This window comes from Periophthalmus magnuspinnatus, chromosome 5, assembly GCF_009829125.3.
Source record: "Periophthalmus magnuspinnatus isolate fPerMag1 chromosome 5, fPerMag1.2.pri, whole genome shotgun sequence".
In the NCBI taxonomy this organism is placed as follows: Eukaryota; Metazoa; Chordata; class Actinopteri; order Gobiiformes; family Gobiidae; genus Periophthalmus; species Periophthalmus magnuspinnatus.
The window spans coordinates 29,046,328-29,320,964 of NC_047130.1; the positions used below are offsets into that span (position 1 = coordinate 29,046,328).

Below are 274,637 nucleotides of genomic sequence, written 5' to 3' on the forward strand. Positions count from 1 at the left end.
GCTTTATTTCTAGTGTATTTGGGGAGAATAATGTCTCACAGAAATATAAAATTCTCAAATAAATAGAATAAAATCTAATTAGAACTGCACAAACAAATATTGCTGTCTCCTAGGAAAAAAGAACGAAAAAAAAATAAAACAGGAGACTGATTTCAGCAGAATCAATGAACAAAGCACTAATCTCTGTTAATCTGAGGTGAGAGAAGATAGATTTTGTTACATGCATCACTCAAATAAACAAATCTGACTGCACGACCATGTTTGGAGTTTGGCTTGTGGCCTGATGGAGGGAGTGGTGACCAGACAGATGTCTTTTGTATAAAAAAATACAGTGAGATATTATTCTGAACTTGCCATGCACGGAGCCCGGCACAGGACATTTGCAAAATATAATATTAATGTGTAGTCACGAGAGAATATCACATTCACACATGATATTATCTTGAGGGAATGACTTAATTATCATAAGGGAAACAGATATTATTTTTATTTTTTAAGTTAAATATCTCGTGTGCTCGTGAAAATATATGTATAGAAATTATGTTCCCTCAAGATTTTCTCAAGATAATATCTCGTTCCCTCAAGATAATATCTCATTCTCTCAAGATAATTATGTCGTTACTTCAAGATAGAGAATTTTTTTTTTTTTTTTGGTAAATATTATTCCCCTTTCGATCATCTGCGGGACTCCGTAGCCAGGAAATACAGGTGTAGGTGATCTAAATTTGAAATGAACACTGTATTTCTAAAAATATTTCAAACTGCAAAGACTAAATGTAGTTTGTTTCATTCACAGGAGAAATGTGAGTGGATTTTTTTGTGTGTTAAGCTAAATAACTGGACTGAGCACCAGGCATAAATGTATTTTAACTGTGACAGATGCAATGAGACACAAGAAAGCAGCAGCTTCATTATAGGAATATTGATGAGGGCATTTCCTTAAACTGTGCCCTGTATCATGTTATGTGCAGCTGCAACTAAAGGGCATAAGGATTGAATGGCTCCTCTGCTAATGAACAGAATAAATTTCAGTGAGGAACTGAACTTCTCTTCACCCTGGAGAGAAATAGAGCTTCTACTAGCACCGGGCTCACAACGGTGTCACAAATTAAACCCTTCTTTTCTGTTAGGGGCATTTATCCAGAAATAATTTAGTTCTATCTATGACCCTAAGAGTTTTACTTTAGAGTATTTTTTTCTTTTCACATTCAGACCCTCAAGGATAAGATTAAACCAAATGAAAATAGATAAAAAGATGAGCACCTCCAGCTAAAGCTGCTAACAAGGAGACTTGATTATTCATTCCACATGTTGTAAGGGATTAAATGTGGAAACCTTTATGTGCCGGATGACATACAGATATTTTGGGGCAATTCTATTAACACTGGTACGGCGTGTGGAGGTATTTATCACACTTAAAAAGATTGTGATTTTCTGTATTTTTTTCTCATTTTGTCTCTCATAGTTGAAGTGAACCTATGATGAAAATGACAGGCCTCTCTCATCTTTTTAAGTGGGAGAACCTGCACAATTGGTGGCTGAATAAATACTTTTTTGGCCCTCTGTACACACACTTACATCATGTGTGCTCTTATGGAGACAAAAATCAGGCCCCAGTGATGTAAATCCATTATTAAAACAGAAGAAAGTTAAGATATGGGTAAAAAGGTTAAGGATTGAGTTTAGGTTAAGTTTAGAGTAGCTGGAGTGATGGGACTTTTGGCTCTTTTGGTCTTTTGGATCCGTTCACTTCAAAGAGCCATTCAAAAGAAATTTTTGTATTTATTTATTTATGACAGAAGCCAGTGTGAGAACTCATTTTATCTACAAACTAATCGCAGAGAAATGACCATGGCTTAGATTTCTTTAAAATGGTTCAAACTGATACATATATAAATAAAAAATGTCCTCCTCTCCCTCCGCGGGTGGTCTCATCCCCTCTTTTCCATGCTCCTGGGAGCGTGAGGGTTCTACAGTATCTTTGCTGTTCTAGTACTGCACTTTTCTGGACCGAGATGTCTGCCCCAAGTGCTCTGATGACCACGGGCTCCACTGATGCCCTCACCCTCCAGACCTTCTCCAGCTCTTCTCTCCAGACCTTCTCCAGCTCTTCTCTCCAGACCTTCTCCAGCTCTTCTCTCCAGACCTTCTCCAGCTCTTCTCTCCAGACCTTCTCCAGCTCTTCTCTCCAGACCTTCTCCAGCTCTTCTCTGAGCTCCTGGTATTTCTCTAGTTTCTCATGTTTCTTTTTCTTCATGTTCCCATCACTTTGTAAGACAATGTCCACAACAACAACTTTGATCTGTTTATCCACCAACACAATGTCTGGTATAGACAGATGGATAGATAGATAGATGGATAGATAGATAGATAGATAGATAGATAGATAGATAGATAGATAGATAGATAGATAGATAGATAGATAGATAGATAGATAGATAGATAGATAGATAGATAGATAGATAGATAGATAGATAGATAGATAGATAGATAGATAGATAGATAGATAGATAGATAGATAGATAGATAGATAGATAGATAGATAGATAGATAGATAGATAGATAGATAGATAGATAGATAGATAGATAGATAGATAGATAGATAGATAGATAGATAGATAGATAGATAGATAGATAGATAGATAGATAGATAGATAGATAGATAGATAGATAGATAGATGTATTGAAAACCATGGAATGTGGGCAGAGGTTGCAAAAATAATGGTGTCCACAAAAATAAACAGCGTTGTATCCCATGAGCTGTGGGATCTTCACACTAATATGAAGGAGATGAGGTCAGATGCAGGTCGCTGTGGAAGTCAAGAGCATCAGCATGCTACCCTCTGACATACAGCAGCGCTATGCATTTACTCTTGAAGTTGCCCTCAATCTATGTATCTCCAACTTCCAGAAGAGCCTCAATTATTCAAAAGCTGAACTCATGAGGAACTGGGAGCCGATCACAGAGATCTGAGCCCATTCTATGTTCCCTGGACAGCTCCTGTGGTGTCAACATATGTCTGTATTTACACCTCATTTGTGTTCTTTCCCTTTGCCCAACATCTCTTCTGGTTATGTTGGAATGAAGCTCAATCATTGGGGGGGGGGAATTTACAATCGAATGGTTTGTGTACTGCAATGAATGTAACTTTGATCAGAGGCTTTTGAAAAGTAGCAGATATTAAAACAGTCACAATATTGACAAAGCTTAAAGTGCTGTACAAATATATCTTTTCATTATCATTTATTTTTCATGAGGTAGTTTGTTTCTAGTGTGATATAGAATACATTATGATAAATGACCACGTACAATAAACCCCCAGAAGAAAAAAAACATCTGCAGATATCTCCTCCTATTGGCCATCCATTTGTTTTATACATTTTAATTGGCCGAGTGTGCCAGTCCCTTCAGCACTTTTCAACTCCCTCTAATTCATTGATCAAAATAATTCAACATAACGTGGCTCATCCAAAGACAGACGGCTCCACGGAAAATGCAGTGCAGGATTAATGATTTTCTGCCACTATTATTCTTTATCTAGCTCTGGCAGGCCTTTCGCGGGTCCCCTGGTGGTAAACAGCAGATCAATTCTCACCTCAGTGTTAGTGCACACAGGGTTTTAATCACACGACTATGGACTGTGTCATGGTTCAGCAATGGCCACGATTCCTGAGAGAACATTTAAGTCACTGATTTATGAGGAGATAGCGGCAAGAGAGAACAAGAAGAAAGACTTACATAGAAAAATATAAGAGAAAGGTCATTTTAAACAGGACATAATAAAAAATAACTGCGTGCAATGTTTTCTGTGTGTGCAACAATAAAATGAAAGGACCAAAATGACGACAGATATGAGTTTATTCAAGTTCATTATAGAGGCATGCATTATGTATTGATGCTTGATTTCTGCCACAGTTGCCCACTTTTAGTTTGTTTGGTTTGACTAAAATATAAGTAAAATGTATTAAAAGACCAAATAAGAAAGTAAACATTTTAAATGATTTATTGCTATGTAAAACCAGGCTATGATAAAACTATAAAATGGCTAATGTTTATTCATAAATACAATATAATAAATTCAAAGTTTATAAAACCTTACAGCCCCTGGGCAGAGGAAACACAGACAGCTCTGAAACAGAAATAAATGAAAGAAACAAACAAGGATGACCTGAGAAAAAACTAAACGGAAAGTGCTGCCCCACAGTCACAATAATATAATTTAAAAACCCAAAGTGCAAACTGAAGGATATGAGCGAAATCCCTCCCAAGGACGACCCAGGACATGAAAAATGTAAAGCTACAACCCCAGAGACACCAACGACTAAAAACAACAAGTATATTTATGGTGCAATAGAGCTAAAAGAGTCAAATAAAGTCATTTTGAAAACAAATCACAACTTAAACCCACGAATAACTCAAAACAACTCTTGTGTTAAAAGTGATGAAACAAAGTTAAAACCTCTGTAAAACAAACACCTGTCCTTTCTTAAAATTACAATAAAACACAAGGGAAATTCAGGACAATTCAGTGAGTTAATATTATTTTATTTAGTACCAAACCAAGACTGGCTTTTAAAATGTTCATGTAAACGTTTATTTCTGACGCTGTATTTCATGCATTTAGGAAACAACATTAGGCAGACCTTTTAACATTCACTGTCACATCTCATGAGATATTTGGCCATAACAAATCATCAAAAATAGAAGCTGGTGATATATTTAGACAGAAATGTCCATCTGCTACTTTCGTCAACCAAATGGTTGTTTTGGCTTGTTATTTGTGAGTATGTCCTCAGCTGCCTCGGCAATCATGTGCAATCATTTTTTAGGTTTTTCTTCTTTTTTTTTTTTCTTTTTTTTCAAATTGTATAAATAATTCACAAAACAGACAACAATAGGTCCTGTTTTGGTTATGGACTTTTCCACACTAATAACTCTTAAATAACAGTTGATGTTAACTGCTCCAGATGTAGTAGACGCCTTGACTAGGGTATCACATGAATTACTAGTAGCTATAAAAGATGATGTAGTATGTGGTAAAATCGGGCGTTTGTGCAGTCAGTACTCCAGTCCATAATCTTACAGTATGTAGTAATACTTGTTAATGTGTTTCATATAGATTTTTGAGTACCACTATACAGAAAAGGGAATACATAGACAGTATCGCAAGAATAGAAAACTCTTGACTCTCTTTGCTCCGGCTCACACTCTACAAACACATATTTTGACATGTGCTCCAGGTCCCAGCTCAGTCTATATCAAAGGAGTCAGTGCACAGGGACTCACTTTCGTTGCTGGCAGCCTGGAAAAAGAGAAAACTTTATGATGTTTGCTTCCCTGTTGTTCTGACTTTGGTTTTGGTGGGGAGGAAGAGGGCAAAACTTGATTCTTCATATATTTTTCAACATTACCTCAGTTTGATTTTAATTGAACATTACAATTACATCATTTCAGTTAAAAACAGTAGTGCAGCAGAAGTAAAAGGTTAGGATTTAAGTTTGTTTGTTTGTTAAGCTGTCCTTTTGTTTTTAATTATCTAACATCTAAAGGATTTTGTTAATTTAATTTACAGAATGGTCAAGAACTTAAACTATTTATGCCATGTGTGATTTACTCTGGAAAAAACACAGCACCACAGGTAAAAAGAAATGGACTGAACAAAAAGACTGATGACAAAGAAAGAAATCATTACTAAACATTGCCCTCTAGTGGTCAGATGTTAGACTTACCTTTGCCTCATAAAAGTTACATAAATGGCTGCAGTTAAGCACTTTAAAAGATGTTCTGCTTAAAAGCAAAAGGAAAATATAAAATCTGTTAACTGGACAAAACATTGACAGATTTTACATTTTTCTTTTGCTGTGAGTCATATCTGAACCACGAGGGATTATACAGATATAACCGGAGAATGGAAAAAAATACAGCCTATTTTTTTTTTTAAGTATGTAACTGATTGACAACATTGGCCACAATTCTGTAAACAAATAAATACATTTGTTTATTCAATAACTTCTTTTTACAAAATGCGTCAAAAGTACAAGCAGCACGGAGGAGTCAGAAACATGACAGTATGGAAATAAGTGGAAATATGTGGACACCAGTCAGTTCTGTATAAAAGTGCATGGCTTTACTACTGTAACAGCTCATTGTATTGTGCATAGTATTGCTAACAAACAGATATAAAGTAAAGGTTTTACTTTTGCATCAACTGGCTCCTTTTGTCTAACTGCTCAGTGCCGCTCTATGTGCACGTTCATACATATGTGACAGAATACAGCAGCTGCAGCACAGGAAGAGCATAGATTTAACTAGGAAGTCTCTACTCTGAGTCCTTACAGCAGAATTTTCAGCGGTTTTCCAGATCTGAGACACATTCCCTCCGTTCTATCATGACACTTCAGAGGACCACGGCTGAATAAAATGTGTCTCTAGTTTGTTTTGGGCTTTATTACTCATTTACTTGTTCACGCCACAAGTCTCCACCTCCACAAAAGCACATATTTTTGTGTGTGCATTCTATTGAAAACGTCTAATTTACACAGCCTGTGCAAAAAACAAAAACTATAGCCTTCAACAAAACTTTAAAGTGGCATTCTTCCAGGGAGTCTCAATGCATTTCACACATGCTCCTTGTTGTAGAGTCTATGTGCGGCTCCCGGATCAAGAAGAAGAGCCAGAGTCGTCCATGTCTGTGGAGTCATACTCATCGGCCGACTCTGTGAGTGCGGGATAGGGCCGGGGCTGATCCAAGTTCACATATGTAATGTTCAGACTGATGTAGTGCTCCCCCTCCAGGCTGGAAAGGATAGTTGACACAGCTGACACCAGAGTGGCAAAACTGGGTCTGCACTCTGACTCTGGATCCCAACATTGCAACATTATGCTATATCTGTAGATTTATGAAAAATACAAAAAGAAAGTATTAGACATGCAGACATATAAGACTATAAAGGATAAATAATTCACTGAATGTTTGTTGTAGCGACCGACACAGGACAATGGCTGGATTCATTTTAAAAGACAATATCTCATGAAACTGATATTAAATTATAAACTTTTTTAATTCCCTCTGACTTATGATGCTTTGTTATGAGTCAAGTTCAAATTCTCCTGTGGCTTTGAGAGGCTCTTTTTCATTAAACCTTAACAGAGTGAGAACAGAGATGAACCTGAACGCCAGTGAATAGTTGATTCATAACACACATACAAAAACATACTAATATATTATTACTAGATGTACACATTAACTCCCAAGATGCACTGCTTAACCATGGTGCAATAACAGGTAACGATTGACTCAAACTTTTAAAACTTCAAACAAAGTGAGCTTTTTCTTTGTTGAATATACAGTAGGAGAGTGCGCTATTAGATGCAGTGTTGTGTGTATTTGTATTTTAAATATATAAACTGCAAAAGCAAAGTACTTACAAAGGGTCAGGACAGTACTGGGGTTGGGGAAGCCTCCTGCCTTTCATCAAGTAATGTGTCACATCATAAGGGTCAACTTCTGGATATGGACTTGCTCCTCTAGTCAGCATCTCCCACATCAGAACACCAAAAGACCACTGCAGCAACAAGCAAAACAAATAGTTTTCAATACAGTAAGAACCAACAGCCATTCTTATTTTAGGAGTAGGTTTTCTTACCACATCTGATTTGGAGGTGAATTTCTGTGTTTGTAGACTCTCAATAGCCATCCACTTAACTGGCAGCTTCGCCTTCCTGTGATCCTGAACACTGTAATACTCTTTGTCAAACACGTCTCTAGCCATACCGAAGTCGGCCACCTTCACAGTGTATGACTCATCTAACCTGAGGAAAAGAGCAGTAAGTGCCATTCGGAATAATATTTCATCATAGATCATATGTCATAAGAGACATGCGTTACACTGCACATATGTGTGACTGACATGCAGTTACGAGCGGCGAGATCTCTGTGCACAAACTTTTTCTGAGCCAAATATTCCATTCCTTTGGCAACCTGGAGGCCAAAGCCGATCAGATCCTTCACAGTCGGATTCTAAAAATACAACAGTCACAAAAACACACACATTAAATTAAAACAGCGTTAGATATAGTGAGGGATAGAGAACAGACGTGAATCATGTCATACCCTCTTCTCACAGCGGATGAAGTGACGCAGGTCTCCGTGTTTCATATATGGAAGTACGACTAGAGGGAGTCCTTCTTGTGGCAGGAGGATGCCCAGCAGAGAGAGCACGTTTGTGTGGTGGAGAGCTTTCATTATAATACCCTCTTTCAAAAACTGCTCCACTTCCTCTACATCTGTTATCCCTATCAAGGGACAGTAAAATACTATTAGGAAATGAAAAACAGGATGTACAATGGGAAAATAAACTTGTGACTGTATTTTGGTCCTGCCTGGCTCCAATGTGGCAAAGACTTTGTTAATGACATAAACATAAAACACATTTTATACAGTTAGAGTAAACTTTATCTCTTTGGCGACGCTAGAGAATTAAGTGTTACTCACTATTCAACGATTTTACAGCACAGTGAATTTCTCTATTATTGTGGTCTGTAAAGTATCCATGATATACAGTCCCAAAATGTCCTGCAGAAAAACATAAACAAAAGCATAAAATGATTCCGTGTGACCAGTGTAAGTTTTATGTTACAATGTCAGACACATTTTCCAACCACACCTTTGCCAATGATCCTGTGGTAATGCACGATCAGTAACTCAGCAGGTATCAGCACGTCCTTCACCTCCTCCAGTAATTCCGGGCGAAAGCTGGTGATGGATATTTTTTCTGTGGGCATGAGTGGGGTGAGAGTGGGGTCTATGCTGCCAACTCCATAAGCCAGGCCCGGGAATACTACCGGCCCAACAGGCCCAACCAAAGGTGTAGGAGGACCCCTGGACACCACTGGCAAACCAGACACAGAGCAGTTTATTTAAAAGTGAGGTATGCCATCTGCTTTTCTGATTACATGTTATAATATGTGAAAGAATGAAAAGTGCTTGGCCTGTACGTCACCTCGTCTGTAGTCTCCAACAGGTGTGAGCTCCACAGCGTTTGAGCCAGAGCGGTTTGCGCTGTGCGACAAGCGGCTCTCCACCATCTGAGCTAAAATGTTTCACAACATCATTTAATCATTACCACTGCTATAGAGGTACATCCGACATAACACTAAGAGTGTTCTAGTTGAATGCTTACATCACAATTTAAAACACAGCTGGTTATACGTTAGAAAGACATGTTAAAACAAGGTCCACTACCTTTTTTCTTCTTCCTCAGATGTTTCATGACAGCAAAGGCAAGTACCGCCCCAGCGACTAGAGCAGCCAGGATTCCCAGTACAATCCCAACCATGTAGTGATTACTGACCCTGACCACAGTGCCGACATTATGTACTTGTCCATTAATGGATATCTGCAGGATGTCACAACATACATTTAACATGGAATAAGATTAATGAGAATATGTGTCTGTCATTGTACATTTGAGTTGTATTTGTCTAAGATATAACAAGGTTTTTATTGTACATATGCAAAACATTGTAAAAGGATGAGAGGCAAATGGCATCTGTCTCTGCAGCACTAAATCATTTCTACATAGCCTAGTATCACTCACACTCAGTTTTTGTAACTTACAGACTCACCTTAACAGGCAGGCCTTCACTGGGAATGGTCATATTTTTAGGGATTCTGCAGGTGATCTCATTATCTAAGACTTTAGCGTCACAGTCAACTCCTGCTACCGTCATAATGATGGTCATACAAGAGCTCACCAGGTTCAGCTTCTGATGCTGAAGAGACACAAAATGAGATTATTACTTCTATTATAATAGAAAGTATAAATATATAATGTGTTATATGAAACATTAACACAAATACCCTCAGAGCATTCCCTTACATGTAGTGAGACCTCGTCGAACCCTGGGTACAGGCTCAGCACGTGTCCATCTGTTTCAAAGGGTATAGGCTCTCCGTATGGATGGTAGGAGAACTCCCTGTTCCAAAGTCCCAGGGCCCCGTCCATGTCAAACGACAGCTCTCCCTCCTCAGTCTCATCTCGGGGAAAAATAGGAGTGATGCACTCCAACCTGTTTGGTGAGGATTTACCAGTGCACTCCTGGAACACATTAAGAAACATGTAATTCAAATGAGATCATAAGCATTATGTGTAAAAGTATGTATTAATATATTTACTCTGGTAACAGGCTTCAGGTGGCTCTCATTAGGTTTGAAGCGCACAATAGTGCGGTAAACAGAATCAAGGTTTTCTCCTTCAATAATAATTTTCGAACCCCTGTGGAGAAATATAGCATTGAATTACACAGAACAATATAATTAAATCATAATCATTTACATTATTCCTGACACCAGCTCACCTGTCAAAGCTGCACTCAGGCAGTACAGATGTAATCTTAGGGTTTTCTTTGTAGTAAAACACTTTGTTGGTGAGAACAGGAGACTTATCAATGAAAACACTCAATGGGACATCTCTGACTTCTGACATGGACTGAGAAAGGCAGATGATGGAGGACATGTTGCCTCCTGGTTTTGTTATCCTGTATACACACAAGATATAAATCATGCCATCCCTGTAAGCGAGGTTATTGAGTTTTTACAGCCACTGTGTGAATGTGCATATGAATTATCAAACCCATAATTACACACATGCCAAAAGAGCAATAACAGAGCAGTAGCATAGTTCAGATCATAAGAATCTGGCTGCTTTAATTGTAATACCTGAATCAGAAAGCCAAATATGATAATATTACTAAATTCATACCTTTTTATGGGACAGTGCACATCATTGAGAGTGACTTTTCTTGTCCTTCCAGCATCAAGGTGAGGTCCAGTGATGGTGACCAGTGTGCCCCCCACCAGAGGCCCATAGTTTGGTTGAATCTCTGTGATGTTTGGCATCTGCAGACCCAGCAGGAACAGCTTTAGCATGCATTTTATATAAACTTTACTGTATTGAAAGAAAATAGTACCACAAAGGTGAATCCTGGCATTTCTGCTCTCCCATCTATGGAATAGCGACCTTCTACTTTCCCTTCATGCACTTCAATAGTAACATTGACAGGCTTGGACAGCTCTGTGGTTCCAGAGCGGATCTTACACACCAAGCTATACAGAAGTAGAAAAAAGCCTTTGTGTTATTGGGACATACAGTAACCTATTAATGGAAAACATTATATAAACAGGGAGACTTTGTCCACACAAAGAGTATGTATTTCACACAACATAGACTCACTGTGTGTTGTTGCTTTTAACTGGAAGCACAGAACAGGCGTTCTGTCCCAGTCGAACATGGTGTGTTCTTGAGCTTATTGCAGGTCTCAGAGGTGACTGGAACTCCCAACCACAAACTGTTACCTCTGTCTGTCCATCAGGGGGAGCAGTTCGTGGAAAGAACTGCATGAGCGTGTAAGAATACAGTTACAGCAACAATAGAATATGAAGTTTAAAGTAAACATATTCTCACCCCAGAAATCCCAGGAGGACAGGACTCATTCCTCCAGCGGCTGAGGCACTCACTTTCCCATGAGCACACACCAGAGCACCAGCCACAGCCCATGAACTTCGGAGCGGTCAGACACATGGCACAGGTCAGGAAGTGCTGACACCCTGGACCTCTCTGAGGCACCTGGAACATCTGGCACACAAGACACATATTCACAAATGAATGCTCATATGAGGATGCACATTATCATATATTTATGTACTTATTGAGTATATAGATATAGAGATGTGTACAGCAGAACACAGTGCCTTTAATATTGTGGTGAGAACAATTTGCAGCAGTTAGTGATTTTACTTTATATTTTACTGGAAAAACACACAATACAGGACTGTAAAAGGTGAACTTTGTCTAACCTTTCTTTTACAAGCCTCTCATCTCTAAGGGAAAATGACCCTGAGTCCCTGTAACTTCTACAGTTGACATTCTGTGACTTATACCTTGTCTCCAACCACGAACAGCAGATACTCTGAGGAGTACACAGCAGCAATGGATGACACTCTCTGGCTCTCCACCAAAGAATAGTTTGCAAAAATAATCGGGCTGGATCTAGTCAGCACAAGCTGTCAACAAAAAAGCACATGATAACAACGTTATCAACCAAATGTTTATTTTTGTCAGGTTTTCCAAAAATTTTCAGACTGGGAAGCCCAATGTAAAATGAAAATTACATCTGTAATAATTTGAAGTAGCCAAACATTTAAAATTAAGTTTAATTGTATTAATCTGAGTAGTTTATTGTTGTTTGATCTGATTCTAATTAAAGAATAGATTACAGTCTCATTATTTGTAAATTATATCTTGAAATCATCTCATGACCTCAAGCTTTGGTCCTTGGATTTCTCCGTGCTGTACCTGCAGCAGTCGACCAGTGGATGTGCCAATGTGGGCCACTGTCTTGTTCTCAATGGTTGTGACCAGTAGTGACGTGAGCAGGACGTCTGTCATCTGCCTGTTGAAGAGATCCACTCTGTAGTAAGGCTTGGACACCATGGTGGGGTAGTCTCTGCACGTGGCATTGTTCTCCATACTCTGGAGTCACACAGAGGAAAAGAACCATTTAAACTGTAGAAATCCACCTAAAAAACTTTGCAGAACAATACAATTATCCAGGTTCATCCTATTCAGTATATTTTAATCTGGCTGAACAACATGGTCATTCAATATAGACCTTGCCTTTAGATAAAAACACCAGGTTGTCCGGACAGAGACGGTTGCTACGGTAACGAAGGACCAGAGACACATGACAAATAAGATAAGTGACGTTTAATGTGAACATAACCTGATTAAAGTGACAGGGCCTCAACCACACACCTAGCTGTATTTGTGTATGTGACATGTTTTTATGATCATTTATATGAATTAGACAAACTACTTCTCACAGTTATATGTACACACACACTGGATATTTTGAAACATCAACAGCAGGCAACACAAAAAGTCTGGGAGGAATGTGAGTGTGTGAGGCCAAGGAAAATGTTTGGAAAAGTCAAAACAGATCAGAAAAGTATTGTTCAACTTTAAATCTCTTCTGCTAATTAAATCTACATGATCGTGTGTGTTATTTATTGTATGTAAACTGTGGAAATGTAGTGATTATATTTTGAACTGCACTTTATGATGACTAGTACTGACTATTCTAATGCTAAAAAAGGGACCGGATGTAAAACCACAATCTCTGCACTCATGAGACATCACCACACACAAGATGGGAATGGAATTTTTGAATGTTGTAAAGTGGCATTCTCAGAAATAAATAGACCTACATAATTAATCATCCCTGAAATGGTACAAAAAGACCAGCTGGAAATGTAAAACCACTATGATTGAAAAAGACCAAACAAAACATTTCACAGTCTCATTCGTGCTAAATCCAAATCTCTTTTCAATGCAGCTTCAGCGCAGTGATGTCATGTATTTTTTACCCTTTTGAATGAAGAAATCTGAATAATTTCACGAAAAGAGTCTAAAATGTCTTGACCACTGTGTTTATGTGTGTATACTACCTAATATATGTATTTATATATATTTTCCCTTATATTTTAACTAAAGCTTATGCATTTTAATTTTGGGGCATGGAATGGATATGCAGTATATTTCATAAATGAGGGATATTTTATATATTTTTACAAGTTAGAAACACGTTGTGCAGTCACAGTCCCCACTTATCAGGTGCATGTCTTCACTCGCACCGATGCATTAATTAATTTACATAACTATTTATTTACACAGTATTTTATTTGACTCATATCTTTATCCTCACATCATCTTCGCTGGTTTATTAGTCTTTGTGGTAACTACGGTACGAAATATTGGATCCTAATTAAGTATCTTCTATGAGTTTCTATGGTTGTCACAGAGAAATTTATTACTTTCTCTTTCCTTTGAGGTCACTGCTCGAGGCGCTAATATGAAGGCGCCTCCTGTTAGTGCATGCCTGGTGCACGGCAAGGGGAGGGATGCTTAGCTGAGAGTTTTATTTGTGTTTTATGCCCTGCGCACCACACAATGTAGTTAAATTTCCCTTACATGAACTTCTACTGCTGCTGATGAATGTTCATACTGTGCACTTCATGTTTTACCATTTATATTCCACAAAATTGATTCTTATGAGCGTTCAGCCATGTTATAATGTTGTTACCTGATCAAAAACAGACCTGGAGTTGTGTTTTGTTTCATTCACACATGTTTGAGTAACACTTTATTATTAGTTTGTCCGAATCTCCAAAGCTCAAAATGCTCTGTTCCACCTTGTGATGTCATGAAGTGGTAGTTTTCAAGTTAACAGCTCATTTTACCTTTAGTTTAGTAGAGATTCCCAGGCTGTAATTAACCAAATGATTGTAGTGAAGGTGTATAGAGTTTAAAAACACAGTGGAGCACTTCATGTATTGCCACATGATGACATCACAAGGTGGAAAGTTTTTTTCAGTTTGAGAGAAGAACCCAGCCTAAATATGCAGAGTTTGCGTGTTAAAAACGTATGAATGAAACAAAAGAAAACTCTAGGTCTGTTTGTGATTAAGAAACAACAATATAGCATCAGAAAATAACGTAATATGGGCCCTTTAGTGGGTAAGAATCAATACAGGTAAGACTCTCTAAATGCTTTAAAGGTGAACACATTATGAACCTAACTGGGCCTAATTGTCACCACCTATTTCCCTCAGTAAAAGTTGCTAAGTGAGTGCAGGGGCAGGCTCACCTCATGTGGACAGCTCTCACAGGGCTGGAAATGGCAGAGGCCCCTGGACAGCTGCTCTGGGCCTGACTCACAGCAGTCGTCCACTCCGTCACTGATGGCTTTGTTGACATTATCCATGGGGAAGGCGCACAGAGCTGAGTCGTGCTCTGTCACTCCGTTGTCATCAGTAACAGCAAACACTCCATACAGTATGTCATCCTCTTCCTCTGCTCCCAGCTCCTCGGCCAACTCCCTGCCAGCCCGACCAAAATGTGCCGCCTGCACCACATTGTACACTACGTCTTTGTACGGCTCACTGGCCACGTTCCTACGGCGGCGCTTGGGCTCAAAGCGACACTCCAAAATGATCTCTCTGTACCTCTTCATCTCCCATTCATTTCGTGGCAGTCTGCCCAAGCGGGTCTGAAAAGGAGAGGAGTCCTGATTAGGGCTCTCTCTTTGCACTGACAAGAAATAGACAAATTCCTGAGTGAAGAAGCTGTAGACATACTGGATGTGGTAAGTCCTGCGCAGACCTGGCAGCACCGTCAGGCCTCGCACATCACTGTAGAAGCCATCTTCTGTGGCTAAAGGGCGGAGAACCGAGATGGACTTCCTCCCATAACGCTGGGTCACACTGTCATTGACTGAGGCCGCAACAAAGAAGTAGACTGTCTGCCCCTCCTCCACCATGGTCACTTTAGTGCCCAGAGGACTGGCCACACAGTCAGGGCAGTAGGCGGCAGAGTTGGACTCTTTCCCATAGAGGCACTTTGAAAGAGAAGGGGCTTCTCCATTTGAGTTTAGTTGGTGGAAATAGCACACTCCATACTGAGAGCTTCCACAGGAATATAAATACATGAACAGAGTGTCCAGCAGCAAGACCTGATTGTTTGTGTCCTCCAAAAAGTTAGGATCCTTGTCTATGTGACACAAAGTGCAAATCTGACACTCGGGACTACCCACTGGCCCCGTGCGAAGCTGCCACACCTTCTCCAGGCTCCGGTTCACAGCCTCAATCACATTTTGAGAAGCCACATACACCTCCTGGTACAGAGAATTGTTAACAATGTTCTGGATGGGGCCCCGAGCCTGGAAGAAGGGCATAGTGTACACTACTGAGAAGTTGTGAGGATTGGGGGCCAGAGACGGACAGTTGGCCAAGGCAGAGGCCAACAGAGTCTGGAGCCAGACACATGTCCCCCAGTGTGTGGCCCACTGCAGCATCTCCTCAGGGTGCACAGGGAGCACAGTGTGGACCAGGACAATGTGCTACCTCCACCACAGATGTCTGGAGACGCACATCCTCAGGACCAGAATGCACCTGAATGAGACATGATATTTAGATTGAGGACACATACTGTGTTACACAAACATGCAGTGGTGTTACTTTACCAAGACATTAATACGTTTCAGTAATGTCTTCACAGTAACAATCAGGTATTCATAGCCTGTCTACAAATGCTAATTACTAATGCTAATTAATGTCTTAGAAACAGTTTACTCAAGAAACTTAGGATTATCAGATGCAGTAAATATTATCAATTTCTCACACATCCGGGCCGTCCTTAATGAGAAGATTTTTTAATTAAGTATGTGCTAAAAATTTTCTTTGCTCAACGGCAAAAATTGTTTACTTTTTTAACTTTATTTTATTCCATTTCACCTCTGTTTTTATCTCAGAATAAATGCTTGAATACCATTTGGTTGGATTTGGAAGCACAGAACCCTCAATATGTTTTTTGAAGTCACTTTTACTATAAATAAGGTTTTTTATGGTTATTGTTGTTGTAATTTTTCCACACAAGATGTTTTTTTTTTCAAAAACACAAATAGCATTTGAGTCATTAAAACTGAGCCATCACTTTCCACTATTTGAAAAAGACAATAGTTTCCTCAGACTCACTGTGGACTCAAGGGAGAAGCCAAGCTTGTTTTTCTGGATACAACTTTATTGCCTCCTCCTGCGGAGGCTATTAGCTGTTATCTTCCAGGACGTCATATTATCCCAGTAATATTTCCAGCAGGTTATTCCATCCATCCAAGCACCCAGATGTGACTGTGTCTGAAATGCCCTGGTGCCATAGTTGTGTGATCATTAACCAAACACTTTGGGGCAGACTGTATTCAAGAACAAGTGCCTGTCTATTTTAAAATTCCTGTCACAGCCTCTACGTGCCTTTTCCAAGGAAAGATGTGCATGGACCGATGGTCATGGGACACCCTGTGATAGGTGACAAGGTTTAACTGTGGTCAGAGACTTTGATCCCTGTTCACACTATGATAGTGAAAAGTATTTAATTTTACTGCAATAAATATAATACACATACTAAATTTGTCAAGTTTAATCATTCATAAAACGCGACTAATGGTTTGTTACATTTTAACACTCATGGTGCCATGTGAACCAAGGTTAAGGTTAGTGTTTGAAAGTGGAGTGAACATGAGTTTACATAGTAATGGCACCGATTGACCTGCTACATGTCGCAGAGGACTATATCTCTGTTTCCATTCAAAGTGCAACTATGTTCCCTCATTTAATTGTAATGGCAGGCTACTGCTTTTATTGGGTCATTTGGCCCTTAACAACAAGAAACTAATGCAAAGCTGTTCATTGCTGCTTCATCAGTGAAGATTTCCAGTGGGATTTTGGCCACAGATGTGATCAATACTCCTATAGAGCACACTGAAGGATGCATTGATCCTGCATCTCATTCAGTGCATTGCATTTTGTGTAAAAAACATTCAAAATAGGCATACAATAGACAAGCAGCATGCTTTAATAGATGTGTGCTTTACCCTTTGCGTTATTCTTTTATTTTTCCAAGTGTCCAATTGTATTGACTATTCAGAGCATTGGGTATTGCTTTTATTCACAGCTGCCTACATGACACAGACAGAACAACAGAGGTTGACGAAGGTGTAGCAGCAAAATGTCCCTAACGTGTTTTGACTGATACTTTTGGATCTTACAGCTCAGGTTATAGTAAGAAGGACTACTATTTACAAACAGCTACATTTGTCTGCATGTTTCATGTCCACATTCAGACTTTAATGTCAATTTCTTATCTCGATAGCACAATAGCACAAATACATCTAACCTAAAACGCACTGTTTCAGTATTTAAAGCTTACCTTAAACGTAGGTCAGTGCCTCCTTCAGGTGAAACTTCAGGCTCCTGTAAAGTAGCGCAGTGCACGCGTTAAATTCAAGTCAAACACTTGACAGCTGGAGATAAGTTAATTCAGTCTGTGTCTGTGTTCCCTCGCTGCAGGAACATGTTAGTTTCGTGTTTTTCTTGAGTGTGTCCTGAAGGCTTGATCCTTGTTGCTCAGAGCCGCTCCTCCCCTCACCGCCGCGTGCAGCCGCTGTGCGTAACAGGCGCGTAACAGACGCGTAACAGACGCACGGGGCCCATCCACGCGCGCGCACTCACCCGGGTGGAAGTGGATCACAGTGGACGCGGAAAAAGACATTAACAGACAAAACTTGAAGATACCACAGATGTGGTGTAGGCTCAAATGTAGCTGCAAATGTAAAACTATTGACAGCTTAGTTTTTGTTTGAAATGGGCTGTTTCTCTTAAACAATACATTTCATTTAGTTGTGATGTGTTGGGAGTATAGGTCTATGCTGCTGGTTAAACGCTGAGCAGGTCCAGGTTTGGTTAGTCCCAGTTTAGATGTGATGTGGTATGATTCACCCTTATTACTGTAAAACACCTGATGTGGTTTCAAACCATTGTTGACACCAAAATTAACCAAAGTTCTTGGTTATGCAACAAATAAGCCATTGTTGATCATAAAATAATGGACTCATAAACACAAAATGTTGATTTGAAATGTAAGTTTAATAATTAATACAATAAACACTTTGTTATAAATACACTTCATGCCGGTTATTCCAAGCACATCATGTAGCCTACACACAGTGTGGATGTAGTGAGGGCTGAACATGTTCTGTTTGTTAATACCTTTTCCTTATTGTTTAGTCAACACAGCAGCTGCTCTGCTGGTCTGTCTTGATTTAGTCTTGTGTTTAATGTATCAGTATTTGCTGGCAAGTCTATTAAAAAACAATGTCATGTTACAGAAATTAGATCATCACAGTGTTTAAAAACCTGAACTATTCCAGCGCCAAGATAAAATAACATGAACAAGGCACTGATTTAATACAAAGAATCATTAGAGTCCTGGAGGCTTCATATGAAATATGAAAATATACAGCTGCAGAATGGCCTGAGTTTTGGCTACACAATTAACATGCTCAAACTGTGAGAGTAAAGTTTATACGCCCAAAATGGCTGCACCAACACATTGTTAGCAGCAACCACTTTTTTGAAATTCCAGATTTTTAACACAATTATGAGCTATTGGAAATAACACAATAAGAAAGTCATTTGACAGACATTTAAGGAAATCATTAAACAATCCTGGAGTGAGTCTGTAAACTAAAGGTGCTGCATGTAGAATGCCTAATGATTATATGTTGTTCATAGCTAATTTTCAGCTGAGAGGAATACAGTGAAGCTACATTCTGATTTCAAGTTTCCATCTAGAAGTTAATGAGATAAAGTTCCAATGTATTTTTTTTTCCAGAGAAATCCAAGTTTAAATATAAATAATAGTACTGTTCTAATCAATAGTAGTTTAAAAAGAAAATTAAATAAAGGTTTTGTAAAATATAGCTCTTTTAAAATCTCTTTTACTTGATTTTAGAACCCACAGTTATTAGCACCAGGCCATGGACATTCAGGGTCATTTAATAGGTTTATAGTGCGAGAGTTTAGTATGTGAGAGGACTCAAAATGAACAAGCGGTCTTCCTCTTTCCTGATCCACTTGAGCAGTTTGTTGACAGCAGAGACAGCTATTGCCTTAGTTGCCAGTGGAGTGAAGCAGAGATAAAGTTCAAAGCCACTTGTCACCTGAAAAACACAGTACTGATTACATTAGGTTTAGAGTTCTGCTGATGCATTTCCTTCATTGGTATGTCAACTACAACGCCAAAATCATAACGGTTAACAAGAACTAAATAAACTATTGAATAATATACATTTTTGAGTCTTTCTGCCTATTCCAGCAATTCTCTCCAATGAATGTCATGTCTGTAAACTGCAAACTAAGTACCAAACACAAAATTTAAAAATGTGAGTCCAGTTATGTAGTGCAAAGGTCTGACTGGTGAAAATAGCTGACTGATTGAGTCTCCAAGTCTACTAATATATTTGGTACACAATGGGTGCAATGATAAGCGTTTCTCCAAACCTTACCCATGCTAAGAGATTTTCTGTTTCAGTGCAGAGGTAGAAGGAGCGCAGGGGTCTTGTTGGATGGTGCAAATGACTGTGAAGGTCCTGGTACAAGCTCATGATTCGTTCTTGCTGTTCTTCAGGTTGATATAGAACAGGAAACTCTGGACTAAAAAAAAGCAACATTATTTTCATTAGTTTTCATTGTAGTGCTACATAATCCAGACCTACTACCAACATCATGCATCATTTCAACAAAGTGGGAAGGTATCGCAGCACTGTACCTGGTATAGAGTCCTGAACTCTTAGACTTGTACAAGAAATGTCGAAGTTCTGGGATTCCCACCTGCTCCACAGAGTAGGTGGGACATTTGAGTGCCTCCTTCATAGCCTGATATGCGGTACGTTTGGTCAGCCTTTCTAGAAAGCGTTTCTTGCAGTCCGACATGTTAAAAAAATCCTCTCTGTCTGTTGAGACCAAGATCAGACAGAGCTCCGACCCTGGTTCTAGGTAGGAAATGTGTGCGTGGAAAAATCCTGCAGTGTTGAACTTTGGCAAACAAATGGGGGTCCAGCCTTCACCCTCGCGGAATGAAGACGAGGATCCGACAAGGTTGAAGACCAAGTGTAAGTCTATGTGGTGTAAAAACTGGTCCTTTTTCCTCACCAAAGTGACTAAACGGTCTCCAGCCAGCAGGATAGAGAAGACAAGGCTTTTGGATTTGGCAGCCTGCAAGGTGGAGGAAACGACATCCCTGGAAGAGCTCGGCAGAGGAAGGCAGGTGACGGCACTGAGCAGAAGGCCAGGGTCTCGATCTAAGCGGAGGAGGAGATTGTCCGTGAGATACTCTGAGCCGGCTAGCAGACGCCGCAGGTCATAGTTCTGCTTGTGCTGGAAGATGTGGTTCAGTTGGGTCAGGGTGAGCAGGCTGACGATTTGATAGTAGATGTACTGAAGTTCACGTAGAAGCTCCTTGTCTGACTGACAGCTACGAGATACTCCCACCAGAACCAGAGGACTCCTTGTCAGGAAGACTACCTTACACCCATCTGAAACATAAACATGATTAATAATGGATTATATACAGGGGCTACAGTGCAGTATTGTGTTTTACTTCTGTATATTTACAACATGTGGGTATATTTTTACTTAATGTATCTAAACCATAATACAGCAAATAATTCCTCTTATATATTTTTTTATCTTTACTTTTAGGTATTAACTTTGCTTCTAAAATGTGTTTATCATTATACAATATCCAAGAACAGATAACAGATGCATTTAATACATGTCGTTTCTGTTACAGGTTTATTGGGGGCATCATTAATAATGTGTAAATTGTATATTCACAAAGTATTTTATTTCAGCTTTCAGATCAATATAATACATTACAAGGTTAGCTGTAACCCAAAGCACTAAAAATGACTTAATTGAATTGAAAGACAATTTAAAAAATACTATTTAATTCTGACCTGTATGAATGGAGCGGATTATGTTCTTATCAGCCTCAACAAAAGAAACCAGCGCCATCATGACCCCCATAGTGCTGGACAGCGCCTCCTCTGTCCCATAGCGAGTATAGATGGGCTTCCCTGCTTCACTCAGCACAAACACGTGTTTCCTGTGGCTCCTCCAAGCCTCGCTGCACACGTCCTCCTCCTTGGTCTTATTGTCAGACTGTATGTCATTGTTCAGCTCCTTTGTGCTCTCCTCCTGAACAACAAGGGGCTGTAACTGCTCACAGCTTTCCTCTGGTTCGTCCTTGTCAGTGTCTCTTTGCTCCTCCTGTTCGACCTCTGATGTTAAATCCTCAAAGGACTGTGAGTGGACAAACATAGCACTCTTCTGACCTGCACCTGCATTAATGAAGGAGACACATAAATGATAAAACAGGTGCACTGTTCATGGAAATGATACACTTTGAAAATGCCTCATGTTCTGATGTTGATGATTTGTTGAATTCTGTAACTTCGAGTGTTTTGAATGTTCTGGACACCATTGCCCCGATGAAGGTTAAAATGGTTAAAGATCAGCAGAAAGCGCCTTGGAGGAATGATGACAGGGCAGGGCACAGAAAAGGGAGTGCCGGAGGCCGAGCGGGAATGGCGCAAGTCAAAGCTCCAGGTTCATTATGAAATTTACAGAGAAAACATGCACATGTACAACCACAGTTTATGTAGAACAAGGCAAAGGTATTTTTCTGACATTATTGGAAGTTGTAGTAACAACTCTCTTCCAATCAGGTTTTAGACCCCACCACAGCACTGAGACTGCTCTTATCAAGGTGACAAATGACATCTGCCTGAACACTGATGCAGGCAAAGTCTCAGTCTTGATCCTGTTAGATCTGAGAGCTGCCTTTGATACTGTGGATCATGGGATCCTCTTACAGAGACTAGGGGACTGGGTGGGCATCGCTGGTACGACACTAACCTGGTTCAAGTCCTATTTAGAAAACAGGGAGTACTTTGTTGAAATTGGAAAATGTATATCAGATAAAATGTCCCTGACCTGTGGGGTGCTCCAGGGGTCAATCCTGGGACCCCTGCTGTTCAATCATCATCAGTCATCATCTTTGGCCCACAGAAACATAGAGAAAGTGTCAGCAGTCACCTCCAGTCTCTCTCTCTAAAACCTTCAAATCAGGCTAGAAATCTAGGGGTAACAATGGACTCAGACTTGAACTTTAACAGTCACATCAAATCAATAACATCTGCAGCTTTTTACCACCTAAAAATCAAAGGTATACTGTCAAAGCCAGACTTAGAGAGACTTATCCATGCATTTGTCTCCAGTAGGTTAGACTACTGTAATGTCCTGCTCACTGGACTCTCCAAACGAGCCTTAACACAGCTGCAGTACATCCAGAACGCTGCTGCTCGGGTCCTGACTAGAACCAGGAAGTATGAGCACATAAGTCCTGTGCTCAGGTCTCTGCACTGGCTTCCTGTAGCTCAAAGAATAGACTTTAAAGCAGCTCTGCTTGTGTATAAGTCTCTCCATGGCCTAGGTCCAAAGTATATCTCAGACATGTTAGTGCCATATGAACCATCTCGCAATTTGAGGACTTCAGAGACCGGCCTCCTGCTGGTCCCCAGAGTCAGGACTAAACATGGGGAATCAGCGTTTAAGTTTTATGCAGCTAAAACTTGGAACAGTCTTTCTGAAGATGTGAGACAGGCCTTTACTTTGAAAATGTTTCAATCCAGGCTCAAAACGGTTCTGTTCAGCTGTGCATACGACTGAAAGGTTTTTATTCTGCACTCTTCTCTTTTAATGTTAATTTTATGATGATTATTTGTGATTATTTACGTTTTTATTTGTGTGATTTTAATATCTTTCTTATTCTGTAAAGCACTTTGAATTACCTTGTGTACGAATGGTGCTATACAAATAGTCCTGCCTTGCCTTGCCTAATGAGGGCCTTTAATCAGTAAATGTTGACTAGTGTGATGCATGACCAAAGACAAAAAAAAATCAATTATACTCCTTTGTTAAATGCTTTTGGGATGCCATATGCAATATTGAGGATTTGGAAATTAATTACTCACAAATTATGCAAAAGCAAAAGAAAGATTATGTTTTGCAATAAGTGATTAAATAAATGGTAATTACAAATATACACACTCAATAATATTTCTCAAGACCAAATATTTGTCAATATCTTGTTTTACTTCATCTTTTTCAAATGTGCCAATGACTGTTGCAACATAAGTCTGCGATGATGTTGCAAAAATATGTTCAATTAAGTAAGAAACAAACCACTACAAGAAAACAGACCAGTCATGTCTGCTATTTAGTTTGTTATCATACATTACAACTATTTTCATTCATACACTGAGATTTCATTACTTGATATTGGTAGTCAACTCAATACGGTATTTGTTTTTCAAATGGAAACCACCCCAGATATGTGTGATATACTTTAGAAACGTGATTAAAAGTCTCACCAGGTTCAGTCCCCTCCACCAGGCCTGGTGTGGGACTGTCTGCTCTCTCTAGGCGGAGATGCTCCATAGGAGCTAGGGTCCCATTCTCCCATGACACTGTGGCTGTCCGTCCTCCCTCCATCTGTCCTACTGCAGGCACACACCTGCAGAACAATGAAGAGCCAAAGGTCAAGAAGAAACAAAGGCCAGGTGGAACTTATATAACCCAATATAACTGGACAGGGCAAGTTTCTTTGCTACTATAAACTGGCAATGATTATTCTTCATGTATTATAATAACTCTGTGTATTATGCATAAATACATCCGTCAGAAGTTATGTAACTTCGTCCTTGAGTTTTATCCTGATTTTCTGACTTGATAAATCCAGTGAAGAAGTGACGAATAAACAAGAGCCACTTTAGAAGGACAGAAAAAACAACTGTTTCCAACATTCAGTCAGACATTCAGACATAGTTAATGGTGACATGTGTAGTATTATACAAATATTACCTTGGATGTCCACAAATATCTGCATTTGAGCTTTGAGCACATGAAAGTTTGTGACAGTTGCACAGCTGCTAACAGCGGCTCCAACGCGGAAGAGACTGAAGGGAAGTGTTTACCGGAGAGAGCTTTGGGGGAATGGTAAATAAAAGTATAAACCCTCCAAATGAATGAAATACAGCACATACTTGAAAGAACGCCATAAAGTATGAATTCTTGAAACGAATTATGCCTTAGGTATTTATTTTATTTAATTATTTATTCACTTTTGATACAGACTATTCAAAGATAAAAACGTGTCTTTACCATTGATTATTCGTTATTAGACAACATAGATATAAATATGCTCGTTGTCGAAAATTACACATAGCAAATTGTAACTTTATATTGTAGATGTATATTTAACAAATAAACAAAACACTCAGGACCCTTATAATTTTAAATGTTTATGATCACACAAAACAAGGACAGATCAGGACACGACAGTTCTGTAATAAACGAGCGTGCGATGAATGCACCGCTGAGGGGCGGGGCTTGTGTTTGAACTTTCCCCGGGCTCGAGACATGAACACAGCACAATGCGCTCTGTTTTGAAGTATTTTTAACGTTTTTAACCGGGCTAAGTGTGTTTGATTTAAATAACACATTCCCAGAGATGGTTGTTTTTATAAGGGGAAGGTTCACAGCGTTTTCTTGTTTGGGTATGTTGAGTCAATGCTGCACTTGAAGAGCTGTGACGTTGTTGTCGTTGTAAAAAGCTAACATGCCAAATATGCTAGCACTGCTACGGTTTACAACATAGACTGTAAACTATATAGATATAGACTTTTTCTCTTGTGTGGATTTAGGATTTAGGATATTCACCAAAATAACGTGTATGTTATGTGTAGTTGTAATTATAACTAGTTTAGAGCATATCATGAATGTGCATTTGTCTCTTTGGTCTAGTGTTGTGACATCAAGATGCCTATTCGAGCATATTGTACGATTTGTTCGGATTTTTTCGACCATTCTAAAGATGTTGCTGCTATTCACTGCGGACACACATTTCACTATGACTGGTAAATACTGTTATAATCGTATATTCACTATAGTATCACCATTATTGTACTTCAGTGAGTATCAAACTACATCCTATCCTCTCTGTCCTCAGTTTACTTCAGTGGTTCCAGACTGCCCCCACCAAGACCTGTCCTCAGTGCAGGAAGCAGGTGAGGAGAGAGTCATTCTTACAGTGTGTTTCCCATCTAAATTTGCAATTGTGGTTTATTTATACATTTTCAAATTCTTTATATATGTGTAGGTCAGCACCAGACATATCATTAATAAACTCTTCTTTGACATTGGGGGAGAAGAGGATGGAAAGGTGGACCCAGATTGTCTACAGGTAAACAATGTAGACAACCGAAAATTAAGGTCTAGGCTTTTTACGCAAAGTTATAAATATGTTTTTTTATACATTAATTCAGAATTAATTGTCTTTTCAGAATGAGCTGGATCGAGTCAAAGCTTTGCTCAGCTCTAAAGGTATGAACATGCATTTAACTATTACAGCAATCAAGGAAATGTGCAGGAGAATGTAGTTATTGATACTTTGCAGCTGATGTCAACATTCTCTGGGGGTGTAGACTTAAATCTGAGCTTTACTTTAACACAATCTGACCAGAAAGAACAGACTTAGTTGGAAATGCAACAGGTGGGATGATTTTTACTGTTAAACAAGTGTTTCTTAAATAACATAGTTGCAAGCTAACTTTAACCAATATTTTTCCAGTTAGTCGCACTCACCTTTTTGTTCAAAACATGTGGCCATTTTGTATTTTTTCTTGAATATCTTAAACCATTGTTGGCAGTGTTTGCTAATGTGTGCATTGTGTCACCATGGTAACTGCTGAGCCATTCCTCCATACACATACATGTAGAACACCCCCAGTGCGATGTCACTTTAAAGTATCAATTAACTGACAAATAATGCACATAGTATATTTACCAGAGAAACTATATTTGGTGTTTTTGATGAAGTGTAGTTGTTTTAGTCAAGTTTAGATTTTTGCCATCAATGTAAAATGTGGTTTAAACTGTTTTATTGTCAATATAGACATGTAAAGTTGCTATAGAGAGATGGCATTAATTTTAGATATTTGGATTTGAATAATAATGTGTGACTGATTTGCAGAGAGAACCTGGCAGGAGAAACAGAAGATAATAGATGGTCTGAGGGATACAGTGGACAAACAGAAGAAAGACATGGACAGTTTACGGAAAGACGCCATGGAGAAGGACATGCTGTGTGCAGCCCTTAGGGTAAGTTAGGCCAGTGATCATGTGATCAGAAAGCACATGGCTCATGGCTTGACCATGCTGCAATGTTCTAATTTTTATATTTTTTATGTTATAGAAACAAATGACTTACCTGGAAACACAACAGAATGACATCCAATCTGCTAAAGAAGAAGCCAAAAGACTTCGTATAAAGTTGAAAACCTTTGAAAGGTGTGAATAACATGTTAACATAGTGGATCTAATATTTTCTTGAATTTATTTTGAATATACTTCACTAACACTGCTTTGGGTCCAGCCTGGACATCTTGTTACAGGGCCAGAGGTCTGAGGTGGAGTCTATGATCAGTGATATGGGAATGAGCCAGGCCGCTGTGGAGCAACTCTCCATCTACTGCATTTCTCTCAAAAAGTAAGTAAAGTAAGGTAATAGCATGACCCTGTGTGGCCACTCCGCAATATATCGACAGTAGCTTTTTATTTTTGACTTCTACCACACAGAGAGTATGACAACCTGAAAGGGAGTCTCAAAAGTTCAAATGAAATGTGTGAAAAGCTCAAGAGAGAAGTGCTTTCAACCAACAACAAGGTATCTTTATATGTTTTAAATTGCTTGCATTCAGTGTTTCATTCTGATCATAAACCAACTCGTTTTATTACAGCTACAAAAATCCACAGTGGAGGTGAACCAGACAAAAGAAGATATAAAAGCTTTACATAAAGATCTGAGTGCCGCTGATAAAGAAATCTCTGTAAGACCAAATTGTATTTTTATGTGTGTTCTGTATTATTGGTGGAGATTCACTTAATGTAAATATTTGTCTTCAAACAGAGCCTGAAGAAGAAGATAGTGGTGTTGCAGAACACTCTGAGCACGCCAACTCGTACAAATGAAGCCCTGAGCCGTCTTGTGTTTGAAAGGTGAAGTTCAAAACTGCCTCTGTCTATTTGGACCTGCAGTGTGGTGCTCACATGATGTGTGTCTGTCACAGCCCAGCTCCTCTTGAACTGAAGCACCCTCAGCTCCACCGGCCCTCAGACAGTCAGGACATCGACCTCAACATGACCTATGACATCACCACGCCAGAGGATGTGTCCAAAAAGCCATCCCAGGTCCTATCCAAGAAGATGCGCTTAGACCCTCTATCGTAAGTTCAAGTAGTATTTTTATTATTTAATTGTGCTGGGGCTGCATAGTAATCATGTCCGGATTCACCAGGCATGAAAATTTAAATCAAAAGAAAAATATTTGTTTCAGTGCCTTTTTTTTTTTTTTTTTTTTTTTTCAAAACTTTAGTATTTTTTCAGTGACACTAATACTTGATTATTCAGATTCCGAAGGTACCTGCCCTACATACTTATCAAACCATTACTTGCAGAGGAACAGGGCTCGCACTAGCTAAAGACGGGGCATTTCCCACTCAAATCAAACTCTTGCCTGTCCAATAAAACCTGCTGCCTAATACGAATTCTAGGCCGGTCACAATAATTACTATATCGACTTGAGCTGTAGAGGACTGAATAAATAACTTCTATGAATCATTATAGAATATTTTTTTTATTCCGCTATTTATTTATTGCAGCTCATGCTTTTTAATGATATTGTAAATTTAGAATTATTTTTTGGTATAATCCATTAGTTTCAGTAGTATTGTTTCTATATTTAGTAGTATTTTTATCTATATTTTCTTCAGCAATACATCGCACTTCAACATTTTTTATTGTTTATGCCTAACGATAATACATAAAACTCTTTATTTTCCCACCTGAAATTTCAGTCTGTCTACCCAAATTCAGCTGGCTAGAACATTTTTGGTCTTTGCCTTCAAAACTACTGAAAAGAATATGATTTCTGATACGCTTCAGAGATTCTTCATCAAAAGTGATTTGTAAAATGTGTATCTCTAAAACAAAAAGTCTTTATATGTGGGATATTCTGTTCTACAGAGCAGCTGTGGCCAAGCACAATGAGAAAAGCACATCTCTAAACAAGGCAAGTATATATTTTATTATTATTATTATTGTTTGTGTCCAAAAACATTAGGCTCATTAAAAATTGTGTTTGTGTCTCAGGTGCGAGTTGAAGATGATTCCATGGATCCATTTTTGAAGAATTCCCTTCTTTTCCGAAAGAAAACGTTTGGAAGCATGTTGGACCCTCAGAAGTATCATAACGGAGCAGTAAGTAGCACACACACTGCTGCTGTAATGGCATTTGAACTTTTGTTACGTTGTATTTTGAAGGAATTTTTTTCTGATCTTAGGTAAGAAGTGGCTATGATGGACTAGGTGGAAGGACAAAATTCATCCAACCTGTATCCTTTTGGTTTTCAATGCCTTGTTTGTTTTTGATACTTTTTATAATCAAATATAATCTTCAGTTCTTTAACCAGTCTATTCCAGTCTCCACTTGCTGAGATTCGTCCTCTGATAAAGGCTAAGCGGAAAAAGGTGTCCAGGCCTGTACCCAAGATTTCACCTTGTCTCACTTTGGATAATTTTCTTGAGTAAAAATCCAGCATTCTTCACATTTTGAAACAGACTGAATTATATCCATGACACAGGCTTTTTCTACCTGCTGTAATAGATTGTGTTTTTGCTATTTTAGGAGTTTTACTTGTGTGTCATACATGTCGTCCTTTTTCAACGTAATTTCAGTTTAGTCAGTGGAAAACAAAATTATTTCATTCTTCTGAAAAATTATTTATTTCAATATTCTACCAGCAAACATGCAGAAAACACTTCTCTCGTTTATGGCTAAGTGCGAACCATCTGTAGTATAATAAACAGTATTTTATTTTTTTGTTTGTGTGTCGTACATGTTACTTTGACTGCTGCTCGCTTTACCATCTTGTCACTGTTGTATGTTTTCCAGCAGAGGGCAGTAGATAGAGGCAGTAGACCTCTGTTTTTACCAAAGAAAGCAGATAGACTCTCCACTGCCTGTTGTATTCAGTGTTTGCTCAGATCTTTTAATGGCACGTGACAGTTTTCTACTGAGGATCCATGCATACATGTACACAGTTGGCTTGTAGCCTTAAAATGGCCTTGAACTAGATTGGCATTCTGACAAACAATATAGGGAAATTCCACCCATATTTGTATAGCTCATTTGATGCACAATGCAAATATGTTTACTTACAATACTTAAATGTGTTTAGAGTGAATGAAAATGACCCTTGTACCATTATAACTTCATACTGCTGAACTAATCCAATATTTTATCACTGATTTACTGATTGTGCGCTTAAAGCCAGTGTGTGGTTACACTTTGATGGTGATTGTTACTTTCCCAGGGGCCTCAAACAGGAACAGTAACAGGATACAGTGCATTTAAAGCTACCTTGAGTCACAACACCCTGAAAAGACATTTCAAGAAACATTTGTGGACAGAAAACTACACAGTTCATGCAGTGCTAGTGAAGCCAGCAAACAATAGGATTTCATTGACCCACTGGGATTCCTTGTACTCCTTGTGAACATGTTTTCTGTAGGGCAAAGGTCATTCAATTAATTTAATTAACCAGGCCCTTTTTACTTAAAAGCATGTCCCAGGGAGAATCAAATGTGTATCTTTTGTTTCTTTTTTTCCCAAGTTTATACACAAGTGTTAAAAAAGTTAAGAAAACTATCTCAATGCAATAAGACCTCCGCAGCCTTAAAAATGTCTTTAGTCAGTTATTTGTTGGTGAAAAGTTTAGTTCTCAATAAGAAATCAGCCACATGCCCACATTCATTTGTCACCATCCTCATGCTGTGGTGAAATGTGTTTTCCTTCCATGGTCATTGCAACTTTTTAAACATTTTTAAAGCTGTCTTGACAGGTTGAGGTGTGCAGTTCTGTTGAAGGACGAGACAATATGGGATGCATCTTGCTTTTGCTTCATTGCGATCGATCTGGTTCCATCTTAGACTCTCCGTTCTGTTTGTCATTGGACTTTTGTGAGAGGCGTGTGGACACAGTGGCCGCTTGAACCACTGCTTTAAAGCTGCGTTTCCGCTTCTGGACATTCTGCTCCGGGTGGAAGATGATGACATACACTTTGGGGATGTAGAGCATTCCCAGGGACACGGTGGCGCTCAAACTCATGGACACGGTTAATGTAGTGGTCTGGATAAACATCTGTGGGCGAAAAAAGTAAAATCTCAATATGCACCTGTCCTGCACTTTAAAACATGTTCATAAAAGCATCCAAGCTGTCACAGACTGCAGCTAGTACAATTTTCATTTCAAAGCACAGGAGACAGTGTTTTTCTCCCGATAAATGTTTTATGGCTTCTATGTGTAGTCAGAAATGAAGGCGTCTCTATTTATGGACAGTGATGTGTATTCTATATCTCTTTGAGCTGTATCAATGATAATAATTAATACCACTGCCCCTCAAATAAGTTATGGAGTCATTATTTAAGATGACTGAACCGGCCATGAAAAAAATCAACCTATACTGGTCATGAATAAGATATATTTCTGTTATAAATAAGTCATCAATTGTGCAAGTGGGCTGTATATCCAGCAGAGCCCCACTGGGCAGTGTGACAGCTTCACTGTCTGCTATTTTCACATCCAAAGCTTTGCCTTAGCTTTTTACCTCCTTTTACTGCAACTGTACTACCAATAAATATTTTTTATCTGGTAATAAAATGCATATGGTCACTTCTGAATTTGACCAGTGCTGCTGTTGTCACTCCTCTTGAGAGTAAATTCTGAAAAATAAAATTATGTCTAAAAAAATGTTCTTCAAATGCTTTTAAACTGTGAGTTCGCCGACTAAAGAAATGTTCCTAAAGCCCAGAGAAGAGCAAGGCTAACTTAACAAATACAAATGCAATGTGGGACCAAACGCAGAAGGAACCTGGGGATCTGCAGAGCTACACGTAAGCTCGCACATGACAGGAAGACGTCTGAGGATCTGCACAATCGGTTTTACGGATGTCTGTATTGTCTGTGCTTAATTGAATAGGAAGGCTGGACTTAGCTCAGAGAAAGGCCAAGCTCCTACACCCCCTCCTTTCCTTAATTCACTTCATTTGTGAGAGGTAAAGAAACTCTGAAAGCACCTCGGGCTCTAATTGTTAAGGCATCACTGAGTCTTAATACAGTTCTCTATTAGTCAAAGTGTGTCTGTTTTCAAATATTGCCTCGTCTTATACTCAGCGACAGTAACAATAACCCACAAGTTAAAATGAAGCTCTGCCTTCATCTCTGCAGCGCTTTTAGGATGAGCACTGAGCACATCTGATATGACATGCTAGAAATTTCACTTTGAATATCCACGGATTAAATGAGTGAATTATGACCACTGCTTACATAATTCAGCCTATTATTTTTACTCAGCACTGACCTGAATCTCGATGTTCTGACTGATGGAGGAAATGACAATGTCGTATCAATTAGGAATAGTTGTAAAAATTGTATTATTAGTATTCATAGACAATGTTAAGAGTCTGAACGTGATCACATAAAATAATAACTTACAAAAACACATTTATTAACTTAATTTTTAAAGATTACGACTGGCAAGTGGACATGGGGTAAGTACTTGTCAGTCCAGCTCAGTCTAGACTTGAACCCACAATTCCACTGACTCTTTTCACAGACAATTTTAGATTTTCCATTTGTCACATTTGCTTGTTAGTGGAGAGTAGCCACCTGAGGCTCCGGAAAAGGTTGTCTTGCCACTAACCTCCCTGCTCCTCTGTGTCAGGTCTGCCCCTGTTGAGCCTTAGTTTGCTTAGTTCACTAATTGGCACAGAGCCATATATGCGTATGTGTCCAGAGGTGTACTTTTCCTTTAGAGCAGGGGTGTCAAACTAATTTTCTCCACGGGCCACATCAACAAAACGTTTGCTCTCAAAGGGCCAGATTTAACTGTAAGATAAATGTAACTGCGTTTTAATCTTGTTAATTAACCGTTTCTATATTTATTGCTTATTCAAGTTATAAATATTGCAAATGGATTTGCATAGATATGAAAAAATGGCTGTGTATCTAATGATCAACTGACATTTTAAGACAGTCAGACCATTTAATTTACTTTGTCGTGGGCCACATAAAATGACATGGTGGGCTGCATTTGGCCCACGGGCCTTGAGTTTGACACATGTGCTTTAGAGGGTCACCAAAACTTCTTATGCCGCAGTGTTCTGGCAGATTTTACAGTTAATGCCTCGTCTTGTCAATGGTCCAATTATTTAGTTTGCACATTTTTCCATACTTTTAAACTGCTGTTAAAGCTCTTTTTGATGATATCGATGCACCTGCACATGTTTCTCTCGCTCTTACCTTTTCTGTGGACTGAGCTGTGCCAAAGAAGATGGGCACAAAGGCGAGCCAGATAATGCAGGTGGTGTACATGGTGAAGCCGATGGGTTTGGCCTCATTGAAGGTCTCCGGTACCCCCCTGCTCTTAATGGCGTAGACTGTACACGTGATCATCAGCACCAGACTGTAGCTCAGACACAGCATCAGAGACAGGTCTGACATGTCGCACTTGAGGATTCCACGGGCAAACTCGGGGTTAGGGGGCTTCTGTTCTTCATAGTCGATGATGGTGTGAGGGGGGATCACACCGAACCAAATGAACACCCCAAGTAACTGAAAATAAAGAGAAAAATGTCATTTACAATTGCAGAGCGGCTAAAGAGCGACAGTTTTCTTTGAGTGTGCATACCTGGGCTGAGATGAGGATGAATGTGATAATAAGCTGAGAGGTGGGGCTGATGAACTTTGGGGGTGTGACAGACTTTTTTCCCTGTTCAAAGATGCGGTAGATGCGGTTTGTCTTGGTGAGCATGGCAGAATTACTGATACACATGCCCAGCCCCAGGAAAAGTCTGCGAAAGGCGCACACAGCTATACTGGGCTCAGCGATCATCAAGAAAGTGATAAAATAAATGAGAAAAATCCCCGTCAGCAACACATAACTGAGCTCTCTGCCTGAAGCCCTGACAATCGGGGTGTCATTGAACCGGACGAAAGTGACGATGACCCCTGTGGTCGCCAGGATGCCCAAGATCGCCAGGAAGACAGGGATAATGGCCCAGGGCGAGCTCCACTCCAGTTTGATGATGGGTGTGGGTCGGCAGCCTGTGCGGTTCTTCAGGGGTCTCATGTCGAAGGGGCACATGTCGCAGGAGAACTCATCCAGAAGATACTGGTAACCATCACAGAGCTCGCAGTGCCAGCAGCAGGGAACGCCCTTCACCATCTTCTTCCTCTCTCCAGGCTCACAGGGGAAACTGCACACGGAGTCAGGGATGCTGCGGTCACCTCCAGACCACTGCATGTCCTCTGGCTGTGGAAAACAGTATTTATATCAGTTAAAAACAGAAAATTCAGCATTCTAAAAGTATGGAGACACATAGGTTTAAAGGAGACACATAAAAACAACAGATGAGATGATGATGAATGTGACAAATTATTTAAAACCTACAACTTTTTACAACACCAATCACCTTAATACGTCATGTTTGTACTGTTGTTATGATGTTGTTGCATATATCTACCTCTAAGCATTTTATTTTACTTTTAAACATATCTTTTTTAACTTTATGCATGCCCTTATTTGTACTTATTCAGTGTTTTTATGTTGCACCATCCTAGTTTGTGGGCTGTGTTCACTGACAATTGCAAAAAAAAGTCTTCTGATTCGGATCCTAGTGTTTATCCGAAATTCACAAAAATATGATAGGAAACATCTCAGACAATCAAACAAATAAATATGTTAGGACTTGGAATGAGAATCAAAGTTGTAGAAGCTGCTTACGTACATCCAAATTTCTGCTTAAGAAGTGTTAGTACTGTAGTTTATGTCTTTTTGTTGAATGGTTAATTGCTGATGATCTTTACAGTTGCTTGTGTTTGCTTGGAAAACCACATATTTTCAGTAAAAGGCATGTGTTTACATTGAGTCTGAGATGGTTCGTCCACTGGCCAATATTCTTGTAGCCTGGAATGCTGACATTAGACATCTGGTATTGGAAGATGTCGTATCGGCCCGGGGCGTCTCCATTCTCATTGAACATCACTCCGGTCCCTGCACTGCCTGTTGGGAGGAGAGAGATATAGACAGTCCAGACACCCACATGCTTTTGAGTACAGCTTGTGTTGGCCCTGTGCAGCGATGTGAAAGCTGAATACAGGATGCTCTTTAGTGAAGCCTCTGCTCAGTGCACTTTGCTCTGTTGCCCTAACGTAATTGAATGTTCGTCTCAGGTCCCTGCAGGCGCTCAATCAGAGACTCTTACATGTAAGCCAAGGTCATCCAGCACGACCAGAGCACTAAATAGGATGCTTTCATACAACATTTTCTTTCTTTTTTTCAGACTGTGACTTTTCTATGAAGAATGAGGATGAATAGCTGCAGCCTTGTGTATAGGGCAGCAGAAGCAGGCAGCCCAAGGGAGGGGATGTGTGCTGGAGAACGCCGCTGAGGCTAGGTACATTTCAAGGCTACTTCAAGCTTCTATTTATGCCGAATGTTTGTGAAAGATTATCTCTTTCAACTGTGTGCAGAACAAAGTCTGTTGGCTCCAGTTTTTCAAAACAATATTTTACCACAGAATAAAAATAATTGTGTTTGATTTTCAGTAGACACCAATTAAGTTTTTGTTCTATCCCAGTAACGTTATCAATATTTGAGTTTGAGGTTAAAAGATACACAATTCATACAATCATTGGTGTATATACATTTTCAGTATTTATTTTCTGTGATCTTCTGAGCCCAAAATTGAATGAGAGTGCAGCTCACCATTGAAGTTGACAGAGCGGATATATTGCAGCAGCATCCTTCCTTCTACTGGGTCCATCTTCTCACAGACTCCCATTGAACCAGGGCAGAGGTCCATGTGCATGCTGTGCAAGGCGTGCGCCATGGCATATACTGCATCAATCACAAACTGCACTTTACCCTCCTGCTCATACTGGGAGTCCCGGCTGATTCTCTCCTCGCCTGAGCCAATACACAGTGTCACAAAGTTACTCCACTGTAGGACCATATATCATCATTTTATGAACTCTTTCCCACAGAAACCTTACCTGTACATTTTCTTCTGCCCTGCTCATATTTAATGCCAGGTCGAGTAAGTTTGCACTTAAAGTCATCTTCCCAGAATTCAGCAAACCAGATATTTCTTCTATTATTTTCAAGGGATCTTGACATGAAGTACTGGTCAAAGGCTACAGCAACAAGAGCATGTCAGTGCAGGAAAGTCACAAAACTAAAGTTAGTCTGATTTCAATCTTTAAATGTAATTGAATTTATTTATTTTTTTACTTTTTCATTGGTCAATTATCTTGTTACTATCAAAATCAAAAGTCATCTAATGTTATCTGAAAAATGGTAACAAAGAAAACAACCAAAACGCCTATCAGACATCATTAATTTCCTTTGTTTGTTGCATTGATATTAGACTCATCCATCAAAGTCACACACTTCCAGCTGCAATAAATATCGTCATGGACTCATTTCACTTAAATGTCACTTGGTGATTTAATAAAGTTGCCCTACCATCTATAGAGGCCCTTTTAGGCAGGATGGTTACGGCGCCCTCTGCCACCTCCTCCTGGTCCTGAATTGGTGCAATCTTGGCTCCCCAGCTGTCAGAGCCAACAAACAGGAAATGGCCTGTCAGGTTGGCCTTTTTAGCTGCCTGCAAGACCCGTCTGAAAAAGCACACAGGGACATGAGACTGCCACAGTATAAAATTAGACCTGGGTGTCAGAGGATCACGGAGCTCCACTCACTTGATGTCATCCTCATTAGCAAAGATGATGACCCCGCGGGCATTCGAAGTCTCCATCAGTCTCTTGATGATCTTTTCAAACTCTCCGGGTCTAGGTTCCCGTGGGATTTTAATAGATTGTGCAATACATAGACCCCCTGCAACAAAAATGATAGAAATATGTGTAATCAAACAACAATTACATGGATTATTAGTGTAGTTATTTACCATAGCTAATTATTACTTGCAGTAATTTGTGATATTGAGTCTAACTTTGACTTTGCTGAAGGGAGATGTATCTATTCAACAAGAGTGTATTTTATGATACTTCAAGTTTGTAAAGGAACTTGGAAAGGGGTAAAGTATTTTCAAAAATCAATGAGTTATCCATGTATTGTGTGTAAAGGACCAACAAAATCAGCTACAGTACTGTCAATGGATGCCTAAAATTGTATTACATCTTCTGGTATAATTCATTCATTGCCCTTTTCCATTCAAATGTGCCACATTGAGTCTACTTCCCCTCTTACACCTTTCATATTAAATACATTTGTCTGTGTAAGAGGTGAGCACAGTTCGATCTTATCATCCAGACATTCCACCTGCTTCTCTGGATATCTGCAGGAAGGCGTCCACTCCACTCTCTCCGTAGTTCCCCTCTGAGGCCAGCGTGGACACATAGTTCCATCCCATTGCTTTAACGATGTCCACCATGGCCTGAGCCTGGTACGAGTCCGGAGGCACCACTCGGGAGAAGAACTCATATCTGCTGTTGTCGCTCAGCTCGGGGGCAGTGGAGGCGTAGCTGATCTGGGGAATCTGACACATGGGTCAGCGGAGGAAAAAAAGGACACGGTCAAGATGAAAGCAAGAACATCCCTCATTGTTAAGGATATAACTAAAGGTAAAAGGGCGACTGAGGCGGCCAACCATGTCTGATGATGCACCACTTAGGCATTATCAAGAGCTCACAGCCAGTTTGTGATATAATACAGGTTTATACAGCAGCTATTCAGTAAAACATGTGTGAAATGAAGGAGCAATACAAGCCACATAGTTCACACTTCATAAAAAGAGTGATCTCTCTCATGCGGTTACATAAATCACATCATATTCACTGTGTATGTGAAGCCAAACCATGTGCAACTACAGAATGATGATGTAAAAAAGATAATATTGCAATTCTGAAGTATAAATGCAATGTGAATGATGAGATTTAAAATATTTTGCATTGATCGGGAAGGGTAGTACAAGGTTTATGGCCTAATTACTCACCTGGACAAAAATATCTGTTTTATAAATAAGGATTACGCAGGTTTTATGGGAAAGATACAAGAAATTAACTAATTATAAACATTTCTCCACTGCTGCCTGTTGTGCCACTTGTGCCAAGGTATGACACAGCTTTCCATAGTGATATTATTAACATTCATACACTTTTTTTTTACACTTAACTGGGCAAAAACGTTCAAATCAACGTCCAAATATTCCTTTTAGTTACGCTGCTCTCCACACGCCTAAACACAGTCATGCTCCATAATCTTTAATAGTTTCATCAAGTGTAAATGTTTCAGAACTGATAAGAAAACCCACTGATTGTTCATTTTCAGTCTTTCAGTCTTGTCTCTCATTGTGAGTCACTTTGCAGTTAATTCTAGTCTGTGGCGAGGTATTACTAATGTGACATTATAATACACGGCAGGGCCCACAGCTGTAAAAGCATTTGTCTGGGAAAAATGGCTGAAGAAGATTAATTTACGGGTGCGCTACATCTTTTATGATACAGTTTGTGTGGACAACGTCAACTCTGACCCTGCTAATGCCCAGCCCGGAGGGTGGCTTAGCATGGGGCCCTCCGGAGGAACCAGCAGACACAAGGGCTGGTGAAGGGAGAAGGAGAGAGGAGAGAGAACCATTTCACAGATTATCTGGAAGGATTATGGGGGTTTTAGTCAAATTGCGTTAAGCACAGAGCGAGAGACAGAGATCAAGAGACTAGGAAAAGGTTAGCAATTCTCAGTTGTAAGCCATACAATTTATTTAATTCTGATAGCCACATGCAGTCAAATTTTCCCACAACACAATGAAGACTAAATTGATTGTTTAGAGTCTCGGTGTTACAGATTATACGCTCAAGAGAACAGCTTTCCCAAATCTGAACTTTCTTCAACTTTGAAACAAGCAAAAATCACATGTCTCTCTGGTTTCTGGTGCACAGTTTCAAACCAGTTAGAGCATTGTTGGTACACAAATGTTTAATTAACTAGACAAGCCATAATCCTATCCAAATAAATCCCTGTACAACATAAACTAATCACTTTCCAAATTGTCTGCCATATTAGTCAGCACCTTTTTGAAATCAGGTGTCATGAGGAAAGGTCAAGGACGTTTACAATAGAGTCTAGAATCATATATTAGCTCCAAACTCCTGACAAACGTATTCAAAAGGAACGTTTCTGTGATGCAAAACTAAAAAAATGTGCGGAATTACAGTGTCATATAATTTCATGTTTGATTATAACTGTGCGGAAGATTTACAAAACCATTAAAGAACAAATCCAATGTCTATTTCCTACAAACTACACATGCAAACTGTCTGATGAACGAGATACGGGGTCTTTTTTTTTTTTTTTTTTACTTGAAAAAACTGACCACATGAGTTAAAAAAAATCTAATAGCTGTCTAAATAAAAGTATGTCGCTAATTAAGATGGTGAGGTTTGATAAGCCTCCTCCATGGCCTTTTCGAACTCTGGAGCTGGAGGATGTGTCTTGGGGTGAGGGAAGTCTGGGAGTCCCTGCTTAGACTGCGACCTGGCCCCAGATAAGCGGAAGAAAATGGACAGATGGATGATATAATAAGCTGAATCGCATTATATAAAAAGTGAAAAATGCATAAAAAATATAAAAAATCTTGCCTGACAACCTGTTCTTCTTCCATCACTGTTTACTAGGAAATATAAGTCTATGTAAACCCTCAGTCGTCCAGGTCTGATCCATTATAAAAGCCAAAAGTTCAATCTGTTAACTGGACAAAAAGTTGTAGGAGTGAAGATGTCTCGCTGCTCATCCAAGAATCCAAGAAGTGTTTGGATGAGCAGCGAAACATCTTCACTCCTACAACGTTTTGTCCAGTTGACAGATTTAACTTTTGACTTTTCCTACTATATAAGATGATAGGTTTGGTTAATACAGGTGTACTTGAATATCCTACGCTTTGGATATGGTCCAGACAACCCTAAGGCTAGATATCAAATAAAAAAAAAAGTTGAGATACAAATAGTACAGCAATAGCCAAAGAAAAAAGCTCCTATAGGAGGTGGAGTAAAAAGTAAAAAGGAGTCCAGGAGCATCCACAGAACAGCACATATGGACATAAATCTACTCAGGAGTCAACCACAAGTTACCAATGTCATTGCTGTGGCCTGCCGCTCTATTTTCAGACCTGGTCCTGAGCTGCTGAGAGGGGCTTAGCGGAGGTTGGCATCCATAATGCTGTAGTTAACATCTGCCCTGTATGCAGCTCGCTTCACCTTTGTCACTTTGTTTCAAGAGTTTGCTAACAAGCCACATCCTGTAATAACATCTTCCTAATGTCTTGCTTTATAAATTAGCCATTTGACTCGAGTTTTAGCACTGTTGTGTGTCAGTAGGGCAATAAGAGCGTAATATGACATAATAGAGGGGTTTATAGAGACTCAGTGTCCCATCATCTATAAGCACTGTCATCAATTACCGCAGGTCAATCAGCTTGAACAAAATAGTACACAGAACAGATCATGTGGATTATGGACAGACCCATTTTCAGGCAGCTATGGATAAACGGTTTGTTGTACAACCTTTCAAATTAGATGAGGATGACAATAGTTTAGGAACATGAACCAGTGGAATATGAATCACTCTGGATTGGTCTTAATAGTAGAGTCAAAGCAAAGTGTCTTCCGAGATGTGGAATTATTTATGAATTAAGTGATACAAAAGATGGAGGGAGTGTAAGTTAAATAAAATATGGGCCAGACAGATCACTTTGAGCAAATAAATTCAATGGCCTAATATTTAATCGGGCGTAATACATGTATCTGTTTAAAAAGTTTTGTTGTTTTTTCTCCAAACTATGCTCCTTTTATGTTTCATTTTAATTGGGAGTGAATAGCAAGGTGCATTTTGTCATCATAACTACTAAACTTTGACCTCCTTTTTTAAATCTGTACATAGGTAATGTATTTTTAGGACAAAAATACACGCAACATCATCTCACCGCAAACAATCTGAGCACGTTGGCCACCATGATGGACACTGAGCTGCTGGACGCCCCGATCACACCCACCACCCGCTCCGGTTTGGGGATGATGGGTGGCTCTCCGTTAGAACAGCGCACGTCCGAGTTGTCCTTCTGGATGAGGGCCTGCACGAAGGTGAGGGACTGCTCCAGAGCGTAGGTGTCTCTGGAGCAGGTGTCCAGAATACGAGCCCCTAGTGTGATGTTTGGCAGCAGGTCTGGGTCGCTGTTGATCTGGTCTAAAGCGTACAGCATTGCCTCCAGACGATGGATGCCCTTCTCCTTTTTCACCTCTCCACAGGGCACCCCCGCCGGCCCTCGGGAGTGAATGGGGAAGAGGCCCCCCAGAGTGATGTCACCTTCGATCTTGATGGACTGCGGTTGGGCTCCTTGTTGGGACTTGGAGCATTCGCTGAACCCGAACAACAGTACCCATAGGAGCTGGAGACATGGCGGGATTGCGGGTTGTGGGTTAAAGTGACAACAGCAATGGGACATCATAGTGAGGATGGGCGGATCTGCTCACTGCGCCAGGCCACTCCCTCTACCTGCGCCACCTGAGAGTGAAAAACACAGAGAAAATCAGATTACTTCGGCTTTATCTCGCTAAAAGTCACAAAATACAACACACCATCATCAAAAATCAATCTATATTTAACCTTGTAACTGCTTTAGAGCTTTGTAAAATGCTACTTATTGTTCCATGAATAACTAATGCACATAAAAATGAAATCAAACAAATAAAATCTCACAGTTCAAAGACACATGGCAATTATAAAATGAAGTGAAAAATGTCAATATGTTCGAGGGCGTTGGGTTTATTGTTTAGGGTTAGTTAAAATGCTCAATAATCGTAGTCATCTTCACAACATTATTAAGATGTTATGACCTCCGCGTCTTGATTTCACTGTCCCGATTCGCACTTACATATCTAATCTCTAATTTAATAAACTGACAAATTGTTTTATCATGAATATATTTGACTGTGGTAACCTATAATCTGAGTTTTACATAACAGTGTTTCTTTTCTGTGCATGTAATGTCCCCAAAAACAATAACAATTCATAGTCCAAAAGGCACTTTATATAATTAATGACTGAAAGAGGTTTAAAAGTTGGTCACTACAGCTAAGCGTACTTTCACTTGAAACAGATGTGTGTGGCTATATTTGAGCTGGATGGAGGAGATTTTAAGAAACATCCAGTCTGACATGAGTGACTGTTGCAAGCTTTTATCATGGGCTCGCAGAGTGCACAGTGATGGAAAGCACTATAAATTTTGCAAAACAGCAAACATCGACTGAATCTTCACTTCATTTCATCTTTCAAAAGCTACAGTAGCTTCATTATATCAAATCTTTCAAAACAGGACACAAGATGCATTTCGTTAACAAATTATATGACATCCTGCGCAATATAAAAGCAGAATAATTTGTATTTTGAAGTGAAAATGTGCAGGTATTTATTTTTTCAGCAGAATTCTATCAATAATTAAATAATGATGTATTTTTTTCCCCCCATCAAAGTACATTAACCTGTTTAATACTTAATGTTTTAAAGGTTTATCTATGTAATACCTGAGCACTTTTCTTTCAGAGTTACAGGAGGAGATCTATATTTGAATTAAAAACATAATAATTTAATCTTACCTGGCCATTTTTCATCCAACACTCTTGATCTGATCCATCGCCGATTTACACCACATGAGATCTTCATCCATCCATGCTCCAAAAAGCGACTTTATCCAGAGGGGCAAACCCAAACTAAAGTAAATCCTGTATCATCTCAGTCAAAATAACACTAGCAAAAACAATAAAAAGGACTTACACTTTGGGTGAAGGCAACAGCATCAGTATCAATGCAGAATCCAGGGGAAAATCTACAGAGAAAAAAAGACATAACAGTGGTGAGATTCTACAAATCACTGCCAAATCCCTTAAAAGCTCTCTCTCTCCACGCTGTTCTTGTTCCTCAGTGGATCTCTGTCCATGCACTACTCTACTCCGCTCCCCCCTGCACACATACACACACATGTTCACTCACTTACCCCCTCTCTCTCTCTTCCAACTCTCTCCTCGGACGGTTCTCTCGGTGCACTAATGGCCACAGATTGGGATTATCATACAGGCTTGTGTGAAGAAAGCACTAGGTGGAATAGACCCTCCCCCTCCTCTCCTCTCCTCTTCTCATATGATGGAACTCTGTCACTTTGAGAGATTACACGAGCGGCCATTTGATTTAGAAACGAAACAGCCAAAACCACACACTCCCTCACACACACCTGTCCGCGTCCGCACAGTGCCGGGGAATATGTGAGCGGAAAATAGGTTTCTGTGTGGCTAGATGTGAGTTGGATTAGATTTATTATTGATTGGAGTTAAAACTGTAGGGAATGGAGACCCTGGATCAGTTTGCAGCTCATCATCTCATCTGTCAGTCACTGTACTTGGACTAGTACAACTGAATCAGATAAGCAGAACACTCTTCATACGCCACAAAGTCAATAATGAATTCAGACTCTTATCTGTAATGAGATGTGGGGCTGAGGACCGTCCCAACACCGTGAACACGTACTGTACTCTGGACAAGTGGAGTATGACATTTAAAAAGACACATCCATGTACTTTATCTTCATCTACTACTACAGAAACTACTAATACTAAATAATACTATGTTAATCTAATGAATATTACACACTGAAAATGTGAAATTATTTACAACACAGTATTAAAAAGACACATTTATATACTTTATCTTTATCTACTACTACAGAAACTACTAATACTAAATACTACTGTTAATCTAATGAATATTATCTAATGAAAATGTGAAATATGAAGTTATTTACAGCATACAAGTATTGAAAAGACACATCTATATACTTTATCTTTATCTACAACTACAGAAACTACTAATATTAACTACTGTTAATATCTAACTAACTGTTAATATAATGAATATTACCTATTGAAAATGTGAAATTATGTACAACACAAAAATATTGAAAAGACACACGTTTATACTTTATCTTTATCTACAACTACAGAAACTAATAATACTAACTACTACTGTTAATCTAATGAATGTTATCTATTGAAAATGTGAAATATGAAGTTATTTACAACACAAAAATATTGAAACAACACATCTATATACTTTATCTTTATCTACGACTACAGATACTAATACTAAATACTACTTATTAACCTAATGAATATTACCTACTGAGAATGTGAAATATGACCTTATTTATAACACAAAAATATTGATACCCAGATATTAATTTATTCTAAAAGTAGTATTTAAGTAGATACTTATTTGAAGTAGTAATAATCCTGAAAAAAGGACATAATTTGACTTTTCCTTAATAGTTTTATAATGGTCTGGATCTGTATCAAAACTAATATATGATTATATTTTATCGAAACTTTCCCATCGTTTATGTTGAAAATGACTTTATTGTTCTATTCTAAATAAGTAGTACTTTTATTATCATTGCAGTATCAAAACAGGTATTGAGAGTCAACATTACAACACAATAACATTTAAAATAACATCCATATTTTATTCAGACAGAGTAAAGGTTCACAGCATTAGCATAAAAGGGCAATAATATACATTTTACAGGCCTACCCTAAGAACACAGACTTCTCTAGACCATCCTCCTCTTGCGTGTACTCTAAATGTGATTTAAAGAATTTACTCTTATACTGCTGGCTGTTCCGAACATAATCCAGGTAATCAGGAGTTCCAGGGCAGATGACGTTGTCGGCCAGTAAAACAGTACCAGGCCTCAGAAGTCCACATTTCTGAAATAGCATAAATAAATTGAGAGTTAATCACAGATTCAGCATTACAAGAAGCTAAAAGGACAATAACAAACTTGCCTCGAGCAGTTTAGTGTCTGGGAGGTAGCGATCTTTCCAATGGTCCAGGAAAATCAAATCAAAAGTTTCAATCCCAAACTCCTCCTTCAATCTGGGGATCCATTCACCTGATGCTCCTTCTACCAACTGGATCTGAAATGAAACTTATCATCAAGTCATAGTATTTAGGACATATTTAAACAAATTAGGCTACCAAATGTTATGTATGTTAGCCAGCTGTATTTATAAAGGATAAAAGTAAATGTCCAAATGTCCAAAAATAACTCTGCAGATGACACACAGATCTGTGTCTCACTGCAGCAGGTAAATATGGACCAGTGGATTCACTCACTGCATCAACAGATCAGTGTGTGGAGGCAAAACAACTTTCTTCTGCTAAACTCAGACAAGACTCAAGTCATCATCTTTGGTCCAAAGAAACATAGAGAAAGTGTCAGCCGTCACCTTCAGTCTCTCTCTAAAACCTTCAATCAGTTGAGAAATCTAGACGTAATAATGGACTCAGACTTGAACTTTAACAGCCAATTCATTTCAATTCATTTATTTTTGTAACGCCCAAAATCACAACAACAGTTGTCTCGAAGGGCGTTCATGTTTTGGTTGATGGGGGAAACCGGAGTACCCGGAGGAAACCCATCCAGACACGGGGAGAAACATGAAAAACTCCACACAGAAAGGCCTGGTGACCCGGGGATCGAACCAACCTTCTTGCTGTGAGACATGAGTGATGCCACTCAGTCACCGTGCCGCCAAGACACAAAAAACAAAACAACAGGAAAAATCAGACACAACAGGAAAAATCAGACACAACAGGAAAAATCAGACACAACAGGAAAAAAATCACACATCAAATCAATAACATCTGCAGGTTTTTACCATCTAAAAATATGTCAAAAATCAAAGGTATACTGTCAAAACCAGACTTAGAGAGACTTATCCTGCATTTGTGTCCAGTAGGTTAGACGACTGTAACGTCCTGCTCACTGGCCTCTCCAAATGAGGCTTAACACAGAACAGTACATCCAGAACACTGCTGCTCGGGTCAGGACTAGAACCAGGAAGTACTTCACACATGTGTCCTGTGGCTCAGGTCTCTGGCTCCTGTGGCTCAGAGACATTAAAGCAGCTCTGTGTGAACAAGTCTCTCCATGGACCAGCACCAAAGAACATCTCCCACATGAGCCACATGAACCATCTCACATGAGGAGAACTGAACCAGGACTGAACCAGGACGAAACCAGGACAAAACCAGGACGAAACCAGGACGAAACCAGGACGAAACCAGGACGAAACCAGAATGAAACCAGGACGAAACCAGGACGAAACCAGGACTAAACCAGGACTGAACCAGGACTGAACCAAAACTGAACCAGGACTAAACATGGGGAATCAGTGTTTGAGTTTTGTGAGACAGGCCTCTACTTTGACAATGTTTAAATCCAGGCTCAAACGGTTCTGTTTCACTGTACATACAACTGAAAGGGTTTTTTCTGCACTTTTCGCCTTTAATGTTAATTTTATGATGATTATTTATGTTTTGATTTGTTGTATTGTGATTCCCTTATTCTGTAAAGCACTTTGAATTACTTTGTGTATGAATTGTGCCATACAAATAAACGTGCCTTGCCTTTTCAAGGATTATGTGCAAAGACTTAGGCAAAGTTACCTGTACCTGTAAAGTAATGAATAAAAACATATTGTATTAAAACTGTACTGTAACTGGTATTTTACCTTATCTTGAAGCCCAGCCCAAGCTATGACCTCTCGAGCAATCGCAGCATAATCTGAGTTAAACTCCAGTGTAATGAGTTTGGCATTAGGAGAAAGGAGGCTGGCGATGCGCACTGTGGAGTAGGCACAGTAGGTCCCCAGCTCCAACACAGCAGTGGGCTTCACCTCAGACACCACAGAGTCCACAATACACCCTGTAACAAGCAAGAGAGACTCCACGCAAGACAGACACACAGTAACAACTGAAAAAAGGTCTTCTATACGAATACATACCAACCTTTCTCATCCCCCACGTTCATGGCCCACTCTTTATGTCTGCAGTAATCATCAATGGCCTTTACCACACTGCAAGGGTCCCCTCTAGTGGCGTTCTTCTGCACTGCACGCAATATTCTCTAAAAGTAAAGGAGAAGTGAACCAAATATATTATGAGTGTGAGTATGAGTATGAGCCAAAATATCAATGCATCAATATATCATGATCCTGAATGTGTTGATTTGTTGATGAGTATTGTTATTGGAAGATGCTGTATGGGTTAGGGTTAGGATCATAACTTGTGGCAGATCTATGATATTGCTTATTTAGAATGTAATATAATGTAATACAGATGTTGTTTGGATTATTGAACTGAGTGTATTTCATAAATGTAATGGCCTTACAGTGGGGTAATAAAAACAGTCATATATTGTAAAATATTCTGTTTATTGTTGAATGTACTATGACATCTATCACCATATTGTGATTATTATTATTATCATCATTATCATCATTATCATATTATCATTATCATTATTATTATCATTATTATCATTATCATTATTATCATTATCATTATCATTATCATTATCATTATCATTAGTAGCAGTAGTAGTAGTAGTAGTAGCAGTAGTAGTAGTAGTAGTAGTAGTAGTTATAGACCTAGAATCAATAACCTAATAGTAACAGTAAGGTGTGATATTTGAATTTAGTGAACAAGTACTAGTCGTAGTAGTAGTAGTCTCTGTAATTGCTATGTAGCAGTGGGACTAGAACAAATGAGGAGAATCTGAGAGATGCTTGAGAGACGTTTGATAATCCTGGTGCACTTCCTGGATATTTATTTACACTATCCACTTAACATTTGTTAAGTGGTTTTAGTTTCTGTTTACACTGCACAAAGACTGATCCATTGACTAAAACTAAAAACAAACACAACACAATACAGCAGCAGGGATAAAGATTTTTTACACTGCATTCACACATCACATCAAACATGGGACTAAACACACTAGACCAGGACTAAGCAGCTCTAGAAAAGGACCAAACGAAGTCAAGACTAGGATTAAACTGGGCTCACACTTGGATCAAACCATGACAGGTGCACACACTTAAATAAATGTACCATGTGTAAATGTGTTTAATACTCAATGTATATTTCCGCCTAAACTAAAAATGTAGTTGGCCTTTTCTGTTCCATATAATGAATATAATAAACATGTTTGATGTGATGTATTACTGCACATGCATCTTTAAATCTATCTACGTGTAGGTGAGAGCCCACCTGTGGCCGAGTGGAGCCTGTTATCCGGTCCATTAGCATCTCCAACAAAACATCGTGCCACATCAGCACCAGAGCTTGGCGAAATGTAGCCGGGACCACCCATCTGTACAAGATGTACAGAACAGCAGCTCCTCCAGCACAGAAATAAATACAGGTGATCAACATCCTGCAAACAGCAAATGACACTGTGAAGAATATGGATCACTGCAGAAATAATAATGCACAAGAAAAAAGGTATTAATAAACTCCAAAAGGCCTGTGGTGTTTTCAGCAGCACATCTACATCACATGAATGAAAGCTCTCTACCTGCTCCATTGTATCAGCCTGATGAGATGGGTGTTTACTATGCAGTGTACAATACTGCCTCAGCTCTCTGATTCATTAGGAGCTACTGCTGTCAGAGCCACACTGCACATCTCATCATCAGATCACTACTCTGATTAGTAGAGGAAAAAACACTGACTGTTAGACATTATAGGTATGATAAAAAGCCTCTGTGCAGCACATGGTGGAACCTGCTGTAACTCAAACTAATGTAACTGCAAAAGACCACTGGTGTTTGAGGTAATTCCATTTGATTTAGAGATGGAGTTGCATGGCAACTAGCTGAGGGGTTAAGAGCTGTGGCACAAAAGGCACATCTCCAGGACTTTAACCTTTACTTTAGTAAATACAGTAACAGCATGTGATCAGAGAACAGTGCTGACAAAGCTAACTTAGCACATGCTGTAAATGCCAATAAAGGCATAAAACTGTAGTATAGACTACATAAAGAAGCATTTCTTGACAAAACTAAAACCTGATTTCAAACAAACAGAACACAATAATACTTGTGTAAAATACACAAACATTGACATTATCTAGTTTTCTATTCACTTAGTTATTTTTTTCATATAGGACTTACTTATGTTTTGCTGCTTTAAGTGTCCTCTTCTCACCTCCTCCTTCTCTTCAAGCTCTCTGCTGTTTTCATACAGCTGCATTTATAAACAACTAGCTCCACCCCCTCTCCAGGCTCCAACATCCTCCGTGAATCACTGACAGAGCATGCAAGGAATGCTCAAGTCTAGAGGTGGAGGACCCAGTACAACCCACACTCACTGATCCAGCAACACACACAGAGGAGACTGTACGCAAAGACGATTTATTCATTTCAGTGAATATATGCAGGTGTTTTCAAAGTAAAACTATAGGAACGGAATAAATAAATTAGCTTAATGCTGGGGGTGATTTACTGAGGCATCTCTTGTGTTTCTAGAAGACTGAGCCTGTCTGCATAAATCAGAGTCATAGATCATTCCTGCTTCCTTACTGTCCTACATGTTCCCCCTTTGGACTGTCGTGTGTGTGAGAAACTGTGCATACAAATGTTTCTTCGGCAGAGTAAATAAAATGTGTGGAAGTTTTTAGGAGGTGATCCATGGGTGCGTGAGACATTGAGCAGCAGTGGCTCTCTTCTCAGGCAGAATCTCCAGCATGGTCTGCAGGAACGAGCTGAACTGCACCGCCTCCTCTCTGGGCCACTCATATTTATCCAGCAGAATTTCCAATAAACTCCATGGCTTGAGCTTCGAAATACGCCGCAAGTTGCCTAAAATAAAAGATATCTGAGAATGATTTACTACTGTCTGATTCTGTTTTAATTATTCACTAATAATGTTACCTTTACGGTTGAAGTACAATTTTGAGTTCTTTCCGGAGAGAGCAAACTGGGTGGGAAGTGGTCCTAGCAGTTCTATTATGTGAGCAATGTGATCTATAAGAGAAAAGATTAAAACATGTTAAAATTTCACCAGTGTTTTAAAGATTTTATCATTTTATTCACCTTCTTCTCTGGAAAATGTAGCTCCTGCTTGAGGGTCGAACAGATAGTCCCCCGTGGCCAGCTCAAAAGCCTATGTGTGCACAGAGTAATCACTAAATGAAGTCTTGTGAGTTTAGGCTGGACAATAGTGACCCTGAGCTTACCACACAGGCCGTGCTCCATATGTCTGCAGGTGTGCTGTAATTAACACCGATAAGAACCTCCACTGAGCGGTACTGACATGTCTGGATACCATCAGTGAAATGCTTGTGCTGTGGACGACATAAAATATTCTTCTTCTCTAACAACAACTGTGCTAAATGTATTAATCAATTCACAACTGTGTACAGCAGTGTTGCAATACCTCTGCACAAAATCACTATTTGTTTTCATTCTGGACAACTTTCTTTAATTAATGTTGTGAATACATTTGCACTTTAAGAGTAATGTGAAATATAAACCTCTAAACTAAATTTCAGGGGTCGAAACTACATGGTTAGCATCTGGCAGCCAAGTAAGAATATCACTCACCACCCAGCAGGCGTTGCCAAGATCGGCTATTTTAGTTTTGATTTTATCAGCATTCTGTGGATTCAATAAGTCCAGGTCACTATCTGGGCCTTCAGTATCTAGAGGACATTGACCACATAGAAATCGAATTTTAACACTCGACTCACAGAGAAAGATAATACAAACGTAATAACACAGATTAAATCAACATACTCTTCACAGGTGGCTGTTTATAAGCTGGCTGATGCAGTAACATTGATCTTGAAACAGTAAACTGTCTGCTCAGGTCTGGCAAAGAGCAAATAGACTCTCTGTAGCTGTAAGGAGTGGAGTCATGGCCGTCCTCCAGGAGCATGGTCTGTCTCCTTAAAGACAGGCCCAGGTCGGAGAGCTTTGAGCGGCCGCTGCAGCTGTGACTGTGGGTGGGCACGTCAGAGAAGGGAATGTGAGGTTTGTCTTTGTGCTTTTGTCCCCGCCGACTCCTGTCCCTCCTTGTCAGTCGCTCAAGTGGACTTTTAGAGACTTTGTTGGACTGTAGGGTGCAACCAGAAAACATTCAGTTGAAATATACAATCACAAGTGTTTCCTCACAGCAACATCATGCCTGCTTTTGGAGTGCAGCGTAACATGCAGAGTGCAAAGAGCATGACATGTGTTTATAACTGTGTAAAGAGGTCGCAGACATTGCCTGATAATTTGATCAAAAACAAAAACAGCCCCTGTTCTTCTTTTGGCCTGGGATATTTGCAGGTAACAGCAACAAAAGGGGAATAGTGAATTAGAAATGAGCAAGCAAGTGAAAGCATCCTTCTCTAATGGTAACTTAGGCCATTCAAATACAATTTTATAGTTTCTTGAAACAGGCCACAACCAAAATGTCAACACAAATAAGATAATGCTGCTTAAAATTTTGCTTAAGTTTAAAACACGGCCATGTACAGGATAAACTGTGGGTGCCATTAAAGAGCAGAAAGTGCTAATGAAAGCAGCGTAGCAGTCATCATCTTACCCACTCCCCCAGAGAATGGAAAACCCCAGTCAGCTTCCCCCATAAGTTGGACAAACTCTTTGAAAGTCATAACAGAATTTTATATTAACACTTGATAGAAAGCTACTCCAAGTAAAAATCTAAATAAAATATATAAATCACAAATACTGCTTGCCAACCTGTTTATCTCTGGGGTTTTTGTTCACTGGTAGAAATTAAAATCATCATCATGGAAAAATAAAAAATAAACATAGTTGGTACTTTGTTTTTCTCTAACACAACCACAAATCTCCCCAACAACCAAAAAACCCATAAACAAGTGTTACTGCCTAAAAGAGACAGTTTAAAAACACACATATATCAGTAGAAGGTCTAACCTGCGGCGCTGGGTGACGCCGGCTGCACTGGAAGCTGCCATAGTTTAGTACTGGCTGCAAGCTTTTGTATGTGTGCTTCATCCACACTCAGAAGAATGTTTTCTGGCTTGATGTCTGTGTGAATAATCTTGCATTTGCTATGCAGGTAATCCAAACCTTGTAATACCTTTAACAAAGAGGAAATGTTATTTAGAGCCATTTGAGCCTCTCAGTCCAGCTGAAGTACCTGTCTGACGATGCTCTTGACGCAGGGCAGTGGAAGACCTGTGTAGTTGGACTTGATGATCCATCTCAATACTTGGTGGCCCAGCACCTCAAGAACCATGCACACATCTGAGAAGCTGTTAAAGTAGTGTTTTATAAAATAATCAAATATATTTTACAGTTTATCTTTCTCTGTAAAAGATACGTTCCCCATTTGCACCAGTAATTCTGAAGCTATCGAGCAGATGAACTATCCTTTCCCTTCTGGGATCTTTGGGGTCACTATCCATCACCTGGAAAGAAAACAAAGTGTTTTGAGGTGTTACATAGTAGCCAAATGTATACACTCAGCCATGGCAAGCTCCAATATTAAGGAAAGATGGCTGCCAATTTGTGACAGAAAATAATGTAAAGTATCTTAGACACAACAACACTATGAACTGCCTATAGCAGCTTTCTCCAACCAAAAAAACACAACAACTCTTTCATCTGAGCTACTGTCTCCACACAGATGACAAATTGTACTTTCAAAAATTCTTTTTGTGGACTCAAAAATTCAGCTGCGAAGAAAAACAGAACAGAACTCCCATCCCTGATGAGCAAAGACCATAATGCAATGCTCTTAAAAAGTATTAAATTAAATTTGTACTTACACATTTAAGAAGTTTAATCTCATCTAGTGCTGTCTCTGTGAAAGTCTGTGCACTCTTTACCACTTTCAAAGCAACAAACTGCCTTTTTCTGAAAACAAAACAATATTTATAATATTGTTGTAAATTATCAATCAGTATTGAATCAAATGATATTCCTACAGTTCAGTTTTATCTTACACCATATCCCAACAGAGCCACACTGTTGAGAAATGACCCCATCCTAACTTCTTCACCACTTGGTAGCGGTCAACAAAAATCTCTCCAGTTTCTACAGGATAATAACCACCTGCAACCAAAATAGGAAAAAAAAAACATATTGTATTTAACAGACTGATCTAATCCTCACTGACTGTGATAATACTCCAGGTGTGTTCTACCAATGCCGTATTCCTCTGGATTCTCCTGCTCCTCGGTGGGGCCTGGGAGCTCTGGTGCTTGACACTGGGTCTGTGTGAGGTGATGAGCTGCTTTACTGTGTGGGCTGAGTTTATCACTCTCTGTAGTCCGTGGAGCCGGGGGAGAACTGGCCTGGTTGGGCGTATTTGAGAGGTTGCTTGTTATGAGAGCGGATATAGCAGCCGCATATGATGACGACATATCCACCTGTTGCCTGTGGAATTCAACAGACTGAAGATGAATCCAGACAAACATATAAAACCTGTATGATCACAAAACAGCCTGTTTATCCCAGACCATAAGATGTGACTTAATAATAATTGGCTGTTAACTGTTGCTTGAAATGACATTTCAAAATGAGCCAAAGACAGTGGGTGGTTATTTTTAGCTGGATGAATGGCATGTTAACATAAATAGCTCCTGACTCTGGCCTGCTGAAACTTAACTCTTTCTGCTTCTACTTACTGTGTTGTCAACATGGCCAGGCTGGGGCAAGAGGCTCATTTGGTCATTTAGAAATTTGCATCATACATATTTCTGAGAGAAGGGGATGGTGTTGTTGTTTTCACTCATCACATGACATTACTGCTCTGAACTAAACATTGTAGTATCTTGCTCTATATCATTGCGCAACCCAGGAGAACAACTTTAATCTTACCATTATTAACTCACCCCAATAACTCCTCACTTTACCTTTTGTTTCTTCAGTTAATTATTGACGGTGCGTTATGCTGCTACTTCAGTTTATCACATTGGTTTTATGTACATTTTTTCAGGAGTAATAACAGCCATTAAAGCTCAAACCAATGTCTCAAAAAACACTCTGTAATAATAAAGTATTTATATTTAAAAATCACATGTAAAGTTCAACATCATATATTGAGTATGACTTTCTGATTTTGATTATTTAGTTTTGACTTTTTTTTGTGAAGTCCAGAATTTGAAAGACTATGACCTACTGTTTACAAAGAAATGAAGAAAACTCAGAAAAATATGTGGTACTCACCTGTGTCGTAGGGACTGGGGCAGAAGGGGAAACACGTACAATCACAGAAGACGAGCGTATTTGTCCCGTGCCACACTGGACTCAGCGCGCACGGACGCACACGCACATACTGTCCACAGGGCTCTCAGCTCTGTCCAGAAATAACACCAGCCTGCATGGCCTGCTACTAACCACTCAACCTTTATCTATCCTCTATGTCTAATGTGTTGCTAAATATTATTGCTACAAAAACAGCCTAATTTGCCGCATAACCAGACAGCCCCAGATTGAACATGACAGTTTATTTTTCACACTCTCATACAGTGTCGGACAGGCCAACCAGAGCCTATCCACAGACCTGGTATTAAGAGACTTAAAAGATAATAACAGTTTCATCACTTCATTATAAAAACTAAATCAGATCAAATATTGACATCACAATGCTGAATAAAATGATTTACACACATTACCAGTTTAGTAACCAGATAGTTACAAAACACTGTTAATAAATATAATATAGTTTGAGCTTCAGAGCTAAATTATAGGCTAATTTCTTTTAACTTACAGAGTACATTGTTTGAAAAATACATTTAGGGCCCCCATTGCACAGCAGTTTGGTCTACAATGTCAGCTGGAAGAAGCTCTATAATGCAGAATACAGAAGATGTTATTACATACGAAACAGTTTCAATATACAGACTATATGATGGATAAGAAATACACAGCAGAGAACATAAACACAATCAGAATGCATTGGTTTGCATATTTTGCCACATTTTTGGTGTACCTTTCCCAGTGTGAGAGACAAATCAGCCAATATTTATCCAGCAAAAGATCAAGATAACATATTAATTTGACATGTTGTTAATATTCATAGCATATAATGTAATTTCTTGATATTTGCAAATCATTGCTTCCTGTTTCATGTTGTAAACTGAGGATAAACTATATTTATCAGACTATATCAGATTATTTTGAAATAAAAGTAGAATACGTCAAAAGTATCCAGTAAAATACAACAGATTAAAATTATAACATGTTCACATCACAACAGAAGGGAGGCTTTCCTTTTATCAACATACACAACTAAATGATTCATTAATTTCTATGTAAAGAAAATATCTTTCCTGAAAGACAAATGCACAAGAACGTTTAAAAAAAATGACTTGAGTGCGAGACCCGCTCACACCATCATTCAATACTGCAGCAGCCCTGCCTCGTTACACAATTCACGTATTAATTACATAGTGCTCACTTGAGTGTCAAAGGTCAAGAAAGGGGGAATTGTGACTAAATACTTGCAATATGTTATAAATAATGTTAGTAGAGAAGTTAAAATATTATTCTAAAACTCATCCTACTCGTACTATACTCCACACTATATACAGACCTTCAGGACACAATCTCGCTTCTTTCAACGTTTCACCACAAAGGTTTTTCTCAGTAGCTTAAACAGATTCTCACTCTTAGGTTCAACAAACTAGGATCACGTGACCTAGACCTAAAGACCTAAAGTATTTACTACCTTTGAGGACTATGGTTTACTGGATATTGTTCTCTAGTTTTGATTTAAATGGTCACATTTGGGGGACATTCAAATTTTACTGACTGGCTAAACATTCAAGACTTGTCCAGTGACACATACACGAGCGTATAATGATATGAGCTCCATCATCCGGTTGGTCATGGACGGAGGAATGTTCACTGTGTCACTGCGTAAATACTTGAAAGCGCACAAATACTGAGTAACTCCAATTAATTGTGAATTATTATACCATGTAACATTCAAAAGTTGTACGCCAAGCCATTGAGAAAAACTTTCACCCTGTCCAAACCTGTCACCCTTATATTTATAGGGATTTAAGGCTCAAGATGTTCATAAAGTGCTTCATATGACACCATGCCCTTTACAAAAAGCAACTGAACAAAGTCAAGTGTCACTGCCAGATTCTCAAAAGCCCTCAAATTTACTTTAAAGTGTCTTTCAAACTTAAAAAAACAAAACATATCATCATTCATATATGGTCAGGAGCAGGTTGAAAATGACCATAAATACGACATCTTTCCAAATCCTCTTTTAGTGACATCTTGAACATTTTGTGTTTATGATTAAAGTCAGTTTGCCGCTGTTTAATCCTAGCGTTTAATATTAATAGAAAGCACTTTAAAGTTGTCTCTTTTTCTTGATACAATGCTTAGGCACTCCCATTCGCTACAGCTGCGCTTTACAGTTTATGGCCTGCTTAGGTTATTTGACAACTAAAATATAAACTGAATGAATGAGGAATTAACGGCTAATGATGCTGTTTTTGCTCTTACATAAAACACATTCACCAGTGTTAATATATTTCAAATTATGAAGTCATATACCATAGTACATCACAAAATGAATGAGCAATAAATTACCTCTTTTATATAACTGTTCTTTATAGGTCAGACAGTACAAAATAGTAATTTAGACTTGTATATATTCTGTAAAAAAGTATATCTGGAGATTCCCATGGTTACTAGTAAGAAGATAGTAATGTTTGTGTACAGCATACTGTCATAAATAAACTTGAGCGTGCATGACAGCACTAGCGTTACACACACACCCCTCTGACATCTGCAGAGAACTCGCCAAGGCCTTTTCACACAGTGGAGCTACAGTTTATCATCGACTACAGTCCTTTTCTGCTGAGGTTGCCATGTTTTGTTTTTCTTTTGAGGTCACACTGAATCAACATTTGGGCATGTTTTGTCTGAGGTGTTATTGTGTACAGTCCTGTCAGACCAGGGTGCCTGGGTCGGCACTGGGTTCCTTAGGAGAGGCTTCCTGTGCATTCTCCTGATACAGAGAGAACTCCATCGATCTGCAGAAAAGAAAGGCAAAACAGATCAATAATGTTGCATAAATGAGAGACAGAAGAACGTAAAACCACATCTCAACAAGCTATTAATTTGTAATGATGAAATGAATGAAGTAAAACTAGGCTTGATGGTGGCATCTAACTGCACTGTACATCCCATGGTTTCTCTAACGAAACTGGGTCGACCTGGCGATGCATATCATCACAGAAAAGTAAACCAAACAGTGGCCCAATGATATGGCGTTCAACACTGACCACCTGCTTCAGTTCCAGAAGTAAACTTTCCATACGTTTTTCCCATAGACTTTTTAAAAAATTCTACTTAACTAAATTCTACTCTAAAGTTCAAAGCCATCAGGGAGGCTAGCCAGCTAAATGGTAACTAATATCCTTAATGCGGTCGTTTTAAGCCCGAAAAGCAAATTTAAAATGCAAGATTCAGCAAAGTGCTTTCATAACTTAGCGGTTTATAACATTTCAGAAACAGATTTGAAATGAAATTATAGGTCTTGTGGTCATTACTTCCCACATCGCTGAATAGCCCTGAGCAAGCTTTCAAACTTTTAACATGATTTTTGGAGAAAAATGAATGAGAAATTTTCTGGAGCTGGGGGTGGGCGGTCACTGCTGAGCTCCATCGAGGCTTTTAATGAAATTTGTAGAACTTTAGAAATGAATAGCTCACACTGAGTAGATGTGCTTTTGAGAGTGCAACTGACCTTCCGTGAAGTGGATGCCCATGGAAGCTGGCAGACTGAGGCATGTGAGGCCTGTGGCTGTTGGTAGGGTCACCCTGGACCGACTGTGGCTGGTGTACCAGAGGGTGGGGGTGTGAGAGGCGAGAGACCCCTGCTTCATGACCTTTAGAGGTAGAAGGATACCCCAGAGCATTCCTAAGGTACCAGTCCCTCAGCCCCTCCAGTGCTAGGGCCTTATGGAGGCTTCGTGTGGAGTCTTCTGGTGTGGGAAGAGAGAATTGTGGGGGTCTGCGAGTGAATGGGGGACCCAATAGCTCAGCTTGGTAAGGATGCAAATTGGGAATGGACGATGTGGTGGCTGAAGAAGGAAGGGGTGACTCGTACGCCGAAAGTAGAAGAGCATCATGTTGCTGCAAAGGAATAAATGGACCACAAGATTTGGTTCTAGTGACTTTGACCCTGCGTAGTTCAGCTTGAGATCCTCGTAGGACCATGGGGCTGAAAGGAGGTACAGCACTGGGGAGGTGCACCTGTGAGTGGGAGAAGCCATTGGCATGAGACTGTGGTGCTACTGTGGATGTGTGTGGAGATGACGTGTCCTGCCAGATCCTGCCTGTAGACTGATACAGCTGCTGCATCTTCTGCTGTTTGCCCCAGATATAATCCATCAGCTGCTCGCTGTACCCTCCGGTCCCTCGACCACCCATGGACAGACGCAGTTTTGCTTGTTCCACAGAGTTATCCACTGGTCTTTCTGGACTTTCTAACTTAATACGTCGCAGCTTTCCATCAGTGAGTGTCTCAGAGCTCTTGTAGGGCCCTCCTCTAGGGGGCATCCCATTACGAGGAGGAGGATCATCAGGCAGACTGGACCTGTCCAGCAGGGCCTCTGAGCTGTTACTGCGCCTGGCACGGGAGCTGTAAGGGCAGCCTCTGCGCTCTGATGAGGAGCCTTCTTGAGACAGGGGTATCATGTATGGGACATCCAGGCTGCCAGACCACTGCTTAGTGCCATTACTTCCTGATCCATCCGACCTGTCATTTAAGAAAACACAAAAACGAAAATTAATAATTGACTGACAGTGTTTCACTGTATAAACTGTGATTTTACAACATTATAGGGTTACACAAGTCATTTTGTTAACATGACATTAATCACCCCAACTGTGTCTGGCTCTGATGTGTATTTAAGAAATTATCTAATTTGAATCCATAGTTATCTCTGTGGGAGTCGGTAGAAGCTGTGCTGTAACACACAGACAAAGATCACAGATTACCTGACGTGAACACTGATAGGAGCCGTACGAGCCAACAGAGGAGTCGCTGGAACACTTCTACCCTCAGCATTTGATGCACTTTGTGGTAAAGAGTGAGACGGGCTGTGGAACATAAACAGAAAAATATTATGAAGCACCGCACAAACAAACACAACATGACAATGTTATAAATGAGTTTTAGTCAATACTAAGGATGCAACAATACTGGTATCTGGTATCCAATCCAGGAAAATGCTGTATTGGTTATTGTGTCAGACTGACAGATCAGGTATCGGCAGATACTTACTCAAAGCCAATACTGTTTCCATACTTATAGACTGTGAGGTTTGTGGATGTAAGCAAAGTGTCTACAGTTAAAACTGAGTGACTGTGGAGAATGATGTTCACCTGATGAAAATAATGTTTATGCTACTAAACCTTAAAGAACAAAAACAACAAATAGTTAATTTATTTTTCATTTTATTGTCTGTATTTTAATGATAATACAGAACTATACAAACAAAACAAATAACTACAAAGGTCAATTTAAAACATTAAAAACAGGTGCAAGTGTAATTATAAATATTTATCACCAGATTATTAAAGCTCATTTGTGGCACCAGTGTATTCAGTTTTGCATGATTGAAATCACCAAAAGCTTTTTTTCCCCATTTCAGTTCTAGTGCGGCCAGTTTTCAGACAAAGAGAATCATGAGATTGTGTTTTAAAAGTTCCCATATCAAAGTTCAACAAGCAACAAACACATTCAGGCAGTCTATCAAGTAATACCTTATAAATAAATGTTACACAGTGTCTCTTCCTGACAGACAGCGATGGCCAACCTCGTTTCTCATAGAGGGAAAACTGATGGGTTTCATCATCTGTTATGAAACGAGTGAAAGTGGATCTACATGTTTTAAAATAGAGACTGAAGTCTGCATGTACATTATATCTCCACAATCTAGTACAGAAAGGTGCTTGAAGAAATTCTGTTCTGTAGCCCAATGGGATACAAAATTTGTTTTTATAATAAAATGATCATTTTGATTTTGATGGTTTTTGTCAGTCCAAAACACAAGATATTTAATGGGTGGTGACTCTTCCAGTCAATGTAACGTTTAAAACGTGTATAAAGATTTGTAGCTCGCACATTTTTTTCTTTAAAAAAAAAAAAATCATATTCTTAGTTTTATTTGCATTCAATGATACAGATTTTTGAAGGAGTTTTGGATTTCATTAAAATCTTTCTGCAGTTTTAAAATCACCTGTTCAGCAGAGGGAGCACTTGCACACAAAACAGCATCATCTGCAGAAAAATGCTTGAGGCTTTCTCTTAAATTGCAACCAGTTGAATTAATAAATATAGTAAAAAGTAGCGGCCCAAAAATTGAGCCTTGGGGCACTCCTTTGCTTAAAGTTAAAACATTTAAACCCATCGGCTACTACAGCCTGGGTTCTGTTTGAAAGATAATTTTAAAACAAATTACATGTAGCATCCAATACACTTCAAGAGGATTTTATGATCTACTGAATCAAAAGCTTTAGTTAAATGAAATAAACAGTGTTACACAATCTTGTTGGATATCAAGGGCTGTGGAAATGTTATTAAAACTTTTGTGGTTGCAGTGACACTTTGCCCTTTTCTGAAACCCGACTGATAAGACTTCAGAATGGAGCATTTATTTAAATAAACTGTAGCTTGATTTGCAACTAACTTTTCTAAAACTTTTGCAAGACAAGGTCATTTAGATATTGGTTGAATGTTATTTACAGTTTTAGTTGCCATGAGCCATTTAAATAAATCTGGTATAACAAATTTGTAATGGAGGTTGAATTAAATATGGGCAGCGAGTAATAAAAATTTTGGCTCAAGGTCATCAGCTCATGTGGACTTGTTTCAGTCTATGGAGAGGAGAGCATTTAAGAGCTCCATGAAAGTGAAAAGTCTTAGAAGAGAAAATGTGACTGCTCTCTGCCAGAGGTTCAGAATCAACATAATCAAGATCAGAAGGATCAGCATTATTATCCAAAGCATCACATGCAGAGATAAAATGCCTATTAAAAGCGTCACATATTTCTTCTTTCTAATTTACAATACCTGAATCTAATAAAATATCAGATGGTTATGTATGAATACTAGGTTCTGAACTAGCTGCAAAGGGATGGGACTCACCCTGAGTGGCTTAAACAAAGGGCATACGATCCTGGTCGAAAAGGATTCCTCAGGTGTCATCACGGCTAACATAACTGGGCACATGCATCAATACATGAGAGCAGCACAGAAGGGCATCAGCAAAAATACAAGGGGAGTCAACAACAGCTTCTGGTAGAGCGAACAGTCGCCTAAGTCTGCAGAACCCATCAGACCAACCTGTGCACTGCCTGGATTGATTACAAGAAAAGCCTACGACTCACTGTCACACATGGATCAGTGAATGCCTGGAGCTGGTCAACATCAACAGGACTGTAAGAGCCTTCACTGCAAAGTCGACGAGGTTGTGGAAAACCACTCATGAGGCCAATGGCACGCCACTTGCACACTGCTGTTATACATAAGTCTGAACCCCCTCAGCCAAATTATCAACAACACTAGCTATGGATACTGATCAGGAATGAAGCCACCATCAGTCACCTCCTCTACATGGATGACATCAAGCTGTACGTCAAGAGTGAGCGAGCCATCGACTCACTGCTCCACACCACCACGATCTACAGCACAGAAAGAAAAGTGCAGTACAGCAAAGATACTGCACCACCACATGTACATCACCACCACAGAGAAGCGCCACACCTTATTAACATAGCTTTCAATAGCTTTCCATGGGTTATACTTGATTACATTGTATTAAATGATATAATCTCACACTCCACTAGGGACCAAATTCAGGTTTTCATTAGGCCCACACAAAAGAAGACATTACCTGACAGAGCTTGTGGCTGAGTTGCGTCGTGTCCTCATCTCATAGTAAATCTCGACTGGTGAGAGCTTCCTGCTGATTCTGTGGTCAGGACTGCCCACAGTGAGTCCAGGCTGCGACAAAGAGCGCTGGTCTGCCACCACGCTGGGAGAGGACTCTTCAGGAAAGCAAGAAAAATCAAGTTTAAACATGCCAGATTCATGTCCCATTTTCAGCTTCAGATATCAAGTCTCATTAGTGGCTATTGAATACAAGTTAGTTCCTCCCTGCAAAATAAAAACTTTAGATAGTCAATACAATGAAGTGGAATTTAAAGTGCATATGTCAAGTTAGACATAAACATACCAGATTTTGGTAAGAATCTTGTCTAGTTTTTCTGTAATTTTACAATTTCAACTGAAAGTCAGCAGATTTGTTTAATATATTTTATGTTAGATTAATATTGTGATTTTAAATGTCCAAAATATAAAATAATGATCCACAGATGTAATAGATTTTAACGATATAACAGACAAACGCATAATATGTCCTTTTTAAACTGTTGTGTTCCTTCTGTGTAAACTGTAAACCATCCAGAGTTTGTGGATGGAATTTTGTGAATTGATGATATACAGTAGAAAGAGGCTTTTTTTTAAGTTGCCACTACTTACTTCCAACTTCAAAAATTACAACTTGACTGAAATAAACCTGTGATAAATATTCAGACCAGGGACTATCCCATTAAACCAACAACAAAAACTGTCATATGCACTTTAAGATGCATAAAAACATCATTAGCAGAGATATTATTATTATTTCTGATAATTACCATTTTCATGGGATGTGGTGTCTGATGTAGAACTCGTACTCTCTGACATGACTGCATCTTCTGCAAGAAAAAAACATATGGGTTAGATGTGCCCTAGTGTGTGCCAAATGGGACTGTCATTCAAGTCTATACAGGAAGTTCATCAGGTATTGCCCCATAGAGGTCCATTTTCCTCCAAATTTGCATATTGTATCTGGACCAATCACAGCACAGGGGTTGGACAATATTATTTGAAAACAAGATTTTAGGTCACTTTGGATGAATCATTTTTGGATGACTCATTTTCTTCTATTGAGTTAGTAAAGCTACTGTTTGAAATAGTGACTAAACTTGTGTTATGACGTACATGAAAGCAGTGTTTACCTGTGTGACAGCCTCGGTGTACTGTCCTCTTGTTTTGGACATTTCGGTCCAATTCTGAATTTCGGTACAATGCCCCAGTAAAGATGGTTTTCATCTGCTTCCTCTGGGCAGTCTCATCCTGTTGCCATGAAACAGTGGTTGTTGTTAGACTTCAGCAGACACAGCACCACACCAAAGCAGTAAACTCAATTGATATTCAAAGAGTTGACTCACCTCTATCTTGGCGTTGGGTGCCAAGTGAGCTCTGCGCTGCACCAGTGGGGGTTTTTCTCCCGATTCCAAGGGGAAAACCCGAGGCAGCTTCCCTGTCAACTCCTGCAGAGGACAGCAATTAACCTCTACTTTCTAAAATGCGTCTTGCAAACCACTTTATCTGCCCTACACCATTTACTAATCTGTGGTAGAGCTCTGCAGCTACAATCACAGATGTTCACTGTTCACTGTCTTAAAAATCTTGCTGTCTATCTGTAGCTATTGTTGGAAGAAATCTTGATTTGTGAGATGTACAAATGCAGTTATAGGAGCACTTTATCATTTTCCTAGATTGAATGCTCTTTGGTCTTTCTTTGCCCATACTTCCTGCCATGCAAATCCAAACCCTGTTAATCTGCACTCTGCATCATCCCTCGGTCATACTCATCACAAACCCAGTTCTATCTGTTCCCTGGGGTCATTATGTCAAAACTTCTAGATCATTTTAAACTGAAAAACATTAAGGTCTGTATTCATACCTTCATGGGTAAATTTGGTTTGCATTGCTTAAGAGGCATTAAAACGTAACACACACCATCATACACCAATTCAAACACATCCGTTCTTTCCATCTTTCTATCTCTTCTGCCGCTCACACTTTCTTCACATCAAACTATAAATTTAGTGAGGATAATGTGCTAATTAAGTTTCATGTAGCTGTGACTTCAGAGGTGCTGAAAACGTCTGACGCAATCAGGCAAAGCATCTATAAATACATGTATAGTAGAAAAGCCTGAGAATGAATATGGGTTGGTGTAAAAAGATGCAGATGTACTCACTGCCTCCTGCAGACACACTTGCTTGAGTTCTCCCACTCTGTTGTTCAGGAGGGCCTCCAGAGCCTTTTTCTTTTGCTGCAGAGCTGTGAGTCTCTCTGCCTGAATCTTGCCGTCCTGGCAGCCTTGAACATCTGCAGACAAACACAACAGCACTGTGGGCTGGGAATTGTGGGCCAGCAATGGGAGATACAAAAACAAGAGCATGAATAGATCTAAAATTATGATCAAACCCTCCAGTTTTTTGTTTTACTTTTCAATGCCTGTTCTGGTAAGGATTTCTGACAGCTGGGGTGATAGCTTGTTAGGAAAGTGACTCCACAGCTGTGTTTAAGTACTTTTCTCTTTCTTAGACACAAATAATTGAACTATTTTGGGCTTGTCTAGACGTGTGAAGATGTTACGTGAAACACACCCTCACCTGGTGACCCCAGACCCATGGATGTTATTAGTTGTCCTTTCACCTCCATGTGACGAAATCCTGGGACAGCTCTGTCTCTCCCCGCCACGTCCTTACCTCCTCCGAAAAACAAACATATACACTCACTACAGTTCATGGTAAGTGTGGAACATGCATGTTTTTAGTTTATTCTGGCACTAACCTTGCAGTATCAGCCATGTTGTTGGAGGGAGTGCATTTGCGGCCAGTCAGCAGCAAAAAGTCATTGGAGTTACACTCAGACGAAGTAAGGAAGCATCAGGAATCTCCTCACCTCAGCTTTTGTTTTAGGGTGGAATCTAAAAATGAGACATAACAACATTATGATTATTAATAATACAAATACAAATACATAAATAGATACAAGTACTAGAGCAATTATAATCTAAACCAAATTGAAATTATAACGTGTGATATTTCTGATTATTAATGAAGTTTGTAAAATTCGAAAGAAACTACCTGCGTCAATCTGTGTTACTACAGAAATGACAAAATATCCCTTTAAAGCCAGTTAAAAAGTGCATAACTTTACTTGATGCATAATAGATTGACACTCTAAAGAGGGATGTCTTGTAGATCTTTTAAAATACCACAATTTTCTTGGCAAAATCATATTTTTGACTTTATGGCGTCTCATGCACACTTTATATTATCATCTTCTGAAATGGTTAAATCCACCTGTCATTCACTCAGAGCCTTATTGGTTGGCTGATATTTGCACTTTTTAGCGTATCGGCTATCGACCTTAAATTTCAAATAGAGGCCGATATTTTGAGTTGGCTGACCTGCTACTTAAAGCAATAGATATAATGTTTTATTTGAACACTTTGGTGCAAAGAGACTACGGCACAAAATGTGACTGAACTGATCTGATTTGTGATTTTTTTAAAGGCAGTGAGAAAGTTTATAGTAAATTTAAATTAATTTGCAGAAAATAATCAAAATCAGCCCTACATATCAGCCCAAAAATATTAGCAGATCTTAACAGCCATCGATTTCTCTGGAGTCAAACACTTTGCATCAGCCATGAAAAAACCCATATCGGTCAATCTCTAGAGTAAGGTGGGAAAATTGTGTTGTGTTTGCGCCAAAAGTATTAAACAGTATTAAACAGAAAATCAGTGAATCCCAATACGAGAATATCCACAAAACAACAGATCATCACAAGGATCAGATCACGATTCAATTCCCCAGACCGAGCTCCAAATTCAGCTAAAAGTAACAGTAGTCACTATGGCAGAAATTTGGATGTTATGTTTTCCAAGTTCTACATCAGAACATACTTCTACTTCTACTACTGTGTTCACAGGCACAACACAGGAATACCATGTGATGTTTGTGTTTATCTTTTAAATGTCTGCTGTCTGAGTTCACATATCTACTGTCTGACCAGTTTTACTGTACTCAGACGCTTAGGTGTTACCTCTCGGAGCCAGAGGAAGGACAAATGGCCAGACAATGACCTGCATACAGATTGTGCTCCAGGAGAGGTTGGGACACACAATAAACAGGAGCTGTTAAAGGGACAGTATGCAGCGTCCTTCAGTTCTTCTCAGAGTACACACAGGTCTCACATGACAGCGCAGATCCTACAGAATTCACTGCACTAGCACAGATTAATCATAATGAGGTTTTAGAGCAACTACATTTCACTGGCACTGGCAAACCAAAGTCTCATATGAGGCTCAATTTACTTTCTGATTGGATCATCTTGACAACAACAATTATAAGACACAACTTGGCCATCATGTCCAATGTAATTATCAGCATTACAACTGGTATCAGTAAAGTCAATATACATATTCCCTAACCATATTTAGACTATACATCTAATAATTGATGTTTTGAGACCCTAAAGAATAAAGGTGAAAATGATTGTTTAAAGTAAAACGTTACAGCAAAAATGTAAAGTAATTATTAGTGTAAACATTCTTACCTCACTACATTCTCAACCCGAGTTAGTGTTAGTCCATGTAACTGAAAAGCGTGTGTGTATGTGTGTGGTATTCAACAGTAACAAACTGAGCAATGTTATTTTTCTCAGATGATAAATCCAAAAAATCTTCTCTAATGCCCAACAGAGACACCTCAAAATAGAAAGCCTTTGGCAAAAGGCCCTGCTCTGAATGGTGAACACAAATGGCTGGCATCACAGTCGGTTCGTGCCAGTTAACAAATGACACAACAAATCTGTTCACAAGAAGAGGGAGAAGTTTCAGGATTTAAAAACACGGCAATGCCAAAAAGAGAAAAGTAGCATCAGTTAGCCCCAGCACTCACATTTAGCATCAAATCATACAATCATGCACCAGCAAAATGGATGAAAAAGCGTTTAATATGTGCATGTCTTTGGATGGTGGGAGGATGCTCCTGGAAAGCGCCCAAAGAAACATACTGACGACATGCAGGTTAAGAACCACTGCAGACTGTAACACTGTTGTGAAAGCCACAGAATGCTGACTCTCATATTCTTCTTGGAATGTTGTTATCATATCATCTTGTCTTAAAGCTGGGATGCCTGATTTTAAAACCGTTATCAGAGGAAGACTTTAAATCCTATCTAACAACACTCTAGCCGTCAAAAACCTCTTGACACATCTCTATTTTTCACATATGGGCACATTCACAGCTTTACTTTGCAACTGATATAAGCTTTAACAATTGGATGTGGACATCATGCAGCAGCCGTCTGATTTTGTCACAGTAAAACTTTGGACTGTACGTCATGTGGAAAGGTGGGCATAATGTACTTATTTACAAGAGATAAGTTGACTAATGCAGCTTTAAATGTTCACATGACTCTGATTATATTAATGTGAGAAGATCCACTCGTGTGGTTAATTCAGTGGCCATCGCTCTGTTTTTCCGTGGTGCAAGAACTCTAAGCATAACTGTGACATCAACAGATACTTAAATAGTTTTCCCTTCATCATGAGGCCTGTGTAATGCAATGTTTATAGATCAAGACTTTCTTAAAAGTTAAAGGTAAAGCAACATCTCCATGCAGGTGATGGACCCTCAATGAGAAAGGTTACGTAGTGTACCTTTAATAATAAATGAATGTTTCTAATGCTTATCCAAAGATTGAACTTTGCATTTGTGCTAGTTTTGTTTTGCGGAGCATGTCAGCTTCACATGTAAGATGCAATCACTGGAAATACGACGGTTTATCACAAGATCAAGTCGGCGTTTGGTGAGAAATACTTTTTGCCGTCTTGTTTTAACTTGACTCTGCGTTCAGCCATCTCATTTGGTCGCGTTAGCTACACCTGGAGCGGCACGGTTCACTTTAGTAGCCTTGTTTCCACTGGTTGGTTTTGGAGCAGTCCGAAGTGGACCCTGGACGGCCTGGTTCCTAGCGAGGTCTGGGGCCGGCTCCAGGAATGATGACTGAACAAGAGAGAAGCAGTCATGTGAAAACAAGAAAGCAAAAAGTACATATAAACATAAAGTAATAAATTCCCACCAAATGCTGACTTAATCCTGTGATAAACCGTTGTATTTCCAGTTATGACAACTTAAATTTTGAGCCGACATGCTCCGCAAAACAAAGCTAGCACACAGCTAACAACTGTTTCCTGTTTACAACCAATTATAAGAGCATTACATGAGCTAAAACCAATTAAATGAAATGAAATAAATGAAAAAAAAAAAGCTGACAATAAACCGGAAGAAGTTTTGTGTTTACACTAGATTTAACCTCATCCCATCTCTCACTGAGATTGGCCATTGAATTACAAGTATAACTCAGATACTTAAGATTTGATTTTCTTTATTATTTTTTATGTTTATGAGTTATGTTTGGGTGACGTCAGTGTCTCACGAAGCAGAACCCTGCCCCTGGACGTGCCCCTGGACGTGCCCCTGTGCCCAGAGCATGGAGGGACCCGCACCAAACAGAACTGCTTCAATGCGGCCCCAAACGAACCGTGCCCGTGGAAAAGAGGCTAGAGGATCTGTACCAATCTGCTCCAAAGCAAAGCAGTGGAAACGAGGCTGTACAGTTATGTGGTTGGTTGCCCTCAGCTGCAAACAAAGCTGTGCCTATAAACTCTAAAAAAGAAAGTGGACATTTGGCATTCATGTTTGTGGACGGTCGCTGGGCAGCTGGGGCCAAAAGGCTGTGGTGCCTCTTAAGAATGTTATTGTCTATATGGTAAGACCCTTCTGTCTTTTTCACAGAGCAATAGTTTTCCTTCCTGCTGTAAAATTAATAGCGGAGATACAGATACAGCAGGAGATTACCATGATAATACACCAGGCATTTTATTTATTTTTTTATAAATAATTCATTTCTTATGCACCTCTAAATAAAAATGGACATTGACTCTCCTAATTTGTCATTGTGCCTCTGATGCCAATAAAGCCGAGACAATTGATGTGACAAGACATAACGTGCCAAGTGTCAATGCAGCTTTGAATTAGTGTTTGTCATTTCTTTGTTGTTTCTATATCTCCTGATTATGAATCTTATTTTCTCCCATTGTAGCGACGATAACTCAAAGACACTTGCATCTAACAAAAATAATAATAAGATAGGCCTTAGTTATGAGACAAATAAATAATTCAAAGGTATATGGATGGATGAACAAATTAGTTAGTTAGTTCAATACAATAAAATACAAGACAATAAAGGTTTTATACACATTTTGTAAGTAAATGTTTTAATTAAATGATCAAGTTACTTTGTGTCACTGACCTGGACACATGCTGTGTGTAATTATCATGTCATTATCACTCTGGAGTCCTGGTGTTGCTTAAATATTAGCCCAGCCCTCTGCCATTAGCGCCTATATCTCTTACAGTAAATAAGCTGTGCACTTCATATTCCCCCTGAAGCCTGTGAGTTTGCTCCTCTTATGCCACATGTGTCCACGCCGGCTCCTCAAACATGCATATTTGATCACAGCATTTGTTGCATGGCTATATTCCTAACAGCAACAGTTTCGCTTCAGCATTCTGTTCCCTGATAAACACGATGCCTTCCAGCTTTTAAAAAGATTCACGCTCTCAGCTGTCAGCTTTTATAGGGCCCGAGAGTCCAGGGAATGGGTAGAGCCGTCAGCATTTACAGAACAGATGTATTCATGACTGGAGCGACACTTGGTCCTATTTAAGCCCTTTCTGCTTTGAACTGCGTTAGAGATTGACCGATATGAGGTTTTTCATGGCCGCTGCCGATACCGATTGTTTAGAATACAGAGCGACTGATGACCAATAAGCTCCATTGATAGTTTTGGGCTGATATGTAGAGATGATTTAGTTTATTTTCCCCAAATTATGTAATTTACACTGACTACAAACTCCCCTCAAGCTCTTTTTTACCACAAACCTTTAATAGAGCTGTGTTATCACGTTTTATGCAGCTATCTGTTCGTATTAAAGTGTTAATATAAAGCTTTGTGTGTAATTTTTAGGTGGCAGATCGATTGAAACAAAATATCGGCCTATGCTGGAGATTTATGGCTGAAAAAGTCCAAATATCGTTTTTTTTTCTGAACATACAGTATCTCTGTGCTGTACATTCATAAAAGATCATACGATCATTTGCATCATCCTGTAACAGTAACTACATCTGAAGCAGCTGTCACCTAAAGCAGCAGCTGAAGCTGAACGTCACGCTCCATGAGGACAGGTGTAACTTTTGTCCACAATTGTTGACACAGCTGCCACTGTCTGGGGTTAGAACGGCTTTAAAGTGTTTTCCAGAAGTTTATAAGGCCAGTATTTCAAAACAATTATTCTGTTGTCTTTTTGTCCTTTCAGTATTCTGTGTTTTGGAGCTAGTAAATCTTTTTATAGATATGCAAAGGTCTAGGTCATATAATAAATCATATAATAAAAAAATGTACATTGTCTTGGCAGTGACAGACCAAGTGGTGTGGTCACATGGTTACAGATAATACTGAATGAAATAGAACTGATATTTCATTATTGTCAGTCTATTTTGTGTATTTAGTGAAGTAATATTTTGAGCGTGCTTATACCTCAAAGGGAGAATATGGAGCCTATAGGCAGCTGAGGCAGGGTCTTTGTGTAAAAAGAAGATAAGACCATTTAGTGCTCAGGATTTACTCAGGGACTATCTCCACCTGAATAACCCCTACCAAAGATCTGTGAAGGGCTTAGAGAAGGTCAGCTGATCCCTTCTCCTCTCATGCACTAATATCATCTCTCCTCGTGCCCCCATATCCATGAAGTGCTGATTTATAACACGCTTATCAACAGCTAACGGCTCTCACTGACCACTAAGGCCACCAAACTGTCCCTTCGGCCTTGACGCTCACCTTTGCTTATTTCACACACAAAAAACAAGTGTATAAAACAAAGCAGCCATTGCGATCCACCTGGTCTGTGCAGAAGCGAGGAGGGGCCAGTAATAAAGATCGGAATGTGGCAGGAACCTGGAAGGGGATTATTTCTATAGGTTTTCCTTTGCTCTGTAACACCTGCAGGGATATCACAATGTGTTTTCATGTTTCACTGTGGCACTAATCTTCTTTGGACTAGTTTCAAAATAGCTTATTATGTGAAAAGACCTTGGCATATTGAGAGTTGTTCAAAAATCCTGTTCTTTTTAACAGACAATGTGGGAAAATGTATCTCCAAACACTTCAAGCTCGTGTCACGATACTAACATTTTGATACTTAGGAATAGACTCGATACTCAGTACTGATTGAGATATCACAATGAGAAAAAACGCTTTATCTTCAGACAATAGAATACTACGCTAAACATTAAACCACAGTACTTTCTTCTATCTGTGTAATTCCTCAGTCGTCCAGGTGGTCCATGGGCGTAGTACTAGTCTATGTGTCTTAAACTCGTTCTGATACAGCTCAAGATTATTGTAAAGCTATTCAGGAAAGGTTCATTTCTGTCCTGTGAAAGTTACATTTTAGTACTGATACCTGCTCAAATGGGTATCTAGTTTTGATACTAGTTTAGTCGTATTAGTCGTAAGTATCAAAAACCTTACTAATGTAGAGTTTATAGCTTAAGTTAGTCTATTTTGCTTTCAAACTTGAATGTTGTCTACTATAAACAAATGATTCTGAGGAATAGTATGGATTCACGTGCAATGTGGGGCGAGGAATGGGAGTTTTACTGTATCTCAGACGGAGATGGAGATGAAGATAGATAGAAAACAAATGGGTCAGTGGGCTAGGCTGTCTTGCAATTAGAGATGATCTGTGAATAGGACATAGCAGCAAACAGTAACTCTCCTGTTCCGAATCTAAGTGGCATGTTCTAGTTGCTGGAAAATAGCTGAGTCAATAACTTTCCCAATTCCGTGGTGCGACTTCAAACGCCTGTGGTAAAACCAAAGCAGAAAAAAATGCAAACAATCAGCAATGTTTCAGATCAAAGACGAAAAGCTCTTGAGAAAACAGTGAGGTATTTCCCACATGCATCAAAGGTGGGCAGCATCAACAGCCCCAAGTCTCCCTGACCCACTGCACGGAGGGGACTTTGCACATCCATTACACTGATGGGGATTTAGACTCACTCAGAAGGGCCCATGTCAGAATAAAACAAACATAAAGACCATTTTCTCTCAATAATGGAACAAGAACAGCCATTTCCAACAAAAAAAAAATCAAAGACAGCTTCAGTATCCATGCCTTTACACTGCACATTGACACATTGCAATGGTATATTTGGTTATATTTACATATTTACAGGGGCTGCCATTATCTGCGGGTGTGTATCATGCCAGTGTGGTTCATTTTACGCACTGGAGTTCCCTGCAGCATGTGTGTCTTATATATCTGCATAGCCTTTGCAAACAGCCCCACATAAAACTGGTTTCATTTGAGAAAAGGAAAGGGACTCCATCACAGGTGTGTCAGTGACTAGACACGATGAGAACATTAGTATGCGGGTGCACGTTTAGACGCACATGCCACTGGTCCACATGGGTTATTACTGATGCCAGAGGTTAGAACACAAATGTGGCACATAATACCCCCTCGACATGGCTCGTTTATGTGAAGAAAGAAAGGATTACGCTTACCAAACGGCATGACCAAGGGTTTCCAAGGTCTTCATGGTCCTCTGTGACAAAGGCTCAGGCTGTGGGGAAAAACAATCCCGCAGAAAACGACGCTGCGTTACACCGGTAAACCACGACAATGTGTAAAAAAAACAAAACAAAAAAACAAAAAAAAACAAAGAGACACCGGTTTACAGACGTAGCCTTTGGATTTCAATTATGACTGAGCACGACAGCAGCAGGAGCAGGAGAAGGAGCAGGAGCAGCAGTCTGTGGAGCGCGGAGGAGCTCTGCGCATCTCAGCGGCTTGAACAAGTCTCCCTCCTGCACCGGATGAGACTCCCGTTTACTCGAGCAGCTGCCTTCACACTGTCACAACAACGCCCCTCCCAGATGTGAACCCTACACAAACGCGCTAAGCTCAAGCAACTGGTTCAATTTGCAGTCACAGGTCTCCCAGCAGCTCCAAAAACGTGCAGTTATCTCAGGAGACACACGTACACACAGGCACTGATGGGATCCTACCAGAGCTGCAGAAAAATATGGTAATGTTCATTATTTTATTATCTAATCAGAAAAAACATCCTCAAAATACCATAAGAAAGGCTTGAGCCATGATGTAATTACTGTCATTTTAAATATAATACAGTATGTGGAATGTTACCCATTACCCATTATGCTGAGTCTCTTTAAATATGTAAACATAACAGTGTTTTAAAAGAATAAAGGTTTTCTTCTGCACTTTTCTCCTTTAATGTTAATTTTATGATGATTATTTAGATTTTGATTTGTTATATTGTGATTTTAACGTCTGTCTTATTCTGTAAAACAGTTTGAATTTCCTCGTGTACAAATTGTGCTGTACAACTAAACTTGTCTTTCCTACTTGCAAATTGTAGAGTAAACATTAATTAGTCAATCTCAGTCACCTTTGAGTTAAAAAAAAGTCCAAAACATTTTATGAAAACAATGCTTTGAGAAATACAATATTTGTCAAACAATATAATTTTTCATTTCAAATACTATAAAACATGTTATTTTGATCCCATGAGTCTGGGTCTACACATTTACTTGAGGACAAGATCATAAATAAATCCCCGGATGCGCGTATATAGTGGAGAACAATGGAAGCATAATTTAAAGTATTTACCCAGTTACGTCTCGTGCTTGTTTCATTTCAGCTTCAGTCATATTTACAATGAAATACAACAGCCACCAAAAAAAAACAATGCAATTTAAAACACACTGACTGAGCTTGACAGCATTTCAGGCTGTAATACTTCGTTATTATCGTGGAAATATTAGAGAGAAGTATTATTTTTACTTCTGGCGTAAGAGGACATAAAACCATAATCTCCTGCTATGGCTCTATTAATTAATGAAACATCCTCTTCAAAAAAGAAGCGCATTGCCGTAAAAAGGATATTATTTGATTGTTATAAACATCTTAATAAAGGGGGAAAATTGTGTTGCCAAAGTGCGACATTTTTTAACAAATGTTATTTTGACAGAAAGTAGTAAAACTAAGGAATTAGACGAATTCAGGAAAAGAATCATGTTGAACTTAGAAATGATGACTGAATCCTCAAGTAAAAGCGTTGATAAACCCACAGTAGGTTGTGTCCAAAATAAAAAGCAGCCTTCCAACATCACAGGTCACCAATATAATGAGATCTGACAAAATATATATGCTTGAATTTTATTGTCACAGCTCTGGGAATGCTGTCAAATTCTAGTATCACAAAATTCTTTAAAAAAGAAAATGGTACAAAGTCATCAATCATCAAAGTCTCAGTCATCTTGACTTTCATTCACAAAGCTCTCGGCAGTTCCTACAAATTGTCTCATTCTTTTTAATCAAGAACTCACACGTAGGCGCTCGCTCAAGTATTACTGGGGTTCTGCTGAGTACCTCTTCGATTGGTGGTACTCCATGGCATACGATGTATTTGTCCATGTCCAACAGCAAATTCACCACATGTGTGACAGAGTTCAGACGTGAGGGGTGGGCATCATACAGCGGGTGTGTGGGCAGCAGCGGGTGTCTCTGCACTGAGATCTTATAGTTAAAGTCTGTGTCAATTTGCACTATGGTGTCTGCCATGACGGACTGCTTTGAACACTGCACAAGCTGCATCTGAGGCCCCTCCGCCATGATGGCATACCACAAGATCGGCAGAGCAGACGAACGCAAAGAGTTCAACAGTTTCATTAGGTCCTGCTCCTGATTCAGATCACTCTGTTCTGTTTCATCTGTCAAACTGTATATTTGTGTAATCTAAAGAAAACAGACAAAAAAACAAATAAAATATGCAAATCTTCATACAGTTTATACAAACTAACTAATAACTTACAGTAGGATAGTCGTCCTCATTAACTTCTACATGCTTTTGAAAATTACTAGTGAATTGCGATCTGCTTTCCATCTGGTTTGAAACAAGGTTGTCATTTTGAAAATGTACTTCATTGTTTGTATTTGCAATGGTGTTTGTGGTAATACTTAATGATTAGTAAACTTACCAGACTTACACTATCATAAATATGGGGAAACACTCCGTTCTGCTCTTCATACACTGAGTTATTTAACTTTTACATGAAGAAAAAACAAAGTGATTAATTTGTCAATAAATGTTTATTGTGTGTATCCATTTTATGGCTGTTTACCTGAATAGGTGATGGGTGTTTTCGGAAGTTTTGTTTATATGAGATCTTGCTGCCACTGGCGTTTTCACTGCTCCAGATCTAAAAATGTAAAAAAAAAAAAAAAAAAACCTGTTACAAAGTCAATTTTAATATACATGGAGTTGCTGCATATTTTTAATGTTTTTTTTATTTTTACATTTTGTATTTTCAAGGTTCTCTTTTATACGACCTCAGTATGTGACTGCTAATGGCATCTGAAGTTCAGATGTGACTGTACTACCTTTTTAAGAAACCATGTTACTACTATTATCTTTAACCTAACAGGCGTAATGGAAACTTACTGCCTGTTGATTTCTGTCATCATCTTCATCTTCACTTGGTGGCGCTCTTTTCCTTTTTCGACTATATGTATATTGGGGTTTTGCTCTGCCAACGATTGATATACCATCAGCCTCAGGCCCCAGCTGAGAGGGTAAGAGATGTCTCTACCCAGAAAAAGAATATTATATTGGAGATTTTATACTTTTCCTGTTTAAAAAAAAAAAAAAAAAATCATACCATTGCCTGCCTTTGACACTGTCGTAGTCGACACTTTTGTCTTTTTTTGTTGCTCCCACCAAACTTGGGCTTGTCTATACAGAAATCACATGTGCCACAGTCTGTGCTGTAGAGACATGCTGGGCATTCTCCACAGGAACGTCGCTTCCGCCGCTTGCGCTGAAAATAAGCACTAATTAATCTACATATTTTTATTAATTAACTATAGTAAAAGAAAAATATAAAATCTGTCAACAGGACAAAAAGTTGTAGGAGTGAAAACGTTTGGCTGCTCATCCGATTCGCTTCTTCAGTTCTGGTCAGATTTCTGGTGGACACTGACTTATATCTGAAAGGAGAGAAGCTAACTACACTGAAACGAAAAACACCTTTTGTTTACAGTTTCTGTTAGTGTAGCGCAATAGACCTAGCCTACAAAGTGTGAACTATGCCTGAGTAATACTTAATATAATCATTCATTCCCTAATGGATGCTTTCACACCTATTAGCATGCTCCGCTTTCAGACAGATATAAGACAGTGTCCACCAGTAATCTGACCAGAACTGAAGAAGCAGCTACAACTTTTTGTCAGATTGTATATTTTTCTTTTACTAGGGATAATACCTGAATGACTGAGGGATGACTGAGGGATTACACAGACCCTAATTTACTAAATGTGTTTTTGATCTCACATTATCACAATTTTATTTCAAAGTTTACTGTCCACTTAATCCCTATAGGCAACACTAGTCACATGGCAACTTGTGAAAGGTAGGACATCCAGCAACCAAAGGACTTCTTAAAAAAAACTGCTCCCCATTAATTCATTGTTAAATGGCTCACAAAATCTGCTTACCATTTGTTTTCTACTGTACATCATGTTGTGTGGCTATACATCATTACTCACCATTTTCTCTCCTGTTTCCTTCGCACTTTCCCTGGCATTTCTTTTTTGCCTGCTCTGCGCTTTCACTACAAAAACTACCTGAATTACATGACAAAAATGAAAAACAAAAAATGCCTGCCATACACATGCAGTATGAAGAATGATCAGCTTTCCTTTTGAAAAACACATTTTGCTGATTTTACACGACAACTCACCTTTCTTCTACATTGACCCTGACACTGCTTTCTCTGTACTGCACGCTGATAGGACGTTCAGAAATTAGCAAATAAATGCACATATAAGAGAAGATGCTTTACTATTGCTAAGCACACTTTACTTACTATTATTACTACATGTCATAAAGCAGACTTAAAAAACAGATATGTATATGACAGTAAATACGACGGTAACACTCACATCGTCATCGTCATCTGTCGACTCGTCATCGTCTTCATCCAAATCCAGATTGGTTAAGTTCTCTGTATCACTACTTTTAACATTTAGATGCTATCAAAAATACAAAGAAAATTAGAGTTTGAGAGTTTAATTACACAAATAAAATTCAAATAAAATAAATACCTGGTAATAGGGAATGTCCTGCTGTAAGACAAGATGCAAAATAATTTAAATAGTGTTGGTTAATAGAATAAAAGCTTGATTCAGAAACTCACAGTGCTATCTGGCGGCTCAGTTTTTGGCTTTGGCATTACAAAGCCTCCCGGACCCTGGTAAAATACACACAAGCTTAAAACTATGTTAGAACCACTTCAAATCAGAATGTATACATTTGTCCCAATTTACCTTACGAATAGGACATAAACATTTACGTTTACGACATGTTCGTTTACGAGATTCAGGTGAGCGCTCTTTACAGTTACTACACTGACCACAGTCCACTTTGTTGTGGCATCCTGCACATTGTCCACATGGAATCCACTGTTAATAAAAAAATATACAAATTAAAACTATGGGTGGTTTACTGGCAATATGGAAGGGTTTAGGCAGACACCAGTCTGATATTTGAAATTTTAAGTTTAACCTTCCGGTATCGTCCTTCAAAAAGTTGTTTACCAACAGCAGGTAAATACAGACCAGTGGATTCACTCTGCCACTGCATCCAACAGGTCAGTGTGTGGATGCAAAACAACTCTCTCCAGCTAAACTCAGACAAGACTCAAGTCACTGTCTTTGCTGACACTTTCTGTTTCTGTGGGTCAGTCACCTCCAGTCTCTCACTCTAAAACCTTCAAATCAGGCTAGAGATCTAGAGGTAATAATGGACTCAGACTTGAACTTTAACAGCCACATCAAATCAATAACATATGCAGCTTTTTACCATCTAAAAACATTGCAAAAATCAAAGGTAAACTGCCAAATGCATGGACAAGTCTCTCCAAGTCTGGCTTTGTCTCCAGTAGGTTAGACGACTGTAACGTCCTGCTCACTGGCCTCTCCAAACGAGCCTTAAGACAGAACAGTACATCCAGAACACTGCTGCTCGGGTCAGGACTAGAACCAGGAAGTACTTCACACATGTGTCCTGTGGCTCAGGTCTCTGGCTCCTGTGGCTCAGTGAATAGACTTTAAAGCAGCTCCATGTGAACAAGTCTCTCCATGGACCAGCATCATGTTAGAACCACCTGAACCATCTCACACTCTGAGGACTTCAGGGACAGGCCTCCTGCTGGTCCCAGAGTCAGGACTAAACCAAGACTAAACCAGGACTAAACATGGGGAATCAGCATTTCAGTTTTCTGCAGCTAAAACCTGGAAAAGTCTTCCTATAACTGTGAGACAGGCCTCTACTTTGACAATGTTTAAATCCAGTCTCAAAACAGTTCTGTTTAGCTGCATGTGACTGAAAGGTTTTATTCTGCACTTTTCTCTTTTGATGTTCATTTTATGACAATTATTTATGTTTTGATTTGTTGTATTGTGAGTTTAATGTCTTTCTTATTCTGTAAAGCACGTTGAATTACTTGCCTTGCTTTGCCCATCCCCCAAAATGGAATTAGTAACGTCATACAATAAAAAAAATTTGAGTGAAAGTCTGAAACTTCTATTCTCAAAACAAACCCAAGAAATCAGAAAATGCATAAAGTATGTTGTGGTGGCTAATGGAATAAAAATGTGTTTTTCATGGGAGCCTATGCACATTTTTCACGCTTTTGGAAAAGGATGTTAGACTGTTACCATAATCAGCCCATTGTAAACAAAGAAAGCCGCCAGACTGAGTACAAAAGAAACTCGTAAAGGAACAACGTTTGAATTTAAACCATATGAGAATTATGAAAAACAATAACTTTTTTTGTCTCGAAGTGTTAAAAGCACCTTCTTTAATGCTCCTGGATACCGGAAGGTTAAATCTGAATATTTTTTCAGTACTGCTCCAGTGACTGTGTGCCCATGTGATTCTCGGTCCTCAGTGCATCATATTTGTCTTTTTGAATTGACTAGTGAGTAAATTACGGCTGTATATTATGTATCAAAATCATGCAACAAATTCTCAGCATTATTTTTACAAATGCAAAACATTTATAATTTAATATGAATTTGCGATCCTTACTGTGACTTTCAAAAGGTTAATATTGGTATTGGCAAATATTGGTTATCGGCCACAACAGCAAGACAAATATTACCAAAAAAAAAATACAAAATGAAATAATAATAATAATATTTTAAAAAGCAGGAGATATTGGATCATCCCTAAATAAAACAGGTAAAATAAATATAAAATTATAAATGAAACAATAAAACAATTTACCTTTCGAAAACGAATCAGCGGATGCTCTTTTGTCTTTAGTGCTATTGAAATAGGAAAACCTTAGTTAGAAGGTTGCACATGTATGAAATGATAAGGTGTATATATAAAACATCGTGGAGTCGAGTGGTTTCTACATTTATAAAATATAATATATAATAATAATATAATAATATGCCAATTACATTGCGTGGGTACATTTTACCGTGTCAAGTCTTGCAAATGCATGAATCAAGAAAGGAGGAATCAACCCTTAGTTGGATAGAACAATCCTTTTCATTGTAGCATAGCAACTGATTCTTTGTGATGTAATCTGCAGTATTTCCATTAATCTAATTATTTATTTATTTTTTATTTATCTTTATTTATACAGGGGGGCCCAATGAGAGCACTTGGGCTTTCTTTTTCATGGGCACCCTGTTTAAAATACAATACAAACTGAAAAAAAAAATAAAAAATGAAATTAAGAGTGTAGTTCAAAACAGATACAATTTATTAAGAGCTCAACTGAGATTCAATAAGTGATGTCTTGAATATGACTTCTGTTGAACTGGTGCACTATGTTTGATGAAACTTGTCAAATTAAGAAAAAAAAAAAAAAAAGATTTTGAAGCGATAAATAAATTCAGTCATTATTCTGTGGTACATACAGTGTAGCTGCCAGTGTGAAATTGCTCAAGTGCCACGCAGTTACCTTATGCTTTTTGTGACATCACTGTCCAGTTTCATATAGGAATAAGACTTAACACCTTCATAGGACATGCACAGTCTTTTACTTCAAGTAAAATTTAATCTTGCAGTTAATGTCCTATATAGACTTCATAAACCCATTTTAATTGCAAGACCCAATAAATATCAATATTTATTGATAAATGTTGCACAGACGTACCCCAGCATGAAGGACAAAGAGGCCTTTTCCTCTGTTTATCATACCATGTTCCAGTAAATGTAAGACCACATCTGGAACAGACTCTTTAAACAAAATAAAGTAAGTAACAGTAACAGTCCCAGAACAAAAAAAAAAAAAAAAAAAAAAAATTGTCAACTCACAGAATGCTATCGTCAGGTCCAAATTCTCCATTGATGGACGGAAAAGACAGGGGTTTGGATGATGTGGGGCCTGGAAGCTTAATTTTTCCATCAGGAGGTTTCATTGTCTCATCTTTTGGACAAGAGGTTGTGAATTCTTGCTTGATTTGAGGTTTTGTTGCGTTGTTTGTGGCAAATGTTGCTTGATAGAAAGTTACTGGTATGGAACTCACAGTGGGAGTAAGTCTATGGAGAGAGTCAGGTGTGTCTGCTCCCTCTCCTCTCTCAACAAAACTGGAATCTGATGAGGAATGTTCACGAGGCTTTCTCTAAAGAACACAGGAGAAAATGAACGATGCATGATGCATGCTTAGTAAACATTTACATCAACATTTATAGAAACAAATACATAAAGTGAAAGAAATCTTCTCACCTTCCGTCTTTGTAATGTTAAACGTTGCTGACCATTTTTACGGAAAACTCCCGTTTTGAATTCAAAACTGCTTAAGTCGCGATTCATCATAATAGACAGTTCTATACGACTACGGGCTCTTTCGCCTTGTGGGCTGTAAAATAAATTGGTTTAAAACATTAAACAGCTATTGATGAAGACAATGTTAAAACTGATACAAAAATCGTAACCCTGTTCATACTGTTAAATTTTATTATTTAATAATGTCTATAACTGTGTATTTTTATTAGTATAAAAATACTAAGTGAAGTGGCCATTGGGGGTATTCCATCAATGTGTCTCAACAAGTCCAGGCTTGTCCAAAAATCCTGAAAACTACCTCCATCTCCAGATTAAGCCTCAACAAAGCCTCTTCAGATTAAGCCTCAACAAAGAAATAATAGCCAGCCCTAACTCAGGCCTCAGTTTTAAGATGCCTCTTTGTGCGCCCTCCCAGTAACTCTAAGAAGATCAGATCAATGGAGCAACGACATCACTCACAATAGCCTTACAACATGCCTCAGTCGTGATGTTTTTTATGATCTTACTAAAAAAGAGAGACACTGAACTTTACTTTTGTTTCTGATCCGAGGAGAGAGAGGAAAGACATGACTCCCCCTCCTCTCCTGCTCGCTCACCCCTCCTCTCCTGATTGTTCCACTACCAGAGAGAGGAGGCTGACTGAGTAGTGCATAGTTTAATTAATGCACAGAATGAAGTTACCTGTTACTTTTCCTGATGCACGACGATTTTAACTTCTTTTCTGTGTATGGAACACTACGCACTATGCATAAAAGTATGCCCGAACTGCAACAGAACTCTAACGAGAATTGGCCCATCAAATCAATGCAGATATGTATGTATTCTGACAAGGAGCAATAGAGGAGGGAAAGAGGAGAGACGTGTGATGAAAGAGCACACAGTGAGAACTCACCGAAAACCAGCTCATCCTCAGTGTCACAGAAAATAACATCTAGATTTTATCCAATCTTAAAGAGTAATTCAATCTTTTATTATTTATTTTATAATGTACTGATTAGTGCAGCTTCCACAGATACGTGTGTCCAGAGTGTGGGAGCACGAAGTTTAAAATTGTCAGGTTCATGTGACTCAAAATTCCTGTTTAACCCTTACAAGGTGTTCATTTCACTGTCACTGTGTGGTCATTTCATTGTTACAGCTTTAGTGCTCTGGGCCCCAAAGGGACCCGTAATTTCAATCCATTTTGCAAAATCCTGTATTTTCTGGATGATAAGTCGCACTTTTTTCATAGTTTGATTGGGGATGCGACTAATATGTGAAGTTATTAAAATATATAATTTCACATCTTTGTTATTGTCAAACACAACCACGCGAGGGCACTCTAGGCTTGTGCACCAGTATGGCAGCCAGTTGTTCAGTTGTTCAGAAACGAAACGGAGGATGTAATAGATAGATAGGATTTAATAGATTTAGTGATTTGGGGTGAGATCCAGAGTATATTTGTTTTTATGATTTAGTTATCTGATCAACTGTTAATATCTTATGTTAACATACCAGACACATATTCATTTCACTGTCTATGCTTCATGTAGCTGAATAAATATAAATGTGTTACGTTAGGCTGCTGTATTGCTATTGAGCCTGTTATTCACTATTTTATTGTTATTATCATAACTTCCCTTTAAAGATAAATTGTCTGTTCTTGGTCTCAGATTTTGTAAAATAAATTACACTTTTCTCAGACAGTCATTAACACTTTCTCACATTTCTCTCTTGTTTAATTAATTAATAGTGACTCACGCGCATTTCACAGTTCCTCTGACCATGCCTCTTCGTCCTGGCGCCACTCTGCTGTAGTGTCGATTGAACATTTATGTAAATGTTTTTAGTATCTGGGTGCTTGTTACTACGGCAACTCAGTGCTCTGGTTAGCCACTTTTGTGAAACAAATTGCGGATTTGATTGCCCAAATAAGCCAGGGTTTGGCTTTAGCTCGCTTTATGGAATACCCCCTATGTTGCTAGATAAAAACTAACCTCTCACATCAATTACATGTAATAAAAGTGTATTACCTCATGTAGTAAACATCACTTTGTCCAGATCTTGTACCACTCTGACGAATACTTTCTTTGCGCTTCCATCCTTCTCCCAACGATGGACATTCTATCCATCCCTCATCATAGTTTCGTTTACGTCGCGCTCTAAAAAACAATCAAAAGTAACCAAAAATTCATAAAAGACATTGCTAAAATAATACTGCAGTGTAGACAAAAAGCAGCATCAACATAGCCTACCGTTTGTATATTCTCCTTCCCTTCTCACTGCCTGCCACACTGCCACTTCTTTCACTTTCCCCTGCTAGGCTTTCCTCTTCTGGATCTTGAAGACCGAAGGCATGCTGCTCGGTTGGAAACTCAAAGCTATTGGCATCCTCGTCGTCATCGTCGTCCTCTAATGGTTCAAACCAGTCCATGGGCTCTTTAGTTTCCTCAGACTTCACTTCCACAGCTTCTGTTTTGGTGTCTGTAGAAGAAACCTGTGTGTCCGTTTCTGGCCATGGTTCACCCTGTTTATTAGCATGCTCATCTCTTTCGTGGGCTGGGCTCTTTGGCTGTTCTTCTTCCATCAGTGCACAATGCTGAGATGTTAGTGCTATAGATTTCCAATATAAAAGAGTCAATATAACTGATCAGACATCCCATTTACTAAGTGCATGTCCCCAATGTCAGTTCTGCATCTTCTCCATTGCCTTTCACGGTAACACAGTCAACCAACCCTGATTATCAGCTGGGGTAACCTGGTAAATAAAACAATACAGAATAAAATCACAACAACTCATGTATTATAGTAACCAGACTCTTAAAATGATGGCTAGGTGAGATGCTAGCTTCAAAGAATTTAAAATATCATGGTTTTAATGGGAATAAACACGAAACCACACAGAAATCCAAACAAAAGAACACCAGACTGAGTGCATCGCCATGATTATGCCTTATATAAACGTAAATTGTTGCAAAAATACCTACTCAAGACTTGCTTTGCCCGTTATAACCCATTAGCCACGACTAGCCAGCTCGCCCATTCGTGCATGAGCAGCCAAGGGATTAGCTAGCGTAACTGGACCTAAAACGGGTTCTGTATCGTTACATATTTCACAAATCACATCGTTCACTTGTCTAGATAAAACCACACACATAAAGTAAAGTTACATACCTGCGATGTGTCTGAAATCTTACATTCCTGATGGGATTTCACAGGGTAGGCTAATGCGGCTAACGAGCTAGCACGTAATTAGAGACGTTAACAGCGGAAGCGAAAGAGAACAGTCACACCAATCAGGCTCCTCCGTGTCATTCATGTGTGCACCACCCGGACCTCACTGACGCCAACTGTAAACACACCGCCCTCAGCAGACTCCACACTCACAACAGGACCAATGAAACACAACAGACCTGTTCTCAAGCGTGCAAGACTTTGACTACAGGAAATTGAGGATTATCTATATCCAAACGACATCAGTATTCGAGTCTGGCTACAAAATACTAAAAGATCTGCTCTGGTCATGGAGGTATCAAAACAAAAAGCCAGGGCAGGGTAAATAATTGCACAGCATGAACTTATTTATTGTCATTAGACCCGAAATACTTCAACAATGCTCGAAAACACATAGGTTTATAATCTGATGTTTATTTTATATTCCAAAATAGCAATCAAACACTGAATTAATGAAAATATATATAATCATAATATTAATATCTAATTAAATCTTACAAGTTGATTGCAATAGAAAGACATTTAAAAATTATTTATTAGATATCTTGTATCAGTGCTAACAAGTCATCCTATCTATCCTTGTTGCTACGAAGATCAGTAGTCAAAGGGTCATGCTGAATTGTTTGGTGCAGCATCAAGGCAAGCAGTCCAGCTCTGTTGGTCATAGCTGTTCTTACATTACGTTCCTGTTCAAACAGTTCATCCAGTTTGTACCACTGTGGAGAGTAGCAAGCACTTGTAAGTTAAGAATATTTAGTAAAATATATTAAAGCAAGCCACAGAAACAATGTAACTTACCACTCTGACACGCTCCAAGTCTACCTCAGCTCTTCTGAGCTTTTCCCAGTTATAATGCTTATTGCATTTTCTTTTTGAGACTCTGCAGTATTCTCCAGTTAGCTCAAATACATTTTTTACAAGAGGACATCCACATACCTCGTCTACCGGTACCTAGACATTAAAATAAAATAACAATTATAATTACAATTATAATAATAAATAATAACAGTAATAATAATAATATCTAAAATGTCTCTAAATATCCTCTTTTACTAACCTTGGGATCCCTTGAATGTTCTGGGCACAAGACCTGAAGCCGTTTGCAGTAAGTCTTGCTTTGGGGATTGTATACATCACAAAACAGTCTGGTAGCACTGCAATAGATATTAGGGAAGATTAACTAAATGGAGGGATGTATACAGACTTTATATTCAGATTCATACCCTTCAATTCTTGTGGGATACATTGAACCAAAAGATGTCTGACTCTCATACTGTAAGAAAATTAATAAAATGTATGTGACAAATATGTTATATATCATTCCTTAAAATTGTCATTATTTATAATAATTAAGGAAAGCAATACTTTATTACTTACCTTAGCATAGCATCGCTCCATGTGTCTCAATGCCACCTTTGGATTTACTGGATGGCTACATGAGACACAGAATATCTGTAGATCTGTATCCTCACTATCCCCTTCATTTACCTTAAAAGTATTACAATTGTAATGTAAAGTGCAATAAAAAATATTATTTAAATACTATTTAAAACACAGTATACTTCTTCATCTTGCTGTACAGCCTGCTGTTTAGCTTTGGCAATAATTCCTTCCAGTTCGTGAAATCGTCGTTCCATTTCTGTGAGGCGCAGACGAGCATTTTGCTGCTCTCTCCGGATCCGCTCCAGTTGCTTTTTACCATGTTCCTCTGCAATACAAGGACTTTGCTGCCACTGCTGGATTCTCTGAGGCAGGATCTCATAAATCCGACTATATAGAAAGAAATATTTCTCAACATTTGTATGTAAAGCAAACAGATAAATAGAAAATTGCTAAATTCCAGTGCTAAAAAAAAAACAAATACTAAATTCCAGTAACTGCTACTTATATCAAAATATATAAACCAACCTATACAACTAAATTATGTAAATGTTTGCAAATATACTGTGCTTTTCTAAATCCATATGTACTCAGAGCATTTATTGTATGACCAGTAGCTTCAATAAAAACAGTCCCACTACTTCCCACTAGGAGGCACAACAGCACATAGCAGTACACAACGGTACATGTATCAGTAGCTCCAAAGAAAGGGAAAAAAGCTTACTTTGCAGCCAACTTCATGCCACAGTCCTCAGAGCAATATTTGGAGTTGGGTCTTGCTGCCTCTACACAGTTGGGGCCAAGACATTGTCGCAGACCACCATTATCTCCTCTTTCTCCCCTTTCACTGTGCCTATTCCGGTCCTTATGCTTTTGTTTCTGCTTGTGACGCCGTGACTCTTTCTAAAAACAGTCAAGAACACTGCTTGTTGCAAAAATATAACTATATCTGTATTAATGACATAATAAAATGTCCTACCTTCTTGTCGATTTTCTTTTCTCTTCTCTTAACATGCTTGACTTTGACAGCTTTTTTACGCATCACTGGACTAAAAGGTGGTTCATCATCGTCATCACTGGCCCATGCCTGAGGAGAGCAAAATCTTGAGAAAATTCATCACCCCCTCCCTCATTAATAATTTTAAAAACTTGTGTTACCATGTCATATTTTCCTGCTGCTTTATACTGTTGGTACAGATCAGCCTCACTGTCATAATCGTCAGAATAATGACGTCGTCTGTGATGGGAATTCTCTCTTCTTTCCCTCAATGACATTTCCTCCTCTTTCACACGCAGCATTTTCTAATACAAGAGTATAGCGCAATTTTATGCCCACAGTTCAACTCAGAATATGGATGCAGCCATGTGTTTATCTCTCACCCTGGCTCGCACTTCACATTGTCGAAACCTGCATTTCTGTCTGATTTTGTTTGGGCCCCCAAACTTTTTCATATCCTTGCAGAAGTCACATTGAGCACAGTCTTCTGTCCTTCGGCATGGCTCACATTCACCACACATACGCACAGATCGCTTTACCTGGATAATTTAAAAGCAAATATTAGTTTATGTACTGGTATTTCTTCCACACACACACACACACACACACACCCCCATGCACACACACCCCCACACACACCCCCGCACACACACACACACACACCCCCACCCACACACCCCCCCACACACACACACACACACACACACACACACACACACTGCAAAATACAAACCTTTGATCCTCGTCGCCTTTCCAGTCTGTAGTCTGGAGTGCTCGGTGTGCTGTACTGTTTGTCCGATCTGTTGTCATAGTCTGCATCCTTATCACGGTTTTTCTTGGACCTGAACTTTATTTCTAATAAGGGATTTTCCTCTAGTGGCAGAAAACACAAATGCATGCAATTTCATTGTATAGAATGTATTAACATTATATAAAACTCTTTTTTTGCTGTTTTTACCTCTGCACTTCATACAATACCACTGACGTATTGCTTTGGCCTGTTTCTCGGTAATGTTTATGCAGTGTCCATGGAACCATTCGTTGCAGTAATCACATCCACTGTTAAAGGAGAGTACATATAAGCTAAAAAAAAAACACACCTAAACAATAGAATATAACATGGGGAAACAGATATCAAACTTGCATCATAAAACAATTAATGTCAGGTTTCCTGCAAATGCAGTACAGTGGTGCATTCTCCCCTTCCATATAATTTGTTTGAGGTCCAGGTCCATGCTCAATATCAGACATTTCACTGTCCTGAAAAACAACAACAAACAAACTCATACCTTGTTCATACATTTAAGTTGATATCAACAGAGATCGAGATTGTGTCGTTCCATCTATTTCCGTTTTCAGTTAGACTCATGTTAAAGCAATGGAGAGAACAGGATGTTAAATACTAAACTTAGCATTCAAAAATATTCTGACACCTAAATCTCTGCGATAACCTAAATGTATTCACCACTAGTGACCCAGCATCTTATCGGGTTGTTCCACAGTTTTGTTTACATTTCTAAACAGCTGTCGCAATGGCGTTTCTATGAACGTTCGGTACCAATTATGTATAATGAAAACATTTTTTATGAATAAACAAATTAGGTTAAATTGAGCAACTGGCAAAAGACTTTTACATTTTATATTAGGCTAACCCTGGAAAGTGGCTAACGCATATTAGCCGTTAGCTAAACACATCATATACCGAGCTTAAACTGTAAACCGACAGAGGAGCGCGTGGCCTCAAACACAAACTTTAAAACTTTATAAAATTCTTACCATTGTGCGAGGAAAATACAGTGAGCCAACAAGAGCTAAATGTTTGGGTTTTTTTGACTTGCAAGAAAGCGAGGGATTGACGACAAAAGTAACACGCTCATAACAAGACGAGCTCAGCGGTGATTGGTCAGATCTTCTTCTTCCATGGCAGAAAATGTGAGCCTACAGTGCTCGATGGCGCCACCTATGTTTTGTTTATAGTCTCAAGAGTAACTACATGAAAACAGTTACAACACATTGAAGACACTTTTTTACACATCTTATGCACTTTTCATTTGTATTATTAAAGCCGCAGTATGTAACTATTTTTGCCAAGAAAAAGCAAATAATAAAACTAAACTAAACAAAATAAAACAAAACAAAACAAAATAAAATAAAATAAAATAAAATAAAATAAAATAAAATAAAATAAAATAAAATAAAATAAAATAAAATAAAATAAAATAAAATAAAATAAAATAAAATAAAATAAAATAAAATAAAATAAAATAAAATAAAATAAAATAAAATAAAATAAAATAAAATAAAAGCACGTTTTTTCATATTGTGTTTATTGCACTGAAAAACATTTTTAAAAAATCATGAGTCCTTACTGTCAGTGGGCTTATATCTCCACAAACCTAACTCTTCTTTGGCCTGGAAAAGGGCCTCCTCCTCTTGTTTCCATGGAAATGTTGTTCCTTTGGCAATAATATTCCACACTATGGTATAAAACATATCTATCTCCAAAGAGAATACGTAATTTAATTTTCTATTTTTATAATTGTGAAGTTGACATTCCACTCCCAGAAATTTACATACTATCTATCATTTTAAATAAACCTATAAGCCACGTTACTTTTTATGCTTTTTTTGCTTTCTTTTTCTTACATTGCGCAGAGGGGCATACACCCCCACACACACACACACACACACCCACACACCCACCCCACACACACACACACACAGGTCCAGCTGGGAGAAAGGCAGGTCTGATGCAGTTGCAGCTCCATTACTACAAAGTGTTGGGTCACTGAAGGACGATAGATCTTGTCTATGATTAAACCATCCTGAACTGTCTGCTTTGAAATCCACTGGCTTCACTATGAGAAGTGAGTACATTTAAATTATCTTATATTCATAATACATTTTATATCCCCAAATTCCTCTTTTGGTAAGCTTGCCATGGTGTGTACTAAATTGTTTTTCACACCCAAAAACAAAACTCTGGCAATGAATTTTAAGAAAAAAAAATCTAAATCTAACCATAGGAAAAAGAAGGAAAAAAAAAGGATATTTTACCTTTTGTTTTATCTGTGCTTGAACAGATCATGTTGTTCACAGTGTGCGACCTATAGGCTAGATGTGAATTATAAATGAATCAAATCAATCAGAGCTCTCCATAAAGTATGTGTACAGCCTTTTTGCATGGTATCAATTTTTCTGAATCGGAGATTAATAATTGATTAATTTCTTTTCCATTATCAAGATGCCCACTCATATCTAACAGCTACAAAGCCACATCCACAAGAACTGAGTACTGTAACTACAGGCAATAAATTAATTAACTGAATGCATGAAATCAAATTAATTACAAATGATTATATTTTACTTAGGGATTTTATTTAGGGATAAATGAAAGATGCTGCCCATAAAAGAAATTGCTGAACTGCATTCTGTTGACATAAAACACGAAGAGATGATGCTACCTGACAACACAACAGAACAAACAGGTATGTGGTTCTGGCTAATAACTGTAACCTTATGCTCCAGCTTTGCTTATCCAAGCTTCATCTGAATGTCAAGGATACATTTTTGACGTTACTCTATTTAGTTAATTTACTTCTACATTTTTAATATGATAGAAAAGAAAGAAATAGATGTTTTTGTTGATTGCAGATGTTCTTGTTAAATGTGACTTGTATAAGCCGGAAGGTGAAGTAACAATGGCCATGTCGTACAGCAGTTTGTGCCCAGTTAAGAAAGAGCAGCCAAAGTCTCTTTATTCACTCTTGCCTCCTGCATGTTGCACAACTCAACATGCCCACGAAACAAGTCAAGTGAGGAGTCAAGACAGTCTTAAAACAACAACAGTGCATTCAGTACCCCCAGATGAAGCAGGTATACAATTAAAAGCATGCGTTTATATTGTTTTTACCTTGCTGTTAAGTTTCCATTGACTTTCTTTCTAAGGTACCTGTGCTGCAGTGCTCCTCGCCTGCCTCTTCTGTCAGCCACTGGATTGTTTACTCGCTACAATTAGAGGGTGTAGCGAGTGCATGTGCTGGTTTTGCTCATCGTTATGCGGCTGGGAACCCACTGTCCTGCAGCCCCTAATGAACATGAGCCACTTTTGTGAGATGTGTGTCTGTTTTGGGGCTCGATGCTGCCTCTGTGAATGTCCCCTCTGTGACATCTGTCTGCAAGCAACCGAGTGTCTGGACCTCGCCATGGAAATCTCTCAGATGCTATACCACTGAAGCGCCCAAAAAGGAAAGCTAAAATAAAAATACGCATAAGTATAATACCGTAATCACTTGTTTATTTATGCATTTGTTAAAATCCTTTAAGTCAATTTCAGGGACAAAACACAAAAAGCTTCTGATAGGATTGTTAAGTTAACAGTCAATTTATACCTAATATATCTACATCTTAGAGTGGGAATATATATCAATGATGCTGGACAAGTAAAAAGAAGTTATGGATCAGAAAAAGAGCTGATTTTTAAAGAGAGAAGCATATGTTTGCTGAAGGTTTACCAGTGAGAAGACACATATACACACCGAAATCCAATCATAATTACTCTGCAAGAACAAACCAAACTACAGTACAGTAAAATTCAGGTTTTAAACACATTAATCAACTCAAAATTATGTGAAGCATTTCAACGGTAAAAATGTGGCTTGAGCTAAATTTTTGATTAAAAAGTAATTTGATTGCAGGTCACACATTGCACGTTATTTGCAAAATGAGGCTTGTTGTTGCCTCCAAATGATCATTTGGACATTAATGGAGATGCACAGTTATAGTCTATATAAAAAAAGCCACATCGTAGATATAGCATGCCAAATAAGGATCAACGAGGAACTCAATGCATTGATCAGACAGGAAATAAAATGTGTTAAAATATATCAGCTACAGTACTCGTGTGAATTGTTCACTGTATTTTAAATGTTTGCATTCACTCACTCAAAATGAAAATAAAAATGCTGATTGGTAAATAGTAGCTACTCCTGAAGATATCCCGCTTTGGCCAACTAGCTGCAGCAAGTGATTTTCCACTGTTAAATTTTAACAAAACATGCCACCTGGGTATTAGATGCAAGTTATAAAAACAGAAACAAAGCATTTATATATATATATATATAAAATGCATAGACTGCCATAAAAGAAGGTGCAATTGAATTGCATATAATATAATGAAACATTCTGAAGTAAAAAATTCAAATGAGAGTTTTTAATGTGCTAATTCACTTCCCTTGTGCACCTGGTGCTGTTTAGAACAAACCCTTATTGCAGTCAGTAAAATAATGGCTCAAGAATATTATGCCATTATGTTATTTTAAATAAGAAATGTCATAAAACAATCTATATTTATATCCCTCATATATCATAATCTATGTTTTAGTAAATGCTATATCCATGCCAGTATTTAACAATACTTAATAAAATTTCATTACAAAATACATATTTTTGACATTTGTTCCAAAAGGGAACAAAAAAAAACAAAAAAAAACACACATTTCAGTGGCAAAATAATTATTTCATAGAATAGCTTACGTTATTTTACTCTAATAGAAGCACTTTTCAAACTACAGTCCCATAAAGTTTCTTGCCCTGACAACAGTACTGTATCACAAGTCCTCATCCATATCAAAGCTGCTTCGACGGCTGCTCGTTTTGGAAGGCCCGGGGGACAGAGGAGAGAACAAAGGCTCTGCTCCCCCTTCAGGAGACAAGGTGCAACCATCGTCCATTAAAATATCGCTTAATCCTACATCAGGATAGAGTGCAGAGGCAGAGGTGTCATCCAGCTCTGCAAAGCTCAAGCTGCCCAGGTCCAAGGGGCTGCTGATAGTGACGCCAGCGGGAGAGTCTGAAGAGGGCGGGGACAAGAAGGACGGGGGCAGTGACTGTCCAATAGCAACGCGTTCTAGGAGGTTCTGAGCATTGACTACCCCAGCAGCCAAAGGCGCGGACTGGCTGCTCTGAGGGACTGGCTGTTGGAGGGAGGGGTCAGTGGTGAGACCGGGTGACATGGAGGTGCCAGGGGGAAGACCGTGGAGCCGTGCCTGCATTTCCAGTTCCTGAAATTAAAATTAGTTACATAATAAAATGGTTATGTGTCATTGTTTAGAAAAACAATAAATCAAATTAAGTATTCTTTTTATGGTTGGGTGATGCTGATATTTAAAAGTATCCTATGAAACTTTTCTGGGGGCTGTCCACCTGTTGCTCTCTATCGAGTATTGCTGAATGTTCCACAGTTTGGCCTTTTCTAGCTTGCATTTATTCATTCACATATGTTTTATAGTAAAAAAAAAGTCACTTGAAAATAATGCATTCTAACTAAGTGTAGTAACACAGATCCGCAATGTGGTATAAATAAGTTCATGCCATATTGTGGGGCATTCTAGGCAAAGCAATAATATGTCCATATAGACAATGTAGACAAGCAGGAGGCTTGTCTACATTGTCGAAATGTTACATAGTGTCCCTTTAAAACAAAATCTAATACTTACTTAATACTTACTTAATACTTACTGAAAAAAGTGATTATTCTGATGGCAATACTATGGAAAAAGAAATTAGCTCAAAATCCAAAAACAGAATTTTATCCCCTTGACTTAAAAATCTTTTTGTTATAGACAATATACTTTATAATTGTGAAAAAAAGCATGACCTTTGAAGGACACCTTGGAACCATTTCATCATCAAATAGGTGTTTTCATCACCAGATGCCATCAGAAAAGATTATAGGCCAGAAAACTATTTTTAATACAAATCCAATAAGTAATCAAACCTGGATGCGTAAAAGTAGAGTGTGGTTTGCTTGCTCCAATTTTTTCTGACGCATCTCGATGTCTTTAGCTCTCTGTTGCTCCTTCTGCAGCTTCCTTATGTAATCCACAGATGCCTTGAGGATAGTGCCCTTATTCCATCGCATCTCTCTGTGATACAGCATTTATACAAATATATATATATATATATATTTAAAAAAAGGATCTCATTCACCATCTTAATTCACCATTAAGATTGTCAAAACTTACGGGTCATTTGACTTTGGTATTAGAGTTCCCAGCTCCTTTATCCGGTCATTAATGTTGAATCGTCGTCTTCTTTCAACTGCAGGAATGTCAGAAATTGTATTTAGTAAATTAAACTTGTAAATGATTTAGTAAATTAAACTTGTAGATTTGTTATACAGCAAAATCTAACACTGAACTGACTTACTGAGGTTATGGTTGTCTTTTTTCTGCCTTTCTTTTATTAGTGCTTTGGCATCTGCCTCTGAAAGAATATTATTGTTACAAACAACACTGTGTAGTTCTTTAAAAGCATTTCCTCAAAATATGATAGTACCGACAAAATAACACACCTGTAAGCGTGATAATGAAACAATTCAATGTAAAATCTGAGTGCCTCTATCACTTTTTTTTCTTCAAAACACACCTGTTATTTCCCTTTTAATTTTTGGAAGATCAGCAGGACATGAGTTGCTGACAGTGAGTGTAGGTGCAGTCATTCCAGGGCTATGGTAAACGTCCAATAAGTTTCCAGGGAGCTGTGAAAAACATAAAACAGTATTTCAGTAATAAAGCAATCACCAAATATATAAGGGATCTGTTCTCCCTTCTTATCAGAAAGTGATAGTAACCAGTTCCTCCAGTTTCTTTTCAGCAGCACAAAGAGCTTAACCATTTCCCTTGAACATCCCCACTGAATTTTAACAAAGAAAAAGTACAACAAATAAAACACAAAATGTTAATTACCTCTCTGTGCATTTTTTTCTTTTCCTCCAATAACATGACCATAATTCTCATGTTTAGCTCTAAGGCTTAATTTTAGCCTGTTGTTCCGAGTCAATATTAACTTGTTATTCTGTCAGCTCTACAAAGACTTAGACAGTTCTCTTGCTTCTCCCTGATCTTGAGATATGGGCCTCCCACACCCCGCCCTGGCAGCACTTCTGCAACGAATAGTAGTGCAGTGCCAAATGTGCATGTTTACCTCTATGACACCACTGAATTTCACACTCAAAAGACAGTCCATTCAGAGAAAGTGTAACTGGTTGGCTTATTTGCAAACCAAAGCATTACAAGAGAGTAAAGACAAATGTTAAGAAGAAACAGTTGTGTCTGCTTGCTGTTCTTACCGTGTTAGGAAGTTGAAGACCTGAGTCAATCAATGTAATGATATCATCATTGAAACTGGATTCAAGACTGATTATATCATCGATCACATCGTCAATCTAAAACAAAGACAATACAAGAACTTGTGACAAAAATCAAGAGGCAGACAGCAATGTGAGGCCATTACCTATGGATTATTCAATATAGGTATGAAGATGCTTCCAAAAGAGTGCGCTACTCCTGTGTGTTATCAAGTAGTTTTGTCATCTTGCCAACGATAAATTGGATAGGTTGGATAAATTGGATATACGAGTATTGATATTACTTAGAATTGCACAGTAAATGAGATCAGGAAGAAAAGTTGAAAGAGTGGTGCAGTATTTAACAAGCTATTGTGACATTAGGCCAACAAGACTATGACAAGAGGCATGCACATTCACAGCAAGGTAAATTGGACCTAAGCAAATAGAAATTAATTAGGCAAGATGTGAGCAAAATCCTCCAAATTACTCAAGAATACAGGGGTGACTTGGCAGGATTGTGTAAACTTCTGTAGCAGCAAATTAAACTAGAAGCAAACTAGGTAAACTGTCATTGTCAATTCAGGACTTTTGCTTACTTCCTCTTTGTTGGAGCCAATGTTGAGCAGAGCCATAGGACTGTTGGGGGCACTACTGGCAGTGGGAGCAGCTTCAGGAGCAGAGCTGGACTGAGGTGCTGGTGAGACACGCAAGGTCTGAGAAACTGCCTTATTGCCCAGCGTGGTGGAAAGGTACTGCTTCACCTGCTGCCTCTGTGCTTGCTGGATGTGATATTTTGTGGGGTTTTCCAAGTGTGTTTGCACCTGTTCAAAAATAACTCACATTTCAATATTCATTTATTTTACTAATAAAAAACAAACAAACAACATTTTAAAACATTTTTAACTCTTACTTTTAGCACTTCCACAGGCACCTGAGCTGGTGGTGGACGATCACAAGTTGGGGGGAGGGTGACGGAGATGGCTGGAGTGGAGTCACAGGGCCGCAGCTGGGACACAGAGGCCTGTTGCTGGGCCTCTCGCCTCTCCTGCTCCTGGGCCTGCTCTCGCATCAGCTGCTGCCGTAGCAACACCCGCGACGACATGTCTCATTCGACTTGGCAGATATTTAAATGAAACTAAAGAACACAAAACGGGGTGTACCGGGTGTAAAAAGTTAAGTAATGTCTAAATATCCCGTTTCAAAAAACATCAGCGCCGAATACTTTTTTCTAAACAATCCACTTATCCATTAACTTAAAGGTGTCAAAACAGACCTCCGCAGTTAAAATTAGCTCTGGCATGAATGATACAGTGTGTTTACAGGAGGTAGGGAGAGTATGCTCCATGTGGTAAAGGTGGTTTCACAATTGGAAGGATATTCAGAGGTGAGAAGTACTTAGTTACACTTACTTGAGTAACTTTTTTTCTTTTAATGAAATTGTACTTCAAGTAGTTTTTGGGAACCATGCATAATTTTTGTTCCTAGCATAAAATTTTGTTTGACTTAACAGTAATAATAATCAAAACAGTATTCTTGCTTGAGTAAAAGATTTATTACTCTGTGAATCTTAGCGACAAAAGCTTTATGTTGACAAAATTACATTCTTGTGCTCCTTTAAAAATACCAGATTTTAGTGCTTTATTTATCGTTTAGTCCACTTAAATTAACATCCATTTATATATCAGTTTAGTTAGTACATACTGACAGTAATTTCTAGGACCAGTACTTTGTAGTGAGTAACGTTACTTAAGGAATAGTACAATGTTTCGAATAATGTTCATAACATTAGTCAAATAATCAGTTCTGTTTATCTGTGCATGACTGAAAGGTTTTTATTATGCACTTTTCTCCTTTAATGTTAATTTTATGATGATTATTTGTGATTATTTATGTTTTGATTTGTTGTATTGTGATTTTAATGTCTTTTTTTATTCTGTAATACACTAAATTACCTTGTGTACGAATTGTGCTGTACAAATAAACTTGCGTTAATCGAAATCTTAACTCGAGGAGGACAGCCCTGTGTGCGCGTACTCTTCGATTCAGGTATCAAATGTCCACTTTGCTTAGTTTGAGGAAGAATATCATGCACATTCATACGCTGGCCAACAACAAATGTATAACGTTGTTAATGTTAAAGTTAATGTTATTGCCAGCTGGATTAACTAACAAACCTGTGTGCTCTTTTAATGAGTTACAGCACGGGGATACCACATGCCAGAGCTATTTCCAATATAAGCACATCTCGTAGTCTATTGTAACGCTGGGTATTACATTCGTATGTTAAAACCAGGAGTGTAAAATGTATTTATTTGCAGTTTAAATAATAGCGATGAGTCTGATCAGTGGTCATCTGCACTGAACACAGTTGACAGCTCTCACAGGGGCCCATTGCAGCGGGCAACCTTATTTAAACACACATATATCCGTGTGATATTCAGAAGATAAGCTACTTTAAATGACAAGACATTATGTTAACTTCAGTTACAATTTGCTAATGTTAACACACATAAGAGGAAGTAGCCGTTATCCAACTCAGCAGCTAGCATACCATCGATGCTAACGCTAATGCTAAACTGTTATATAATTTCACAAGATACAAATCGATACGTACGACAGCTGAATAATGTCACGCCCACAAATGTCAGTCTTTACGATTCTTTGCCATTTTCCTTCACGTGGCGACAACAGCGAGCTTCAACAATGGCTAGCTTCGAGCAGTGTTGTTTACTCCGGGCAGACTGACAGCTGAGGTCACTCGACGCAGTACGTCACCCGGAAGTGATCTACTGCTCGAGCCAAATTACTACAGTGAGGGGTTTTTCTGCCATCAGAGGGAGTTTCCACAGAGGGACCGTGAGTGTTTGAACATTGACAGATCAAACTAATACACTAGAACTTTATGTTATACCAAAAGTCCTACAGGTGGTATTCTGTTATATGTATCCCACTGCACCTTAGGACTCAAAGCAAAGACCCCTTTGATTGAAATAAAAAACAAAACAAATAAATGTCTAGTTTAATTTAATAAAAAATATCAAAGATTGAAGTTCATGGCCGAAGTTAGAGTGTCTGAAAGCTTCACAGCGATTTTATCTAAACAAAAATAAGAAAAAAACATTGAGAAATTTAGTTAGAACATCAGCTTATAGAACACAATTTAAAAACTGAAAAAATAAATACAAACCAGCTCTTTTCTGTTGCTTTTTCCTCTTCTTGTTTGCAGCCACAAGAGCCTGTCCTTGTTGCAGAGGATCCATACTCAAAATATCTTTCAAATCAGGGGCTCTGAATGCACATGCAGGTAAAACACTTTTGGATTTTTGAGATTTAAACTCCACAGTCATAGGCCCAAACTGTTAAAAGACAAAAAATAATAATATTTCAGTCACCATTAATTGAGAAATAAGATAAGATATGCCTTTATTTGTCCCACAGTGGGGAAATTCCAGTATTGCACCGCACAGTTAAAGAACAGAAGGAAAATGTTACATGCAATAAAACAAAATAATAGATAAATAGCTTATAGTAATTAAAAAAATAGACTAATAAATATTAATGACCAGACCTACCTCTGGATCTCTGTCATCCTCCATAGATTCTGTTTCATCCTTGAACTCAGCCTCTTCCATAGTTTTGTTTCCTTCAATTTCTCGATCAAGAGTCGATTCACACAGGTCACCCTGGGTCATTCCAGAAGATTCAATGCAGAATCCCATTTGGGCATCTTCAGTAACTGACTCTGAAGGAAACAATTTGAAAAAAAATGGGTGTAGGCCTACAAGCAAATATGTACCTAAACAACTGTTAGAGCCCCATGTCAGTAGTTGCCACTATGAGGCCATCAACTGAGGCTAATATGATAGGTCAGCTGAAAATACAGGCAGAAGTTGCAAAGACCAGCTGAACGAAACCAGAGAGAGATCCTTTATGTATTGAATATACTCACATCTAGCTACCCAGGCTAATTTTATAGAGATATAGCTGACATTTGAAAACTAATTATTCTATGCTTTAGCTGCCCATTGAACTCAAACATGCATAGGGACTTCGCACTTTCATACCGGCAAGAATCTCTTGATTTCCCTTTTCCAACTCATCCCAGTCGAAGGCTTTCCCCATTTCTGACACAATCTCTGCACTGACATGAGTAGGGAGAGTGTGTGTCTCTGGAGGGTGGGTGAAGTAGCTTATCCTTCCACTTAAACAAAATAGTGACTTATTAGCACAAAATATTGACTTATTAGCACAAAATATTTCCTAATGATTTGCATTATAAACCCCACTGACCCTGTCCAGTCCATTAATACACCCTTTGCAGCTTTGTCAGTATCAGGTAGGCCTCCTTTTCTTAGTTTGCCTTGACGACGAGCAAGTAGTGCCAAAAACTCCAAAGCTGTGTGAAAGTCTGATACTCCATAATGTTGCATGATCTGTAAACACAGTTGACAAATTACAGCCTTTTACAAACAAGTCCCCATTTTCTTTTAGCAATAGAAAACAAACCATTTCTAAAGACAACTTTAAGAATATTGGGAAACAACTCATAATTCACAATGTATTTAATGTAGGAAACTTCCAGTTACCTACAATTGTTGGGCTTTTGGGAAGAACTGGCTTAGAAGATTGAACTTACTTGAGCTTTGTTACAGCGTCTAAGGATAGCTTCAACTGGTGGAAGAGGATCAACCAGCTGTTCAATTTTCACACAGTTACGAAGAATTATTGCAGCATCTGATGTGGATACTGCCATGACAATGCCAGGGCAATCCAACAGTTTAATATGTTTATCCAAATGTACTTCTTGAAGGCACCTGTTAAAGACAGCCCAGTGTTGAGTGGCCATTATCCAACAGTGCAGTTACAAAACACAAGATACTCTGATGTGTACAAGAAAACAACACAAGGGGCTTGATATACTCCCAAAATGTTTAGTTGCTTTGATTGCATAATACATTATACTACTTACTTGGTGACACCAGGAGTAGCTCCAACATTACATGCTCGAGCCCGTTTTAAACTGTTAATTAAACTACTTTTGCCCACATTAGGAAAACCTAAAACAAAATGGAGATATTATGGCTCAATGTCAAAAGTATGCTTAAAAAAGTATGGATATGCTACTTACCAACAACACCAACAGTGATGGCAGTCTTTATGTCCAAGTTGCGGCAGTAATTGCCAAGTAGTTTCATTAAGCAGTCGGCACCGACACAAGCACTGCTGCTGAGAAGCTCTTGAGTGGCTTGTGTTACCGGCACATTACTGCGTTTCTGATAAAAATACATTTTTATGTTAGAGGTATTATGACATTTTGTTTCATGCTGCCAACATTAGCAGATGTAGTTCTAAAAAGGCGGCACACTACACACTATTAGACAATATGAGCATGTAGTAAATACAATTAGGAAGTGAGTGTGTAAAATGCGTACCAAATTCTTATTCTGCTGCTGTGTGGATGCTTTGAATGCCACAGTAGGGAATTCATTACGGAGATACTTAATCCATTTTTCAACTATTTCCTTTGAGACCAAATCTAGAGTCACATAATATTATGTACATAAGAGAGGACATTGGCATTTCCAAGACCTAACTAGTATGACATCATAATAAAAAAAACATACAAACCAATTTTATTTAGAACCAATACTATCTTCTTGTTGGTTCCACTTTGAATAACTGCTTGTTCCACTTGGGGACATCTGCAGCCAAGTGGGTCACGCACATCCAACACCTCCAAGATAACATCAGAAGCCTCAACAACCTTTGGAACCAAAAACAAGATTTGAATCGCAAAAAAGAAAACAATCAGGCTTAAATACACTAAACTGGGAAATATATTAAAAATACCTTTTTGAACTCTCTGTAATATGCTTTCCGGGAATTTTCATTTTCAAAATTAACATTCTTTTCTAAACTCTGCATTTCTGTTTCCTGTGTGCAACCAAATACATTAAATTAAATCTGAAAAAAAAAAGATTTCTGTGAGAAAATCTTCTCAAATTTACCAACCTTAAGTTCAAAGTCCCTCTGGCGTTGCAAAATATCACTCTGGAAGGTTTGCAAATTCCTTCTCTTCATCAGTTCTCGTTCTCTAGACATTTTCTGTTTTTCTTGGAGGTCCTGAAGCTAATAAAGAATCAACAAGTCAGACTTAAAAAAAAAAAAGAAAAATGTATTAAATTTCAACTAACAGTCAATTACCCTTTGCCTCCTAATTTCATCAGGATTTCTGTGGTCTTTAAGAGATGCCCGCTCTGTAACTTTAGTTTGGCCTGAAGAACCAATCTTCTGTCCATCTTTGCCAGGCTTTGATAGGGAGAAACCAAAAAAATTACTTTTTTTTTTTAAGAAATCCATGTGGAATTAACTTGACATTCACAACTGATACTAAATAGTTTGTGACAATTTTTATGTGTTTTACAGCACAAATCAGCTCAACTTATTTATTTATATATTTATTTGACAGGGACAATGCAATCTGACATACCGTAGTTACAAAATGAACATTGCAGCTGATGTGATGCATATAGAGTTTATAGCAAGAGCTAAACTGTTGTGGTTCCAGTTAAGTCAATTCTTTATGGTCAGATTGTGTTAAAATAAAGCTCAAATTAAAGTCTAACAGACAGAGCAATGTCTGGAATGTTGATTATGTCAGCCGCAAAGTATCACTAAGGCATAATTCCTTAAAGGTTCCTTTGAGTAGGCAAATTTATTGTCAAATGTGAAACCATTAAAACAGAATATTGTTTGAAATGTTAATGGTTAAATTCAAATATGATCAGTAGACATTATTTTGGTCTCATGTCAAGTCTGAAGCCGATTGCACTAAAGTTGTTGTTATGTTCCACAGTAGAGCATTAAACTCAATGGAGATATGGTGAGCCAAGCCAAAACATGATCTGCGGAGAGGTGCGGCTTCTCATAGTACAAATGCATGCTTTGCAAAGTAACATTAGCAATCAAATCAAAAGTTACATAATGCTCTTTAAAATCCAGCCATAGCAGTCACAGCACTGCCCCAGTGTCTGGGAATACCTTAGATTTCCAGAGAAAACCCAGCCGCTTAGCCCGTTTCTGTTCTGAAACGGTCAAAAAACACACACATTAGATTAGATAAACAATGTCATGTCCACCGTTTAGATTCTTGTAGTTGATACGTACTTGCTTTAGACATTACTTCAGAGCGCTGTGGTGCTTCTTACTTCACGTGCATCTAAGTGCGCATGCGCACAATCCGATGACGTCTTTTTCTGCTGTTGGTAGAACACTTTAGAGACATAGCGCCACCTTTTGAAACGGGGTGGGAATAATCACAGCAATTTCACAAAGTAATTGACTATGTTTTGTTTAAAATAAATACTGTAGGCCATAATATTGTATTTTAGACATTCTCAGTGGAGACACCAGGACAGGTCTGGCAATAATAGTCCAACATTTCTGAAGATCCAAAATCTAACAACAAAGGAAATGGTTTATATTTAAAAAATTCTAAACATAAATTAAATAATCAAATAGGGAGAAAGATAAATTTTTCAATATATATTTGTTCAAATGAGTAGGCTTATAGTCTATATCGATTAATACCTAGCATCTCTTTCAGCCACAGCTGCCTAGAGTAGACAGACCAAGGTGAGGTCTGCCCTATTGGCCCAAAGGTTGATGAAGTCACTATGTACAAATGATAACATGCTAAAGTGCCATGACAGTCCCACAACATCAAACCAAGTGGGTTCAATGTTGTGGGACTAAAGTGAATAATACCACAGTTGAAAAAGGGGTACATAAGTTTCACTTCTATATATCCTTGATGCTACTTTACTCCTTATTTTAACTTGGCATTTATATGTATTATATGTATAAATGTATTTGAAAAAAAAAAAAAAACATCAATCAACAACCAGACCTGACCAATATGTCCCTTAGTTGGGACACAATGATATGAGCCTATAATATTTGAGTAGGAAAGAAGCACCAGGTAACAATGCAAATAATCTTTATTATGATGTTTTTTTTTTGTTTGTTTTTTGTTTTGCCAGAAAGCTATATTTACTACAAAAACAATGAATGTCAGTAAACAATAAATATATGCTGTACAAATCACAATTGGTGACCATTGTTCCCCAAAATGGTTATCATGGAAATTTACGCAGGAGCCACAGAAGAAACTTCTGTTTTTGATGTGGACACCTCAGAACCATCATCAACTTCTTTGCCAAACAGCTGCATGATGCATGTGCGGAACTGAAAAATAGACAGAAGTAGATCATAATGTTTTTGTCAAAGAAGTAGTAGATCAAATGTGGTACTGTGAAGTCTTCTACCTGTCTGTTCATGAAGACATAGATAATAGGGTTGTAGATAGTGGCGCTCTTAGCAAAGTACGCAGGCATTGCTGCAGCCAGAGGGTGGAAGGAATATCCAGGGTTAGCCGCAGCAAAGCAGGCAAAGAAAGTGTACGGCCCCCAGCAGAAACAGTACGCAAAGATCATGACCACCACCATTCTGGACACTTCCTTCTCAGCCTTCTGAGTGGATTCAGACTCCTTTTGCTGCATAGCAACCTGTAGATGTCAAAGCAAAGGATAGTCTAAGGCACGGCTCAATTAAATGCATTCTAACAGGGCCTTATTAATTAAATTACAATAATAGTATATAAATCTATTTAGCAAAGAAGTGAAGGATACTTAACTTGAAAATAGAATAGACTTAATTTACTTACAGAGTGAATAGCCCACCAAACGGCAAGGTAGCACAAGATGATGATAGCAAGTGGGAGGATACAGCATGTAAGCATCAGAACAATCATGTAGGACTGCACACCAGGGTCTTCGCTTCCACTGAACACATCAGGTCCACAGGAGGTCTTCAGTCCATGAGGCCAGTACCTGATCAGAAACTCTAGTTAGTCTGAAATCCACATCAGTCTGTTCACGCTGAAGACATAATACTACCTGCTCCATCCAAAAATAGGGGGAGCGCACCAGATAGCAGACCAAACCCAGGAGAAAATGATTCCAGCAGAGGCCCACTTAGCATCAAATTTAACATTTCCAAATGGTTTGCACACGACAATCCACCTCTCCCAGGAGATGATTGTTAGAGACCACAAAGCAGCAATACCTGCAGGTACATGAAAAAGAAAATGATATTTGACCAAAAATAGAGCTCATATCATTCTCTCATTGTGTTTGACTAGTTACCACAGGTAGAGACAGTGTAGCCCTCGAAGATGCACATGGGATGTCCAAGGATGAAGTAGCCAAAGAATTGGTTGCACACACTAATGGTGCTGGCAAAAACTGTCTCTCCAAGATCAGCAATAGCCAGATTGACCAGGATCCAGTTGAGAGGGTGGCGCAATTTCTTGAATTTGGCTGTGGCCACCAATACAAGACCATTTGTGAACACCGACGCAACAACCACAAATAACATCCACACCGTGGAAACGTTGTAAACCCATCGGGGGGCAATATGGTAGTTGGGACCCTCGAAGGGATCTGAAATACAACGTAGTCAAATTAAGTGGACTTCAGCCACTCAAAAATGTTTGCATGCATTTTCCATTTATTTCACAGTTTAGCTCTATGTGACAATAAGCAAAAACATGCAACCCTGGAACATACCTCTTGTGTTGTTGCTGTTTGTGTAGGTAAATGCGGAGCCCCTTGTCGTGTCTTCATGATACCGCCTGGCAGCGAACACCTGTTTGCCCCACTCCTCTGCCATGCTGCTGTCTGTTGGTGGAGGCCCTGTTGAAGCTGGACTTTTGTGTCAAACCTCCTGGAGCTCTGGTAACACTCTCCAGACTTGAGCTTTTATACGCACGCCTCTTGAGACCTTTCTATTGGATTAACTCACATTGGTCAATTACCAGTGTTCATGGATCAGTAATTAAAAGTTAACTAATGAGGTTAAGATGTGCGTAAGATGTGAGATTAATCTCATTAGAAATAGGATTTGTGTATGTCTAAGAATTAAGACGATACAGGAAATGAAAAATGTTTGGCCTTTTTTATCATTTGATGAATTAGTGGATACATTTGCAAATATGTCAGCTCAATTTACTCTACATCGTAGAAGACTCTTTAACAGTTACTGTGCATTGTGTGAGAAATGTTATTGTTTCACATGCAATCATGTAGAAGTAAAAAAGCAAGGCCTAAAAGCAGTTGTTAAATAAGGTTTACCATCAGTGTTGCTGACGTGTCAGCCCTAATCTAGATTGTTGAGTGCAAGAAGAGCAGGCGACCCTGCACAAGGACAAGACTGATGTCTGGATTAACAAATAAATCCAAAGAACTTTCTTCACTTTTAGCCTGGCTTTTTGATGTATGGACAGTGCCAGATATAATTGGCTCCTGCATGCGAATTTGCCTGACCTATCTTAACCTCAGAATACAACTATTGCTCCATCATAACCAGTGCATATATATCCTTAAATGCATTGGTTATCCTCCTCAATTCAAATTCCACACATTTCATATACATTTGAACATAAAAGGTTTTGGCCAGAACATGGCCACTTGGTCAGTTTTGATCTACACCGTCAGTGATTAGGGAATATGTTGTTGTAACATAATTACTTCTAGTTAAATTCCATGAAAACAAAAACAAGTGTTGCACCTAATTGGACTAGGCACTTTAAATCAATGGATCCGGATGGATTGTCTTTGCAGCTCTGGGAGACTAAAGCACCTTGAGATCGCCATCTGCCCTAGTTGGAACACATAGCGCTTGTTTGATCCACTTTCTTCAGTTTTATGGCAGAAGAGAGTGAAAAGAGAAATCAAATCTGACCTCAGCAAGGACCTCTTAAAGGAGTGCAAAGACACATTTCATGATGTGATAAAAATAATCTTGCTATAACTGCTGGCCACAGAATATTAAAAAAAATCATGTCATACACAGCTATACTTGCAGTTTTAGTGAGGAAACCAAAGAGCCGAGCAGCAGAGCCAGGCCAGCCAACTGGACCCTTGGCACAGATGAGGGGTTCAACAGCCAAAAAGGGACGAGACAGGACTTCCTTGTCAATTTGGCCTAGCTTTAAGGGTGCAGAATATAAAGCCATTTATTGTACAGAGGCTGTAGGATTTTATAGAGATTTAATCAATTGAAGGCATTTAGTTTTATTTCCCCAAAACTGTTTAAAAAGTGAATCAACAATAAGACCACTGGGTGGTCAAGGTTTTTTCAGCATTTAGTCAGCAGGAGTGTGTCAGCCTCTGCAAAAACATGAGTTTTTATAACCGTTGCTGATTGAACCGAGTGGTCATTGTTTATCCATATATACATAAATGAGCCATTCTAGCTGTATAATGGTCCATGCTCATGCTTGGATGCATACTTTGTGCATTGGGTTTAGTTGGGTTTGTGGTTTGTAGTTTGTAGAATTCAATACTGTAACAGAGCAGCCTGGCACTGGTGGTCCTCGAGCTCATCCAGGACTTTCCTTTTATGATTTATTTAGTCCTAGCTGTGGCAGAGGAACATTTCTGATCATCACATTAGGGTTCTCAGAATTCAGATTTATTATTATTTATTAGTCTATTTATTAGTGTAAAATGAGTAAAACAAATGGCTAATACTAATGCTAATTGCATGCATCAGACCAATGTTACCTACCTCAGGATTATTCCAAAGTAACACAGGTGTCAAAACACAACAGGACAAGGTGTGTCAGGAGGACAGAAAAGGCATAGTCTACAAAGTTCTTTTGCATGCACTCATCTTAATACCGGTTTCTGACTTTTTGCTCACTAGAATAGTTAAAATGCCTGATGTTAGTATGTGCTAGACTGTGCTCTGATAAAAGTCACCATCCGTCTCAACAGTGAATCCTCCGTCTGTTTGAGCCGGTAATCACTGTAGGATTATGCGGACCAAGTCTTAACGAATTTAGAATAATGAGAGGTGACATGCATGTATCCGTAAGACCCTTAAGTGCTTTAGGACACTAGTTCAGGTAAGGGGACTGCTAAAGTTACACAAAGCTGCAAAGGAGCTCCCTGTTAATGCCCTAATTCCATGTGCTTTATTCCACATGTGATTTCTGCCTCACATAACTGGTCTGCATATTTGATGGCTTCTTCGTGGGAATGCACATCAAGAGGACCTGGATCGAAAAAAAAAAGTTCTTCAAGCTGCTGTGATTGAATTGTTATTTTTCGCCATGCTCAGGTGTGATGCCCTGATTTCTCGAGGGTATGTCTGGAATTCCGCTAGTTCTGAGCTACTTGTGTTGAATAAAAGTTCACTACTAGCAGAACTCGGATTTGCTCCCGACTGCCTGCTGAGGAGGTCCACTTACACCGATGTGAGCTGAACTCTGCTTTTACACCAGTGTGGTATGAGTTCATCTCTCATTAGTGTAACGCTTTTTCAATCAAGGTTTGTATAAATATGCTTGCTTTGTCTTGAGGCTAGATGGGCCTAATAGATTGACTGATTTATCAAACTATATGGCTGATTTTGCCTTTAGAAATGTTTAATCCAGCGGTAGACAAAAAAGTTATCAAAAAAGTTGAATAGACTTTTTGTTAAGGCCTACCAGGCTTTGTGTTTTAGGCTCTGAGCTTTCAAAACCACAATATAAGCTTTTATCGAGTCCCAAAATTGCATTGTTTTATAGGCCATGAGCAAATAATCTAAATATATATTGTTTTAATATGAATAAAAGCCTAATATTCTACTTGCATCAGAGTAGGAGCCATGTTATATCCACCTTTGGTCAAATAGGATACACAGGCTAAAACATCAGATTTAATGTTGTCATTTTAAAATAAAATAGGCTACTTACATGTCATATTATATTACACTTACTGTCATATTGCTCCAGTCAATGTTCACAGCTTTTGTCTTATTGTTACTCAGGCAGGATGCTTATATTTTTTTCTTGTGTATATTTTTTTTCTATGACCACATTGGAACTACGTTAAATTATTTTCAAGAAGCTACATCGGTGTTCTGTGTGTTCCTTCAATTTCACTGCACTTCACAATACTTGATTTCCTTTTCTTTTACTTTCCTCCTTTTCCTAAAAGCAAACTTCAAGAAATGTTCATTAGCCTGTATTTGTGTGCATCATTTTAGTAATTACACTCATCAGCATAAGCCATTCAAAACAAAAACAAAGCATAACCTTCTCTATTGAAGTAAATAAAAGAAGTGAGTGAATCTACTGATAGCTTTACAGGTTTATAATAGTCAATGTTTTAAATATAGGAGGACATGAAGCAGGCAGGTGAGTGAAAGCAGACGCACTTGACTTTGACGTCCAATCAGAGCAGACGAGAGGCAGCAGAGGGGAAAGAAGAGAGAGAGGGAGAGAGGGAGGGGAGAGGAGGGCAGCAGGCCTGTGGTTTAGTATGACATCTAGTGGCAAAAACCCTATTCTTCAGAACAAAAATAAAATATATTTAATTATGAGCACAGTTATTATGATGTATATTCATACATTGAATAAATATTGCCAAAAAGTTCATTTAATTCACCCAAAATACTTGTATGTGTTAAAGTCAATAATGTATGTCTAAGATTTCTGTCTATATTTCATAGTGCCCCTTCAATATTGTCATGTTTTGTTTCTTGTAAATACCTTGACCCAAAATGCATTCTTATTTTCAGAGGAGGAATGATCAACTGGACACACTGTTTATAGTAATAATTATTTAATTCAAACATTTTTTTTGTATACATTATTTTATCAGTTGCTCATTCTATTTGTATAATACATTACACATATATAATTCAATTCATTGCACACAGTAGTTGTATGTATTTTAAGCAGGTCCCACTTTGGACACTTCTGTGGCAGATGAAGCTGTGGAGGACTCATCGCTGTCACTCATTCCCAGCATCTGCTTTATACACGAGCGGAACTAGATAACAAAAAGATGAGACATTTAATGTGTTATAGCAGGTTTAATATAGTATTTGATGTTAAATAAAGGCACCTGTTTATTGAGCAGGACATAGATGACTGGATTGTAGACTGTGGAGGCCTTTGAGAAACAGGAGGGGATAGTGGCTAATCTCAGGTCAAAAGCCTGTCCACGATTGTTAACCACCCACAGGGCGAAGGAGGCATAGGGCATCCAGCACACCAAGAAGCCTAGCACCATGATCACAACCATCCTGGTCACCTCCCGCTCGGCCTTCTGGGTAGAGACAGACTCTGCCTGTGCTTTTGCCGTCTATAAAGAAGATATATAATTATTGACAGGCATGCTCTCAAATCAATTATAAAAATATTTTTTTCACTATTCCAGTAACGTTTTGTAAATTCTCAAAAGCATGTGCATGTGATAATGCAAGATAAAACTAAAATATCTTTTAAAAAGAAAAGGTGGTATTCTGAAGTAATGCATTCAGACTATAGATATGACCATGGTTTGCCAGATTTCATTCTTGTCATTGGGAGCACTGACAACGGAATAGGTCTCATCTGCTACAAATGTGACGCCTGCTCTGAGTCACTTAGTTTTAAACGCTGGAGCTTACCGATTTCACTATGAGCAATAGGTGCGAATAGCAAAACAACATGGTGCAAAAAGGGACAGCAAAGCAGAAGCAGAAGAGAAACATCACATAGGATTCATTGTTGTACTTGTTGTTAGTGGTGTACCAGTCAGGACCACAGGAGCACTGCAGACCCTCTGGGATGTACCTGCAAAGTATATGGTCTGTCACTATTTTATTTGAATACATAGTATTCAGTGAGTAATTGTCTAACCTGCTCCATCCCACCAGTGGAGGAACTGCAGCGACTAGACCAAAGACCCACGTGATGACACAGCAGATGATGGCATGGCTTGGCTTGAACATGAAGTTTCCCAGTGGTTTGCAAACCACCAGCCATCTTTCTAATGCAACAATCGCCAGAGACCAGAGACTCACCATACCTGGAGGCACATGCTATTAATAATATTTACTTTGCCAAAAAAAAAAATAAGAAGGACAATAGAAAATCACTGCAGCAGTGTTCTGGCATTTCTGATGATGAACGTACATGATATACATGCTGTAAACACACTGGATTGTGGCTATGCTATATGTTATTGCTATATGTTTGAGAAAGTGAGTGTGGGACATCCACTGTCCCACATGAACACTCTCAAACACAATCTCAATGAGACGCTGTCTTGGATGGATCACTTTAGTCTGAGAGCCAGCTCTTGTTTGGTTCAGGTTTATTCTGATGGTGAATTAAAAGCTTTCATAGAGAGACTTTATACTTCTTCAAATCACGGCCAATTAGTGGAATTTACCTCAGGTGGACTGAAGAAGGTGTACAACCATCATAGCCATGATCAGGAGAGATTGGAGGATCATGCAGTAAATTTATTTGAGCTGGTTTGTATGGTGTAAATACATTGTGAAATGGTATGTTTACATTTTCGCACAACTAAATCTAAATCTAAAGTCATCTCTGTAGAAGGCCATTGTATATTGACATTATGACCCTGAACAATATTCTTCAGCCACATGTGGATGGATGCAGGAAGGGCAATCACCATAAAACATGCAAACTCTTTGTGCAACTGGTTTGCCATGGCGAGAAAAAATTCTATGCCTTACCTCCAGTGGTTGCTGTGAAACCTTCGATTTTGCAGGCTATTGGTCCCAAGACCATGTACCTGAAGGCAAAGCAGAAGAAGCAAGTAAACGATCCAATGGTGGACACCAACAGGTTGGCTAAGGCCAAGTTGACCAAGATGTAGTTGAGATGAGAACGCAGTTTCTTGTACTGAACGGTGCATGCAACAGTCAGCATGTTGATGCTCGTGCCTGCCACCATCAAGAAGAACATGAAGGCAGACAAAGCATAGAAGAGGCCCGCGCTGCCCAGATGATCCTGTGGCACCAGAAATGGGCTGAAAGCAGTGATGTTCTTGGTCTCCAGAGGGATGGGGATCCAGAAGTCATCATGGAACTCCATAGATTGACTGGCTCTCATGTTTTTGTGCTGAAACACTGAACAAACCAAGGGAAGTGCCACCACACGCAGTTACATGGAACTGAAAATAAAGGGGTCAGCTCTGGCTTTGTGCTTTACCAGATGAGTTAAACCTGCATTTGTAGGAATTTATAGGAATTTCATACTACTTAACCTAATTGGATGAGCAGAAAGCTACTAAGGATTTGGTGTACAGAGTATCCACACACAACTGAATTTACCACACGTATACTGTGCCACCTTTTGACCAAGAAGAATTAAGATGCCAGGGATTATGCAGTTTATCATGACAATACGTCTATGTGAAGAAGATAAGCTGGCTGAAAGTGGAATGAGGTCATTTGAGGAAGAAATGACTGCACTCAGCATGTCCTACAACCTAGATATTAAAACTATAAGAACCAGAAGACATCTAGGTGTTTAGATGTCGGCAGATGCAGGCCCTGGTGGCATGTGGATCAGAAGCGGTGCACATTTACCCAAGGGGACAAGAAATAATACAAATACAAAATATCTGGACCAAATACCGATTAATGTAAATTTGCATTAGCTTCTGTTGGAAGAATGGCAATTTGAAAAAAATGTAAACCTTCTTATTTTTCTTAAAATGTTTGTAAATGTTTTTTAAACTCTGACCTAATCTAACTGCTGTAGCACTGAGGGGCCGGCCCAGTCTATAACCAGACTAAGCAGCTGCTTAGGTCCCTGAGATCAGCAGAGGGCCCCAAGAGCCCATATTTTATATTGAAAGTAATATATCAAGTTTTATTAAAATCAGGGCTTTGTTTGTTTCTATAGTAGCAAAATATCTGCTATAGGTGAGGGCAACTATGTGTTTACACCGGTGCAAGGACCCTTTATAATGTAAATGTAAGCCCACTGTCGCCAACTGGAACACATTAAAATCCACCAGAAACTTGTCCAGAATTTTTGACCGTCCTTATATGTTTATGTACTGTTCTTGTGACTATAGTAGTTGTGACATTTTGGATGTTTTCAATCTGATGTTGGTCATATAAATACAAATACAATTCAAGGTGATGAGAGCAGAGTCATAATATTGTCAAATGTGAATCATCAATAGCTGAGTCAGGACAGATCCACTGCTGGGGCCCCAGAGACAAATTCAGCTTAGGGCCCCTTGAAAGCTAGGGCTGGCCCTAGCACTGAGATTCCATTGAAATGTAAATAAAATGTCAAATTATTAAATTTACTTTTTGCCATCATATGTCAAGACACATTATTACTATCTATCTGTATGTACTTGTTTTTCTTATTTAATTTAGCCAAGTAATAGTGGTGCATGCATATTTTCTTTAATGAGAAAATGACTAGCTGTCTTGGTTTACTACGTTTTAGAGCAAGTTTCTATGTTTAGAAAAATGTATTTAAGTAGTATATTTATATATTAACAGTGGCATTTTCATACCTTAATGCATGTCTGGCATCAACAAATAATTTCATCAGCATCGTTGTGCATAAGTCTGTGCACTATAGACACAGAATTTGATCTCATGATATTCTGTGTACAAACAACATATATAACCAATGCGTTTTAAACAGGTTAATCCCTCCAGCAAGGAAGAACAGGGTGGATTTGTGTGTAGCTAATCTGACTTTAAATGCTATGCAATCCAATAATCTGATGTATCGCTTTATAATCCTCTTGTAGATCTTAAGTCAAGCTGGAGGTTTGAGTCTTTTGGCACTTTGCCTTTTCAGTATGGTTACAGAGCATTTGATGTGAGGAATGTGTAATAACAAAACACACACAACTGTACCACTAAATAAACCCAGAAGCATGTCGTACTTGCCACCTTAACTTTTTATTTTTATTTTTTGTTTTTCAAGTCTTGCTGTGAAAAAGAAAAAGTTTCACTATCTGGTTTATTGCATAAATGAAACATACATTATATATTTACAACTGTAATAGTCAGGTTCATGCAGGAAACGTTTAAGCAGGGCCAACTTTAGACACCTCTGTCACAGAAGATGCTGCAGAGGAATCTTCATCATCTGCTCCACTCATCCCCAGCATCTTCTTCATGCAAGAGCGGAACTGAAACAAAAACAAATCATGACATGTCTGAACAAGGCAAAAATAGATTGTTGGAAGATATAATTTTGATATAAGTAGTCTTTAACTTGACTTTTTAAAGAATTGCACTGACTTCTACAAACAAAATTCAAATGAATTTACATGTCATGCAAACAGCAAGTACCTCTGATAGTTTTAAATATTTCAAAGAGAATATTGTCTTTACCTGCTTGTTAAGGACTATGTAGATGACTGGGTTGTAAACTGCAGAAGACTTTGAAAATACGGAGGGGATTGAGGCCAGTCTCAGATCGAAAGTCTCTCCACGGTTGTTGACCACCCACAGGGCAAAAGAGGCATAGGGCAGCCAGCACACCAAGAAGCCTGCTACCATGACCACCACCATCCTGGTCACCTCTCTCTCGGCCTTCTGGGTAGAAGCCGACTCGGCCTGTGCTTTAGCCGCCTGAGAGAAGAGTGCACAATCACAATCTGGCCATACTTGATTAGATATGGATAACATCCATTAGATCAATAGCATCTAGATGAGTTAAATGTATTTGAATACTGGATGTTTTGACAAGTTAAGATGTATTTACTGAGGACAACTATAACAGGTTGCAGGATAATTAAGCTTCAAGTAATAAGATTAGACTTACCTCATTGGCAAATTTTCTTAATTATTCTGCAACCAGTTATAATGGTCTTGTAACCAGTGAAATATTCTTCCTCGCATAAGGAATTCAATCTAACCTTGTTAAAAACACTTCAATCCAGTTTAAAAATCCAGTTCAAGTAATTTGAACCGAGCCTAGACATTATTTTTGCACATGAATTACAATAATAGAGATAGCCAATAGAGATCCAGCGGTGGGTCCAGGCAAAAACAAATGAAGGTGCATCTGAGTTTCAAAGGGAAAACATTTTCAGTGAGGTTGCAAAGCACTCTTTTGCACTCCCTGTTAAACAAAAAAAGTAATGCTTTAACACGTATATGTACTACTATGGCCACTTTTAATTTTTTTCCCTCTTTAAATATATTGGCCTGCCTTTGGTTATGATCCTTTGGTTCAGTGACAGCCATGTGTTCCATGATTACTTCAGTAGTGTTTTTGAAAATGAGATAATAAAACGTATACCATGAGTTAAGATTGTCACTTTTCAAACGTATATTTAAGCTCAAAGATGTTAAGAGTGAGTTATCTTACCATTTTCATTGTAATTAGCAGCTGGGCATAGCAGAAACAGATGCAGGAGAGAGGAACAGCAAAGCAGAAGCAGAAGAGAAACATCACGTAGGATTCGTTGTTGTACTTGTTATTGGATGTATACCAGTCCGGACCACAGGAACACTGCAGCCCCTCAGGGATGTACCTACAAGAATAAAATGATTACCCAATAACAACAATTATGGCCATTAAATTGAAGAAAAAAAAAGTTTTTAAAGTCACACCTGCTCCATCCGCATAGTGGAGGTGCAGATGCAACTAATGCAATAATCCAAGTGAAAATACAACAAGCCACAGCATGATCTGGTTTAAAGATGAAGTTCCCCATTGGTTTACAGATGACAAGCCATCGCTCAAAGGCGATCACAGCAAGAGACCACAGGCTCACCATACCTGGAATTGCAGAACATAAATCTTTGCATAGATTCATATATTCCATATTATGAGTAATAAAGTTATATTCTTACCTCCAAGTGTCACCAAAAAGCCTTCGATCTTACATACCAGCGGTCCAAAGACAAAGTATCTGAATCCAAAAGTGACGCAAGTAGTGGAGGAGCCGACCATGGACACAAGAAGGTTGGAAATAGCCAGGTTTACCAAGATGTAGTTGAGGTGGGATCGCAGCTTTTTGTATTGAATGGTGCAGGCAACAGTAAGAGCATTAATAAAACTGCCCACAGTAAATATGAAAAACATGAAAATGGACATTACATAAAATGTGCCAGGATTTGACAAGTGGTCCTGAGGAACAAGGAAGGGACTAAGAGAGGTAATGTTATTTGTCTCTAATGGGATGGGGATATAGAAGTCCTCTGGGAGCTCTGTAATACGTCCGTGCTTCATCTTTGCTTATCAGAAAGTGTCCAAATTTCATGTGCTACTCTGTATCCTGCTTGTTTGCAAAATATGGGAGCAGGTACATTTATAGGGCTGTCCCACTAAACTTTTAATTAGGGCCCGAGCACGAATGTGCAAGGAGGGCTTATAATTAACCTGGTTATCTCATTAAACAGTTCAGAGGTTTATTTACTAATAGGTCTCAATTACCTAGGGAGATTACAAAACAGTGAGGCCACAAATGCAAGGACAATAATAAATTACCAGGAGGAACTATAGAAATAAATTAAACTACAGACAAAAATACAAGAGAATATCCACAAACTTCTGAAACACTGTGCACACAGTTTAGTTTGGAATAATTGCGCGAGGTTACTTGTGTTACTTAGCGGAATGAATCTGAAGCAGCATTCAGTTGCATGCAAATCCAGTCAGCAACGCTAATACTGTTGCTAATCACATTCAGTATTCCCCCAGGTAAACTGCTTTATGCTGGTATTAGGATGGATCATCTCTACTTTTGTTACCCTATCAGGAAAAGGACGGATTAGAGACTGTAGCACACCCACGGAAGCATCTTCCTTTATTTTTTACAAGTAGGCTATACTTGTTTACAGGATTCAAAACCAAGACAGATCTTTGAAGAAAAATTTAACATTCCACTATACAAAACCTAATAACAAAGACATGGCCAAACAGAACCCAAAATACTAAGTTGGACTGTGGGCCTATTTTTAACCAAGTTAAAGAAAAGCTCAATTTATTTGACTAATTTCAAAAGCCAGTCATAATAAAAAAATAAAAAAGACATAAAATAAACGTCTGAATGTTGTGTAAATATAGCCTGACATATGGAACTCAACGGTTCTGCCCAATATTAAACCCAACCTGCTTATGGAAGGGGTATTTCCCATTAATTTTCTCATATTTTGGTAAAAAATTCAAATATTATTATTATTATTTTTTTTAAATAGCCAGTTTAAAATATTAATTTTATATCTTTTCAGTTTCAGAAATATTTCAAATGCTCGGGTGGGACTGTCCATGAGTTGGATCATGTAATATTGAAAAGCAAGTTTAAATAAAACTAAAGAACATAATATTTCTGCTTGTCACAATTCGAATAGTAAAGTTAATCCTGATCTAGGTTCTGGCCCATGACATGATGGTACCTTCAGTGATCAGTCTGCAAAATCTTTTCTAAGGCTCTTATCACAGCTAAACCTTTACACTAGTTGCATTAAAGGTATTACACTAGGTTAGTTTGTTTGATTTAGATTTTCTTGCTTCCTGACCTGATTAGCAAAATACCCTGGGAGTTTTCAACCGTTTTATTCACAAAACATAAACAAATAATATTTATGCCAATATCTCTGTGGATTTTTATTGGTTCAGATGTTTTTTCATGACTCTCCAAAACATAAAGGCTTATTCAATTATATAGCCTATTCATCTATTATTTTTTCAGCACAATGTGGCAATAGGCCTACATTTGTTAAAGAGCAGTGACAAGAATTTTAATCTTCATGTTATGTTAGCACAGCCTATTGCTTAGTTTCAGATGTTTTACACATTCAACATTTACAGGCCAATAATATTCAATACAGAAGGGGATAGTTAAAATGAATAACTTTGTGTGGGTTTTTGTTGAAAATTGAAAATGCTTACTTTTGTTGTTATTCTGTGAGTTCTAGGTTCTAGGCACTAATAGAAATTATTAGGTCCAACATTTGTGGATTTATTTACATTTTATATATTCTCAAAATACCCTAATAGCCAAACAAAATGGAAATCTGTCTTGCATCACCATCATCACATTCTAGACTCTGAAACCACCAATAATGTTGTAGTCTGCAATCAGCCTATCCTCTGTCAAGCGGTTTCACTTAACTTAATCATATATAACTGCATCTGTACAAATGTTCGTTTCTAGTGCAAGCGTCAAAGCGGACCAAGAGTCTGAAACATTAAATCAGAAGGGTTTTAATGAGTTCCACACAGGTAAAATGAACAATGAAGCAAGTGACTCTCCAAAAAGGACAGAAGAGAGTCCTGAGATGTGCATCTTGACAGCTTTTATAGTGTCTCTAAATGTATGTGTAAAGTGGATCCTCTTCTGGTCTGCAGGGTGTTACACATTAATAAATTTAAGGCAAAGTCAAACAAGGTGAGTGTTTTATAACCCTCTCAGAATGGGGGTCACACATTCCTTAGTGAGAGGGGCTAGAGATAAGAAACGTGGCCTTCCATATCCACTGTTGTGCACATGTTATTTACCTTAGCGTTAGTAAATTCAGATACAAGTTTGATGTAGTGCTGCACTGCTAGAAAATACCTTACACATCATAACCCCCTATGGATATAATTCTTGTGCATTACTTAAACCTATTACTAGAGCAGTACCACGCACTACCTGTAGAGGGCGCAGTGGTATGTGGGCGTGGCAAAGTGGATGCGCGCGACCCATCATCAGTGTGACCGCAAAATAATTAAAATCGCGCCAAATGCATTAGCAGTCAAATCTCCTGTCAGTATGTCTGAACCACATCATGATAAACCCTCAGAATGTGTTTTGTAAATATACGCACATTTCTTTTTAAACGTTTGAATTTTAATTGGCTGGTGCCGTGTGCGCGTGTCGCCATCTTTAGTGAGGGACAATAACTCACAGGGTTTGTAGGACAATGGGGTTTAAGTTGCTATCATCATTTCAGAGTTAAAGTGTGTTAAATGCATTAAAATCCCTGTGTTGCTCTGAAGTATGGCGTGTACAAAGTGAAAGATGAACATACTTGAGGGCTGTAGTGTCCAAAAGCAGCTGCGCGCGGGTCTGGCGCCATGTTTACTTCGGGTGACGCCAGCTCTACCATTTTCCTCCGCCTCTAGTTGTCAAGAAGATGGCAGCTTCCAGGCAGGCATGAGAGGAAATACTTCTGCAAAAATCGAATGAATTTGGATTATTTTTGCAAGAATAAGCAGCCCATCAGTGCTTCTTTGATCACTGCACCAAAATAAGTAAGTGAAATACACAAATATTGCTTTTTAGAGCGTAATTATGCTTTGTTGTGGCAAACCGCCCGGCCATTTTTCTTGTGGGAGCTGTAGAAGTAGGCCGATCGTCCAAAAGATGGCTGCTTCCAGAGACGGCATGAAACATAATAACACACTGTTTATGCACTCGTGCTATGTTTAGAGGCGTTTTAGCGGTGTATTTGCAATTCTTTTTGTATAAGGTGCATTATGCATAACTCATAACCCGAGAATGTCATAGCACTTTATTGTAAACGAGGCAACATTTTGACAGATGCCAGTCGTAAAGCTAACGCTGTTAGCTTCAGCAGATTGTGTAGAGGAGCTAGCATTTAGCCTTAACGGACTGTTTCACTTCATACAGCACAAGTGCTGCAGGCGCGCACACAAACCGGTTTATTTCGACAATTACTTGGTTGGTTCATAGTTTTAAAGTATTGTGACTGCCTCAATGTTTTAACATTACACTTAAGCTGTAAATTGCACTGATCTAAACGTAAAGACTAGTTAGCTTACAAGCTACAATATGGCGACTCCCAGAGAGGCATGAAAACACCAGGCTCTTGCTAACTCAATAATTTTGAATTAAATGTTTGCCCGAGTTTGGGAGTTCGTTATTTACTGAATTAAGGCCGTTTCCAGCTACTTAAATACTATTTACTTAACGAGGCTTAAAGAAGGCAATATTTTTTATTCATTTGCTTCCGCCATCTTTTAGCTTGGCTAGCGTTAGCGGAGCCTGTTTGATCAAGATGGCTCCTTCTATATAACCACTTTATTTGTTATAAACAATATTCTTTTGGTAATAATTGATTGTCTGTAGCTGAAACTTATGTAAACGTTTTTGATTAGACAAAGCGTAATAAATAAGGCCAGGTGCATCTACTGTGTGAAAACTCTGTGAAGTTAACTTTAACAACATTGGTTGGTCCAGATTCATTATAAAACCCGTTTTATCTCTTCCACAGAGTTATGTCTGTCCCTGGCTCCGCGGTGACTGGGACCCCGGCGTCGGTCCTGCAGCCGCGGTGGAAGCGGGTCCTGGGCTGGTCTGGCCCTGTCCCGCGTCCCAGACACGGACACCGAGCTGTGGCCATCAAAGAACTTATGGTTGTGTTTGGAGGCGGAAACGAGGGAATAGTGGATGAACTACATGTCTACAACACAGGTGGCTTTGCAATTATTCCGTTGTTTTTAATATATATTTTTTGTATTCACTTACTTGACTTGCTTTTATAAAGTGACGCAGAGTTCGTTTTTATACCAGACAACGGTTAAATTATTTACAATGTTTTACTGCCCTTTAAATTAGAATGTTAAGTGTTTAAGTGTGAGCTTGTTTAGTTCATTGAAAGACAAACAAAATGTATATAATGTGCGCCCTCTGCTGGGCACTTCTCGTACTGCATTAAAAAAGGCGGGCTTAAAAATGGCTCAGTTTATTTAGATGCCTGTCCTTATGTGATACTGCATGAGAAACTATCTTGTAACTATATTTTTGTATTTAATGTTTTCTTTTTACATTGATGCCTTTTAATGTCAACTAAGTACTACTTTATGTACTGTTTTATTTTCTAGCTACAAATCAGTGGTTCATACCGGCAGTTCGTGGTGACATCCCTCCTGGTTGTGCTGCATATGGCTTTGTCTGTGATGGCACCAGGTTACTAGTGTTTGGCGGCATGGTCGAGTATGGGAAGTACAGCAATGACCTTTATGAACTGCAGGTAAATTATACTATTCTATGTAAAAGTCTTGTCATTAATGCTACATTATACTATTCCTTATTTTTATTTACTTAATTTATTCTTAGGCCAGCAGATGGGAGTGGAAAAAGTTAAAAGCTAAAAACCCGAAGAATGGCCCCCCTCCCTGTCCTCGGCTTGGGCACAGTTTTTCTCTTGTGGGTAACAAGTGTTACCTTTTTGGGGGGCTTGCCAATGACAGCGAGGATCCAAAAAACAATATTCCCAGGTAAAATTTTAGATCATATTATCAAATAGTCAAATGGGGCTGGGCAATAAATGGAATTAATTTGTGTTTAGATAATTAACAATGTGATAAATTGTTAAATAAACAAATTAAGGTCACTTGCACTGTGGTCGCTTCAAGCAGAGAGAGTACCCAACTTGAGGCCGACAAACAACTAGATTGCTACTGTTTGTTGCTGTGTAAGAACTGGCAGTTGCATATTGTAGGAGCCATTGCTGTGGGGCAGTCTGACATCACCCAAGCTTAATATAATAATGGGGGGAAAAAAACAATTGGTGCCTGAAATTGTGCTTTTTAATCATCATAAGGCAGATGTTTTAACATCGCTTCATGAAATGCATTTAGTGTGGTGAGTGTTGGATATGTTCTGTAAATACAATAATTTTAGTCTTAATGCATCGCTCTTATTACTAATTATTGCACAGTGGGGCGCAGTTCCTCCTTAGCCACACTGGTCCCAGAACCTATTTTGCGAGGCAGAACCTCCTTGGGCTGCTTTGGACCCCTCAAATGGAACGTTATGGCTCGCTTTTGACAGTGGGAACACTCTCAAACTGCCCTGTCCTTTACCAGCCCCATAGGAAAAAAGTCCATAGAGACACTGAGGTGTGAGTGTTAAATGCACTCACTCATTTTGTAACAAGTTTACTCAAAACTTTATGTGCAGAGTTAGATTTTTAAACAAGTGAGTGAATATACAGTAATGTTTCAGAACAGAATCAGTTGAGAAAACTGGTCTAAGGTAAAACAGCATTAGAAATAATGCTGGACAATTTGAAACACATATTAATTAAAATGTTGGCAAAGAAACAAGCTCAAAGAAATTTAAACTTATGTTAGAATAAACTAAAGTACTTTTACATTTCTATTCACATGTAAACTGCAATTGCTTCACTTTTTTTCTTTTTTTGGTCCATATTGCCCAGCTTTACAACCAAATCATTCTTGACAATAATCATTTATATTTTATTCTTCAGATATCTAAATGATTTGTACACACTGGAACTTCGCCCTGGTTCCAGTGTGGTTGGATGGGATATACCGATAACCTACGGTGTTCTGCCTCCACCTCGTGAGAGTCACACAGCTGTTGTATACACAGAAAAGACTAGCAGAAAATCACGTTTAATAATCTATGGAGGAATGAGTGGTTGCCGCCTTGGAGATCTTTGGACACTTGATATTGGTAAGATATTGTCAGGTCGCATCCAGGAGCGCGCATCCAGGAGCGCGCATCCAGGAGCGCGCATCCAGGAGCGCGCATCCAGGAGCGCGCATCCAGGAGCGCGCATCCAGGAGCGCGCATCCAGGAGCGCGCATCCAGGAGCGCGCATCCAGGAGCGCGCATCCAGGAGCGCGCATCCAGGAGCGCGCATCCAGGAGCGCGCATCCAGGAGCGCGTATTGTCTGCATAACCAACAGAACACTTACACCTTTATAAGCGCTGGGCTGTCGGACATGTTGAGCCATCATGTGCACATCTGTGTTTACCCTGCATTGCTGCGATTGGCGCAGTCATGAGCACGCCGGTGTGTCTGGACACTCCGGTCTCACTAGCCTGTAAAGGTGTACTTGTGTCTTTGGTTACACACAGCTTGAAGTGATTTGGCCCCTATTCAGTACATTAGATATGAGCTTATGTACATGTTAAAACTTAATCATTACAGGTTATAACAATTTCATTTCTCATTTTAACAAGTAAATGTTCTTGTCTTAACTTAATTTCTTACAATAACAAAAAACTTTTAAATTGCTGTAGAAAATTACCAATAAGGGGAAACATTCTTACAAATGAAGTCTATGAATATATTTAGAAAGCATGTTAAGTAGGCGTGAGACACAGTGGTGACATCTACCAATTTCACTAATTACTGTAACAATTTTTAATCTTTTGTTAGTAATTTTATACTTTTTTTTAATTTTTATTTTTTTATAGATACACTGACATGGAATAAACCATCTGTTAATGGCACTGCCCCACTGCCCAGAAGTCTTCACTCAGCAACTACTATTACAAATAAGTGAGAAAAGTGTAAATATTAATTTAAACATTGTATTAAACAGTTATTGAAAGAAAGTGTTGTACTATTTTGCAGGATGTACGTTTTTGGAGGATGGGTTCCTTTGGTAATGGATGATGTTAAAGTAGCGACACATGAAAAAGAGTGGAAGTGCACCAACACCCTGGCTTGTCTAAATCTTGGTAAGTTGGTGTGAAGCTATTCCATCAATATCAAAACAGAATTGTTGGGGTTTAGTTTTGAGTTTTTATCTTTTGTTGTACCCCCTTTCTCCATAGATTCCATGTGTTGGGAAACGGTCCTGATGGACACCCTTGAGGATAACATCCCCAGGGCTCGTGCAGGCCATTGTGCTGTTTCAATCAATTCACGTCTTTATGTTTGGAGTGGGCGTGATGGTTATCGTAAAGCATGGAACAACCAAGTGTGTTGTAAAGACCTATGGTACCTAGAAACTGGTATGTTTTCAAATTAGACTTGGGGATGGATTAGTTTCTAGATTGTTTGGAGAAATGTGATTAATTATATAGGTTTAATTTTCAGAACGACCACATGCTCCCGCTAGAGTTCAGTTGGTCCGTGCCAACACAAACTCACTGGAGGTGAGCTGGGGAGCAGTCTCGACCGCTGATACTTATTTGTTGCAGCTGCAAAAGTATGACATCCCTGCCACTCCAGCTTCCCCTCTAGTGAGTGTAACACCCTCCCAGCCTGTGAACTCTCCAAAGAGCCCTGCTCCAGCTGCAGCAGCCCCTGCTGCACAAAGCCTTACACAGACTGGTATAAGTGATTTCCTTCTAGCTGTTTTTGACCTTTTGTCAAACAGGTGATGGCATACTCAAATGTCTGTCATCCTCTTTGTCCTAGCTGTTTTAAAAGTTGCAGCTCAACAGTCTGCCACAGGAGCTTCAGTAGTCACAGTTCGCCCTAACCAGCCCGGGAAGTCCCCTGTGACTGTAACTGCTCTTCCACCAGGTGTAAGGATGGTTGTTCCGGCCCAGACCACTCAAGGATCTGTGAGTGTGCTTTGTGTCATCATGTCATTTATCTGCTTTCCGAACAACTTGATGGTAAACATTTATTTTAATATTTTCAGCCGATTGGAAGTAGCCCACAAATGAGTGGCATGGCAGCTTTAGCAGCAGCTGCTGCGGCTACTCAGAAAATTCCTCCCTCTTCAGCCGGTACTGTGCTCAATGTCCCAGCTGGTGCTACCATACTGAAAACAGTGGCAGTTTCCCCTGGTACAACAACTGTCAAAGTTGCGTCTCCTGTAATGGTACATGCACCACTACCTTTGTTCTTTGTTCTGCGTTAAAATTTCTAATTATACCATGGTATCTCTTACATTACAGGTGAGCAACCCAGCCACTCGAATGCTTAAGACTGCTGCCGCCCAGGTTGGCACAGGGACTGCAGCGTCTCCTACAACTACCAGACCTATCATTACTGTCCACAAGTCAGGTGCTGTTACAGTTGCCCAGCAAGCCCAGGTGGTCACTACTGTGGTCGGTGGAGTTACCAAGACTATCACATTGGTGAAGAGTCCTCTCACCATGGGTGGCAGTGGAACTTTGGTAAGAGAATCAGCTTCTATTAAAAACTTATAATAACATGCTTGTCTTCACTAATTGGTGTAAATGCAAGTTTATTTTGTGTGATCATAGTGTGACAGGAGAAAAATAGAGCGCATGGTGGTTTTAAAGTGCATGCCAATTTTAAAAAATCACACTAAATTAGCAGTCCACTAAACTCCCTGTACTCTCCAGTGTTTGCTGGTGACTCATGAAACATGAGTCTCATGAGTGTCTCTCCTATGTTGGCAGATCTCCAACCTTGGCAAGATGATGTCTGTAGTACAAACCAAGCCAGTGCAGACATCAGCTGTCACCGGCCAGGCCTCCACTAACCCTCTCACACAGATCATACAGGTCAGTTATCTGAATAAGTGCAGGCAAACGGGAGGCAACATAAAACTCCTGAGACAGACACCACCCATTTGTCCAGATGGTTTGTATAATAATTTGTTCTATTCAGACGAAGGGTCCCCTTCCAGCTGGAACTATCCTGAAACTGGTGACCTCAGCAGATGGCAAGCCAACAACTATCATCACCACCTCACAGGCAGGAGGTACAGGAAACAAGCCGACAATCCTCAACATCAGTGGTGTTTCGCCTACCACCACAAAGCAAGGCACCACCATTATTAAGACCATCCCTATGTCTGCCATCATGAGTCAGGCTGGGGCCACAGGTACTTCATTTTCAAATGGCTTATCTACTCTCAAAAAATGCAAAATTCTAACATGATATACTCTTCTTCCAATGCAGGTGTGACCAGTAGTACAAGTTTAAAATCACCCATTACAATCCTTACGACAAAGGTGATGACCACCGGAACACCTGGTAAAATCATTACTGCTGTTCCAAAATTGGCTACTGCAGCTGGGCAACAAGGACTGACACAGGTAAAGGGTGAACATATGCACTCTTTTTCTTCCCTGGTTTGCTAACTCCTCAAACATTTTATTTGAAAGAGTGGGACTCCATTATTATCCTCATAGCCAGCAGTTGTTTTTTTTTGTTTTGTTTTTTTAAGTAATTGATTATATTTGTTACTTTTCCCTCAGAGTAATATTATTAGTTACTGTGTGTTAAATAATCAATTACAAGATTATGTTTTATTTGTATATTTGAAGAAACAGCAGTGGGTGTATTTTTTGGAGATTCACTCAAGTGTAAAAATAATGCTGTTCAGCATTATTTAGCCTGTAAATAACCAAAAGCACCCGAGTTTTAGAATATTCTCCTCCAGAGCTTAAAAGCACCTAAACACACCCACAACATCAGTACAGTCAGCCACAAAAACACAGGGAGAAGAACTGTAACCTGTATGTTGGTAAATATGTAGTTTGGCCAGCGTCTGCTGCACACGCTGAAAATAGAACATAACAAACAGGTGAACTGCCAAATAGGTAGTAAAACTGGTCATCAAATTACTACTACTACATCCTTAAAATCCACCAATGAAATGTAAGCCGTTTACACCCACCTGATTACCTTAGGTTGTGTTGACAGGACATCACATTCTAGGCTGCATATTTAAAATTATGTTTTAAACATGCAGCCATGCATTAGGAATGTACAAAAGCAATAAATATAGTCTATAGATTTTGATTGTAACTGTGTACCATTTAAAATTTTCATTTAACATCCACTTTTCTGCAGGTGGTTTTAAAGGGTGCCCCAGGACAACCAGGGACGATTCTGCGCACTGTGCCCATGAGCACCGTGGGGGGTGTTCGCCTTGTTACTCCAGTGACTGTGTCATCCGTTAAACCCACTGTCACGACTCTGGTTGTGAAGGGGACTACAGGTAGATTTTTTTTGTGCATTTCTTTGTGAAGATAAAAGGGCATTGTCACTTCAAATACCCACATATTTTTGTTTGGTGGTCTTAGGTGTCACTACTCTTGGTACGGTCACTGGTACAGTCTCCACCAGTCTGTCTGGAGGCTCTGTAGACTCCTCTACTGCATCGTTGGTTACCCCCATCACCACCCTTGGTACCATAGCCACCCTGTCCAGTCAGGTCATTAATCCAACTGCCATTACTGTGTCAGCACCTCAGACGAGCCTGACCTCTGCCTCCACTCTGCCTTCCTCTACCATCACAGTACAGGTAAGACGCCTTAATGTTTCACAGATTAACACCTGTGTTTTATTCCCAACAACTGCTTGAGATGTATTCACCATTGTTAAAAGCTTATAAAAGATAAATAATATGGCTTAATAATTTGCCTTTAAGTCCTCAATCAATTTTTTATTTCTATTTTTTGCCAGAACCAGCCCACGCAAGTAACTCTTATCACTACTCCAAGTGGAGTTGAGGCTCAGCCTGTACAGGACCTCCCTGTCTCGATCCTGGCCTCACCAACATCAGATCAACCTAGTTCTACAGAAGCAAGTGCATCTGGAGATGCTTCTGGGACAGTCACCCTAGTGTGTTCTAACCCACCCTGTGAGACGCATGAAACGGGAACCACCAACACTGCCACAACTGCCTCTGCAAACATGTCAGCTCCACGTGTGTGCTCCAACCCACCGTGTGAAACTCATGAAACTGGCACAACAAACACAACTACCACAGCCTCTGCAAACATGGGAGGGGTCCAGAAAGTGTGTTCAAATCCTCCATGTGAGACACATGTGACCAGCACCACAAACACACCCACCCAGGCCTCGTCCAATATGAGCGCTGGCCCAACAGGAACTGTTCAGAGGGTGTGCTCCAATCCGCCCTGTGAAACACACGAGACTGGGACCACCAATACCCCGTCCACTGCCACGTCCAATATGGGAGACCAGATGAGCACAGCATCAGGCCTGGCCCAGAGAGTGTGTTCCAATCCACCCTGTGAAACTCATGAGACGGGGACCACCAACACCGCCACCACAGCTACCTGCAGTATGGAGACTGCAGACGGCACAGGTTTGTACATGAGTGCATATGACAGCTTATAGTACTTTTTCACTAAAACATGGTTAACATATTTAATATTTTACTAAAACTGTACCTAGCTTTGTTTTTATTTATTTACTTCCTGGTTTGACAAGAGTTTTGACAGGCATACAGGACATTCCATTTCTGTCACCTACCAACCATAATGTTAACAACCCTTTCCAAATTACAATAGTTATATGATTTGACAAATAAAAATGGAGGACAATACAATTAGTATCGATGTTAAAAATGTTTCCCTTGCTCGTTAATTGACCTTGCATTTTGGATTGAATTTTCATAGTTGATGACCTACATAGAGGTATTCTGTTTTAATCTTGCATTATTAGTCTGTCTACATCTCCAAAGCTCTGTTCCACCTTGTGATGTCATGTAGTGGTAGTTTTCAATTTCACAGCTACCTTTTACCTTTAGTTCTGTAGATTGGCAAATCCGGGCCTGAAATTATCCAAATGATTCTAGTGAAGGTGTATGGAATAAAAAAAACAAAACAGTGGAACTTATCTGTTTGAGAGAAGAACCTGGCCTAAATATGCAGAATTTGTGTGTTAAACATGTGTGAATGAAACAACACAACTCCTGGTATGTTTTTGATGAGGAAACAACATTATAACAGATCAGAAAATTGAGTAATATGGGCCCTTTATCTGATGTAAATCTATTAATTAGAGAAACATGAAAACCTGGCATATGCACTTTAACCCTTTAAGGACTGAGCACACTATGGGCCAGTATAGGTCACCTAGACTTTTATATTTTTGTTAGCCATAAAAATCATATTAAAGGAAGTATCAGAATTTACTGCATTTTTTTACACATCTACTTCTATTTTACACTTTCATCCGTCACCTGCGCTCTCATTCATCACCTTCGCGGAGCAACAGAGGCAGATTACCGTAACTGACGGAAAAATATTTAAATAGCCCCGTGCCTCCGCTTTGAGACGCTGTTTGAATTTACATGAGAGCACGACTGGTTGCGGAGTTACGCTGCTGGAAAGTCTGCATCCGCGCGCTATCGCCGACGATAGGATCCGACGCTATAGGGTTAATCATGAGGAGAAGGGGAAAAAAATGGATTTATATTATTTTGCTTTCTGTTGCTAGCTCAACAAACAGAAGAAGGAACCGAAGTTACTGCCAGCGCAGAGGAGGCCTCCTCCACAGCAGCCACTGGCCTTGTGAGCACCACCCAAGGCAGAGCAGTTACTACTGTCACCCAGTCTACTCCAGCTCCAGGACCTGCTGTACCAGTAAAGATACTACTGTACTCTGTGCCTTTTATTAAAATGGATGCAGACTGACTTTTTTGTTTTTGTTTTTAGTCGATCTCTTCCATCACCGAAGGTGCAAATGCGGCTTCTAGCTCTACTGAGGAACCCATGCAAACTGAAGAAACCTCCACTGGAGTTGCCTCTGCAGAGGAAGGAGCCACAGCCATGGAGACACAGGGAGAGGCAGGCTCAGCCGCGGCTCTGAACCTTCCTTCGGAGCTGATGTCTGAGGGCCAGGGAGCAACGTCCCTCATGGTGACTGGGCTGTCGGATGAGGAGCTGGCTGTTACTGCTGCAGCTGAAGCCGCTGCTCAGGCAGCAGCCACTGAAGAGGCTCAAGCACTGGCCATTCAAGCTGTCCTCCAGGCTGCTCAACAGGCAGTCATGAGTGAGTCACTGTCTGGTATCAGTAATGCAATGTGTTTTTGGATCCGTTTTATCAGTTGATGTTTTTTATCTTTTAGATGAAGGGGATTCTGCTGGAGAGGGCCAGCAAACCACTAATATCCCAATAATGCTGACACAGCAGGAGCTTGCGGCACTGGTTCAGCAACAGCAACAGCTCCAGGAGGCTCAAGCTGCTGCTCAGCAGAGTGCTGTGGACACAAGCATGCCCACTGAAGGACTAGCCCCTGCAGACAGCCTCAATGATCCCTCAGTCGAAAGTAATGGGCATAATGAAATGGCAGCAGCAGTCACAAGTGCAGTAGCGTCTTTACTCCCACATACTGCCGCAGACAGTAAGGAAAATATTTAGCTTCTTTTATATCATCAAAACAAACAAATCACAGCCTTTTTTTTTCTCTTGCAGCATTAGCCCCAACAAGCACATTTACAGGCTCTGTTTCAGTAGCTAGTCCTGCCAAGCTGCAAGCAGCAGCGGCCCTAGCAGAAGTAGCAAATGGTCTTGAAGGAGAGGTAAAACCCATTACAATCAAGTATGTTATTAGAAAAAAATATGCACGCATATAATGTATGTGTTTTTTTCTGTGCGTAGAAGCAAGCTCCTCAACCAGCCCCAGTGAAGCCTGTTGTAAAGAAGGAGAATCAGTGGTTTGATGTTGGAATAGTAAAAGTGACTAATATGGTTGTCACCCACTACTATGTGCCATCAGATGACTCTCTTGGAGATGTACGTTTATTAATGTAGATTTATTATCATTCAAACTGTATTCAAAAATCTAATCAACTGTCACATTTGGTAGGATGACTCTGGTGTGATGCCAGACTATAGCCAAATGAAGAAAATGGAGCTCCAGCCTGGAACAGCGTACAAATTTAGAGTAGCAGGAATAAATGCTTGTGGCCGTGGAGCCTTCTCTGAGATATCTGCTTTCAAGACCTGCCTACCTGGCTTCCCCGGAGCACCTTGTGCCATCAAAATCAGCAAGGTAAGCGCTGTCATTTTTATATTATCCACACTTGTTATTGAATTGAGCAGCTCTTACCATGCATGTCTAACAACAGAGCCCCGATGGAGCCCACCTAACCTGGGAGCCACCTTCAGTCACCTCTGGAAAGATAATTGAATATTCAGTTTACCTGGCTATTCAGAGCAGCCAGACAACTGAGGCCAAAGCTTCCACCCCAGCCCAACTGGCCTTTATGCGCGTTTACTGTGGGCCCAGTCCCTCCTGTCTGGTGCAGTCCTCCAGCCTCTCCAACGCCCACATCGACTACACAACCAAGCCAGCCATCATCTTCCGCATTGCAGCCCGCAATGAGAAGGGCTATGGCCCCGCTACTCAAGTTCGATGGTTACAAGGTGATAAGAGAAACAAAGACATTTTTTTATGCAATATAAAAATTATACTTGATTGTTTTATTAATATGCAATTTATATGTGTATTGTATTTGTAGAATCTGGCAAAGATATTTCATCAGCAAAACCGGCACCGAAAAGACCAGGAACGTCTCCTGATGGGTAAGTGTTGTCCATTAGGGCTTGTTCAACATGTTTAGCTGTGATGCACTTCAAATTAACAGTTTTTTTGTTTTGTGTGTGCGCATTTGTAGCAAGGCTGCTGGTCCAAAGAAAGCTAGGACGGATCAGTGACTTGGCGAGTAGGAACTCTCCTGGTCTTAAGTCCTTTTTTTTTTTTTAACCAAGAGGACACCACCCCTCCCATCATACAATCTTTATCTTTCATCGTTGTGTCTCATATCAGGAACACAATGAAGACAAATCTTTGAAGCCAAGACAAAAGTCCATCTGGGTTATTTTCCTTGTAGATACTCCCTTCTTTCTGGTTCTGTTGGTTGTACTAATGTTAGAGAAATGCAAACTAGAAGCACATTACCCGTCTTCTTTTTTATCTCCACCTGTTTTAGTAGTCGGGCTTTGTAGAGAAAAAAAAACATTTACATTTTTCGCAAACTTGGAACCAGCCACAGTGTGACTTTACCTTTTTTGTGAATCCGTGGGAGATGTAGAAAGAGACTACATGAAATGATGTACAGTGTTGAGAAAATGCTATTGAGGCATTAGTGAATGAAAGGAAAAAATATGGAAACAAAGCACTTGTCCTTAATGAAAAGGGCATCATTATTTTCCTTTATTTTTTTTGCTTGAAGAAATTTTGCTCCATAAAGAAACAAGTTTGTACAGCCATTGTTCTGGACTCCAGTCTCCTAGCTATGTCATCACTGTGCGCTTTTAACCCCCAAGATGAGGACTGGTGGTTGGACATGAAAGGAATGACAAAGGAGATTTGTAGAGGATAAATGAATAACATTGCTAGGACTGAGACTTGCTGCACACAAATACCTTGCAAAATCTTCCCAAAAAAATTAGTAATGATGCAGAAGATTTTTTGTGTAGTTTATTTTTGTATTTTTTAAGCTTTTCCCTCCCGTTGCTATGTGTGTGTGTGTGTGTGTGTGTGAGCGAGCATTTTTTTTAAAAAAAACATCTTTTTTAAACAGTTCATCCCCCATAGGTTGTCTTTGAGGAATTTCCCGTGGCTGGAAGCCACTGTATTTTTAATGCTTAAGTTAGTTGTATGTTCTTGTTACCACAGCAATGAAAGAGACACATTTGTATATGTTCTAAGCAGAAGTGCATAAGTTATAGGAGTGAAGGGAACCTTTGAAGTGGACCCAATGAGAGAAGAGTTTGTGTGATTTTTTTTTTTTAATATATATTGTTTACTACATCTTACCCAGTGTTTGTACCGCTTTGCCAAACAGCAACTTGAGCTGGGTGTTATTAAACATCTGACTTCCATACCTATCCTTAAGAAAATGTATCTGAATCAATAATTCTGTCTTTTTCTGCTCATTAATATATATCACGTCTTTATTAGTAAATTCCCCGTTTCTTCCACTGTATGAAACTATTCGATACATTTTTATGTTTTCTTCATGACTTTTTATTTCAGACAACAGATGTGCACGCAACCATGACATGACAATAGGGCGCCTTCTAATGATCTCTGGAAAAAGGCTTGCGTAGCTGGAGTGTACACTCTTGTAAAATATTCTTGCTCTATCAAAGAACTAACCACCACCAGGAGAAAATTTTGGTCTTTTTATATAATTCTCTGTAACAAACTGTTTTTACATGTTGGTCATCTCAATTGCCTTTTGTGTCATTACTTATAAATGAAACATATATATAAATATACAGTATATATAAAATATATAATGTCCCTGATCTGTTCTAATATACTTCTGTTGGGAGAATTCACTCTAGGACTTTGAATAATTTTGTGCACAACCAACTTGTACAGGGAGGATTTTGAATGGACTGTACTGTAAATGTTTGTATGGGCCAATTTAGTTGCGATGGTAACCACCAGACTATGAGTCTTTTTTGAGGCTTGCACTTGGGGTTTATATGTGGTTTCTTCTGATTTCTCTTTCTAGAAATGAACTTTCCTTTCATATGCATTCATAATTTTGTGCGTGTCAGTGTGTCTGTTGAACAAAACTAGACATGCATGCAAAAAGCAGTGTATTTCAGTAGTAATGCCTTAATTTAGATAATCTCTCAAGGTTCTCAAAAGTATAAAAAAAAATGAGTTTGTTCCTCTCCCCCTGTGGTATACGATTGTGTCCTTTCCTTCCACAGTACCTTTGTTGGGTCACTTTTTGCGCCTTGGTTAGATGGATCATCTTTAAAGGTGTGGAGGTCATTGGAGCCCATGTTTGGATGGGTGAGGCCTCAGCACTGACAGTTGTTGCCAGTTTCTCTTGGCTGTTTGCAGGTTATCTGGAAATGTCCTGTATTTTCCAATGTGTGTTTTTTGTACTGTAGGGAGTAATGTATCTTTTATCATCAAAAATAAACATGTTCAACAAAATGATGTGTTACGTTAAACTTTTCTGTTTTTCTACAAACCTGTTGTAGCCCCATGTGTGCTGCTCTCAGAAATGTTTTTTCCACATCGATGTCATCTTTAGCACTTCCTTCAAAGTACTCTGCCCCAAAGCGCTCACACCACTGCCGGGCCCGTCTAGATGACACCTGAAAGAACCAACAGGCCTGATCAGAGCTTATTAACTGTCAAAACATGCCTTGAATTTTTGTGTTACATGTAATTGTAGAAATACTCCAAAGTTCACGGATAACAGTTCCAACACAATGTGATATTAACATGTTATTTTTTTGGTTTTGTTTTATAATTTTACTTTGTTTTGGCTCAGTTTAAGGACAGACACTGACTTGTTTTTTGTGCAGGAATGTCAGTGTGAAGTAGTTTGTTTATCGTGGCAAGGGAACAGCCAAGAGAAATATGAATGCTTTTGCAAAATGTTACAATCTGTATGGCCTATGCTGTTTAACAATGATAATAAGGCTGCCACTCTGCGCCATCAGCCCTTCCAAACACCACTGCTCACTGTGCCCTCAGCTCCTCCAAACACCATCCAACACTTCACCCACAGCCCCTCCAAACACCACCTTGATGCCCCAGTTTGGCTCCTAGTATTCCCAGCGGTCTCCCATCTAATCAGTCTTGGCCTTGCTTATCTTGTTAGATTGTTTTGGCTCCAAACATTTATTTTTTGTTCTGCTCAATTGAAACGGGAATACTGTACATTTAATCTAAAGTAAAGAGTCTTTGAAAAGATGCAATTGTCACAAAAGTGTAGAGCGTGTATAACCTCTCTATCTGGCAGGTCTGTCTTGTTGCCCAGTACAACAAATGGGAAAGTGTCAGGGTTTTTTGGTTCTCCTTGGATTAAAAACTCTTTTCTCCATTGCTCCAGAGCAGAGAAACTGATTTTAGAGGTGACATCAAACACCAGCATGCAGCAGTGAGTCCCCCGGTACAGAGGAGAGCCCAAGGACTGGAACCTCTCTGTGCCCGCCGTATCCCAGATCTGCCACATGAAGAAGGTCAGTGTAACGTATGGGTTTATTAGAAGTAAATAATACTTTCATGGTGTTTATGAGACAGACAGCAGTGTGTGTGTGTTACCTGGACAGTAACACTCTCTCCATCTAGAGTTTCACTTTTGGAAAGAAAATCCATCCCGATAGTGGCCCGGTACAGATTAGTGAAGCGGTGGTTGACATATCTGTTCATGAAGGAAGACTTTCCCACCCTGAGCAAATACACATGACGACTATCAGAAGAACAGAGGACGCACTGTGGGACAAAAGCACCTGCTCTCTGTCTTTACTACAATAACATTTCACATCTTTGCTGGACTGAAGTTAAAAATGTGGTTGGGTGTGATAACTAAAATCACTAAATGTTAATCTGTCTTTGAAAATAATCTAGAAAAAGTTGCATTTTTGTTTTATTTGTTTGTATGAAGCCTGTGTAAAACTACCAGGCTACAGTCCTAAAAAAAACCCATGTGACAATTTAGGTCTTGGTCCTATATCAAAATTAGTTATCCCTGGAGGTACTATGTCTCTGGGCTGGCCTGGGAACGCCTTGGGGTCCCACTGGAGGAGCTGGAGGAAGTGTCTGGAGTGAGGCCCTGCTTAGACTACCAGCCTCAGATTAGCGGAAGAAAATGCATGGATCAAAGTTAGTCTACTGGAAAATGGTGACAGATGTGAAAGAACCTTTGAAGGGCAGCTCAGTAAAGGTGCTGTGTAAACATGTCCAAAAGAATGCTTCAAGCTCAACAAAAGTGAAAGAAACCCTGTGCCCAGATTGAATTAGATTTTTAGCACTTACCCAGAATTCCCTATGATGATAATTTTAATAATGGCAGGTTCTTTTTCCTGGATCAGGCTCACAGACGTGTCCATCTGTGGTCTCCACCTGAGGCTGTGCGCGCTCCCACTGCTTAAACAAACACAGTGAAAAAAGTGAAATATGTGTTTAGCCCTTTAACTGTAGGTGTAGCCTCTGTTTAGCTTTTACCATAAAATACACCAATATATTATTACAGACCATGTGGAGTAATGATACAAGTCTGCAATGTAAAGATGCAGACGTAAAACTACATTTAAAATAAACTATTTCTTTGCCTTTTTCTTCTTTAAATTGATTTAGGCTTGAGATAAATACAGTGGAAATGAAAGAGAGAGTGAGGGGATAGATTTCACCACATATCACAATCAAGACACACATCACTGTCTTTGAGTGCACTTCAGATGCCCAGAGACGTGCAGCCTGTGGTTTGACCGCTAGAGGGCAGTGGGCTACACATCTTTACCCAGGGGCCATGGGGAGGTGAAGTAAGGGCCAGGGGGAGGTGAAGTAGGGGCCAAGGTGAAGTGAGGTAAACTGGACCAATGCTAAAATGATTAAAAAACATTTCACATTTTGTGCCACAGATCATATGTTCAGTTTCAGCTGTTTTGATGATGTGGGGATGATGTATATTTAGCAGGGCAGTTAAGTCGTACCAATAATGTTCAAATCAACTAATATGACTTACAGCATAAGAAATATGACTTCAGTCAAATAACAGCAAGAAGATACAGGCACATTTTCTGTAGCAGCCAAAATGTACCTCCAGACTCTAGGTGCTTCACCTGGGCTTCACCTGGGCTTCACCTGGGCTTCACCTGGGCTTCACCTGGGCTTCACCTGGGCTTCACCTGGGCCTCACCTGGGCCTCACCTGGGCCTCACCTGGGCCTCACCTGGGCCTCACCTGGGCCTATTAAAGGGGAGGTCGTTAGTGCAGCAGGTGTTGCATATTTGAGGAGGAACAGTCTTTTAATTGTGTTAAGGAAATGCATGGAAACTTTAGGAGGCAGAAGTCCTACTTGATGTGAGGAGACTGAGTGAAATAGTATTTTTTGTGCTCTTTAGAACAGGGAACAAATACAACATTGAAAAAAAAACTGAGGCACTCAAAAAGTACAAAATTATTAAAAGCCTTTATTATCACATGGCAGATAAAGTTAAAATCACACCACGGCGGCCTTCATCAGGGCAAACTCGAGATGACTCTCACCAGGTGTGGGCGCGTGGTCGCCTGGTGCATGATGGAACATGGAGGCTGAGCAGAGTTTAGTTCTTAACCAGATAATTAAATATTTTTTTTCAGTCCATCTCCTCCTCTTCTTGTTTCTTGAATGTGTTTTATTCCAGATATTTTTAGGCCTTTACATCTGCCATGACTGTCGTCTTTATGGTGCAGAGTGTATCACATAAGTGGTGTTGTAAATTATGATTGATCTGATATTAAATCTTTGACCTGATGTAATGTCCATGAATGAGTCCTCTGCACATGTTCACAGGAGGTACATTTACCTCACAGCCTTAGTGTCCAGCCGTGTCTTTTCTTTCAGTGGAGGGACAGAGCTGTTCATCAGTTTGTTGTCGAGTGTGGGGTCTTTTCTAAAGCTGTGGGGGTCTCAGAGAGCGTCTCTTAGGGAGCTGTCACTTCTTAATATACTCAAGTTCTATTTGATTATTTGTTCAGTTTGTGTGGGCGTCATAACACTTGATTCATAGTCTTTGAAACTGACTGTAAGAGATATTCTGCAGCAGCCATGGACGATTAAAGCTCTGTGCTTTTAAAATAGTATTTTGATCAGTTCATTTTCTGAAAACTGTACAGTGTAAATGTCCATGATCTTTATAGTTTGTCTTGTCCATATTCATCCACACATATTTATATATATTCTCTTTGTCAGACTGGACTTTTGAATTTTGCCAGTTTCTCTTGTTTTATTTCACTGTGCAGTTTATTCAATCCTTTTATTTCCTTGTCAGAGGTCATTGGTGTTCTTCATATCTGAGAGCTCCTCTTTCAATGTAGTAATATCATTCTGTGTTTGTGTGTTTGTGTTCTGTGTTTGTTTGTTTCCTCAGTGGAGCATGACGTCTGAGGAACATTTAAGTTTGTTTGTTTTGACCCAAACTAAATTTAGTGTTATGTTAATGTTACATAGAGGCCTAGTGGTTGAATAATAGTCTCTCATGTAAAGTGTGATGTTTTTTGTTCCTTCTTCTACCAAATCCAATTTGAAAAATACATCACTTCAGCTGTGCAGCTGAAAGCTTTCAGCAAATGTCTGCCTGTAGTGTTTTTTGTTTTGTTTTTTTCAAAAAGACATTTATGTAAGTCACAAGTGTCATAGACCTGCCTTTATTTTATAGAGGACCCCCCCCCTCCCCCCCCCCACCCCCCCAAAAAAAAAGCTCAACTAAAAAGAGCCACAACCTGCTCAGCCTCTCTGCCCATTTATGTGTGTGTTATACTATTGCTCGTTTATGTGTGTGTTTGGTGTACAGCTGTTTTTTTTTCTTTTCTTTTTTTATTGCTTTTTTTTTTTTAGTCCAGTTCCATCCCTTTAATTGCAGTCCATTCAGCCAACAGAGAGTTTCAATCATGATAAAAATATATCATGATATGGATTTGGAATACATTTATGTTGATACACTTCTCTGACTTGGGAGAGGGGTCGACAATACACCGGTTGTGAAATTTGATACTTTACACAACAATGAGAAACAATTATTTGAGAGTTTACGTAAAGACAGAAGACACATGGCCAAGAGATGAGCGTAGAACATGGTGATAGTGCTCTGTCGTAGCTATGGACTGCACGTGTGAGATAAGACCCCCGCCTACACGCCACTCACTTTCTTGGGAATTCAGAAGCTGCACCTAAACATTGCCCCATCCATCACTGTCGCTTCCAACTGCCGGACAACAACGAGCTGCAAACATAACAGTCCAGCACAGACGGGGTTAAGTTCAGTTTGTCACAGTCAAATAAATACACACCACAATCCCACTGCAATGTCCTGACACCCCATACGTTTGGATGGCAGCTCGCGGCAGGCCTGAGGGCTCTGGCCTCATGCTTCCATCTTGATAAGGTCTTATCTGAGCGGAGCAGCCTCCAGCGCACAGCCACGGCCCTGCCACTCTACTATACACACTTTAGCACAGACAATATGAACATCTAAAAACAAAGCTCAGGAGGATACTTGGAGAATGTAGAGTCAATGATAAAAGGTCAAAAATCTACTGGAATTACTTGGTTGCTTCAAAAATGGTTGAATCACTGAGGCCTTGTGTTCTTTTCTATCATCTGGATTGTAATTTACTCAACATTTGTATCTAAAAAGCCTGTAGATTTAGATTTTTGTCTGAAGCAGTGGTTAGACTCATTCTCCCGCTAACCCAAATGTCAGCAGTTCCATCCTCAGACCAGCGCATCCTGTTGTTGATTTCCCTAAAATAGACAGTTTGCCCATCTTGTATTGTCTAAATGCTTTGTGTGAGTGGAAGTGCTGATGGTTCAGATTGGCAGCTTTTCTTTATTAAGTTTAGATCCCATACGAATATCTTTTTTTCTTAGTTTTTCATTGCAATTTCTGTCAAGAGAAAGACCAAAACTGAGGTCATTTTAGCATGTATCCTAATGCATTTCACCATTTTATTTAAAATCAAATAAGTGATGTTATTTGTAATGTTACTTAGATTCTGCTCATCATTTGCATTGCCCAACTGATCTCACCTTCCTGCTTTAACTAACAGGACATCTTTACAGCTCTGGCTAGATAATTGGTAATATAAAGCCTTCAGAATTGTGCCCAACAGTTTTCCAGTTGATTTCCCTGAAAACTGAAAATGAAGACAGAGGTCGCTGACAGCTCTACTTTGACTATCAAATACGAGTGACAGATAGCACTCATGTCTGGCCATATCTTACTATATATTAGTGCTCCACTTTCTTCCATTTGCATTGCTGTATTCTGGTGAGCTTGTGAGACCACAAAGAAACCGAGCTGTTTGCATTTTTTATTCACGTTATTTAAAAGTCCATCAGGCTCTTTTCCATGATTCTTATCTGGAGCTGAACAATACTGCTCCAGCATCCAGAGTTAGGTGAACATTTGTGTTGTTGCACAGTGGCAAAAACCCACTAGGATTGATTATGGGACTGGACAGGACCCTCAGGTTAATAGTTTCAGGCTGTGTTTCTCCATAGGCAAAATGAAAAAAAAACAAAAAAAACAACAAACAAACAAAAAAACATTGACTGAGAACAACCACATGAAGCTCTGGTCTTTTATCTGTTTTGAACTTTTGGATTATGAATTGGTAGTACTTTCAAGCTTGTTTTAAACATGTACGCAGTGCTACATTATTTAATTAGGCCTGACCCGTTCAATTTGAAGTTGAAACAAACAAAAGAGGTGTGTCCTCCGCTGAGCTGTGGCCGCCCTTCAGACCTAACCCTCACTGTGTGTTAGAGGAGTTTTTGTAAAGTCATCAGTGCATCGTCTCATCACTGACAGACGAACCGCGAGCTGCCCTCCTCAGTGCCACGCTCATCTGCCACTGCTCCACAGGTATGTGTGCTGCTAAGTTATGCACCTAGTCCCAGAAACTTTGTCACTGTGATGTAGAAAACTGAATCAAACTGAATTTGTCCTGTGAGGCTCAATATGCCTGATGTCAGAGGACTCTCTTCTTCTCTTCTGTGGGTTCTGAAAATTAAAACATTAATATTATTGAGCACAGTTTTTGTTCATTTATTATTTTACTCTTAAAAGCCTCCAGGTGTTGAAAATTTGTGATTTTGTTATACCCCTTGCATTTGGTTCATCCAGTGTAATTGTTTATATCGAATAGATTCAGAAAAATATTTTAAAATAAAAAGGAAAAATAGGCAGAAAATAACGTAGAAATTTTATAATGTTAATGCCATGTGTATTTTTTTTAATCTTTAATAAGCATTAATTATTGTAACAATTTTTAATGAACCAAAACTGATTTTAAAATTTAGCAGTTTATCTTTATCTGTCAGATTTCCTCACGCTATCAGTCAACTCAAGATACAATATAGTGACAAGTAGCACCTAAAGGACAAGAGGCTTACATGAATCATTAAAGGAAGGTTTTAACCATTTTTATTTTATTATTTATGAAGAATCAGAATAATCTTAATTTTCAAATTATTTTCTATTTACTTCAAAAATGTATTACAACTTTATCATCAACTCTATAAACAGTAACATACCTGTAACATACAGCTATCTAGTTGTTTGCTTGTTTGCCATTTTTCATTTGTTTTGTGAACATCCATAAAATATAACATATTTTAAATATTTAAAGGCCAAATGAGGCTGATCTTCAGAAAATGCACCTGTAGCCAGTGTATTGTGTTGTTTGTCCACACACTGTCCCTCAGGGCCCTTCTTTTGCATTACAGCGGCACACCTAGTGTATAAAAAGGTCTGGAACCATTTGGTCACTGCTGCTGTCACTCACGTCGTACAACTCTTTATTTTTAGTCGTAACTTTCAGCCACAGTCAAATGAGGATCCTAGAAAAGGAAGTTTAAGAAAACCTGTTGTCAAGTGATTTAGTCCTAATATCTAACTAAGTTCACTGGTGTAAGGCCCGAGACGACTTTACAGCACCACAGTTTACTCAGCTACGCTCAAGGACACAAGCCTAAATTAGATCATCCAAGAGCAACACTTGATTGAAACAGAGAAGAGACTCCTTTAGCACTGACAGCAAAACATCATTTGATTTTGTGTTGGTTTTGTTATTGATTATGGATTATGTAAACATAAATACATCTATGTTGTCAGATACATAAGATGGAGGATTCTTCAGAACATTCCCACTGGGAGAGCCCATCCTTGCTCACCTCAGACCCTCTGTCCAGTTTCTCCTCAGAGGGGGGTCTGCTGCCCCCTGGAGATGAGGGCGAGTCCTTCTTCTCTGCCTCTGACTCTGACTACATTCTGCCCTCCTTCTTCAACAGCACCACCCGACCCTCATCCACCTACAGACATAACCCGGGTCAGTTTAGATGTGCTCAGTCTTTATTATAATTCCTGCAGGAAATGTTACAATTGCTCAAACCTATTTAAAATACGTTTTTCTAAGATGGTCAGGTCATGGGTTCAAACATTTGAATCTTTTCTGATGTGTTTATTGCTTTGTCAAAGCGTGTGAAAACCAATAGAGGTTGTGGACGAAAACCGAAACATAAAAGTTAAAACCACAAAACTATGACCGTGGGGGTGACAGTCCATAAAGTGCTGAGTCATTTCACTATTTTCACCACGATGCACGTTTAGCGTTTGAGACATCACCATTTTAAAGCCTATTTATACACTGATCTGAGCTCCTCCTTTGATGAGCGCAGTCTATAATGAACATAGGCCTTTGACAAAAATAGTCAACAATAGTCTAATTTTTGTAGATTTTTATTAATATTGCATTGTCTCTATCAATTAAATACATTTAGGTTATAAATGCACCACAGTATGACTTGGTATTTAAATATATCCATATACTCATCATTTATGAGCATATTTGTATTAAATCGAGTGGATAAATGCACATTGTTGATTTCCCTAAAGGTGTGTTATACTGTGCTGTATGAAGCTCTTAACTACACCTCTGTCTGTGTGAACAGTGCGGCAGGTGTTCAGCTCCCCGAGTCTCTTCAGCAACCTGCAGCTGTTAGATGGTCCAAGCAGTCATTCCCTGAGCTCAGCCTACCCTCCCTCCTCCAGCTGGAGCAGCAATACTCTGTCTAAAACACAGCCCAGTGTGTCTCTGTACAGCCCGGGCCTCCCCTCGTCCTACTGTGCGTCTCCAGGCAGAGAGGGCTGTGAAAGCCCCCGACTGCATGACGCCCTGAAAGCTGAGCGCTCCAGCCCTCTGGGGGGTTCTGTGGTCACCAGCAGTTTTATGAACCTGACCCCCGCACCAAGCAGTGTGTACACTCCAGCCTCACACCACATGCTAAATGCTTACAGCTCATACATGACCCCCCCTCAAGACTTCAACTCCACAGGCCTGTACACCAACCCCGCCTGGATCAATCCCTCCTACTCCCCCAAACTACGCAGCAAACTTCGGGTGTCCACACCAGGTCAGTAACATTACTGCTGTTTTAGGTTTTAGGTTTAAGTCACTTGGTAAAAAAACATGCACCTTTATAAATTGATCATGTTCAGTTCAAAATAATGAGAAACTAGTCTAGTTAGTCTTAACTATAAACTATATTCCTGCTCTAATGACATTTGTAGAACAAAAATTTACAAAATGCAGTGCAGCAGTGTCAGAGGAACAGCTCACTGCAGTGAGCCACACCACACATAAACAATTACACTCCACTGGTCAGATCATTTGCTGCAAAAGCTTTTGAATCCCAGAGTTCCTTCTTCTTTTGAGGCAGAACAAGGACTATCCATTATTATTGTAAAAGTACAGGTGCTTTTGCTGGGCCAGTATTAACACTGATATATTATATGTGATTAAGGATTCATGTTCTCTCATGTTTAAAATGTCCTTCCAGAGGCCAGAGAATGTGTGAACTGTGGGGCCACAGCCACCCCCCTATGGCGACGTGATGGGACAGGCCACTACCTGTGCAACGCCTGTGGACTGTATCACAAGATGAATGGCCAGAACCGACCTCTGATCCGGCCAAAGAAAAGACTGGTACAAACACACTAATTATATTGATGAAAACTAAAGCAATGGAAAGGTCCAATAAGAAGTGATTTGATTGTTTTCCTATTGCAATGTAGATAATTCTTAGCGCTGTAATATCTATGTAAAACAAATCATAATTAACTTGTTGTGTCTTTATATTTCTTCAGATTGTGAGCAAGCGAGCAGGGACTATTTGTGCCAACTGCCACACCAGCACCACGACACTATGGAGGCGGAATGCCAACGGTGAACCTGTGTGCAACGCCTGTGGCCTCTACTTTAAACTGCACAATGTGCGTGGTCTAAGTACACACAATGATGAAACCATGTCTCTCTTTTGTCTTAAACATATTCTGATAAATGTGTTCAGGTCAACCGCCCCTTGACTATGAAAAAAGATGGGATTCAAACTCGCAACAGGAAGGTGTCCAGCAAGAACAAGAAGAGTAAGAAGGCGGCCATGATGGAGTCATACTCAGAGATGCCCCATCCATCTCATCTGGAGGAGAGTGGGCCCTTCTCTATAGCCCCTGGAACTCTGCTAACATACAGTCACTCATCACACCTCATCTCGGCCCCACCCGCCCTGCACCCGCCCGGAGCCCTGCCGTACACTCACCATCTGAGCTCAGGCATAGTGCCCACACTGGTGTAACGCTCAGCACGGCTCAGTCTGATGCAAGAGCAAGTGCTACGTCCTAACAGGGAACTCAGAGGACAATCTGAGGACACCTAAGCAATTGCGATGTATTTTTTCTCTTATATTTCTAACTATTGCTGCCCAATGCTCAATAAAAGGTTTGAATGTATTTTTCCAGTCCTTGTAATATTACCGTTTTATAACTCATTTCAGGTATTATACCTGCTGACATGATGGGACATAAATGACCTGATTGCCATAGATCTTGTAAAATAGAGGCAGATTTCTCAACTGGAGCATGTTGAAAAATATTGTTGTTCCATCTCCTCATCCTGAGTAGACTGAACCAGTGGTTCCCAAACTTTTTTTTACCAGCGACTCATATTTTACCCGTGGATATGTTGGCGACCCCACATCATTCTCCTGTCGGACACGTTACGGTCTTATAAGCAAATATCTGATTAATTTCTGATAAATAAAGATGTTATAGAACAGTAGAGTATAAAATACTTAACAGAAGCACTTCAAATTCAAAATCATCATTAAAATTCACACAATTTAGTCTGGACCTCTTTTCTAGGAACCCCTGAGGACCCCTTGACAATCTTTGGGGACCCAAATTTGTGTCCCGGCCCCTAGGATGGGAATGACTGGATTATAGGATCTGCTTTTGTCTTCTGTATACTTGTGTTGAAATTGCCATCTAATACCTTGTACGATAAAAACTTTCTTTCTGTTTCACTAATTATCTTGTACTCATGGGTTTGGAGACTGTTAAGTGAGTGAGACTGATCTATCCCTCGTGCTGCTGTTTCCTTTTTACACTGAAGTATTGCTTTATATTATTATTTTTTTTGTATTGGGGACGTTTCCTGATTGTAAAGTCAATAAAATGTGTGCAGCTTGGAGAAGACAATTGAAAAAATATCTAATTTCTTTTTAGTATCCCGATAACTATTCCATACCATTTTCTTCCACTTTATCGGGTCATGGAGGCAGCAGTCTGAGCAAGGTGGCCCTTGTCCAGCTCATCCAGGGGAATCCCGAGACATTCCCAGGCCAGCCGAGAGACACAGTCCCTCCAGTGTGTCCTGGGTCTTCCCGTGGGCCTCCTCTCGGTGGGACATGCCTGAAACACCTCCCCAAGGAGGCGTCCAAGAGGCATCATGAATAGATGCACCTCAGCTGCTCTTCTCAATGTGAAGAAGCAGCAACTCTACTCCGAGCTCCTCCTGTGTGACTGAGCTGCTCACCCTATCTCTAAGGGAGTGCCCGGCCACCCTGCGGAGCAAGATCATTTCGGCTGCTTGTATCCGTGATCTTGTCCTTTCAGTCATTACCCAGAGCTCATGACCATAGGTGAGGGTAGGAACGTAGACCGACCAGTAAATCGAGAGCTTCACCTTTTGACTCAGCTCCTTCTTTACCACAACAGACCAATACAGCGACCGCATCACTGCAGACGCTGCACCGATCCAACTGTCAATCTCACGCTCCATCCGTCCCTCACTCGTGAACAAGACCCCGAGATACTCCTCCACTTGAGGCAGGCCGATAATTATTTTCTGAACTTAAACTGAACTTGGGTTCATATGAAGGACATATACAAGTTTTACTTCTGTTCTCAGTTTATGGACAGGCCATGTCTCATGTGAAACTCAGAACCTCCAGAATTCACTGAGGCTGCACAATCACTGATTAATAATCGGCTGTGGATACTGAGGGTTAAACCAATTGGATTAAAGCATTTAAAGAGGCAAATGTGAGGCTGCTTTCTAAATAATAATAATAATAATAATAATAATAATAATAATAATAATAATAATAAACACCAAATTATAATGTAAATAACTTGGCCATCATTCAGTGTTTTTATGTTAAAATTAAATCAGCCTTACAATTATTATCAGTAAAAGCAATATTTCTCCTGTCATGGGGACACAGATAGATCATGTTTATGGAATTTGAAGATCAAAATCTTATGGTTCCTTTATGTACCAGACAAGTAAATGACCTACAGAAAAGCAGAAATATCACTTTATATTGTTCTTTGTATTTTCCACAGTTTGTTGCATGATTTATTATTAGCGATATGGTCAATTTCTTTAAAACAGCATTCATGATATGGTCAATATTTCATTCATCTTGCCCCTCTGTGTACTGTACATTCTGTTGATTTGCTTTGGTTGTCATTTGAATAGCTGACCACAGTTTCTTTGTGCTCCCTTCTCTTTTATAATGGACCCTTTGTGCAGGTTTCACTAACAGCTTTACAGTAAGCGTTCAGTTTCCATATGCAAATTCTCCATTTTGCAGAAATTGTAAAATAAACCATGCCACTTAAAGCACTTAAATCCTACAGACTAAAGTACAAGGGCTGCATTGAAAACATAAATGATGTGGCACTACAAGCATAATTAATTACAATAATAATTTCGAAATTAAAGTAACAATTTAATGAAAATAAAGTCGAAACCAGAAAAAGTAATAATTTTACGAGAATAAAGTTGTAATATTTTGAGATTAAAGTTGTAACAAAAAAACAAAACAAAAAAAGGAATTTTACCAAAAATAAAGTTTAATGATTAATGATTTAGGGCTTGACTCTGAATCAAAACAAACCCAGACTGAAAAAGACTAGCACTTGAACATGTCAGCCTCTAAACAGAAAATCAAATGTTACTTTATTTACAACTTTATTTGTGTAAAATTTAAACATTTTTCTGGGTTTGACTTTATTCTTGTAAAGTTACGAGTTTAAGGTAGAAATGTTATGACTTGATTCCCGCAGCGCCCGCATATTTATTTTTTATTATTTTTATTTTTCTTTATTTATACAGGGGGACCCAATGAGACACTTGGGCTCTTTTTTTTCATGGGTGCTCTGTTTAAAATACAACACAAACCGAAAAAACAATCAAAACAAATAAGTCCATGTAAAACATCAATAACAAGTGCAGATGTGTGTATAAAAGTTTGTTATCAGATTATTAAATTGCAATTCCATTGAATTCCTTGGAGCGTATTCCATTTTTGTGAAGCAAAACAGCTAAAAGCCTCTTTCCCATCTCAGTTCTGGTGCGGCTCGTCCTTAGTCTTATGCAGTCATGTGATCTGGTGTTAAATGTTCTGGTATCAATAATTAACAAGCAGGTGAGGTATTCTGGCAGTTTTTGAAGTAATCCCTTATAGATAAGCTTAATACAGTGCTGTTCTCTTCTAACAGACAGTGATGGCCAAGCCACTTTTTCATAGAGCGTACAGTGAGGAGTTTCAAATCCATCACCTGTAATAAAACGAAGGGCAGAGTGAAATAGTGGATCCAATGGTTTCAAAGCAGAGGCTGAAGTCTGCATATACACCACATCCCCATAATCCAGTACGGATAGGAAGGTTGCTTGCACTATTTCTTTTCTGTAACTCATTGGGATACAATATTTGTTTCTGTAATAAAATGATAATTTAGATTGGTAGATTGGTCGGTGGTAGATTTTAGCTGACATTTGTGTCCAAATTGAGTTATTCATATTTTCTTCTTCCGACCGTACACTATATGAAAATCTTACAGGGTTTGGTGCTTTTTTAAGGATTTTGTGAGCATAAACAGAGATAATTTTAAAGATTCGCTTGGTGTTATTAAATATTTTTAAGATGCTAAAATCTTTGCCTGAATTATCGGCAAGAGCAGGCGACTCAAGCTGAAGAGAGGAGAAAAAAAACTGCCAGGCGGAGTCTCGGTGACAGGAATCATGGTGAAGTTGTTTGGATATTTGACAGATTCAACATATTCAACATATTCTGCATATTCGACATGTTCAACGTATTCGACATGTTCGACATATTCGACATATTCGACATATTCAACATATTCGACGTATTCGACATATTCGACATATTCAACATATTCGACGTATTTGACGTATTCGACGTATTCGACATATTCGACATATGAACCAGAAGCATAGGCAGCTTGAGTTCACTAGAGGTGTTAGCAAATGTTTCAATTGATATTTAGGGACCATCAAATTGCTGTACTGGGACAAATTCAGCAAATTAAAAATAAGCAAACAAAAACAAAACAAAAAGAACAGAAATAATATAATTAATTAATAAATTGAAATAAGATAAGCCATTTATAAAATCTACTTATGAAATGTATGTTTATGAATAATAATAACTAACATAGTAAATGTATAGCCTAGATAAACCTAAAGCCAAGGCTTTTACGTTTTGAGAACCACTGACTCCAAACTAATTCACAATAATTCTACATGATGAACAGAGTTTCATGTTTATTTGAAGTTTTGCACTGAATAAAACTACATTAAACTTTGTGAATGCATTTTCCTGTTTCTCCCACACCACAGACACACACATCACCAGAGCAGACAATATAGAGCTCATAATAAAGTTTACACACTTAGGCTCTGATCTGAAGTGAAAATGACTTTTAGCTCATCAAGATCATATAGTCTAATAATCATGCTGTCTGTATCACACAACACCATGGGCCTTTCTGTCTGATTTTACACATCTGTGTTGATATAAACGTAGATGAGGGATGAAGAAAGAGGAGAGAGGGATGCTTCTGAATGGCAGGTCGTCACATTTCATCAAAACATATCAGACCCAATCACTGTGAGTCAGTCCTCCGCACACTGCATGTCCTCTAGTCTCCTCTCTGCTCCAGCCTGCATGGAAAATGAATGGGAAATGAATATTATACACTTAGTGTAGTTCAGTAGACCTAACAAACAGAAACTGTACAAACAGGTGTGTTCATTTCAGTGTAAATAGCTCCTCGTTTCAGACAGATATAAGGCAGTGTCCATTATCTGACCAGAATTGAAGAAGCCGCGGCACTCTAAAACTTTTGTCCACTTGATAGATCTGAATTTTTCTTCTGCTGTGTATCAGATCTGGATTATTTAATCCCTTGTATCAAATAAATGTACTCCCTCTTTTATTTCTGCTACAAGTTGCCAAACCTAAGTATCTCATAAGAATCCAGAAAGCAGATTGAACTTCCAGTAAGGTGAACGAATTCTGCATCTAACTGAAGGATTCAACATGTCATATTTTACAGAATAAACTAAACAAAATATGACTGACAGACAAATCATTACTACTAGATATGAAATTGTAATAAAATATTCTCCCAGTGGAGTAAGAATATGTAATAAGATGTAAGGTGTCAAATATTGCTCTTTCAGGTTTAAGAAAAAAAGGTAAAACTATTCAAATAGAGATAAAAACAAATAAATAAATCCATGCTTTCTTGCAGTCTATAAAACATTTTTTATGAATAATAATAATAACAAATTTTCAAAGATATATATTTCTACATGTAGGCCTATGTGTATTTGTACAGTGTAATCCAGTCACAATACAGTGTATTTTTACTGGAGTCTCACTGGCGCTAGAATATGCAAAAGTTAGATATTGAACAATATGAGAACAGTGTCGACTGTGGTTTGTGTACGATGCTCAGTCTGTGGCCTGGGGTGGAGGATCTTATGCAGTGTATAGAACAGATAAGTTTATCAGTAAAACCATGGGAGCTTTTGCTTTTGGCATGAGTCCACTCAGCTCAGTGCTGACAGTTAGGCTGCTGCAGCAGGAAGGGCTACGTTTGTACAGACTTGTACTAAACTTTACAATCAACCTGAAGACAAATGCATTTGTTAAAAGTTTAAAAGTAACAAGTCCCAAGAAATGACTATTCTTTTATGTAGGCAGTTTGTGTTTGCTTAAAGGTGCACTATGTAACTTTTCTGGTGGACAATCTTCCATAAAATATTGTTGATTTATCTGGAATATTCTACAGTATGGATGTGATGCCACCAAACCAAGTCACAGGTCAGATCTATGGAGAGGTGACCCAGCTCACACTAAGAATGCTTTTTTCCGAAGTCTTTTTTAATAATCCAAACACGTGTAATTGAATAAATGCATGATAGATAAGCTTAAGCCTGTGGAACATTTCAGGGAAATCTCTATGGAAAAAAGCAGGTCATGGACCCCCATAAGAAAAGTTATATATTACTAATATAAATAGCAATTTTAATGCTATTTTTGGGCATGTCCCAGGCTATAACTTTTGAAATGCAGGTAGATCTACAGTTGATTTTATCTTTAAGTGACAATTATGCTAGTTTTATTTTCTCTGTGCAGCAGTGTCGACTAATTCAGTTCATGCAGCCGTGATGAGACGACACAAATGAGTGAAGGAAGAATAACTACAAGTTCACTCAAAATGACCAGAACTATAAAGCCCTTTATTAGGCTACAAAGAAATCCATAGTCACAGATCTAGTATTAGTCTCATAAAAGATAACTTTATGTTTTAAGCAACACACCGTGTATAACTTTATGGAGGTTGCAGATCACCTGTAGTGTTCCATGGAAGTAGAAAATTCAAAGCACAGTTAATAACATTCTCTATGTAGATAAGTGTTCTGCCATAATGTGGCACAGACCTACTTATAGCTAACGTATAGCTAACGCAATCAGGAGGGGGCCCTCCTCCAAGTAAACTGGACTAAGAGCCAGGTTTGTATAGATCCCCCCTATTTCTTGACAACAAAAAAAAGTTACACAGTGGGGCTTTAAGTTAGCAGGGTGCAAACAAGATTACGTTCATGCAGTAGCCCATGTTCTAACAGTGGCCTATCTATGCCCTTCTCAGGAGCCTCTAGTGAAGCCCTGTCTGCAGGGCCGGCCCAGTCTGTGAGCAGACTAGGGGCCCAAGGCCACAAGACGGCCCCCAAGAGCCCATACATTTATTCTGAAAATTATTTAATATGTAAAGTTTTATTGGAAACAGAGCTTGTATGTTTACAGCAGCCTAAATATACCTCTCAAACAATTACATTATTTTTTTTTAAAATCTATAGTAGTGATACATCTGCTGTTACCGACATTTGTTTTTGAGCATGTGTTTACTCCGGTGCACGGACCTCTTCCCCCGAGGTGTGCTGAGGCAGCTGAGGTACATTTGATTGGTTGTTTTACAAATTAGATTGAAAGTTAGTGATCTTAAGTTTATCTAAAGAACACTAGAAGATGACTGTTTTGGGAAAGACAGTGAGAGGACTCGAAATAGCCTTTTAGGCCTTAGTTATTACTCTAATGGACAAGACATGTCAGGAAACAGTGAAGCGGGACGTTTATATAATACTTAAGGATGTATATCTGAGCAACATGGAGAGTCAGCTTATTAAATTGTCTGTCTTTGATTGTTGGCTTTTTCTTTCGCAATCAGCCATCAACCAGACTTCTGTGAATGTTTAGGCTGCTGCAGGTTGCTCCAGTTAAATCAAATTAGTAACGTTGATAAACCACTGTGACATTTTACGTGTGACTCATGAACATGTATTGTATAGGCCAATTAATATGCACATGTACCCAATCATGTATGCAAATTTGCATTGCGTTACTCAGCTGGTCACTGTAGTCATGATATAGTGACCACAGATAGTCATTTTTTGTCAGAGATGGATAGTACTTAGTTACTCTAGTAGGCTACATTTACTTGAGTAAATGTCTGTGTAATCCCTCAGTCGTCCAGGTCTGATCCTTAGTAAAAGCCTACAATGTAGTTCAATTAAGGCTGAAACTGTAAACAATACCTGTTTACAGTTTCAGTGTAGTTAGCTCCTCCCTTCAGATCGATATAAGGTAGTGTCCAACAGTAATCTGACCAGAACTGAAGGAGCGACTTGGGTGAGCAGCGAAACGTCTTCACGTCTTTCACTTTGGCTTTTACTTTACTTGAGTAAGTTGTTGTTTTTTTTAAAAATTAAATTGTAATAGTGTTCTGACGCCATTTAAGCACTTCTTTGTACTTCTACGTGAGTAGCCAATATTATTTTGAAGTGTACTATTACTTGAGTAAAACTTATGGCTTTTGTTCTACTCACCTCTGCATTTTATAATGTAAATGTAAGCCCACTGTAGCCAAGACAGACACAGAAACCAGGGAAAAATGTGTGGAATTTCAAAAAATCTTCTGGGGGAGGGCCCCCAGACTCCCCTTACATGTTTGTCTAGTTTTTGAGGCTATTGTAGTTGTGACATTTTGTCTGATGTTGATCATATAGTCTTAATTTTATTAAATATGAACCACCAATAGCTGAGCTAGGGTCACATTCACTGCTGGGGGCCCGGAGGCAAATTCAGCTTAAGGCTCCCCGAGAGCTGGGGCCGCCCCTGCCCATGTGTTCAGAGGCTGAAAAGTCCATTGAAAAAATGGATGGAAAATTTTACCTGCAGAACCGGAACAGGCAGTCACTCTTCTCTGGCTCAGTAGCTGTTCTGCTTTGGGTAGGCCTATATTAACTTTAACATAGGCTAAATTACAAAACAAGGCCTACTTAACAGGAAAACTCTGCTCTTATATTTAAGTGTAGACTAAATCAGTGGCACAATGGCGCTCCCAGGTGGCGAGAATAAAACAGTACAATGACTGGTACTCAATAAATTAGACCTACTGTCTGGATAAAAGCATGCTGATGTTGACTTGGCTGAACAAATATAAAGGACTTCACTTACAACACTGAAGAACAGGTGTCAACACAATCACAAAAAGCTCCATGGGATTTATCATTGCATGTGTATCATGTAACTTTTCTAGTTAATGATCTACCACCCATTTGTCTCTATGGCGATATTATTTTGTCTGGAATGTTCCACACTATGGCATTATTATGACTACCAGGCCATGCAGAAGGTTAGAAATGATGAAAGGCAACTTCAATCACGGTAAGATATTTCTGAGCAGTAGAAACACCTGTAACTGCATAAACATTTCGGGCAAAGCAATAAGACTTTCAATGGAGACAAGTGGATGGCAGAACACGCATCAGAACTTCCACAGTACATCTTTAAGACATGTTATTTTTGAGGAAAATGTGTAATTTTTCCCCCTGCTGCTGGAACAACCTGTTAGGAGCAGTGGGTAGCCACAGGCAGGGACTGAGGATTCTCTTAACATGCGGTGAGAGTGTCTGTTCTGACTGGATCTTTACAATAAAGAAGTAGACTCATGCAAAACATAAATATATTTATTTTTTGAAGCATGCCTGAAACTCCAGTGCAGCCAAAAAGAAAGTGAAAATAACTGTCAAGTTTGTGAGCATCTAGTATGGAGCCCAACATCCGAAGCCTAGAGATTCTCCAAGTAAAACTGTCATTCAATTTTCCCATAGACTTTCCGAAAAAGTGAAATATTAATATTTTAAAGGTACGATAGAGGCTAACTAGTTGTCCTAATGTCCAAAATGCAGTTGTTTGAAATGTTTTAACACACTGTTGAGTTGCTCCCAGCAAGTTTTCAAACTCTTCATTACTAATTTGAAGAAAAGTCTATGGGAAAAACCTAATGGAAATTAACTTGGGGAACCTCAAAGAGGATGATCACTGTTGAGCTCTATTGGTCCCGGGATAGAAGACACAAAAGATTCAATCAAAGATTCAGACAAAGTCTCACTGAACCAGCTAAATCGCGTTCACTTTTAGCTTATCAAATTAAAGTGTAAATAAATTCCAGTCTAAAGAGTTACATACAAATATCTTTTCAGTGATTTAAAAAAATAAAAATCATGTAACACAGGGGGTGAGAGGAGCTCACCAAGCTACATTATTAATGGTCACTCCTACATGCCATATTGGCCGGTGCGCATCTCGTCAGTGCACACACAGACAAAGCATTTTTGTAAACATAAACTAAACAGGTTGTTGTTTATATTCATTGGCGTAGCATTACTTGAGGCGTGCTGTAGTAATCTGGTAAAGCATCTTCACTATTTCTTAGCAATGAGCATAGCAACCAGCACTCCAGCTAGCAACCCTACTCCAACTAGCAGCCATTTCTTCAGAGTCTCTCGGGACCTTCTGGCCTCTCCTGCTGCATTCTGCCCAAAAATTTGAGCAAAGCTGGCCTGAAATGCAAAAAAAGTCACAGTTTAAACAGAAATGATAAATCCCAAAGACTAAAATAAACTTGTGCACTCAGTCACTTAACCCATTAAAAATTTAACTTTAGGTAATTTTTTTATTTTATTTTTTTTACAGTTTAAACTGCAGTTTATCTTATCTACACATTAAAACATGTTTTATTATTTTGCTGAATCACGATGTAACTTTGAAATTAATACTTAATGTTAACATAACATTTATTTTTCTTAAATGTATTTATGTAAGTGAATGCAAATAAACTACATGAAAAGTTTCAAATTTATATATTTAAATTTAAGTTGTTTTCCATATTTGTTTGAAATAAAGACACCTGCAGTGTCTTTATTTCTTTTTTTTCTACACCATTTTAATTAGCATGATAAGTGACTGATTAGTGACCATACCATGTGCTTAGTACTGTCCTAAATGTCAGTGAACTTGTGGACTAGGTACTCACCCAGCCTCCCTGGTTTTGAATCCACGTGGCGATATTCTCATCCAGGTAGATAGTCATCCAGTTAGCAATGCGAGGAACCAGAATGCTCATATCCTTCTCCACACACTCCACACTCAAAACCCCTCCAAAAACAAAAAGACCCACAATCCGTCCCCAATTAACCCCATCTTTGAACACCTCGTCCATGACACTTTTAAAGCTGTTATAAGCTGTATCAGGTGTGATGTCGAGCTGAGAGGAAAGGTTGCTGAATGCTTGTGTGAACAACTCTTCAAATTCATCTGCAGAGTCCGTCAGAGCAGTCTTAATAGCGTCTAAGTGATCATCAGGAGGCAGTGAGGCCAGTGTTTGTCTGTTGCCATTCCGGTTTGTTAGCATACCATTCGGGACATTAGCTGCCTTGTTGCCCTCACACTGGACCCTAGCGGGGTCTGACATAAGCAGCGAACTTGGGTAGTTTTTCTGTGATAATTTGTAGCTTATGAAGAATTCAACCAGCTCTCGGTTACTGGGAGACATTATTTCCAAACTGTGAATCAACAACACAAAGCCTAGTTGCACACCATGGTTTGGCCAGTCATTGCACAATGCAAGCCATTACACCAGAAGATCATCTGAAAACAAAAAACACAACAAATATTAATACAAAATGCTCATCACATCAAATGGGCCCTCATTCATCATTTAATTATAGTAATAAAAAGTGTTATATTAGCCTATTTTTACATCTTAGTAATTCATAAACCTAACTAACCAAACTAAACAGCTTCAGTTGACATTGTATGAAAAGACTAATGTAAGTTGTAGGCCAAATTTATCATCTAAAAGGATTTTTTATATTTCCTTTCCAATGTTTATTATTTTTTAAATAATCACTGGTTATGTGACGTCTGATGAGCATAAACTGGTAAGAGAGATACAGAGCTACAATACAGAGGCCAAAACTGACTGGTGAACTATCCAAATGACAAGTCTCCATTACCACCAACATTAACAGCTTCAAACCCATGTTTAGGAAATGCCAGGCCCATAAGTCAGTACTGGCATCATTTGTTTGTTTATGTTTTGTTTGGTTGTTGTTGTTTTTTTTTTGTTTAAGCTGCTTAAGGGCTCAGCTGTAAAATCTAGCCTGGTGGGGGTCGTTAAACATGACATTGCGTTTATTTATCTGGTTTGAACGTTTCTTTAAAGGTGTTAACAGCAAAGAATCGACACCATCAGGATTCCGCTTAATTCTAGCGATTATTGTTATGCTTAACCATTTCCACACACACACGATTTGCTAAAGTACATTACAACAAAACTGATTGATAGCTAAAATCAGCCATACAGTCGTCGAATTTAGCTACATATGCTAACTAGCGCAGATCTAGTTTAGGAAACACGGCTCAAAACTAATGTCTTTCCGGAGAGACTAGAGATGCGAGACTGTCCGTGCGAGTGGTCCTTCTACCTGTTATTCCTTTACATTAGACGTGCAGCTACATCCTTGTTAACCCCCTGTATTTGGCAGTGTAGACACAATACGGACATTTTTGCAGCTGCAGACTCCGTGGCTGGGCAGTGATGCACGCTGGCGATTGGCCAATTCCGCTACTGTATCAACCGGAAGTCCCGCCCCCCAGCCTTTCAAAGTAAAACCGGAAATGGAATTATTTTACATTTTGTTCAGTGCTATTTTAAATTTCTTCTGAGTTACCCCCACTTTATTATATTGTATATTTAAGCACCCCTGACTATCACTGCAAATGGCATATATTGAAATAAAACAATATGCAAGATGTATTCAAGTTCTGTCACTGTATCATGTAGATTACTGTATTTCATTTATAATTTTCAACTGACAATGTTTAAGTTGATCCCTCATATGTGCTAGTACCCACATTTGAGAAACAGGGCCCTCAGTGGTGTGATTTGAGTATGTCAAGCAGGTTTAACGTGGACATATGCATTACTGTGACCATCTCATTTTCCACTGTGGTATTTAGCATTTATCATGTGTCATGGTAAACTTGCTCTGAGGAGGAAAAGTTTACTTGTGATCAACTTTACACAGACCTACAATTTAAGATATAAAAAATACTTTCAACATATAAGGGATTGACGTAATGAACCACTTAATATTAAACAAGCTTTATTAAATGTGTACATATTCTTTATCCATAAATGTAAAAAGCACAATAACAGGTCATTGTGGGAAAAAAAAGGACTAAAGCTTTGACAGCTAACAAAATTATATGTACAGCGATGAAAGCATTTAAAGTTAAACTGAACAGCATAAACTCTCAAAATGTGTAGTCCTCAAAATGTCAGGAACAATTTGCTTTTGTAAATTTCATTTTTATGTGTCCATTTGCTGCATTCTTCTAAGAATGTTGTGATTTACAGTGCTATCCTTTCTTGACTGTCATGTCACTCACCGTTTACTTCCCATCTATAGTGACTGGACTGTCTTCATCCTTAACATGTCTCGGTATTCTGTGTCTCATTTTGCACCATTATATTAGTACTCTCTAGCCCAACCGTTGTTGCATTCACACAAGCATATTCAGCTGTGTCCTCTTGCTTTAAGAGAATGGCCTCACTTTGAGTGTCCTTAGTGGACACAGATAACTCATCTGGAAGTTTTTCCATTTCATCTGTGGTCTCTTGTTCATACAGGTTTGTCTCATTTTGGGTCTCATGTTCAGATTCCATTGAGTCAGCAGAATTTGTTTGATCGCATTCTGTTTCAGACATTTTTACTGGTGTATCATTAGGTTCGAGACTTCCTGGTTCAGTTGGTTCATTGTCCATCTCTGTCTCACTGTCAGAGTCAATTGATATGGTCTCCATGCATGCACCAGGTTTTAAGGTACAATTACTTTGACTTGGATTGGGAGGACGAGATTTGAATCCTTTCTGCACCGTAGTTGTCTCAGGGCCACGGTTTTCAAAAATCATGTCATGCTTTACATTATTTAGAGCACTCATGTCAAAGCCCAACAACACAGATACCTTTGTATTTTTGCAGTGTTTTTCACATGTCTTTTGTTTCACTGCAAAGTGGCTGGCTATGTCAGCTTTCCATAGCCACAGCTTGGCTGAAAGTTTCTCTTTTTCCTGAGCGGAGACATAGGGACGGCGATTAAAATATGCAGTCAGGAACTCTTTTCTTGCTTCATATGTCTTGTGCTCAAAATTAGAAGGATCCAAGACCAGGTCAACACTTTCTCCTTGATTTCCACTTGTGGCCATGCCCTTGCCTAGATTCATCCTCTTGGCGTTAGATGTGCCTTGCATTGGAAGTTGACGTTTAAGTAATCCTGCCCCAGATGTACCCAGATTCAAAGGAGATTTTAGGGCAAGGGCAGCCTGGCTTCTCCCCACAGCTCGGCACTGCACAAGATGAAGTGTAATGGTAGAGGCCACCATGTTACTTGTGTATACTCCCAAGCAATGAATACACTTGTATGTCAACTTTTTTTCAACTGGATGCATTGTTTGGAGCACTTGGTGGCGCTGCCTTAAATGCAGAGACAAAGCATCAGATATTGGACCTTTGAGAATAGTAAAACACAGTGGACAGAGAGTCTTTCCCATTTCAAGTTTCCTGGACATGGATGGGAGCGCGTTTTTGGTCAGTGCCTGTCCTTTATTCTCAAACATGTTTGACGTTTGTGTCTTTGCCAAGCCTAGACTATTTAGCAAGGTGTCATCTTGGCCATTGACAGATTCATTTGTATTGAAGGTCAGAACTAGCAGCTGTACATTACTAGACTTATCTTGTTTGAGAGCAAGATCAAAAGTCAAAGGTGAAGCTCCAGGAGGGCCATCAAAAGGAGTTGAATGAGCCAGAGTCCCATGCTCGATAAGTTTCTCAACACTGTGGAAAGCTGAGTGACACTGTGGGCACGTCAATCCATGGATTAACACATGGTTTAACAGTGTATCACTGGGTAAATAACGGTTGCAAAGCAAACATTTGCTGGTGAAGTTGTGGATTTTCATTATATACTTGGCAAGGGCCCATACTTTCTTTGCCTTATGAGCACTCTCAAAGTGAGCGCTGTAAAGATTTTCAGGAAAGAGCTCATTGCAAACCGTGCATATCTTCCACTTTTGAGTTTGTGCTGTGTTAACTAATGGGACATTATTTTCAGCCAAACTGCCTTTGCTTTGTAGGCTACGTGATTTAATTGGTGCACTGGAGGCGTATGATTTAGAGACATTTGGTTTTAAATAGCCAATCACTGGCTGTACTCCAGCATCACCTGAGAGAGACGAAGCTCTATTTGTAATCACAGGGACCCTTTGTGAAGTTAATGGAGATCCTTGAGGCTTGCTGACCATCATATTAGCATGACCAACCATTGCAGTTACTTGAGCACCTATGCGTTCGTGGTACTCCACAACATGCTGTACTAGTGCCTCATAACTGCGCGTGGTGAACTGGCAACGCTTACAAAGAATGGTGTTGCTAACGCCATTTTTAACAGAGGGGTTTGGGGCCATAGCAAGATATGGTGAGACAACATGTTGAAAATGCTCCCTATAGATATGACGCCGGACAACATTATACAATGAATCACGGAATGTGCACTTTTTGCAATAGTACACAGGTTTCTCCACACCATCTGCCTGCCTGGCTCTGCCAAGGAAGGGAGAATCTTTCTGTCTCATTCCAGTTTGTTGTGAGGTGGCATACTGGTGGGTTCCAAGAGCATTTGCAGTGCTAGGTTGTGGCAACCTGGACTGGTGAAATATTCTTATATGGATCTCCATAGTCTTCCTGCTTGCAGTGAAGGTGCAGTAAGGACAGTTAAGGAGTATTCTATCAAATATTTTTCTGTGTACATTTCGAAAATGATTCTTGTAGCCTGAGTAGTACTTGGAGGAGAATGAACACTCACTGCAGCAAAATGGTTTTGACCTGTATATCTGTAATATAGACGATATTAATGTTATTTTTAAGAACCATCAAATAATGTAACAATATACAGAAAAAAACACAACCTGTGTTTTAGAGTATGAAGGATCCCACGCACAAAGATCCAGACAAAGGGTACCCTGTACGAACTGCTCATCCGGACAAAAATCCTTGAAATCCTGTTGAAAGCATATACACCTGATGTAAGTTTTTTTCCCCCTTCAAAACACCCAAATATATATGTTTCTTGTTATAATAAAAGCAAAAGTTAAATCTTTCAACAGGACAATTTCTTGGATTATTTCTTGTTATTACACTCACCTCTACGGCCTCTTTACAAAGCTCAAGACCAATATCTCCAAGGGATTTTTTCACCTGTTTCCTTGCCCTCCGGATCCTGGCGAGGTTATTTACTGGTAGCTGATACATATTTCCTATAGAACAGAAAAAGCTTCAGAAATTACACCTTAAAAATACCAGGTCTCTTTGGTAATTGATGGGCAGTGAGGTCAGGGTTGTGTGGGTCCTCAGCAGACTTGTACTTCTTCACATTCCCAATTTTAAATGATTAAATGCAACGTTATTATCATTCGATGGACAGGGTGTGCTTGGCTAGCTTTCCAGATTAGCAAGGAGCTAACATTCCAGACCGTTCTCACATCTCCCATGCTAAACCATTAACCATGTTCGTAGCAGACTGATAGCAATCATTATAACGTAGAGGTGATCGATAATGCGTATTTACCTGGTTGTGCAGCTGATCTTCACCCTAGATCCCCTTCGAACGACCGACTAACAAAGGAGGTATCCGTGCTGGAGGTGCGGCGCTGATCCCAAGCCGGGTCTGATGCTCAGCTAGCATTAGCAAACAAGCTAGTTAGCTGTAACATCAGCGCGTGTGTCCTTTATCTCACAATCTAAATCAAATGCGAAGTACACTGATGTCCAGATCTCTGTGTTTGCGCAGTAAAAACATCTGTAGTCAGCGAGTTTTCTGAATATTCTCTCGGGCCCCGGACCCACGAGCTCCCGCTATAAGTGCTGAAGACTGGAGCCAATTTTACTTCAAAATGGCGTCGCTTAAAAAAACGGAAGTTGCAGATGTTGAGGACTGGACTGGTATGGAAAAGATAGAGTGTGATGTAGGCTCATGTATGAATGGATTTATGGTTCTATGATAACTTTATTTGTTTATAATGAAGTGTGTGTTCATGAAGAGGAATAACAAGCACTGTTCATGGTTCATTTTATGGTTTTACTCAAGTTATTTTCTATTCTTCCAGAGGCTCCATAACTTCTACTACAACAGTGCGAGTTCCTGTCATCACGAGCTTTGTCACTGTTCTGTAGTCCATGTACAGCACAAACTGTCCATTAACCTGGCACACAAACTGGCGGACCTAAACAAAACCAATATGAGTTAGGCCTACATAGACTACAGCCACATTCTGCAGCCTGAGTGATGCCTCATCACTTAGGCCAGTAATAATTGTGTTTTACCTTGATCCCTGCAGCTGCAGCTGGACTTCCTGGGTCCACAGCTTGTACATAGCAAGGAGCAGTGCCCCTGACAACAAAGCCCCAGCCCAGAGCATCTCCAATCACCTGCAATCATGGTGAGAAAGTCTTCATATTAAACACATATGGTCTCCGCTGTGGTAAAAGTGGGACATCAGGGAAAGTGGAACGACATGATCTAAGCATTTGAACATGTTATTGTCCAATTATTATCATTTGTAATATTATATAGCCCACTTATAGATGGACAGATGTTTTGTTCATAATGATTTGTCTGTGTAATCCCTCAGTCGTCAAGGTCCGATCCATAGTAAAAGCTGAAGTTAAATCTGTCAACTGCTGACAGATTTAACTTAAGCTAATTAATGTGTCCATAGTTTTCTTATTCATGATGATTTGATTCTGACTTCTTTTTTCCTTTAAATCCACATATTTATCCCTGTTACACTTTTCCACACATCAATCATTCTACTCACCGTCAACACTTTCTTGATGAATGGTGCACCAGGTGCCAGTAACTCTTCACATGTGAAATTTCGAGACAGAACTAAAGTAATGCAAGGTGTATTTGTTTTAGATACTTTGAGAGTATGCAATGTAGAATTCAGTCAATATTTAAACATCTTAAAGTTAGATCTTGCCTGATTTTGGGTTACACTGGACTGTAGAGATTGAAGACAGTGGGGTGAAAGAAGGAAAATCTGATCGTATCTTAAGTGAGTTCAAGCTTCCTCTGCGACCACTGGTGACTGATTTTATTTCCTTACGAAGCCCCACTGTAATTGCAAAACAGGTCGGTTGTCGTTTTTAACAGTTAAATACAAATAGTACTAGGGTAATGTAATGTAATGTACCAGACTGGAAGCCACTGTGTTCATCATGAAGTGAGTGTTTACAGACAAGAAATGGGCTGTCTTGATGGTGGTTTTCTTCTTTACACAGCACTCCTCCTTCTTCATTGTTTTGCTCAGTGTCATTTAATAGTTCAGATAGTCTGCGACGCCGACGAAAATTTATGCAGAACTGATAAAGCAATCCACTGTCAAAAAAATCATGTTTTTTTGACACTAGATTGGTGACACATAAAAGAAAGCACAATTTAGAGCAGTTTTTTTCATCACTTAATGCTTCTAACTGGTTACCAATGACAGCCAGTCTATTCCCAGTAGCACAAGTTCAAAGAGGAAATAAGGAGATCTCTCACCATGCTGAATGATGCCATGTTCCTGCAATGCCCGGCAGAGGTCCAGCCCACGACGCCTGCTCTCTGCCTCCCCATTCTGAATAATCCAGTCTATGAACTGACATCCTGGAAATGCTCGCTGATAAGTTACACCATGTTCCTCTCTTAGCTGCAGGATTGAGTTCTTGTCCCCTATCAGCCTGATGAGATGGGCACCAAAACACTGATTAGACACATCCCTGCTTTATGGAATAAGTTGTATTTATTAACTAGACTAGTCTGCATCAGACAGCTGTTTATGACTTACTTTGGAGGCTCATAGTTTCAGAAACTTTCAGTCTTACTGTTCATACAGTTGTTGTCCTCTCATGAAGATTTTTACTTCAGTGTTGAAGGGAAATGTACCATCATCTTTTCTGAATCGATAGAGTCGTTTTGCATCTTTAAATATTGAATACTTATCACACACTAAGACAAAAACATGAGAGAAAGATATGTGGGCTCTGATTTCAAATGGTTAAGATGACTTATACATATACATCAATGTCTAGATTTTGAACTTCCCCCAGTCTGTGTAATTATTGCAATAACTGTGGAAGTTCACAGTGCACATGTTTAAAACAACCAGGTGCAAGGCTTAAGAGATCACTAAAATGTAATACATTTCTGAACATTTATAGACATCTTAACTACCCAACCAGCTGACCACATGGAGGATATTATGTCCTCTGTACATGATTAATAATAATTGCCTGTACGATAAACTGTGGCTATATAGTTTGTGTGATTGAGAGTTTAGCCAGAAAATAATCCACTTGTGTTTTTGTCCTACCATGGTGCACAATGTCATGATCCATGAGATGCTGCATAAGGCACACTGCTGTTGTCCGGTCTGGAGCCTCTTTATGGCTTAACAACCAATCTATTAGCTCCTGTCCCAAAAAACAGTTGGGGTATGTTCTCAGGTGGTACCGCCGCTCCTTGATCAGCTTCCCATCATGAAGTTTAAGTCTGGACATAAAAAAAACCTTCAGCCATTGTTATGCTTTTAAAATATGATTTTATCTTACCTAAGTTGTTCTCCAGCAATCATAACCTCTGCTTTGTGCTGTCTTGCCAAGGTTTTTTTCCTAATACTACTTGTTCGCTCCATGTTTGTTTTCGAGACTAAATAGTAAGTGGTGAATTTTAACCTTTGTGTATATATAACAACCCAATAGCTCTAGTGCCATGTGGGAAGAATGTTGTATATACAAACAAGGACAAGACAGAGCGCATATTAAGTGAAAGTGATCTCTCCTTTGCTAATTCACCATTTGATTTGTTTGATTGTTCCTGATTTATGATCAGAGACATTGCTGAATCTCTGGGGAAAAACTGTAATTATTTTTGTTATTAATCCATAGTTTTATTCATTTCCTTCACTCTGCAGAAATATGTTGTTTTATCTGTGAGTGTGCAGCAGATGGCAGCATTGCACCAGGCCCATTGTCGTCGCCTAAACCTAAAGCTCTCTCTAGATGCTTTTATTTGAACAGCACCAAATCCGGATCTAATTTGTTAGATAGACTATTTCCATTATAGTGTAATCAGTGCCGTTACAATTATATCTTTGGTTGGCTGAACAGCTATATGATCCACAATCCTCTGCTGTTTTGTGATGTCAGACATAATTTAAAGTTCTGTTATCCATCAAACCAAGACAATATGATCCTATAAATCCTCATTTAAATCTCTGACCATACTCAGATTATGTAAGAAGTGCCACAAAAGCAATAATTTGTTATCCTGCTGTCTTCATAGGATACTTAATAACTGAGAATCTTCAAGGTACACCAAACTTCTGGGTTCTACCACTAATTGGACTCTTCCTTTGTGACATACATCTCATGCCTGTCCTTACTTTTTTCTGTTTGTTTCCCAGCTTCAAACAATGGCTTTCCGTGCTAACATTTGGCTGACAGCAGTTTTCAGGCTCTCTATCTTGTCAATGAAGCTTCCCGTGTGTGGTGTTTGCAATGACCAAGTGGGGTCACATCAGGGTAGGCGCTTCCCTTTAACCTCTGATATTGAGTGTGAGGGTGTCATTGTGAACAACTGTGAGAGATGTAACTGAGGAGAGGCAGAGGAGCATGGGAAGTTGGTGTGTGATTGTGGAGAACTTGTGTTGTAGATAAGATGAGGTCTGGTGAGAACTTTGTGGATATACAGTAAATTCTGGATTGAAGTTGTAGATGAGACACCCATGCAGCCAGGCTTCACTGTGTATCATGTGTGAATGAACCAGTATCTGTCACTGTTGAGGCTCAGTGTGCAAACCCAACATCGTTGTTTTATTTTGAAAACTTGCTAAACTGGACAGCAATTATTAACTCCATCTGCTGTTTAGTTAAAGCCCCACTGTAAGATTGTAGACAATAGATTCAAATGAAAGCATTTACTAAACAAACTTCAAAAACATGCACCCTACTGTGAGTGGGCTTGTCTCTCCACAGATCTGACTTGTTTCTTGGCATGGTGGATGACAGGTTGCTCCTTGTCTCCATGGAGATGGGATTACTTTGCCTGTAACTTTCCTGTTTGAGTCTTACAGGTGGCGTACCTACCACCATAAATCTTACACAGTGCTGCTTTAACTTAAAATGATTTCTTCTGGCCTACAACAAATACACATTATTATTTTAGCTCTTATTAAACTTGAAATTCTTTATTGTTGGACTAATAAAAAGTGAAGAAGACCAGTCTGCATTTGAACGAAACAAAACTCTAGTCTGCAGCCTAATAGAGTTAAATGAACATAACATGAGGGGGAAGGATATAAAACATCCAGTGGCAGATAAGGTCAACAGTAAAATCACGGTGTTGAAGATATTATGGGCTTTTATAGGCTTTGGTCAAATGATGATCACGAAGAGCCCGTACAGACACACGCGTCACAGCTTTATGCAAATACAGCTCGTGTGCGTTCTTATTGGTAAGGATCGTGGAGGTGTAGTCCAAGAGGCGTGACTTCAGCCGCGCTCCTTTATGAGGAAAGTGCGCTCCTCAAGATTAGGCACAGTGCGCTTTTCTCTGTGAGGAGCGTGGCACAACTCTAGCAATTACGCTGTGCACACGCAAGACTTGCTTTGGACTTATTAAAGAAAGCTTTTTGTGCATGAACTGACCGTGGCCAGTTTTTGAGCACTGAGGCTCATCCGGGACTGCACAAGAACTCCATGGATTTTGTCAACGACTTTGACTTGGTGAAGTTTGGCGTTAAGAAGGAGACTATGCAGGGAATGGAGCGAACCTTCGTGGGGCAGTGCAACCAGCTCCAAAGACCAGACTCTGTGTCCTCCACACCCGGTAGCACACCTTGCAACTCCGTCCCTTCATCTCCGAATCTTCAACTGAACGAGCCACGAGGACACGCGAGTGGCGACCAGTTCTGGATGCACAGCGGCGCATACCCACAGCAGATGTACCCGCAGGCTTTTGGCTTGACGCCCGAGGACGCTGTGGAAGCACTGATTGGAGCCACGGCACAGCAGGGCCCTCATGCACATCCACAGCAGCCACCATTCCAGCCAGAGTACGAGAGCTACGGTCACATGGGCGAGCCAGTGCACTACCCGGACCTGCAGAGCCACTGCCACGAGCCCTACCTGAAGGACGACCTGCGCAGCGCGTCCCCTCAGTCTCCGGAGCAAGTCCTGGGAGCTCATCACGTCCCGCAGCAGCCACACAGTCGACACGACCGGCGCTCCAACGCAGACATGCACTTCTCCGATGAGCAGCTCGTGTCCATGTCCGTGCGCGAACTTAACCGTCTGCTCCGGGGCCTGAGTAAAGACGAAGTGATGCGGCTCAAACAGAAGCGCAGAACCCTGAAGAACCGCGGCTACGCGCAGTCATGCCGCTACAAACGTGTACAGCAGAAGCATATTCTGGAGCATGAGAAGAGCAGTCTCGTGTCACAAGTGGAGCAGCTCAAGCACGAGCTCAACAGACTAGTGCGCGAGCGGGACGCATACAAACTCAAGTGCGAGAAACTGTCCGGGGCCAACTGCTTCCACGAGACGGGCTCTACAAGTGACAGCCCGTCGTCCCCCGAGTACCTCATGTGAGGCCCGTGGGTTCTGTGACAGACTCTATAGAGTGGACAGAGGACATGCATGCGGGCCATGTGTGCCGGTTTATACAGCCATAGCCAGTGTATTTTGTCTGACAGATACTTGAATCAGAGAATATTCCCTTTAATCTTCAGTTACTGCCCATCAGTGATTCAGCTTTTTCATTGTTTTGTTGTGTTTCTGTTGCCAAAGAACACTGCTAATACATGGCATTATTTTAAGAAGTTATTTCTGCTGGACAGATTAAGCATTTTATGTGTATTTTTTATCATAATTATAAGAATGGTGTTTGTTTTTTTTCCACTCGCTGTGTTTTTAATTTTCTTTAGGATCAATAAACCTGAAGTGACTTTTTCAAAACATGTCTCATCTGCATTTCTATGTCACTGTTGGGATTTGTTAAATGTGGTTTATTTGTCAGGAACCATATTCAAATTCATTAATCTTACAAAAGAAAAGATGGTGTGTACCAGATTTAGCTGCTCCATTCCATCTGCAGTCCCTGGACAGGTGCACACAAAAAGTAGGCCTATACATTACCTTGCAATTAGGCTATATTCTTACACTAACTTGGCTCCTTACAGAGGGAAAGGATGGACGCACTTAAGCAAGCTGCTTACGTTTGGTTACCCATAAAGCATAGTTGTCCTATTTGACAATACCATTGTGAGCACACGAGCTTGCAGAAAATATTCAAAAAACCTAATGCCTGTATTTACATGTGTTTAATGTGCGTATATGTAATGTTTTAAAAGTCATAACCTAAACAATTTATAGTTTTTAATTTGGACAAGGATTCTTTCCCCATCTAACCTTTGACCTTGCGGAGTGCTGCTTCCTGTGGGGCCTGCAGCTGAGGCTTAGGGCTGACTGGCATAGGCAGATAAAGTACTGTGGAAATCAGGCTTTCCCACTCATGTTTTCCTCACTCACATCAACAACATCCAGAGAGGAAGGAGCTCCAGCCGCCGCTCCAGACCCTTTGGACCTTCACACATGTGGCCTTCTCTAAGCTGCATCCTCAGTGTGCAGTAACTTATGCTGTAATAACAATATGCAAGAGTACCATAGTATTTGTGTTGTTTTGTTTGTTTTTTTCAAAAACACAAGTACACATCTGTGCTAAAATATTTGGCCCCATTCTGTTTTTAGTGAGTAAAAGCCGATCAAATAACAGTATTCACTTTTCACAGTGTTCACAGTGCACATAAGTGCAGAGATAACCTGATTGTGTATAGAATGTAATGTTCTACACTAACCCTCTAGACACTGCATGTATATCTTTTTAAACAAGTCTGAAACATGTTTGCAAAAAGTTCCGAAGAAGCGCTTGATCTGTGACAGACAGAACATGTGACAGTCTCAGAGCACTTTCTCAACGTTCACTTTCCAACTGTGTGGCTGAGCAGGTGGTTTTGTTAATGGCCTTTAGCTCCTCTTTTCATGTGTGACCCCTGACAGTGTGCCCCCCCCCCCCCCCCCCGCCCATGGCATCACAGCACATGTTTAAAAGGCCTGTCACTGTCCAGATGATCACTGGACAGCACTTATATTACAGACAACTGACCAAACGTCCTGCCACATTTTCAATTCAGATGTGTTGTGTTTTGGAGCGGCAGTATCTATATTATACATGTTGATTACAAGATTATTATTCAAAGTAATATAATTCCAATTTGTTTGCCACAATTTGACTGGATATAAGTGTTTTGTTTAAAGGCTGCACTCACTGTTTGCACTCACAAAATATATAATTGTGTAAAGTACATTATTAAGAAATACCTCTTAATATATTTTGAATCCTTCCAGATAACAGGCACTGAGAATTGTATTTGCAGCATGTTTGTTCCCTGGTCATGCATTTCTTTTCCGTAGCTTTTTTATTTGATATGTAAACTCTAATGTTCCCCATAGTTGTACGTTTTCATCGTGTGCTTTTCTGGCGTACATCACATGTGATCCTACGCAACAGCGGTGAATACAGAGAAGTGCTGTAAAGAGAGCGGTTTGTGGTGGTGTGTCACAGTGTGCAGGGTGCCATTGTAGAAACGATTAGCCAGCTCTTTTCCATCGCATGTGATAGGCTGCTGAGGCTGATGTGGGAGCCTCGCTCTCACCCCTCCTCCACCAACACCCCGAGCCCACAGCGCCTCGGGCTGCCTACTGAGTCAGCAGGAGGGAAAGGTGTCTGCACGGCTATGGCATCGCAACAAGACAGAAAGTTAAAGAGCAGCCAATCGCTTTACAACAGACATGCTTGCACTTTCTCAAACCGGGTGAGCGAAGAGATGGTAGAGAGGAAAAAATCACTCTGGGATGATAAGGGAAGGATGCCTAATTTTATACTCCCCTACAGAATATTTATGCCATATGTTTTAAATAGTATTTCATCTAATTTTAAAACTAAAGTCAATACAATTGAGCAGATTACATAAACCAAATGATTACAACCCTTTTATAATTGCATTTTATGATCTAGAGCTAATTTTAAGTTATGAAGAGGTTTAGGAAAGATGCAACACTGAATGTACAACCAACAAAGTCAGTATAGTCTGTGTAAGGTCTGGGGCCTTGTTTGAGAGCCATCAGTAAGATTAGTTTCATATACTGTGCTGTACTTGGGGAGTAGCTGTAGAAGGCCAGGCCCAGGTCTGAGACAGAAGGAATGCCTTTGTGTCAGAGGAATGCTGGAGCCAGGCTGCACACAGTAACACCAAAGAACATAGACGGGAGGACTGAGGAGCATCCCGAGCAGTTCTGTGACTGTCCAACAATGTCCACGGCACACTGTCTACTACTACTACTACTACTACTACTACTCATTCTGAGGTTAGATTCACTGATCTCATTCTTTGGCCTCTTAAAAGTTAAATTCACCAGTGTAGTTATGTTAGGGGATCAATGAGCCATTTCAAATAATGATTAGTAATCTTTTGCTGTTAAATGTGTCTGGGTCAGACATTTGACCTCTAATGACAGGACATTTCCAGCCCAAGCCAGTTCGTAGTTGTTTTGCAACCCTGAAAGCTGATTGGCATTAGTGTGAGCACAGCTTCATGTGAAGCACAGAGCAGAGATTGGAATGGAGGACAGGATGGACAAGGACCTTCCTCTTTCACTTCCCATATGAGTGCTCAGTCAAGTGACTTGTGAGAGTGTTCCTTGTGTATGTGGCAGGAAAGAGCAGCTTTGACGGCTGTGGTTTCCGTTCAGGATGTCCACTCGCTCTGCACGGTTGTGACACTCTGAATCATGCACTGATCACTCATCTCCATGGACACACAATAAGGAATATATGTTATAAAAGCTTAATGTATAAAGAACTTGATATCAGGATTACAACACAATCCCTGCAATGTTTAAAAACTTTGACAAGTTTCTTTACTTAAATTGTCAGGATTGCAGCTGTTGTAGTAATAATATAGTAATATTAATGTGTCTCTCTTACTTTTATTTTATAGAAACTAACTCTGTATTTGTGGAGAGCTGGACACGTTAAAAGTAATTTCGGCATAACCTGACTCAATTGTGAAGTACTCTTTGACTGTTTTTACCACTGCATCATAAAGGCCCACAGTAATTACAGGCAAACTACTGGTAATGAATAAAGTTATCACATGATGGAGTGCTGAGGATCCTGCAAAGTGGATTAATGTGTAGCCTCCATGGACAATAAAGCAAGTGTTGGCCTGTGATTGGCTGTCGTGCCCACCCTTCGCTTCCTGGGACATTGTGGTCAGCATGTTTGTGCATGAGCTCCCAGGGTTCTGATAGGAAGGCCCTGCGATAAAGAGTTTGTCACGTTTCAGTAGACATCAATGAGTGTTGTGTGTCAAAGTCCTGTAAAATTAAAGGACCCTGGACTTTGGCTGTGGTGCAGAGGCCTACCACTGGATGTAATAATTATACAGCCTTCTTCCTGCGTGACAGAAACTCTATAAAACACAGGCTGAACCTTTAAAGATGATATAGGCTTCACCTAAGTTAACAACAAACACAACTCAAGTGAATGAACTGTGAGACTGATGTGACTAATTGCATTGATTTACAGATTATGTAAGAGACATTATATTGTTATTGCTTAAAATATATTATCTGATATTTGGAAGTAAAAGATAAAATGTTATTGTTAGACCTTTGCAAATGTACACTTTTCTACACACATGCTTCTTAAAGCCCCTGTATCTCCATTATTCATGCATTTGACATTTTCTGTGTGTTCTGCAGACTTCTATAAGGACTATCCCTGAATTATTTTTGGAAGGGTTCCATAGACGAGACAGGAGGTTTGTTCGCTCAACTGTCCTAATTGTTGACATTGTGTTTGCACATGAACACACTGTCTTATCAGTGCAACGATGTCACTACATTTACTGCGGAGATTTGATTCCCAGGTCGAGTAGAACCTCTGTGGAGTTTGCGTGTTCTTCCTGTACCTGTGTAATTTTTCTTTGAGTGCTCTGGCTTCCCCGACCATTCAAGCATCCCCTGTAAGAAATACTGGTCAAATAAAAGTTATTTATCAATGCGCTATTATGCTTCTGAAAGAATACAAACAACAGAACAGTGAATGAGATGACAACTGTTTGTGAATAGCCTGTGTAGATGTCTGTAGTGACACTGCACTTTTACTAGTCGACTAAAAGGTAAAGTGAAGAGTCTACCCTTTCATTGGCTGCTAGGATTTCCTGTTGTGTTTTATGGGGGTCATGCAGCTGGCAGGCGCCCTCCTGTTTCTGTCCATAACGATGACAGGCATCTATTAGTGCACTGTGGAAACACGAGCCAGAGAGGGGTGAACCGAGGCTCTGCCCCCTCTCTCCCACTTCCTCCCCCGCTGCAGATCCCCATAGTACAGCTTTTTACAGGCCAGGTAATATGGCCCTCAGTTACTATTGGCAAAGACAGCCCGTCAGAGGTCAGCTCCTGGTGACTTGGAAACAGGTCTGGTCCATAGGGAAGCATCTGAGTCTCTGGAATATCACAAAGTGGCGTCCAGGAAAAGTAGCTGCACACTGGATTTTGGGAAGAAGTGGGGAAATGAGGAAAAGTGTGAATAGAATGTTATTGACATTCTTTGACATTCCGGGTGTACATTTTGTTCTTTGGATCTAATATGGAAATTATGTAACATTCACTCTGTTTGCTCTTAATTGGAATTGATGCATGGAAAAAATGTGAATGTTTTTGTTTAAGTGTGTATGCCTGTGCCATGTCCTATTAGATTTCAACTAAAATTTACTTGGATCATTGATAAAGTCACCAACTCATTATTGTAATTTGTCAACGCAAGCAAGTGGCTTCCCCGCCCACAGTTAGTGATTTTATTGGAAGCACTACTGTAAAAATCTTTCTCACGCAGCTATTTCCAATTGATTGATTATAACAGAAATGCTAGGCCGTAAAATACTGGCTTAAATACAGATAATTAATAAGACAGCGTGTGTCTTTATAATGCAGCATCATATTAACATCTCACAGAAACATGAGGTTAAAACAGTTTATACCTTGCATTTACTGTTATTGTGTTGTTCAACTCTTAATGGTGCAGAGAATGAAAAAATTGACTTGATTTTTCAAACATTGCACCTAGATCTCACTTAGCAGGGGGATAAAATAGTTTCGGCGAAAAAGGGGAATTTGAAATGTGACACTACAGTTGTTGTGGCTTGGTACGTTGGCTGCGGGTGGCGCTGACATGAGCATTAATGGTGCTATAGTGTCATGCGTTCTGTTGAACTCTCACAGCCCTCCTTGGAATTGGGTGTGTTCATCTCCCACTAATGTGTCATCTTTACATCTCTCCAGTATCTTATTTTGATCTGAAGCATTGTGCTCCACTCAAGCCATATTTTCTTAAAGCTTTTAATAGTAATGCCATTTTTGGACTCTTTTTTTGTGTGCGTGTTATTGAAGTTTGTCAAGTGAGGAACAGTCAACAGTAAACTGGTGGTTTGAGCGTGAAAGAGCCCTGTGACTGGTTGACCATGTCTAGAAGGATTTGGTCTATTTAAAGGGGATATAAGTCTTTATGCTGAAGTAACCTCCAACTTGTTTTTGTGTCCTTTTGTGGAGCAAATATAGGAAGTACTTTGCTCTGAGATTCAAGAGAACAAAAACAGAAATGTCCAAAGTAACAGAAGGGAAACTAAGACAATTTGTAATATGTCATTTTATAAGGCAAGGCAAGTTTATTTGTATAGCACAATTCGTACACAAGGTAATTTAAAGTTTGAAATTTTACAGAATAAGAAAGACATTAAAATCATAATACAACAAGTCAAAACATAAATAATCACAAATAATCCTCATAAAATTGACATTAAAGGAGAAAAGTGAAGAATAAAACCTTTCAGATGGTTCATGTGGCTCTAACATGTAGGGGGATGTTCATGGTCCATGGAGAGACTTGTTCACACAGAGCTGCTTTACAGTCTATTCTCTGAGCCACAGGAGCCAGAGACCTGAGCACAGGACACATGTGTGAAGTACCTCCTGGTTCTAGACCTGAGCACAGGACACATGTGTGAAGTACTTCCTAGTTCTAGTCAGGACCTGAGCAGCAGCGTTCTGGATGTACTACAGCTGTCTCAACGCTTATTTTATAACCTCTATCCATCTATTCACGTGTTTCCTATTTATACCCTAATCTTAAAATGTATGCTCTAATCAATAGGTCGCACGATAAAAGTTTAAAAAGTCACTGTGAATTTAACCTGCAGTTTCAGTAGTGGAACTTTATTAACTGTCAAACCGCATGGCTGCAGCCTGGCATTAGTACTCATCAGATCATCTTGTTTTTGTGTAGAGCACTTGACCCTCTCCCCTCTCTCTCTGACGCGTTGTAAGCGGAGTCCTGCAGCTTGTGATGTTGTTTTGCCTGCTCTAAGTAAGGGAAAGTGAAGTGTCCAGTAGTAGCATGGGGCCGTGTCCTTCAGTGCTGTCAATACTAAGAGAGCTATAAACCAACAGACCAACCTCTGCTGTGCATCAGGTGCTCAAACTGTTCATCTGCTTCGTTGTTGTTGTTGTAACTTCCTGCCGGCACAATTCACACATTTTCTTTCCTTATAGACAATAATATATGCATATGATAACCTGATTAGCATTCAAAAGATAATGAGACATAATATGAGCTGAATATTGACCCCTGTACTTACATTATTAACAGTGCATTACTATTTTGATTCCCTGTTGTATGATATTAATATTCAAACTGCCTAAATTGAAATCAGCTTTGCAAATGTTTTGTTTGCATTAAAGTTCTAATTCATTCATTAAATATGTGACACCTGATTTTTACTGTCTTAAAATGTGAGAAACAGAACTAGCTCATTTTAAGTCGTAGTGTCAACAGTGTGTTGTTAAGTGTTATTCCTCACATTTATGCATTCTAATTATTCAGTGTAATGAGTTTATAAGTGCTTTTTAAAACTTTACAGAGGCCCGAGCGGAGCTGGCATCTCGATAATGCTAACAACTAGCATGCTAAGCGTACACTTCCTGGTTCTAGGACAATATAACGCTTTATAATTAGATGCAGACAGTACACAGTGGACTTAAGAGTTGCTTATACAATATATACGTTCTGGGACAAGACACATTTTGCTGAATTCATGGAATGAATTTGGCACTAAAAGCCCTTTAAGTGATGTCATCCCACTTTTTTGATCTCAGTACTGCTTAGAGTACTTCTAAACATCATCCTCTCTTATTCACTATTTACTTTTATGCATACTTACTTAATACAAAAATATGTATTAATTTAATTTTGCTCAGGTATTGGTGTTGGAATTGAATATGTAGTGTCATATTTGGAGTAGGTTTTAAAAGCCTTGTCTAGAAACTGTTTCGCTCAGCCATCACTTTGGTTCTATAAACCTATAAAATCTCTATTTCTCAGAAGATTTTTGTACGATTTAATAGTATTTGTTCAATTTCACCACCATTTTGCTGAACTTGTCTGCACACATGATGAATATGCTCATGGTAGTCATAACCTTTGAATGCATGAATTCACTTTTTGCCTAGTTCCTCCAACATCAGCGCTATGAGCCCTCCCTCTCAAGTGACAATGTGCTGCACTATGTCCACTTCTAGCTGGTTTTCTGAAGGAGAGGTCAGAAGGTCAGTGCAGTGTGAGTGACAGCAGTAATGGTGACCAGAGCTATATTTAAATCATAGAGCAGAGGAACAGCCTTGAATCATATGTAGACCCGTATTCGCATCCTCTTTCCACACTAATGACTTCAGCTATACTCTGCCTTAAATAAAGCTGACAACCAATTTGACTTATTGGACCAGGCTCATTGAGCAATACATTTTAATTTTAGCAAACTATGTCAAACTGCTAACTTAATAGAAATTGTCTGAAATAAAGCATGCTCATTTTTTGAGCAATGCGCTCGTCATAAAGGCACAAGATGCATTATGTAATGTGAGCAGTTTAAGGTGCTTAAAATGTATGCAAGGCACATGATCTTGAATGGTAATAGACTTTATAACTTCACATTCCAGATGTAGATAAAATAATAACTGCATTTAATTTGAGCCAGTCCTGAAAACCTCAATATTTTTTACTCTTTGACAACTTAAAATCTCTTCCGTTTCCCACAAAAGAACATGCAAATATTTTAATAAATGAAATGAACTCACAGAAAGTATTTACTCAGTGTGGCTCATCAACCCTCTTATGATTTCATATGAAATTACAAGATATGTATTCTGTAAAGTACAACTAACTTAAATCATGCTCACCAGAGACCTATATGACTGTTATCTCTGTTATAAATGTGCTGCAGAATCAAGATAGTAAAGGTTTAAACTACAGGTACATTTTATTTTATAACAATGATATTTTATTCTTCACAGAGAACACTCTGTCATCTAAATCACTGCAGTCAATTTGACAATTGTGCCAACCCAAATTGCAATTTTGATTCTATTGTGCATTTTGCAGCCCCAGCTTTGTGGGTATGGTGTCTTTCTTTTAAGATGATAGTCTCCATGCCCTAGTCTAAATAGCCTTTCAAACTGTTGTTTTATTGTACTCCCGCATTCAGCTATAACTTATCATTATCACCACCAATCAATTATATTGATCCCTGATAAAATAAGCCGCCCTTTAAGACCTTTCTCAATATAGAGTCAAGTTGTCCGTTGGCTTTTGTTGACTGACACATGATTGGAAGCAAATACTTTTACTATCTAAAACAAAACAACAATGTCTTTATATATAATCACATTTTCTTTTGAGAACAAAACTATGTATAGGCTATAAAGCAGTCCAGGGCAGTAGTTCAGCAGCAGTGGTCTTTCCCACACATGTAGTGTTTGAAACCAGAGCAGCTCCTGTTATCAGCCTGTTTACTGTGCTGCTGTCCTCTGCAAACCTGCTCTTCAGTCACAGCAGCAGACAAAGCAGAAGATTTAATCCCATCTGTCTGTTTCAGAAGGAACAAAGAGTCAAGTGTTATCTCTTAGTGATTCCTAAATATTGGAGCAGTTGAAAAGTGAGTTAATGACAGAAGTGTGGCAGACTCCTGTGTGAGAGACATTTTGGAAAGTGGTGACATTTATGCATGATGTCATTCATTGGAAAGTTTACAGTTCAGAAACGATGTATTGAATGTCAAGTTGTGTAGTTCAACAATCATAATAAATAATACATTATATAATTTTGAAAAGGCCTTTCTGTGCAGAGTTTGTTTGTCCTTGTGTCTGGTGGGATTCCTTTGGAGACTCAGATTTCCCCCATTAGCCCTAAACATGCACAACAGGTAAAATCGATTAACTATGGTCCTGACCAAACTGAGCTAATTACTTGGAAATGGGTCCCTGACAGGTTGCCTCAGCGCCATTGAGGATGGGTCAAATGTAAAGTGTACTTTTACTCTAACTCAGAGGTGTCAAACTCATTTTCATCGAGGGCCACATCATTAAAATGGCCGCCATCAAGGGCCAGATGTAACTGTGCGGCAGGATAAATATCACTAAATGTGAACAAATGCCATGTAAAATAAATGTAACTACTTTTAAACTTGTTAAATAACTGTTTCTGTATTTATCACTTATTCAAGTTGCAAATATTACGTGTCTGTGTAACTGTGTATTTCCTGGTAAACTGACATTATTAAAAGTGTGTATCTGGTCAGAGCACACCTTCAGCACTGTTTCAAAAACAGCCTTTTTTAGCCTTTTAATTATTGGACTATTTGTTGTTTTTCTTGAAGGCTAACTTTTGCATACTTAGCTCCGTGTTTGGTGTCAAAATGTCGACGTAGATTGTACCGACCCCGCCTCATAACACAAAAAACATACAGATTTTCTCCTTAAAGCACAAACTTGTATTCACGTTTAGCACCTTTCTTGAAACTGCCTTCCACGCCGACAATTTTCCTCTTCCTGAACAATTTGGGATGATTATTTGCAAATATTTCTCAGTGTCACTTGTTGGGAAAATCTCATTAATTTATTGTCAATACACACATTAAAGCAGTATAGACTTATTTTAAAATGACAGCCAAGCCTTAATAAGGGACAAAGGATGAAAATTAGCACTGGCTATAATCCTGCATATTTACAGGTGTGGGATTCGTTCCCCATGCCTCTGTTCTTAATATGCATTGTCCCTTCATTAAATAATAAACAAACAAACAAACAAATTTACCTTCTCGCGGGCCACATAAAATGACGTGGCGGGCTGCATTTGGCCCCCGGGCCTTGAGTTTGACACATGTGCTCTAACTGTACTTTTCCATACTGTACTCATCCAGTCAATTATGCATTTAGTTCATCTTGTTTTTTGCTATAGTGATCAGCCTATGTAAATAGGCTATTAAACCCAATTTTAAAGCCACAAAACAAAGCACAAACAGAGGTACATTCACATCTGCACATACACCATTAAACTGGGACTAAATGCAGAACTAAACCAGGCTCAGTCCGTGTCTTATTACCATTGCAGATGACTTTTGTCCCTTCGCGCTGTCAAGCAAACACCAATGGTTTGATGCCTCAGGGCTGCGATGCCATACACGTACATATCTCCTGTGCCATCTCCCCGTGTACCTGTGTCAGCAGCAGCAGCCTGGGAAGTGGAGGCTTGCGTTGTCCTCAGCTCCAGGGATAGGGGCGGCCAGCTCAGCACCAAACGCTCTAGTCATGGGTGTGTATGTGGTGGTTCATTCTCATGGCTGGTGGAAAGGTGGCATTACCTGTCTTCCCACATAAGCGCCTACAGTCCCCCCCCCCCCCCCCCTTGTCCCTCACCTCTCCTAACCCTCATACCTCACCCCTCTTCACTTCATCACAGTCTTATCGCTCTCTTCTAAGCCTTTGTTTAAGGATTAGGCGCAGCTACTGAAACCATTGTGAGCTGTAAAAGACTCAGTAGTGACAGTCAAACTATCATGTCAGATAATCTCCTAAACACACAAGATGAGGACAGCTACTGGTAAAGTGATCCTAACGATGCAGTAATTAAAGTGCATACTACAGCGGTTAATGTTTTTCTAATTATTACTTTGTTTGATGTGATTGTACTTCTTTATCAAATGTTTATCGTAATTTTATAACAGAAAAGAAGTTTGCCAAAGAAAAGCTGAAAAATATATGAAGTACAGCTGAGATCTAAAAAGGAATTCTGTCCAAAATGTTCGAGCAATTTATGTAATTAGCAGGATAGTTTAAACATTATAGTATTTTGCTCATGTTTTAAGCCTTTAGAGCAGGGTTGTCCAAACTACGGCCCCGGGGCCAAATGTGGCCCTCAAACCAATTTTTGTTGGCCCTCACGCCTCCTCCTAAACTGGCCCAATTGATCAGGAAGTATTTTTTTTTACTACAAACTGAAAAGATTCTACCTCTAGAACCTGAATAACATCATACTGCATTGTGACACAGACCTAAAAATAATCTTCCACGTTTTATTAAAGGTACAATGTCTCTGTCAAAGAAAGTCAAATGCACAAATTGACTCGTTGTATCGACACTGGTCTGTGGCCCTCAGCTTCAAATATGTTTCAGTATGCGACACCCCTGCTTTAGAGTGTTAAGTAGTAGTCTAAACACTCAATTTATTACATAGAAAATCTGCTTCCCAATGCTTTGTAATGCTTTTTTGAACTAAATAAAACCAATACGCCAAGTCTATTTATAAAACTGTGGGCAATTACGGTGATATAAGTGTAATTTTTGGGAGAAAATTACACATATATCTGCTTATCATCCTTTTGGCAAACTCTTATTTCAAAATTTCCATGGAAGATTTAACTGAAGTCATATTATCCGGCTCATCTCCTGCGTACTTGCATACTTAAGCACATACCCCGAATGTTACTTTGGGAGGACTCCCCTAAATCCATGACAACATCAAAGCGCCCGCTGCCTCCTCTTCACCATCACAAAGAGAGTGTGACCTTGCCTTTGGCCTCCTGGCTGTCTGACAAAGCAATCCCTATGCTCTAGTGCGGTACGGCTGTCCTCTAAATGAAAGTAACTGAGAGGCGAAGGGCAAACAGGCCTATGGAATATCAATGTGCGATGCTCTCAATTAAGATTAAAGCTTTTGAATGGAATCCTATGGAGCTGCTTCTATAAGAAATACTTGACATTTTACCCTTGCTGACTCCAGTTAAAAAAGTGTCCCGCGCTACACCAGTCCCACCATCACCTCCTTCGCCGCCCGCCCGCTAACTAGCTGCCCCCTCCTCGGCCAGCCCCCCTCCATTTGCTGAATTCATTGTGTAGATATTGACTTAGGCTACAGTCACACTTCTTCTCAGAAATAAGTGAAATGGATCATCTTACTGCCAGTGGATGATAAGAATACTGAAATATGAAAAAGCGACTGGATCAGCAAAATGACAAACTAAGGGGGGGAATATGAGGCAGGCATGATAAACCCTCTGAGCCAAACTCCCCACAGCTACAGAAACGAGCAGTGAAGGAGTCTGGAAAAGGCACTGTAAATTTCCATGATTTATACTTAATTTGTGCAGCACTGATTAGCATATATTTTATCACATTTAATTTATGAATGTATTTATTTAATGAACAATTTACACAGTCTTCATTAGGTTTGTTTTGGTCTTGTCTGGTTTAGCGACTAATATTACTGTTTTCCTTTAAAATTGCAGTATGTAACTTTCTATTGAAGGGTCCACCACCTGCGTGTCTCCCTGGATTGTTCCGCAGTATGGCATTACACTTATCTTTATTCCATGGAGACAAGCAGGTGGCGCCACCAGGACAAGTTGCAGGTCAGATCTGGAGAGGTGACCTTGTTGTTCACAGTGAGAATGCATATTTTAGCAGCAAAAACACCTGTAATGTAATGAAGCAGAGGTAAATAAGTTTAATGCTTTACTGTGTAACTTGCCAGGTAACATCTTAACAAAGACAAGTCCCCACCAGTAAAGTTGCATAGTAAACCTTTAATGTAATTGAACTTACTTATCACACATTATCACATATTGACTAAGTATAAAGAAACATTCTATTCAAGCTTTCTTTGGTTTAAGGTTTTTCCAAAGACATTTACTGGTCAAGATCTCGAGCGCTGCATGTCCAAGATCAGGATAGGTTTATGTCAAAGCTAAATGTGTAAAACCCTTAGAAAACAGGAGGTCTAACAGCCATGTAAGGCACATAAAGTTAAAAAATTGGCTTCAAACATCATTACTGCTGTTGCTCGTGGTGTGGTAATTACCTTCTGTAGTGTATTGCTGTTACAGAGGGTACATTAGGACTAATTAATTTTTTAACGTATTGGTGATTATGTATTATTTTTGTACATTTGGGGTAGACTACAGGCGATAGGGCACAATTTACTGTGAAGAAGACCCATTTCTTTATTGATATCTAATCTAATCTATTTAGTTTTTTTGTCCTTCTGATTCTGATGCCACGATGATACGAAAAACACTAATTTTTTAGACAATAGAATGGTAGAATAGATTTTTAACGTTAAATAATAGCACTTTCTGTTATATTATCATGTTACTATAAAAATAAACATTACATTAGTCATTACATAGACTGTTATCAAATAAAACTTTTCATTCACCGTTTATTTCCTGCTGTTGTGTTGATTCCCAGACACACCCCCTCAAATGTACGGGACACTATACAAATTACATCAAGATGGAGCAAGTATCTGTATGAAAATGACGCATATAAAAACCCCGGTGTTAACTCCACCCTCAATAAACAGAATTCCACATCACGCTCCAACTCTGCAGTTAACTGAATCAATGCAATTCCACTTGTGCTGATCTTGCAGACCGGAGCCCTTCCCCCAAGCCCCCTTCATCTCCCACCCCCCCACCTCCTCTACCTTGCTCTCTGATACATCCACCATGCCGTACGTGCGCAGGTCTGCCCATCCAAACACATTAGCGGCAGAAGCCATCACGCAATCAAGACAAGGCAGTGTATGAGACGTCAGGCCAATTTGTTTCCTTCTCGCGGCTACATCATATTAGCAGGGCGGCTATACCCTTGAGCTAAATCCAAGTTCACACAGAGGCAGTGAGCGGCTGGACAGGACGGCCCGCACTGTCAGCACTTTCCCCACCGCTGCTGCTGACATGTATCCAGTAAACTGCCATGAATTGGAATAAAAAAAATCTTGGGAGTTTCAAATATGGTTCTTTGGATGTGGTCGGTTTGCATAATTTCCAGGTGTACAGTTACAGTATGAGAGAGAGAGGCGGAGGAAGATCATTTTCAGGACCAAATACGACTTGTCCTCACTATTCTGCTAAATAAATAGGCCCTATGTTCAGTGACTTTGTATGGCATTGGGTGTAAATTAAACAAAGTAACTACATCCTTAACATTTTAGCAAAGTGATTGTGCCGCATTGTTTCTTAAAAGTCATAATCACATTTAAAACACATACGCTTTCAGGAGGAATAATAGCGTTTCTCTACATTACACTACAGTATATGCTAATGTAGAGTCTCATAGTGGCAACGATGCTTTAAGACTTTATGACAAAAAGACCCAGTTGGACCAGTGCCTGTGAAATGTTTGTGTCCACTCATGTCAACACAGACTATTTTAAGAAACATGATGTATACATTCATGGGTGTGCTGAATATTTTAATTCACCCACAGATGTGCAGTCCAGAGTTGGAGTATCAGGCCAATACTTTTGCATGTTCTATGTTCTATAACACTTCACATACTGTACAATGCAGCACTGTTCATTTGCACATTTGGGCATAGATTACATTCAAAATATTTCTTAACAGCTTTAAAATTGCTCTGGTCTGAAAAGTGCCCTCAGGAAAAGTGCATTATCTAGGCAAAAATGATTTACATGTTTTGTCGGTTAAAATATGACATAAAATTAACAAAAATGTATACAGTTCAGAGAAACAATGCTAAACGTGGGAAAATAATCAACTCTTATGATATCTATTGCCCCGCTGCACTGCTTCACACTGCTATGACATGTTTCTAATCATCTAATGTGTAAAAATACGTGATCCACTTACTACAACTTTATACATAAATGCAATCTAGATGGAAGTGGGTTCATATTATTTTAAGAGCATGTTCTATATATATTTTTTGAGTATTTTAAAAATCGATTAATTTAAATATGAGTAAGCCCCTTTTGTTTTTGGTATCTTAGGCAACTATTTTTGAGGAAGTAATTCAGAGATGCAAACAATAAAAACAAACAAAACAAAAAAAAAAACCTCCCACATAACCCAATAATGACTTTGTGTTTCTATTGGGAAACAATGTCATGATTATTTATTGATGAACAAATCTCAGGGGATGAGCAGGTGAAATGCAGTAATATTTTATCTTCCTCTAATTAACCTAATGAGCGATTTGTGAAAGGTTTTGTCTTGTTGTATTTTCAATGTCTTTCTGCAGACGTTTGTTATCAAGAAAATATATATCTTCAGATTTTCACACAAAATATCGAAAGGCAATTATACAAGGGCATTAGTGGCAAAAGGCTGAGGTGGTGGCTACGACTCCACATGAAGACAAATGAGCCACAAAGCATCTAGTCAATAGTTCAATTATCTGATGTCCGTCCAGCTTAATTAAACATATAATTGAGCCGCCCTAAACTAATGATAGCCTTCCTGTTACCCATGAATCGCCCGCATTTGGCATAACCACCACTTGACCCCGGAGTAGATTGACTTGCGTTAAGTGCAGGGTCAGGGTGTATCTACTGTTCCCCCCACTGCAGTGACACCCTCCCCTCCGCCTCCGCCCCCTTCACGTGCACATGGGGCTGTCGCATGTCTCCCTATGTGGCTCTGAGCTCTGCCAAAAACAGTCAGGGAGAGGAAAAAATGCAATTACTGCCAGATTATCATACTGCTTCCGTTTGACTTTTCCCAGCGAATTCATGAATATATATGAATCCATCTCGCATCTCAATCTCCATTCCTTGTGTGTCTTGGTTTTCCACGTGTTTGTTGGGTCTCTTTGTTTTGTTTTTTTTGTTTTTTGGGGTTTTTTCAAGGTGCGTTTCTATGTGGAGATGAAAGTGCGGGAGCCAGTGAAATTTAAAATATGACTATGATTATTTAGAGTCTTTTTTTTTTTAATTCTATGAAATCAATTTAGTAAAGTTTGTTGTTGTTTACTCTGTTGTAGGTTGATGACAGAGCAGGTTAATTCAGCTGTGGAAGTTTCTCTTGTGAAGGACATTGAAGAAGTTCAGACAAAAAGGAAAAAGATATTTTGCTGAGTGAGTATCTATGAATATAAAATGATCAAACTAGTTCTTTTTTATACGTACATATACGAGCAAAATGCCTGGGAACATTATTGATGGGACAATGTTTAGGAGAAGCTTCAGTCAGGTGCCATTATATAATTAAAGGTTAATTTGTGCAAAAGTGAATTGTAGAGCTTTTAATCATGTTACAGTTATATTTAGTATTTAGAGTGATACATACATGTTTGAGTAATCTTCATTTTCCTGCATTCAAGACGTTGCTCCGATCTACTTCCATTTTCACTTGTACACGACCACAGCTCTTTATTTACTTTGTTCTCTTCGTAATCAGTGATACACGTAGGATTCGGCAGCACCGCTTAGCTATTTTGGCACAAACGAAAAGAAATCTGCCGCTCGCTCATTATCGTGATCTGTAGCCTTCCATAGGGGGGTCGATGTTTACAGTAGGGAAACTCGAAAATGTCCAAAATACAACATATTAATCCATAGATAAATATGATGTAGACCAATAGTTCGAGTATGTTTCACACTAACTACCAAATATTTTATTAGTTTAGGTGTGCATAGTAAAATATTTAGCTTTTTGAGAACCATGCATCAAATTTAAATCAGCTCAAAAGCAGATATAGGGCTAATCCATGTCTAATGTAGTTCTTAATGAAGACAGAATGCAGAAAAAATAACTTAATAGTAAATGTGAAAAAGATCTGCAGAGGGGACCATCAGAGAATTAGCAGAAGCATAGAAGTATGACATGTACCCCTGTTTGAGAAACTGTGAGTAATGAGTACAATACTGTTTTGCTGAGAAAGTGTGATCATCATCCGCAGGCGTAGTAGCTAACAGGACAGAGACTTAGAGATTGTTGAAACATGAAGATTATTCATGTTTCTTACACAATCTTGACCAATAAAAAATTGATACATGACAGAAATAGCAGCTTGTCACTCTCTCTCATAAACATTTCTCTATACCAACATTACACAAAGTCTTGCATAGTCTATTTAGAGAAAAGGTGAGACCAGTGTTTACAGAATTGTATTTTGTTCAACACAAGGTCTTTAATCTCCACACAGAAACCCTTAAGGGAGACTTGTGTGTTTCTAGATGTATCACTAACCTTTGGACTTCACCACTGCTCTTCTTAATAGCTCAATCTGACGAATCATTTAAAAGCACACTGAAACAGACAGATGGGTAATGGATTACATGGCAAATCAATGTGTGGATCAATGGAAGACATGCATCAATAAATGGATAGAGCACTAGCTGCTGAAATAGACACTAGAGTTAATGTAACATCATTGTGTGTGAGTAGATGGTGGAGAGGGCTAATACAGGTCAGGCCCTGATAACATGTCCTTCTGAATAATGTAGGCCGCTAACTGACAACTGACTGATAAGATCAACTTAAGCTGGATTACACATTTACATTATTTATATTACATAAGTAAAGGTCCCAGCATGCAGTTAGCATTTAACCACAAGTGTAGGAAATACATCAACTATTATCAGTAAATACAGATAAGGTTTTAAGTATACTACCATAAAAAACACAGATGGAATCAATCATCATAATAAACTCATTTATTATGTTTTACAGATGGCTGTGTGGGAATTAAGTTAAACAATATACAATACAACTTGAACATGATGTAGTCTGACCTGTGTGTTCACGAGTGTAATTTTACTATAATAAATCTGATATAAATATAAAACAGAGCACTACTTAAAGTGCATTTTACATGTTATCTGTTTAGTTACAGTTTGACGGTTGAGGTTATTGTCCAGAGAAACTTTACACATTGATGTGTACAGAGACAGTGCGGTTGGACTTGTTTGTTTCTGGTGGTTGACTCAGGACCTGAGCACCGGACACTCCAGACTTGTGGTGGAGATGTTCAGCAGTCCCACACACTGATAAGTGCGTCTGCTATCAGGAGTGACTGTGTCAGCTGCTGTAAACAAAATAAATATAATACTGTAGACCTCAGGCTGCACTCCTTGGACTGAGCAAGTGGCAAGACACTACAGCTGTTTCTCATGGCCCGCTGCCGTAAATCTCCACTGAACGTCTTGCGTTAAGGTTGGGTGTTACGGGGCAGCTGTACTCGTCTAAAGATAGAGCCAAGGCTGCAGCCCATACAGCGTATACCCAAGTTCTGACATGTAGCTTAGCATTAAAGCCTCCATCCACCATATCTCACACCTGCATTAAAGCTTGCATCAGCAATGCAACAGTTATGCTGGAACTGTCTGAATGTTGTGCAAAGTGAACATCCGCACATGTCATTGTGTGACTCACAGGCCCTGACCGCACACTGCATTTTCCAAGAGGCCCAGCGTTCATTATCAGTGTGTGGTGGCCCTAGGCAGAACGCTCTCTGCTCACTGCTGTGACATCCACTGTGCACCGTGATGGAGACAAACAGGGCCAAGGTGGCACAGCAAACACGCATCACGATGACAGCACTTATCTAGAACAGTCAGTGCCCCATAAGCACATTTTATTATCACTGTTGTCTTTTAGTCAGGGTCATTCTCTCCAAATTAAAGACACACCATGTATGTGCCAAGAGTCCATTTATAAACAGGTACAAAGTAACTAATTGATAAATTAGACTAATTATCATGTTTATTTTGGTCTCACATTAAAAAGTGAATCATATTGCCTAACTCCAGCACAAGACAATAGTTGTTGTAAAAAGTGTATTTAAAGTAACTTTGGACTCTACATTTCCTACATTTGAATAGAACAAGGAGTTTGTTGGTTACAGTCAGGGCCGGTGCTCCACACTATGGCGTGTTTTAGGCTTGTCTCATGTATCATTTTACCGCACAGACTTCTCACCTACTATATATTTTTTATGACACTGTGCATACATTATTATGTTACAGTTCACAGATCAGATATAACTACAAGAAAAAATAATAAACACGTTTTAATCATAATGACTTCTATTTGTAGAGAACCTTTCACATCTTTAAAATGTTCAAGAAGTTTTACTTTTTTTTTTCTTTTTTTGTTTTAACAATCTGAGATATATGATATATTGTGTGTGTGTGGGGGAGATATATTTGAGGAAATATAAATCTTGAATTTCTCTTGAAACCACATTACATTTACTGTCTCAGGACTGGGTGATAAACCACTTTAATTTAAAGTTGATGATGAAATGAAAACTATGAACTTCTGGATCACAATTGTATTAATTAATTAATCACAGAGCCCTACTTAAACAATACATTATATACATATATTGCATATATTTAGCTATGTATGCTAATCATTTGTAATATGGAATCCAGTTTTAATCTTAAAGTTGACTGCAAAAGAAAAATAATATTTCCTATATTAGACCTCAGGTGACAATCAACTTCCTGATATCATTTATCATTTATCCTTCCATTTAACCTCAACTCCAATTTATCCTCAACTCAAGCAATGCTCCATATTGAGGACATCCATATGCTGCGTATTTACACAAGACACAATGGGCCATAATACTAAAAGTATTGTCTTGATTACTGCTGCGCTCACATGCCTATTTTACTTGTGTCTTTCTTTAATTGCAGATTCTCTACACGCCTGTGATGAACAATCCCAAATGCGTGTTTTGCCTTTGCACCCAGCGGTCTTCAAAATGTGCTGCTGTGGAGAAGAGAGAGAGGAGACCAGGCACGAGCCCGCTGTGCTGAAGCGCATCATAAATCCAGTTAGTGCTCATGCAGGGGCTGTGGGTCCAGGCAGGGGAACTCACACCTGTTTGGGCTGGAGTAGGCTAAATGTAATTGCTAAACACAGCAGCGTTTAGAGTTGCCAAATTGCACCTCTGGGAGTCACTATAGCTCACAATTTGACTAATGAAGGCCAAGTAATCAAGCCTCAAACCTATCAGGCATGTTGGCTGTAATTAAAAGGTTTATGTTCTGCACCGGGAAAGAGCGCTTGGACAGTCTATCTCTGTCAGGGGCCAAAACTGCAGCTATTTAGTTTAAGAGCCAAATCCTGAGAAGCAAGAATTCCTCTCAAACTGTGGCTTTGATGGTTCATTTGGAGGTGCAATGTCCAGTCATAGGGCACCTAGACGAAAGCAATGATTGAAATGAATCCAATAATCAATCAGATGACCAGTGTTGTTTGTCTGCACGGTCCATATCTAGTGTGTCCCCAGGGGCCCAGTGGGAGTGTCTATGGTGCTAACACATCACACACTTTTAATTAAGCCAAAATGTGCAAAATACACAGTCAATTTATGCAGTATAAATATTCAATTTAGATGGAATTTGCATTGGGTATAAAGCAGGAGCACTCACCTAGAAATCCTGTTAGTACCTGCTGTGCGCTGGCTGGCATCTCCCAAATAAGCAGCGTTTGGCATGCACTTGTGTAATTTAAAGGTTAACTCACATCTGGAGAGCCCTGATTTGCGATTATGCCCAAGAGCGTGCCGACTGACTGGATTAGGCTTTAATGCAATATTTGGTGGGATATAACGTTACACCTTCTGTCAGACATGCTGACATCCACAAGGATTTTTTTACCCAGCATGCAGCAGTACAAGTTCTGCCACGACAATTCTCTTTTGAATACTAAGTGACCTAAAGCGGATGCAGAGACATTTTTAAAAGTTATTTTGTTATTAGATTTATAGGTGTTAACATCATTCATTATTCATTGTGTCATAGACTGTTTGTTTATGTGTGCAGGTATAATCTATAATCAAAATAGAACAATTACAACTTAATTTGAAGTAAAAAAAAACTGTTTCTGTAATGACTTTTTGATTGTTACTTGACCTAAAACAGATAATCTTTTAAGTACATATTATTTTTTCACTGTGAATAGCTCTGAATGATGGTGCACACTACCATCTTGTGGAAGCATATTTTTTATCAGATTAAAGTAAAGCAAATTATTACTGCTGCAATAGGAAAAAGTGTTTTCTCCTAAAGCTACCCATTTTTACCCAGTCAGATTTTATGTAGTAAGTAGAATTAGTGTACAATTCGCATAACAAGCCTGTGTACGTGAGATTTTTTACTATAATGTGGCATGAATTTGTGTGGTTTCAATTCTGAGTAGGCTAAATATTATTCTTATCCCAATAGAATGTTTTTAGAGACGTCATATATTCAAGTTTGTCTAGGCTCTACATAATTATCTTAAATTTTGCTTTTGAAATTGTGTTATTTATCACAAATGTTGTACGATAGCATTGCATTTTATAGTTTGAAATTCTGTCTTGGTGTTGGTATCACTGTCTGACTGTATATAAGAGGATAGTGAGTATAAAGTCTATTGTTAGTATTTCCTTTTATCCCATTGACTACAGGCACTTGGTTACACCTTATGTTAGAGCTCCCTCTTGTGGCTTAAATCTGCTACTTAACACACCCCCAATCAGCATATCTGTACATTTCAGTCAACTGTGTCAGGTTAATTTACACTTTGGCAGTGATTATGTTTACTGTCTCATTTGCCATATGAAGTGGAATTAGGCACAATGTGTTTAGCAGACGAGGCAGTTAAATAGCTGCTCACTGTTGTGTTGTGGATCCCCCGCCGCTCCCCTGATTACAGCCAGTGGTTGCTTCACGGCAGCCAATTAAAATCAAATACTATTCTCTTCCATATTACCACCACTGTATTTACTGTGATCACATCCCTTCAGCTGCATCATTTTACATAATCAATGCACAAGCTTTTCATCTGTCTGCCTGGTTGGAAATGCAGCCTCTAAAAAGCCTGCTGTTCTTACCTTTCTGCCTGGTAACAGTCTGGGGTGCATGATAATAATGTGCCACTGTCAGAGGATTTTTTATTTTTTTTTACACCTCTCATTGTTAATTACCACTTAAGTTTCCGTTCCTCTCAGTTGTGTCTCGCCAGAGCTACTGATGCTATTCATGATTAATGGTTTACTTTCTTTCATAAGTACGACCAAATTATTAACCATGCACTTGTATAATTAAAATACAAAACAATTATTAATCAGAATAGGAATTGTTCATGTTTCTGACCCTCGATACAAAGAGCTCACAATTGATTGGACTGAGTAAATTGATATTAAAACAATATAATTACAGCCTCAGCTAGAACCCAGGAGTATTAAAAAAAAATCTGCTTCCCTTATACTTGTTTGTCATTTAGTTTTGCATCGTACAAAATATATTTTTTAAAATCCCTATTCCTGAGGAGCTATGCCATCAATATTTTACTTGAGTTGAGTTTAAAAATAATAGATAATCTTTATTATTTTATTATTTTATTATATTGATAAATGGACTCTGTGAGACAACTATTCACTGTCTTGTTCTCCTGTTGTTAGTCACTGCTTTTCGTGAACTGGAGATACAAATCTAATGCATGAATTCTGATCTAGAATACTAAATCTGTGCAACTGTCTTGGTGAGACAATTTAAGATTGTCCCACCCAGACTTCATTTACTCTGGAACATATATTTACACAGCAAAGCAATAATTCACCCTCTAACCAGAGTCGGTTCAAATCATACCCAAAGCACATGGTGTTAATATGGTAATGTCAAGTTACCATTCACCTGGTTTAGTGCAGCGACTTCTGACCTCAAGTCTATCAATAATTGTAAATGAGCAAACAACTGTCTCAGGTGCTGCATTCTGCCCCTTTTATTTGACATTGGCCTAATATTTACATTTTAACATCCTTATATTACAGCACAGCATTTAATGGCTCACTTCAGCTCCATAGTAACATGTATTTTTCATTGTTTTGCATTACAGTTTAACACTGCAGGAAAAGTAAAGCACTCTGGCTTTTTTCACACATATTCTAGCAGGTTTTGGTGATTTAAAACTAAATTAGAATACCTAAAATAACTACACAGCCCATTACAAACTGGATTGCAGTGATTCACATGCAGCTTGTAAAAATTGATATTTATTCAAATATTAGGTGTAATGAGGGAAAATGTATTCTGCCCCACTCTGTGTTTTTCGATCGTAGCTGCATACTTATTTGAGATTTCTAGACACATGTTATGTTGTCTGTTACGGTTGTGTACATCATGAGAAGTTACACGCCGCTTTGGTAAAGTTAAACATTAATCCTGTAAGAGTCAGAGGTGTAAGTTATAACACGTCACCTGCTGTATTGAAGCAGACGCCTGAAGTGTTGTGATCGCTCTCAGCAGGACCTTTGTGCCTAAGTGCAAGACACGAGTGCCAGACGTACAGCCCGATGTGGAGAGGTGTAAATTCATTCTCATTAGTGTCACAAGAGGGAGGCTGCTGTTGAACTGCCTGTATGCTGACCTGACAACTTTACTTTGAATCAAATGCATTTCTAAGTAGACCAAACCAGATTGCCTCAAAGTAAATCCTTAGTGATAAACTCCACTGTGCAATTGTAATATGAGGCAAACAAAATAAGTGCTTCTTAAGAATTGTTTGTTGGCCATCTGGAAATATTTTTAAAGGAATTATGTTGACAAGACCTGATGTGTTAAATATAATTTTAAAAAGGCACAGTTGTAAAAGCCCATCTGTCTGTGTAAATAGGCATTTCATTTAGCATTCACACTAATCTTTGCTTGTGATATAGAACAGCACTCCTTTTCCAAATTCACCCTGGACAGCCACTGTGATTGGCCGCCCAATCAGCCGAGGAGCCAGTATCACAGATGCTGTCTCTCTAACTAATTGCATGAAGGCAGCGCGGTGAGGAAGGCGCAGGTGCTCATTCTTGTTGTGAAGTGACTTTGGCGCGTTTTGCCTCCTTGTGTTTTGCGGAAGTTCTGACCAAATATTTTCAGAGGCATTCTTAGCTGGAATTTGATTGCATGTTAAAGTACAATTGTGTTGCAGGAGAACACAAAGGGTGTGTTAACAGTGGCATTGAAAAGAAAAATCACACTCATCAAAAGGAAACACTACTTTTATTAGCAAGGCACAGTGAGAGCCAGCTGCTCTTTGGAAGGATGCTCAGAGGCAGTTACAGCAGAAAATGAGGTTTAAATGAAAACCTGCTATTTTATTAACAGTTCTTCAATTTATACAGTAGTACAATGTATAATCCCCAAAATACATTCAAAATCATTTGCATAAAAATGTGCACAATGTTAGTGTTAATTACAATTTTGTTACCCCAAAAATCAGTTCTTACATACACACACAACAAAATATAAAAGGCACCGTTGAAAATCAAGACCTAAACGAAATGTGCTTTAGTGTTGCAAACCTTTTACAGTATATTTAACAGCACATGTGGACGTTTCTAAGGACACCAATATCGATTTGTCAAAATATTAGGCAGCTATGGACCCTTAAAAGCATATTTTGTAATCACATTTAATAATTCTTCTAAAGCAGCCCCTTCTACCGCTACATAAATGTACAAACACTGCCTGGCCAATAAAAAAGTCACCACCAAAAAGAAAAAAAAAAAAAAGATTGCACTCTAATATTTATTTTCGTATTCCCTGTGGCATTGTTTTGATTTCGCTTCTGCAATGTCACAATTTTTCACCAAGATGTTGCATTGATGATGGTAAAGTCTGACCGCTGCACAAAGCTTCTCCAGCACATCCCAAAGATTCTCAATGGGGTTAAGGTCTGGACTCTGTGGTGGACAATCCATGTGTGAAAATGAAGTCTCATGCTCCTGAACCACTCTGTCACAATTTGAGCCCGATGAATCCTGGCATTGTCATCTTGGAATATGCCCGTGTCATCAGGGGAAGAAAAAAATTAATTGATGGAATAAACCTGGTCATTCAGTATATTCAGGTGTCAGCTGACCTCATTCTTTAAGCACAGACTGTTGCTGAACCTAGACCTGACCAACTGCAGGAGGCTCGTACCTATTTGCTTAGTTAAATCCAGGTGGCGACTTTTTTTTTGGCCAGGCAGTGTTTTTCTTACAATAAACAGAGATGAGATGATTGCAGGTAAATGCATCACTCTTGCTTTCTTTTGCCCAGCATTTTGCATAGTTATTTCTAGCCTTTATTTAGGCACTCGCTGTGAGTAGTGCATAGTAGATTTTACTGTGTCATTTACATTTAACAGTGTTGCTACTACTTTCCCTTTCAACATGGGGGACTGTCTAGTGAACACATTCTCGCTCTAGGCCATGTCCCCATACATGCATTCTCTGTAAGTATTCTCATGTCGGGCCCCATCCTTTGCTCACAGTGAGCATCTGGATCTCGAGTCAGGTTGGAGATGTCGATGAGCTCTCGCCTCTGGGACATTGCCTCCACTATATGCTCCAGCTTGTTGCGGATGGCTGTGTAGTGACACTGGCGCTCCTTGGCCAATTTATAGAAGCATTCTTTTAACTCTTTGTCTTTGGCTTCATGGTTGAGGAGTTCCTTGGTTGGAGTTTTGCTCTGGATTTGGTTACTTGTGTGAACATCTTTGTCTTTGTACAAGAAGCTGGTCTGGGTAGTAGCGTGGCAGGGCTCAGTGTCATGACTCACTATTTTGGTGCAACCAGCCAGGATCTCTTCATTCTCCACGTTCTCAATTAAAGTAGATGCGTTTGAGTCCAGGCTTGCCTTTCGACTCACCTCGGCAATTGGCTGAGCTGTAGACTGGACCAGAGGCTTGTGCGGTGTGCGTGTTGGAGTGCTCGTAACGCACAAATGCTCTGCAAGTCTCTCCTTTGGCGTAAAAGGTGATGACGGCACAACTGGTTTTAAGAAGTTATGATCAAAGATGCCACTGTTTCGAACACTTGGGGGTCTGTGGGCATTCAGTGGTGAGGACTGGGCATAGAGGATTCGAAACTCTTCATCGAATTTCTCAGATATCTGACCAGAAAGCTCTACCAGGTTGCTGCTGTTAAGTTTGCCATCAGTCCAGTTGAATCTGAACAAAATAACAAAGGGTAGTAGTTGTTAAAGGCAGTAGTGTGTGGATGTGAGTTTGATATAAAACAGAAATACTGCAAAAACAATGGTGAGAGACATATGACCTGTAAGATTTAGTGTTACTTCTGATTGTTCTTTTTGAGGAGAAAAAGTGCAGTTACTATATACAAAATGTAAGGTGGAATCTAAACTTTGAGCTGATTTAGAATGAAAAGTATTTGTGCTAATGCTTTGGTAACAACTGGAGTTGGAAACTTGGAAAATTAAAAATAAAAAACAGGTATGTTGTTTTGAATTTGATGTTCATGCTCGGTTTCTCGGTGGAATTATAAATTAGAATTGTGTGCTTTAGAAAAACAGGGAGCTGTCCAGACAGTGGCCGGGCACAGCCATTATACCAAACACATTATTTTTCCATGCCATATTTTCAGTGGGTTATTAAAAATAGAAGGTACTGTCTGCTTTGTTTAAACCAGATTTTCTGTGGTCTGTGTGCATCTATGGTACAAAAATCTGATTTTTACCTACTCCATAATTATAATTATATTTGGAGCAATGTATTACAATAAAATGCTGTCAAATTGTAAAAGTTTTCCCCTGCTTGTAAAGAAAGGGTGCACACTAGATTGCTAAAAAAAAAACTAAAAAAAAACTGGATGTCAAACTCTGTGTAACACGTTTGAATGAAACAGGTTAGAGGTGAGAGTGAGATCTACTCTGTGACAGAGAGAAATACACTTTGAGCTGTTAATGGAACTAGAACAATTGTTCTGACAAAATTTAGGATATAATGTTAATCAAGAAAAATAAAGAAGAACAATATTTGTTGACACATTTATGGTTAACATATACTTTAGGAAATCAAAGCAATTCTATTTCAATATTCTTCCGGGCTTTTGAAGACAAAAATAGGACACGGACAACAAATGTGAACAAGAAAGTAAGAAAATAGCTTGAAAAACTATATAAAGCATACCTCATATTGCCATAACTATGTGCATTTTATTATTTTTTGCACAGTCTATTATAAGTGCAAGACAAGTAAAATCAAATCACAGATCAACCTACTGTTGCACTTGGGTAGTATTGAAATCAAACTGACATTTGAGTTTAGTGATGCGTGTAAATGTCAGACATTCCTAGTATAGATTATGTAAAAGGGCGTTATACCTGTATGAACCTGTAGCCACTCTGTTTCCATCAATCAGCATAAATCTCTCATGAACCTGGCCTGTAATCCGCGCTCCTGATCTCGTGTAATAAGTGGTGCCAGTGATGGTTCTCACTCTCATTTGCTGGAGGGATTAAAAATGCACAGCGAGAAATAACAGTGAGTAACAGCAAACAGCCCCACCCCGATATATTCCCCATCGTAAAGGACACATTTGAATTTGATGCCATTTGAATGTTGGTGCACACTGAGCCACACCCTGCATTAATGAAAACATACCCGAAGATTCTCCAAGTTAACGCCCAAATTTCGGCACATCTTCAAAAAGGCAGAGGCACTGGGTTGGTCAAGGAGGAGGTACACCGGGACTTTACGGTTACAGCAGGCTTCCTTGAGATCCTTAAAGATGTCCAGGTCCGTAAGAGAGTCTGTAACTATTGCGATCACCTGCAGTGGAAAATTACAGAGACAATACAATAGAATTCCAGTCATGGTAGCTGCAGCACACTCCCAGATGTGGCACCTGAATGTGTTTTTATTACTATCAAATGCAGGGCCCAATTCAAACAGACGTGCTGTCAGACACACTCTCCGTAATGTGTGTGCTGATGAGCTTTCGATTGACTGCGGTCTGTTACCATAGCAATAGGCAGTGACGCTTGGTCAGCAAACAAACGACTCTTATACAGAAGACAAGTAGGTGCAGAGAAGGGTTAAAATCCCCGTTTTAATTTATTGCACGAAATAGTTTTTTTTTTGTAGGGAGTAAAGTAGCAGTGTTTGAGAATAATTTTAACTATGTGGGTTTGACAAAGGTAGTGTGTAGTCTCTTGACAGTGGCCAACCAAAAATGGTGATGTTTTGTTACAATGTACAATGAAAGCTATGTGCTCAGGTCAGTCAAGAGAACAGAACTGTTACCTGGGTGGAAATGGTATTGTAAAGAACTCAAACTGGTTTCCAAGTATCTAATGTCTTATAATAAAATAGTCTTAAGAAAAGAACAGCATTTGTGGAAAATAGTAAAGCAAGTCAGAGCACATCTGGTACGCAGGCCCTCTGCAGGCCTGAGGTGCTGCTCCTGCTGCACACTCAGCTCAATACTGGAATGTTCAAGTACAAAAGAAAAAGCTCAACTGACAGCTCCACATCAAATACAACTCATGAATATTCATGCCTTTTCTTCCAATCCTTTTAACCAATGATTTCTTTAAATCAAGATTTCCAAAAATATGAACTTCTAAAAATGGCAGTGATCAAACATATTCCATGGAGACGTGCCATGTATTTTTGTTTTTTTTTTTTTTTTTTTTTTTTTTTTTTGGAAGGTGCATGGGAGACTGAGATTTTAATTTTCCCTCTGGTGAACACATACACACTTAAATGATGGCATGGCAGCAGTTTATTAGAGGAAATATTTCACTGCTTTTTATGTTTTAATAACACTACATTTTATCCTTTTGGTTGTGTTGTTAACATAAAGTATAACCTCATTCATTTTCAATGTATATGTATCTTATTTGACTTTGTTAAATACATGACCATAAAATCTTAAAAAGGAATGCATTTGAATTATCTACTTGTCCAATGTGAGTACTTGTAATAATGTTATCAAAAAGAATCTAAATCGTATGTTTTTGTTTAGGGATATAAGTAGGCCTCCCCTATGTCCAATCTTCATTATTCAACACAACAATGGCAGGGTCCTGAGGTGTATTAGTTGTATTATAATAGTCTCATAATGACAAGTGTTTTGTTCTGAAATTTTGAACAGTTTAATGTTTGAGAATAGGCCTCATGTTTAAATCTTAGATCTTAATATTTAGGCTTCATAAACGGTCACATGACTCACATGAACGTGTTTTTCTAAAGGGACTCATTTCTAGGCCATATTACAGCCCATGTGTGGCCTAATGGTGTTACCCCTTTACCTCTCTGGCACTGCGGATCATGCGTCGGGCCGCTTCTTTGCAGCTGTAAATGGACTGTCCATAACTGGGCTGGAAATGCGCCACGGCCCTCGTCACCCCGCGGTATGATCCCGCGGTGAAGGCTGGCCATCCGAGCTCCAGCACCGGCGGCTCTACGTCAGACACTTCGGGGAAATACGTGACCGAGGAGCAGTCCACAGAGCTGTTCACGGTCGTCTCTAGGTGTAGGTCGTCGCCGTTCACCGATGCGCACCGAGGGGCCACACACGCGCGCCTCACGCGCTCGATTTCTTCGTCTGAAAGGAAGTTTGGGATTCTCTCCTTTCTGAGAAAATCCAAGAAGCGATCCAGCCCCCCGGACAGCAGTTCTTCTAGTGCGAGCCTGTGTCTCTCATTGTACACGTCCTGTAAGTCTTCAGCATCAGCTTTGGACGCTGTAAACACAAGAGGAGAGTCGTCCAGACACTGAGACGAGGCCATGATGCAGAACTCCTGTTCCACGCAGGTAACGTTTGACCTCCACGCAGATGATTTGTATTTGGCCCCGTCCCTCTGTGTCTCTTGTCCTCAATGGGTATTGGCTGTAGTAGTTTTCCAAACGTGTATGGCGTCCTATGGCTCGACGAGTGGCTGTGTCAGTCTAATGTAAAGGCGGTCTCATTGGCTCATTCGGAAGCAAACAAGTCTCATGTACGTCCCACCGCTCTGCCCTGATCCGGTTACAGCGCACAGAGCAGACAGAGACACAGAGGGCTCACTCCGCTGCGCGCTCACTCCACGTCTCTGCGTTACTCAACATGTGGCCCTAACCTGGTCTGTACCGTCCAACTGTAAGTCTGCTCCAATGCACACCCAACATGTCAGACCAGAAACAGTGTTAGAAGTGAGTTAATGCATGCACGTGCATGTGATCCAGAATCCAAATGCAAACAATGGAAACTTTAACACTGCACATAAGCAGAAACCCTGCACTGACAGGCACATGCTCTGTGTAGGCTACATTAATCTTACACTGCGTCAACTCTGCGCACAGATACTGTCATATAGGGAGGTTTTCCTTCTTTATAATCAGATTAACTCAGATCACATAGCATAAAGCCTATTAGCTATTGATTATGTTATTCTAAAGGCCACTTGCATTACTTGTACCTTTCCTGTTATAAAATATCTATTATCATGCCCCTCTTTGTTCCACTGTTACTAATGTCTTAACAGTAGTAGAATATATTAATGTCTCTGCTTAACAGTCAAACCCACAATATTTTAATTTTTTCATCTTTTCAAATACACATCATTGAATTATTCAGTACAGGCCTATCATTAAATGATAGATCAGTTGTAAGGACAATCTAGGGCTTTATTTAGAACCAAAGAGCATTTTTTCAATCTCAAATCTGTAGGTTTAGATCAGTTTCTCCAGCCTCTGCTGTAATCATTTTAGAGTTGTTACTATTCACTCGTCATATTTAAAGACGATGTAACACAATTAACTTTAATATGTTATTGCTGAACAATGTGATGACAGATACATTGTCTTTATTGTTAAAACACATTTATATAAATATTTAAGGTTATTAAAATAGATGAAGGTGCACATATCAAGACTCATTAGTCACAATGAGAAATGAAACGTTGCATGATAAGTGATCAAATCAGGTACATCCTGTAACACAGGTGCATAAGTGCCAACACTGACTGGTAACAAGGAAGCCAAGCCAGCGGCATAATGAAAGAATGTAGCAGAGAACCTTTATACACAATTAATTATGGATAGACAGGGTTCTGTATATCTGGTGTGCATTAAACATTTACTCTTATATGGATACAGTTACAGAAATAGATCCATCTTAATGAGACTGATAGTTACACACATGCACCTCTAACCAGAAACCAATATTTTAGCCACTCAGTACCATTTTTAATTGTATAGTGCTTTTGCCACCTAATGTTTCAATTTCCCATAAAATTTAATGAACAGGTAGGGACTGTACCAAGGACAAATGCATCCCAGTGTGTCCCTGGATGGTTTGTTTAATAGGATTACAAGGCTTTAATTCTGTCGCTTTGTTCAAACTATGTGTCCTTCTGGTTTTGAAGTGTATTGACTGTTTTGGCACAGAACACTACCAGATAAAAAGAAAATAACATGTGCCCAAACCACTTTGCAACATAGCAAACCAGCAGCATGAAAGCACTTTATTTTTCTCTTTTTTTTATTTTTCATTTTCATTCCATTATTTCAGTGTCCTGCTCCAGAGGCTAAAGGTCACCACTACTGACCCAAGTGCAGAAGTACAAAAACCTCAAATTTGAGTTTTCCAGTGATTGCTTTGTTTAATTCCTTTAATAAAACAATATCTACTTTGTTTCAACTCAAAAGTTTCACTGAGCAATGGACACAATCACACAGATAAATCCACGCAGGACACACTGGCTTCTGGGGAAATATAAACAGCCATAATCACTGTTTCAAAAAAGCAGAGTGGAGTGAAAATACAAGTTTGCAATGACAATATCTGTTCAGAACGTTGAGGCGTGCGCGCTATAGTTTAGGCTCCACTTGGCGTTCCGCTCAGCGCAGACCGGAACAGAATCGGTTCCTCGGTGTCGCTTGTGAGTGACTCCTCTTCCTGATAGACGCTCTTTGTTTGTCTTGACCCTACACAGCAACAGATAAAGGCGACGTCTGAACTCCGGGAGGACAAAGTGGGAGGGTACAGTCGATGCACGTCTCCCCAACGCACAACATATTTATTAGACATGTAATGAGCTGCTGAACATGAACAATGGGGTCTGTGCTGCGCATAATGTACGCATCTGGAATAACCAAAACATAGTGTAGCCAACCTGTTACCACTAAACACAAAATGCACGTGGGACTAAGTATTACCAGAAAAAGCAGTAAGCAGTAAGCCTTTATATTCATTTTCACCTCTGGGTAGCTTATATGTCATGCGTCACATAATGTCAGCTTTTCTGTTCTCACATTTCTAATTTCTTTGCTTCAGTGTGATTGTAGTGTGTGCTAATTGAACAATGCCCTAATAACTACAACGACATATTTTGTGTTAGATTACAGCCGTTTGGTTTTGGCTGTTTGGCCTGTGCTGCTTATGGCTATTGCGCCTTTTACGCACGGGGTCAAACCAACATAGTCCACCAGGAATAACTTTTGCCATAGCATGCACTGATTATGTAGGCCTATTTGTTCCCAATTCACATTTAGCCTAAGCCTATTTGAGTTTTCTGAATGTGTGTGACTGTGTGCGTTTGTTGAATGTGTGTGTTTGTGCGTAAAAGTTATGGTTTTGGAAAAAGGGCCGCGTCAAAAGAAATCTATTAAAAATCATTGGGCTAATAGGATTGACTATTCCCACAACAATTAATATTCATCGAAATCTACTAGGACTTGTTTCTCTGACGAGTGCAACTTTCTTTTAAAACACACACTCATGACCTAATTAAAACCATTTTGGGCACTAAAACGAGCTGAAAAGAAAGCTCACTAAACTATTCCCAACTCCCAAATGTACACAATGCACTCACAATCCATGTGTTTGAGCTGCTCTACGGCGCCATTGTAGCTATGTATAACCCAATCTGTTCTAGTTCTATAACGACATACCCAAATGCGCACTGGGCTCCATATACGTACCCCCTCCTCCTGCTCTCCACTTCCACACATCTCATCCCCGCCCTTCTCCAAATTTTAGATGAAAGGGCTTTTGGATTTTGGATGACGCTCCGAATCACGTGTTCAGAGGAAATACACTCGCTATAATTTTTGGGAGCTGCCTCGTCCTGCACCGCGGAGTGTTTAGGTGTCTGCATACAGTGTGCGCGCCACAGGCTGGACGGCTAATGTAATGTAATGTACCTTACCGTGGTCACTGACGGGTTCACGCCAGTTCACCAGGTTCACTTGAGGAGAGCTCCCACCCCCTGCTCGCCTCCTCTTCTCCTCAAAGCGCTGCGATCGGACCTAATCCAATATTATTCATTTATAATTTAATGCCGGATCGCATTTTTGCCTGACGACGGTTGAGGTAAGGACACTTCTGCTCTTGGGGATTTGCGAGAGAGCTTCAAACTTATCCACTGAAACCATGTCTCGCTGTTGAATATTGAATTTTCATATGGAAGCTGTAGTCTAGGCAGTTTATATGAAGTCACCAATGTATAAAATGGCGACAGTAGGTAGAGGAGGGGGTGGAGGGCTTTTGGGGGCGATATTCATAAGGTTATACGGAGTGCCACATTGTATTTGGGCAAGTGGGCTCCGTGGCGAAGTGTTGGTACCCTCCTCAGCCTTCTGAATGGAGTCAAACGGGTTAACTCAGTCAGTTTGTTACACTTCCAACAGCGTCTGCTCCAATTCACGCTCTTGCTCGCTCTATACAATGTGGCGTATCTGCTTATTTTATTGCACAACGCGCCGTATTTCTCCCGCTGTGTGCTGCTGGAGAGAGTTGTGAAAGACTCATAACACTCCTACAATATCTTATCTTCGATGCGTGTAGTGAGTCGAGTATAGACATTCAAACTGCACTCCGACGGTCTGCTTTTACCCATTGCTTGTTTGACTAATTCCCCCAACAGAATGATAGGCCTGTATCTCTCCATGCCATAGGAGTCCTTTTTCTTTCATTTCCTCATGTTCCTCCTGCCAACATGTGCTGCTGCACACTAACACGCGCATACTGTACAGTCTCGTACCTACGTTTAGCAACATGCACACAAAGACTGTATTAAAATGTGAATACAAAGTTACAGTGCCTTTCTGTTCCCAAATATTATGGCCCGGATCTGAAAGCCATGTGTCCTCCCGTGCCCTGGGGAGGGACCTCTTCTGACTACTGTGTGTGTGTATGTGTATGTGTGTGTATGTGTGTGTGTGGATCATGTGTGCATAGCTGCAGGTCTGTAGCATAAAAGCCCTGTCAAACAGTGCAGTGCATTTGGCGCATGTATATTTTTGGGGAAATGGACTGTGTAGGGCATGTTACATATAATCTAGGTCACGAGACTTAGTGCAGAGATCTAGGTATATTCTTCTATGAATAGATGTTTGAATTACAGATTGTCTCCAGTGTAAAGTCCAGAACAGTGGTAGTCGTGCTCTCTAATAGTTAATTTGCAGGCGTGTGTGATGAACACAAACAAAGGTAAATGAGCTCTGGCCAGGGCAGCCTGGCTCTGCTCCGGCTTGGCCCGGTGAGAGCAGAGTGTGTTCAGGCTTTTAGTCCAGCAGGGCGCTTCCACTGGGGGAATGTCAATTCCCTTTGTGGAGCCCTGGGAACGTTCCTCCATTGCCCTTCTCGGAACTGCTCTAATGAGGCCAAGCATATTGCCTTTCATCCCTCACGGCTGCACTGAGCTCAGTTCCTTCCAGAGTTTTGGTTATGGACACAGCGGGCTGTTTGTATACACAGACAGTGTAGTGGGCCGAGGCTGCCCACTGTCCTGTGCATGGCTGTGTCCAGGTGGCACCCTCCTCCCTGAAACGCCTCTCCACATACAGTACTGTATACTACAGCACTACAGTATACAGTTAGCTTGATGCAGCGTCTCTACCGGGGCATATCATGGCAGGTCATATGGTCATGATTTACATGATATGCAGATTCAGCCAACATGGACTGTGCAACATTCCTTAACTTCAGCAAATAAAACCAACTATGAAATGTCTTGCACATCTATCCACCAGTCTTTTCAAAATAAACAGACATTCGCAACTGCACATACCTCATGATCCCCATAAAATATTGTGCCGACCGCTATTTATCTTTGCTGAAACCCGGCCCTATACAGGGTTTACTTCTATTTGGGTCTTTCAGCCTGGTGCTATTGCTTTTGTCACCAGACCAATGCCGTATCGAAGCTCAGGGCGCTCAAAAGCCTCCCCACAACAGCATGTTTGCTCAGTTCCAACCAAAAGAAATGCCTTGGGGTAAAGAACCTTGGGGCTAGTGTGGAGAGCCCCTGCTACTTTCACGGTCTCATGTAAGAAAGATTTGGTCAGCAGGGGCTGGCATTTGCCAGACTTTGGCAGTTCGAGGAGTGTGTGATGTCAGCCATTTTAGGATGGTCACTACAATGTGCACTACGCCGCCATCTTTCTTCCTTTTCTTCTTAAGTTGCCAAACGAATGCCTGGAGTCTTGGGTACAGAACTGAAGAAGTTATTCATCCAAAGTTATGTAAAATGATGCGTGACTCAGATTTCTCAGTGCTCTATGGTTTATTTGTCTGTTAGTTACTAGGCCACACATGCTGAACTTTGGACAATGTCATTTTTTAACAGTACAAGCTAACAGATCACGAAACAGACATTTAACACCATTGCGGCAGATAAAGAAGGCGGTACAAACTTTGGCCAAGAAAAGTGTCACCACGCAATGATATTAAGTCATGTAATTTAAGAAAAATGTGCATTTATCGTACGCCATTTGTGACGTACCTGGTGTTTCATTTAGCTTTTCAGATGGCACACATCGAATGGATATAAAATGAGCAATAATCCACATTGAAGATGTTTTGTCCCATTTAGCAGGGGCTCTGGTCAAGTATTTATTCGCTGTGTATTCGCTTACGTCCCTGACCCTTGTGCAAACTGTTTTCAAGCCCTCACTCTGTGTATGACTGGTGTTTTTTTCACCAGTCGTGATGCAGGAATGTCTCTGTTGCTATGCAATTAAGAAAGCGAAGTAGTGGTTACGGACCTCACCCAAAGTTACTGTAAAGAGACTTGAACCATGACTAGACTTTTTAAAGATGGCTGTCAGGGATTAAGTTTGCACCGGATGCAGTGCGAGGAATTCACTTTGTTTGTGTCTTGAGGTCGGTGGGTGTGGGCAGGGGACTCTGCTGTGTGGCGTGGTGGGCAAGGGGAAGAGAGGGGTTGCCATGGTGATGTTAACACATGAGTGGCACCAGCGACCGGTCTCCCAGTGGACGCGGCTGCAGTGGTGGAGGTAAGGGTGTGTGTGGAGATTAGGGAGAGGAGGAGGACGAGAGCGATGGCTGACAGCACCTGCGTCTCCGACATTAAGACATGAATATGCACACAGCACTCTGCTGTTACAATGGGGAGAGAACAGAGCAGCCATGTCTTGAACACAAAACTGGCCACGCTCAATGATTCTTCGCTAAACCAGCCTTGAGCTCATGACCCTGATGAATCTTGAATGTTTTCTGCCCATCACACTTATGCATACTGTTTAGCGGAGAAATATATACACATTTTCAACACGTTTCTCTCATTTTTATTGCATGTATTATCATTATTGTTGTAGGTTAAGATCGTGTTTAGGCATTTCTAATTTGTTTTTAATAATCTTTTAATGTGCGATGGTAGTGTCAGATTTTGTTTATTGTTCATTTCATTTTCCCCTGTTAATGCTGTAATTTTAAAAAGTGCGTGATATTGTAAATTGCTTAAGTAAATCCAACATACACTAAAGCTTGAATTAATTAAAAACGGTAATATTTTTAGTTTTATTGTGATTTTAACTTATGTAAAATATATAGCTGGTTAGAATAGAATTGGCGTATAAATTCACATCATTTATTGTGCTTTGTATAGTGCAATGACAACACATTTAGTTAATTTTAGTAAAATATTACATTCCGTTTCATTATTATTCAGTTCATTGTGCACCTGCTGTTGCTTTCTTTACACCCTAAAGATTGGCCACTTATTTATTGACGCACCATAGTTCACTATCTCTGCTGGCAGCCTGATGGACAACCCTGGACACACATACAAACAAAAACAAATTGCAAATTCGACCAGTTCTGCTTAGAGACTACCCAGCGCCACACATCGTTGCCCTTCTAAGTGAGACGGCATTGTTCCCCATTCCCCATCCCTTCCACAATGCGTTAATTGCTGTCCGTGCCTGGCTTATATTTGGGTGTCCAGCTGATCCACTCACATGACGGTAATCTATTTAATGGATATTTGGTGCAAAAATGTAGCTGCTAAACAGATTTTTTTTTTTTTTAATATATGAAGAGTTCCCTTTTCCTTCCAGCCCAGACTGCAGGTCATTTTGTGGGTTTTGAAGTATAGACTCCCCAGACAGATGCGGATCACTGTCAAGAATAATTAGACACAAAGCAAATGTTGACAAAATTCTTCCTTTTAATTTTTTTTTTTTTTTTTTTTTACATTTTTGGCTCATCAGAGAGTCTTTGCCAGTGATGGGGTTCAAAGAGAAGGTGCTAACTGTTGTGGAGGTGCGATGGGAGTGTGCGTGCCTGTGTGTGACTATGTGTGTGTGTGTCTACGAGGTGTCAGCGGGGAGGAATATTGAAACAGCACACAGAGCCTGTCATCATCATCAGTCACTTCTCTCCCAAATGTCGGAGTTTGTCTTCCTTTGTCCTTGTTCCTCCAGTCTGCCTTACACACCCGCATTCAAGTGACACCACAAAACGCCAATCTCTGTCTGCTATAATGTCAACTGTAGGTGACCCGACCAATGGGAGTGGCTCAATCAGCGGACTGTTTTGAATTAAATTTTAATGTCTTCTTGCAGCCTGCCTTTCCCCCTGGTAGCGGGATGGTAGTAGACTGGGCCATGTTTTTGTGTTGTAATATTGTAATTACTGCAGCAGTTTATGAGCTGTTGAAAGAAATACATGCTGCTTCCTTCCAATGGGTTTGAAAATGGAGCGGAACCCTCAGCTTTTTTGCCATTTAAGTACAAAGGGATATAATTAAATATTAATGAGATGTAAATATTATATTGTCATGGAAATGACAGTGTAAGAGCACATAAGGGAGGCCTCCTGCAAATCTTAAAGCTGCTATTAAATCATGCGGAACGTATAAAGCCCATCAGAATTTAAACCTGCCATAATCCCATTTGTTTTGAAAAGCTTGTTTTTGTGAAGCTCAATGGTTCACTTGTGGTTTCAGTCCAGTGAACAGGACCCACCGCTGAACAAGAAATATATTCACCTGTTATAGACCAGAATATTGACATACTTATTCAGAAAAAGAAACATGTAGTGCAAATTGAATTCATTGTTTGCAGCTTTAAAGACTGTATTTGTCTTTAGTTGCGATTGAAAAAATAAGATACATAATATAATTTTGAAGTAATTAATGTAAAATTCATTTTAGCATAGAATAAATGCTAAAGTAATCTATTCTGGGAACTCTAAATGACGTGATATGCCCCAGTCAAGCCCATATTTAATTTTATTTTTGTAACTGCATTGATTACTGTAATACTGTAATTACTAATTATATTACTGTCCTCAGGAGCTTTACTTATCTTACTCCTCTTCACGTGTAGCGCTTGTACAGATGCCATCTCTAGTCCTGACTCACTGAGTGTGGGTGTTCTCTGGCTTCTCTTCTCCACACACCGGACTGTCTCTGTCTGCCCTGATCAAAAGGGTTTCCTCCCCCTGTGCCAGGGGCCAGTGCCAGCACGGGACATGCGGCACAGTTGGGACAGTGATCGTCTGAACCGTGTCTACCTCTCTGCTGTAACACAAGGCTCTGGCTTTTCACTGCAAGTCCATTCAGTGGCTCTGAGTCTGGGAAGCCTCAGTGTCTGGTTTATGGGCTAGATAAAGCAGTCCTTTCTTTTGATAGATGACCTGATTTTTTACGTAACCTGCCTCAACTTTTGGCTCATCTTTGGCTTTCTCATGAAGGAAGTGGAGAGCGGTGTCCCCTCTGGGAAGCGCACCAGTCACAGCCCACCACCGTGGCCAAATTACCTTGGGCATGACATTATTGTCTATCTGATGCTGTGTGAAGCGCCTGGCTGGCATACAGTACACAGCTCTGCTTGTTGGACAAATTCAATCGCTTCACATAGCTACAGGGAGCCACCATTGATTCAGCTGGTTCTACAGCAAAGCCAACCATGGGCAGCCAAATGTGTACTCAAACTCTACTGTTACTTTAAAATAAAACAATACTAGAATGTTTTTCAATGTTACTGTAAAGAGACTATATTTATGTGAAGCGCTTATGCAGTGAAACAAAAAATATATATAAAAACAGGCTATACTGAGGATTGCAATCAAGAATATAATCAACTTAATATTTATTTTATTAATTTATATTTTAAAATGCATTTTGTGGCCTGAGTAAGTATTTGAACCAAAATATATTAAAAGTTAAATCTCCTATTATAGCAGCCTCTCTCTCTCCCAGCTGTTTCCGAAGTACATGCCGGCGTTGCGTGAAAGCACACTCCTAAATCCCTCATTCAGTGGAAGGCAGTTTTGAATGAGTGCCGTGTCCTCAGCAGGGGTTAATCGACTGTGCCGTCAGAGGATATCATGACCTCTCGGGGGGACAAACATACAGCACATGCCTGCGTCTGGATGCTCTGGACAAGGATTACTGCATAAGATGCTAGTGACCTAGTTTTTATCTTTTTGTTTTATGCCCTTTTCTGTAGATCCGTCCATAGAAGCAGGAATAAAAGCAGGTTAGTTACATAGAGTGTTGTTACAGCCTGTCTGGGATTGCAGTGTGCTGTTGGGGCAGTCATTTGAGGGCTTTAATTCTGGAGCACATTCATTTTTTATTTACCATCCAGTCAGCCTCAGTGAACATGCACGTGGACACAGTCAAAGAGGAAGGCTGTGAAAGTGCTTTACGAACGCTGTGTGACTGGAACTGGGGAAAGTATGTCTGATTGTTTTTGTTGTAGCAAACCAGAAACAGGGCAAATTGTTGATGGGATTTGCTCTGATGTACTGGCTGAGGAGCGCAGTATACAATCCCTGGATCTGATCATAAAGCCAGTCTGTATATGAATAGATGGTCTTAGATGGAGACTCATTTTGGCAGTATGTCACACGTCAGTGCTTTTTTAGAACTGGCTTCTGCTGTGCTTTCACTGAAGTGTGTGTATTACACAGTTCACACAGAGGGCACAGGCTTCACTTTGATGTCTTACTTTTCCCTCAATGCTTCAGATGTACTCAGCAAAAATAGAAATACACTTTTGCCCCCATTTCTCACTTACTGAAGTAAAATATGTTCTATATGGTTTGAATGCAGTGTGTGAGTAGATGTTTGTGGTGGCCAGAGGGGCCAATGGCGCATATGGGCAGCCTCGTTTCCATTTCTCTACCCCAGGGCAGCTGTGGCTACAAGAGCAGGGCACCACCATCAAAGGATGATGAATAAATAATTCCATATAAAGCACTTGTCTCAAAAGGCACATTATCAATTTTTAAAGTACAAAATGTTTATTTACCTACATTCTTGCAAATAAATATTAGGATTGTAAATGTGCAGGATATTTATTAAATTGCCCTTGTGACAGAATGTGGGTGAATTTTGGCTGTGCTACCAGCAGGTACTCTGCTCACACACACAGGTTGGAGCATTGACCCATAGCAGAATAGGTGATGGAAACTAAAAAAATGAATGAATGTATTTGTGAGCAGTACAATCCTCCAGCTGGCAGGTGAGGCCATCAGAATGCTGATTATACCACAATATCATTATTGAACTGCTGCATCACAATAAAACATAGATCCTCAACCCAGACGACTTACTACACAGGGGAAATAGGCAGGACCTGCAGAGGAGACGCAGTATCAACATAGTCCTGGGTTTTAACATTCACTGTAGTCAGTTGTGGAGCCGTGATTGGTTGAATTTTCACGTGCAGATAGTCCAGCAGTGGTTGTGAAGGAGACACTGATCAAAAATACAGTGTAGTTACAGAGGAGCTTGTGGCCAGATAACAAAGGTCTAACCTGAAACCCGTCATTAAGACACTGTAGTTATAGGATCCTTTTAATTTGCGTTTTGTTACACCTGCCATGTGGCTTGAATATTTAAGACTTTACTAAAAATACCGCACCCGTTTTTAAAAGACACTTTCTGCTCTTTTCATCCACTGTGTATATTTAAGACATGATCAACCACAATATGATTCAAATCTAAATAATCTTTTAGAAAATCCAACAACCAAATGCACTTATATTTAACGATAAATAAAAATACTTTCTAAACAGACCAAATTTTGTTAGTGAATAAGCTTTAAAAAAACACTTTTTTGTCAAATTATTTATGTTTTTTACATTTGAGTATTCAACCAGTTTCATATTTTTCCTGTTGAACACAGTCAAATATTTTTGGCTCTGTCAGAAAATAGAGTTTTCGAATTGAAGCAAAAAGCACAGAAATATTCAAGACAGCAGAGACAATCCGTATCCATCCTTATGACTGGAGTATTGTCGGAAGAGAAAGCCGGTGGATGTGGCTTGCTAATGGATTTGTGCAGCCAGTAAGCTGTGTATTGTGTTGGTACGCATGCACACGATGTCGTGCTGCTCGCGAACAAATGTAGGATGAGGCGGTTAGAGGCGGCAGCTTGTAAATGGCTTCAGATGTGTTTGGAGTAACCTGCTCAGACCTTATGAGCGTGTTGGAGGCCCTGGATCAACACCGTGCTCTGCTGGCAGCTGTGAAACACACACGAGTGCTTCACTTTTTTTCACTCTTGACACCACGCTGCACTGAGAGGTGGTCCAGTGTAACATCTCAAGCTAAAATATTCTGTTCCTGTGATAGTAAGAACAGAATAAAATAGAGACTTTGGGTTAAAATACAGACAGATTTCTTGCATTTGGGAAATAATTAAAATACATTCTGGAGTTAATAATAGTAAAAAAATAATAATATAACGCCAATACGCAATTAATATTTTTCAAATGTGTGTGAGCACTTTATTCTGGATGTATTTAGTGGCAACAGACAATGTGAAACAGCTGCAGGGTTAGGTCTCTTATTATGGAGTGGTGAAGTGCGTCCCACTCAATAGGTGCTAAACCTCTGGGGTATTCTGAGGACAATTTTCATTTTCTGATGTTAACCAATTCAGAGTGGCAGGCTAAGGCAAAAAAGCAGGTTCAAATATCCCATTATTCAGACGCGGAGACACTGGCAAACGATTTCTATTTTATAAAGCTATAATAGGAGTGGAACCCTACCACCGACATTTTCATCTTCCAAACCTGTGTAAGAAAAAGGTAAAATATCATCAAGGTTAGGCTGTCATTTTTGTCTTTGTTGTTTTTCACGCCTTCAATTTTTTTCTAAATTCATAAAAAGTGACTAGACAGTGGTCCGTAAATCCAAGTAAATAAAGGGAACAGTGACTGAATGAGGCTGTGTAGGAGTATGTGTATTTGCTGTACCTAGAGATTTTTTTCATTAGGTGAAATACTCATAGAAAAGACTTCAATATTTTGACTTGGCAGTAATATACCTGGAAAACATGATGGAGTCATGTTGGGTTTCAGAAGTTGACTTTTTTTTAACAATTCAATTTACGCAATTTATGAATATATTGATTGATTTTTTTTAGATAGCATTTTAAATACTGTACAGACCATACTGCTTGTGTAAATCAAACCCCAGAATTTTTCACAAGCACTCTTAATTGCTGCACACTTCCCACTCTTCTAACACTGCTTTTCCACCTACACCTATTATCCTGTGTGGGGCTATTGGCATCCTTTGTATTCTGCTTACTGTAATTCATCTCATAAATAATTCATGCCATTAATTTCTTACCAACTAAATCACAGCCAAGAAATGTACTATTCATACGTGACAGATTTCTGTTTTTTTCACACCAATCAAATTTGAAAAATAAATACACACACCATTCTTTATGTGGACACACTGGAGCCTGCCAATTGTCGCAGAGAATCTTTTAAATGGACACATTTTAATATTTGGTGTTTTTTTTTTCTTGCAGGATTCTCCATGTGACAGGAGTCCTGCATCGTCTCAAGGCATGAAGCAACACTGTGATATAGTGGCTGGTCCATGACACTACAGTCAGCTCAACCCTCTCCACTGTCCACCTCCCTCTGTTCTCATCAAACCGGACGACCAAGCTCCCACTGTGTCATCACCACCAAGAATCACCATGGCCAGCAAGAGGAAATCCACTGTACCCTGCATGATACCATCCAAATCCAAACATGCACGCGAGGAAATCATTCTGGGCTCACTACCAGAGCTTCTACCGACAATCCCAGAAGACAGCATACTCAGCATCTCTGGAGAAGAGTCTGGCCACTGTTCTCACAAGACTGAGTGTGCTAGTGAGACACAGAAAGGAGGCACCTACAGCTGTCACCCCTGCCATTTCGAATCCAGAGACCTGAACTACTTTTTGGATCACATGCACAACTGCCACTTAGATTTTAGGGCCCAGCCCACCTTCTACTGCCTGAACTGTGGGATGTCAGTTGTTCGTTTTGAAGCTCTGGCTCTGCATAACGCCAATACCCATCCAAAAATAATGCAGGGCTTGGTTACTGCCTCCCTTATGGTCAACAAAAGGGATGGCATCACAACTGTGGAGCAGAACCTTTTTACTGACAATGCAGAAGATAAGGAATCTGGTATCCCCCTAATCAAAACACCCATCGCAAAGATGATGAAGTCAAAGGGGGAGCAGAAGAAGATAGTGGTTTCTCACACTGTCGAGGTACGGAAAATAGATACTGGAAAAGATATAGACCCCAGCATGCTGACAAATGTGCCTGAACTACAAAATGGGGCTCCCAGTCGCACTGGAGCCTCAGCTATGCCGAGGACAACTGTCTCTCACGAAATTACGACGACAGTGTCCAACCATGTCTTTCACCAGCACACTCCCTCCCTTTATTCCCCTCCTTCCTCTGATTCCAATAAGGACCTTCCAAAGGTGATGATCCCCCTTAGCAGCATCCCAACTTATGATGCTGCCATGGACACCAGCAGCTTTCTCAAGACATCCTTTGGCAAGTTCCCCTATCCGACCAAAGCTGAACTCTGCTACCTAACGGTGGTCTCTGAGTTCCCAGAAGAGCAGATCAAACTGTGGTTCACTGCGCAGAGACTCAAGCAGGGCATAAGCTGGTCTCCTGAAGAGATTGACGAAGCGAGACGGAAGATGTTCAATACAGTGTTCCAAGGTGGAGCACCTCAAAAACTACCTGCTGCACCTCGGCAGGTCAATCATATTGTCCACCACACAGTTCATCAAAGCTTGAAAGGACCAAACTTCCCTATGGCCAAAGTTCCTTATGGCATTATGAAAACCAGACCTGTTGGAGTCATTGCTAAACATGCTAACATGTCAACCAATCCAAATGTGACCAGGGTCTCGTATTCTACTTCAGTGCTGCCGCCAAGGTTCCCATCTGCTGTCAGAACCTCACAGGTACTTACCAAGAACACCCAAGCCACTGTGGAGCCAGACAAAAGTAACGGCATGGGTCTGGACCTGCCTGTGAGCAGCGCCGGTCTCAGCGGCAGCAGCAGTCGGAGCAGCAGTTGCAGCAGTAGCATGAGTAATGGTGAGACTGTCAACAGGAGACAAGGTAACAACAACAGCCAGACCAACAGTTTGGCCAATATTAGCAATAATGAGCACTGTGTTGCTGAAATTAATGGCAAAGAAAGCATAAAAAGTTGTTCACCAACTGGATTGGAAGAACAAAATGGTACCAAAAACGCAGTAAACACCAGCAAAGCCAACCCCACTTGCAACAATCACATCAGCGGCACTAACAATCCTCCAGAACAGTCCCGCAATAGTATAACTAATGAGGAATGCAGCGTCAACACCCACAAAAACACCAACAGCAGTGTTACCAGTGAATACACTAGAACAAGCTGTATCGACGCTGCCTCCAGCCTGAACCATGCCAGCAAACCCCCAACTGAAACCACCAGCAGCACAGTCATCACTATGAACAACTCATCTATTTCAGATGAGACTAAACTCAACAAAGAGTTTTCTATGAAAGGCATGTCAATCTTACAGCAGCTCATTAAGGACGATGACCCTCTAGCTGCAGACACAAATGGGCCCGAGCTGAAACTGCACCCCCTCAATATAAACTTCAAGAGGATAAAGATGAATGCACCAGAGATTCCTCCTGAAAGTGTGCATCAAGAACACAAGCCTGAACCAGCGGAGGCGTCTCAAGCCTCCTTCTCTCCTCCATGGAGTAACAAGACCCCGCAGCAGCTGCACATTCTCAGACAGGTGTTCTCCAGCACACGCTGGCCTAGTAGCCAGCAGTACGAGGAGTTAAGTGTTCAAACAGGCCTGCCAAAGTCGGAAGTTGTCCGCTGGTTCAGTGATAGTCGCTACAGCCACAAGAATGGGCAGTTAAAGTGGCTCGAGACTTACCAGCGCCTGCCTGCGGACCCAGAGTCCCAGAGGGGCCATGGAGACAATGAACCTGAGTTACAAAAGGACTTTCTAGACAAAAAGAAACTTGCAGAGCAAGACATGATTAAGCACCTTGAAGGAGGAGGTCTGAACTCAGCACAGCAGATGGTATGGCAGGATTCATACCCACCCCTGCTGGGTCTGATGGGGTCCAAGGAGAGCAACATGCGAGGAGCTCATGAGGAGGCTGCACCCATGGGAGTCTTGCAGGGGCCTTGGTCAGAAAGTGCAGAGGACCACCAGCAGCCCGTGGCCAACCAGTCACTCATTGATCAACAGAATGACACAAGTCAGGCCAGGTATGATAGTATAAACATGTTAATAGAATAATAGCAAGGACTCGGGTCCTGTTCAGTGTACAGTGATTTTTTTTGATAGCTCTGTATTGTTTATCAGTTGAAAAAATAGTGGGAGACTGGTGGAGTGATGAAAGCATGACAGTTTTTTGTTTGTAGTCACTGTGTAGTGTGATGTACAGTAAAAGGTGACAGAAGACCTGTGCACAGGTACTCAACACAGATGAGCTTCAGACAATCAAAGCTCTGTGTTTTAACCGCTATTTTTAGATGTGTCTGGGTTGATGAATTATAGATTGTGAGTGCATGCTAATTTATGTGAATTAATCATGACAATTGTCTACTGCAGTGATAGATTTATATGAAGTAGTTATACCTGTACACTCAGGCCCGATACAGTCACAGCAGTGAGACTACAGTGCAGAGCTCTGTCATTCAGATCACATGTTGACACTGTCTTCTGTTTGTTTGTTTATGTGTGGATACTAGGGACCGCCTGAGGATGGAGCTCCTGGAGGTGTGAGGAAACAGGCCCGGTCTTGCCAGAGGAAGACCATGTCGGAAGGCTGGCGTGCTCCTTGGCTGTGGTCTACCAGAGTGTTCATGATGACAGCAGATGTGATTGTAGCTGGACCGTAGGACTCTGACTATAACTGTGAATACCCCTCACCCCTCCTCCAACTCCATCTGCCATCACGTCCTGCCATCGTCAAAAGAAAGAACTTCTCACCTTTTGAATCCTGTGATGTTTAAAGCCTTTCATGCTTCTTTGTGGTTGTGTGGGGAGGGTGCACAATGAGGTCAGTACGAGGGATCAAAGAAAAGAACGAGAAAAGACGCACACTGACTGGAAAACCGACTTGAATAAGCGAAGATAGGATAGGGCCGAGAGATTGTTTCTGGGTCGGATGGAGAAATATATATATATATATAAGTATATATATATATATCTATATATGAATACAGTATATATGACCGAATCTGCACTATAAAAGAGGGTTTGTACTGACTGGACAAACATGACATGTTGAGGAATTGTTATTGTTGGCTTTGTGATATTTTTTACTTTTTTAGCAACCAGTACTTCAGCACTGCCTTGAATTTTACATTTTCCGTTCTTTGGTTATTCAATTCTATTTACTCTTCTGTAGTCACTGTAAGTCCAGATGCAATCAAACATGTTTTATTTAGATATGTATAATCGTTGGTGATCACTTCGCAGTTAAGCTACACGCAAGAGACTATGTACAATGCACTAATGAAGACAATGCTAAAAAACACCACACTGCCCCACAGTAAAGGTATTGACTGCTGTGAAGATCAATACACTACACTGCCCTGCAAATGAACAGAGAAAAGCCTGTCACGCTAACGTTGCCTTACTCAGCTCTGTCTATGTGTTTATGACCGTCTGTCCATCACCTTGCTTTCCGGCTACTGTGCTGTCTTTAAAAGAAGAAACATGAAAAATAATATGCCAGTACATTGATGGTCACTGTTGGTCTATATCTGTGAAAAAAAAAAAAAACTTGTGCTGCTTTCTGTACACTTGGAGATGTTTTAAGCTGTAATTGTATCAAATATTGTTACCGGCAAAAACAAATTATCAATTTGGTCCCTAGGCACTGACAGAGTGGGATATTGTGCTAGCTAGAGAGCCAAATGAGGAGAACTTTATTCTTCTCTGAATTTTCTTGTGTTTATATAAACATACAGTCACTACATGAATACTATTAAGCTGCATCTTTGTCAAGCTGCTAATAGCTAAGAACGGTGCTATACCATCCAAAGTGAAATTGGAGGTTGATCTCCTACCAGCAGTGTATGCACTTGTGTCGAATGTTACAAATTTATTTTGGTTTGAAATAAATGGAATCTGGACTTACGGTGTTATGATCACTTTAAAACTTTTATGAAATAGTCTGATCATAAAGCACTGTTGTATCATCCTTTCTACACTTATGAATCTTTACAGAATAAACAATACTCACCAAGTAACAATGTCGCATTTTCATCAGTACAGCGGACACACCTTCAAGGATGAGGAGCAATTATTCCCCAAACACTACATTTATTCAGCATGGAGCCTAACAGATCAGTGGAAAGCATGCAGCCTCCCCTACTGGTGAGTTACTGACAGTGCAGTTGGATCCTGAGGTGACATTTGAAGCAATTTCAAATTGTGCTTGACAACCCAACCTGACAAAAAGGGTTAGGTTCCATTTCAAGTTAACGAAAGGTTTAAAAAAAAAAAAAAAAAAAAAAAAAAACAGTGCTCCATATAATAAAGAAGAAAAAACACTTTGGCAAATTTATTTGTAGGATTTTATTGATCATTTTCAACCTACAATGAGCATTAAACTCATACATGATTAAAAGCTATGACAAAAGGTAGAATAGAGTGTCAACTTTACATCTAATTACAAATTCCTATTGCCAGAGTGGAATAAAATGAACATAGTTCACATAAAATGTGTTTCCTTAATTTTTACACAATTCCAAAGCTTGTCCAAAACTGTAACAGATTGATTTTTTGGCAAGTATATATCCCTTCGGACAGTCACAAGGAACATTTCCATATACTGACTTTAAATACATTATAGCATCTTCAAGTAACAGATATTCTTTTCGTGAACAATTACCAAAAATCAATATGTGTAAAACCAGATTTCCGCTGGACAATGCGAGAGAAACATAGCTAGCAAGGGATGAATGGTTCACATTTACAATGGAGAAATATCCCTGATTGAGGCTGTAAAATAATATTCACATTCAGCTTGCATTAGTCAGTAATTGATATGCCACAATATCCTCTGAACCTGCCAAGGTGGTCATCTGTGTTTTTTTTGTTTTTTTTTTACAATTCACTGTCCAGTTTTGAAGTATCTCTACAAGACTACTATGTACCAACTCTCATATGCACAACACTCAGTCAATTCATCTCAATTTCCTCCAAAAGGCGCATGGGTGTATTTAAGGAATTCATTTTGATCAATTTTCTGACAAAATATAGATACATTAATACATGGGAGCGCTAAAATACAAAGGTGAGCAGAAAATACAAAGCTTTTTTTTTTTTTTTTTTCCATACCATAGCTACAGATTTAAAAGTTCTGGCATTTCCAGTGAAGGACCAAGATAATGGTAAAGTTCCTCAGTTACTGGGACAATGCTGGCCTTAGTTGTGACTTCAGTCTGTACATCCACATTCATGCACTGCTGGGACACATTTGTTACCATTTCAATGCTGTTTCAGTTCAAATGGTCTAAAAATTGTTCTCAATTGTGGCCAAATCTGTTACGCTTATGGTATCTGATAAAAAGTGTAGTTAAAACCACAAACTTGGATTTAGAATTCATAGTCATTCTTCTGCCATGTCAATAGCCCAGGCAAACTTCTCACGTTGGGTTTTGTTGTAGATTTTCTCAATAGGTATTCCCCACTTCTTGCTCCTAGAATGGGAATATTTTCAATTGACCCAGAAATCCACATGGCATTTCTGTAGTAACAAAGACTCTTACCAAGCCACTGAGATGCGTGGGTCCAGGTAGTTTAACTTAGAAGTGCCAAGAGCAATTTGCTTATTCTCCTCTCGATCGGTAGCCTGCACTTCCCAACTTCATCAGTTGTTCCTCTATTCTTTGGACCAGCCTTCTTCTTGGTCTCCACAGCTCTAAATCATAATAAATAAGTCATTCACATGATATAAATGGCCTTCTTACATTAAAAAATAAAATAAAATTTCTAAATCTTCATTTCTACTACACACTTTTTGGTTTTCTCATCCTTTCGCACTTTGGCATCCGCCTTTGCACTTTTGAGTTCTCGTTTAGCATCAGCAAGCTGGTCCTTTTTGGCATCAATCTAAAACAAAAAATACAAATGGTCAGACTAAACCAGTTTGACATTAAACTACACAACTATAAAAAACAAAACAAAAAAACCTTACCTTAGTTTGCAGGTTTTGCATTGATTTTTCAAATGTCTTGGGTGGAGCCCTCTGGTGGTTACAAAGAATAGCCACAGCTCTGTTTGCCCTGTTGTAGGACAAAATCTTGGCTGGAATGTTGTCATCAGCTACAAAAAAAAAAAAAATTAACAGAGCAACTTCGTAATTGTTTGGGTGGGTGAAATTCTTGCACAGTAGCGCACCATTAGTGAGCTCCTTCAGCTGCTGCTGAAGAGTGATTGAGGCGTTGTAGGTACGGAACACTTTAGCAGTTAAACCATCCATCAGTTCCTGAAGATGTTTGTTAAGAACTGAAGTCTTAAAAGAAAATAATAAAAAAAGGGTAAGAAATGTAATGTTTACTGCTATAAAGAACATTACATACTTTCATTAACTTTATACTCTTACATTTAGGCGATCAAACAGATCATCATCTGGCTCTTTATTTTCCATAAATAACTGAAGATTTTTGAACACCTAGAGAGAAATTTAAAAAATTTAACCAGACTATGACAGATAATTTAAGGTGTCTTAAAAACAAAAAAAAACAAAAACAAAAACAAAAAAAACTTTACCCTTTTCTCAACAGGGACCTGGTTGTAATAACGGATTGAATCTTTACCCAGGAAGTCAAACTCCACCACATACTCCTGTCCATCTTTCTCTGGGTAGAGTTTAATGTGTTCAACTCTCAAAGAGCAACAACCCACAGTGTCCGCAGTCTCTCCTTCCTCCTTCTCATTACCCGCTCTCAGGGCCAGCTAGAGCACATCAGGACAGAGGGATTAAAGCAGGCTTACACAAACATCACTGCACACTGTATTTAAGTATTTAGTAAATCCATGCCTACATTTGAAGCACACTACGCTAAGTGGGGCATCAAGCTCTAAAATGTACCTTATCAATAAAGTAAAGTGCAACAGCCCTTTGTCGGATTCTCATTTCTTTAGATTTCCAGTCTTCCCTGTACTGGTTCCTGATACGGTCCACACACTTCTTCAGTCTACGGGCCGTTTCATATTTTTGCCAGTCCTTCTCTCCCAAAAAAAAAAAAAAAAAAAAAAAAAAAAGTAGGCAAGAATTGTCAATATAAACTCCACTTCCCTTTAAATAATCTGGAATCAATCTTCAAGACATTTAAGGACAATGTGACAGGATGACAGCTACCTTTATCCTTGAGCTTGGATTGAGCATGATGTATTTGATGGACCCCTGTATGTTTTCTGTCCACGACACCAACCAGGTGACCTTGTTGTCATGGCGAACTTCCTTCCACTTTGTGCCAGGAGGGGGCTGGGGGTGTTTAGAGTCCCTACAAGGAGTGGATTAGCCCCACAATGATCGATGTAGCATCATGTTTAATAAATTGATAATACACTTACTTGCTGCAGTTTATAATGATGTCTTGGGGCCTAATGCGACGTTTGAGCATGCCCATTTTAGGATGATCTCCGCGACCACGAAAGAGACCTGGGGGCTCAATGCGGAAGTTGGCAATACGTTCCCTGTGGTTGTCCATGATACAAAAGCCATATTCCTGCAAAAGGCGCTCATTTTCCTCTTTTATTTTCTGTAGGTGGGGAAGAAAAAAAAAAAAGCTTTTTAGCTAAATGTTTTTTGGTACAATTTCACCTTAATATTTAGGCCCAAATTGTTTTCAAATTAAAAGACTTTACCAATTTTTCTTCTTTAGTCATGGCCTTTCTGGCTTCTGACTGTGCCTTGAAGTATTCAGCCATTTCAGTGAAGTTACACTTCTTCAAGTCAGTGATTGTAGACTTTTCCTCTGCAGTCATTTCCTACACAAGAACAAACTTAATTTTTCAGATTGAAAATTGGAGACAATTTCTAGGAGAGATATTAGGGCCACAAGAACAAGACACTTTGACAGAACAAACTGTTTGATTCAGTTCAAAGTTGGCCTTGAAAATTTAGTAAGTAGTATTAAGTATTCGTAGTGTGTGTTGTTGATTATTGATTATACCTTTCTCCAGTCTTTGAAAAAGTTTTTGCGGAAAATATCTTTAGTGGTGTACTCGTGGTCAAGCATTTTGGCAAAAAATGTGGCCACCTCTTCTGCTTCAGGGCTGAGTTTCATATGTTTACCTGCAAAACAATTTTTGTACAGACCATTATAGTATGAAATATTTGAGGTGACACAATTTGTTTTGCACTACACTCTTTGCAGCACACCAGATTTGGTAAAAGCCATGACTAAAAATCATTCAGCTGCACCTTGTACAATTCTTGAAATTCCTGAATATACACACAGACACTACAGAATTATGGCAAGTAAATGCATTTTTGTAACCCTGCAATTAAGTAATATTTGTGTACTTTTTTTGTGATAAGAAAAACAACATATGCACTTCAGTTTATGCATTCTTACCATCATAGTAAAATTTGACACGGCTTGGCAGAGGCTCATATGGAGGTGCAAACACTGGTCCCTTGTGTTCCAGAAATTTCCATTTGACACCATCAGTGTATCTTTCCTCCTCCCACCTGGAAGTGGAGCCATTCAGGTAACAATGTAGCAAATGCAACAATTGAACAGAAAGCGTTCTAGTACAACTCACCATTTCCACTTCTCCTCAGGCTCCTTCTTGGCCTTCTTTTTATTATCAGCAACTTTGTCCTTTCCTTTAGTTTTTGTCTTTGCCTATGGAAAAAAAATAACAAATCTGATCACTGCAGTGATTTGGCAAAAGCTTTCATTGCAACAGATGGATGTACAAAGTTACAGGTCCATTCCCCTTCATGCAATGACTTACATCTTCATGTTTTCTTTTTTTAGCCTTCTTGTCATCTTCAGTCTTTATCTTCTTGGGCTTGAACTCCAGACTAAAACAATATTGTGTTAGAGGCGTCAAGTACGAAACTGATTTTGGGGGGCATAGGCTGGTGTGTGTTTAAAAAAAACAAAAAAAAAACAACAACACATACTCATCATCATCCCGCTCCCTCTTTAGAGTCTTCTCATATTTGGTAGAGTGGTAAAAGTCATCCTCTTGCTCAGATTTCACATGGATAGGGCTACACACATTTAAAAAACATTACTCATGTAAAATGCACTATAATTTTTTGCATTTATAGGACATTTTCTCAGAGTCGTTAGTCTGCTATGCTACATGCCCGCCAATGACCTAGCAAGGTAAGCATACCTGCCAAAGCCATTTTCTTTCTCCTTTTTGACTTTACCATCCGAAGACTTCATCTGAAAAAGATGAGCTTTAACTAGCACAAGCATTGACAAGATTTACAGGCCCAATTATGATCATGTGCTGCAATTTACCTTTTCCTCCTTCCGCTTTTCTTTGTGCTTGTCCTTGTGCTTGTCTGTGCTTCCATCTTTGTGCCTCATCTTTTCCTTCTCTCGATGCTTTTTGTCAGATGAGTCCTTGTAGTCACTAAAATGCATTATTAAATACACAATAATTAAAATCCAACCCTATACCACCCGTCCCATGAGACGAGAATATGGTTAAAGTCCCCCGTACTTGTTGCTGTGCTTGGATTTCTCCCTCTCCTTGTCCTTCTTGTGGTCCTTATGTTTGTGCTCCTTGTACTTTTCTTTGTGTTTGTGAGAGTCTGGGGGAAACAAATACTTTTGACTTAGTTTACGATTGTTTCAGTGTAAAACTGATGTGTGTAGCTTATGCAAAGTCAAACCGTTGCTAAGGTAATTAACACTTTGATCTTAAAGTAAGCCCTCCCAGGTAAATGGAGCCTTCTACAGCCCAAGTCACTAGTCATCATTTCAGACAGGCCTTCACTCCAGTTAAATATGAAACATTCAAATGAAATGTCTAATGTGTACGCAAAATTACAAAAGGATTTTTACAACAGGAAAAAAGTAATGATTTACACATGTGGCATTGTTTTGTCCTGAATTAAACAAATTCAAAAATTCTTCAGGACTGCAAGAATACAGTAACCAAAGACATTCATAACTAAAAAGTCTTGAATCTGAGGACTTTTCTTTAAATTCGATTTAAAAAACTGGATTAAGACTAAACTGATGAATAAAAGTAGTCTAAAAAGAATAATGTTCATAAGTTCCGTTTTGATTGAAGCGCTTGCACAGGTTTCACGGCACAGCCATCTGCACTTCATCCATCTGCACTTCTGTCTGAGTTTGAGCACAGGCCGCTACAGCGAAAAAGAAAATGGCGCAGAGACTAAGTCCTCAACCCCCAAACCCTGACTTTTAAAGAGGAAATAGAGCCTCTAAATCCATAAAACTATTAAAACCATCACGATAGATTGATAAACCACGACAAGAGCTTTCCTAAAACCATCTCACACTGTTTGATTTATTTCAACAAAGGTTTGATCAAGGCCTCTCTTTTGAACAATAGACGCTTCTGCGTGAGACAGAGGACTTAGTCTCTGGACGCCATTTCTGTCCTTTGCTAAGAACAGCCCTGCTGCTCGATTTGATCAACAAATAAAAAACATCACTTTAAGGCTTTTCAAGTCAAGTAAGAACAACTCACCATTGACTCTGGAGCCACAGTCAATCTGTAAAGTAAAAAAACACGTTAACACAGGTTAGAAGCAACTAATGAGCCAACTTTGAACTTGCTGGATGTCAGGAGAGTTTGTTAGCTTCGCGGCTAGCTCGCCTAGCACACTGTGCATCTGATTAAATGGCTCGGTTAGCAGCTAGCAAATGAAGCTAAAGCTAACGAGATGCTCCATAATCTGAGAGCCAAAGTACATTTACATGAGCCCAGTGTAACACGTAGAGCCGATAATCACTCTGTGGACACTGGTTTGTCCACGGGGCCCTCTGTGTCAGTCTGACTTTACACAAACACACAGGCTAACGCGTGCTAGCTGCTACTGTTCTTAAGTTAGCAAAGTTCCCTGTCAAAGCCCAGCACATAAGAGAAGTGTGACCGCGGATCTTTCAAACTTTAGATCTGTGAGAATACAAAAGTAAAGGAAATGACCTGGTTTTCGTTCTGGAAATGGTCCCCACTCATTTCCCAGAGTGTCCTCGTTTGTTTAAAGGAATAATGTGAAGGATTTCACACCGGTAACGGGACGAGGCAGAATGAACAAGAGCCGCTGTTGTGTAAGAACCAAGTCCCTAATGCTCCCCACTGCGCATGCGCCTCAGTTTAAATGGTTCAGAGAAGTGTGGCCCCTCCTTTAAACGTGTTTCTCCACCGAGGAGCCCACGGTCCACCCTGCACCAGTGTCTGCACCAGTGTCTGCTCTAGTGTCTGCTCTCTGCACACGGCTCACACATTCACCTCAGCACGGGCTCATACAGCTCAGACACTTTATTCACCCCTCTCTTCAGGTGGTTCAAAGCCAAACTCCATCTGAGAAAGGGCCCAGAGCATGCACATCATTCTGCACATATAGGCTATCATGCATTCCCCTGACTTCTGACAACATCTTGAACAAATCTTGTCAACCCTAGGAGATCAGGTCATGTGAATACCAAAGATATTTTGGAAAATAAATGATTCATCTTAAGATACCCAAAGACTACAGTCTCCTGATTACATGTTTACAGTAAGCCTGTTTAGTAGGTCTGGTGGAGATGAGGAAAGGCACTGGAAGACTCAGTTAGTTTGTTTCATGGTCTTTAATCAGGTCAGACAGAGGCTCATTCTTAGGCCTAAAGCTCAGAACTCTTATACATGAGATTACAATAGTGACTTTCTCCCTTCTCGGTTGACTTGATGCTTGAATGAACTGCTTTGAGCTACTTGTAATCCAAAAGAGGGTGCTATTGTCTACATAAATTTAACATTGTAGAAAAGAGACTAAAGCAAACATAAAAGCCAATGGGAATGAGTTCAGGTAAGGTAGGATAACCAGACACATTTAACCAAACACAATTAACCAAACACATTTAACCAAACACATTTAACCAGACACATTTAACCAAACACATTTAACCAAACACATTTAACCAAACACATTTAACCAGACACATTTAACCAGACATATTTAACCAAACATATTTAACCAATCACATTTAACCAGACATATTTAAGTACAAGTAAAATATTTTCAAAACAATTAAGAGATATCAAGTGTTACTATATGGTATCCGGTAGTAGAACGCAACAAAGTAAAAATAGTAAAGTAGCATACTTAGGTACAAATTTTAGATATCTGCACTTTATTTAGTACATTTTACAGTGGATATTTTTAACTTTTATTTCACTACATTTGAAAGCACTATCTGTACTTTCTACTCAGCTATGTTTTTGAACAGGACTGAAAAGTAAAAGTATTTTTCATTATTGTTTGAGGTCTGCTGAAAAGGCTGAGGGTTTATTTTAACACGTTCATGATTTGAGCAAACAAAAATATATAAATAAAACAGCTAGAAAAAAACACTCAATTAAGTTGTTACTGTTCATTTCTGCACAAATCTTTTATCAAAATCACTACATTTGAAGCCTTATAAGACATCGGAATAGGATCACAATACTTTTAACTCTTTAAGTAAACTTTTAAACAGGTACTTTAATACTTTACTTAGATTTTCATGTGATACTTTTACTTGAGTATTTATTCATCCCTGTATCTGTACTTTTACTTGAGTAACAAAATTGAGTACTTTTTCCACCACTGATAGTATCGGGTACTATATGAGTCACTGTCTTGAAACAGAAAAATACATAGCAGCAAAGTTTTTGTCACTTGGGTTTAAAGACGTACTCACAGTGGGGACTAAATCAAAACTGTTACTCCAAATAATCACTGGAGTAGTCTAAGAGTAAAGTGTGTACTAAACTATTCAAAAGTACAAGTTCTTCAAGATTCTGACTTGTGCCACCTTAATAAATGCTTTTAAATACTTTAAATGTAACTGGTCAGGCAGAAATCACACAAATTTACACAAGAGAAAACATTTATTACATGTATTAAATAAAGTCATATTACATTATACATCTTCAGTTTTTTAAATAAGCAATAACAATAAAAATGTAACTTTGAGCTACATTGCAGATCAGTTGTTATAATATGTTATAACAACCATTTAAACTCTTGGTTATAAAAGCACTCATGATTACAGAGCTATTCTGTGGACACCGCGTCCCCTCATTGTGTCATGTGTTCAAAGTTGCTGCTGTTAGTCTGACAAAGGGAGCGGCTCGACTGGATTCTTCTGGTACAACAACATGTAAGAGTCACATAACAGCCTCCTCACAAGTTCAGGGACCTGAGAAGGGTTGATACACGCCAGCTCCTCCTCTGATTGAGATAGAAAGTCGCCCAGCTCTGGACAGGCGCAGACCTCTGGAATGTTGTATCCGCTCTGATCATTACCTGCAGAAAAAACAGTGAAACGATTAGAGATCAGCTGGAGCGAAGGAAATGTCAGGGACATCAGAGAAGCGTCTTATCTAAAACTATCAAGGGCATTTTATCTGCACGAGTCATAGTTAGCAATGCACATGCAAAACAAAGCCAAGTTAGGCAATAATAAGTAAAATACAAAATTATAGCTTACCGCATCTGTCTGCCATGCAATCAAAAAAGAGCCATGACTTAGGGTCTGAGCCGCATTTGACAAATGACACATAATGGCTGGTTTGAATACACAGAACTGCAAACAGCTGCATAGTATGTCTAGGCATTGGAGCGTCAGTGGTTGTCCCTGTTGAGACCTCCAGCGGTGTCGGGGAATGGCCTTGTCTTGTGGGATGGGTATGCACCTTTTGAAACAAATACAATTACTGTCAACATGTGAAATCTGTACATGTAGAAGAAGTAACATGAAGACAGAATTACCTGTGTGTTGCAAGTAGCACAGTATTGTTTGATTCTTCCTGGGGCCAACCTACGATCTGGTAGACACTGTAAACACTCAAACTCTGCCAAGCACCCGCAGAGAAAACATTGCCTTGGACCTGATAAAAGCAAGCAAACCATATTAATCACATTCACTGCTGCAGATTAAATGATCTTCAATATATTTCTTATTCTTACAATTATAGAGAAGATCTGTGATGTCGAGCTCTACTGAGGGGATGATGTGTGAAAACATCTTGTATTTGCTGCCAAACCTGGGCATCTGTACTATCAGACATGACGGCATCTGCAAAGTAAATGTTGTACATTAGACAATTTATAAGCCCAGGTGTTTCACACACATTTTTCCAAGCACCCACCACTTCAAACTTCAGATTACTGGATAAACAGGATGTGTCGAGGAGCTGCTGGGCAGTTGGCATGGGACACATCTGTTCTTTTTCTAAAAATATCTGCAATGTGTAGGTGTCCTGGAAAGTCTCTCCTCTAGATCTAAAAAAACAAACAAAAAATCATTGGTTGAAGTTGAAAAAAAATAAAAATAAATAAATATGAAGCTGTCTTACCTAAGTTTCAGTAAAGGTCCAATGCATAGCACCTTCTGAAAAAGGACAGTGATGAACTCTTCTGGGTCTGAAAAAGTTTATGCATTACTGTTTATAAAGACACTGATTTAATTACTTTTAAATGGATCTAGGTAAAATAATACTTTACCTTTTTCCTCTGTACTGAAAGTGTCACACCCGAGCTCTTTACGAAAACTCATCACACTCTCAGCAGGAACAAATCCTTGCCTGAAACAAATAAACAACAGTAAGTAAGTCAGTATGTCTAATAAGAGCTATTTGAATAGGTTCTTCTTCAGCAAAACAAGAATAGAGTAAAATTATACAAAATTAATGTTTAATTTCCAATAACAAGTAAAATTGTCTACAGTGTTGTTCTTTACAAATATCTATTATGTGCTCAACCCCAATAATAGAATTCTAGCATTTGAATGAACCCACAACTTAAAAGTATGATTATTGTTATTTTGTTGTCAGATATGCAAAGCATAGCTTTAAGGTGGGCTGCCTGATTTTCAAACTGTGAAAGGAAAATGTATGTATGTAGTTAACCTAGTTAGTTCTTAGTAGTCATAAAGCCTTTCACATTGATAGAATTCACATACATTTTTGGCACTAGGATCGCTTTAGAGCAGCTTTTTCAGGAGGAAAAATTAAGTAGTTAGTACCTGCGTAAACGATTGATGATTTTCCTCAAAGTGCTTGTTGTTGGTGGCTCAATGTCAAGAGGCTTTTGAAGGAATTTGTCCAGCACCAGAGATGAGCAAAATAAACTGAAAAGAACAGATTTAGGTTTGTTTAGTAGCTGTAAATAAGGTGCATCGAACGTGAGAGGTAACAGCAAACCATGATCTGGTTTTACCTGAAGAGAGTAGCGTCGAGGTAACATGAGTTAATGTGGCCTTGAATCCCCTTCATCTTTCCAACAAGTACAGAGAAAGCCTCAGATTCTGTGAGAGGTGGTACATGATCCTCAGACTCTTCAAAGGAAGGGACTGATAAAAAAAAACAAAAAACATTTATTTAATTTGGAATTAGAATATAAAACAAAAATGAAATGCCTTAGAACAGTGATTTTTGGCCATTGCTGCCATGGAGGGGGCTCTAGCCGCATACATCAATATAAAATGGTTTTATGAATTGAATAAGTTCCGCATTCTTCAGACCGAAAAAGTTTGGTCCCACTACCAAAAAAGATTCAGAATCCCTGCCTTAGATTACATTGTGTAAACAGTCACGTGCCTGGGAGAATTATTAATCATTAATGCAGGAAGTTAGACAAATCTGAAAAAACACTGGGTGTTTTAGTTGAAACGAAGTTGGCAAGTTAACATGTTTGTCCTACATAAAGACATTAAAGGCCATAGATAACAGATAATGTGAGCAGATGCAATTTCTTTGATAACAAAACACTTAAATCTTCAAATGAATAAAAGAATCATCTCATGTCATCTGATTTACATTCTGATGCTTTAAAATAACAATAAAAATGTAAGATAGCAATAAAACATATTTTTTCAAAAAGAAAAAAATATGTAGTTCAGAAGCTAGTGTTGCCTTCTAAACTAAGTCCAGTTGTTTTTTAGATTTTTATAATAAACCCGTCTGATGTCTCAATCTTCCACAGTGCAGTAGTTTAGATGAACTTGGCTAAAATTGACTCACCTGGTGTTTTTTCTGTTCTGGAGTTCACACTCTCCCCACATGGACCAAATCTACGGTCAGGACAGCACTTTTTCTTTGGAATGAACAGAGCCTTGTTTCCAGAGCAGGTGAAAAATCTTTTGCCTCCATATGTACCATCAGAACAGCCCTTTACGTCATAGTCCTAAATCAAGAATAAGGCAGATTTAGTCCAGATCTAAATGTTCTTAGTCCAGGTCTAAATGTTCCATGTTGCATTGCTTAAATAAATAAAAGTACTTACTAATTCAATCCCAGCCCATTCACCAGTCTTTCCTTTGAGAGCACCTATCCAGCGGATGACTCCATACACAGTGAGTCCAGAGTTTGACTGGACCTCCACCAGAGACCCCACCTCCAGGGGAACTTGGGGCATACCTTCACTTCCTGGTTGCCTGCAGTTTACTTGTTGACCAAAAGATCCTACACTTGATGTAGAGTTGATGCGACTTACGGTTCTGTGGTTTTGACCTGTAAACACGTATGAGGAGACATAGAAAGTTAGAAAGTCATAGGACATATTTTTGCAGCTATGTCACATGCTCATCTCATCAGATTAACCTCGGGCAAATACGCCATAGGCCTCGCAAAGGTATGTTCCCTAACGTTAACCATGTGATCGCTTCATTCCATAGCAGGTTTTTCAAGTACAATACATCATTGCTCAAGCCCCCAAATTTAAAATGTTTTAATTAGTTTAAAGTATTGGAGTGTCGGAGGGTTGGGTTTTTAAAGACAATTGAATCTGAAGCTCAAAAAACAGTGATTCAAAGTGATTCAAATGCTTATAATGCTTAAAATAAGAAATCTTTAATACACCTGTACTGATGCTCACCCTCATTCCACTGAACTCCAGGGGAGACAGACTGCGATGGGACAACCTGAACAATATCTGCCGCACTGAACAGAGGAGGAGGAGTGGATTTCTTGGAGGCAAAACTGCGGTCTGTCTCCTACAAATAAAGAGAAGTACAGGCAACATTAAAAGTACTGATAATGTCAAAACCATCCGATGTGTGTCACTGTGTACACTCACATTTCATCTTTAGAAGAAAAAAACATAGACCTACATTTTGAATACTTGGTGCAAAAGTCTTTGTACATAAATACATACATATTTGTCACTCACCAAAATTTCCACCTCAAAGCCCAGCATGTGCAGGTCTTCCTGGTTGTCATTTCTCCCAATCTGCATGAGGTTCTTCACCAGCCCAGGTAGGTGTCCCTTCTTGTGCCTGACCACAACTAGGTCCTGATGTGAAAGTTCACAAATGGCAGAGAAAAACTGAGGGTTGCACAGTAGTTCGAGGCGCTTGCTTAAGGACGAGACATAGAGCAGTAGCTGAGCCTGGTGGCGTGTCAAGGGATACGTGTCTTCTTTTTTCACAATGCCCCCAGTCTTTGAATTGCCATTGTTGCTGCTGCCACAGAACAGCACTGCCATCAGCTCACCATTCTGCAGCTCACCCTCCACACGGCCAATGACTCCTCTGCAGAAGCCTTTCCTGGACTTACTTCGGATTACTATGAAAAACTTTTCCTTTACAACAGGCTCCATTTCACCTGCATGTGTCCAGCGGGGTTAGAGCTTGTAAAATAGGTATCCTATCAACAATTTTAAAAAATACAATTAGAGAGGGTGTCTGTACAATTATAAATGCCATGCAATTACAACAATTGTACCTGCTCAGTATATTAAAAATAGAAGGACATACTGCAAGTTATAACAGTGTTATTCCATCACCAACTGATTAAATTGTTAAACTATATTAAAGTCTTTTCTTTCATCGGTGCAATAAACCTGCATTCCAAAGCATACAAGAGACAGAGGCTCTGAATACCTCTGTATAAACAAACATTAGGGGGTGAATGTCACCACCTATAGAAAACAATTAGCAGGTACAAATTACTGCCTAAAGGCAGGCCTAAAAGTGCCACTGAAAAGTCCAGTCAATAGGCTTCTACCTTTGAACTACCTACCTTTGCAGGGTGTAATAAACACTCTCTCCAGGAACGATTAGATTTAGGCGACGAAACAAGACTTTTTTTTAATGTTCAAGTTGGTTACTTCTTATTCAACTGAAGCTGCATGGCCCCAGAGCCACAGCACTGAACAAAGTGCCTCTCGTATGAAGATGAGAACTTTTGGAAGAAAAAACACTACGCAGAGCTAAATAGTGACCAGTGTGTGCCCGACCACGCCCCCGTGTGCCCGACCACGCCCCCTGCAGCTATCCACAGAGACTCAATGATGGTGCAATTCAGAGAATTGCTCTATCATTTCATAATGTCATTGTTTCTGAGGGCAGGGCAACAAAAATAAAGTAACCACTTCAAAAACATGTATTAATATATTAATGTATTAATGAGGTGAGCTGCTAAGTCAGGCCTCTCCTGGTGTGGGACCTTTTCCACAGGTCCACATGGCCACGTTCAGGTGGGTGCTTTTAACATATCATAATGGAACATTCATATTTGTGACAATGTTTGTTGTTAGAGGATGACTGTAGCATTAAAAAGTAGCCTACAACCTATAATTATCCGTTCTAATTTGGCAAGTTCTTAATTATCAAAAGCACTTATGTAAGATGGTACAATGGAGCCCTGCCAGGACTAGATCCTCAAACTTTCACCTGCTCCTGCAATGAGTCACTATTCACTCCCCTTTTGTGACAGTAAAGGCCCAGATGGGAGCTTTGGGGGACCGAATTTGACTCCACTCACCTAACTGTTTACAACAACATTGTACAGAGATAGTGGTTAAAATGGGTTTATTTGGTTTCAGTAAATCAATAAGTGAAACACACAATGGCTAATGTTTATACCAACTTATAAACTGCTCAAATATATTTAGACTGCATAGCCAATACGTATTCCAAGTGTGTTTACAGTACCCAGTAGCCTGCCGGTCTTGTCTTGAGTGACATGTTTATGTGTCCGCAGACACATGTGACGTGTCCTACACTGAGAAGCACCTGGTATGCACCTCTGACCATATCTACACTTCACATCTGCTTTATGTAACAGCACTCATTTTCTGCACACTGACTGTGTCCTCTCAGTCAGCATATCCACTACAAATATGATGTCCAGTGACAAATAACTAGAACTTTATGTTTTATTTTTTCTCAATAAAAGAGATAAAATGAATACTGAACACATTTTGGTGGAAGACACTTATCAGTGCAGTAGCATGCATTGAGCTGACAGTAATCTCAGCTGTCACAGTATCCTTGAAAATGTTACTAAGAACAATACAGTACAGTGAGATAGTCTAGATAACATTTGTGATGTTCTGCACAAAATACCTCTTATCCTTTTGAGCATTAGCAGATGAATATAAGATTTAACATGTCGTGACAGTGAATACAAGTTTCTTTTTGAGTAATACTACATGCATGTTACATAAACTTAATGAGTTCACTGTAGCTGATAGAAATAGAGGTCCTAGAAAGAGGTGGAGATATTATCTCACTTTTTTTTTTTACTTTTCTGCCATAAAAACAAGTTGGTCATTTTTCTAATATATTTTTGCTGCTCAAACACTAAGCAACTTTTTTATGGTGGGGGCACATCACCTGCTTGTCTCCATGGAGATATTATTGCTGTTATAGAAATGTTACAGTATAAAGCTCTGACCTGTAACTTGATCTGATGGCGTCATCTGCCTTGCTAAATATAATGCCACACTGTGGAACATTCCAGGCAAAGCAATAACATTTCCATGGAGAGCAGCAGGTTGAAGACCTTCCACCAGAAAAACCTATTTTACCTATAAGTATTTTGACAGTCGAATCCTCCTGAGGGACATGAAGAGGAAGTAAAGGGCCAGTGTCATGATTCCTGCTCAAAGATAAGGCAGAGGATTGTCCTTATGACAATCCCCTAACACTAAATACATATAATATATGAGGTGTTTTGACTAAAGCTGTGATGATCCTGGTGGGTCCACATGGCTAACACTAACAGTCATCAAGGAGAAGAAGAAGTTCAGGTAAATATAAAATATACACATATTATACACATACCAATATAAATATACACATATTTTGGAGGTAGGATGTGTTACATTTACAAGGACAAAACCCCTTTAGGTACTTAGCTGCAGACCAATTTGGAGTAGGTCATATTGAGAAAGTATCAATGTTATACAAAAAATTGAATTATACAGGCATCACCCTGCACAATGAAGATACACATACTTAATAGTAAATTATGCAAAATATATACAAACTTTATTCCTTCATGACAAATTACTCAATACTGTGCATATTGATGCTGAAGAACTTTGCATAGACTTCACTATTCATCCACTTAACTATTCCACATTTGTATTATAAAGTATGAGGTATAGCTGCTACATTATAATCACAATTCAACATAACACTACATCAAATATTATATTAAAGATGAATAACTGTAAAAAAAAAAAAAAAGAAGACCCTTTATAGCTGGTGCTTAATTAGACTTGGAAAAATATCAGTCAGAGTTGACAGAAGGTGAGTGTGCTGGATTCAGTGGCACAGGTTGCGGGGGCCTGGCTGGTGCAGATGCAGGACCTGCTGCTGGACTCTGTGCCGGAGGCGGTTCTGTCGCTGCACAGCTTTACGAGCGGAGCTGTGCCGATCAGCCCAGGCTTTTGCTCTTTGCACACAAGCAGACTGAGCCACATGAGGAATCACTTTAGGTAGATCGACACCAGGGATTGCTTGATATGTAATTTTTCCCTTAGTTTGATCCTGAGTTTCTGACGAGATTACACTGCATGAAACAAAACGATTGATTTAATGTATTTATTTATTTATTTTTGAAATGCATGGTGGCTTAATTCATACCTATTTTCTGCATCCTGTAAGACAGTTGAACCACAAACAGGCGGCTTTGGTTGATGGTCCAGCAGCGCCCCCTTTTGGTGTTCATCTGTAACTGCCTCTATTTAAACAAAAGTCAAGAATTGAAATGACATTTATCCCTTTGTTTTACAAAAATGTACAAAATGACCAACCTTGGTGGTTAACAACATGCCACTCCTCATCCTCCATTTCCATAGAGCTGATATCTTCAATGGGTTTATCGTTTTTGCCAAAAAGCAAGTTGGTTATGATTCTGAACATGATTACAGTTTTTTTCTTTTTTTGTTAAAGAATCCTCTTCCTCTTTGGTTATAGATGATGTCTTTCTGTTCAGGGACCCTAAGAGAGAAGCAAATTAAGACTTACCTATTGCCAAACTGAAATTCTTCTTTGATTTATTAAAATGATGATGATGACCTAGTAGATAGTCAAAGAGGAAACTAAAACCTAAACCTAAGATCTAAGAAAATCTAGTATTTTGTTCAAGAATGAACCTGGGCTGTAAGTGCTATTAGGAGAGTATTTGGAGAGCTGCAACAAAGTCCTCACCTCTGCAGTCAGGAGTCAGATCCACTACAAAGCATCGCCACAGGAAAAAGAATCGTTTTCCAGCCTCTTACAAATCTATATATGTTGTTGTACTTGTACTATGCCGACACTGGACAATACTGTACTCTTGTGCTGTCCGCTGTTTTGGATTTCAAACCTCCAACGGACCAAATAGAAATTACACACCCCCTTGCTCCGCCCACTAAATCTAACCAACCAATCAGAGTCAGACAAAGGCTCCAGGCTCAGGCTGAAAGCGGCATGGACTCTACGAGCCCGAGGACAGGCGGCATTTGAAGTGTTGCACTGAATAAAACTACACAAAACTTATTAAATCCATTCTCCTGTTTCTCACAAACACCACAGACTCACACACATCACCAGCGCAGAGGATATAGAAATAAAGTTTACGCGCTTAGGCTTTAATTTGTGCAAGAAAACGACTTTTTGCTCATCCAGATCTTGTATACTGATATATTCATGTGTCTGTTGTTCAAAACCAGGTTTTTTGTCTGATTTTAAGCGTCTATGTTGATAAATAAACAGTTATATCTATAGAAAGAAAGAGGAGCTTCATCCTTCCTCTTGTATCGATCCTGTCAGCTGCTGTTTACTGTCAGACACAGTTTGACAACACTGCATGTCCCATCAGTTCAGGTTGTAGTTCATGAGGCGGGTGGAGGCAGCTGCACTTGCTTTTTTTCAATCGTCTTGAAAAGCGCCTGCAGCTGCCTGATCTCGGGATATTACCGTAGCCTACGGTGTCAGGGCCGCGCGTCTGCAGCCGCCTGTTGAACCAAACACTGAATGAAAATGATATGTTCAGACTTAATGTAATCCGCTGCTCAGTTTAAAGATGCACTGTGCAGTTTGAGGTGGCGGGTCTGCTACCTGTCTGTCTCCTTCATTGAGATGCTTTTGCTTTGCCTGGAATGTTCCACAGTCCTCTTAATCAACAGAAAGAAGCAATGATGCCACCAGGCCAAGTTACAGGTCAGATCTCTGAAGAAGCAAGCCTGCTCACAGTAAGAATGTGTGAGGTGGCATATGTCATATCTTTTATCAATATAACTACATTTTAGACAAAGCAAAGGCACCTCTATGGACACAGGCAAGTGAAGAGTTACAGATAGTGCACCTTAAGCATTATTTTACACAGACACACACACACCCCCCCACCCCCCCCCCCCCCCCCCCCCCCCCCCCACACACACACACACACACACACACACTGAGAAGGTGAGACGGTGGAAGGATAATGTTATAAAATAAACGTCCAGTTTAAATATTCTTCTCGGTGATACAATAATAATATTTATACTGAATTTTTGACTCTGGTCACTGCCACAGTCCCCGGGGCGTCCGGCAGATGTCGCGTTTGACTCACGCGCAGCACCAGAGGCGTCAGTCTGGAACAAGAGAACACTTCAACACATCCAGCTTCAGATTCATGCAAAGCTTTTGACAAAACTGAACTGATCTTATCACTCTTTTAGGATTAAATAATGTTGTAAGGATGTTGTGAGAAAATCATGCCTATTAAACTTTGAGTGTAAATGAAAGTCATCATTTTATTTTTGGACTATTACACGGGAAACACACAGTGCCATGTGGTCACGCATGTTCTCAGGTAATGACCTCGTGTTAGAAAACCAAACGGGGTTGTTTATTGCAAAGTCTTCATGCGCGCTCGAGCTGATGTGTGATGTGGGGAGGGCCCTGGGGCGAGCACACCCCTGCGCCCATGAAAGGCACAAATCAGAACAGAGGCCAGCATTTAGTCAGTCTGCATGGAAAGCACACACCCACTTGTCTGTTCGCGTCTTCTCCAACTCAGGGATAACGGAGGATATTTTTCACAGGACCAAAAGGCCACGATTTGTGCTCATTTGTCTCGCACGCAGTTCATGCGTCTTGGGAATACTTTTACGCACAACTGTTAAACCCTGAAAAGGACGATGCCTCGATCATTCCTGGTGAAAAAATATTTCGCTAAACAAAAGCCAAACTACAGTGAACTTGAATGTCAGAATGGTGAGTTAAATGCTGCTTTCTATAGACTCATTAAACATTTTCTTGCGTGCGCCACAGCAGTTTAATGTTATTGTTTTGGGTGAGCTGATTTGAACAGTCTACAAGCAGTGTTATTAGGTTCAAATCCGAGTCTTGAGGAGTTTTCTCTGGTCAAATAGGGCCGTTAGATGGACTTTCCGCATCTGCACCAACAGGACACAGCGCACACAGAGCCCTATTCATGTTACAAACTCTTGTGAATACGTGGGAGGAAATGGCCCGTGAAACTTTACTGAAAAAGTCTTCTATAGAAATATATACAAGCCTAGAGAATAGTGTAGGTGCTTCTTGGCTGTATTCATTCTAAAAATAAGTTGTAACCTATTGTGTTGTTGCCCTATATCTAATAATAGCCCCCACTTTTAATTTCAGACACTTCACTGGACAGATATCCTGTTGCTGAGCTCTCATCAGGAGACACTTCAGTTGCCACCTGCTTCAGTGGAGGTCTGGTGTGGGATTTGAGTATGCTGCCCACCTTGTACCTACCCACACAAACTGAAGCCTCCACCACATCTGGGCCCCTGGACCTCAGCTCGCCCTCCAGCCTCAGTAGTGGTGCCAGCAGCAGCGGAGAGGAAGACGAGGGCCGCTCATCAGACCCCCCCAGCCCGGAGCCTGTTCACACGTATGCACCTCGGCAGCGGATGAAGTGCACTGGTGTCATGGCACACACCAGTCCCCCTGAGGAAGAGGAGGAGAGGGGGGCACCAGTGACAGCCAACAGGCCAGCCTTCCTCTGTAAGCACTGTCCCAAGGAGTATACAAGTCTGGGCGCTCTCAAAATGCATATCCGCTCTCACACACTTCCCTGTGTATGCACCACCTGTGGGAAGGCCTTCTCCAGACCGTGGCTCCTCAGAGGACATATCCGGACACATACAGGTAATTCCTAAAACTACTTTCACAAAACAAATTCTTAATGTGAATAAACAAGTTGATACATGATAGGAAATACACAGTAATAGGATCTAAACACCACTTTTATCTCTGACAAAACTGTTGTCTCATGGGGAAATGGACGGTAACACAGCCAGTAAAAGGGAAAATAGTCTAATCTTGTTATTGACAATTTTGATCCTGATATTGACATCTTGACATACTAGGCAGCCCATTGGTGGTGTAGCTGCTGACTCATGAGTTGGGAAATGGGTGCTTGCAAACAGCATGTACATTTGCCTGAGTGAATGTGTGAGTCAGCAGGTTACTTCATCATCTGAGCTGTGGAAAAGGGGAGTCAGGTGCCCTCACTCAACATAACATGTTATCTCGACTGCCCCATGATCTACTCATTGATCAGCCTTTGTGTTGTTGTTATCAAAGGCAGGTTGGCTAATTATTTGGAGAAGACAGCAGGATAGGGACATAGGGTTGACAAAAGATTTAGATGCCTGAAGGCCCTTCGCTATCACCGAGCCCTTAGAACCTGCAGGAACTTGTTAGTGTGCTAATCTCATTGAGCTGATTGAATCATGCTAATTCACTCCCAGCACTGTGACCATGTGATTCCTCATTATCTTCACACCATGTTTTGTGTGTACTGCGTGTGAGGTGTTAATGATTGTCTCTTGTGAACATTTGGAAACACCTTGTCGATGCTTTGAGAAGTGTCAGTCCCATCTCTTGTAAAGACGGTCACGTGACACATTTGTCTCTTTGTTCTAGGTGAGCGGCCCTTCTCCTGCCCCCACTGTAATCGGGCCTTTGCAGACCGCTCAAACCTGCGCGCCCATCTCCAGACTCACGCCGAAGTCAAGAAGTACCAGTGTGGAGTCTGCTCTCGTACATTCAGCCGCATGTCATTGCTGCAAAAGCACAGCTCCTCTGGGTGCTGTTCTGCCATGGCGTGAGACATTGGACACACACTTCGAGCCTGGGCATGTGTGGACACCATGTATACAGCTCTGTTGAAGTAAAGCATGGACTGGCCTGCTATTTGGGACTTGGAGGAAGTCGAGCCTTATTATTATGGATTTACATTTCACAAGCCATCCAGGCCTACACTAAACTGAGAAAGGCTGACAATCACTAATACACATTTCTTTCTTGCTGTGCCCATTCCAAAGAGCAAATATGTGTTGAACTCCATGGGGCAAGAGCTGTGCTTTCCAGCCTCCATCCCGATGGCAAATCAGGATCAGGTCCCAGAGCCAGCTGTAGAGAGGTAGGGTGGCGTGGGTGGAACTAATCTCTCAGCATGTCTCCTACAACACACACACAATAGCATGAGCACACACAGCTGTCCCTGGTACGGTGCTGTAGATAGACAAGGTGCTAACAGGTGCTTCAGCCCTGACCTTCGCTGGTTAATAGCAGGTGACATCCACTGCCCTTGGTTTGCCTAAGAGAGGAAAAAAAAAAGTCCTCTGCAGTGAATGGCACCATTAAATCTTTTGTTTCTGCAATGGGACCGTTTTAAGCCACTATTTTGACTACATCCAAAACCCCAGCTTTAATCCGATGGCTTTTGGAGATAGATGGGAATAGCCGTTGTGCCTTTTGTTTTTATTGTTCCAAAGAACGCGGGTGACAAACGCGTACCATGCACTCAAGGTTACATCAGTGTTAATAATAATATTACCAGCCAAAGCCATATTTTGTTAAATCATTTGTGCCTTGAAAATGTCTAAAAAATGTATGCATTTTTGAAACCAAAATGTGCCTGTCTTTATTTACCTCAGTCATAAACTGTGGCTTTAAGAGACAAACATTGATTGCAGTATTACTAGATTTTTATGCAAAGTAAATGTAATCAAAAAGGCTGGGACCAAAGATGATGTAAAGTTTACAATATGAAGCCATGGTTTTTCTGATATTTAATGAAAAACTACAAATGAATTTTAACTTTCCTAAACGTTTGTGTTTTATAGTGCAATTTTTCAAATGTGTCCATTTTTCTATCATGCTTGTGTGTTCACTTGTATTTCTTGTATGTAATACATTTTCATTCAATAAAGTAATTTATGTTTATTAAAATCTGATCAGGTCTTAGTATGAGCTTTACTTTTCGACTGCTACACTCATTTATACAGCACAGTGTAATAATTGTAGTTTGATGATTAACTGATCTTGATCCCGGAGTTAACTGGTTTATGATAAACAGAGTTGTAGGTGAACTTGCTATGATGGACCTGGTGGGTGCACCTGCCTCATGTTTGCACCTGTCGCATGAAACTCACTGTCACTGTGTAAATACAGCCTCAACCGTTTGGACCACAGATCAACTTCTGTTTTCTTTTACTCTTCATTCCTACATGCTCTGCTTGCCACATCTTACATGGGCATTTGAACTTGCCAGATTGAGGTTTTGGACAATATTTATATATTTTGTCTTTCAGAATTTTCAGTGATTCTTGGCCACTGCAATTTATTTTTAAGTTTTTGTAAATCCACAGTTACAAGTGCTTAATATCTCTCTGTAAGCAAATGTCTCTATTTTTACAGATGTGGGACTGTAGACTGTGTTATAATGGGAGTTTCTGTTCCAAATACACTGATATACTAAAACTAAAAGATACTATTTCTGTGATAACCAATGCCCATTTTCATGGATTTATAGTTATATTTATTCAGTGATATCTCATACACTGCAGTGTGTGTGTGCTGCCTTCTACAAAGAGATGTATCACTAGGCTTTTCTTGTGCAAGACAGTGAGTCAGGCTCAGCTCATAGTTGTAGGTTCTCATGGCTGCTCCATGGGCTCTGTTTTCAGTCAGAGGATGGGGCCTCTCGACAGTATGTCTGCAGCTCTGCGTGGGCTGAAGCCTGGCTAGAACAGAGTGAGGTAAGCTGTTCCACAGCTCGGCACAGTTCCTTATTTCCCCCTGAGTCAGGAAAATGTGCAAGAAGCCTCACTGTACAAGCCGAAATCTCCAGGATCTGACCAATACTAACGCAGAACTGATGCCACAGCCCCTGACAGTGGTTCCTTTTGACCATTGCGTTTCATGCTCTTTACCAGGATGCTGTGGGATGAAAAGGGCTCATAAAAACTCGGCTGTTAGAGGTTAACTCAGGACTTTTTGATGATGTCAGCTGAAAGCATTTCCTGATGTCAAGCTGTAAAGTCAGGCAAAGATAATTGCACCATAGACCCTAAATAAACCTAATGTGTGGTTTTCTTTTGGCATGGTACATGTCTGATAATATGCCCCCTTGTTTTTTCACTGAATTCCACTTTCTTACAAAAACTTGGCCATATAAGTCATCCAAACACTTTGGTCACCAGGGCATTTTTGGCCACTACATACCCCACTATAATGGCTGCTATATCAGAGGTACACTGCTTTCTGTTTTTATATAGTAATAAAACATAACATGCGTCTCTCTTGTTTCTTGGGGGAAGTGGAGCCCTGGATGTGAAATCTGAGAGCATTTTCCTGCTGTGTGCTCCACAGTGCGAGAGCACTCACTGTAATTTACCAAAAGTGGCTGCTATTTATGCCATAAAGCATGTGTTTAACATTCCTGCAGCCCAGTATGTTTGTGTATTGCTCCCCCTCTCTCCTTCTCTCCCTGCTTCTCTCCCTCTCTCTCCTCTCTGGCTAAGTTCTATTTAAGTGGAGTCTGTCCCCACAGAGCAGCGGGCAGGGCCTTCTTCACAGGAGGATGATCTCTCCCTCAGAGACGAGGCCGACAGGAAGTGGGAGTTTACATTGGCCTACTTTACCCAAAAAGAACTGAGCCCAACTCTCCTCCACTACACCACGTTTTGCCTGCTACCATCTTCCCATCCCCCCATCAGCTGTCCCACAACTGGCTCCTCACAGCAAAGGACGTTTTGTCAGGGTGGAGCAGTGTGGCCACGGGAAGACTGTCCTTCAGCGGGACAGCAGTGAGCGCTCATGGCCTGGGAGACAGGAAGAAGCTGTCAGCGACTCATAAACACCACTCATTCTGCTCTCATGACACACAGCCCTCAGACGATGAGCACTTTCACACATGCACTACGGCCACCATGGGATATAGAAGAGGTTTTACTCAATTGGCAGGTTCACTCACGTCATACATCATGGCCCTGGCAAACATCATCATCTAATAATTATCTCTCTTTATTCTTGCCTGGGAATTCACTGGATGCCATGGATGCTATGTTTTGTAAAACTTTGACAAAAACTGAAATACAGTGAAAAAATTAGGGGATAAAAGTAATATGTAGGCCTACTATACTTCTACCTACTACTTTTCGAATAAGGACAATGATCATGTAACAGGGTGTGGGTCTTTACTGTGGGTGCTTGTTCACTGCTGAAAAACTATGATTTTAACTATATAATAATTTATTTATATATAAAAAGGATGTGAGTTTATATTGCCGTACATTGTAGTCTATCCCTTTGAAAGCAAATATCTCATGTATGAAAAATAATGTGGATAAACAAATATATTGCAAAATGGGAGTAACTCAGATTGTTGTGTAAAGATTCAGTTCTTTGTTCAAGAAAATTGGCTACAATAAAGACAAACACGTTACAACTATGTTCTCACATCAACAAACAGCTTGTGTAATGTGAATAATAGTTTCCAACACATGACTTGCACAGTACGATGTATAAACTGTGGCTTGATGAGGGAGAGCTGGTTTTGTCGGTACTGCAATATACATTTTCAAGGAAATTATTCATACATTACGGACCACTTCCACCAAAAAAACACCATGACCTCCTTGAGACAGGAAACCATAAACATGTACCAGCTTCTCTGTGCACTTGTGATCATCACCTGAAAGTCACTGTTCCTTCCACAGACATATCAGAGTCACTTGACAGCAAACTGATTATCAGCATAGGACCATCCAAATACGGCGTGACCTTATGTCCGCGTGTTACTTGGGAATTAGGCTATGGTGTGTAAAATATAACTCCACTGGTATGGGGTTGTGTTCAAAGACAACATGTGAGGGAATGGAAACAGGGTGCTTTGTACTTAAGAATAGAAACATTGCTTTGGAGTCTAGACCACCCTATCCCCTCCCCAAGCCCCTTTTTCCTCCTCGTACACCTACTCCCTCAGCATCCACTGCCAAAATTAGCACCTCTTAAAGTACAAATGACAGGTTAGACTATGATTTCACTAAAATGTAGCTAACAGTTGTTTTTTGTTTTTTTAGTCTGGTTAAGTTTGGAATTTTACTTCCTGACATGGCATGCGTAGAGACAATTAAATAACCAGTAAACACACGGAAAACAAGGGCCAAACATGTGTAAATTGCACCTTTTTAATTTACTGAATGAATGTTTAAACTTGTGCGTAAACTGTCACTGCAACTTGGATAGAACCTACCTATATGGATGACATAGGTAGGTGCTCTGATAAATATGATACTGATACAATCCTACCAAACCAAGTAATAATTTGAGAAAAATCTGTAGATCTGTAATATTTTATAACAGCAAAATAATCGCAGCAACGCCAAGAGATGCGACAATCAGCATAAAGGCAAGTGGTAAACAGTAAGACCAACACCACAACTATGCCTGATTATGGATTTGATCAGGCTGTGCAGAGTTACCCTGTGGCTGGATGGGAGACGTGGTTGGGTGAGTTTGGGGGGGTGGGTTTTGTAGGGAGGGGGGCAGGCATATTAAAGAGTAATGAATCACACACTCAGTCACAGGGTCGCCGCTTATGAATGTGCTCTCTGTTGGTTTTCCTGGAGCCTGGAGTTTACTAACTGATGACGCAGGCTGGGCTTGATCAGAGACATGTGTTGCTGTGGACTCAATAGCAGCGAGAAAAACGAGAGTATGGGGGAAAAATAGGGAAAGAGAAAAAAAGGAGAATAGAAGGATGGACAGATGGCGCCTACAAACTGTCCTCCATGTCCGCAATGTCTCCTCATGAGCAAGGAAAACACTGCCTTGACAGGAAACTGGAGATTCTCAGAGTGTGTTGACCCAGCTAACTATCATTAATCCAGTGTTCTTATGTGGCATTTTACTGAGGGCCAACAGACTTCTGTACAAGCATTTAAAGACAGAGGCCCATAGTTGCTGGGAAATGCAGAAGTGAAAGAAGAGGAGCGAATTAATAGATTTACATTTAGATTAATTTCTTAACTGAATTATCCTGCAATTGATACACACTGAGAATATTCCTAAAGCACACATCCAATGCACTGAGTGGGAAGTATCACCTGCTTGCCATATTGAAGTGCACCTGAGCATATTTTCCCAGACAAGGTGCAACAGGACGTTAAGCTATTGCCGCCGGCCTTAAAATAGCATTATGAAAGAAAGTAATGCAGATTTGTAGACACCTGTCAGGGCATGTCACAGTGTAACAGTGTGTAAACAGCATCAGGTGCTGCGCTATGGGAAAGAGATTCAGTTTCCTTAAGTTTTGGAGCTTGTGATATGTTGCAAATTTAAGTAATGCCCAAACAAGCCAGGTCATGTCATGATTTAAACCAGTGCAACGCTGACAGGAATCGATCATTGAGTCACAGTGGTGTTCATTGTTTGTCATTTCCCATGGACAACCCGACAACTTGAGCAGCCATGTTGGCAGCAGGACGGGTTAAAGACTGAGGTGTCAAGTAGTTGCCATTTGTTCCAGGGCCGAGATCAAAGAGGGTTAGGGCTCACCCCGGGAACAGATGCACTGCTTCATAGCACTTCGAGGGAAAGTAAACTGCCACTAAAGTCATGTACACACATGCACATGCGGCAGCTGTCATTTTCACATCAATCACCGAGCGCGCTGTCTCAGTGTCTACCCTACACATCCCTCTGCATAAACATAGGTGCAAACTAAGATACATGCGCAGTTTTCTTCTGTGTGGGAGGCCTTTCCAACAGCTGGCTCTGATGGAAAACACCCCTCGCTCCCACTGGCCTATCCTGTCACTGTGACGCACTGCCTGGATCTCAAAAGGAGATGTAGACCTGGAGGAGTCTATACACCAGTGCTCCAGCATTTTAAAGATGTGCAACTCTCAAACAATAGGCTCACTCACAGGCTGAGCAACAAGCCAAGCTCAGAGTACTCAAGCAGCCATATGCACACAACCCGCCACATGTTGAAGCCATTATCCTGTTGCTTGTTAAGTCATTACTCTATTCCTTGTTATTTTCTCAAGCAAGAGAAAGCAATCTATCCACAAAGACCTGCTGAGAGATTTGCCACCCGAATGAGCCGAGGGATATGGGAAGTTACCCTGAAATTTGAGGAATGCGGTGAGTCTGAAACCTAAGGAACAGAAATAACATATCGTTTGGAACAGAGAGGCTCATTTCTAGGAGCCTTAAAGTTGTAGCTGTGGCCAGAACTGTACTGTCCATGGGGAGTTTGTATCATGCATATTACTGATGACACTGCAGGACAACTCCGGTCCACCAATAAGACGAGGAGGAACTGACATAGTCCGAAAGCTTTGACATATTCACGGTGGATCTCAGACATCTGGTTTCCATTTCCCTCCTCTCCCAAGACAGTGTGTGCTGGCAGCGAGGCCTTTCAATGAGCTGGTCTATTCTACTTCCTGTTTAGCATAGTGTGTGCAAAGTGCAGATGCTCATTACGTAGACAATTATAGAAAATACCACATTTCTCATTTATTAAGAGCACTGTTTGGAATCGCTCCTACACCAAAAATATTAACGTCCCCACTCCTAAGCTTTGACGTCGCACCACATGGTTTATTAACAGCAGAGGCGCAGAAGCAGCCATTTCACAGCATCCTTTTCATTCCACTCCACTCTGAGGCGACCTTAGAGCCACCACACTCTCACCACTCCGCTAATGAGTGCCACATGCCCCCCAGCTCTGGACACTCGCACCTCACATCAAAGCCCTGGAAGAGCTAGGGACAGCACACCCCTCCACCCCTCCTGTCTCCTCACCCCACACCCATCTCCACTTTGACACCTAGCCGATATGTCCCAAGGAACCACATGGTGAAGCACCTGTCTTGTCTACTTTTCTAACCCTGTGTCATGGTTGTGATGGTTTAAAAAGCATATACGTGGGTTTCAGAATGATTAAAAGTAAGGACTATTGCCACAGTTCATAAAATATAATTTAATATATAATATAATTGAAACCCATAAATACCACTTTTAAAAGGTGCCGTCGAAACAGCTTAACTAAGGAAATAGAATTACAGCTAAAGGGATTGCCAAAATCTGGATCAACACTCAAAACTTTCACCCACAGGCTTTAAAATGCTTTTTAAAAAAATCTACTTGGTTGAAGCTGAAATATTGTCGGAGTACTTTCCATACTAGCAGCTCATGGGCGGGTGGACGGGAGTAGGAGGGGGCTAGCCAGGGCAAAGGCAGGAAATCCCAGTGCAGCATGAACTATTTTCCTCCATAGTTTGAGCAGAACAGCTCTTTGTACCAGCCCCCCACCCCTCTTTGTAACAGGCCCTTGTGTCTAACAGCTTCTCATGAGCACTATACACCAGTCTACTTCTGCTCTAGAACCTCACCGCCATGACGGGAGCGGTCCAAGCGTCTGTCACACTATTGTGTAGGTTGATGCACAGCCCTGCACTCTTGTGGGCTGTTAGTCAGTGGAGTCAGGGGGCTGTGGAGAGTGGATCAAACGATTGGGGTTCCCCTCCATCACAGTCCAGAGTCCCACTGCGGTTAGCTCCGAGACATACAGGCACCTCACTTCGCACAGAGCCTCCAAATGCCAAAAAGAAAGTACACCAAGACTCTGCGCCAAGACAATGAGAAGGCAATCAGAGTAGTTTAAGTTGTTTTTGTTCTCTTTTCTTTGCCAACAAAAGACTTTACTCACAGTCACTTGATCGACCAGGATGCACATGCTCTTCATGTGACTCCAATAGAGAGATAGCTCTGCACAACAAACTCAATTCTGTCTTGCATAGTGGTGACACACATTCCATTTTATTAAGCATGAGTGGCGGGGGGAATAAGAGAAATTGAGGTCAGTGAACTTGTTGCACTAATATGCAAATCTATAAAAACACATATTCAAGCCAGTGATTGACTTATGATTGACTTGGATATATTTTACGCGCTAGTTAGACCCCATGCAAAGCCTCCTGATACAAAGTCAAGGCTGCGGACCAGGCAAGTGTACTGTGGGTGGGAGTAGGAAAGGCACCTTGCAACAGCTGGTCCGAATTATCGGTGGGGTCGGGGGGTGCCGTGTTGGGGAGGTGGAGGGGAGGCATGGAGACTCCTGGCGCCAGGATCAGGCCAGCAGGTCAGGGAGGATGACGATTACCAAAATACTAGCAGGCAGCCGTGGTCCAACGAAGAGAGGGGGTGTTCCTGGCTCCCAATGTCCAGCGACAGGATGGGCAGGAGAGCGGACCACTATAGAGGAGTGTGTGCGAGTGAGAGAGGGACGCTCCTACTTCCACTTCCTATGAGATAGCCCCTTCCTGTCATTGAGAAGCATAAAAAAGAGCGTTAGTTTTTAGGGTGAAATGACCTATTGTATGAGGAACACAGGCGGTCAAGTGGAACAGAGTTAATGAGCCTCTAAATACACTGGACCATTACTTTTGGTCAAGTGTAAATGCAGCTCTGTTTCAATGATGACACCATGAAGCCAGCTGCATGCAAGGTGCACTCCAGTGAGAACAGCCCCTTTGTGAAACCTCCCAGACTTGGCTCAACTGCTGTGTGGAATCACTATAAACCAGCAAAGACAGAGAAATGGGGCCCTCTGCTGATTACTAATGGTCCTACTATTCACTTCATCGTTGCTTATTGTGCTAAAATAAAGAATATGCCCTGTAGCTCATTAATTAAATGTGGTATAATTAGATATTATAACACATTAATTTATTTATCTACATATAGAGAACATCCATCAGCTATAGATTAGACCACTGTGTAAAGTACAAACTTGATCAAATAAACAGAACATGGAAAAATCAATTCATAAAATGTCTCTCACTAGAACCAAACTGTCCCATATCCACAACAATAAAGCTAAACACTAAAGTAAACACTAAAATGAGCTAGTGCATGTAATTACAACTTGTAGACAGTAGAGGGTAGTGTTGGGTATAGTGTTGGGAATAGTTCAGGGTTGACAGATGGGAAAAGTTTGCTGATCTTATTTGGGATCTGTGTAGGAAAAGAAATAGGTTCTAGTGTTGTTGCTTTACTAAAATTTTGAAACTGACATTAATACTAGGGAAAATACTCCATTAGTCCATTTTCGCTGCCACAATATTGTAATAATACTTTAATTTTATAATGTAGAATGTAATTTTCAACACAAAATAATGTTGGTTCTTATACATTTTTTGACCAGACCATAGAAAACGATTCAAGAAAAGCCAAGATTTATCCTATTTATCTGATTTTTGTGTATTGATACTTGTTTAAATGTGTATCTAATTTCAATACAAGATTTAATATCGATTAGTATTAGACATTCATTTTTGGACAATGTGGCCAAGATGGGGACTGACTGAGACGCACATGAGGGCAGCTGTCTGAATGGCTGGCCGGCTGCCGGGAAGTAGCACTTCTCTAGATGCCACGCTGATCCTTGTGTTTGGTCTCAGAGAGAGTCCGAGGAGCACGGGCGCTCCCTCTGGACCTCCTCACCTGCTCCTTCTGCACTTTCTCACTGCTCCATGGCCCAGGCCCTGCATAGCTGTAACTAGCTGTTAAATGTTGGCACGGTCCACAAAGGCCCACAAGGAGCCTAGATGTCCACAAGCTGTGCATGCTAAGACATCAAGACACCAGACATCCTATACAACAGGTAACCAACCACATATATAACAAAAAAAAACACACACATAAATGACTTAATGGATCCAATAAATACAAACTATAATATTTGTCAGATGGGATTCAGAGACCAACATAGTGGAGATAAAGGTTTAAAGTTGGGAATTCAATCCCAGTTGCCATGGTTGTGTCAGCTGTTGGGACCTCACAGCAGGATTCCCAAATATTTTCATGCACCCAAAGACTACAACTATCAGATTGTAACTTCTGACCTGACTTTAGGTTTGTTATGTCGCTTGCATAAAAATATCATCTCCTAAAACTGTTGAGGATAAAACAAAAATAATAAACAAGATTTATTAAACTTTTTTTTTTTTTCATTTAAGTTTTAGTTAGTGTTTTTACATCCTATATTCTTCATGTATTGAAGTTTTTGTTGTGCCAGTTGATATTGTTGTATCATACCCCAATTTGACACATATTTTGTCCTGGAAGTATGATACTAGCATCATCTTATTGTGTATTGTGTTTTACAGGACATGTGTTTGTTCAGTAAAGGTTTTCCAGTAGGTTGTAAATTATATTCCATTAAACCTTGTAATAAGTCCTATACTTTTTGTTAAAAAAAAAGTTAACTATTGACCACCGACAGCATATCGCTTCAGTAAATTGTACTTGGGCATTGCACCTTAATGTAGGTGACAATTATGTGAGATAAGTGTTTGTTTATAAAAAAAATGCAAGCTGGAATTCATCTGCCCTGCCCCTCTCTACACATGACATTTGGCCTGAATGTGACTTTGCTTTGGATCTGCCAGGCAACCAAGTGGACTAATTGAACTTAATTTGAGCATATCCCACATGTCTGTGTGTGCTGGAGCAGTTGCCCTGAACAACAGGTGACAGTCTTCTGCAGAGGTGCTGATGGTGCTTGTGTGAAACTATGCCCTTGAGTGAATGCATGAATGCCCGTGCACGTGGACATAAAGGACCTATATGACGGCCTGGAGCCTACGTAAACTGTGAAAGAGCTGCCACGCGCCCTGCTTGAATGCTTGTCATTGTGACAGCAGCACTGGCTAAACTGCCATTATGAACAGGGCTGAGTATAGCCATCTGCAATACAGGGCACCTTTAACAAGAGCCCATCAACACTGACAGTAAATTATCAGAGAAATGTCTGCTCTGACACTTGGATGCTCCTGGCCACTAAATGAAGGTCTCTCAAGACGCTGGACAAGTTTCCCATCCAAGTCTATTTACAGTCAAGCACAGGCACCATAGACATGGGCCATTATAATCAGACATCTCCAAAGTGATGAAACTAATGTGCAGTAAATGCTCAGGTCAAACCTGCCTTAGCTGATGATCTTTGACTTTGTTTAGGACTTTGTTCACTTGTCTGTACTTACAGTTGAACAGCACAGGAGTTTCTGATGTGTGTCTGGCCTGGTTAACGCGTTCCTCTGCTTTATGGGCTGGATGGAGCATCAGCAGCTCTGGCACAAGAGCTCTATCTGGGATCCTGGAGTGCGTCAGATTGTCTACAGGCCTGTGTTTGGATAAGGCTGTCCACCCATTGTCTCTGATGCCCCAGCTGGGTCGAGGTATGCCTCCATGCTCCTGAAATAGAAGAACAGCTGAGGGCTGCCTCGCATTCTGAGAGCAGGGCCGCTCAGGCGGGCTGGGCCCACTGACTACACCACACCTCACCAACAATGAGCCAGCCCTATTGTCTGGAGCCACAGCTAATAGCAAAGTATCAAAGCCCAGCGGCTAAAAGACTGATTAGGTGCACGCTGTGTGGCAAATATCTGTGCAGGGCTGTGCGCATGCAGAGTAATTGAGGCTTTAGAGAGCGTCAGTGACATGCGTCTATTTGTCTCCACTCTGATGAACCCACAGCTAAGACCTGAGCCTACAGCTGCTGCAAGGTATTGGGAACAGGCACGAGGTGATTACAGAAATATCCAGAAGCCATGAATGCTTTGATCCAAAATGAATTGTTGTTTCATTGGTCAGTTTTAGCTCCACTGTTTGGTCAGGTTTACTTAGTAGATACATCTACTTAATCTTTCAAGTCTGCATTACATTTATGGGAGACCAAACATCACTGATAAAAACACATACATGTTTTCAATTTCTTAATATCTCTAGTCCTGCTGCTTTCTTTTCTTATGGTTCTCAAGACTTTATTTGGTGCATGGGAACAGCTGGAAAAGGGAAGATAGAGGGCAGGGTGGCTTGATGTTCATGTCCACTACAGTGAGACAGGTAAACTGTCTTGTACAGGAGCAGGTCCACCAGACAACACAGCAGGGCAAGTAAAAGAAAAAAGAAAAGACGAAAAAGTAGACTTACTTTGATATATTTTCAAAATATTTAATAGCAACGTTTATCATGATTTACAAGCTTGACAAGCTTCTCGGAGATTTACAGTACTCCATTATACTGTCCATACCGGAGGAGGTAAAACTTTACTGTAGGCACAGTTGCCCTGGGGCTGACTGATAGAGACGCAGCACTCAGGTGGATTGGTGTTTCACATAATCTGCTGAAAATACATAATATGCCTTTATTCCTGTCACACTGCTCCCATGCTCCTGAGAAGAGATGAAGTTGGCAAAACAGTATTGACTTTAGCCATAATTCTCAATCTGTGTGTATCTCGTTGTCTAAGACTGTTGGCATTCAGTGCACGATGATCTAAAACAAGTGTGACTGACCCTCAGATTAAACTCTGATACATGTATCCCCCTCAGCAGCACTGCATCAGACTGAGCTCTATGGCAGCAAGCATTAAAAACTTCTGTGTGTTTAACAGTACATGCAGGAGTCTTAATGGGCAGAGTCACATTTGAAGCTAAATGATTTTGTGAAACACTGGGGATGTAAGCAGAGCTGTTTCTTGAAGAAGTCAGCTGTTGCCGTGAGCAGCAGTGTGGTGGTGCGGAGAGATGCAGCGCGGCAAACACTCCACTACACGTGTGTGTTTATGTGCATTTATTTAAAGCCAGCAGCTCCGGGGGCTTTGGGATTCATCTCCTCCTCATGTGTTATCAGCATGCCAGCTTTTCAAATGTGTACCAAGTGACATAGTACATAAAGCAGTCCCTGGCCCACTTTGAAGCTCCTTGTCCCAGAATAGCATGGACCCGCTCCTATCTCACTGAAGCCCAAGAAAGTTTAAGCCATCAGTGCAACACCTAATGGTCTGCCAGGCACACTGATAGCAAACAAAGATGGCTGACACAAGCTTTGAACTTTGGAGTTAGCCTTTTGGTTCTACAAGAACCTATTTTTGAAATATAAAAGTTTTAAGCCAATTATACTCAAAAAACTGCAAGCTTCATCCCAGATAGTAGGCAGCAGTAACAAAATACAAGCTTATTACACGTAAATGTGCACATGACGCCCTTCTTTCCACAACAAACTACTATGAGAACAATACAGAGAGAAAATTACTTTTTTTTTGTTGTGTCTATGTACATACACACCCACGTACACACCCACTGAGGGCCAATTGGCATTTCATCAAAACTTTTGAAGACTTTAGTCTACAGTCAATTTTCTTATCAGGAATGCCGGACTCTGGCTTTGTCTATTCTGAGAAACTGTGGTCCCCGGGCCCCTCCCCCTGCACCGCACTCTCCCCTCACTCTGAAGGTCAGTCTGCTGGAGCCACAGTACCAAGAGCTCAGGCCTGAAAGCAGCTAACTGTAACCACATATTTATGTGAAGTGTAAATATTGTGGCGCTGGCTTAAGCCAATATAAAAGTAACTGCATATACTTTATATACTTGTCAGTAAGCATAGATTTGCAAACAGTTGTCACTTATTCTTACAGACCATTGTGTGGATCATGTGCACCACGTTTATCTCTATTAATATAATATGGTGTGTGTATATATAGCTGTGTTTAATGCTGCATGGCTCCACAAATAATCTCCTCTAAACTTTCCCCTGTGGATACACACAAATGCACTTTGACATGAGCTCCCCAAAACTTACCATTTCAAAGGGGACAATTATTCAAGCAATTTTACACAAGTTTCTAGTATGTCTCCTTCTTGTGGTTTGCCAAGTAAAATCATTTGCAGGGATGCTGCATTAAACCCTCTCCCACTGCCCTGCTCTGTGTACAGTGAACAAAATAACTGGGATACAAAAATAGCCGCCTAGGGTTTAGCGCAATGACAAAAACGTAGCTTTCCTTTTGTGTCAATTGAGACGGGTGCGACGCACCAATGGGCGCTGGAGGAGGTGGCATATGCTAATAAGAGACAAATGTCCACGACCGTGACCTTGAGACGCACAGTATAAAGCAGGCAGCCTCCTCACGGGGCAGTTGTTTGGTTGTGGTCCGAGGGTCAGTGGAAACTTGGGTAGGTTTTACGCGGCTTATAGAAGCTTTTCTCGGCTCTGAGGGAAGTAGAGGGACATGGGGGACATGGGGGACATGCGGAGGGTTTCTTACAGCTGACTCCTTCATCACTTGTGGAAAATGTGACGTGAACACAAATAGCTTCCATCCAACACCAATTGTTGACTATTTTATTTTCTTACCAGAGGACGCGTCGTCAGTCCGGTGTGTGTCCAGAGTGTGTCCAGAGCGCGTCCCTTGTGTGTCCGGTGTGTGTCCGGTGTGTGTCTGGTGCTAGAGCCCGAGAGGAGCCGTCACCATGCCCCGCTTCGACATGAAGGAGTTTGGGGAGGCTGGAGTGTTTTTGCGCAAAACTGAGCTGGAGATACTGACGGGACAGAAAGCTTTTGATGGTAAGACAAACACCTCACAGGACACACAGAACAAGGGAAAGATACAAAGACACATCAATTAAAAAGGCTAATTTCATGTGCTGTAATTTGCTAATTTGTTTTGTTTTGTATAAAATTATGAAATTAGGCCACACTAGAATTTAGATGGACTAAGGCTTAAAAATGTGCAGAGGCCTAATAAACTCTGAATGCTTTTAAAATGACACATGAGGCTGCATAAAAATAACGATGATAACAATTTTATAATAATAAGTCTGCTGTTTATGATTTGTTGCACCTTTGATAAACTTGGTGAGGCCTGCAGCAGCTTGTCTCAGACTTCTGCCTCTGAACTAAGAGCAGACACAGATTCTTCCATGATCTCCTTCCACAGACTTTACTGATTCACAAGAGACTCACAAAGTGAAGTGTAAATGTTCATTTAAAGTAGTCTCTGAAAAGTCACATTTACTTTATGCATGGATAAAACAGAGAAATACAGTCTGAAAAACTTACATGTTGGTTTGATGTGGACCTAAATATTGAGTTTTGTGAAGCCTCTAAACTAGCAGCTGTTACAGGAAAAAAGCGAGCCTGGATCCCCGACGAAAAGGAGGCCTACATCGAGATAGAAATCAAAGAGCTCAGCGGAGACAAAGTCATCGTGGAGACTAAAGATGGGAAGGTAACAGTCTCATTTCCAAACACCAATTACGCACAGTATTTGGATAAGTGTGGCTGAAATGTGGAACCGTGCGCTTAGACCCTGACCGTGAAGGACTCAGACATCCAGCAGATGAACCCTCCTAAGTATGACATGATTGAAGACATGGCCATGCTCACGCACCTCAACGAGGCCTCTGTGCTCAACAACCTGCGCAGGCGCTACGCCGCCTGGATGATCTACGTGAGTTTAACGCTCCTCTGGAAGCTCAAACGGCTCGAAGCCTGTGATACTCACTGTAGTGATGTGTGCAGACGTACTCCGGGCTGTTCTGTGTCACGGTGAACCCGTACAAGTGGCTCCCGGTGTACACGGCCCCGGTGGTGGCGGCGTATAAAGGAAAGAGGCGCAGCGAGTCGCCGCCGCACATCTACTCCATCGCAGACAACGCGTACAACGACATGCTGCGAAGTAAGTTCAGCCCAAGAGCAAATGTAAATGAGCATTTTAGTATCTTTAGATCATTTTAGATCTACCTTTACCTGTGCCTATTTATCAGGCCTATGTCTATGTGAACAGGCCTGTGTCTTTTTCTCAGGCCTGTCACATTCACCTTGGTGCAGCAGAAAAGGCCCAAATAAAACCGAACATATTTGTCCAAATTAGTTATAATATTGTAGTAGGTTATGTGTAGTATCTTATTTCGCTCTTTAACTCAGTTTTTGTTTGACAGATCGAGAGAACCAGTCAATGCTCATCACGTAAGTACTGAGAATATTCTTTAAAACTTAGTCTATTATAACTATTATCTTAACTATTTTAGGCCTATTAAATGTAAACCAACCACACAAAAAGCACCAAGGATTTTTTGCTTTGAGTTATGTAGATTTTTATATATTTTTTCTATTTTGTGATGGGTTTTGCCTTTTGTATGTCATATCCACACCACTTCAGCGGAGAATCCGGTGCTGGCAAAACTGTCAACACGAAACGTGTCATTCAGTATTTTGCCATTGTGGCAGCTCTTGGGGAAACAACTGCTAAGAAAGGAGTAAGGCCTAATGGCATCCACTTCTTTTTGTTTCCCATTCCCTTTTTCCAGCTTTAGCTTTTTCTGATTTGATTTTTGTTTTCATTTTTTATCAGAAATCATGTTCCCTTAAAACCTTGTCCATACTCTCCCGTCTCTGTCCCAATACTGAATGAGTACTTTCATGTTTGAGTCTTCCCTCTTGTTGTGTGGCCCCTTACAGCCACATTTCCCTTTCTCTTTTATTTTTACAGTTCTCCTTTTCATGCCATTTTTTTTTTATTTTGGAAAATCTATTAACGTGTGATTTTTTTTGTTTCACTCATGATTTTTCCCTTTGCTACATTTTTGGACTTGGAGTTGTGATATGGCGTGATATTCATTTTTTCATCCATTTTCCTGCCTATTTTTGCGGCATTTTACTTTTTACCTCAACTTTAACAACCATAACATCATTTGGTTTATGTACATTTTGTTCTTTCTTATTATTTTCTTTAATGATTTACGGTGTGTGTGTTTTTTTTCTTTTACAGCAAGGTCCTGCCACTAAAACAGGGGTGAGTTGCACATGTGAAAAAAACAACAACATTTAAATCTGTTCCATAAACTGACATGACACTTGTCCACATCAGGGGACTTTGGAAGACCAGATCATTGAAGCAAATCCTGCTATGGAGGCGTTTGGAAATGCCAAAACGCTGAGGAACGACAATTCATCTCGCTTTGTAAGCATTGATTTTGTTCTCATTACTGCTATTCTGGTGGTTTTGTCATTTATTGTGAATAATAATTTTAGTTTGGCTGTGCTATAGGGCAAGTTTATCAGAATCCACTTTGGACCTACTGGCAAACTGGCCTCAGCCGACATTGATATATGTAAGTTTGTCAAAAGGCCTTTTATAAAAACCTTCTTTTAAATAGTTGGTGTCTAAAGGATTTCTCTTTTGCTTTGATTCAGATCTTCTGGAAAAATCCAGAGTGATATTTCAGCAGCCTGGGGAGCGCAGTTACCACATCTACTACCAGATCATGTCTCAGAAGAAACCTGAGCTCTTAGGTCATTACACTGTCCTGCAGCAGATATGCCCACTGTCCTGACTAATACTGACAGTATGTCATTTGCAGACATGCTGCTGGTGTCATCCAACCCCTATGATTACCACTTCTGCTCCCAAGGAGTCACCACTGTGGAGAACTTAGATGATGGACAGGAGCTTTTGGCTACTGATGTAGGAGCCTTTCTCCATTAGAAACAGAAAAAATGGATCTGTATTTTAGGATCAAGCACTACTGATTGTACTCATTTGCATTTTAGCATGCCATGGATATCTTGGGTTTCCTGCCTGATGAGAAGTATGGCTGTTATAAAATAGTTGGCGCAATCATGCATTTTGGCAACATGAAGTTCAAGCAGAAGCAGCGCGAAGAACAGGCAGAGGCTGACGGCACTGAAAGTACATAACATTTGAAAACATTTTCATTGGTCTAATATTTGTAGCATTTCAGTCCATTTAGTTGAGTATTTTTTCCGTGTAAAAGTTGTACAAAACGAGTCTTAATTTGTGTTGTCTGGACAGGTGCAGACAAGGCCTCCTACCTGATGGGAGTCAGTTCAGCTGATCTCATTAAAGGTTTGCTCCACCCTCGAGTGAAGGTGGGCAATGAGTACGTCGTAAAGGGGCAGAACGTAGAACAGGTAAGAAAACAGTCCATGACAGCAAACATCATTCTGTATTATGAAAAAAGCATGGGAGGACACTAAATATTCAATGTTGTTGGGCCAAGTGTAATTAGAAGTGGGTGATTTAGGTTTGAAATTGTAAGAAACTATTTGAATATTGAGCAGTTAAAAAGTTTGCTCCATAGACTTTAATGGGCCCAAACAAACAGGTTTGCAGGGAGTGTCTGAGGCCAGAGTGAACAGCAAATGTTTGACAGATATTTTCACCCAGAATTTTTCAACAGGTAGTTGTTGTCGAAAGTATTCAATAAAAGTTTAGGTAAACTATAACAATTGTAATAATAAGAATCACACAAGGTAAATATGAATGTATTTTGGTGTGTCCTATGCACCGTGTTTTAGTAGCTAAACAACCGGATCCACACATGAGACTGACATCTGTCGCCTGTTGTGCAGGTTAATTATGCGGTCGGTGCTCTGGCAAAAGCCACGTATGACCGCATGTTCAAGTGGCTGGTGGGACGCATTAATCGCACTCTGTACACCTCCCTGCCTCGCCAGTTCTTCATAGGAGTCCTGGACATCGCTGGCTTTGAGATTTTTGAGGTAAGTGGGATATATTTTGTATCTCATGTCTTATTTATTGCTCCTAAACATTTTTTTTTCCCTTTTTCTGTAGCTCAACAGCTTTGAACAGCTGTGCATCAATTTCACAAATGAAAAACTGCAACAGTTTTTCAACCACCACATGTTTATCCTGGAGCAGGAAGAATACAAAAGGGAGGGAATCGAGTGGACTTTCATTGACTTTGGTCTTGACCTTCAGGCTTGTATTGATCTAATTGAAAAGGTAAGACATGACTAACATATTCGATTACTCACTGTCAGAACTGACCTTTTATAGCAGGATTATAACAGGCCCTTTTTTACTTTTAGCCTCTGGGAATTATGTCCATCCTTGAAGAGGAGTGCATGTTCCCAAAGGCCACGGACAGTAGCTTTAAAGCTAAACTGTATGACAATCACATTGGAAAATCACCCAATTTCCAAAAGCCTCGACCGGACAAGAAGCGCAAATTTGAGGCCCATTTTGAGCTGGTGCATTATGCTGGCGTGGTGAGGAAACGGCTCTCCATTCACTCAAAAGCATCATTATAAAGTTTACTTTAACGTAATCATCTGTTGACTTTGCAGGTGCCATACAACATTATTGGGTGGCTTGATAAAAATAAAGACCCTCTAAATGAGACAGTCGTAGCGTGTTTTCAGAAGTCGGCCAACAAGCTGCTGGCCTCGCTGTATGAGAACTATGTTGTCTCAGACACAGGTACTAGATTTAAACTTATTTGCAATGAATCATATTATAATAAATGATATTACTGATAAAAACTGTTGTAACAGCGACATCTGAAACCAAGTCTGGGGGCAAGGAGAAGAGGAAAAAGGCAGCCTCATTCCAGACTGTGTCCCAGCTTCATAAGGTGAGATGTGGTTGGGTGAGAGTTGACTCATGCTGTTTTGGAACAGGTGGAGGAGGAGGTTTTTCTCTTCTCTGGATTATGGGATGGAGACCGTTAAGACTTGCAGTGATGTTTAGGGCAATGATCACATGAACATCACTTTAAGTCTGTGCTGTCTCCCTTCACTTTACACCAAGAGCTGGTTGTAGAAAAGTGCAAGTGAAAAAAGCACAAAAGAAGACTTTCAAATTAAAATAATTGCAAAATTTGATGGATTCATTATTTATTTTTGCATGTTCATATCGTAATATATTAAAACTTGTAAATCTCAAGTATCTTGTGTATTAAAATGTTTTTTTACTTGTTTTAGGCATTTGTCCAATTGCTTTTCTTTTTATATCTTCAGGAAAACCTTAACAAGCTGATGACTAACTTAAGAAGCACTCAGCCTCACTTTGTCCGGTGTATCATCCCGAATGAGACCAAGACTCCCGGTAATAACACACCACATTCTGTGTAGGATCTATGGTGACAGGTTATTATATAAGTTATTCCTTTGCAGGGATCATGGACCCCTTCATGGTACTCCACCAGCTGCGCTGCAATGGTGTGCTGGAGGGCATCAGAATCTGTAGGAAGGGCTTTCCTAACCGCATACTTTACGCTGAGTTCAAACAGCGGTAAGACTTTGTAACAGGAAAAACACAGGGGCACCGCCATTTAATGCATTAATATAAAACAGTTCATAAAGACATATTGCATTGAGATGGGCTAATATATTATTTGGAAATTGTAATGACTATTGTTGTATTCCAGAATATCGATATTCAGGTCAAATACTAACATTTAATGACATTATTACATTTACTATATTATAAATTTACTAAAAATAACAACAGAACTTGCTATGACAAAGTTTTAATCTGCCTTTTATAAGTCGGATCATTACTAATTATGGATTTGATCACATTTTTCACTCAGTTATCGCATCTTAAACCCTCAAGCCATCCCAGATGATAAGTTTATGGACAGCAGAAAAGCGGCCGAGAAACTGCTGAGTTCATTAGACATCGATCACAACCAGTACAGGTTTGGACACACAAAGGTAAGACCGAGAAAGTAACACACTTGATTATGTAGGTTCGTTGTGTAGCATCATGGTTCTCCTCTGTGCCGCAGGTCTTCTTTAAAGCAGGTCTCCTGGGTCACCTGGAAGAACTGAGGGACGAGCGTTTGGCCAAATGTCTGACGATGCTGCAGGCCATGGCTCGAGGAAAGATTATGAGACTAGAGCTGCATAAGATGATGGAGAGGAAGTAAGTCTGGCACAGATTTTCTCTTTACTTTGTGAAATTTCCAAAAGTCCCCATTAATCTCAGCTCTTAAACATCTTATACAAACACGCTGATCTTTCACTTTTATTAAATGATGAACTACTCTTTATGGGTTTCCTGTTAAATGTGACTTTTTGAAGACTTATTCCTATTCAAAAGATCTAATATTTTGTATGTAATTGTTTATTTCTATGGCTAAAGTGATAATTGCTTTGTGAAGAATGCAATTTATAAGTTATGTCAGATTATTCCGAAATGATTTAGTTATATCAAAGTACTTAAACGTCCGTAAAATACTGACATGTCGTTCTATGTGCCACCCTTTACCCCAGTGTTCACTCCCTGCTACAGCTATGTCAGGAATGGGCAGGGCAGTGTTATCAGCGTGTGCATAGCGTTTGTGTGTCCTTCTATGGTCCGCGGGCGTGTGTGGCCTCGCTGTTAATAAGACACATAGTGGGTTTAGTTCATTCTCCCAAGCACGGTTTAAATGAGACAATGCTGATGGTGTCCTCAGAGCCAGGTGGTGACATGTGTCAAGTGGCAGCTGCTGCTTGGGCCCACCCTAAAAATACATGCACCCACCCCGGACTCCCCATGGCCTGGGCCCTTTTGTCCACGGCGCCTCCACTTCTAAGCGGGTACATTGGCGGGATATGTGGCGGGTGACAGAGGATTAAAGGCCATGGCTGGACAGAAGGCTTTGGTTTCTAAATAAATGCACATGCTCACCTTAGAGAGGCACACAGCGTGGAGTCATGTCAAAAATGCAGTCGGCTCTCCACCCTCTCTCACTTGCAAAGGTTACCCCTCAAATTCACTCTACAAACAGTGACACAAAGTCCTTGAGTTTCCATATTTAGGGCGGCAGAGACTAAATCAATGTGTGCATCTAGTTTGGGAGCACATGGAATATCATTGGGTGTATGATTAGATGCACCACAAGCAAAGGTGTGCCAAAAAATCAAACGGGCAAGGACAAGCGGATGAATATATAAGTGGGAAAGTCCGGGATAAATTCATCTGACCTTTGCAACCTCCTCCAGTTACTCGAAACCTTTAACAGTTCAAAAAGATTGGACCTAGATAGCAGAACAAAAAGATAATTGAAAGTCAAAACAAATGCTTAAATACGGAGGAATAGGTGTCATAATCATAACCTCACTATTCATATTTCTGTGATCAAAATATTTACTGAATCCAAGGCCAAAAACTTAATTAATCCGAGTCTCAATAACTATCAACGTACTACACTGTTTTTGTTGTGCCCTTTTCTCAGAGAGGCGCTGATGATCATCCAGTGGAACATTCGAGCATTTAACGCGGTCAAACACTGGCCATGGATGAAACTCTTCTTCAAAATTAAGCCTCTGTTGAAGAGCGCGGCCACAGAGAAGGAGCTAGCCTCTCTGAAGGAAGAGCTGAACAAACTGAAGGAGGCTCTGGAGAAGTCAGAGCAGAAGAGGACGGAGCTCGAGGAGCGGCAGGTCAGCCTGATCCAAGAGAAGAACGACCTGTCGCTGCAGCTTCAGGCGGTATGGCTCCTCTACCATATTATTGTACCATATTCATATCAGATCAAAGGTTACTAATGTATTACAAGTACTATAACAGTAGTACACTTTGATACTTAAATCTAAAGCATTTGGTCAACTGCATAGAAACCCTCAGTGACGGCTGTTCTGTGTGCAACAGGAGCAAGACAACCTGGCTGATGCAGAGGACCGATGTGACCTGCTCATCAAGACCAAGATCCAGCTGGAGGCCAAAGTGAAGGAGCTGATGGAGAGGCTCGAGGATGAGGAAGAGATGAATGCCAATCTTCTCGCCAAGAAGCGCAAGCTTGAGGATGAGTGTGCCGAGCTCAAAAAGGACATTGATGATCTGGAGATCACCTTGGCCAAAGTGGAGAAGGAGAAACATGCCACTGAGAACAAGGTCAGAACAGAGGATAAATAACCATGTTTTGCATGTGCTGAGAATGTAGTTGTAATGTATTTGCTTTCCCTTGTTATTTGTTGCATATTAACAGTTATATTTCACATACTTGAGCTTTGTAAATGGTAAAATTTACAACTTTCTTTTGTGTAAAATAGAACTTCATTGCTTATGTTGTGTTTAACCCTTTGTAGGTGAAGAATCTTATTGAAGAGATGGCAGCTCTGGATGAAGCTAGTCTGAAGCTGTCCAAGGAAAAGAAAGCCCTTCAGGAGGCCCATCAGCAGACTCTGGATGACCTGCAGGCAGAGGAAGACAAAGTCAATGTCCTGACCAAGGCCAAGACCAAGCTGGAGCAGCAAGTGGATGATGTGAGTTTAACTGTCGTCTTGGGTCTTTATACAAACCTTCGGAGATGAAATGGCTGTTGACATCTATGCTCCTCTTCCTCCAAATCAGTTGGAGAGTTCTCTGGAACAGGAGAAGAAGATCCGTTTAGACCTAGAACGCGTTCGTCGCAAACTAGAGGGTGATCTGAAGCTGTCTATGGAGTCTCTGATGGACCTGGAGAACGACAAGCAGCAACTTGACGAGAAGCTGAAAAAGTAAGAAAATATATTTTTCCTCTCAGGTCTGTTATCCCATCATTCATTTTAGCAAGCTGCTCTATATATTGGGCAACAAATAAATCATAACATTGTTTGGTTCTTTTTTCTCTTCAGAAAAGACTTTGAGATTAATGAGATGAGTGGGAAAATTGAAGATGAGCAAGCTCTGGTCAACCAGCTGCAAAAGAAGATAAAAGAGCTACAGGTACATACCTACATAACTAAGTGTTTGCCACTGCTGATGTAACCGTGTTAACAGTGCTGACCTCGCAGGCTCGCAGTGAGGAGCTGGAGGAGGAGCTGGAGGCAGACCGGGCCTGCAGGGCCAAAGTGGAGAAGCAGCGTGGCGATGTGGCCCGAGAGCTGGAGGAGCTGAGCGAGCGCCTGGAGGAGGCCGGAGGGGCCACATCAGCTCAGGTGGAGATCAACAAGAAGAGAGAATCTGACTTCCTGAAACTACGACGGGATCTGGAGGAAGCCATGCTCCACCACGAGGCCACCGCAGCTGCACTGAGGAAAAAGCACGCAGACAGTGTTGCTGAGCTGGGCGAGCAGATTGACAGCCTCCAGAGGGTCAAGCAGAAGCTGGAGAAGGAGAGGAGTGAGGCCAAAATGGAGGTGGATGACCTGGCTTCTACAGTGGAGCAGCTGTCCAAAGCCAAGGTCAGTATAAGCATGTGAAGTTCAAACACTAAGTATAATAAGTGCTGGTAAATAAATCAAGATTCAAAATCCATATAGAAAAAAAAATTACAAAATGTAATATGTGTATAAAGGACCTAACGCACAACACTGTTTTGTAATGTACAGGCCACTTCTGAGAAAATGTGTCGCTCGTATGAAGACCAGATGAACGAAGCAAAAGCTAAAGTTGAGGAGCTCCAGAGGCAGCTCAGTGACACCAACACCCAGAAGGCCCGAGCTCAGGCCGAGAGTGGTAATAAGCACAGTCTTAAAGTCTTTTTTGTCTCTGTCAGGCATCAGTATTTGTATTAAACATAATTTCCTCCAAACGCAGAGTAATAGGATGTTAAAATTTTTGAAAGATTTTTGCCTAAGATAGATTTTAATCTTGTCCATTTAGCCGAGCTTGCCAGAAAACTTGAAGAGCGGGAGGCTCTGGTGTCTCAACTCCAACGTAGTAAGAACTCTTTGGGTCAAAATGTGGAGGAGCTCAAGAAGCAGTTGGAAGAGGAAAACAAGGTCAGCCTCAGACAGAATAAGACAATTAATTGAAAGCGGCAGTTATTCCAGCTATTGGTCCTTGTGTTGTGTTCAGGCCAAGAGTGCTCTGGCACACGCACTGCAGTCGTCCCGCCATGACTGTGACCTCCTGAGGGAGCAGTATGACGAGGAGCAGGAGACCAAGGCGGAGCTGCAGAGAGCTCTGTCCAAAGCAAACGTGGAGGTGGCTCAGTGGAGGACCAAGTACGAGACTGACGCCATCCAGAGAACTGAGGAGCTGGAGGAGGCCAAGTGAGTCAGAGTTTATAAAGATTTAACATATTAAATAACAAAAGCCACCAGTACATATTTATTACATATTTATTTGGCCCTGCTCTGTAATCCTGCAGTGTTCTAATAGCCTTTTGCTCGAATACCTCTTTAGGAAGAAGCTGGTGGTGCGTCTCCAGGAAATGGAGGAGAATGTAGAGGCATCAAATGCCAAATGCTCCTCTCTGGAGAAGACTAAACACCGACTCCAAACTGAGATTGAGGACTTGGTCATTGACCTTGAGAGAGCCAACGCTGCAGCTGCTGCCCTGGACAAGAAACAACGCAACTTCGACAAGGTAGTGCAGAAGATCAGGGGCTAGGTCCTTTCCCCTACAAGCACAAAATCCCAGCGACTGATGATGTTTTGTGCAGGTGCTGGCTGAGTGGAGGCAAAAGTATGAGGAGTGTCAGACCGAGCTAGAGGCATCTCAAAAGGAGTCTCGCAGCCTGAGCACAGAGCTTTTTAAACTCAAGAACTCCTATGAGGAGACACTGGAACATCTGGAGTCCCTCAAGAGAGAGAACAAGAACCTCCAAGGTACAACTTCAGAAGAAGGCACACTGTAGGGGAGATGTCAGTACCTCTGTATTTAAGTTGTAACAACTGTCTTGTGTTCAACAGAGGAAATCACTGACCTGACCGATCAAATCAGTCAGGGGTCTAAGACCATTCATGAGCTAGAGAAAATCAAGAAGGGCCTGGACCTAGAGAAGAGTGAGATTCAAGCTGCTCTGGAAGAGGCGGAAGTATGGATTTTATTTGTCTGTGTGATGTGGTCACTTAAGTCATCTTTGTTCTTCACATGCATTCACCTGGTAACCACATGACTCTTGGAATGCTCTCATTTGTTTAGGGCACTCTAGAGCATGAGGAGAGTAAAACTCTGCGCATCCAGTTGGAGTTGAACCAGATCAAAGCAGATCTGGATAGAAAACTAGCAGAAAAGGATGAGGAGCTGGACAACCTGAGGTGAGCATCACAAAACCACCTTTATCTGACAGGAGATCATTTGTCTGACACACTACTGGCCCCTGTACAGACGTAATCACCAGAGAACTCTGGAGTCCATGCAGGCGACACTTGATGCTGAAGCCAAGTCTCGCAACGAAGCAGTGCGCTTGAGGAAGAAAATGGAGGGTGACTTGAATGAAATGGAAGTGCAGCTGAACCATGCCAACAGACAGGCCGCAGAGTCCCAGAAGCAACTTCGCAACCTGCAGGTCCAAATTAAGGTGAATACTCACAGATAAACACGTCCAAATTAAGGTGAATACTCACAGATAAACACGTCTAATTGTCTTTTGAGAGATGTGTCAGCAGAGAGCTATATGGACAACTATCTAATTCCACAAGGATATGAAACACTTAAAATCATAAGGCATGTAATAGATAAAAGCATGAATAACACAGCACAACCCTTGTACATGATTCCCAGGATGTTCAGCTGGAGCTGGATGATACAGTTCATAAGAATGAGGAGCTGAGGGAGCAAATGGCGGTGACGGAGCGCAGGAACACCCTGTTAGCGGCGGAGGTGGAGGAGCTGCGCTCGCTGCTGGAGCAGAATGACCGCGCGCGGAAACTGGCCGAGCACGAGCTGCTGGAGTCCACTGAGCGAGTCAACCTGCTGCACTCTCAGGTCGATAAACTACACAGCATGTGCTGTAGGGACATTCACCTTATCATCATATTGTCAGACCTATTATCCTATTATATTTGCAAATTACAGTTTGACATAAAAAAAAAAAAAAAAAAAAAAAAAAATAAATATATATATAAAAATATATATAAATATATATTCAAATTATCTGACAATGTTGATAACTTTTTTGTATAGAACACTGGACTGATCAACCACAAAAAGAAACTTGAAAGTGATCTATCCATGCTGTCTGGAGAGGTGGATGAAGCAGTGCAGGAGTGTCGTAACGCAGAGGAGAAGGCCAAAAAGGCCATCACTGATGTAAGAGCTATATTCACTACAAACATGAGCAAATATATAAGACATGTTTCAGACACTTTCATAGCAGTTATTTTGCACTGTATGAACTAAGGCGGCCATGATGGCTGAGGAACTGAAGAAAGAGCAGGACACTAGCGCTCATCTGGAGAGGATGAAGAAAAACATGGAGCAAACCATCAAAGACCTGCAGATGCGTTTGGATGAGGCTGAACAGATTGCCCTCAAAGGGGGCAAAAAGCAACTGCAAAAGCTGGAGGCCAGGGTGAGCAGCACACAATGTCAAAAGAATTCATTATTAAATATCAATTTACCATTCTTCATATAACTGAGATGGTTTATGGTTATGATTTTAGGTCAAAGAACTTGAAAATGAACTGGAAGCTGAGCAAAAGAAAAGCCAGGAATATCAAAAAGGAGTACGCAAGTATGAAAGGAGGATCAAAGAGCTCTCCTACCAGGTACAGCAAGAGGCTACACCTGCACATGTGAAATAATGCAGAGATTATAACCAGGTTTGTTAATGCAGGCAGAGGAGGACAAAAAGAATATGATCCGTCTTCAAGACCTGATTGACAAGCTCCAGGCCAAACTCAAGGGCTACAAAAGGCAGGCAGAAGAAGCGGTGAGTCCTAAATGTTTCTTTTTTTAATAAAAACCAAGCCTAAAGTAAATAAATAGATAAATGACCAAATCCCAATGTTATGTTCAGGAGGAGCAGGCCAACACCAATCTATCCAAGTACAGAAAACTGCAGCATGAGCTGGACGATGCAGAGGAGAGAGCGGAAATGGCTGAATCCCAGGTCAACAAGCTCCGAGTGCGCACCCGCGACCAAGGCAGCAAGGTCAGTGAACAAGTAATTTGAAGTTAGATACATCATGTGACAAAACCTTGTTCGGTCAAACTTATTAAAAGTGACCAGCTAAACTTAGCAGTGCTGAGGATGACATCATCTAGTAACGGTGTGTGTTGTTGCTAATAAACATCTACTGGCCATGTTTTTCAGCATGCAGAGTGATGCTGCGGACAACAGCGGCTGAGCATACCAGAGGATGCCAGCCCAGACAGCTGAGTGTGACAGAGACTTGTGCCAATAAAGACTTTTGAACTTAGCTTGCTCTTATGTCATCTTTATTTAAAATAAAACAAAACAAAAACAGCAAAGCACTGAAATTTTATTATTTTATTAACTAAGAGCTGTTAGCTACAAATAAAATGTTAAATCAATCACTCCAAGCAATTCTACAAGGTAATTATATATCGCTATAATTGTGGCAGTATTTTTTACATATTTAAAAGTCAAAATATGCCCAGCAAAGTCCTTAACCGGGTGATGTCTTTGTTAAAAATGTTTTATACATCTGCAGCAGATTTTTACAGTTCAGGCCAAACAAAAGCACCCCATTACAATGTGTAACTGCAGCCTACTTTATTATTCAAAACTGTTTGTCTGAAAACTGATTAACAGAGAAGAGAGTGAGCAAAACATGAAAGCGAAAACTCGTAGCAAGTACCCTGTGTCAATTATGTTTAGTACTACTGCCTCAGACATCCAGTTGGAAAAGATAATAAAAGCACTTATATTAAAACTTCCACTAACCTGTGACATAAGACAACAGAATAAACAAAAAACAAAGCTCAAAAGCAGAAAGGCTGAGAGCATTAACTGAACTAATGCCGTGTACATTCAGGAGAATATGTAGGTGGATGTGTTGTGGTATTTGACATGCTGGGACACTACAATATCAGTGAGATACACATGAGGTAGCTTTTTGATTAAACTGTGGGTTTGGGTGTGCTTTGTAACACAAGGAGACAGCTGTGTACAAAGTGTAATACATGCAAAGACAGATTGTCATTCTTGTCTTTTATTTTGATAGCGTCCAAACTTTTCACTTGTATTGTAAATAGGCCTCAAATTTTACAGTCAAACAATGTGTGATGTATGCACACTTGAGCCTGCATAGTTTATTTTCTTCCCAAAGAATATCTTTTACAACTTGAACACATTCTGTTACAAAATAAAGATACTTTAATCAACAAGCTTGTTAGAAAGTAATAAACAGTTAAAAAAACAAAATCTGTGCAATGGTTTATTCTAGTTTTACCAGAGCTAAAAGCCTTTGTTTTAAGATAAAAAGGAGTCAACAAAAGTAACCTGAAAGTAAAGAGTCCCTGGGTGAGCTTCAAACATTGTACGGAGTGGTTCTCTGGACGTGAGGAGCTGAGTGATTTGAACGTTCGACCTGTGTGCTGATTAGACGTCACTTATGCGCATAATACATTATCCTACAGAGATCAGATCAACATGGACTTAAGATCTCTGCAGAGCCAGCCTTTCCACAGGCCGGCGACTATGTGGCACAGATGAAACTAGGCCTATGACCGAGCATTTTTGGAGAAATTATCAAGTCTGTGAAATCATACATTTTGTCCAATAGGATTAAAGACTATCTTATAAAAGGCTCCATTTATTTTATCCAAACGCACACAGCCACCACAATTTCTCTCCAGAGGTTTTCGGATGTCTCTAATAAAGCGTTTTAAGGTGGGCACAAGTTCCCCATCCTCTGAAGAGGCCTTGAGTGAGGAATTCACTGCAAGTATGACGGCGCCCTCTAGTGAGACGAGTCAGTCATTGACAACAGTCACAGAGCACCTGGACGCACGGCTCAGGGGAGTCCTTTATTTGCTTCAGGTTTCCATGCTCCCTGTGACTGCTTCCTTAGACAAACTCCCACAGGTCAATCCTCCAGAAGATCTTTGTCCAAATCCACAAAGGGCTCATCAATATAGCTGGTAATGGCACAGAGAGAAGTTCTATCGGAGCCCAACAGTACTGACACAGTCTCCTTCCAGTAACTGAAAGGTATACAGGAGCTCTGAAGGGCAAAAATGAAACTGGTTACCTTACGCAATACATAGATCCATGACTTAACACACAATAAGAAACAGATATAATGAATGTTTGGCTCATCCCTCACTGTGAATACTCACTGGTATCCTGCTATTACTTTTGCACACTGAAATAAAATAGAATAAATAAGGACTCACATTCTCCAGGCAGGTGCTGTCTTTGTCTTTGTTGAGGTAGTGGCGCTGCCAAAATCGGAGCAAGTTGTGGAAATTGTTGAGCAAACAGCCCGGGTACTTCTCAGCGTACTCCTTCTCTCGTAGAGCGTTGAGGTAGAAGGGCAGCTTTGCTTTCCTTCGGGCCAGCATCAGTATTACCAAACTGGTGTTTAAACAGCTCACATTCTCCTAAAGGAGGATGTATTGTGCAATAGAGAAGCCCAAAGACATCAGTATACATCAATGATGTGTACAAAATAAAAGACTCATTAGAAATTAAGAGACCTGTGTGAGCGTCTGTACGTTGATGATATTGACAAGTCGGAAAAGGAAGGACAGTCTGTTCTCTACTCTGGCCATGTAGGAGAGCAGGCAGCACTCAGACAACACCTCCACTACTGCAAATAAAGCAAACATCAAAAGCCATAAGTAAAAAGTGCTTAAAATACAAGGTTATAACATCACTCTAAAAATATTCCATGTATTTATTTACCTTTGACATCCTCAGTCTGGCTTTCGAAGCGATCCAACGAAAGCACAATGCAGCGTACTAACATGTTTGAGTCCACCAGGGAACTGTTGATCTGTGTCAGGAAGGTTTGAAACTACACACACACACACATATTCGCAGATTTATAAATGTATACAAATGCATCAAGTCTACAGCATTTACTAGACATGTACATACATACAGTGGCATAAGCAGCCTAAATATAAAAAATATATTAATTATCTAGATTGTGTGTGTGTGTGGGGTGTGTGGGGGTGTGTGTGTGTGTGTGTGTGAGAAAGGAGGAGTAAACTTTACCTTTTCTGGAGTGTTCACATATTTATTAAATCTTTTGAATGCATCAATGTTGAACTTCATGAGCTCTCCAAGCAGATCGAAATAACTTTGTAGGACGTCCCGTGAAGTACAGCCACTGTCTATGATACAGTATAGTATGTGCTGTGGGAACACAACCATATCAAATTAATATCACTGTGCACAGTCAGAAACTTCATTTTTTGGACAGTGACCTACTTGTGCCATTTCATAAAATTTATAATACCGATTGACATTAGCTAAATGCATTGACTCATCTTTAAAGGGAATTCAGGTCCAAATTTGAGGAAAGGTTCAGGCATTACAGGAATTATGAAGGTGCCCCTTAACTGCACATCTCTAAATCTTTCTGATCTGTAAGGCCTGGAACAGCACCACTTATGGACCTTACTGTATATACATCACAATGAAAGTACATTTCTTACAGACTTACCTCTAAAAGTCCTCGTTTCAATAGGAACATTTGGTCTGCATAAGATGTAGCTCCTCTGAGGAAACTTTCTACTGCCCTAGCCTGCCAAAATCTACAGAGTAAATACAAATACCATATCAGTGCAACGTTTATTTATAGAAATTCCTCTTTAGAGTGTGTGCAATCATTCAGACAACCCTAACCTAAAGGATGAATCTGGGGGCTCTCTTTTCATGACGGTAAGCAGACGTGTGAGAAGACCCTTCTTCCCATCACACACCAAGCTTCTGTCAGTGTTCACCAGTGCCTCCACCTCCGGGATGTTGGCCTTCATGGATATGGCACTCAGTTCATTCAGCTCCTGACTGTTCAGCAGGAGATACTTGTTCCTAAAACATAAGCACCATCATGATTTGAACAAGCAAATATACCAATGTTACAGACAAGTTTTAGATGCTCCACTCACTCATGGTGATCACTAAAACTCTGGAGGAGACGCAAAAACTGGATCTTAAAAGAGATTTCCTGCAAGAGAATAATTGGTCTTGTTGGGTCAAAATAATCATACCAAAAATTGAACTCAAAGGCAGAAAATCTTCATACTGGGCTACAGTCGCAGTTTTCATTCTGGCCATGCACCACATGATTTGAAGAAGTGTACTTCCTCCATATCAGCTTGTCAAAGAGATTATTGAGGCCTGGAATGAGCCGAAATTCTGCCAACATCTTGTGAACCTGTACCAAAAAAGATGTGTTACAAGTGAAACTAAGACCGATCAAGGATTCTGTACAGTACCTGATTTCTCTGACGGCCCATAAGGAGGACACACAGCACATAGAGCACTTCCACTTTGTACATAATCTCATGGACAATCTTCATTGACTGTGGCAGGCGATGTCTGAGTGGGCTAGTTGCCAAAGAACTCTCATCCGATGATTCTTTGGGGGGTAACAAAACTACTGGTCAGCACAGTTTGTACAACACAAGAGAATCCACCACATGCAGCTAATGTTACCAGTGCTGCTTTGCTCTGCCTCTTCAGTGGCCATCTGCATAAGGGCATCCAGCACCAGGGCATTGTCCAACCAGGTGTACCAGTCCTCTAGCTCTTGCAGAAAGTTTGCCCCAGTGGCTTCAGATACCTTCCGGGTGGCCAGCTTACAAAGACGCTCAATGAAGCCAGGAATATTAAGCAAGGTGACTTTGAAGGGGAAAAAATGAAGGGAAAAAAATCTTTTATTTACTCATTTATTAGCACCTATTATATAAGAGGAGGAACAACAATAAGGAAGGGATTAGTGGCTAGAGAGTTGGTGATGGTGGTTAATATTATTGTTTGTTTAATGTTGCACCACCACCAAAGCAAGTTCCTAGTTTGTGAATTATGATGAGTGGATACAGTGGGCTAAAAAATATACGTCCTTATCATTACAAAAAATTCCAATGACAATATCTTAAATGTTTTTAGACATAGCTATAGATTTACGTGATTTATCTTGGATTACCTTGGTTAACCTCAGCTCGTGAAGGACTGGCATTGCGTTTCTGCTGAGCGTTTTTAGCCAGAAGTGTGTGTTTGTCATCGTTTCCCACGTCCGGTTCAGAGATGGTGACAGATAAGATGCGGCAGAAGTTTGCCAGCTGCTGTTGGTCAAAGCTTTGGACAAGCCCTGACAAGTTAGGAATGCCCTCCAACTGGATCATCTCCTTAAAAAAATAAATAAATAAACAAAACCTTTTATTCAAAACATGAAGTGAATATGAACAATAACTTTGATTATGGATCACTTTATAAAACTTAATTGAAATGGGTCTGAAAAAGGTTGCATTAAAACTATAGAGGGGAGTTTTGATATAATAGAGGCTCTGATATACCGTACATGCCAATTTCAACTCATGCCAGGAGATTCAATGTCAGGTTTCAAGCAATTTAAGTTAAATAACGCATTTAAAAACATCAATTAACTGACCTTTTTGACTCCTAGAATATCCTCAATTAAAGTAGCAGTCTGAAGGAAAGTCTTTTTATTTGTCATTAAGGTGAACAAAAACAGAACAAAGTCATCCCTTGCTGCCAGGCTCCTTGTGACCCCCTCTGTCTGTAAACGGAGAGATAAAAGTAATGGAAGTGACAAAGTGCACCCACGTACATTTGATACATACTGTTTTTGATCAGTGGATCCAGGGGTAAAATGTAACCAGATACTTACACATATGCAGCAGTTGTAGAGAACACTGAGGCAGTCCTTGACCAAATCATCATTCACTATGGCAACAAAGAGGATAACATAAGCAACTACAAACTGACTTGCATTTCATTAAACAAACTAATTCCGTGGTAATCAATCATACTTTTGGGCTTCTTCTTCTGCATAGTTAGCGTGGGCCTCATTAAGATTTCTACCAACAGCTGAAAAGACAGACACAATGAGTAATCATTCCAATGGTGCAACTGGAACTATCAAAGAACAAACTCACATCAACTCCACCAAAGAGATCAAAGGTGTAAGTGTTGGGGAAGGTGGATTCCTGAGCAGTCTTTCTATCCTCAGTGACAAAAGACATGGCCTCCATGGACAGTTGTGATGATAATACCTGTAAATATCATAGTTTGACAAGTTTCATCCAAAAAAGTCTTGTCTACTGCAAGGACAGCACAGAGACAATCTTACCTTAAGGAGACTGTGAGCCTGGGAGAAGTCACTGTTAGGATGGCTGCTCTCGTACAGTTTCTGAAGGAGGGTGGGGATGCCATGCCACTTTGCACGTTTATCCCTCTCCTGAAGCAAGCCTCCCGGGAGCTGCAGCAGATCACAACATAAAGGCAAGGCAAGTTTATTTGTACAGCACAATTCATACACAAGGTAATTCAAAGCTCTTTACAGAATAAGAAAGACACAACACAACACAATACAATACAACAAATCAAAACATAAATAATCACAAATGATCATCATAAAATTAAATATAAAGCATGAGGACCACGAGAACATAGGTGGCCTGCTACTTAATATTGAGGGCCACTGTCCAAGACGAGACAGCCTGTCTGTCCTCACTGACAATATTGTTGGTTTCAGTTTTGTTCTGTGATAATGCAATACCCAAAATATAGTGAGAATCATTTGAAGTAGGCAGAGAGAGACCATTAACCACTTACAAGGGACACCTCTTAGACCTATGTGATTTTAAACTGTAGAATAGTTGTAATTCCTTTGAAAATTGATCTTATACATGATTGCATTGTTTTATGGCCACCATCAGTGTCCAGGGGAGTAGCGTTAAGCCTGTCAAATACTTGAACAGGTTTTAGAAATATCTATAACACATACAATCAATACAATTACAAAGTAGCGTTAGTAAATACAAAGCAGCAAAACGTGGAGGTGGTGACAGCTGTTACGGCGCATCCATTTAAGGAAACCATACTATTGTGGTTAGGATGTCGTTACGTAATGTCCTGAGCTATTCTGGCTCTCCAAATCAAACTAACAAACGTGTCCATTTCGACAACATCAAGGAGTAAAAGTACTTTAGTATAATCCTCATCGTTTAAATAAAAGTGTCACGGAGCTGGTTTGGTTTCTTGGTTGCCCTGGGAAACAGCTTTGGCAGGATTTTTATGGCTCGGCTAACTTGGCCTGTGCTAAAGCTAAGCTAACGCTGCTAACAACAAAAGAGCCTCTGGAAACGGAGCTTATGGAGGACGCGGACAGTTTGACATGTCAGTTAAAAAATCTATGCTCTTTCAACTCACAGCGATATATGTTTACAGCACATATACAGTAAAAACACACTGTTCTTAGCGTTAGCCCGTAAACACCGAGGTGAAATGTGTCCGTACAGCGTCTTCATGATCAGAGCTAAAGGCGCAAGTCCCTGCTTCACATCGACCAACTTTACACTGTGTTTCTGTTCAAACATGAGCTCACCTGCGTCCCTCGGCTGAATCCCCGGCCACTAACTTTACTGATCGTGAACTTTGTGACAATATTGCCCTGACAACGTCTTCTTTTTGCTCCAGTAAAAGGGGACTCGGACCCCTGAAGCGTCGCCATTATTTCTTCTTCCTGAACTGGACCGTTCACAGAAACAGCACAGGCGCAACAAAAAGGGCCAATGGCGCCCTCTGCCGGTCAACGCGTGCACTGTCAATATTCAAGCACAGGCGCGACAAAAAGGGCCAATAGCGCCCTCTGCCGGTCAACAGGTGTACTATAAGGGATGTGTCACTAAGGTGCACTTACACTGTTAAAGGTGCACTATACACTTTTAAAGATGCACTATACACCGTTAAAGGTGCAATACACTGTTAAAGGTGCACCATATACACTATTAAAGCTGCACCCTACACCCTGGGCACACAACATTACATCACATGTAAGTAAGACAAGCAAGTGATGCCTGCAGGCCCAGTTACAGGTCAGGTAGGATTTTGAAACTGGGTAGTAGATAAGCAGGCTTCATTCTGAAAAGGACTAAAGTACAGTAGGCCTACTCATCTCTAGGTCCTTAGACTACATGCAAATGAAATTAGGCCTATTGTTATTCAGGCCCACAGCGTGTCCTCTGTTTAGTTTAGCCTATTTTAAATTTGGGCTATATCTGAATGCCAAACCTATTCCTGCAGTCACATTTTCACTTTAAGACTTTTCACTTACATGGAGCTCTTAAATGCACTGGGTTTCATAGACACAATGAGCTGATGATCTTTACATAAAACCTCTATTAGTATCTGCCCATATTTAATCCAACCTCTGTTACATATTTTTTTATTCAGTTCAAATGTCAGTTATACCAGAATTATGGAAACGGCACATGTTTTACCTTTACATAAAGGTAGGACAACTAAAAATGTAAATAACATTCAGTCAATATCTTAATTACCTTGTCTTGCAAAGGCTTTAGAAAAATGAGTTGCAAATCAAGTTACAATTTATTTTAAATAAATGCTCCATTTTGAATGGACTGTATTTTGCCCTTTCAGAAAAGGGCACAGGACTGTCACTGCAACCACAAAAGTTTTAAATAACATTTCCACCGCCCTTGATGATAAACAAGGTTGTGTAACACTGTTTGCTACATGTAATTAGTTTTAAAATGATCTTTCAAACAGAGCCCAGGCCATAGTAGCCGATGGGTTTAAATCAAATTTACAAAGGAAATTTTCCTATATTTATTATATTGTTTTTTTATTATATTGTTTTTTTTTATTATATTGTTGCTGCACTTTAAGAGAAAGCCTCATACATTTATATGCAGATGATACTGTTTTGTTTGTAAGTGCTCTCCCTGTTGATCAGGTGATTTTAAAAGTGCAGAAAGATTTTAATAAAATCCAAAATTCCGTTAAAAATCTAAAATGTCATTGAATGTAAAGAGAAAAAACTCAGTATAGGATTTTTTAAAGCAAAATCTCATGACTATCTATGTCTAAAAACTGGTCATACTAGAACTGAAATGAAGAGAAAAGCTTTTGGTTATTTTGAAATACACTTCAAGGACATGAAAAACTGGATTCACTGGTGCCACAAATGCACTTTGATAATGTGGTGGTAAACATTTATAATCACACCTGCTGCTGTTTATAATATTTTAAATGGACATGTAGTTATTTCTTTAGTTTGTGTAGTTTGTATTTTTCTGTATTTTACCAGGGCAGCATCTGAGTGTTCTTTTTTACCTCTCGCTGTATAAATAAGGATAAATGATACCAAACTATTTGACCAAACAAAATGGTGGTTTCATATGTTACGCAACTCGACAAGACATTTATAAAGTCCAGTTTATTACATGGACAAGGCTATAGACACAAAACACAAAGTCTAATAAATAAAAGCAATAAGATTAACATAAACAACATTTCAGATATTTTCTCATACATTCTGTTCTGATCCACAGAGATTTTATTGATGCTGTGACTTGCAGACTCAGCTTTGACCAATGTAGTGTGGCAGGTATTTGTTGCTCTTCCTCATACAGTCTATTCGAGGGTGAAGACACTGTGTCCTTTAGGTGAGACAGGGCAGGACTGTCTTTATGTCCCTCTCTCAAGTGTCCCAGCTGAGGTCACTGTCTTCTGTCATCTGCAGGTATGAGCTGATGGCTTCACGCAGACCTTCACTGACCAGGGAATGACCTGACTCTGTTCTCTTCTGCTGAAATATCACGGACCTGAAACAAAAAAGTACAAACATCAAGATTAGATGAATAAATAAATACTTAAGAATGACAGAAAAGACACTACGCTGCACTATACAACATGTTAAAACAATCCACATCGTGAGGACTATTAGTAGATAATGTATTGTCCTTGTGAGGAAATATGTAATATGAGTAAAACATTTAACAACATGGACTTTCCACACAGACAACATTCAAAAACAGCTTATAACTACAGAAAACAGGCTTAACACCAAACCAAAAGTAAAACCTTGACCTAATTTAACCTTAAAAACCTGGAAGAATTTTATGTAATGTTTACCATCAGACCAGCAGATACAGAAGTGTAAGAACCATAGTTTAGTACAATAGGGCTGTATTGATGAAAGTATTTACCCTAAAAAACTCTATAGCGAACCAGCCTCTCTTACTTTTTGGTTTGAAACAGATTGTAGTCTTGGTTGTCTAAAAAACAAAATCGCTTCACCCTCACCTGCGTATGTTTTTCCAGTTTAGCGTAGGTCTCCTGATGACCACAGGTGCAGGTCTGATGTTTTCCAAACCACCAATATAACAGGGCTTTGTCAGCTTGCAGCACAGTCCATCTGCATTCTCTGCAAAAAGCAACATCCAACGTTAGACATTTATTTTTTTTAAATACATAGTGGAGCTCACAGGCACACACTGTCATCATAATCTGTATTGTGATGTTAGGACAAAGACATTTCTGATGCGTCCTCACCTGTGTAGTGGTTGATGAGGTGCTGCATGGAGGGAAAGGTGAGTCCTGGGGAGATGAACAACCAGCCGTTTGGGAGGTGAGAGATGCGGTAATGCTTCACACTGTCTATGTATGAATAAGGGTCTCTCCTGAGCACAGACAGTGAGTAACAGTCTGCAGAGAGGAGACAAAAGGCAAAGTCATTTTCATTCTAAAGCATCATTCTCCTTTTACGTTTGTCAAATTAGAAATACTGTAGTTCAGAAATACCTAGAGACATGTGACACCTCCATGTGACATATTGCTAATGTCTTATGCTCTTCTCATTTTATTGTATTTGTCTTATGTTTTTGTGTGTGTGTTTGAATCTCTTTCCTTTCCCTGTGTAATCCTGGCTGTGTGACCCCCCACTACGGATTGAAGAACCATTTTCCCACCTGACCAATCCTGAGGCTCACCTGTAGCCGCCAGTCTGTTATTCTGTATGTGTCTCGGTTTGTTTTGTCAGTCACTTGTTTGTTCTTGTTTCTAACTTGTTGTGTGAGACACTTGTTTAGTTTAGTTCTGTGTCACTTGATTCTGTTTGCAGGCTATGTGACTTGTATTTTTTTCCCATGTTATATATCCCTTAGTTTTGTTGATTTTTATAGGCCACGTGACCAGTTTTGTAAGACACAAAATTTGTTATTTGTTAGTTGTGTTATTTTTGGTTTCTTAGCTGAAGTTCTTCTGTTTAAATGTTTTAGTCTGCTTTTGTTATTTTGCCCTTTTACAACCCTGTACATTAAATTACTTCTTTATTTAACTATTAATAACAACAACAACAACAACAACAACAACAACAACAACAACAACAACAACAACAACAACAACAACAATAATAATAATAATAATAATAACAATAATAATAATACTAATACTAATAATAATAATAATAATAACAATAATAATAATAATAATAATAATAATAATGCATTCAAAATCAGAAAGTTAAAAAAATCCATGGAAATATTATTGCTTTGCTTAGAATGTTCCACAGTATGACACTAAACTCATAAATCTTCACAGAGACAAGTAAGTGACACCACCAGGCCAAGTTACAGGTCAGATCTGTAGAGTGGCGACCCCATTCACAATAAAAACACCCGAATAAATGTGAGATAGACGATCCAAGCAAAGCAATAATGTCTCTTTGGTGGCAAGCAGTTGGCAGACCCTCAAAGTTACATAATGCACCTTTAGCACGGCACAGTTTAATCATAATAGTGAATTTAAATGATGTTTTGAGTATAGGTCTTGTATTTGGTGGCATCCTGCTGCTCGGTTACACATAAGTACAATGGGGAACTTGAAAATGTTTCTCATTACAGTTGATTTTTATATGTAGCAGTAACCCCAGAGCCAACTATCCACTCGTCCTCAGTCAATTTGATTTGTAAAGTAAAAAATACCTGTATTTGTCTCTGATTCACGAATTAGAAATGATCCATTTCTGTTTTCTGGGAGCATCAGAAGTTCCACTGCTTTCAACCTACTGACTCGCGTGTATAACCACCTAAAAAAAAAACATAAGCAAGTCAGTAAGGTGAAATCATATTAAAGCATCCCTAGACGGAAAAGTAATGTTCTGCTGATGTCAAGTGAGGAAACCCACTGTATTAACATTTACCAGTGGAGGAGTAATGAAACATAGTTAATGTCAGTGGAGAGAAGAGGCTTGTTTCATGTTTCCTATGTGGAACTCAGGACTTTAAGGTTATGACGGCACATTGTAAACAACCGTGACTCACCTGTGTGTCACTTTGGCCGTGTAGTTTGTGGGTATGTAGCTCTCACGTTCTGTAGTCACTGATTTTACTATCATAAAATCACCATCACTAGGAAAAACAAAATGAAACAAATTACTAACAGGCAAAGACGACACTAGATTTTATCAATGGGAAGTGGAATTAATGAATAGGGGATTATTTAGAATACATACTCTGTTGTGACAGTAAGTCTGTCCCCCATACGCATGGTGAGCTCTGCCTGGCCAATAGATGGGTAGTTGTGAAGGGCCACAATGATGCTGTCCTCAGCAACTGTATAGAAATAACACAATATATGAATATAAACAGAATGTAAAAATACAGAGTCAAACAAATGATTAAAACTTACCACTGGATTCAGACACAGAATGGTTTTCTAAAACAGCCATATGTGAGTGGCATCTGGTGCAACATGTGCCCATCTTTGGCTCCTGCTAATGAAAATGAAAAATAATATGAGATTAAAAGGCTCATTTAGAAGTGTGGCTTTATATCAAAATAGATCATTACACTAAAGAACCTCTGTTATGTCATACATAGAGTGTAACTTATTGAGCTCATCTGATTAGTGTTTAGTTACCAGGTTACAAACAGGAAGCTGCCAAACCAGAACACTTTCCATACACATCCGTGTGACCACATCACAACTGCCTTATTATTTATGCAATTTATGTCAAATTTAAAATGAAATATGTAGAGCTTGTTTGCATAATAAATAATGCTTACATTTACTTAATACCTTATAAAAAGTCAGAACAATGACAATAAATTACATTTGCATTGAAGTCTAAATATGAACATACCTTCAAAGCTTTTTTATGTATTCAGTCCAATGTACTTTGCTTCAAATCCCAAATCCTATGTTTGGAGTGCCACACACAGCTCGTGTCCTTGGTGGCCCTGACAGTGTGAGCTCAGGTTCCTCTGCTGTCCCGCTCAAGTCTCTTCTGTTTGTGCAGCTGTTTGTAGAAGGTGACTGAAGATGTGGTTTCCTGGCTTTTATATGTGCTTTGCCATAGCTTCCTGTGACGCGTGAGACCTTGACATTAATCTGACATAGTACGATCTCTTCCACTGTAGTCATGTGTCTAATGCATCTCTTGTTTGTGTTGTGTAGGTAAATGATGACATGTAAAAGATGGAAGCAGTCACGTCATTGCTCCAGTGAAGACGCCTGTGTTTTTGAAAATTTTAAGCAACAAATATTGTACATGTTTTTAAATCTTGTGCAACGTATCAACCAACAAAGCTATACATTTCTATCTATATAAATTTATATCCATCTCTCTCTCTGTATATATATATATATATATATATATATATATATATATATAGAGAGAGATTATTCATTACTTAAATTTGTACCAATGTACGACAGTTACAAATAGTAAATAACTCATAATAATACTCAAGTAGAAGTACAAGAAAGTGGTCCTCGCATTAATCAAGAGGAGTATTTGGGGAAAATACTACTAAACTGCAGATGTCTAGATGTAACAACCATTTTTGAATAAACTGAACGACAAAACATTCATAAAAATGCACAAATCTAGCAATTTCAAATGATCAACCACAACACTAAAAAAATAAATCAGTTTTATAGTAAAACATAATACTCAAGTGTCAAAGTACAGTGTCTGAAAACTACCCCCAGTACAAA

At 39.7% G+C, this 274,637-nt stretch overlaps 30 protein-coding genes across 39 annotated transcripts; 7 read left to right on the forward strand and 23 right to left on the reverse strand.

Moving 5' to 3' along the window:
• Window positions 1-6,048: 6,048 nt before the first annotated feature.
• Window positions 6,049-17,899, reverse strand: mst1rb (macrophage stimulating 1 receptor b). Of its 3 annotated transcripts, XM_033966553.2 has the most exons (21): window positions 17,821-17,899; window positions 14,708-16,010; window positions 12,358-12,534; window positions 11,943-12,065; window positions 11,467-11,637; window positions 11,236-11,396; window positions 10,973-11,108; window positions 10,765-10,901; window positions 10,361-10,540; window positions 10,179-10,278; window positions 9,883-10,101; window positions 9,629-9,775; window positions 9,246-9,399; window positions 9,004-9,093; window positions 8,668-8,892; window positions 8,496-8,576; window positions 8,115-8,296; window positions 7,912-8,021; window positions 7,648-7,813; window positions 7,430-7,566; window positions 6,049-6,890 (listed from the first exon to the last, which is right to left on the reverse strand). In XM_033966553.2, the coding sequence occupies exons 2-21, from the start codon at window positions 15,911-15,913 to the stop codon at window positions 6,662-6,664; spliced, it is 4,131 nt and encodes a 1,376-aa protein (XP_033822444.1). In that variant the 5' UTR covers window positions 15,914-16,010; window positions 17,821-17,899; the 3' UTR covers window positions 6,049-6,661. The 3 variants fall into 3 exon arrangements, with proteins under 3 accessions (XP_033822444.1, XP_055077613.1, XP_055077614.1); XM_055221638.1 differs by lacking the exons at window positions 6,049-6,890; window positions 7,430-7,566 and having other exon boundaries at window positions 7,723-7,808; XM_055221639.1 differs by lacking the exons at window positions 6,049-6,890; window positions 7,430-7,566; window positions 7,648-7,813 and having other exon boundaries at window positions 7,929-8,021; window positions 8,126-8,296.
• Window positions 17,900-18,519: 620 nt separating this feature from the next.
• On the reverse strand, window positions 18,520-24,474 carry mon1a (MON1 secretory trafficking family member A). Its single transcript, XM_033967021.2, has 6 exons — window positions 24,378-24,474; window positions 23,888-24,030; window positions 21,410-21,793; window positions 20,221-20,986; window positions 19,958-20,105; window positions 18,520-19,612 (listed from the first exon to the last, which is right to left on the reverse strand). Exons 2-6 carry the CDS (start codon window positions 24,006-24,008, stop codon window positions 19,472-19,474), a joined length of 1,560 nt encoding a protein of 519 aa, XP_033822912.1. The 5' UTR covers window positions 24,009-24,030; window positions 24,378-24,474; the 3' UTR covers window positions 18,520-19,471.
• Window positions 24,475-24,957: 483 nt separating this feature from the next.
• traip (TRAF-interacting protein) lies at window positions 24,958-29,454 on the forward strand. Its single transcript, XM_033966633.2, has 16 exons — window positions 24,958-25,072; window positions 25,320-25,432; window positions 25,525-25,582; window positions 25,675-25,758; window positions 25,859-25,898; window positions 26,548-26,675; window positions 26,770-26,864; window positions 26,950-27,063; window positions 27,153-27,240; window positions 27,314-27,403; window positions 27,484-27,572; window positions 27,644-27,799; window positions 28,599-28,644; window positions 28,725-28,832; window positions 28,916-28,966; window positions 29,055-29,454. The coding sequence occupies exons 2-16, from the start codon at window positions 25,335-25,337 to the stop codon at window positions 29,160-29,162; spliced, it is 1,353 nt and encodes a 450-aa protein (XP_033822524.1). The 5' UTR covers window positions 24,958-25,072; window positions 25,320-25,334; the 3' UTR covers window positions 29,163-29,454.
• Window positions 29,455-30,527: 1,073 nt separating this feature from the next.
• grm6b (glutamate receptor, metabotropic 6b) lies at window positions 30,528-41,164 on the reverse strand. 3 transcript variants are annotated; one of them, XM_033966539.2, is made up of 10 exons: window positions 40,632-41,164; window positions 36,977-37,193; window positions 36,397-36,532; window positions 36,161-36,315; window positions 35,689-35,829; window positions 35,402-35,602; window positions 34,557-34,696; window positions 33,323-33,946; window positions 32,935-33,246; window positions 30,528-30,774 (listed from the first exon to the last, which is right to left on the reverse strand). In XM_033966539.2, the coding sequence occupies exons 1-10, from the start codon at window positions 41,151-41,153 to the stop codon at window positions 30,535-30,537; spliced, it is 2,688 nt and encodes an 895-aa protein (XP_033822430.1). In that variant the 5' UTR covers window positions 41,154-41,164; the 3' UTR covers window positions 30,528-30,534. The 3 variants fall into 3 exon arrangements, with proteins under 3 accessions (XP_033822430.1, XP_055077617.1, XP_055077618.1); XM_055221642.1 differs by having other exon boundaries at window positions 35,402-35,597; window positions 35,684-35,829; XM_055221643.1 differs by lacking the exon at window positions 35,689-35,829.
• Window positions 41,165-44,243: 3,079 nt separating this feature from the next.
• comtb (catechol-O-methyltransferase b) lies at window positions 44,244-47,987 on the reverse strand. The gene is made up of 5 exons (XM_033966538.2): window positions 47,810-47,987; window positions 46,547-46,664; window positions 46,270-46,463; window positions 44,539-44,670; window positions 44,244-44,460 (listed from the first exon to the last, which is right to left on the reverse strand). The coding sequence occupies exons 1-5, from the start codon at window positions 47,972-47,974 to the stop codon at window positions 44,281-44,283; spliced, it is 789 nt and encodes a 262-aa protein (XP_033822429.1). The 5' UTR covers window positions 47,975-47,987; the 3' UTR covers window positions 44,244-44,280.
• A 951-nt stretch (window positions 47,988-48,938) lies between these two features.
• LOC117370979 (SRSF protein kinase 2-like) lies at window positions 48,939-53,846 on the reverse strand. Its single transcript, XM_033966537.2, has 15 exons — window positions 53,749-53,846; window positions 52,724-52,956; window positions 52,524-52,632; window positions 52,347-52,434; window positions 51,899-51,986; window positions 51,716-51,822; window positions 51,490-51,655; window positions 51,292-51,317; window positions 51,134-51,190; window positions 50,338-50,656; window positions 50,146-50,243; window positions 49,779-49,886; window positions 49,636-49,705; window positions 49,474-49,566; window positions 48,939-49,401 (listed from the first exon to the last, which is right to left on the reverse strand). Exons 2-15 carry the CDS (start codon window positions 52,941-52,943, stop codon window positions 49,217-49,219), a joined length of 1,734 nt encoding a protein of 577 aa, XP_033822428.1. The 5' UTR covers window positions 52,944-52,956; window positions 53,749-53,846; the 3' UTR covers window positions 48,939-49,216.
• Window positions 53,847-55,768: 1,922 nt separating this feature from the next.
• Window positions 55,769-72,201, reverse strand: ccdc120b (coiled-coil domain containing 120b). The gene is made up of 11 exons (XM_033966009.2): window positions 72,105-72,201; window positions 64,250-64,385; window positions 64,069-64,164; window positions 63,651-63,781; window positions 62,833-62,934; window positions 62,620-62,737; window positions 62,257-62,316; window positions 61,452-61,605; window positions 58,552-58,653; window positions 57,296-58,309; window positions 55,769-56,579 (listed from the first exon to the last, which is right to left on the reverse strand). Exons 3-11 carry the CDS (start codon window positions 64,115-64,117, stop codon window positions 56,495-56,497), a joined length of 1,815 nt encoding a protein of 604 aa, XP_033821900.1. The 5' UTR covers window positions 64,118-64,164; window positions 64,250-64,385; window positions 72,105-72,201; the 3' UTR covers window positions 55,769-56,494.
• Window positions 72,202-73,016: 815 nt separating this feature from the next.
• On the reverse strand, window positions 73,017-83,799 carry mbd1b (methyl-CpG binding domain protein 1b). Of its 3 annotated transcripts, XM_055221648.1 has the most exons (17): window positions 83,587-83,799; window positions 82,668-83,170; window positions 82,446-82,574; window positions 80,374-80,506; window positions 79,962-80,269; window positions 79,801-79,883; window positions 78,915-78,955; window positions 76,952-77,086; window positions 76,822-76,875; window positions 76,730-76,750; window positions 76,568-76,657; window positions 75,285-75,443; window positions 75,068-75,211; window positions 74,748-74,825; window positions 74,604-74,669; window positions 74,438-74,509; window positions 73,017-74,361 (listed from the first exon to the last, which is right to left on the reverse strand). In XM_055221648.1, the coding sequence occupies exons 2-17, from the start codon at window positions 82,997-82,999 to the stop codon at window positions 73,891-73,893; spliced, it is 2,316 nt and encodes a 771-aa protein (XP_055077623.1). In that variant the 5' UTR covers window positions 83,000-83,170; window positions 83,587-83,799; the 3' UTR covers window positions 73,017-73,890. The 3 variants fall into 3 exon arrangements, with proteins under 3 accessions (XP_055077623.1, XP_055077624.1, XP_055077625.1); XM_055221649.1 differs by lacking the exon at window positions 76,952-77,086 and having other exon boundaries at window positions 73,526-74,361; window positions 83,587-83,747; XM_055221650.1 differs by lacking the exons at window positions 75,068-75,211; window positions 75,285-75,443 and having other exon boundaries at window positions 73,526-74,361; window positions 83,587-83,747.
• A 238-nt stretch (window positions 83,800-84,037) lies between these two features.
• Window positions 84,038-87,922, reverse strand: cxxc1b (CXXC finger protein 1b). Its single transcript, XM_033966010.2, has 14 exons — window positions 87,800-87,922; window positions 87,168-87,283; window positions 86,982-87,082; window positions 86,757-86,896; window positions 86,407-86,562; window positions 86,185-86,328; window positions 86,006-86,113; window positions 85,751-85,929; window positions 85,209-85,416; window positions 85,024-85,134; window positions 84,870-84,919; window positions 84,704-84,800; window positions 84,445-84,597; window positions 84,038-84,362 (listed from the first exon to the last, which is right to left on the reverse strand). The coding sequence occupies exons 1-14, from the start codon at window positions 87,800-87,802 to the stop codon at window positions 84,216-84,218; spliced, it is 1,713 nt and encodes a 570-aa protein (XP_033821901.1). The 5' UTR covers window positions 87,803-87,922; the 3' UTR covers window positions 84,038-84,215.
• A 3,216-nt stretch (window positions 87,923-91,138) lies between these two features.
• Window positions 91,139-96,841, reverse strand: tfe3b (transcription factor binding to IGHM enhancer 3b). Its single transcript, XM_033966137.2, has 9 exons — window positions 96,769-96,841; window positions 95,065-95,289; window positions 94,751-94,975; window positions 94,155-94,250; window positions 93,452-93,563; window positions 93,233-93,289; window positions 93,049-93,124; window positions 92,802-92,949; window positions 91,139-92,085 (listed from the first exon to the last, which is right to left on the reverse strand). Exons 2-9 carry the CDS (start codon window positions 95,254-95,256, stop codon window positions 91,633-91,635), a joined length of 1,359 nt encoding a protein of 452 aa, XP_033822028.1. The 5' UTR covers window positions 95,257-95,289; window positions 96,769-96,841; the 3' UTR covers window positions 91,139-91,632.
• An 86-nt stretch (window positions 96,842-96,927) lies between these two features.
• On the reverse strand, window positions 96,928-101,391 carry gnl3l (guanine nucleotide binding protein-like 3 (nucleolar)-like). Its single transcript, XM_033966135.2, has 15 exons — window positions 101,322-101,391; window positions 101,196-101,239; window positions 100,359-100,463; window positions 100,167-100,283; window positions 100,005-100,088; window positions 99,783-99,918; window positions 99,587-99,690; window positions 99,283-99,427; window positions 99,124-99,211; window positions 98,791-98,968; window positions 98,445-98,587; window positions 98,219-98,355; window positions 97,727-97,896; window positions 97,342-97,510; window positions 96,928-97,250 (listed from the first exon to the last, which is right to left on the reverse strand). Exons 1-15 carry the CDS (start codon window positions 101,332-101,334, stop codon window positions 97,192-97,194), a joined length of 1,692 nt encoding a protein of 563 aa, XP_033822026.1. The 5' UTR covers window positions 101,335-101,391; the 3' UTR covers window positions 96,928-97,191.
• Window positions 101,392-102,183: 792 nt separating this feature from the next.
• Window positions 102,184-103,936, reverse strand: LOC117370687 (red-sensitive opsin). Its single transcript, XM_033966173.2, has 6 exons — window positions 103,784-103,936; window positions 103,361-103,657; window positions 103,112-103,280; window positions 102,880-103,045; window positions 102,482-102,721; window positions 102,184-102,401 (listed from the first exon to the last, which is right to left on the reverse strand). The coding sequence occupies exons 1-6, from the start codon at window positions 103,884-103,886 to the stop codon at window positions 102,303-102,305; spliced, it is 1,074 nt and encodes a 357-aa protein (XP_033822064.1). The 5' UTR covers window positions 103,887-103,936; the 3' UTR covers window positions 102,184-102,302.
• Window positions 103,937-107,940: 4,004 nt separating this feature from the next.
• LOC117370677 (blue-sensitive opsin-like) lies at window positions 107,941-110,204 on the reverse strand. Its single transcript, XM_033966159.2, has 5 exons — window positions 109,740-110,204; window positions 108,895-109,063; window positions 108,663-108,828; window positions 108,116-108,355; window positions 107,941-108,040 (listed from the first exon to the last, which is right to left on the reverse strand). Exons 1-5 carry the CDS (start codon window positions 110,116-110,118, stop codon window positions 107,942-107,944), a joined length of 1,053 nt encoding a protein of 350 aa, XP_033822050.1. The 5' UTR covers window positions 110,119-110,204; the 3' UTR covers window position 107,941.
• A 1,841-nt stretch (window positions 110,205-112,045) lies between these two features.
• Window positions 112,046-114,268, reverse strand: LOC117370675 (blue-sensitive opsin-like). The gene is made up of 5 exons (XM_033966158.2): window positions 113,853-114,268; window positions 113,610-113,778; window positions 113,365-113,530; window positions 112,383-112,622; window positions 112,046-112,177 (listed from the first exon to the last, which is right to left on the reverse strand). The coding sequence occupies exons 1-5, from the start codon at window positions 114,229-114,231 to the stop codon at window positions 112,073-112,075; spliced, it is 1,059 nt and encodes a 352-aa protein (XP_033822049.1). The 5' UTR covers window positions 114,232-114,268; the 3' UTR covers window positions 112,046-112,072.
• Window positions 114,269-117,089: 2,821 nt separating this feature from the next.
• Window positions 117,090-129,359, forward strand: hcfc1a (host cell factor C1a). The gene is made up of 27 exons (XM_033967141.2): window positions 117,090-117,240; window positions 118,224-118,423; window positions 118,834-118,982; window positions 119,069-119,229; window positions 120,225-120,433; window positions 121,184-121,268; window positions 121,344-121,450; window positions 121,547-121,726; window positions 121,812-122,048; window positions 122,136-122,284; window positions 122,365-122,547; window positions 122,624-122,845; window positions 123,095-123,199; window positions 123,306-123,522; window positions 123,600-123,736; window positions 124,497-124,644; window positions 124,730-124,950; window positions 125,112-125,760; window positions 126,897-127,042; window positions 127,115-127,451; window positions 127,528-127,803; window positions 127,875-127,981; window positions 128,061-128,195; window positions 128,269-128,454; window positions 128,531-128,828; window positions 128,924-128,987; window positions 129,080-129,359. The coding sequence occupies exons 2-27, from the start codon at window positions 118,228-118,230 to the stop codon at window positions 129,117-129,119; spliced, it is 4,944 nt and encodes a 1,647-aa protein (XP_033823032.1). The 5' UTR covers window positions 117,090-117,240; window positions 118,224-118,227; the 3' UTR covers window positions 129,120-129,359.
• Window positions 129,360-130,492: 1,133 nt separating this feature from the next.
• si:dkey-13a21.4 (uncharacterized protein LOC494576 homolog) lies at window positions 130,493-132,604 on the reverse strand. The gene is made up of 4 exons (XM_033967302.2): window positions 132,487-132,604; window positions 132,170-132,388; window positions 131,406-131,531; window positions 130,493-131,315 (listed from the first exon to the last, which is right to left on the reverse strand). The coding sequence occupies exons 1-4, from the start codon at window positions 132,592-132,594 to the stop codon at window positions 131,229-131,231; spliced, it is 540 nt and encodes a 179-aa protein (XP_033823193.2). The 5' UTR covers window positions 132,595-132,604; the 3' UTR covers window positions 130,493-131,228.
• Window positions 132,605-139,038: 6,434 nt separating this feature from the next.
• Window positions 139,039-142,466, forward strand: gata1a (GATA binding protein 1a). Its single transcript, XM_033967142.2, has 5 exons — window positions 139,039-139,257; window positions 139,880-140,341; window positions 140,768-140,913; window positions 141,075-141,200; window positions 141,278-142,466. The coding sequence occupies exons 1-5, from the start codon at window positions 139,053-139,055 to the stop codon at window positions 141,560-141,562; spliced, it is 1,224 nt and encodes a 407-aa protein (XP_033823033.1). The 5' UTR covers window positions 139,039-139,052; the 3' UTR covers window positions 141,563-142,466.
• An 8,130-nt stretch (window positions 142,467-150,596) lies between these two features.
• LOC117371317 (bcl-2-like protein 1) lies at window positions 150,597-153,549 on the reverse strand. Its single transcript, XM_033966970.2, has 3 exons — window positions 153,415-153,549; window positions 151,962-152,575; window positions 150,597-151,488 (listed from the first exon to the last, which is right to left on the reverse strand). Exons 2-3 carry the CDS (start codon window positions 152,478-152,480, stop codon window positions 151,351-151,353), a joined length of 657 nt encoding a protein of 218 aa, XP_033822861.1. The 5' UTR covers window positions 152,481-152,575; window positions 153,415-153,549; the 3' UTR covers window positions 150,597-151,350.
• A 544-nt stretch (window positions 153,550-154,093) lies between these two features.
• On the reverse strand, window positions 154,094-157,958 carry adnpa (activity-dependent neuroprotector homeobox a). The gene is made up of 4 exons (XM_033965934.2): window positions 157,616-157,958; window positions 157,192-157,304; window positions 156,957-157,049; window positions 154,094-156,881 (listed from the first exon to the last, which is right to left on the reverse strand). Exons 2-4 carry the CDS (start codon window positions 157,297-157,299, stop codon window positions 154,422-154,424), a joined length of 2,661 nt encoding a protein of 886 aa, XP_033821825.1. The 5' UTR covers window positions 157,300-157,304; window positions 157,616-157,958; the 3' UTR covers window positions 154,094-154,421.
• Window positions 157,959-158,131: 173 nt separating this feature from the next.
• si:dkeyp-97e7.9 (DEP domain-containing mTOR-interacting protein) lies at window positions 158,132-160,726 on the reverse strand. The gene is made up of 9 exons (XM_033967303.2): window positions 160,642-160,726; window positions 160,404-160,582; window positions 159,916-160,039; window positions 159,593-159,771; window positions 159,243-159,455; window positions 159,030-159,164; window positions 158,865-158,935; window positions 158,371-158,475; window positions 158,132-158,270 (listed from the first exon to the last, which is right to left on the reverse strand). Exons 1-9 carry the CDS (start codon window positions 160,722-160,724, stop codon window positions 158,142-158,144), a joined length of 1,218 nt encoding a protein of 405 aa, XP_033823194.1. The 5' UTR covers window positions 160,725-160,726; the 3' UTR covers window positions 158,132-158,141.
• Window positions 159,046-211,906, forward strand: zhx3a (zinc fingers and homeoboxes 3a). 3 transcript variants are annotated; one of them, XM_055222123.1, is made up of 4 exons: window positions 159,046-159,181; window positions 183,989-184,128; window positions 207,132-209,908; window positions 210,395-211,906. In XM_055222123.1, the coding sequence occupies exons 3-4, from the start codon at window positions 207,306-207,308 to the stop codon at window positions 210,426-210,428; spliced, it is 2,637 nt and encodes an 878-aa protein (XP_055078098.1). In that variant the 5' UTR covers window positions 159,046-159,181; window positions 183,989-184,128; window positions 207,132-207,305; the 3' UTR covers window positions 210,429-211,906. The 3 variants fall into 3 exon arrangements, with proteins under 3 accessions (XP_055078098.1, XP_055078099.1, XP_033822904.1); XM_055222124.1 differs by lacking the exons at window positions 159,046-159,181; window positions 183,989-184,128 and adding an exon at window positions 193,794-193,877; XM_033967013.2 differs by lacking the exons at window positions 159,046-159,181; window positions 183,989-184,128 and adding an exon at window positions 197,050-197,418.
• On the forward strand, window positions 162,660-163,999 carry mafbb (v-maf avian musculoaponeurotic fibrosarcoma oncogene homolog Bb). Its single transcript, XM_033965935.2, has one exon. The coding sequence runs from the start codon at window positions 162,790-162,792 to the stop codon at window positions 163,678-163,680; it is 891 nt and encodes a 296-aa protein (XP_033821826.1). The 5' UTR covers window positions 162,660-162,789; the 3' UTR covers window positions 163,681-163,999.
• On the reverse strand, window positions 188,314-193,852 carry fam83d (family with sequence similarity 83 member D). The gene is made up of 4 exons (XM_033967014.2): window positions 193,373-193,852; window positions 191,721-191,888; window positions 191,441-191,565; window positions 188,314-190,268 (listed from the first exon to the last, which is right to left on the reverse strand). The coding sequence occupies exons 1-4, from the start codon at window positions 193,850-193,852 to the stop codon at window positions 189,485-189,487; spliced, it is 1,557 nt and encodes a 518-aa protein (XP_033822905.1). The 3' UTR covers window positions 188,314-189,484.
• Window positions 211,907-212,749: 843 nt separating the features above from the next.
• Window positions 212,750-218,964, reverse strand: top1a (DNA topoisomerase Ia). The gene is given in 24 exon segments (XM_055221743.1): window positions 212,750-213,269; window positions 213,271-213,358; window positions 213,428-213,519; window positions 213,521-213,553; window positions 213,555-213,579; window positions 213,676-213,770; window positions 213,856-213,983; window positions 214,059-214,173; window positions 214,264-214,332; window positions 214,431-214,616; window positions 214,753-214,890; window positions 215,017-215,167; window positions 215,238-215,425; window positions 215,532-215,654; window positions 215,840-215,961; window positions 216,245-216,360; window positions 216,435-216,517; window positions 216,630-216,699; window positions 216,802-216,891; window positions 217,020-217,072; window positions 217,151-217,265; window positions 217,356-217,446; window positions 218,355-218,379; window positions 218,814-218,964. Coding segments are annotated over 24 exon segments (2,244 nt in total). The 5' UTR covers window positions 218,847-218,964; the 3' UTR covers window positions 212,750-213,254.
• Window positions 218,965-220,769: 1,805 nt separating this feature from the next.
• On the reverse strand, window positions 220,770-225,930 carry cyldb (cylindromatosis (turban tumor syndrome), b). The gene is made up of 14 exons (XM_033967352.2): window positions 225,876-225,930; window positions 225,025-225,500; window positions 224,731-224,848; window positions 224,140-224,366; window positions 223,878-224,040; window positions 223,075-223,207; window positions 222,881-222,985; window positions 222,361-222,440; window positions 222,213-222,279; window positions 222,006-222,138; window positions 221,824-221,932; window positions 221,626-221,744; window positions 221,345-221,549; window positions 220,770-221,160 (listed from the first exon to the last, which is right to left on the reverse strand). The coding sequence occupies exons 2-14, from the start codon at window positions 225,451-225,453 to the stop codon at window positions 220,964-220,966; spliced, it is 2,085 nt and encodes a 694-aa protein (XP_033823243.1). The 5' UTR covers window positions 225,454-225,500; window positions 225,876-225,930; the 3' UTR covers window positions 220,770-220,963.
• A 2,471-nt stretch (window positions 225,931-228,401) lies between these two features.
• On the reverse strand, window positions 228,402-229,352 carry tp53inp2 (tumor protein p53 inducible nuclear protein 2). Its single transcript, XM_055221873.1, has 4 exons — window positions 229,298-229,352; window positions 228,901-229,087; window positions 228,731-228,827; window positions 228,402-228,656 (listed from the first exon to the last, which is right to left on the reverse strand). The coding sequence occupies exons 2-4, from the start codon at window positions 229,007-229,009 to the stop codon at window positions 228,410-228,412; spliced, it is 453 nt and encodes a 150-aa protein (XP_055077848.1). The 5' UTR covers window positions 229,010-229,087; window positions 229,298-229,352; the 3' UTR covers window positions 228,402-228,409.
• A 1,709-nt stretch (window positions 229,353-231,061) lies between these two features.
• snai1a (snail family zinc finger 1a) lies at window positions 231,062-234,349 on the forward strand. The gene is made up of 3 exons (XM_033966750.2): window positions 231,062-231,331; window positions 231,743-232,255; window positions 233,036-234,349. Exons 1-3 carry the CDS (start codon window positions 231,256-231,258, stop codon window positions 233,218-233,220), a joined length of 774 nt encoding a protein of 257 aa, XP_033822641.1. The 5' UTR covers window positions 231,062-231,255; the 3' UTR covers window positions 233,221-234,349.
• A 13,005-nt stretch (window positions 234,350-247,354) lies between these two features.
• On the forward strand, window positions 247,355-261,090 carry myh7ba (myosin, heavy chain 7B, cardiac muscle, beta a). Its single transcript, XM_033966717.2, has 44 exons — window positions 247,355-247,432; window positions 247,617-247,823; window positions 248,384-248,487; window positions 248,566-248,709; window positions 248,781-248,937; window positions 249,200-249,227; window positions 249,421-249,517; window positions 250,030-250,053; window positions 250,129-250,221; window positions 250,309-250,372; window positions 250,455-250,553; window positions 250,622-250,725; window positions 250,812-250,950; window positions 251,074-251,192; window positions 251,634-251,783; window positions 251,857-252,027; window positions 252,114-252,293; window positions 252,372-252,504; window positions 252,579-252,658; window positions 253,044-253,131; window positions 253,200-253,317; window positions 253,619-253,742; window positions 253,817-253,953; window positions 255,251-255,506; window positions 255,667-255,909; window positions 256,104-256,280; window positions 256,369-256,514; window positions 256,632-256,722; window positions 256,791-257,180; window positions 257,328-257,454; window positions 257,602-257,720; window positions 257,797-257,993; window positions 258,127-258,310; window positions 258,387-258,552; window positions 258,637-258,761; window positions 258,869-258,984; window positions 259,055-259,247; window positions 259,451-259,654; window positions 259,853-259,978; window positions 260,070-260,240; window positions 260,332-260,436; window positions 260,505-260,600; window positions 260,688-260,822; window positions 260,985-261,090. Exons 2-44 carry the CDS (start codon window positions 247,730-247,732, stop codon window positions 260,994-260,996), a joined length of 5,826 nt encoding a protein of 1,941 aa, XP_033822608.2. The 5' UTR covers window positions 247,355-247,432; window positions 247,617-247,729; the 3' UTR covers window positions 260,997-261,090.
• Window positions 261,091-261,830: 740 nt separating this feature from the next.
• trpc4apa (transient receptor potential cation channel, subfamily C, member 4 associated protein a) lies at window positions 261,831-268,400 on the reverse strand. The gene is made up of 18 exons (XM_033966731.2): window positions 268,219-268,400; window positions 266,962-267,090; window positions 266,768-266,884; window positions 266,642-266,699; window positions 266,500-266,555; window positions 266,260-266,388; window positions 265,795-265,996; window positions 265,305-265,490; window positions 265,085-265,227; window positions 264,892-265,023; window positions 264,755-264,813; window positions 264,492-264,677; window positions 264,310-264,400; window positions 263,859-263,999; window positions 263,544-263,655; window positions 263,336-263,448; window positions 263,033-263,239; window positions 261,831-262,860 (listed from the first exon to the last, which is right to left on the reverse strand). The coding sequence occupies exons 1-18, from the start codon at window positions 268,342-268,344 to the stop codon at window positions 262,723-262,725; spliced, it is 2,325 nt and encodes a 774-aa protein (XP_033822622.1). The 5' UTR covers window positions 268,345-268,400; the 3' UTR covers window positions 261,831-262,722.
• Window positions 268,401-270,109: 1,709 nt separating this feature from the next.
• sla2a (Src like adaptor 2a) lies at window positions 270,110-273,933 on the reverse strand. 2 transcript variants are annotated; one of them, XM_055221979.1, is made up of 8 exons: window positions 273,781-273,933; window positions 273,327-273,408; window positions 273,151-273,250; window positions 272,960-273,046; window positions 272,621-272,724; window positions 271,191-271,343; window positions 270,942-271,062; window positions 270,110-270,460 (listed from the first exon to the last, which is right to left on the reverse strand). In XM_055221979.1, exons 2-8 carry the CDS (start codon window positions 273,397-273,399, stop codon window positions 270,337-270,339), a joined length of 762 nt encoding a protein of 253 aa, XP_055077954.1. In that variant the 5' UTR covers window positions 273,400-273,408; window positions 273,781-273,933; the 3' UTR covers window positions 270,110-270,336. The 2 variants fall into 2 exon arrangements, with proteins under 2 accessions (XP_055077954.1, XP_033822642.1); XM_033966751.2 differs by having other exon boundaries at window positions 273,327-273,411.
• Between the last annotated feature and the right edge of the window lie 704 nt (window positions 273,934-274,637).

What these genes read in the sequence shown, in the direction of transcription:
- trpc4apa (XM_033966731.2), bottom strand. Translation starts at nt 268,344, where the DNA reads ATGGCGACGCTTCAGGGGTCCGAGTCCCCTTTTACTGGAGCAAAAAGA. An exon ending in GGCAGAGCAAAGCAGCACTG is followed by an intron (nt 265,228 to 265,304) that starts GTAACATTAGCT and finishes TACCCCCCAAAG; the next exon opens with AATCATCGGATGAGAGTTCT. An exon ending in TGAAACGAGGACTTTTAGAG is followed by an intron (nt 264,000 to 264,309) that starts GTAAGTCTGTAA and finishes GTGTTCCCACAG; the next exon opens with CACATACTATACTGTATCAT.
- mon1a (XM_033967021.2), bottom strand. Translation starts at nt 24,008, where the DNA reads ATGGAGGGAGGACGGACAGCCACAGTGTCATGGGAGAATGGGACCCTA. An exon ending in GGTGGAGGGGACTGAACCTG is followed by an intron (nt 21,794 to 23,887) that starts GTGAGACTTTTA and finishes TCATTAATGCAG; the next exon opens with GTGCAGGTCAGAAGAGTGCT. An exon ending in CAGAAAATCTCTTAGCATGG is followed by an intron (nt 19,613 to 19,957) that starts GTAAGGTTTGGA and finishes TGTGTTTTTCAG; the next exon opens with GTGACAAGTGGCTTTGAACT.
- LOC117370677 (XM_033966159.2), bottom strand. Translation starts at nt 110,118, where the DNA reads ATGAGAGCCAGTCAATCTATGGAGTTCCATGATGACTTCTGGATCCCC. An exon ending in TTTCACAGCAACCACTGGAG is followed by an intron (nt 109,064 to 109,739) that starts GTAAGGCATAGA and finishes ATGTGCCTCCAG; the next exon opens with GTATGGTGAGTCTCTGGTCT. An exon ending in ATGTCCTGCTCAATAAACAG is followed by an intron (nt 108,041 to 108,115) that starts GTGCCTTTATTT and finishes TTTGTTATCTAG; the next exon opens with TTCCGCTCGTGTATAAAGCA.
- grm6b (XM_033966539.2), bottom strand. Translation starts at nt 41,153, where the DNA reads ATGATGTCCCATTGCTGTTGTCACTTTAACCCACAACCCGCAATCCCG. An exon ending in TAAAAGGGCCTCTATAGATG is followed by an intron (nt 35,830 to 36,160) that starts GTAGGGCAACTT and finishes TTGTTGCTGTAG; the next exon opens with CCTTTGACCAGTACTTCATG. An exon ending in TCATCCTCATCTCAGCCCAG is followed by an intron (nt 33,247 to 33,322) that starts GTATGCACACTC and finishes CTTTATTTTCAG; the next exon opens with TTACTTGGGGTGTTCATTTG.
- LOC117370979 (XM_033966537.2), bottom strand. Translation starts at nt 52,943, where the DNA reads ATGTCGTCATCATATGCGGCTGCTATATCCGCTCTCATAACAAGCAAC. An exon ending in TGGCTCTGTTGGGATATGGT is followed by an intron (nt 52,435 to 52,523) that starts GTAAGATAAAAC and finishes TTTTGTTTTCAG; the next exon opens with AAAAAGGCAGTTTGTTGCTT. An exon ending in TTGGCAACGCCTGCTGGGTG is followed by an intron (nt 49,887 to 50,145) that starts GTGAGTGATATT and finishes TGTCGTCCACAG; the next exon opens with CACAAGCATTTCACTGATGG.
- mbd1b (XM_055221648.1), bottom strand. Translation starts at nt 82,999, where the DNA reads ATGGAAGAAGAACAGCCAAAGAGCCCAGCCCACGAAAGAGATGAGCAT. An exon ending in GGAAGGAGAATATACAAACG is followed by an intron (nt 82,575 to 82,667) that starts GTAGGCTATGTT and finishes ATTGTTTTTTAG; the next exon opens with AGCGCGACGTAAACGAAACT. An exon ending in CGACAGATGACGATGACGAT is followed by an intron (nt 75,444 to 76,567) that starts GTGAGTGTTACC and finishes GCTTATTTTCAG; the next exon opens with CGCAAGCGGCGGAAGCGACG.
- comtb (XM_033966538.2), bottom strand. Translation starts at nt 47,974, where the DNA reads ATGTTGATCACCTGTATTTATTTCTGTGCTGGAGGAGCTGCTGTTCTG. An exon ending in GAACGTGGGGGATGAGAAAG is followed by an intron (nt 46,464 to 46,546) that starts GTTGGTATGTAT and finishes TGCTTGTTACAG; the next exon opens with GGTGTATTGTGGACTCTGTG. An exon ending in CAGACACTAAACTGCTCGAG is followed by an intron (nt 44,461 to 44,538) that starts GCAAGTTTGTTA and finishes ATGCTATTTCAG; the next exon opens with AAATGTGGACTTCTGAGGCC.
- tp53inp2 (XM_055221873.1), bottom strand. Translation starts at nt 229,009, where the DNA reads ATGTTCAGAATCATAACCAACTTGCTTTTTGGCAAAAACGATAAACCC. An exon ending in GCATGTTGTTAACCACCAAG is followed by an intron (nt 228,828 to 228,900) that starts GTTGGTCATTTT and finishes TTGTTTAAATAG; the next exon opens with AGGCAGTTACAGATGAACAC. An exon ending in TTACAGGATGCAGAAAATAG is followed by an intron (nt 228,657 to 228,730) that starts GTATGAATTAAG and finishes TGTTTCATGCAG; the next exon opens with TGTAATCTCGTCAGAAACTC.
- snai1a (XM_033966750.2), top strand. Translation starts at nt 231,256, where the DNA reads ATGCCTCGATCATTCCTGGTGAAAAAATATTTCGCTAAACAAAAGCCA. An exon ending in TGAACTTGAATGTCAGAATG is followed by an intron (nt 231,332 to 231,742) that starts GTGAGTTAAATG and finishes TTTTAATTTCAG; the next exon opens with ACACTTCACTGGACAGATAT. An exon ending in ACATATCCGGACACATACAG is followed by an intron (nt 232,256 to 233,035) that starts GTAATTCCTAAA and finishes TCTTTGTTCTAG; the next exon opens with GTGAGCGGCCCTTCTCCTGC.
- zhx3a (XM_055222123.1), top strand. Translation starts at nt 207,306, where the DNA reads ATGGCCAGCAAGAGGAAATCCACTGTACCCTGCATGATACCATCCAAA. An exon ending in AATGACACAAGTCAGGCCAG is followed by an intron (nt 209,909 to 210,394) that starts GTATGATAGTAT and finishes TGTGGATACTAG; the next exon opens with GGACCGCCTGAGGATGGAGC.
- LOC117370687 (XM_033966173.2), bottom strand. Translation starts at nt 103,886, where the DNA reads ATGGCAGAGGAGTGGGGCAAACAGGTGTTCGCTGCCAGGCGGTATCAT. An exon ending in AAACAGCAACAACACAAGAG is followed by an intron (nt 103,658 to 103,783) that starts GTATGTTCCAGG and finishes GTTGTATTTCAG; the next exon opens with ATCCCTTCGAGGGTCCCAAC. An exon ending in CTACACTGTCTCTACCTGTG is followed by an intron (nt 103,281 to 103,360) that starts GTAACTAGTCAA and finishes ATGTACCTGCAG; the next exon opens with GTATTGCTGCTTTGTGGTCT.
- adnpa (XM_033965934.2), bottom strand. Translation starts at nt 157,299, where the DNA reads ATGTATCAGCTACCAGTAAATAACCTCGCCAGGATCCGGAGGGCAAGG. An exon ending in TTTGTAAAGAGGCCGTAGAG is followed by an intron (nt 157,050 to 157,191) that starts GTGAGTGTAATA and finishes TGCTTTCAACAG; the next exon opens with GATTTCAAGGATTTTTGTCC. An exon ending in CTTCATACTCTAAAACACAG is followed by an intron (nt 156,882 to 156,956) that starts GTTGTGTTTTTT and finishes TCTATATTACAG; the next exon opens with ATATACAGGTCAAAACCATT.
- myh7ba (XM_033966717.2), top strand. Translation starts at nt 247,730, where the DNA reads ATGCCCCGCTTCGACATGAAGGAGTTTGGGGAGGCTGGAGTGTTTTTG. An exon ending in ACGACAATTCATCTCGCTTT is followed by an intron (nt 250,222 to 250,308) that starts GTAAGCATTGAT and finishes GCTGTGCTATAG; the next exon opens with GGCAAGTTTATCAGAATCCA. An exon ending in TACGCTGAGTTCAAACAGCG is followed by an intron (nt 253,318 to 253,618) that starts GTAAGACTTTGT and finishes TTTTTCACTCAG; the next exon opens with TTATCGCATCTTAAACCCTC.
- LOC117371317 (XM_033966970.2), bottom strand. Translation starts at nt 152,480, where the DNA reads ATGTCTCCCAGTAACCGAGAGCTGGTTGAATTCTTCATAAGCTACAAA. An exon ending in TTCAAAACCAGGGAGGCTGG is followed by an intron (nt 151,489 to 151,961) that starts GTGAGTACCTAG and finishes TTTGCATTTCAG; the next exon opens with GCCAGCTTTGCTCAAATTTT.
- si:dkeyp-97e7.9 (XM_033967303.2), bottom strand. Translation starts at nt 160,724, where the DNA reads ATGGAGCGAACAAGTAGTATTAGGAAAAAAACCTTGGCAAGACAGCAC. An exon ending in TCATGACATTGTGCACCATG is followed by an intron (nt 160,040 to 160,403) that starts GTAGGACAAAAA and finishes TTTTTGTCTTAG; the next exon opens with TGTGTGATAAGTATTCAATA. An exon ending in TCATCAAGAAAGTGTTGACG is followed by an intron (nt 158,476 to 158,864) that starts GTGAGTAGAATG and finishes CCATGATTGCAG; the next exon opens with GTGATTGGAGATGCTCTGGG.
- si:dkey-13a21.4 (XM_033967302.2), bottom strand. Translation starts at nt 132,594, where the DNA reads ATGAACAGATATGTCAACCACCGCTTCACTAATCTGTACCGGGCCACT. An exon ending in GAGAGAGTGTTACTGTCCAG is followed by an intron (nt 132,389 to 132,486) that starts GTAACACACACA and finishes TTCATGTGGCAG; the next exon opens with ATCTGGGATACGGCGGGCAC. An exon ending in CACACATGGGGCTACAACAG is followed by an intron (nt 131,316 to 131,405) that starts GTTTGTAGAAAA and finishes TACTCCCTACAG; the next exon opens with TACAAAAAACACACATTGGA.
- hcfc1a (XM_033967141.2), top strand. Translation starts at nt 118,228, where the DNA reads ATGTCTGTCCCTGGCTCCGCGGTGACTGGGACCCCGGCGTCGGTCCTG. An exon ending in ATGACCTTTATGAACTGCAG is followed by an intron (nt 118,983 to 119,068) that starts GTAAATTATACT and finishes ATTTATTCTTAG; the next exon opens with GCCAGCAGATGGGAGTGGAA. An exon ending in ACAAAGCCTTACACAGACTG is followed by an intron (nt 122,049 to 122,135) that starts GTATAAGTGATT and finishes TCTTTGTCCTAG; the next exon opens with CTGTTTTAAAAGTTGCAGCT.
- tfe3b (XM_033966137.2), bottom strand. Translation starts at nt 95,256, where the DNA reads ATGTCGTCGCGGGTGTTGCTACGGCAGCAGCTGATGCGAGAGCAGGCC. An exon ending in TGCCTGTGGAAGTGCTAAAA is followed by an intron (nt 94,976 to 95,064) that starts GTAAGAGTTAAA and finishes ATTTTTGAACAG; the next exon opens with GTGCAAACACACTTGGAAAA. An exon ending in GTCTTCAACTTCCTAACACG is followed by an intron (nt 93,564 to 94,154) that starts GTAAGAACAGCA and finishes TGTTTTTCACAG; the next exon opens with CTCCCTGGAAACTTATTGGA.
- cxxc1b (XM_033966010.2), bottom strand. An exon ending in GGCATGAAGTTGGCTGCAAA is followed by an intron (nt 85,417 to 85,750) that starts GTAAGCTTTTTT and finishes CTTTCTATATAG; the next exon opens with TCGGATTTATGAGATCCTGC. An exon ending in ACTTGGAGCGTGTCAGAGTG is followed by an intron (nt 84,363 to 84,444) that starts GTAAGTTACATT and finishes TACTCTCCACAG; the next exon opens with TGGTACAAACTGGATGAACT.
- ccdc120b (XM_033966009.2), bottom strand. Translation starts at nt 64,117, where the DNA reads ATGGAGGTGAAAGGACAACTAATAACATCCATGGGTCTGGGGTCACCA. An exon ending in AAGTGTGTCTGCAGGAGGCA is followed by an intron (nt 62,935 to 63,650) that starts GTGAGTACATCT and finishes TGTCCTCTGCAG; the next exon opens with GAGTTGACAGGGAAGCTGCC. An exon ending in ACACCGAGGCTGTCACACAG is followed by an intron (nt 62,317 to 62,619) that starts GTAAACACTGCT and finishes TTTTTCTTGCAG; the next exon opens with AAGATGCAGTCATGTCAGAG.
- gnl3l (XM_033966135.2), bottom strand. An exon ending in AGAGGGACTTTGAACTTAAG is followed by an intron (nt 100,089 to 100,166) that starts GTTGGTAAATTT and finishes GGTTGCACACAG; the next exon opens with GAAACAGAAATGCAGAGTTT. An exon ending in AGCAGCAGAATAAGAATTTG is followed by an intron (nt 99,428 to 99,586) that starts GTACGCATTTTA and finishes TATTTTTATCAG; the next exon opens with AAACGCAGTAATGTGCCGGT.
- cyldb (XM_033967352.2), bottom strand. Translation starts at nt 225,453, where the DNA reads ATGGAGCCTGTTGTAAAGGAAAAGTTTTTCATAGTAATCCGAAGTAAG. An exon ending in AATGGGCTGGGATTGAATTA is followed by an intron (nt 224,041 to 224,139) that starts GTAAGTACTTTT and finishes TTCTTGATTTAG; the next exon opens with GACTATGACGTAAAGGGCTG. An exon ending in GTGCTACTTGCAACACACAG is followed by an intron (nt 221,550 to 221,625) that starts GTAATTCTGTCT and finishes TTGTTTCAAAAG; the next exon opens with GTGCATACCCATCCCACAAG.
- gata1a (XM_033967142.2), top strand. Translation starts at nt 139,053, where the DNA reads ATGGAGGATTCTTCAGAACATTCCCACTGGGAGAGCCCATCCTTGCTC. An exon ending in CACCTACAGACATAACCCGG is followed by an intron (nt 139,258 to 139,879) that starts GTCAGTTTAGAT and finishes CTGTGTGAACAG; the next exon opens with TGCGGCAGGTGTTCAGCTCC. An exon ending in ACTTCGGGTGTCCACACCAG is followed by an intron (nt 140,342 to 140,767) that starts GTCAGTAACATT and finishes ATGTCCTTCCAG; the next exon opens with AGGCCAGAGAATGTGTGAAC.
- fam83d (XM_033967014.2), bottom strand. Translation starts at nt 193,852, where the DNA reads ATGGCCTCGTCTCAGTGTCTGGACGACTCTCCTCTTGTGTTTACAGCG. An exon ending in TTAACTTGGAGAATCTTCGG is followed by an intron (nt 191,566 to 191,720) that starts GTATGTTTTCAT and finishes TAATCCCTCCAG; the next exon opens with CAAATGAGAGTGAGAACCAT. An exon ending in GTGGCTACAGGTTCATACAG is followed by an intron (nt 190,269 to 191,440) that starts GTATAACGCCCT and finishes TATTTTGTTCAG; the next exon opens with ATTCAACTGGACTGATGGCA.
- mafbb (XM_033965935.2), top strand. Translation starts at nt 162,790, where the DNA reads ATGGATTTTGTCAACGACTTTGACTTGGTGAAGTTTGGCGTTAAGAAG.
- mst1rb (XM_033966553.2), bottom strand. Translation starts at nt 15,913, where the DNA reads ATGCTGCAGTGGGCCACACACTGGGGGACATGTGTCTGGCTCCAGACT. An exon ending in TGTTCGTGGTTGGAGACAAG is followed by an intron (nt 11,638 to 11,942) that starts GTATAAGTCACA and finishes CTTGTGTGCCAG; the next exon opens with ATGTTCCAGGTGCCTCAGAG. An exon ending in TCACCTCCAAATCAGATGTG is followed by an intron (nt 7,567 to 7,647) that starts GTAAGAAAACCT and finishes TTGTTGCTGCAG; the next exon opens with TGGTCTTTTGGTGTTCTGAT.
- sla2a (XM_055221979.1), bottom strand. Translation starts at nt 273,399, where the DNA reads ATGGGCACATGTTGCACCAGATGCCACTCACATATGGCTGTTTTAGAA. An exon ending in ACGGCCAAAGTGACACACAG is followed by an intron (nt 272,725 to 272,959) that starts GTGAGTCACGGT and finishes TTTTTTTTTTAG; the next exon opens with GTGGTTATACACGCGAGTCA. An exon ending in TGAATCAGAGACAAATACAG is followed by an intron (nt 271,344 to 272,620) that starts GTATTTTTTACT and finishes TCCTCTCTGCAG; the next exon opens with ACTGTTACTCACTGTCTGTG.
- traip (XM_033966633.2), top strand. Translation starts at nt 25,335, where the DNA reads ATGCCTATTCGAGCATATTGTACGATTTGTTCGGATTTTTTCGACCAT. An exon ending in TGCTTTCAACCAACAACAAG is followed by an intron (nt 27,241 to 27,313) that starts GTATCTTTATAT and finishes GTTTTATTACAG; the next exon opens with CTACAAAAATCCACAGTGGA. An exon ending in AGCCGTCTTGTGTTTGAAAG is followed by an intron (nt 27,573 to 27,643) that starts GTGAAGTTCAAA and finishes TGTCTGTCACAG; the next exon opens with CCCAGCTCCTCTTGAACTGA.
- LOC117370675 (XM_033966158.2), bottom strand. Translation starts at nt 114,231, where the DNA reads ATGAAGCACGGACGTATTACAGAGCTCCCAGAGGACTTCTATATCCCC. An exon ending in CTTTTTGGTGACACTTGGAG is followed by an intron (nt 113,779 to 113,852) that starts GTAAGAATATAA and finishes CTGCAATTCCAG; the next exon opens with GTATGGTGAGCCTGTGGTCT. An exon ending in CCACTATGCGGATGGAGCAG is followed by an intron (nt 113,531 to 113,609) that starts GTGTGACTTTAA and finishes TTATTCTTGTAG; the next exon opens with GTACATCCCTGAGGGGCTGC.